Source organism: Mesoplodon densirostris, chromosome 13 (genome assembly GCF_025265405.1).
Source record: "Mesoplodon densirostris isolate mMesDen1 chromosome 13, mMesDen1 primary haplotype, whole genome shotgun sequence".
NCBI lineage: Eukaryota > Metazoa > Chordata > Mammalia > Artiodactyla > Ziphiidae > Mesoplodon > Mesoplodon densirostris.
This window is the reverse complement of record NC_082673.1, coordinates 48,982,502-49,270,859: the sequence shown is the minus strand read 5'-3', so window position 1 is coordinate 49,270,859 and position 288,358 is coordinate 48,982,502. Positions and strand designations below refer to the sequence as shown.

The 288,358-nt window shown below is 36.4% G+C and overlaps 1 protein-coding gene and 1 pseudogene across 1 annotated transcript; both read right to left on the bottom strand.

Annotated features, from left to right (window-relative positions):
* Window positions 1-80,301: 80,301 nt before the first annotated feature.
* On the bottom strand, window positions 80,302-274,398 carry SLC26A7 (solute carrier family 26 member 7). The gene is made up of 18 exons (XM_060116089.1): window positions 274,206-274,398; window positions 234,801-234,911; window positions 228,888-229,060; window positions 183,369-183,533; window positions 156,265-156,417; window positions 152,992-153,074; window positions 150,202-150,349; window positions 148,061-148,174; window positions 139,990-140,067; window positions 138,710-138,805; window positions 130,881-130,987; window positions 129,825-129,891; window positions 124,620-124,757; window positions 119,696-119,744; window positions 86,884-86,984; window positions 81,601-81,655; window positions 81,415-81,518; window positions 80,302-80,337 (listed from the first exon to the last, which is right to left on the bottom strand). The coding sequence occupies exons 1-18, from the start codon at window positions 274,396-274,398 to the stop codon at window positions 80,302-80,304; spliced, it is 1,971 nt and encodes a 656-aa protein (XP_059972072.1).
* Window positions 126,786-129,656, bottom strand: LOC132501062 (serine/threonine-protein phosphatase PP1-gamma catalytic subunit A-like; annotated as a pseudogene).
* Window positions 274,399-288,358: the final 13,960 nt, after the last annotated feature.

The following is a 288,358-nucleotide window of genomic DNA, read 5'->3' as shown; positions in this document are numbered from 1 at the left end:
TACACCAACTATAATTCAATAAATAAAAGAAGTATTTGCATTGGTTAAAAGAAAGATTCTATTATGCATGAAAGAAGGGAATCAATGCTTTGGTTAACTTAATATAATCAATCGTTTTTTCTTTTTTCTCTGAGTGATGTCAGTTATTTTGGCATTTCTTGTTTTCTTAAGGTTACCAATAGCTGTTACAACAGATATATATCCAAATTTCAGTGGTTTAACATAATAAAAGTGTATTTTTCCTCTCATAACAATTCAATGAGAACATTTGGCACATAACTTTCCATGTAATGATTCAGGACAAAGAATCTTTCCATGTTCTGTCTACCACATCCCCTAAGGGTCTCATGGTGTTTTGTTTACAGCTTGGGAGAAAGGGGAAGTGAAAGTAGAGAAAGCACATCTACTTCTTTATCAATTTGGCTAAGAAGTGGTACATCTCTACTCATATTCCATTTACAAGAGGGAATTTTATGTCCCTCTCCCGCCTACAAATATGCAGAGCAGAAAATGTAGTCATTTGGACAGCAGCTTCCTAGCAAATATTCTCCTTTATGGAATGGGAGCATGGATATTTACTAGACAGCTGAATGTGTCTGTCACAGTTTCCAATAGCTGGACATTTAGCCTCAGATAGACAAAATCATATGATAGTTATTGAATGAATGAATGAGTGTATTTATGCGCATGTTTACATATTTGAGGATATACGTGTTAATTAAACCTATAGAGACTACAGTGAACATCAGTTGTTTTAGTTTGTGGGATATTCCTTCCTACTGGTAATACATTTTTTATGGTTTGGCTAGAGCCACAAAACCCATGGCCAATTCAGGAACACATTGATCAGTCCTTGTGATTCAGAGTGGACTTGACCATTCCTCTGGTAGCAGTAATTGGCTCATGAACTAATCTGGGTTCTCCACAGGGTTTAGTAGCTTAGAGGATGTAAATATAGCACTGCCAGCAGCTATAATGCCCTTCATAAGAGTGTTCATTAGAAAGCCTCAGAGACCATTGGAGAAGACCTAGCCCAAAGTTATTTTATTTTCTCATCTTCATTTATCATATGTCCTTCTTACTTGTACTCTCCCTGGTATGGTTCCTAAAGAATGAGCAGCAAGAAGAGAAAAGAGCTAATTAATAATGAGGACAAGTATATAAACAATGGAGGAGAGCACGTGCAGAAGATGTTGGTCTGGTTGGCAGCAGAGAGGGCAGAGGCTTAAAGGAAGATGCTGTTGCTCAGTAATGTGTGGCCATATCAGAAAGTATTTTTAAAGTTGGAAAAATCAGTGTGAGATTTCTTCTGTGGACAGTAGGTGGACATTAAGATTTTTGAAAAAAAGTAGAAATATTGAATCATAAAACAAGTAAGAATTCTGATTCAGAACTGAAAATTGGGTAATTAGAAGATAAATCAGCCTCCTTGTGGGAAAATAAAAAATGGAATCATACAGGGTGATATCAGAGTGGGCTTGGGCTAGGAAACTGGCCTTGTATAAGAATTATAGTAACTAAAAGAATTACATATAGAGTCCCAAAGTAAGGAAAAGTCATATGCACTGAGATTTCAGGTGAAAAAATGGAGATAAGATACCACTGACTAAAACAGAAAATTTAAATGAGAATGACAGTTTTGGAGAAATACCATCAGTTCTGTTTTAAATGTATATACTCAGAAAATGTTGAGTTTCTGAGTATAACAAATCACACAGGAAAATTTTCCAGTAGAACTAGTTATAAGGGACTTCCCTGGTGGTCCAGTGGTTAAGACTCTGCACTTCCACTGCAGGGGGCGTGGGGCAGCTAAGATCCCACATGTTGCGTGGCGTGGCTGGAAAAAAAATGAACTAGTTATAGAGCATATAGTAAGGGCTAAGAACTATGATAAGTGATTTATTTACAGATACTATCAAATTTGATTCTCACAACACTTCTTGGGGTGCTTAATGAGAAGGTTTAATGGCTTTACCTAAAGTCCCAGAACTACCAAGGGCCAGGGCTGGGAGTGAAGCCAAGACTCAGCTGTCTTCCAGGCTCATCCTCTTAATAATAACATCTCCTATTGTCCTGTCTTCCTGAAGATACTTTGGAGGAGTAACCAACATGACTCAGTGACTAACTACGTATAGGCCCTGAAGGATGTGAAACAGTCATTACTTCCAAAGTAAGGGTGTACATATGCATTTTAAAATCATTGATACAGAGATGATTGTGTATCCTTTGAGAAGGGCATGGGACAGTTCTCATGCTGTGGTAATGAAGTGAGGAATATGGAACAAAGACAAGGTCTTAAGTATCCATACACACAATAAGGTCCTGCACAGATAAAAACAAATAATAACAGGGCAGAAAAAGGAAATTCAGAGAAAGTGGAAGACTTCGAAATGGCAGGTTTTAAAGTATATAGTATCTTAGAAAGCCAGGAAGAAGAGGTTTAAAGAAGCTGGGTTTAATTACTCAGGTCTAAGGCAACAAAAAATCAAGGTACAATTGTGAAAAAATAGATTTGGCCATTATGATACCATGGGCACCTCAGTGAATGCAGTTCCTTAGTAATGTGGAGCAAGCCTGTGGCAGTGAAATAGAAAGATAAAGGTACAGAAATAGAAACAGTGGGTCTAATTCTGCCTTCACATGGATTTTTTTCTTCATCTGCTTCCGTATCATATAATCATAACTGCATATAATTTATATTTCTACATTTGAAACTCTTATCAGAATATTCACTTCATTTAGACTTGATCCTTTGCTCACTGGTTCTCTCAATTATTCTCAGGTCATCTGTCAGCTCATAAGCATCTCCATTCTCCAAAAAGAAGAGAAATTGCTGTCTATGTTGTAAATCCCAGTGACTTAGAACATGTAGAAATCCTTTACATGGGGAAACAGTGGGAAAGATCTGTGTAGTGATAAAGGAAAGAGGACAGACTTGGTAGAACTTTTTAAAGGAATTCTGTCCTTTCCCTGCTGTTACCTGTCTGATCACAAATCACTCACAGCCAGATGGGCCTAGATTTGCATGATCTGATTTTCTGGCAAAGGCCAGACTTCTCTCACTTCTCAAAGTAAAGTATCCAGTCCTGCTGCAGAAGCAGTCCTTCTTTTAGATTTCAACATGGAATTTTTATGCTGTTTTGCTTGCTCCTCTTTGGTGTTATAAAACAGTCAAGCAAGATGAATATGGCTGGTAATTTATACTAGTAACTTGCATTGAATTGTACTTGGATGACTTATTAAATGAAGGATATGATCAATATTACATCTGTCATAAATGAAAAACTCCACTTTTGAATGGATTTAATCCATTCATTGTTTTATGAGCAGAGTGGCCTCCATAGAGAATCACAAATCCAAATAATGTCACTGAGTGATGGATTTTATGTTCTCTTCTCAGACATGGCTAAAAAATGTGTGAGAGCCTTATGCAGAATGAGGGTTCCCCTTTGGCAAAACATTGAAGCACTGAAAGAATCTTTCATAGAAAAGTTTCATGAGACTATCAGGAAATGTCTTTGTTCAGCTGCAAAGATTATAAAAAGCAATGCAATAAATGGCAGATGGGTAAATATGGCCTCAGATAAACAGAACCTCTTGTTTCCTTACTAGTCCCTATGCAATCATTTAATGAAAGAGGCTAGATTTGGAAGTCTAAGGTTCCTTCACTTGGTGAATGTTGTTTAGCTCACTCACTGTGTTTTGCAACAATACCAAGGAAATTAAAAACCACGAACGTTTCCTCATTTCCTTAACAATATTTCCTAGTATATATAATATTTTTCATTAATTTGTAATGCTAAATCTCGTTTTGATGAACTATAATATCTTCCATAGAAGACACAATCCATTTTGTGTAAACTCAACTCTAAGATAAAAATGGATGACTACCATTGTAGAATTCTCTAGAACAATAGTAGTCATCCATTTTAAATTAATTTTAAATAAAATTAAAATTATTTAATTCTATAAGACCTCAATGAGATAGGTTATATTATTGTCCCATTTTTAGACAAGAAAACTGAGAAATAAATTTTTTTTTTGTTTACATATCATCTGTGGCTGCTTTTTTTAAACTGAAGTATAGTTGATTTACAATATTGTGTTGGTTTCAGGTGTACTACAAAATGATTTGGTTATATATATATATATATATATATATATATATATATATAATTCTTTTCCATCATATTCTATTTACAAGAGAGTGAATGTAGTTCGCTGTGCTATACAGTAAATCCTTGTTGTTTATCTATTTTATATATGGTAGTATGCATCTGTTAATCCCATACTCCCAATTTATCCCTTGCTCCCTTCCCCTTTGGTAACCATCAATTTGTTTTCTATGTCTGTGAGTCTGTTTCAGTTTTGTAAATAAGTTCATTTGTACTATTTTTTAGATTCCACATATAAGTGATATAATATTTGTCTTTTTCTGTCAGACTTACTTCATTTAGTATGATAATGTCTAAGTCCATTCATGTTGCTGCAAATGGCATTATTCCATTTTTTATGGCTGAATAAAGAAATATTTTTAAATTGCTTAATATCAAATAGCATGCTTCAGAACTCCAGAACTCTCACTCTTAACCATTATATATAATTCCTCATAAACCTCATAAATCACTTGTAGAAGAAAGTTTCCCAGAGTGAAGATACATTATTCTACTGATTAAAAGGGCTCATCAAGTGCCCAGTACAACACATGAAAAAAATATCTCACCAAAGTTCATCTTTTTGAAATATCACAATAGGAGTGAGGGGTAGTAACTACAGATTTTAGAAAGAATAAATATCACCTACAAAGGGATACAGAATTATATGACATACGGTATTTTCATAGCAAGTTTCAATGCTAAAAAAGGTATACCCAGCCAAACTCTTAACAAATAGACAGTAGAATGAAGACATTTACAGACAACTATGGCCTCTGAAATTTTATCTGATATGTAGCCTTTCGTAGGGAGTTCCTTGAGAGTGTACTACAGCAAAAACAAATGAGTAAGTAGAGAGGAAGAAACAGGTTTCAGGAAGCCACAATTGAAACCCAAGAGAACAGTAATAGGCCATCCCAGGAAGATGTTGTGCCCCAGGCCCTGAGAACCCTGAGGCAGAACTGGATAAAATTCACTAAGGAAAAAGCTTACTCACTAAAATGTAAGAAATGATAGCATGTTTGTAAAGAAAAAAAAGAAAGAAAGAGGGTTAGTTTAAGTCATTTTCTTGGGGAATGGGAGAGAATGGATATTTCAGAAAGGGAAATTAATGGTTTGATTAAGAGTATATTGGGGAGGAGATTGGTTCAAGATGGTGGAGTAGAAGGACATGCACTCACTCCCTCTTGTAAGAGAACCGTAATCACAACTAACTGCTGAACAATCAACAACAGGAAGACACTGGAACTCACCAAAAAAGAAACCCTACATCCAAAGACAAAGGACAAGCCACAGTGAGATGGTAGCAGGGGCACAATCACAAAAAAATCAAATCCCATAACTGCTGGGTGGGGGGGGGGGTTGGTGACTCACAAACTGGAGAACAAATACCACAAGAGTGCACCCACTGGAGTGAAGGTACTAAGCCCCACGTCAGGCTTCCCAACATGGGGGTCTGGCAATGGGAGAAAGAATTCTTAGAGAATCAGACTTAGAAGTCTAACAGGATTTGATTGCAGGACTTCAACAGGATTGGGGAAAACAGAGACTCCACTCTTAGAGGACAAACACAAAGTAATGTGCACATCAGGACCTAGGGAAAGGAGCAGTGACCAGAACTATATGCTAGTGTTGGGGGTGTCTCCTGCAGGTAGGGGGTGGCTGTGGCTCACAGTGGGGACAAGGACACTGGCAGCAGAAGTTCTGGAAAGTGATCCTTGGCATGAGCCTTCCCAGAGGCCATCATTAGCCCAACCAAAGAGGTAAGTAAGTTCCAGAGCTGGGTCACCTCAGGCCTAAAAAACAACAGGGAGGGAACTCAGCCCCACCCATCAGCAGAGAAGCAGATTAAAGTTTTACTGAGCTCTGCCCTCCAGCAGTCCCTCTCATTAGGAAGCTTGAACAAGCCTCTTCGATAACCTCATCCACAGGAGGGCAGACAGCAGAAGCAAGAAGGACTTTAATTCTGCAGCGTGTGGAATGAAAACCACATTCACAGAAAGGTAGACAAAATGAAAAGGCAGAGGACTATGTACCAGATGAAAGAACAAAATAAAACCCCAGAAAAACAACTAAATGAAGTAGAGATAAGCAAACTTCCAGAAAGAGAATTCAGAATAATGATAGTGAAGATGATCCAGGACCTCAGAAAAAGAATGGAGACAAAGATTGAGAAGGTGCAAGAAATGTTTCACAAAGATGTAGAAGAATAAAAGAACAAAAAACCAGAGATGAACAATACAATAACTGATATAAAAAATACACTAGAAGGAATCAATAGCAGAATAACTGAGGCAGAAGAACAGATAAGTGACCTGGAAGACAGAATGATGTAAATCACTGCCATGGAACAGAATAAAGGAAAAAGAATGAAAAGAAAAGAAGACAGCCTAAGAGGCCTCTGGGACAGCATTAAATGCAAAAACATTCTCATTATAGGGTTCCCAGAAGAAGAAGAGAGAGAAAAGGGGCCCAAGAAAATATATAAAGAGATTATAGTCAAAAACTTCCTTAACAAGGGAAGGGAAATAGCCACTGAAGTCCAGGAAGCACAAAGAGTTCTAGGCAGGATAAACCCAAGGAGAAACATGCCAAGATACATGGTATTCAAATTGACAAAATTAAAGACAAAGAAAAATTATTAAAGGCAAGAAGGGAAAAATGACAAATAACATACAAGGGAACTCCCATAAGGTTAACAGCTGATTTCTCAACAGAAACTCTACAAGCCAGAAAGGGGGGGCATGATATATTTAAAGTGATGACAGGGAAGACCTACAACCAAGATTACTCTATGTGGCAAAGATGTCATTCAGATTTGATGGAGAAATCAAAACCTTTACAGAAAATCAAAAGCTAAGAGAATTCAGCACCACCAAACCAGCATTACAACAAATGCTAAAGGAACTTCTCTAAGTGGGAAACACAAGAGAAGAAAAGGAACTACAGAAACAAACCCATAACAATTAAGAAAATGGTAATAGGAGCATACATATTGATAATTACCCTAAATGTGAATGGATTAAATGCTCCAACCAAAAGAAAAAGGCTCACGGAATGGATACAAAAAAAAGACCCATAGGACTTCCCTGGTGACACAGTGGTTGAGAGTCCACCTGCCGATGCAGGGGACATCGGTTTGTGCCCTGGTCTGGGAAGATCCCACATGACACAGAGCAGCTAGGCCCATAAGCCATGGCTGCTGAGCCTGTGTGTCCAGAGCCTGTGCTCCACAAAGGGAGAGACTGCAACAGTGAGAGGCCAGCATACCACACACACAAAAAAAAGAGAGATCCTTATATATGCTGTCTACAAGAGACCCACTTCAGACTTAGGGACACATACAGACTGAAAGTGAGGGGATGGGAAAAGATATTCCATGCAAATGGAAATCAAAAGAAAGCTGGAGTAGCAATACTCATATCAGACAAAATGGACTTTAAAATAAAGGATGTTACAAGAGACAAGGAAGGACTCTACCCAATGATCAAGGGATCAATCCAAAAAGAAGCTATAACAATTATAAATATATATACACCCAACCCAGGAGCACCTCAAAACATAAGGCAACTGCTAACCACTATAAAAGAGGAAATCGGCAGTAACACAATAATCATGGGGGGTTTTAACACCTCACTTACACCAATCGACAGATCACCCAGACAGAAAATTAATATGGAAATGTAAGCTTTAAATGACACAATAGTCCAGATAGATTTAATTGATGTTTATAAGACATTCCATTCAAAAACAGCTGACTACACTTTCTTCTCAAGTGCACATGGAACATTCTCCAGGATAGATCACATCTTGGGTCACAAATCAAGCCTCAGTAAACTTAAGAAAATTGAAATCATATCAAGCATCTTTTCCGACCACAACACTATGAGAGTAGAAATCAATTACAGAAGGAAAAATGTAAAAAACACAAACACATGGAAGCTAAACACTACATTACTAAATAACCAAGGGACGACTGAAGAAGTCAAAGAGGAAATCAAAAAATACCTAGAGAAAAATGATAAAACATGATTATCCAAAACCTATTGGATGCAGCAAAAGCAGTTCTAAGAGGGAAGTGTATAGCAATACAATACTATCTCAAGAAACAATAAAAATCTCAAACAATCTACATTTATACCTAAAGGCACTAAAGAAAGAAGTAAAAACAAAACCCAAAGTTAGGAGAAGGAAAGAAATCATAAAGATCAGAGAAGATAAAAAAACAAAGAAAACAATAGCAAAGATCAATAAAACTAAAAGCTGGTGTTTTGAGAATATAAACAAAATTGATAAACCTTTAGCCAGACTCATCAAGAGAAAAAGGGAGAGGAATCAAACCAATAAAATTAGAAATGAAAAAGGAGAAGTTACAATGGACACCACAGAAACACAAAGCATCATAAGAGACTACGACAAGCAACTCTATGGCAGGAAAATGGAAGAAGTGGACAAATTCTTAGAAAGGTATAACCTTCCAAGACTGAACCAGGAAGAAATGGAGAATATGAACAGACCAATCACAGTAATGAAATTGAAACTGTGATTAACAGTTTTCCAACAAACAGAAGTCCAAAACCAGATGGCTTCACAGGTGAATTCCATCGAACATTTAGAGAAGAGTTAACACCCATGTTTCTCAAACTCTTCTAAAAAACTGCAGAGGAAAGAACATTCCCAAACTCATTCTACAAAGCCACCATCACTTTGATAACAAAACCAGACAGAGATACTACAAAAAAAGAAAATTACAGGCAAATATCACTGATGAATATAGATGCAAAAAATCCTCAAGGAATACTAGAAAACAACATATTAAAAGGATTATACACCATGATCAACTGGGAGTTATCCCAGGGATGAAGGTTTCTTCAATATATGCAAATCAATCAATGTGAAAAACCATATTCACAAATTGAAGAATAAAAACCATATAATTATCTCATTAGATGCAGAAAATGCTTTTGACAAAATTCAACACCAATTTATGATAAAATCACTCCAGAAGGTGGGCATAGAGGGAAGCTACCTCAACATAATAAAGGCCATATATGACAAACCCACAGCAAACATTATTCTCAATGGTGAAAAACTGTAAGCATTTCCTCTAAGATCAGGAAAAGGACAAGGATGTCCACTCACCATTATTATTCAACGTACTTTTGGAAGTCCTAACCATGGCAATTAGAGAAGAAAAAAAAAAATAAAAGGAATACAAATTGGAAAAGAAGAAGTAAAAGTGTCATTGTTTTCAGATGACATGATATTACACATAGACAATCCTAAAGATGCCGCCAGAAAACTACTAGAGCTAATCAATGAAATGGACAATTTTTCAGGATATAAAGATAATGCACAGAAATCTCTTGCAATCCTATATGGTAACAATGAAAGATCAGAAAGAGAAATTATGGAAACAATCCCATTCACCATTGCAACAAAAAGAATAAAATACCTAGGAATAAACCTACCTAAGGAGGTTAAATACCTGTACTCAGAAAACTATAAGACATTGATGAAAGAAATCAAAGATGACACAAACAGATCAAGAGATACACATGTTCTCAGATTAGAAGAAACAATATTGTGAAAATGATTATACTACACAAAGCAATCTAGAGATTCAATGCAATACCTATCAAATTACCAGTGACATTTTTCACAGAACCTGAACAAAAAATCTTAAAATTTGTATGGAGACACAAAAGACCCCGAATTGCCAAGGCAGTCTTGAGGGAGAAAAACAGAGCTGGAGGAATCAGACTCTCTGACTTCAGACGATACTACAAAGCTACAATAATAAAGACAATATAATACTGGCACAAAAACAGAAATATAAATCAATGAAACAGGATAGAAAACCCAGATATAAACCTACGCACCTATGTTCAACTAATTTATGACAAAAGAGGTAAGGATATACAATGGAAACAGACAGTCTCTTCAATAGTGGTGCTGGGAAGACTAGACAACTACATGTAAAAGAATGAAATTAGAACACTCCCTAACACCATACACAAAAATTAACTCAAAATGGATTAAAGACCTAAATGTAAGGCCAGACACTATAAAACTGTTAGAGGAAAACTTAGGAAGAACACTCTTTGACATAAATCACAGCAAGATATTTTTTGATCCATCTCCTAGAGTAATGGAAACAAAAACAAAAATAAACAAATGGGACCTAATGAAACTTCAAAGCTTTTGCACAACAAAGGAAACCATAAACAAAACAAAAAGACAACCCTCAGAATGGGAGAAAATATTTGCAAATGAATCATAAGACAAACGATTAATCTCCAAGATATATAAACAGCTCATGCAGCTCAATATTAAGAAAAGCAAACAACCCAATAAAAAAATGGGCAGAAGATCTAAACAGCCATCTTTCCAAAGAAGACATACAGATGGTCAAGAGGCACATGAAGAGCTAACATCACTAATAGAGAAATGCAAATCAAAACTACAATGAGGTATCACTTCACACCGGTTAGAATGGTCATCATCAGAAAATCTACAAACGACAAATGCTGGAGAGGGTGTGGAGAAAAGGGAACCCTCTTGCACTGTTGGTGAGAATGTAAATTGATACACCCACTATGGAGAACAGTATGGAGGTTCCTTAAAAAACTAAAAATAGAATTACCATGTGACCCAACAATCCCACTACTGGGCATATACCCAGAGAAAACCATAATTCAAAAAGACACATGCACCCCAAGGTTCATGCAGCACTATTTACAATAGCCAGGTCATAGAAGCAACCTAAATGTCCATCGACAGATGAATGGATAAAGAAGATGTGGTACATATGAACAATGGAATATTACTCAGCCATATAAAGGAAAGAAATTTGGTCATTTGTAGAGACGTGTATGGACAGACTGTCATACAGAGTGAAGTTAAGTCAGAAAGAGAAAAACGAATATCATATATTAACGCATATATGTGGAATCTAGGAAAATGGTACAGATGAACCGATTTTCAAGGCAGAAATAGAGACACAGATGTAGAGAACAAATGTATGGACACCAAGGGGGGACTTGGGGGGCCTGAATTGGGAAATTGGGATTGACCTATACACACTAATATGAATAAAACAGGTAAGTAATAAGAACTAATAAGAACCTGCTGTATAAAAATAAATAAAATAAAATTTAAAGTTGAAAAAAAAAAAAGAATCAAGAATGGGCAGAAGTAAGAAAAAGTTATTTTGAAGCAGAAGTAATTACCAGTTGAGAGAATTTTATCTTGTCCTTCTAAGATGACCATGGTAGAAATTTCTTTTATATTTCCAATTAGGTCACCCCCAAGGTACTTTTTTTCTAATCACCTTTTGCTGGTTGGAAAGGGACTTTCTTGTGGGTGATGCAGAATGAAGGAGGAGTGATGTTAAAGAGCTTTCCTTCCCTACCCCTGCCATCTTCACCCTTAACCTTGGCCCTATCGCCTAGAGGAGAAAGAGACTAGATTCCGAAACAGAATCAGCCAAAATGGCCTGGATCTAAAGTAACATTTTCTGCAAATTTCCAAGTCTATGCTCGCATTGTGGGAGGGAATTCATCAAGGAGGGATGAGGAGAGACACTGTTAATAAAGGAATCAACATTTCAATTTGGAGTAGGAGTTAGTCAAGTCAAAGTGAGCAGTGGGGAAAATTTTCCAGGCTGAGGGAATAGCTTTGTCCAGAAGTGAGGAGACCATTTCACGTTCTGATAAAGTGTTCCGTGTGACCACATTGTGAAAAATCTTAATTCATGTGAGAAAAATACACCAAAAAGAAAGAGAGCAGTTCAGAAAATCCTTGCTGGAGGAATGGACTCCTCAAACCTGAGCTATTCAACATGAAACAGTTCTGAATCCATGTCCAAACATAGGGAATTTGGATGTTCCAATATATATATATTTTTAATGAGAAAAGAGAACAAACACATGTGAATGGAGAAATAAAACTTTACATTAAAAATCCACAGAGCAAGAAAAATGGTGGAAAGCAAATGTGATCACACTGAGTAAAGATAGTTTCTATAGTGTTCAAACATGTTGAAGAATTAGCTATAGACTTGCAAGACCAAAGTCACATTAAGAGCATTTATGAACTATTTTCTCACTATGAAAGTCATGGATGTTGGATGTTCACATTTAACAAGGTAAGATTAGTGACCCACAGGGTGCATGTGCTGTGGCTTCAGGTGGTACTTAATGGGAGGAATGTGTCCCAGGACCAGGTCAGGAAGTAAATGGCCCTTTCACAATCACAGTACATATCAAGGTAGTCAGGCCAGTAAAGAGAGACCTGAAGTGGCGTTCACTAAAATAGAGTAGATCGCTTAAATTCTGGTCAAAGTAACACTCATTTGAAGACAATAACTGCCTTTGAAATCTGAACAATGAGAGTCAAGAGACAAAACAGGATTAATTCAGGACATTTCCTGATCCATTCCAGGATTGCATCAAAAGAACTGTTTGTCTTACTCTAGTGGTGTACAAGCTGTGTGTTTTCACATAGAGGTTTTATTGCTGCTTATATTTTTTCTTATTAATCATATTCCATATATTTTGGCAGCCTGTGTACTGTGCTTTTGTTTTATATCCATGAGATGAGAGAATATTATTCAGGAAGCAAGTCAGCCATCATTTTTGACAAAATATACTCAAACATCTTATGGGAGCTCCTCCACCCTCCAGAAGGAGACACAATTGACTTTCATATCAAAGTCACAGCTGTAGGGAGTGCAGTTTTTACTAAGAGGAAGAAGTTGAGGCCTAAAGTAAAGAAGGTCAGGAGGAAGCACGTTAGGGTTTAAGGAGAACTGGAAGCGTTTGAAAAGCACATATGGGCAATGGATTTTACTGGGCTAGAAGTTTGGGGACAAACATTAGTATTAAAAAAATGGGCATTATTCTATAATTTAATTTAATTTTATGCAGAGGCATACATTCCCTGAAAATCCAAGTGGTTGAGGATTCTGTGACTAGAGGCCTCAGTCATTCCTCTTTCCCTCAGGAACATTATTAACATTATTATTACTGAAATATAACCAACAAATATTTTTAAAGTATTCACTAGTTATCTATATATAATGGTCCTAAGATAGAATGTTTTTCTTTGAAATAACAGAATTTTTAAAAAGCAGAATAAAGAGCAGTTATTCCTTTTTTTTTTTTTTTTTTTTTTTTTTTGTGGTACACAGGCCTCTCACTGTTGTGGCCTCTCCCGTTGTGGAGCACAGGCTCCAGACGTGCAGGCTCAGTGGCCATGGCTCACGGGCCCAGCCACTCTGTGGCATGTGGGATCTTCCCGGACCAGGGCACGAACCCGTGTCCCCTGCATCGGCAGCCGGACTCTCAACCACTGTGCCACCAGGGAAGCCCAAGAGCAGTTATTTCTTAAAAATAAAAAAGGGAAGATACACAAACTCTACTACATTTTTTTATTACAAATAGATTATAAATTCCTTCTACAAAATTAAGGAAGTACAGGTTAGGAAAACTGTACACAGTTTAAAATAAACTTTGAATCTCATCATACCTAGCTTTTTAATCTGCTTTTTCATTTATATTTATATATCATGAAGAGTAAAGAGTCAGATACTTGACTTCCTTTTACTCCCCCTTTTCATTTATTTCTTTCATAATCAATAAAGCTGGTTTCAGATATTTTCTCTCAATTTTTTAATTTATCAAAGCTTCAAAGGGTAGCAAGGGAAAACACTAATCTGTATACATAGACAATGCAAAACTAAAATAGACTGTCCTCATCTTGGCCAAGAATTAAAGCACTTAATACTGCTATGGGAAGAAAAATAGTCATTTCTTCTGATTGAAATACTAATCTATGCAACTATCTAGTAAGAATAAAAATTCAGTAAGATGGGCTTCCCTGTTGGCGCAGTGGTTGAGAGTCTGCCTGCCGATGCAGGGGACACAGGTTTGTGCCCTGGTCCGGGAGGATCCCACATGCCGCAGAGCGGCTGGGCCCGTGAGCCATGGCCGCTGAGCCTGCACGTCTGGAGCCCGTGCTCCGCAACGGGAGAGGCCACAAAAGTGAGAGGCCCGCGTACCGCAAAAAAAATTCAGTAAGATGACCAATAATGCTCTCTCTACTTTATATTAATACCTATTAGGCATTACAGAGGAAAAGAAGACTCAACGTCCTCTTTTTTTCCACATTCAGGTTTATGTTATTAAAATAAACAGATTACTTACAGTGGAGAATTTGTCTTGTGTTTCCAAATTCAATCTGATTTGGTAGTATTAAGCCTAGGAGCTTATTAGGAAACCTTTAAAAATAAGCTTATTCACATTTCTGCTTGAATAAAACATTATTGTGAAATAAATCTCTTAGATGTGCAATTATATTATGTACATGTCTTAAACTTTATTTTACCTATTTATTTATTTACTTACTTAAAGTATATCCTGAACGGGGTGTTACCTTCGTGGTCTAAATATTAGTGAACTGTCATAAGTAAAAGTCAGTGAGCAACCAGGACTTCTGGAATATGGACTCAATCCCTCTCACTTTAATATGTCAGCCTACAGTGCTAACATATGTGAGTATATCTGCCATTGCCCTAAGAGCATATTACAACCCCTATGCCTATCCTTCTTCCTTATTAGATTGGAAGCTCCCTGAGTATTGGGATCTTATCTTTCATGCCTTCATGTCATCTTCACTTCATATCAAAACAATGGAAGTGTAGAAAAGTTGAACAAATATTTGCTAAGTGAATTAATATATGTCATCCATTCACACCAGGTCATCAAACTACTTTTTTTGTTGACTTAGTGAGTATATGTCTTCAAACATGTCTGTTAGAAAGAATACCAACCCCTGAAAAAATGTAGCACTATTTGAAATGTTCTATTTTATCACCACTCTGTTTATCTGTTCTCAAGGACTCATGGCTGAGGCATTTTAGACAGGAAAATAGAACATACCATGAAAATGAAGATAGTTTGAGATAAAACTGACCCTCACACTTATCCCATGCAAAATCAAATTAAGTCCTCCATATCTGATCGGGTTATTGAAATGGATGGCAGATAAACCCACAGAAAGATGATACTAATAAATAAATTTTGGGCTCTCAATGACAAGGTGGGGGGAATTTGTATATTTCTCTCAATCTTTTTTCTGGTGTTTTTAGAACTTAGTCTTCTATATTTGGGTCAACAAAGTTGGGAAGGGTCAACAACTCCCAAGAATAAAGGAGAAAGTAATAAGGTGGTTGTGGGGCTTTGTGGACTATAATTAAAATCCTTATTTTTTAACAGGAAAATTACTTTTACCCACATTTTTCTTTAGAGCTAAACAGAACCTTGAACTATACTTGAATCCCTCTCTTTAATATGTAGCAATACCATGCTTTTTTTGCTAAGAAAGCTGCACTGTGCTAGTATCAAAGTTGAGATGCAAGACTGGGTTGAATATCAAAATGTGTTTCTTTGTAGACATATTGTGCCGGTTGAATCACCTATACACAAGGGAATTATTTACTTCGTTTTAATTTATTTAAAATATCTTAGAAACCATTTGATGGCAAACCATTTTCACTGAAAAGGAAATAGTGACATCTGGTGGAATATTTTTATCTAAAAGCCTAGTCATTAACATTTCTACTCCCTCAAAATAAATGTTTAAAATATACATTCTTTCCCTGGAGAACAAATGTGCCTTTGTAATGGAACTGTCATCTGCTATATATCATGATGTTACATTATGGTTCCAATACCAGTAACTAATTCCCTTCTTAAAATAAAAACATGGAGATTCTTCAGTTAATGTCCACAGCAATAAATCTTAAAAAAAAAAACAAAAACAAAAACTGATTACAAGGATTTGAGTCTTCTATCATTCTAGCCATTTGAGCAACACAATCTGAAAGTCACAAGCAATATGATATGTACAGAGATATGTAAACATACTCGTATATATATATGTGCATATATGTGTATGTATATATTAATTATATATTATATGCTTATGTATATACTAATTATATATGTTATATTATTACATTATATTAATTATATAGTATATGTGTATATAATATGTGCATACACATATATAATTATGTATAATTATATGTACATACACATATTAATTATATATTGACATTAATTATATATTTACACTTTATTTCATATAAATATATATATATATATATATATATATACAATATAAAAACATAATTTCTGAGGTCAGGTAACCTGGAGAAAAGTGAAACATACTTTTATAATGCTCAAGAGGGCTTAACCCAGACCATAATGAATTTGCAAATATTCAAATGCCTGTGTAGCATATAATTTTTAAATTAATTTACAATTACATATGAATAGTGAACCATGAAGTAGTCATCAATTACAGTACTGAATGATGGTCTAGCCTGGTGCCCACATAGCAGCCACAAAGGGTAAATGTTTCCATGATTACTAATTGTACTACATGTCCTGGAATGTGAGTCATTTGTAGGTACTGTGTATTGCAAATTCTAAGTCAAATAAAGCCAAAGACCTCCTCTAGGTTACATGGTTCTTGAGAGGTAGTTTAGATCTTAGACTTGGATTCCCACAGACCTGGGTTAGAATCCTGGTTTCAAATTGGTTAAGTCATTTAATTTCTCTGTATCCCCATTAGTAAAATGTGGACAAAAGTGCAACTGAGTTGTTATAAGTATCAATGGAAAAATATATGTAAAACACTTTAACAGAGTGACTGGAAAATAATGCTTATTCGTAACAGTTATGATTACTCTTATTACTCCCTTTCTATGTCACACGTTGTATAATACCTTGTGTAACACAGTATGTTGTATCACATATTTATTTTTGTGTAAAAGTTTCTGACCTTAAATAAAAAGGTCAGAGCTACACAGCACTTGAGAGCTTGGAGTCTAGAGCAAAATCAGAATGTGGTTCAAATCTTGGCTCTGTCATTTACTATGTGGTCTTGGGCAAGTTACTTAATTTTTCAGTGATCCAGTTTCATCAGTTATAAATGAGGATAAAACTTTATCTTACCACATACAGTTTTATTATGAGAATTTATTGTGAGGTTTTATTGTGAGGATTAAATGTGTTTATGCATGTGAAGCTTTAGAGCACTGCCTGGCAGAAGGTAAGAGCTTTATAAATATTACCTCTTAGTATTGCATTATCTAAAATGTAATAACACAGAAAACAAAGAGAACACTTGGTCTACTATTCCAAATAATTTCAGTGGAGAAGTTGATCTAACTTTGACTCCTGAAGTACAAATAGCTCAGTGGAGAATTCCGTGGCCACTGCCACTGATCACTTCAGCTTGCTTATCCATTGATGAGTATATGTACTCAATTGAAATGTGTACTTCATTTTTCCTTCTTATGTATATATGATCTCACCTTGGGCCTAAATTATGCTCACTGTTGGGATTCAGACATCATTGGGTATCTCTGGCTGACAGGAAGAAATTTCATTGGGGTAGTATTGTGAGTTGGACCTAGATGGTAAATAGAAGCCAAATCAAAAAAGGCCTTGAGTATTAAGCTTATCTATCAAATGGGAACGTTGTAATGCATAGACTCTTGTTCTGTGTCTTTCATGTACCATTTCCTGTAATGGACATAAAGCCCTTTCTCCTGTATCACGTGGAAATGTAGAAGCTCAGGATTGGGTGAAACGAGCTCTTAATTCTAATCTGAGGCAGGAATTCTGTCAACATTCCTCTTGAGTGATTGTCTGTTCTCTGCTTGAACACCTCCAGTGACTGAGAACCATCACCTCTTGAGATATCACATTATGCCTTTTAGAAAATAATTACTGTAACTAAAGTCAAACATGAAATATTGAGCAACCCATTTATTTCCCATCTTCATCTCCAAAATCCAAGTAAAACAAGTAAAGAATTGCTTTTTTAAAATTCCACAAGAGCAAAGAGCCAGGGATGTTAATTAAACTTTGGAAGCTGATTTGGCAGAATAGAGAAATGAGAAACTCAAGTCTGCAAGGCAGAAGACAAACCATGGAAAGGCTCAGGTACATCTGAAATGTGATATGGGGCTGAAAATGAGAACTTATTGAAAGGCTGTTTAAAAAAATCAGACACCCAGATTCTCTCCCTCACCTCATAAAGCCGGAGAACTGTCCTCCCTCTCACCCAGTCATATTGAATTCCTTTCTGAAGATGTTGAACCATAAAGATTGTCAACACTTGGACACCAGGCAGAGGGGATGGTGGAGGTGAAGCACCTTCTGAAAACAAGAGGATTAAGTGTAGTTCTGTATATTGAACACTGAGCCTCTCAAAAGGCCTTCCAGCACAGTAGTCACCACCCAAATCCTTCCCCAATTTCATCTGTAGAAATTTACCAGCCCAAGAGAAATATCTCTGATACTGATACTTAAGGATCTCCCTAAGTGATCACTCTCCCAAAATGATCACCTTGTGGTGAGGTCTACCATTTGCCTAACCTCACGCACATCACAGAATTTAATTGCCTTGCTGTTGTGGATTCTGTAGTGTATCATCTAGATTCTCTCTTTAGGACTGAGATGATGCTCCTAGTTGCTGGATGTATTAGTGGCTTTTGGATCATAGCTGATTTCCTCTTAGGAAATCACCCCAAATGAAGAGAGTTGCCTTGCCCAGAGGACTAGCCCAAATCCATTGATTTGTAGATGATTACAGTCTTTCCCGGAGAACATCCCAAATCCAACAATTTGTAGATGTGAGGCAAAGAGGTCTGGCCCTCTTGCCTCAATTTAGTCCATCTCTCATGTGTTATCCCAATACTGGAGTTTTCCTTGTGTTTGCCTGATAACTGATTGAAACCATATTCCTACCCAATTTCTCTCTCTCCCCCTCAGGTGTTGATCCCAAGAAAATCCCGAGTAAACCTGCTGCACAATATATTTTCCAGGGAACCTAATCTAACAGACTCAGTCTAGAATATGAAAGGATGTCCCAGCCTTTAGATTTTAGGAAGGACTCTAACATGAAACACTGAGTCCAAATCAATGCACAGTGAGGAGGGAAAAATGAACTTGAAGGAGAAAGGTAATGCAGAGAATATTAACACTAAATTATTCTCAAAGAGATAATACTTCATTCATAAAATGAAAAACAGGATGCTCTAAGAACAGAACTTTCAGAGAACAAAGGTGAGCTCTTGAGAATTAAAAATACAGTAATAGAAATAAAAATTTTGATAGACTGAAAGATAGAATTGTGGAATTCTTCAGAATATAGAACAAAATACAGAGAGATGGAGAGTAAGAAAGACAGCATGAGAAACTTAGATCTGCGAGGCACAGCATTTTACTAGAAAAGTAATTTTAAAAATAGAAAAGTTCTTAAAAAACTAATAGAGAACATGAGAAAATTTCTCAGAACTGAAGGCCAAGAGTTTCTAAAGTATCCACACAATCAATAAAAAAGTTCCATATTAATGCAAATCTCTGAGAAATTTCAGACTAGAAAGTATAAAGAGAATTTACTGAAAACTTTCCAGAAGGAGAGTAAATAAATAAATGCAACATATATGCAAAGGGTAGTCTCAGGCTTCTTACCAACAATCCTGAAAGTTAGAAAACAATGATGAAACCCATGCCTTTAAAATTTGAGGGAGTGTAATTTCCAATCCAGAATTCTAGGCCCAGGAATATTCTTAATCAAATTTAGGAAAGAATAGGGACATTTTCAGCTGGTCAAGTTTCAAAAATTTTATTTATTATACGTGAAAAAGCTTACTAGAAAAAATGTTCCATTAAAATAGGGAAATAGAATAAGAAAGAGGAGACTGTAAAATTTAGGAAATAGGTAAATGATACTGAAAGGACCACAGGTGCATCAAGATAGGAGCCAGTGAGTTGAAGACCACAAAGAGAATTCTGCTAAGAAAAAAGGGCACTGAAAGATTGACCAACATGTTTTACTACATTGATTGAAACCTTGCAACTCTGATGGAGAGTTTGAGGATGAATTAATAAAAGCACCCAGGGGAAATAGCAAAAATAGGATAATCATTAATTCTAAGGAAAACAAAACATTGTATAAGACAGAAAATATCATCTTAATACTTTATGTGACTCAATCATGAGCTAATTATATAAAGTACATTCTGAATATTGATTTAACCAGAAACAGTTATTTAAATATGCTGGGAGAAGGGGAGAAGAGGGGACAAGGTGATAGAGAAATAAATTCCCATTTTCTATAGTAGAAGTCATTAGATTTAATGTTTTTAAAGCAGAATATGCATGATATTTAGAAAACAGAGGGACGTACTGGAAACATAAGTGAAAATAGTCCCTAGATGTTGCTCTAGGGAGCAAGGATTATGGTGGGGAGAGAGAAGATAACTGTTGTTTTAAATTACATGCTTTGCAGTGTTATTTGTCTCTGTAAACAGAGTGTGTTTACACTCTCTGTGTTTACACAGAGTGTGTGTGTGAATTACTTTGATAAACATTTTTTTTTAAATAAACATTTAAAATAAAATTTCTTTCTTGTTCTGACCTAATATCTGTCTCTCTACCTTCTGGTCCTAATTACACTCTACGTGACTCAACATACAAAAAAATTAAGACTTTCTCTTCACCATGACTATCCTTCAAGTACTTTAAACCAGAGCTCTTATTCTTCCTTCAGTTTGCATTTATAAGGGCTAAAATCTCCCGTTTCATTCAACTGCACCTTATGTGAAAACATGTGCTTCCCTGACTTGATTGCTTTTCTCTGTACTCAATGGAGTGGTATCTGGAGCTGAGGAAGATACTCTGGAGATAAGTCTGGCTAATTTACAGCAACATTATCACTTCTTTCATTCTGTACATTATAATCCATTAAAGGCAACAAAGATCACATTAACTATCTTAGAATCCAAAACACATTAATGCTTCATAGTGAAATCTTAAAGTCTCTTCTGCACATATTATATTTAAGTCACCTATCCTACGGGTAGAATTTGCTGTTTAGATCTTTTTTTTTTTTTTGTCTTGGTAGAGAGCCTTATATTTACCTCTGTTAAAGTGTGACTTATTAAAGTCACCTTGTCGTCAAACTGAAAAGAAAATATATTTGGCTCTTGATCTATTCATAGATGATATTAGCTAACTCTTCCAAATTTGTGTCACATAAATGTGATAGCTGTACTTTCAATTCAGGTCTTGAGTAAAAATGGCAAACACCACCAGACCTAGCAAGACTGAGCCCTTCAGCCACTGGAACACGTGTTTCAGTTTACCAACCATCTGTGTTAGTCAGCTTTAAGTTACAAGTTGTTCAACTGTTACAAGATCATCGAATCTGGCCCAGAGCCAGATACACCAAGTAGGTAAGAGTCTTATATTTTAGCCATTTTATTAGCCCAGTCGTTAAAAAGATAAATTAATATAATTAAATGTATTACTCTTTATTCTGATACAAATTATTATGAAACAAATACAAGCAGCTACTATCATTATTATTTCATTAGCTATTCAGACACAGAGCCGTCATTTGACTTGTCTGTTATAGTGACAGACCTGGATACAAGTTTTGATTTCGGCTCCTGACTTCAAGCCCTATTCTTTAGAAGTGTCTTGGAATATATTATTATTGCTGTTGTTGCTGTTGTTATCTTAATGTGAGTTTGTAAGCCAAAGATTTTTATCTTCATTTTCATACCCTGAAGTCCCACGTGGATATAGCATAGCTCAGTTCTGGAGGTCATGCCACAGATATTTACATTTTAGCGCGCAAACCCTGGCCTCCCCAGGCCCAGCTATTCCCATTGCTTTCTGACAACTGACTGAAGATGCAGCTTTAAGCCTTTAGATGTTCCTAGGCAAAGAGTCTGTACTTTGACATTTGCATTTATCTCATTATGTTTGACTGGCATATTGAGATCCATAAGCTTGTGGTTAATATACTGTCAAGGATTCTTAATTAAGCTGGTTGTACAAAAAAGGCATCAGAGTCTCTTGAGAAATGTATAATCTTTGCCAGTCATTCACTTTGAATTTGCCTTGTTGCCCTGGTGGTATAATAGTAGCACTACAGGGAAGATTGGAGGCTTGACATAACAACCAAAGGCTTGTAACCTGGTTCTGCCATTTGAGTTGGGAGGCAAGGAAAACTGTCATGACAGAGAGGGGAGACATGCAGAATACCTAAGTTCATATTCCCTATGGAAAAATGAAACAGAAAAACAAAATATATCACAGGCAAAGCTGCCAGTTGTCATACTCCAGGGAATTAGTGAACATTAACATGTTTACTTTTTACTTACTTTTTCCTACTAGCCTTTTCATGAAATCAGGGAAGCTGAGGCAAAAAACAAATCTCTACTGAATAAAAGCCACATATATGTGGCTGTGTACTGTAAGGCAGTGGCTCTCAAAGTTTGCTGCAGGGACGAGCAGGACCAGTATCAGCTGGCAATTTAGAAATGCAAATTCTCAAGTCCCACTCCAGAGCTATTTAATCAAAAACTTTAAGGGGAGGGCCCAGAAATGGGTGTTATAACAAGTCACCCAGGTCACTCTGAAGCACTTCAGTTTGAGAACCACTGGTATAAAGGAACCACCCAAATTTTCCAAGGTGGGAACCTCTCAAAAGAGATGATTGAGTGATTCTGAGCAAGGTAAGGACAGCTCATGGAAAACTCTAGGCTGAGTATACTCATTTTTTCCCCTGCCTGCTTGGCCGTCATTACATTAGCATCCCCTGTGTGGCAAAAGCCACAGGGACTACAGTGTCCATCAGATGTCCTTAGGGGTTTCCTTTAAGAAGCAGCATTCTTATAGGAGAGGCATGATGCTTTTCTCCCCATGATCCATTACCTGCCAAAGTAACTTCCACCTTTGCCTTCTGTCTTCTTTGCTCTACCTCATGATCATGAACCTTGTTAGAAAATTAATTTTGTTGACTTTGGACATTATGCATTCATGTCATTCACACCTTCCTTCCCCTTCCTGTTCAGGATTCCTCCAGACATCCCCTTTATGGCCTGACCAGCAGGATGCTGTGATTTAAATATAGGTCATGCAACGCATAGTGCTCCACTGGGATCTAGGCTGCTCTGCTTTCCTTATACCCTGTTTATTTCTAATGATCCCATTCTCAATTTTGTTCCAAACCCCTAGATGATGCTTCCCTGGCACATGATGGTTGAGACGTCTCAGCTCTGCTATGCCCACTGAGAATCTGCTAAATACAGAGAATGAGTATTGGGCTTTAGTACAAGAAGGGTTTGGTGACATTTCCCTTAATTGTCATATATACCAAATATCCCTATGACATGCACCCCTGAACAGCAACTGCTCTACTAGGAGGCATATGAGGGTACATGCTAAAACAAATGCATTTAAATCTTTTCGATCTGTGGATTCCTAAGTTGTTTTCCTTTTGCTATTCACTCACTGTGCCTAAACTTTGCCAAACAACTGCAGAACTGTGATCTGGCCACAGGTTTTATTTGTTGCCTTTAGTCATTTTCAATTTCTTACCAGAAGCAAATATGAGAGTAAAAGTCAATGGAAAGCAGGTTTAGGTAAGCTCCATTCTGTCCATACATATTGCCAAGAATCCCTGCATGTACTTGAGGCAAGGAGGTAGTTTCTGCTTGGATTTGGAGCACCATAAATCAAATAACTATGGTTCAACCACCGCCAAGACCACTGACATGGCTCCCTCCCAGTATTTATTGCCACATGTAAGAACTTACAAATGCCAGCAAAAGTATGCTGCCTGCACCTGGCAAATTATTTCTGGTTTGTCAGAAAATCCAGGGGATGCTTTTGTTTGATGTTAGCATGGTTCAGTTATTGTTCCAGTGCCGTTTTAATGACAATCATTTCACAGCATCAGAAAAGGTGGGAATCACCAGGAGAACCTCCAGACCTCATATTGTATAATCCTTTTCTCCATAAATGCTCACTGACAAGCCTCTCTTCATATGTGCCAGCATTTAAAGATTTCAAAGACAGAGGTGACCAGTGAGTTGTTTTCATAGCTATCAGGTCTAGTTAGTTGAGTTGTCATTTTACATGGGTGAGAAAATGATGTGTTTGATGAGCATTTCGTGAGTATCTAGTATGTGTCAGCCACTGTGCTGGGGACAGTGGACACTGACCCTGCCCTCGGGAAGCTGACATCCTTTGGCATCATTTAGGAGTCCAAGTGGCTTTCTCCCTGCTTGTTTACCAACACACATGTAGCCCTAGATGTCTGAGTGCTTTTTAGCTGTTCTCTGTTGCACTGAGCTCTGTGGGATGGAGTTAGTTATATTGTCACTGTAGCATAGCTAGTGACAAGGTCATAGAGGATATGACCCAAGGCTGACCATTCCAATATGGTCACATGATTCTACTGGAGCCAGTCATAGTATTTCCTAAGGCTTTTTACTTGAACTAACAAGACGTAGAGGAAGATGTATAGGAAGCCATTCTGATGGCCACAAGGAGAGCCCCTGCCTGCAGAATGAAATCAAATAGAGAGACAAGCAAAACAGTAAAAGAAAAACCTAATGATAATCTCTGATTTCTAGGTTGTAGCTATATCTGAAGTTGGCTTTGTTCCTAGAATTCTAAGTTTCATGAGACAGTAATTACTATTTACCTCAAACTGGCTGTAGATTTTTTGATAGTTTCAAACTGAAAAAACAAAACCTATTTGAACGTACAACTCCAAACTATCCCACAGAGCTGTAGGAAATATAAAATCTAAGGCCAATTCTGAGCCACCTTGACTAGAATGAGGTTTGGAGGGCTGGTGGAAGAATTTATTAGTTTTATCAGAACTACATATCTAAAGAATGGAACCAATTTTCAGGTTAAATAAACTGAAAGGACATTTAGAAATGTATTCATTAATTCTTTTTTAAAAACGATTTATTTATTATTTTATTTATTTATTTATTTATTTATTTATTTTTGGCTGCGTCAGGTCTTAGTTGCATCACGCAGGATCTTCACTGAGGCATGAGGGATCTTTCATTGCAGCGTGAAGGTTTCTCTCTAGTTGTGGTGTACGGGTTTTCTCTTCTCTAGTAGTGGCAGGCAGGCTCCAGGGCATGTGGGCTCTGTAGTTATGGCACACGGATTCCACAGTGCGTTGGCTCTGTAGTTTGCAGCACACAACCTCTCTAGTTGAGGCATGAGAGCTCAGCAGTTGTGGCACGTGGGCTTACTTGCCCTGCGGCGTGTGGGATCTTAATTCCCTGACCAGGGATCGAATCCGCGTCCCTGCATTGTAAGGTGGATTCTTTACCACTGGACGACCAGAGAAGCCGCTACTCATTAGTTCTTACACACTATGTGCGTTTTGTTTTCTGTAAATATGAAATAAGAAAGCTCTAACTCATATCCCTTGTCATGATAGTCACTGAAGAGGGAAGTGTACAATGAATAGAAAACATGACCCTCGTTTCAAAGAGTTACTAACCTAGTTTGACAAAATTGATATAAGCATATTTCCTGTTGCTTAACTAAAACCTAAAAGAAAAGTGATCAAAGTAGCTCACTTCTATAGCCTGTTCTACTAGGACTTTTTAGAATATATGTTATGTATAGGACTACATAGGATCAACACATTTTCCCCAGTTAGACTCCAGCTGATGCTTGGATGCATTCTATGAAGGTATGTAATGTGTAATATATGAGGTAATAGAAATAACACTGAACTGAGAGCCAGGAGACCTCCTGCAGATGAGTTGTTAGCCCCAAGTTGTCACGTGACTTAGGCTTATCATTTACCTGAGTTCTAATTTATTCATATATTCAACAAGCAATTTAAACTTCATAGGCTCTAGCACTAAAAGTCAGAGATTCATTATTCAAAATATAACACCTCAGAATAAGGAATTAGAGTTGTCCCTTAAGACTATTGTTTCTTCAGTTACTCAGCCCATGTCACCACTTTGGTGAATCCCCTGAGCTCTCTAGACAGAGATATAACACATCTAAGTATTCAAGATGGTTGAAAATAAAGAATGGAAAAAGGTATGTTAGGCAAACAATAACAGTAAGCTTGTATAGGTACATTAAGAACATTATTAAACATATCATAATTTAACAAATTGTTATAAAGTACACACCTTGTATCCACCACACAGATCAAGAAAGGGAGGATTACTGGCAGGACTGGCCCCCACCTAAAACCACTGTGCATGTCTTACTAAGCACAATGCTTTCCTTCCCTCCTTGAGATATGACAGTAACTTTATGGCAAGAATGTTCTTGCTATACATTATATTTTTACCATCATTGTTTTTCAACTGTATGTGAAACAGAATCATAGTACATACATTTCTTTGTGATTTGTTTCTTTAAAGTAATATTATATTTGTCGCAGCCAGCTGCAATTTGTTCACTTTCATTATCATATAATATACCATGTGTGCCAATAATTGATTTATTTTTTTCTCTTACCCTTCCTTGCCCTAGCTTTGTGATACTGGAGCTAGATCTTGCACATATTTCTTTTCTGCCAACTCACACTATATTGAGCTTTGTTAGTAGAGCACTCTGGAGAGGACCTATAGGAAGAAGAGGCTTTTTCTTCCTGGTCCTAGTGTGTTTTCTTCTTGTTTCTGTGGTTCACAGCTGCCAGCTTCATCGGGGACACCTGGTGACACTCATGTCATGCATTTCAGTGACACCTCAGTGGATGACTGTTCAGGGAATGTCACAGCACCCCTGCAGGCAGGTTCCTAATGAGTTGCACTGGCATCCCAGTTCATGGTTTCCTGTATACCAACCCTGGCCTGTCACACCTCAGCACATTTCTCTGACATGCAGTGGCCCACAGCCTCACCCTCCCCTTGAGGTGTGAACCTCATCCTTGTAGGGACCCTTCTTCAAGCTTTTTCCTTCCTTGGGTACTTTCTCTCAGCTCTAGGCTATCCCTGTATCTGCTCTTTCTATATTGGTTAGAATTCTCTTTCCCTCTCTTAGTAGTTTATCCTCTGCTACTAATTATCTCTTTTATTAAATTTTGAAATTAGTGATATGGTTTCTGTCTCCTGCCTGGTCTCTGACTGATATATTTCATACATGTAACTATTTCTTAATTGTATTAGTTTTTTTTCAAAGAACCAGCTCTTGGTTTTGGTGATCTTCATCTTTGTATATTCCTGTTCTATATCACTAATTTCTGATCTTTACTTCACCCTTTCTTCTACTTTACTTTCCTTCACTAACGTCTGAGATGGATGCTAATTTTATTTGTTTTAATCTTCTTATTTTCTAGTATAGGTATTTAAGGCTATAAACTGCTTTCTAAGTACTACTATAGTTCCAACATGCATGTTTCTAAGATTTTGCTATCATTCAGTCTAAAACATGTTATTCCCATTTTAATTTCTTTTTAACTCATGGAAGATTTAATTTCCAAATATTTGGAAATATTCTATTTCTCTTTTTGATATTAACTTTTAGATTTTGTTTCCCTTTTTATCAGTTAACAGTCCCTATATGATGTCAGTTCTTTGAAAGTGTTGATGCTTTTATGTCTCAATACATAGGAAATTATTATTTTCTATTTCTTGAGGTGATATTATTAGGTTCATGCAAATTTTAAATTAGTATATTTTTCTGATGAATTTTATCAGTAGGAAGCGGATCTCTTTACCTCCCTTAATGTTTTGTCTAAAATCTAATTTGTCTATTATTAGTACAGCTATAAAAGCTTTCTCTTAGTATTTGCTTAGTGTATCTTTTCCCATCCTCAGAGTTTCAACCTTTCCATATTCTTAGGCTTTGGGTGTTTCTCTTTTAAATAGTATAATTGGATTTTTTAAAAATTCATTCAGAAAATCTTTACCTTCCTTTTATTCTACTTGCATATGTATAAATACTGGTATATTTGGGTTTAAATCTATTATCTATTTGTCCTGCTTAATAAATATTCTTTTCTCTCTTCTATATTGCTTACTTTTGTATTGCTGAATATTTGTAGCATTTTCCTTTCTGGTTTCAATATTTTAATGTTTATCTTAGGAATTAAAATATGCATACTTAAAACATCAACATAAAACATGTATAATCAACATTTACCTTCCTCTCAGAAAACACAAGGGCCTGAGAATATTTTACCTGCAATTTACTCTTACTCTTGACTGATATTTCAGTTTTCCACGTATTTTGACACAATAATTTTTAGCTCTCTTAGACATTATTCTGTTTTTTATATCATTGTTCATTTACATTTACCCACATATTTACACTTTTTCCTTCTTAATTTGTTTTTGCATCTCACACCTTCCATCTGGGATCACTTTAATTCTTCCTTAAACATCTTTTGAATATCCTATTGAAATAATGCTATTAATAAATTCTTTTAGCTTCATTTCTTTGAAAATATCTTTATTTTGAAAAATAGTTTTGATGGTTTTGGAATTTTAAGTGGTCAATTCTTTTCTACAGCAAATAGAAAATATCATTACACTTACTTCCACCTTCCATTTTTACGCTTCAGTCAGATGTCAGTAGCTTAAACAGAATTTGGGTTTACTTTGGTCTCTTCAAATTTTTAAAGATTTTTTTCTCTTTTTAGTTTTATGTAATTTTATTATGGTATGACTAGGTGTGAAGTTTTTAATTTTATTGTAGTTGGAATCCTCTGGGCCACTTCACTCTGTAAGTGGAAGCATTTCTTATTTCTCATTATTATATCTGCTCCTCCTTCTGTGACTCATCAAATGTTTGTTAACCTCCTTAGCGTTCCCCCCACATTTCTTGCCCTCTATTTCCATCTTTTTCCCTCTCGGCGTGCATACTGAGTAAATTCCTCTGATCAATTTTTCAGTTTACACATTCCCTATTTATTTATTCTATCTGCTGCTAAACACTTCCATTAAGTTTTCTTTGTTTAACTATTTATTCAGAAGTATATAAAGTAATACAACAAGCATAATACTCACACAGGTTCAACAATTATTAGCTCACAGCCAGTCTTTCTTCATTTATATCTTTTCTCACTTCTCTCATACCCATAACATTTTTTTATACCCATAACATTTTGAAGCTATTCCCAGGTAGCATTTCACTTCATCTGTAAATATTTCAGTGTGTTTTCCAACAGAAATATTTTTTCAAAAATAATCATAGTAATATTATCACGAATTTAATTTTAAAAGTCTTTACTGTCACCAAGTATCCAGAGTTAAATTTCCTACTGTTTTATAATATCTTTTACTCTGGTGATTTTTTTGATGTTTTCCATTAAATCATTGAGCATATTTATAAGAGGTCTTTTAAAATCTTTATTAGCTAGTTTAATCATTTCTGTAATTTCTGGGCCTGTTTTTATTGACCACTTTTTCTACCATTATGGGTCTTTTTTTTTTTCCTGTTTCTTCACATTTCTAGTAACTTATATTAGATACCAGACATCATAAATCTTATTTTTGAATATTGGATTTTGTTGTATCTCTTTAGATTTATGGGTTTTGCTCTGGCAGGGACTTAGGGTACTTGTGAATCAGCTTGATCTTTTCTAGGGCTCTTTTTAAGTTTTTGTAAGGCCAGGTCAGAGAAGCTTTGCTCTGGCCTTTGTTTAGTCCCACTGCTAATATGTGCCCCTTTTATATCTCTACTTAGTGGCTGTATGTTCAACAAGGTCTCTCCACTCTGGCTAGTGCAAGCACAAATGATTCCAAATCTTTGTGCTCAGGTTACTGTTCCTTAATAATTATTATTTTTAAGCTTTTTTTTTTTTGCATATTCTTTGGAGTTTCACCTTATGTATACACAGATGGGTATTAAAACAAAGACTCAGGGAAATCCCTATGCAGATTTCTGTAGCTCTTTCTCTGCATAGTTCCTTCCTCTAGGATACCTTACCGGTAAATTCTGTCTCCTCAACTCAGTAAAATTGCTGCACTCTGTTTGGGCTCCCTACCTCTGTATCAATTCAGAAATTGCCACCAGACCTACAGTTGCTGTAATTGTAGGGCTCACTGCTTTTTTTTCCCTTCCTCAGATCACACAGTTCTGAACTCACCATTGTTCAGTGTCTGAAAACAGTTGCTTCATAAATTTTTTTCCAGTTTTATAGTGATTTATAATGATAAGTTTAAGTCCTGTAGAAATTAATCTCTCATAATCAAAAGAAGTCTGATAATTATTTTCTTTTAACATAGAAACTATAGATGTTTTATAATCTTTGGATAATTCTAATATCTGAAATCTGTTTCTGCTCTCTATTTTCTTCTTTGGTTCTCACTTTTACTACCTTGTAGCCTTGATGTCTATTTATCTTTGGCAGAATGATCTTCACTGCATTTTTTTTTTCATTACATGGAGATTCCCTAAGGCCTAGGATGTATGTGTCTTCTACCAGAGGCATTTGGATGGGAATCTCCTCAAACCTGGGGCAAAAAGAAAATAAAGGGGAATATTAGTCTACTGTCATAAATTTTTAGATATAATTTTCCTCATTTCTCCTAGTTCATTGCTTAAGTCATACTCTTCAGTGTTTGGGGAGAAAAACAAAGAGAGTTTTAATTATGGGTTGCTCTTATTTCCTCAGTGAGACCAGTCCTAGCTTAATGTGGGAGAGAATCTCTTTTAAACTGTGGATAGGATCTTTTATGAAAAACAAAAACTTGAGTTTAAGCTTCTGTTTTCCTTGCCCCAAGAGGCCCAATAGTGTCACTTTCACATATCCTCAGCATAAAACAAACAACAAATGACAAATAAATGGTTTTAGTGTTCTGATATTCTGTTTACTTCACCTGATTTTCTAGGTTTAGACTTTTTCAAATATTTAATCTTTGATATGCAGTTTCCTACTAGTATATATTAAAAATACATAAATAATATATAACTAACTTGTAAAAAATAAATAATAATATAACATATTATTCCATATATATTAATATAATTATATATTAATATATAGTATATACTAATGTATATACTATATATTAATATAATATATAATATGTACTATAATATATATTAAATATGTACTATAATATATGTGATATATATGATATATATTTGGAAAGAGCAATAATTCCACTATATCTTACTGTTTTCAGCAAGAGAAAGTAATCTAAATAATCTAATTCATCATTCCCAGAAATAGAATTCTTTCAAACCAATTACTTAAAAGCTGAAATCATGAAGGGTGAAGAAATTGTTCTTCCTTCTCAGCCTCAGTGCAAGGTGAAGTAGTGATTTTGTGTAAGCATGATTGCTCTGAAGACCACTCTTCCCATGTGGGCTCTTCTAAAGTACAGGCTTAGAGGGATAGATAGTATTATCAGCTCCATTTGATTGTAGATCTATAACCATATTCTTTTTTCATCTTATAACTGGAAGTCTGTACCTTTTGACCACCTCTAGTCATGTTCTTCAATCAGGTTTATCTATATAATAAAGCTTATATTTGACCTCCAGTTCTCTGTTTCTTATGTCTTATTTCTCAATTGCTTCCCAAACTTAGAAAAGAAGAATAGTTACCCATTCTATCCAACCCTTCCCCCTCCAAAAAAAAACCACAACAGCATATATTAAAATATATTTTTCCTTTTAATTCCTAGCTAAATTTGTATGTGGAATTATGAAAAGATAGATGAAAAAGGATGATGCAAGAAAAGAGAAAAAATTCTATGAGTTAGTCATGGTCACTGAGATGGGAAAGAGGACTAGTTATTTCCTGTTTCTCCTCTGCTACCCAGAGAATAACTTGATTATCCCTACTACTAAGTCAAATGGTGCCCTGAAGATACCTCGTTTCAGTATGTGGTTTTACAGTTTGTGGGTCCTCAAGATAAGTATGTTACATTGTTTTATTACTCAGGACAACTAAAGTCATTACACACAGCAGTGTTTCCTTCTAGCACTTTTACTCAATGACTGCTCTAAACCTCACCTGTTAAATATTCATTTGAGGGAGCTCTGCATTCCTTTAACTTCTTTGGCCAGAAAATAAGAAAACATGTATGAAATAATTAAAGACAACTCAATGAGGTTAATGTAAGAATTAAAGAAAATTGCTTAGTTCTTAAATACACCTAAAATAATGAGCCACAAAATCTCTGCTTTCTATGCACTCTCCAAATCATTCTGATTTCTGGTGCCTGGGACAGGCTAAGGTCAGCCTACACTGTAACTCAATTACCAGTCCACTAGTATCAGTTATGCACGATGAGACAACAATAATATTGGATGACAAGAGAGTCTGTTGGAGTGTAAAAAAGTTAAAAGGTCAGAAAGGTAAACAGAATCAGGGCCATTGAGAACTTTATAGGTCATTAAAAGGATTTTAAAAGCCATATGCTGTCTAGGAGACAGCCAAGATAGAGATTGTAAGATGGGAGAAATATGATCTGTAGATCAAGTCCTAGTAACAACGCTGGCAGCAGCAGCATTCAAAACCATCTGCAGCCAGTTTAGCAAACAATCTGGAGTGCCACCAGGAACAAATTAAAATAGTCAGTCCTGAAAGAAATGAAAGCCTAGCATGGATGAGTGAAATGTTGCTTGCTGGAGAATGCAGAGCCTGTAGTCTTACAATATTCTAGAAACCATAAAAAGAATTTTTCACCACCAATGTAATATGGAGATTGAAAGTTAAATTGAGGGCCATAAAAAGAAACATGCGTGGAAAAACTGCCTTTTGAGGCAATGAACATGAATCCCAATCCCATTGGTTCTGCTAGCATAATGTGCAGCTCAGTTAGGAAGGAACAAGGTTAACTCTGCCATAGTCTGTAAGGGACACTGATCACCTGGCCAGCCTTAGAAGCACAATAATGTTGAGTTTTGGAGCCAGCAATTTGAATAATGCCCCTTGATAATACCTAAAGTGGACTTTTAGATCAGAACTATATTAAGACTGTAACTCGCTTTGTTAACACTTGCTGAGAATGAATTCACATCATTCAGTAAACATATTGATTCTTAAATAACAAGCAAAAGCAGAAGCAAACATACATGATCACTAACATTTACTAATTGCTTACTCTATAAGCCAACACAGTTCTATGTGCTTTATATAAAGGCTAAGGTCATTCTGACATCATGAAATACTGTTATGAATTACCTGTTTCCTTTAGGCTAAGTGCTTGGTTGTCTTATAACTACTCTTCCTAACCCTTCAATGACATTGCTCAGAGAGAAAAATCCATGTCCTGTCCTTTGCAATCATTGGGACAGAGGATTCCTTAGAATAAGTATGGGTTTCTAGCATTGCAAATTTACATGTAGAAACTGATGAGACTAAATGTGCCTGATGATAAAACATTACCAGTGAAGTGATCATCCCCATTTTACAGATAAGAAAGCCAAGGAACCATGAAATTTAGTAGCATGAACTTTAGTGCAGTGGTCCCTTAGTGTTCAGGACCTCTCTTCCCCAACCCCATGGATACCAAAATCTGTGAATGTAAGTCCCTTACATAAAATTGCCTAGTATTTGCACATAACCTATGCAAATCCTCCCTTATACTTTAAATCATCTGTAGATTATTTATAATCACTAATACCATGTAAACTCTGTGTAAACAGTTGTAAATACAGTGTAAATGCTATGAAAATACTTGTCAGCACAGGGCAAACTCAAGTTTTGTTTTTGGAACTTTCTAGAAATTTTTTTTATAAATATTTTTGATCCACGGTTGGTTGAATAAGGGCCAACTATGTGTTGCTGGGCCAGAATTTGAACTCTGCTGCTTTAAAATCTTATACAAATCTAAACTCATAGTGGTTCTGCATTGTCGTTGAGTTCCTCTTGAGCCAACTTCTCAACCTCTCTCCCTCTTTTTCTGTTCCCCCATGTGAATGAAAAATATTGCTTACCATATCAATAAACAAATCAAGCCATAACATTACAGCTGCCCCAGGAAGTTAGCCATGAGGAGACTCAGGAAGAGAAAGAACAGGATACTGGCCCCGGATAGCTGAGGTGCATATCAAAGGAATGATTTCATTGAGTCCAGACTCTTGCATCTTCTCATACATAGAAAAAGAGCTAAATTCCTTAACCTGAGATATCTGGATTTCTTTAATTAACAGTGACTCTTTTGATGTTCTGTCTACCTGGTCTTTGTTGCAAAAACTCTTATATATCCTGGCTTCTCCCTTGCCTCTACAGAGCAGTCTCTAAGAGCTATCTGAGATGCTGTGTCCCGGGCTTAACTCCTCAGTTTTGTCCACCGAATAAAACATAATTCTCAACTTTTAGGTTGTGCATTTTTTTCAGTCAGCACCCATTACTCATTGTATAAATTTAGAAACAAATGATATGCTTCAGTATCTATCTGAAATTGTTCACAATTCAGAACTTTTAAAGACAAAGCACCCCGTAGGGAGATTTAAACACCTCCAGTTCTCTGTCTCATTTCTGCAATGTTAGAACTCCTATGCTCATTCTAAGAAGTTGTCAGCTCTAGTTGCTTGCAAAGAGCCTTGTATAGCATTTTTTCTCTCTTGGTAATGTCACTGAGGAGTTAGGGAGAGAAGTAACAGGATAAATTTGGCAGTACAAGCATACCTCATTTTATTGCACTTCACTTCATTGTATTTCACAGATACTGCATTTTTTTTTTTTTACAAATTAAAGGTTTGTGCCAACCTTGCTTCAGCAAGTCTACTGGCACCATTTTTCCAACAGCATTTGCTCACTTAAGTCTTTGTGTCTCATTTTGATAATTCTCACAATATTTCACATTTATTATTTATTTCATACTTTATTATTTCACACTTTATTATTATTATATTTGTTATGGTGATGTGTAATCAGTGATCTTTGACGTTATTACTACTACTCACTGAAGGCTCAGATGATGGTTAGCATTCTTTAGCAATAAAGTATTTGTTAATTAAGGTATGCACATTGTTTTGTTTAGGCATAATGCTATTGTGCATATAGTAGACTAGAGTATAGTGTAAACATAACTTTTATATGGACTAGGAAGCCCCAAAATTCATCTGACTTACTTTATTGCAGTGGTCTGGAACAGAACCTGCAATATTTCTGAGGTATGCCTATAATAACTTTCTATTTGAGCTCTGCCTAAAAATGTTTTATCCCATTGTATTGACTTCTTAAAAGTGTTAAGGATAATTTCTGTGTTATACTCATAAAGTCTATCCCCCTTTACTTCAGGAAAGAGATAAAAGTGTTGACCAGCAGCACCATCCTGGTATTTAACATTTCAGGCTCACTGTGTTGGCTTCACGTGCAGGCTTCAAAAGATCAACTATGAATCATGGGAGATTTGCAAGTGGGCTTAAACTTCCTCAGAAATAACCCTCACCCAAGCACGAATGGGCAAGGATACATTAACTACAAAATGGTAATATTTGGTTAAGCCACAGCACAACCAGTGGAAAATTAGATGAATATTTGAAGGTTTTTGTTTGTTTTACCATGATTCTCAGAAGAGGACAGTAACAGGAAAAATCCATCTGCGAGGAAGCCAGATTTTATATGTAAATTCTGAGAAAGATTCAAAAGTCGGTTAAGATTTGCATATGACTTTGATATTTTAAGTAGGATGGGTGCCTTGTAAATTTGCTCTAAAATATGGTTAAGAGATTATTCTAACTTTGAAGATTACTGTTAAAACTGCATCTTGAGCCTAATTTATGATCGAGGAAGGATATTCTGATATTCTAAAAAAAATGTAAAGTATCAAATTTACATACAGAGATGTATTACTGACATTGATAGCAATTGATCCTGTGAATAAAGTTTACAATAGTCATGAAGCTATTTTTGTCTTTATCACCTCTTTACACATCAGACATAATATGGACTAGAATTAAGTGTTTTAATAGTTAATTCAATAGAATACCACTGATGATTATTCCATTGAACTAAATACTAACTGCTCGTTCCCTAGTTTATACAAAATTTCACAGCAAAGGAAGAAACTAAGAAGTGGGATGGAAATAAACTGAAAAAAAAAAGAGTAGAAGTCATGTATTCAAAGCTTAAATTTGCTAGGCACATCCTAAATATTTTTACATTCAGTATTCATTTGATTGACACTACACTATTAATGGCCCTTTAGAGAAGAGGACTCCAACTATAGTAGCCAATGGGCAACAGGAAATTACCACTTAAAGGCATAAAAGTAGACTAGTATTTTAATGTTCAAGTCAGTGATTTAGGATTCAGGATTTTGACATATTCTGTAGATGGCATTATTGTTTCCTGAAGGAATACCTAAATATTTATTTCAGTAATTTTTTTCAAGAAATATTTTCACATTCTCGTAAATGCCAGAGATTTCATATGTAAATACACAATCATATATATGTAAATATACATATACATCTACTCTGAAAATAACTGACATTTATATTAACCATTCAAAAAGTTGGGAAAATTTGAAAACTTGTGCATATATGCTCATAGCAACATTATTGATAATAGCAAAAAATGGAAACAACTCAAAAGTTTATCAACTGATAATGGAAAAATGAAATATATGGAAAAATGAAATATAGTATGCTCATACAATAGAATATTATTCAGCAATAAAATATAATGAAGTATTGATACATGCTACATGAACCTTAGAAACATTAAGATAAGTGAAAGAATCATAGTCATATAAAAGCATGATGTATATTTCCATTTATATGAAATGTCTAGAATAAACAAATCTATGGAGACAGAAAGTAGCTTAGTGATTCCAGGTAGTAAGGAATAGGGAGTGACTACTAATGGGTATGAGGTGACAAAATATTATAAAAATAGATAGCGGTAATGGTTCCATAAGTCTGTGAATATACTAAAAAAAACCTCTGAATTAAATACTGTAAAAAGGCAAGTTTTATGATAAGTGAATTATATCTCAATTAATTTATAAAAATATAACTATGATCACATTTAGAATAATATAAATTTGTCAATTCATGAAAGCAACATACATCAAGAGAAAATCATTGACTAGAGTCATGTGACATATAAAATTAGGACAATTTTGATGCAGTTTCAGTCTAGATGTTATTAATTTTAAGGGTAGATAACTGATTATCAAGAAAGAGAATATATGAGGCTTCCCTGGTGGTGCAGTGGTTGAGAATCCGCCTGCCAATGCAGGGGATGTGGGTTCGAGCCCTGGTCCGGGAGGATACCACATGCGGCGGAGCAACTGGGTTGGTGCACCACAGCTGCTGAGCCTGCACTCTAGAGCCCCCGAGCCACAACTACCAAGGCCCACGTGCCTGGGGCCCATGCTCTGCAACGGGAGAGGCCACCGCAATGAGAAGCCCGTGCAGTGCAGCAGGAAGTGCCCCCCACTCGCTGCAACTAGAGAAAACCCGCTTGTAGAAGCGAAGACCCAATGCAGCCAAAAATTAAATAAATGAATAAATAAAATTATAAAAAGAAAGAAAATATGTTACCAAATCAGCTTTCATAGGCAAATAATTGCCAATCTAGCTTAAAATTTGAGAGTCACTTTAGTAAGCAATTTAAAAATATTATTTATTATCTTTAGTAAACAAGACCATTCTTTCATGGTAAATGGAGAGAAATCCACTCAATCCAAAAATTAAGCTAATATAAATATATTCTGTCTTTTATAAGAAGATGTTGTTATTTTTACTCTCACAGGTAAATCTATTTTAAAAAGACCCAAATAATACTATCTGTGGCTCTTTAGAATAGGACATGGTACACAAGAAGAGGATTGATATCCAGCTGGTACCACTGGTATGACCATACTAGTGGTTAAAATAGTGAAATAGTCTGTACTTTCTGGTAAATATCCTCTACCTCTAGCCTCTTAGTGCCTCCCTGCCTTCCAGTTGACTTGAACCATACCCTAGATTCCAGCCTCAGATCTCTGTATAAAGCAAGTATAGGACTGAAAATCTGGTGTTCATACAGTGCAGTTGTAAATAGTCAGAATATAACACCTAATTAGAAATAATAATCTGGCAAAAACAACAGCTAATCAAAGCATAGCATTTATAGCTTATAAATTGCTTCCACACTTTTTTTTAAATTAAAGCATAGTCGATTTACAATATTATATTAGTTTCAGGTGTACAACATAATGATTCATGTAATGCAAAGTTGTTTCAACAAATGAAAATCAATCAATGTCATACATCACATTAACACAATTAAAAACAAGATCATCTCAATTGACAAAATTCAACACTGTTTCAGTCATGACATTCAGCAAACTAGGAAGAAAATTACCTCATAATACATAATAAAGGCCATCTATGAAAAACCCACTGTTAACATCAAATTCTATGATGCAACTAAAGCTTTTATTTTAAAAAACAAGAACACGATAAGGATGCCCATGTTTGCTACCTCTATTCAACACAGTACTGAAAGTCCTAATCAGAGCAATCTGGTAAGAAAAATAAATAAAAGTAATCCAAATTGGAAAGGAAAATATTTATAAAATTATCTCTGTTTGTAGATGGAATGATCTCATAAATACAAATACTAATGATTCCACATTTTTTTAAAAAAAGCTGTTAGGGGCTTCCCTGGTGGCGCAGTGGTTGGGAGTCCGCCTGCCGATGCAGGGGACGCGGGTTCTTGCCCCAGTCTGGGAGGATCCCACATGCCACGGAGCGGCTGGGCCCGTGAGCCATGGTCGCTGGGCTTGCGCATCCAGAGCCTGTGCTCCGCAAGAGGAGAGGCCACAACAGTGAGAGGTCCGCATACCGCAAAAAAAAAAAAAAAAAAGCTGTTAGAACTAATTTAAAAATTCTTCATTCACTTATGAACATACAAAAATCAACATCAACACAATTTCATTTTTTTACATGTAGTTGTCCAGTTTTCCCAGCACTATTTATTGAAGAGACTGTCTTTCCTCCATTTAATACCACACACAAAAATAAACTCAAAATGGATTAAAGACCTAAATGTAAGACCAGACACTATAAAACTCTTAGAGGAAAACATAGGCAGAAAAATCTCTGACATAAATTGCAGCAATATCTTTTTCAATCCATCTCCCAGAGTAATTGAAATAAAAACAAAACTAAAAAAATGGGACCTAATTAAACTCAAAAGCTTTGTCACAACAAGGGAAACAAATGAAACAAAAAGACAACCCATGGAATGGGAGAAAATATTTTCAAATTAAGCAACTGATAAGGGATTAATCTCCAAAATATACAAACAGCTTATGCAGCTCAATATCAAAGAAACAAAGAGCCCAATCAAAAAATGGGCAGAAGATCTAAATAGATATTTCTCCAAAGAAGACATACAGATAGCCAAGATGCACATGAAACTGTGCTCAGCATCATTAATGATTAGAGAAAATGCAAATCAAAACTACAATGAGGTGTCACCTCACACCAATTAGAATTGCTATCATCAAAAAATCTACAAACAATAAATACTGGAGAAGGTGTGGAGAAAAGGTAACCCTTCTACACTGTTGGTGGGAATGTAAATTGGGTCAGTCACTATGGAGAACAGTATGGAGATTCCTTAAAAAACTAAAAATAGAGCTACCATATGATCCAGCAATCCCACTCCTGGGCATATATCCAGAGAAAACCATAATTTGAAAAGATACATGCACCCAAGTGTTCATTGCAGCACTATTTACAATAGCCAGGACATGGAAGCAACCTAAATGTCCATCAACTGAAGAATGGATAAATAAGATGTGTTACATATGTGCAATGGAATATTACTCAGCCATAAAAGAATGAAATAATGTCATTTGCAGCAACATGGGTGGACCTAGAGATTGTCATACTGAGTGAAGTAAGTCAGACACAGAAAGACAAATATCAAATGATACCACTTACATGTGGAATCTAAAAAAATATGGGTACAAATGAACTTATTTACAAAACAGAAGTAAAGTCATGGCTATAGAAAACAAACTTATGGATACCAGGGAATAAGGGGTGGAGGGATAAATTGGGAGATTGGGATTGACATATACCCACTACTATATATAAAATAGATAACTAATAAGAACCTACTGTATGGCACAGGGAACTCCATTCAATACTCTATAATGACCTACATGGGAATAGAATCTTAAAAAAAGAGTGGATATATGTATATGTATAACTGACTCACTTTGCTGTACAGCAGAAGCTAAGAAACATTGTAAATTAACTATACTCCAATAAAAAATATTAGATAATAAAAAAACACAAAAAATCAGTTCTGCTTCTGTACACTAACAATGAATAATCTGAAAAGGAAATTAAGAAAACAAGTCCATTTACAATAATATTGAAAATAATAAGATACTTAAGAATTAACCACGATGATGAAGACTTATACATTGAAAACTATAAAGCATTACTGAAGGAAATTATAGAAGACAAATAAAAAGAAAAGCATCCTAGGTTTATGGATTGGAAGACTTAATATTGTTAAGAAACCAATGCTACCCAAAATGATCTACAGATCCACTGAAACCCTTATCAAAACCCAATGACTTTTTTTTTTTGCAGAAATTGAAAAATCCATCCTAAAATTCATATGGAATATTAAGGGATCCTTAATCACCAAACCAACCTAGAAAAAGAGCAAAGCTGAATTTCAAAACTTACTACAAAGTTACAGTAATCAAAAGAGTGTGTTACAGGCATAGAGACAGACATATAGACCAATGGAATAGAATGGAGAGCTCAGAAATAAACCCTCACATTTATCTGCTTCTGTCAAAACTTCCACTCTTAGAAAATATCCCTGGGTTAAAATAGTCCATAACATTTATTTATACTTTTGGTTTACAGGATTAATACATAAAAATACATTCACGTTTTATTGGTCCAATAACTGAGTTGTGGCTATATTGCCAATAATAACCTTTCTTGTCTCAATAGCCTAGCTGGTAATGGTATACAGGGTCAGGTAGATGGGTCAGGGTTCAAATCGTGCAGAAGAGTGGGATTTATATTAACTAAGGAAGGGTTCTATAGTTAGAGAAATACACAGAGGACAAGTTGAGAAGGTCATCTCATGATGCATGCTGTGTTAATACAGGCATACCTTGGAGATATTGTAGGTTTGGTTCCAGACCACTAAATAAAGTGAATATTTAAATAAAGTAAGTCACAGGTTTTTTTCAGTTTCCTAGTACATATGAAAGTAATATTTTACATTATGGTGTAGTTTATTAAGTGTGCAATAGCATTATTTCTAAAAAACAATGTGATACCTTAATTTAAAAACATTTTATTACTAAAAAAAATGCTAACTGGAACTTCACTGGTGGCACAGTGGTTAAGGATCTACCTGCCAATGCAGGGGACATGGATTCGAGCCCTGGTCTGGGAAGATCCCACATGCCGCAGAGCAACTAAGCCTGTGCACCACAACTACTGAGCCTGTGCTATAGAGCTACAACTACTGAAGCCTGTGAGCCACAACTACTGAAACCTGCGTACCTAGAGTCTGTGCTCTGCAACAAGATAAGCCACCACAATGAAAGCCTGCACACCACAACAAAGAGTAGCCCCTGCTCGCCGCAACTAGAGAAAGCCCGCGCACAGTAATGAAGACCCAACGTAGCCAAAAATAAATAAATAAATACATAAATGTGTTTTAAAAAATACTAACCATCATCTAAGTAATTAGCAAGTCACAGTGGTTTTGCTGGTGGAGGGTCTTGCCTGCATGCTGATGGCTGCGACTCATCAGGGTTGTGGTTGCTGAAGGTTGGGGTAGCTGTAACAATTCCTTAAAATGAGGCAACAAGGAAGTTTGTCACATCAATTGATTCTTCCTTTCACAAACAAGTACTCTGTAGCATGCAATGACACTTGATAGCATTTTACCCACAGTAAAGTTTCTTTAAAAATTGGAGTCAATCATCTCAAACCCTGCTGCTGCTTTATCAACTAAGTTCATGTAACATTTCAAATCTTTTGTTGTCATTCCAACAATCTTCACAGCATCTTCACCAGGAGAAAATAACATCTCAAGAAACCATTTTCTTTGCTCATCCATAGGAAGCAACTCTCCGTCCATTAAAGTTTTACCATGAGATTGCAACAGTTCAGTCACATCTTCAGGCTCCATTTCTAATACTAATTCTCTTGCTATCTCCACCACATCTGCAGTTACTTCATCCACTGAAGTGCTGAACCCCTCAAAGTCATCCATGAGGGTTGGAATCAACCTCTTTCAAACTCCTGTTAATGTTGATATTTTGATCCCTTCCTAGGAATTGAAAATGTTCTTAATGGCATCTAGAATGGTGAATCTTTTCCAGATGTTTTCAACTTACTTTGTACATATCCATCAGAGGAATCACTATCTATGGGAGCTATAGTTTTACAAAATATTTACCCTAAGGAATAAGACCTTAAAGTCAAAATTACTCCTTAATCCATGGGCTTCAGAATGGATATTGTATTATCATGTATGAAAGCAACATGAATCACATTGTCCATCTCCACAAGAGCTCTTGGGTGACCCGGTGTACTGTCAATAAGCAGTAATATTTTGAAAGGAATCTTTGTTTCTGAGCAGTAGCTCTCAACAGTAGGCTTAAAATATTCAGTAAACCATGTTGTAAACAAATGTGCTTTGTCTGTTCTAGTTTTAGAGCAGAGTGGATTCAGCAGAATTCTTAAGGGCTCTAGGATTTTCAGAATGGTAAATGAGCCTTGGCTTCAACTTAAAAGTCACCAGCTGCATTATGCACTACCAAGAGAGTCAACTTATCCTTTGATGCTCTGAAGCTAAGCATTGACTTCTCTCCCCTACCTATGAAAGTCCTAGATGGTATCTTCTTCCAGTATAAAGCTGTTTTGTCTACATTGAAAATCTATTAATTAGTGTAGCCACGTTCACTAATTATCTTAACTAGATATTCTGTAAAACTTGGTGCACATTCTACATCAGCATTTGCTGCTTCCCCTTGCAGGTTTTTTTTTTTTTTTTTTTTTTTCAGTATGCGGGCCTCTCACTGTTGTGGCCTCTCCCGTTGCGGAGCACAGGCTCCGGACGCGCAGGCCCAGCAGCCATGGCTCACGGTCCCAGCCACTCCGCAACATGTGGGATCTTCCCGGATCGGGGCACGAACCCGTGTCCCCTGCATCGGCAGGTGGACTCTCAAACACTGCGCCACCAGGCAAGCCCCCCTTGCAGTTTTATGTTATGGAGATGGCCTCTTTCCTTAAACTACATGAACCAACTTCTGCTAGCTTCAAACTTTTCTTCTACAGCTTCCTCACCTCTCTCAGCATTCGTAAAATTGAAGAGTTAGGGCCTTTCTCCGGATTAGGTTTTGGCTTAAGGGAATGTTGTGGCTGGTTTGATTCTTCTATCTAGACCATTAAACTCTCTCTAAATCAGCAACAAGCCTGTTTCACTTTCATATCATTCATGTGTTCACTGGAGTAGCACTTTTAATTTACTTCAAGAACTTTTCCTTGGCTAACTATTTGGTGAGGAGGCTTAGCTTTCAGCCTATCTCAGCTTTCAATATGACTTCCTAAGGCATGATTTCTAGCTTTTGATTTAAAGTGAGCGATGTGTGCCTCTTCCTTTCACTTGAACACTTAGAGGCCATTGTAGGCTTATTAACTGACATAATTTAAATGTTGTTGTGTCTCAGAAAGTAGGGAGGCCCATGGAGACAGAAAGAGATGGGGAAGGGCTGGTCAGTGGAGCAGTCAGAACAAATGCATCTATTGATTGTGTGTCATTTTATGTGGCACAGTTCAAGGCACCCCAAAACTATTACAAAATAACATCAAAGATCACTGATCACAGATTACCATAACAAATATAATGAAAAAGTTTGAAATATTGTGAAAATTACCAAAATAAGACACAGAGACATGAAGTGAGTAAATGCTTTTGGAAAAATGGTGCCAACAGACTTGCCCAAAGCAGGTTTGCCACAAACCTTCAATTTGTAAAACACACAATTATCTGGGAAGTGCAGTAAAACAAGTTATCCCTATATGTCACTGGGCATTTGGATGGATGTGGCTGGGTTTTTCCATGAGGGAGGAGTTTGAAAAGAGAAGCTTGGTGAAACACTGTAAAAAACAGGTGGCAAACGTGTTGATGTAGGCTCTTTACAAAGTGTCTTGCTTGTTTGGGAGCAATGAGATCAAGTGTTGTAACCAAGCAGGACACATCATCCCCACCCTGCCGTGTCCTCCACATTGTCTGTAGAAAAACTTTAGCCTCCTAGGCCTTCCCCAAGTTCCAATGAGTAAATTTATTCAGAGAAGTGAGAAAATGCATAAGGAAAGGAAAACAGTCAAGCAAGACAAAATAATAATTGTTTTGCCAATAAACAAAGTCAAGGACCTGTAGTTCCTCCTCAAGGGCTATAGATAATATTCTGAGCCATATCCTTTGAGCTGTTTTACAGATAGTGAAACCCCCACCAGGTGGAAGAAGTTAACTGTATGCTGCCCGCAGCATGTAGACCCCAGACCAGTTGGAACCAGAAAGTTGATGGTGTTGATTCCCAATTATCTCACCACCAACCAGAAAGAAGAATGTACACAATCTGATCTTGCACCCCACAACCCCTCTTCCTTCACCCTCTCTTTAAAAACCTTTCTCTGAAAGTCTTTGGGGATTTCAGGCCTTTTAAGCACTAGCTGCCTAGACTCCTTGCTTGGTACCCTGCAATAAACCCTGCACTTTCCTTCACCACATCCAGTGTCAGTAGATTGGCTTTACTGTGCGTGGGCAAGTGAACTCAAGTTTGGTTTGGTAACAGTGTGGCTCTCTACCACTTAGTTGTTGGGTGTAGTAGCACCATAATGGGGATACTGAGCATTTAATTAACTCCCCTACAACTATCCCACATCCCAGAGTTAATAGGTGACGCTTCCCTTGAATTGTTGTTATATAGAGGTATGAGAGCTGTAGACCACAAGAAGTATGGGCTGCTATTTGGAGAGGTTTTAGTAGTTATGACTCCCACACTTACCTGTCCTCGGCTGGTGCTTACCTACTGGCTGATCCAGCCCAGCTGAATGAGGTGTCAATTTCATAATATATAAGTAATGTTTTTCCTACCTTTAAATCAGTGACCATTGGTCAGACAGCTACAAAAGAAATAAAAAATGACACTTCTCCTGTTGCTTGGCAATATGACATCTTTATTTGAAAATTCTCAGCAGAATGTGATAGAAATAGTATACTCACAAAAAGAAAAGCCAGTCTATGTTATAGTGGGCTTTGTTTCTATTTCCATTCCTTTAACAAAGATAAAAGTGAAAGGTACTGGTGCTGTAAAAAGATGAGAATCTGCAACGTCCAATGTACAACTAGTCAAGATTTGGATAACGTTATAGCCATCAAAATGGGACAGGAAAATATGAGCACAACACTGAGGTTAAAGAGCAAGTAAGGAAAACCATGAAAAGCTTAAGACAATATTTAGAAGAACCAAATGCAACACCATCACAGGTACTTTGAAGAACTCTGTGATATGCAGATGCTATAGGAAAGAAACTGATTAAAGAAGTAAGTAAATAGAACTCAAAATAAACATCAACCTCAAAACCTAACTTCATTGTATGGAACTGAAATTCCAGAGGAGTATAATTCCAGACACAGAGAACAATTTCTTATGCATTATTCCAGTGCTTAAGATGACAAAAGAATTCTTATTTACACAACTCATGACAATATACGACATTAAGTGCCTCATTATTCAGTGATGGCAACTTCAAGATGGCACCAATAGAGTTCACTCAGTTATTTACTACACATGCTATAGTGTTGGGTTATACTATGCCATTGATTTACACATTAACAATGGAAATGCGAGACGACACTTACAGATATATATATAGATAGATAGATATAGATATAGATATATATTTCATATATATATATTTCATATATATATATGAAAGTTCTTGAATTTGCATGGGAAAGAAATCTTGATGTTAACTCTACACTGTGTGTGATGAATTTCAAGATTGCAAATATGAATGCAATCTCAAATGCAATTTGACTATTCCTACCAAATGCACAACTAAAAATGCTTGTTTCACTTTTCACAATCATTTTGATGAGAAATATCTTCTTTGAGTCTAACACATGAGTGTATGACAATGGAAAGTAACACAGTACATGTGCATACACATTGTTTAGACTTCCACTTATGTCCTTGGAAGATGTAAATGAAACATTTGAGTATATAATGGAGAATGCAGAAGAAAATTTAGATGACCTGATGGATTATGTTGAGAGAGTGTATGTCCATGGAAGGTATGGCAGAGAGAGAAGACAAGAAGCTCCAAGATTTCCACCAGAAACTTGGAATGTTTATACATCAGTACTGAACAGTGATCACAAGATGAACAATGCAATGGAAGACTACCATAGCAAATTTCAAAAGGGGATGGTAGTGCATCATCTCTTAATGTGTCCTCACATAGTTTTCCTTTGTATTGCACACTCCCGGTGTCTCTTCTTTAAAGACCACTGTCTGATTGGATTAGGGCCCCATCCATATGACCTTATTTATCCTAAATTACCTCATTAATGTCCCTATCTCCAAGTACAGTCACGTTGGGTGTTATGACTTCCACACATGAATTTTGGGAGGACAAAATTCAGTTCATAACAGACTCTTACTTACCTTCACAAACCACCCTATGACACCATCTTCCCAAATTGTTGACCAAATTCTATCAAACAATTCTTATACCATCAACCTTACAAAATTACTTCTTATTTGGTAATAAAGTAACCATGATTATGTTGCCAACTAACAAGAAATTTTCAAGATAGTAAATTAGTTGAAAATACAGTGTATAGTTGTTCTCTGAGGATAAAATGCAAATTCAATCATTCAAAAAGAAAGCACAGATTGTTACACCTTTGCACAGTAACACATCCATCAGACCAGATAACTGCATATTCATGCATCGTTTGGTCTGTCAAAGTAAAATTGTTATAACAAGACATCAATGTAGACTGCTTTGAAACTAAATACTTCATTTCAATAAATGACTTGGCTTCTGCTATGATTCTATCTTACAATGCAATAGCATTTTATTTGATCCACATCCTATCCCTCTAATATTCTCTGTTAATTAAAGTTTAAGAACAATTGATTGATTAGATAGACAAAAAAGATGCTTCTTCAGATCCATAGATTGTACACTTCAAGCTTATTTTCAGTCTTCATCAGTTTTTTATGTCTAGCTTTCAAAAAATGGTAGGTTGTTATCGTGTTGGTAGTGAATCATTGCTACATATTGTGCTTCATCTGAGTCACATTGACCTGAGGTTCATAGACACTGACTCACTCTTGTCACTTAGGACCTATTTAGGTTTTTTTGCCCACCCCAAATATTTAAAAATACTAAAGATATTATTCATCATATCCATTATGAAACTCTGGATTTAACAGCTGAAGTTAGCCAGTTATTTATATTAATATAGGTAAATTTTTAAAATTTACTTATTGAAAGGAATAAATACAGAAAATGATACTTTTCACAATTGACTTCTCACTATTGCAGCAAACTAAAAATATTTCTTTCTGGATAATTAAGTTTTTGGGAAAAAAATTTAATTTTTTTAATGTGTTTATCTTATATAACTTTTACTTTGTAATAAAACCAACATTACCACTAATAAAACATTTTTCTTTTATTAAATTTTAGAGTATTGATAACAGATGCTTGCTGATCAAATAGCTTATTCACTTGGTTCCTAGGAAATTATTTGATACTTCTGGAATGTCCTATTATCACAGAGAAATACCTAAAAATGCATGCATTTTACAATGGTCAGCAAATTGAAGAAATTTGATAGGTAGTAATAATTATAATAAAAATAATGATTAAGATTCAAGGAAAACATGATTTTCCATATAAAGGTGGATATGATTCCTGTATTTAATCAGAAATCACTCAACATACAATTATTGAGTGCCTACTATGTGCAACTCTCAGCAATAATCTCTGAGAATAAATAGTGCATCAAACAAAACTATAGAAATAGTTAACACAAAAAGAAGGCTCTTTTCTTCTGTTTACAGATTCTTTGGAACCCTATTTGCCCACATACAACATAAATTCAATTTGCATGAGTTATAGCATAATACCTTGAGTGGGATTTTTTTTTCCTTCAGTACTCTATGACCACCCCTAATGCAAAATTACTACTAATATCTATTTCTTTCTCATATGGTTCCATCATTGCTGGAAAATGTTAAAGACAAAGAGATCTGTTCCTTAATTCTTCTTGAGAATTCTGAAATTTGGCTCACTATTCTTCATTTACTCCTCCAGCACTTCCTAGAAGAGAAAATTAGAAGTTGTTGTCCAAAGGCAAGAATATAAAGTTAGGAAGAAGTTGTGCTCTTTCAACTCATTTTAGCTCACTGGTATTTCACATACATTAAAAAAGAGAGAGAGAGAGACAAAGAAAAGAAAAATGATAAGAGAAAAAAAGGAAAAGAAAAACCACTGTGGTAGTCCAGTTAAAAAAGTTTGAGAACAGTCAGCTCTGTCACAGTTTTTCTTTGAGAAATTGAGATAAAGAAGGTCAAAAAGGAAAAAGTCTCTGTTCAATGTTATGTTTTGTAAATGGATTTCCCAAAGATTTTTCAGCTTTCTTATAGGAAAGAATCAGAGCTCATTGATTCAAATGGTCATCTCTGCCTATGGGATTAAAATCAGATGAACCTAGATCTTTTTCTTGACTAAAAACCTCAAAAGAAAGGAGAAGGGATACAATGGTGGTTGACTACAGATGAGAAAAAGAACTGGTTTGATTCACAGCTTTTCTGTAGTTCAATGAAGAAAATGTTCTATTATTATTCCCTGAACTCAGCGCTGTATTGTATTACCAGGCTAAAATTATCTTTAGACATGCTAATATATATATATATATATATTTCTATTAGAATTAAAATGTTCTTTGCAATTATTTGATATCAATCTAGTTGGCTAGAATTATATACATCTATTTATCAATTTGGAAATTAATCTCAAGTAAAATAAAATAATATTAAATTACTAAAATTATTGCTTTGTGTTGGTTGAAGTGAACAATACAAGATAATTTGAAAATGAAATGCAGAGGCTGTCTGGTGCAATTTCATACAAACTGACTTAGAGTTTTGTTTTGAATATTAGAAAACTGGACTAAATTGGGAAGCTACAGAGCTTTCTAAGAACAATTGTGTATAGGTACATCAATTTATTATTATTGATCTTTGAAAAATAAATATGAAGCTTAACTCAGGTGATTATACATACCAAATTTGAAGTTGATAATCATAAGGGTATTTACTATGAAAACTTTGCCTCAAGACTTGGATGAGTCTCCACTGGATTTCTTCTTGTTAATATTAATCTCACTTCACAATGCCTAGAAACCTATGTCCTAAAGGAGATCTCCTTTTGGTTTTATTCCCATTTATTTTGTTAACTTACATTTTTGACAAATACTATAAATTGACTTATTATACCTTCTATAAAATGGAAACAATAACATTTGTTCTTTTCTTTGTTCCCATAGCGTATATATAAAGTGATAATATGGAGAGTTTCTATAAGTACTTCCAAAAAATTGATAAGACTTCTCCCTGGGCACAAAAGTAATCCTCCTTCAAAATAGTAAGCATAAATTGTAAAATCACCCATGATTTAACAAATATTAATTGTGCACTTTATCTCAGGCACTGTGATCAATGACATAAAAATTAAGAAGGCAGTGTCCCTTTTCTCAAAAATTTTTACTACCTAATAAGGTAAATAAATAAATATAAAGTGGTAAATTCTGTATCTATGGTGAGGCCCCCAAAACATAATTGTCAGTCTAATCTGAAGGTATCAAGAAGTAACTTGGTAAGATTTGATGTTTAAATAGAGTCTTGAAGGATGATTCTTCAAGCTCATCCACAAAAAATGAGGAGGAATTCTGTGTGCAAAGACACAGAGACATGAGCTGAGAGTGTGTGAATGTGGTGCAGTATGGCTACACATTAAATGTATGTGTGAGGATTATATGAATTAGTACTCTTTTGATTGCAAGAGAAAGAAATACAGCTCAAATGAACTTAAACATATAAGGAAAATCTGTTGATTAAATAACTAAACTACAAAAAGACAAAGATAGTCTTTAAGGCAATGGGATCCAGAGACACAACTTCTATTAGGACTCAGTTTCTCCATCTTTGTCTCTAATCTCTTCTTTGTTTGTTATCTTATGGTTTGTTCCTTTTCACTATGCAGGGCTTTCTCTACAGTGTAAAGAACACAAGCACTGGGAGTTCAAGATTCACATCCTAACCTAACATAAAGAGAGAAGAAAGCTTTTTTCTTTCTTCCAGCTACAGAATGAGAATTTCCAGGGAAGGAGTAATAATAAAATAGGTCAGTGTGAGTCTTATAAAAGGGAGCAAATATAATAGCTACAACCTTATTACAGATAAGACAGGTCATAGATCATTGAAAATTCTTTATGCTATGCAAAGTTTGGTTTTCATCCTTTATCTTAAAGGGCACCTGTGAAGGGTTTTAAATAGAGGAGTAATAGATCAATTTTCTGTGCTTAAATCACAGAGTATGATAGGGTAAAAAGAGGGGGCAGGGTCTTCCCTGGTGGCGCAGTGGTTGAGAGTCCGTCTGCCGATGCAGGGGACAAGGGTTCGTGCCCTGGTCCGGGAAGATCCCACATGCCATGGAGTGGCTGGGTCCGTAAGCCATGGCTGCTGAGCCTGTGTGTCCGGAGCTTGTGCTCCACAACGGGAGAGGCCACAACAGTGAGAGGCCCGTGTACCGCAAAAAATAAAAAAAAGAGAGGGAGGGCAGGATGACAGGAGGTTGTTGCCTTGATCTACATGTGAGATGATAATGGCTTGGTTTAGAATAATAGCAGTAGTAGTCTAGGAGAAATGGAGTAAATAGGAACTAGTATTCACTAGTCATAGGTGTTTGAGAAGGAAAGTTGTATGGAATGACAAGAAGATTTCTGGTTTGTGTGCTAGGTAAATAATGACACTGTTAACCAGAATGAGAACTATGCAAAGAGGAAAGAGGTTTATTTTGAATAAGTTGAGGATTATGTGAGATATCGAGGTGATGTCCAGCAGCATCTTGATTATCTAAGTCTAGAGCTCAGGAGACAAGTCAGCTAAGCTGGGAATATAAAGTTGGCGGATATTCACATAGAAATGGTAGTTGAAGTCATAGAGGAGGCTGAGGCAGGCAAGAGAATATGTAAGGTGAGAAAAGAACAAAAAACAATTGTCCCTTGATATTCACTGGGGACTCATTACAGGACCCCATGCAGATACCAAAATCTGAAGATGCTCAAGCTCTTTATACAAAATGGTGTAGTATTTGCATATAACCTACACATATCCTCCCATATACTTTAAATTATCTCTAGATTACTTATAATACCTAATACAATGTAGATGCTATGTAAATAGTTGTAAACGCAAGGTAAATTTTGAGTAAATGGTTTCTGGTGCAGGGCAAATTCAAGTTTTGTTTTCTGAAACTTTCTGGAAAATTTTTTTTTTTTGATTTGTGTTTGGTTGAATCTGCGGATGTGGCAACTGAGAATACAAAGGGCATACTGCACAGAACACTACTGAATTAATGGATGACTGTGATGACTTTGTAAAGTGTCCACTTCGCTGAACTATGTTTCCTAGAATTCTCTTTTTTTTGGTACATTTCCAGTTGAAGTGGACTGGTGATTCTCTTGCTAGAGATAAGGGAGCAGAATGGAAGTGACAGCTATTTTGTTTTGTGGCCAAATATGTGGAGAATATTCAATATGTTCTTGAGAAGAATATCTATTCTGCTCTTGTTGGGTGGAATATTCTATATATGTCTATTAGGTTCAATTGTCTATAGTGTTGTTCAAGTCCTCTGCTTATTGATCTTCTGTCTGATTGACCTATCCATTATTAAAAGTAGAGTATTGAAATCTATTATTTTTTACTATTTCCCTTTTCAATTCTGTCAGTGTTTACTACATATGGTTGGATGCTTTGCTATTTTGTACATAAGTGTTTATAAGCATTATGTCTTCCTAGTGAATTGATTATATATGATTATATAATGTCCTTCTTTGTATCTTGTAATGGTTTTTGACTTAAAGTTTATTTTATCTGCTATAAGTATGTCCACTCCTACTCTTATTTGGTTACCATTTGTTTGGTATATCTTTTCCCATCCTTTTACTTTCAGCCTTTGTATGCCTTTATATCTAGAGTGAGTCTCTTTTAAACAGCATATATCAATAGACCTTGTTTTTTCACCCATTCATACACTCTATGTCTTTTTTATTGGAGAGTTTAAACCTTTTATATTTGAAGTACCTGGTGATAGGAAAGAAAACCTTGTATTGTCATTTTGTTTATTGTCTTCTGTATGTTGTATAGCTATTTTGTCCCTCTTTCCTCTATTGCTGCCTTTCTTGTGTTTAATTGATTTTTTGTAAAGTCAGACTTTGATTCCTTTCTTGTTTTCTTTTGGGCATCTTCTATAGGTATTTTCTTTGTGGTTACCATCTGGATTATATAAAGCATATTATAGCTAAAACAATCTATTTTAAACTGATAACAGCTTAACTACAGTGACATAACAACTCTACTCCTTTAAATTTTCCCCACTACTTTACATTATCAAAGTCACAAATTACATCTTTTTTATCCATTAACATATTTTTATGGGTACATTTTTATGTTTTTATAATTTAAATTCTATACGTGAACTGAAAATTATGTACCACCACTACAATATTACAGGATTCTGTATTTGTCTATATATTTACCTTTACCAGGAAGATTTATATTTTCACATCCTTTTATGTTCCAGCCTAGGGTCTTTTATTAACTTGAAGAACTTCCTTTAGCAACTCTTGTAATGCATGCCTAGTTGTGATGAACTCCCTCAGCCTTTATCTTCGAAGTTCTTTATTTTTCCTTAATTTTTGAAGGTCAGTTTTGCCCCATATAGTATTATTGGCCGGCAGGGTTTTTCTTTCAATACTTCGACAATATCATCCCACTCCCTTCTGGCTTGTAATGTTTCTTCTGAGAAATCCTCTAATAATTTATGAGACAACCCTTATATGTAACAAGTCACTTTTATTTTGATGCTTTCAAGATTCTTTGTCTTTAATTGTGTGTCTCATGCATTTATCCTCCTGAGTCAACTTACTGATGGGTACACTGAAAAATGAAATTCCTGGACATATAAACCCAAGAACAAGACCATACTTTCCTAATCAGTTTATTTCCCTAGGAGGCCCTATCTTAACAGCAAGCTGTGAGCTCCTTGAGAGTATCTTCCTTCCTTTTAGCTGACCTAGTTACTGCTCAGTCAATATTTGTTAAATAGGTGAATGAGTAAATGGCAAGCCAGCATCTTTAAATGATTGTTCTATAGTCCAACTCAACAATATGGATCATATTTGGAGGATTTTGAGTTTTTTGAAAGAAGAATCATTTGAAACCAAGGGAGTGTAATGAAACACAGCATAAATAATATTAATCTCTTTATTGTCTTAGAAACATTTTTCTAACATCTTGCTTTCTTTATGAAGACAATTCTCACAAAAATTGTTCAACATTTGATAATATGGTTGCCCTGATACATTATTCTCAGAAAGAGGTGCTGAACCAGAATATGGCTTTAGCTGTTGTAGGGTGTGATGGCACCCTCTCAAAGTTCTGTGAGCTCTGATCTCCTGTGGGTTGTTCTGTAGAGTCATGGACTTAGAAGTTAGGTCCACGTTGGTGTAGATGTTCTCCTAAGTTTTCATGTGGGTGTTGAATGACTTCTATTTTTTTAAAAGTTCATTTTTTCCCCATTTTTGTCCTACACAAATAATATTGGTTGTCAATTAGTTGTCCAAAATATGTCCTCCAAAGTACTCATCCTGGCTCTTCAATACAATTTAATGTAATATCAGGTAATATCAGTACTATCATTGAGTAGATAATACAACCCACTCACTAAGTGAGTTTCTTTAGGTATCATGACCACAGACAAGAGAATTTCTTATTTAACTTCTAAAAATAGTAATAGAAAACAGTGGTTTCTTGGTGATATAATCAACTTAATATCCATAATCTTCAATACAAAACCAGTATTAACTAGAATTATGAATGGATTTTCCAACTTTAGAAAAAAAATCCAGTGTACATTTTAGAAATCTTGGTCAATTTGGATTAAATGAAATTTATAGATCAGGCTATCTAACTTATCTGGTTTAGTTAGTGTATGCAAAGTAAGTTGATGCAGCTGAATGAATCACAAGCTCAAGCTAATGTTTTTTTTGCATCCTTACTAATCAGGCTAGGATTTCTGTTCTATGAATGTAAACACAGAAAGTTCAACAGTTTGCTAGGGGCATGTTCCAAGTCATGGGAATTAAGTGAAAGTCATCTTTCACTCCCTTGCTGGACTAAAAACAGACTCAATCCTTAATACTGAGTTTTAGATAATGTGGAATGTGCTGTATTCACAGAGCATATACTTTCTAAGCAACAACGAAGGTCATTATAGGATTGTCGGCCAAGTCCACAATGGTTCTTTGAATAGTGAAAAGTGGTTTTGCATATTATGCCTTGGGATATTTCTTTATTTTTTTTCCCCTCCAAGAAGATTTTGTGGATTGCGATAATGCTCCACATGCTGATTTTTAGTATGAGATTTACTACTTGATGTGCCAAAGGTGATGGACAATAAAGCAGATAGCTTAAATTAATTTAGAAAGTTTGTGTTTTTCTCTAAGAGAGAAAATATTATATTACTTTAGAAGCCCTTATAAAAGATAGCAGTTGGGAAATTACATAAAACAAAGTTCTTCACTCTTAAAGTTTTAGAATGTAACAATTTTGAATAAAAAAACACAAAACATTGGTTGAGGTTTTGCATTTTAAATTTCTATTACCACAACTCCTATATACCACAAACCCATCTTGCTCTCTTAAATACATCAAAACACCAGTGATTTCTTCTTCACTGTGGTGACTATAAGGCTTCATAACATCAGCCAAAAGAATTTCATGTGAAAATACTCCTCAGCTCCAAATCTGTACAATAGCTTTAGAAAACCTATTTCACTCAAATAATTGTGCGACAACTAAGAAATACTGGAATGTGATTCTCTTCTAATTTCTATAACTTTACGTTTTTGTCCAGTTTTCTGATATTCTGGGTATTTGGCTGTTCATTGAACATGGTAACTCTGCCTAAGGTCACCCAGGGCATTTGAAAACCACAGTACTCATTTGTTCATTATTTTATTTGTTCAACCGTTGAACAAATGTTTATTGGACTCATCTTCAAGCTAATCAGTGTACTAGCGAACATATCTTTTCCCAAATGCTCCAGGTGCTATTCCTGGGAGGTCTCATCTCCCTCTGACACAAGGGATTCCCTCAGTTTTGCCCAAATCATGCTTCTCTGGCATTCTCAACAGCAGTAAGCCCAAGGATACATGGATAGTTGCTGCTTTCCAGTGGCAATGGATTTTATTATCACTATTAATATATTGCTCACCCAATTGCCCTTCCAGATCCCAAAATATTGCCCACAACTGAACCAAAAGGCATTCCCCTTATCTAAAGAAATCTGTGAAGTCTTATGTATTCACTGTGCCCAATTATCCCATGAAGCCAACAATGTGTCCAACAGAAGTTAGACCCTCTCCCTTCCCCAGCTTCAAAAAGACACTTGGCTAACACTCCAGCTTACACCAGAAGAAACACCAGCAAACAGCTATTGCCCTCCTGGGATGGAACTGCCACTGTTGAGATACAAACACAGAAAGTAAAACTTCTGCCCTTGAGGGGCTCAAAGCTTAGCTCAGTCACTGCTGTGTTACTTACCACTGCCCTTGCTTTATACCCTCTCACATATCTAGGTCTAGAGCTTCGTGATGCTCTGACTGGTACTCCCACTTGAGTCTTTTTAACTCAGCTGATCACTGGAATTTGAACACTTTATCCCAAAGTTCTCTTTGGGTAGCAGATCTGATCTCAGACACTTTGGCACCCAGATTGGCAATACAGAATAGATGGACCCATGTGCAATCGGCCAAGAGAGATACCTGCATGCCTGGTACTAAGGTACCTGGGTTAATGGCACGCTTGTCATGGGCTCTAGGAGTGGCACATAACCCCTAAGCCTTACTAGGCTGAGGATGGGTCACCTGTATCATTCTTCTTTTCCACTTATTCAGTACCTATCAGGACTCAGGCTTAGTCCCAGGAATTTAGCATTCATTAGTACTAATCTCCATGAACAAATTCTTCTACAACATAGGTACAAATAAGCTTTTGTCACCCAAGGACACAAAGCCAAAATTCCAACCTCTTTAGCTTTCTGGTTGTGGTACTAATTCCCTGATGGAATTGATGTGCTACCTTGAAACTAGCCCATTCGGCTGGTATTTGTGTAATCTGCCTGGTTCTTACCAATTCCTTTCTCTAAGACAGAAACCTCTTCCCTAATACCCCAAGACATTCTCAAAGACCCTTATATTTGATAGCTTTTATTTGGACAGACTCTATGGGTCCTGATGTTGCAGTTTACCTGGCTGAAAATATGTCCATCATCTGACTGCTGCTGACTTCACCCACCAGGTCTAACTCCTTGGATGATGATGATGATATGAGTGACATGGGAAACCACTAGTTTTCAAAGTATCAGACTCTATATAGGGCCTTTGCATTTAGTAGGTAATTTATTGATCACAAAAATTCTATGATATGGACATTGTCATTTCTGATTTATGAATGAGGCCCAGAAAGTTTAAGCCATTTGCCCAAGTTCTGTGACTAGAAACTGGATTCAAACTCACTGTAGTACTCCAAAATCCATATTCTGACCCTTAGGAAATATTATAATATAGGGCTCCATTTAGAGGATCAATCTGTCTGATTTAGGATGACCCATCAGCCTGATTCTCCTGGGACTATCCTGGTTTTAACTGAGAAGTGCCTTTTTTTCTCCGAGGAAACCCCTCAGTCTTGGAAAAGCCAGTACTATTGGCCCCTAGCCTGTGTTAGAAGCCTTAACTTTGGCTCTTCCTCTTTTTGTGTTACTACATGGTCAGGCCTGCAGTAGACCCAATGTAGCATTAGACACGTGAAGGCCACAGTAACTCCTTCCTGGTGTAACTTAGGAAAGATTAGAGGCTTCTAGCCCTCTGACCTCGAGAGTTACCCAATTCTGAGACTGTTTTGAGTTGTGTTGGTAAGGAACTAGGGGAGCATTGGGAAGCAATGTCCTTAACTCACATATTTTTTACTTTGTACTGTTGGCTTGTTTCTCAGTAGTAAACAGAAGAGACAACAATCTTCAGCTGAGCCCAGTTGTCACTCTTGGCAGTCTTAAAATCTGAACCAGTCTTTGGTGAAATGGCCTTACTTGCCTTCATTAGCCCCATTCTCTATCCCATACAAGGCTAGGTTTCTGGAATGTTTTTACCGTGGGAGCTATCTATAGCTTCAGAGCCCCCATGCTCTTGGGATGGATCATGGTTGGATTCCTCCTCAGGTGGGCAGCAGAGGCCCATTTACCATGAAGTTATTGAAGCTTAAGCTTCAAGGTCCTGCACCTGCATGAGTCTTTTCAGAGTCCCTGAGAATGACTTCAGTAACGTATTCACATGATGGAACTTTTTTTAAATAATATTTTTCAAAAGTAAGACATTTTTTAAATAAATTTATTTTATTTATTTTATTTTTGAGTGCATTGGGTCTTCACTGCTGCATGCAGGCTTTCTCTAGTTGTGACGAGTGAACACCACTCTTCATTGCAGTGTGTGGGCTTCTCATTGAGGTAGCCTCTCCTGTTGTGGAGCATGGGCTGTAGGTGTGTGGGCTTCAGTCATTGTTGTTCGTGGGCTCAGTAGTTGTGGCTCACGGGCTGTGGAGTGCAGGCTCAGTAATTGTGGTGCACTGGCTCAGTTGCTCCACGATATGTGGGATCCTCCTGGACCAGGGTTTGAACCTGTGTCCCCTGCATTGGCAGGCAGATTCCCAACCACTGCGCCACCAGGGAAGCCCAAAAGTAAGACATTTTAACCTCAATTTATTAAAACAGGTGTCTCTTTCCATTCCTATGACTCCTGCGTATATTGTACCTTTGATGGGTGAATTTAGCATAGCTGTGACTATATTTTAGGATCTAGCTAAGGAAAAGGCAAGCTGGGAATATGTTGTATTAACTGAAATTTAGAAGGATGTTTTAGAAAGTTTCAATAAAACCAATGGAAATTACAGATAATTGATTTGACCTTATATTTTGTCTGTTTTAAAATTTACCTATTAAATATGTTTTTTTAACTCAGATTAAAAATTAATGGAGTAAGAAACAGAATAAAAAAATGTACAAGGAAATTAAGACAATGATTCTACAAAGAGAAATGAATTGCAGCACAACAAAAACTCACATAATACCAAAATAAGAATTATTTGTATGAGGGGATCATTTCCAAATAGAAATAATGAATAGACACTGGCTTATTTGAGAATCCAATTAATGAAGATAAGTAAATCATATTAACACATTTGAAGAAAATATTTAAATTGCCTGCTGATTTAACCAATATGAGCAATGAGAAAGATAATAAAATACTCAGAATACTACAGTATAACAAGAACACCAGTGACAAATTGGTTAATGCCAATTGTCAATTCAATGGCCACTTGAAAGTGCTCATTGCACAAGAAAACTTGAAATGCCCTGAAATGAGACAGCTAATATATAAAATAAATTTTGATAGAGATTTTCACAACTTTGAAAACTATCCTAAATGTCCACATAACATTATTAATACCAAATCACAAATCTAAAGTATTTTCAAAATTACCAACAGAAAAATACAATTATTACTCAACCATGCTAAAAGAAATAATAAATTTTCTATGTTTAAAAATTTACACTCACAGTCATCTAGAAGTTCTTGATAAAGAACAACGTTATCATTTAAAAATGCTGGAGAGAAAAGAGATGCCTAATGGAGCAAGGTCTTTTGGGTGATGTGACAGGAGGCACCAAAAGGAAGAAGAGTTGAACAGAAAGCAATGTTGCTTCTTCTGGGATTAAAGACAGGGAGGAAGGTTGGACCAGAGACAGTAAACTTGGAGGTGTGAGCAGGGCCAGCTTCAGGGGCCTGCAACTGTGCGGTGGCAGGGGCTCACCCTCGCAAGGAGCCTATGTTTGCCCACTTTCAAATTCTTAATAATGTTCTCTTTGAACTTGCATCTCGTATGTGGAGTCCAATGGGACCACGCACATGAACTGAAAAGGTACGCCTGGCAGCTGTGCACACACACTCAAGTTCAAGCCCACAGACACAACAGTCAACAGGCAGCCCACTGATATGCATTAAAGCATATCAGGGAGTTATTAGAATATTTCAAAGAGTTCAGAATTTCTGGGTTTGAAAACTGCAACGCTGTCAAGCAAATGTCCATTAAATTGCCATGGTATAAATTTACATTTAAAATTAAATTCAGACTTAACACAGAACTGATTTGTATGAAGAGTTAAATCTTTTTAGAAAAATTGTTCCACAAGAATCATCAGCTCTAGATGTACTAAAATTTATATTTCAAAATAATTTGTCAGAAATTTATCTCAATACTGTCATAGCCTATAAAATACTCTTAAGATATCCCAAATTATCAAAAACTATTTGCAATCTTGCATTGGAAAAGAGCAACTGATGTTGCTTTCAATTATATTGTTTGAAAATGAAGTTGCTGAAAGTAAAAATTGTGCCAAGCTAATTAATGAATGTGTAGAAAAGTGAGCCAGAATAATCTTGTGATTAGAATGTCACATTAATAAAATATTGTCAAGTATTGTATTATATACAATTATGATACCAAATATATTATTTTTATAATTTGTAAGCTTATGTTTTATTCATCTGTCACTATTACTCCTAATACATACTGCAGTTAATAAAATATTTTTAAAGGAAAAAATTTACATAATTACTGTCATTTGAAGTGGTGATTAAAGAGTATGCAGGGAAAAAATGTTTTAAAAACATTATAGAAGTGGGATTTCCCTGGTGGTCCATTGCTTAATACTCTGTGCTTCCAATGCAGGGGGCACAAGTTCGATCCCTTGTCAGGGGACTAAGATCCTGTGTGCCTCGGGGTGTGGGAAAAAAAAATATGGAAGTGAATCCAGAAGTTAATTAACTAAAAATAATATTTTTTTTCTACGTTTGGTGGTGTTTGTGATATTTGTCAGTTTTGTTACATTTAAAAAATGTTATTTAACTTTTTTCTCAGTATAAATAAATACTTATTTTTATACCTAATTTCATAATCTTTTCCTGGATTTGAGAGGTCACTTCCCATAGTTTAAGCTCCAGATCCCACAGAGCCTAGACCTGCTTTCTTCTTACTTGCAATGCCTGAGGGCTGTAGATTCAATCAACCAGGCCAGCCTGGGCTATTTCTGTATGCAGAGTCAGACTCCATCTTATGTAACTAGAACTTCCACTTCTTTCTTCAGGCACTAGCCTGAGAATTAAAACTACTCAAAACTTTCCCATTTTAAGCACAGAAGATAGTGATTCTCCAAAACGACGTTTTGGAAGTATACTTATTAGTATACAAAAGTGTCCACCACTGCTATTTCCCCCAGTACATTTTAGAGTCTGTTTCTGAAGTTTTGGCTTAAATACTACAGAGCCCCAATAGATGTTCAATCATGTATTAATTATTTGCATGCAGTTAGAGGATTTGACAGTAAGTAAAGTTTTATAAATTTAATCAGTCTGATAGTAGAATCAGCTGGTTTTGCTTTATTTATTGTCACTATGTTACTGTAGTAGCATTACAACTGGAAAAATCTTAAATATGAGATATCAAATATACCCAAATATACTCCACCCTATCCACCTCAGACCATCTGGCCCTTCACTTAACCTAGATTCTACTCATTTATCTATAGCATCAAGGAGTCTGGCAAAACTAGATCCTATTGTATAAAAAATTGAGGTGAATTAAATGCATCATAAATCAGTTTACTTAAAATCATTTCAACCTTTTGGGGACTATCTAGTTATTTACTAATATGAACAATCAAGTTTATTTGAAACATCTACCTTATTTATTAGAAACAGCCTAGGCCCAATGACAGTGAAGTTTGTTCAAATTATGACTTATTTCAAATGTATAACTTATGTACAACTTATGATTTCAGAACAACAGAGCAATAAAATGAAAAGGGTACAAGAGTCACACCAGGAAGTGAAAGACTGAATTCCTGAGAATAAATGTTTTAGCACATGAAATTTATATCAGGAAATAAAACTAATATAAACCATTTAAAGCAGTCTTTCGTCTTAAGGCAGCTGAATTTAGACTTTGTGAACACTGGATTAGGAGTCAGTCAGAACTGGGTTTAAAAACTGTCTGACATGGCCAAGTTATTGAGTTAGCTACATCTAACTTCCCTGGTATGTAATAATAATAATACTGACCTTATAAGGATATTGAGAAAAATGTATATAATAGACACCAATAAATGGGAGATATCTTTAACCCTGTTCTAATAAAAGTTATACAATGATTTTTAAAAATAAGAGTGGTGTCTGTATTATCTATGTAAAATAACTTCCATTGTTTATTGTACTTCGTTTACCAATGTACAATTTTTAAATAATTAGGAGAAAAACTTGGATGGCAGGGAGGATCTTTCAAAATATATTTGTCAGGGAGGAATCTCAACCTTATAGGAAGGGAGGGAACAAACTTGCTACCATTCCATAGACACCGAATGTAGATGAGACAGTTTATCACTCACAGCAGAGCACACAGCAGGGACATCAGCATAGTGGTGCCAGATCCCAGGTCCCCAAGTCCTATGGGCAGCAGCATGGGCCCAAATGGATACCTAGAGCCAAGGGACAAGCAATCCTTGAGCAAGCAGCAAACAAGCCAGTCCTACTCCACGAGGGAATGAGGCCATTTTGTGGTCATCCGAACCTGCTTAGTGGCCCAAGTGGCTAACTATGAAGACTGCTCAGAATCAGGAGATGGATAAACCTTGCAGTTTATACACATGGCAAGAATATTCAGGGACACTCAGGGCCCCTGGCCAATTGCTTTCCCTGACAATGTTATTTTCAAGAAACAACAATCTTCCTTTGAAGTTAAACACTAACTGGAGATGCTATTGTTTACATAATCTAATTCTGATTCGACCTTTTTACAAATTAAAGTTTATGAAATGATGAAGAACCTTCTTCTCCTCTTCCTACCTGTCTAGAAGTTTAGACTTTAGAATTTAACTGGTATAGTATAGTATAAACTGCTCTTGTAATACAGACTGACCATTTCATTTTGGCTATTGTGTTACCCTTTCTCATCTACACATGTTTTTTTCCAGGTCAGTTTCTTCTTCCATCTTCTACTCAGCAACAGGATGATGTGGTAAATGATGATACAAAAATACAAAAGTCCAATAACAATCCACAAAGCATTAGCAGTTAAAAAACAAGTAGGTTGATTTTAGATTCTCTCATTGCCCCTTCACCTTAGTAAATTGTTGGCAAAGTTACTGTAATTCTTAGAACAATTTTTAACTTCTACAAAGCAAAAGATGAAAAAAGTATGTAAGATTATGCTAAATATCATTTAACACCATAGATTTTCAAAAGATCAACTGCCTTATATGATGTTAAATATAGTTGAATGTGGTCCCACATCTCTGCACCACTTGCCAAGTTTCCGTCGGATGTGATTTGCAACAACATATTAAACCTCCATAAATAGTCATTATAATGTAAACACTGAACACGCCTTATTGCAGCAGTGAAAGCAGCCTCTCCAAAATATATAAAACAGAAAACAAATCCTTGAATTTCATCTCAGGGCAGAAGGTGGATTTGAATTTGGAAACATGCCAAATGGTAATTTTGGGCACAAATATTTCAGACAAAGCTGATCCATTATGAGTAATAACAGCATATGTTAGCTTCTAAGTCAGTTTATGCATGCCACAGGAAGCACACCCAATTAGTATGTGAGGCCATTTACACTTCAGCAAAGTTCTGAAGAGTAAATCATAACAATGTAGGTATAATCAAATTATACCTTCTATTTTAAATATGCATAAAAATCAGACACAAAAGCAACAATACAGACAAAAAAGAGAATCTTAAATGAATTAAATCAGCAAATTAACTTCTTTTCTTTCTCCTTCTTCTTTTATTATTATTATTATTGTTGTTGTTGTTGTTGTTGTTATTATTTTATTTTCACATAGCCAGCTGCTATGGCTCTTGACAGTTTCCTTTTAGCTAGCTAAACCTCAGAGGATTAAAGAAGACATTTGGCTTTTATGGTTTTCTGTGTCTGAATGTGTATGTCCTGAGGAAAAAAGGAGCTGTGCAAGAAGCTATTAAGCCCCAGTGAGCGAGCACGGATGTGGAAGATCTGAGTTATGTTCACTGAAACAGATGGCGTGTCCTAGAATTCCCTGAGCTGCCTCAGGCTTTTGCTGGTGTCAACCCTGTGGTAAATGGGTTTTCATAATGAATTTACTGTTAATTTTCACACACACACACACACACACACATACACACACACACCATTAGAATCACATTAAAGGGCTGACTAAATGCCACCAATACTCCAAGCATGACTGTCTTTTGTTCATTTGGAAGAAGCTCTGAAGAATCCAGAATCTCAAATCACTCATTCATGATAGCTTGCAGAGAATAGCAGGCCTCCCTATAAGCTGGAGAGGGACAAATACTTTTGGGGGTTCCCAAATCCCACTCACTAGAGCAAAGCTTCTAATTTTTTTCCAGATAATCACAGTAATGATCACTGCTCTCAATACCAAATATAGGGTATCTTATTAAACTAACTTGATTTTAAATTTTTGTTTAGTCATTTCTCTCTAAAATATGTTTTAGCAAATAAAGCAAAAAATCTTTGGTTGGAATAAATAATATAAATGTATTAGAGAAACACATATTCCACAGAGACTACCAACTATGTGTGGAATATCTAGAGGATACAATAGCTTAATATAAATGCTCTGAAGGTAAGTATAAAAGCAATAGGGAGAGTCACAGAGACTGACAGAAAGACAGACAGATAAGAGCATTATCAAAAGGGGACACTCGAAGTGAGATCTGTTTTTCAGAAAATAACAAAGCCACTAGTACTGTTAAAAATAATAAAAGACAGTAATCACTTCTGTTGATTGAGCACCCAATATGTTTCAAGCACTCTACTAGATGGTTTTCATACATTACCTTGTTTATTTCTCATAAAAATGTCAAGAATAAAAGCTAAAAGCATTTGTAAATGCTTCCTTCATGCCAGGCTCTGTTGTCAACACCCACACCATCACCCCCAAGCCATACTGTTGTCCTTTCAATGTTTTAACACTTGAGATTTTTCTTGCAGCTGAGTTTTCCTCTTTGGAGTCCTCTTGTGTCAGCTTCACCTACCCTAAACTTGCTTTTTTGGGGGTATCTCCCTCTTCTCCATGACTTCTCACTTAAAAATCATCTCCTCTAATAAGCGTTAGGTTCCCAATTGTCTCACTCAATCCCTCCTCTCCCCTCCTCCTTCCCAATCCCTCCTCTCCCCTCTTCCTTCCAGCTGTGTTATTCTCTATCATGGTGGTGACTTGCTTAGTTCCTCAGGGCACTTTCTCAATTTGTAAGTATTTATTTGCCTTATTTTTGTCTTACTGCAGTAAAACATCTTAAGGTCAGGTTCCAGCTCCTTTTCAGTCACCAGTCAATACACAGCACATAACAAGGAATGTGGTGCATGGTTGGTACTCAATAAACATTCATTAGTTGAAAGAATGTGCTAAATGCCTTGCATTAATTATCTCATTTAATGAATGATCTTCCTGTGAGCTTACGGAGGACAATATGCCCTTGCCCACACAACTAATAAATGCCTATGGTAAAATCCAAAGCCAATTCTGTAGGACTTCAGACCATGACCTTATCCATTATATGCCCATTTGACAATCTCACAGATTCATAGCATCAATTTGGGACACATTTAAGATTGTTTCGTGTTTTTTTTTTTTTTTAAATAATCTTTCACAATTTTGGCCAATACACAATCCTTTTCAGTTTTGTTTTACCACTACTGCTCTCAAGTGTTCATCAGCTACATTCAGCTTAGTAGCTCCTCAGCAACTTGGAGTAAAGTAGATCAAGAAGGGAAAAGGCAAGATGTATAGCTTCCGCAATATATAGCTCTCGCTGTATACAAGCCCAAGGAATAAAAATCTCACCCTGTTTTAATACCTCAGTATGGGTTAAAGCCACATGAAAGATAAGGGGGCTTTGTTAGATGGGGCTTTGGTTAGAACCTGAAAGGAATCATCGTTCTATTTTACTGAGGTTTCTAACTTTAAGCTACTATGATATATGTTGGGTTTTTTTTTCAAGAGAAAGCAATGAAGTTTCTATGGACTGAATTGTTTCCCCCACCCCCACCCCAATTCATATGTTGAAGCTTTAACTTCCAATGTGATGGTATTTGAAGGTGGGGCCTTTAGGAGGTTTAGGTGAGGTCTAGATGAGTTTAGACGAGGTCTTTAGAGTGGAGCCCTCATGATGGGATTTGTGCCTTTATAAAAAGAGACATCACAGAGCTTGCTTCCTCTTTCTCTCTCTGATGGTAGGCACCAAAGAAAGGCCGTGTGACGACACAGTGAGAAAGCAGACATCAAAACCCCAGAAACTAACACAGTATTGTGAAGCAATTATACTCCAATAAAGATCTATTTTAAAAAAGAGAAACAAACAAACCAAAGGAGAGAGCTCTCACCAGATACCGACCCTTCTGTCACCTTGACCTGGAACGTTCAAGCTCCAGAACTCTGATAAACAAATTCCTACTGTTTAAGCCACCCAGACTGGTATTTTGTTATGGCAATCCAAGTTGACTGGGACAGTTTCCACTGCCAAAAGCAAAACCACATATAGTGTGACTCCTTGATATTGTTTCCCATACATCATTTATTTGTGACTTTAGGTCATGTCCTTATGCTACTATCTTCCTCATAGTCATTGACCTTTGGGATATTGGGGAAATTTAAAGAAATAGAGACTACTTGCATACTGGCTTCTAAATATTTTTTTTTTGGTGATATAGCATGTCCCATATTTTTGGAACTGAGCATATTTCTATGCTAGGAAAAAAATTACATAAAATGTTTTCACAAAACCATTAATACACCACAGCATTGTAATATTATCTCATATTTTCTCCCAATCCCATCTTTATTTTATACATATAGGAAAAATGAGCATAAGAGATTCTTAAATATATCTTGTCTCCTAAATAGTCTAAGATTTTTATCTCTAAATTTGTCCTTATGCTTTGAAAACTAATGATTTCAAGCTTTATAGCTCCATAACTTTCAGAAAGTAACCCTAGGTATAAACCAATTATACAGAAGGGGAAAAAGCATAAACTAAAGCAAAATTGTGTATAAATCCAGCTAATTTTGCCCTTAGAATAAATAGATACACATGAAGATTAAAACAGAGGAGGAAATGTGGATATTCATGGAATTTTCAAAGAAGAATATTCAGATTCTTGGTCATCTTAACCAGAGTTTAAAAAGATGAAATTTGGGGAAAATTTTCTACATCATAGCATTGCTTTAAGTATTAAATTATTATAATACTTTAAAGTATTTAAAACAGTGCTGACACAGGAGGTAATCAATAAATGATCATTTATATTTCACCCTTTAACATTTTAGACACACTCCTGTGTGGCTGAACCACACTGGCTCCAATTTGTCAGCTCCATCTTCGGCCCCAGTCCTAGCCCCACCCCCTTCCACATGACTGAGCTTTAGCCTACTCATAAGTAATGTACCCAAGCCAGATAAGTTCCCTATCAATATTTACTCTGCCTTTATCTGATATGAAAACTGAAGAATGCCTTTTGCTGATGCAGATAGTGGCCATGAGACCCCTGGTGGGGGGTGCAGATGTGTCTCTCCCTAATAGTCAGATTCTACTTTTAGCTTTGACCCCTTTAGATACACCTGTACCCTTTTCAGCACAGAGTGCAGCTGCAAAATGCCTCTGGACCATCGTCAGCCCAATCCTCCTTATATTTAAGTTACCCACAATAATCGTCATAATTGCATTTTATGGAGTTGCCTGCCTCATTTTTTGGTATCAAATTTTCTTCTCATTTGGGAGGGTATTATTCAATATCTTCACCTTCCAACACTCGTATAAAATAAATCAATCAGGTGTATCTTATAACCTAGAAATACAACCAGCTCTTTATATCCTCAATTACTTTGTCACTTTCAATATGATTTTGCCTCCTCTTAACATTGGTCAAGGTGAAGAAGAGAATAATCTCTGGACATGTTATATTGTTTTATCAACAGTGGCTTGAATTAGTTTTTTTTTTTTAATTTGTTTCTCCTTGATGTGCCTTTCCACTCCTAATCATGGAAAGAAATAGGATGCTATGTGGATATCCTGACCAAAGAATTTTGCTATGAAATTCATGAGATGGGGCATGTATGGCTGTTAGCATAACTGACACCATCTTGGGCCCTTACAGTTTCTTCTGTCCTTTCACTGACTCTACTCAAGACTGTATTGTGAGTAAATCACTCTCTGTCATCAAGGGCATTGTAGTTAATATATATTGTTTGTTAATCATTAGGATCAAGTAGCCTCTATGGTCTATTAGTCCCCAAACAATGATAAAAAATTTCACTGACATATTCCCAGTGCCCACGAGACTAGTTATCAATTCATAAACTTTGGCTTAGGAATGTACATTCTGTTTCCAAGCACCCACCTCCATACCCTAGGTTAACTATGAAATTATCCCAATGGCCACTTGGTAGTGTGGAGTGCAGCTGTGAATGCTTCTGGATCATTGTCTGCCTGATCTTGATCTCACTCTGTAAGTTACCCAACTGACCCATTGATTATATGGCTATGATGCTCAGTTTAGTGGGCACTTTTTGTTCCCTCTGTCCTCCAACAAGGTGAGGCAACTAGTTGTTTAGGTCACAGATTGGGAAGTGGGAGTTGTCAGGTCGGGGAGAGGAGAAAATAGAGGCTGGAAGGAGGCTTATTAGTGGGGGCTGGAAGAGAAGTGAGGAAGTGTTGTTGGAGACTAGTAAGAATGCAACTGAGTTATATAGTGGCAGAACAACAGAGAATATTGTCTGCAGGAATTTGAATATAGAAAATGAATTTATAGATCTGGCTAAGGAGAGTGTCAGGTAGCACTGAAAATGCCATTTGGTTTTCATTTTTGTTTGTAGGTGAGGGAAAGGAGAGTTGAGTTAAGAGAGAAATATTCAGTTTGAAAGCAGAATGTAAAGGAGATATAGAAAAGCTAAGAATTGCTTGGTTAAAATATAAAACCAATTCACATTTCCATCCTGTAGAAGATTCTCATGTAAGAGATGATCTATAAATATATATAAATATAAATATCTATTTAAATATGAAGTTATAAAACCCCTTGCTAAGATCTCAGAAAGACTAAAGGTGGTGGCTAGTTGACCCCTAATCAGTCAAAGGTTTTCTAAAAATCAAGTGTGTTGTCCCACAGCAGTTTTAGATGATCAAAGTAGATAGAGATCTGTTCCAAAAAGAATTACTGGGCTTCCCTGGTGGCGCAGTGGTTGAGAATCTACCTGCCGATGCAGGGAACACGGGTTCATGCCCCGGTCCAGTAAGATCCCACATGTCGCGGAGCGGCTGGGCCCGTGAGCCATGGCCACTGAGCCTGCACGTCCGGAGCCTGTGCTCTGCAACAGGAGAGGCCACAACAATGAGAGGCCCGCATACCACAAAAAAAAAAAAAAAAAAAAAAAGAATTACTTATATCACTTTTGGGGCATGGCATCAACCCCAATAAGATTCATGACAATTTGAAGAGAATGATATTGATGCAAACCCTGCCTCCTTGGACCAAAAGGAATGGAAATAGGGAAAAAAAGGCCTCTGGAACTTTAACTTTCTGCGAAAAATAATGCAGGCTAAGACAGCTACTCAACTGCAAAAGCAGCTATTTCTATCAAAAAGAGAAGACTTCTTAGACAGCAGAACCAAAAGCTGAAGTCAAGATCCAAGAACAATGGATTTGAGAATCACTCCCAGGCTGCAGAACTTGACCCTAATTAAGGAACTTGCCTTGCTCCCAGAGGAGGGAAAGCTGGTGACATGGACCCAATTGTTTTTCAAAATTATAAGAAAATCATGACTTCTATGTGCTTCCCACTATTAGTCTCTTTGTTTTTTTTTTCTTAAAGTTTTAAAAAATTTTAGATTCCTTTTATATTTACTGAAAAGCTGCAAAGATAATAAAGAATTCCCATATACTCCTCATCTACTTTCCCAACCTATTAACATTATACACAACCATGAAGCATTTGTCACAACTAAGGAACGAGTATTGTAATTACAATATAGTAATATAGTAATAACACTACTAATAATGAAACTCCACAGTGTTTCATTATTAAATAGTGAACATTTTCACTATTTCCCCCGCTGTCCTAATGTTCTGTTTCAGAATATTTTGCAAGATACCACAGTGCATTCAGTCATCACGACTCTTCTGTTTCCTCTGTGATGGTATCTTAGTCTTTGCATTTGATGATCTTGACAGTTTTCAGGTGTACTGCTCAGGTATTTTGAAAATGAACTGGGGGTCTTTGACCCTCTAAGTTTTTCAGGTTTTTTTTAATGTACTAGAACCAGTCGTCTCTCCAAGGAGCTCTGGTTCCTTCTATTGCTTAATAGAATTAGAAAGCAAGATGTGGGTGTTGAATATTCCCATTGCTCCATTCTTACTTTTTTCTGAATAGGAGTGTCTATTATGGTTATTCTGCCCCTCTCTTACCATTGTATACTGCGGTGTGTGCCTGGAAGATCATTTGTATTTCTAGTTCCCAGCTCTTAGAATCAAAAGAAGCTGCACCTGAGGAACTGGACCTGAGGAGCTTCACCCACACAGAACCAGACACTGGTTATGAGATACTGGACTCAAAACCTGTTGCTATAATTAGAGTGAGAATTTGGAGTCCTTGGATGTGAGTGAGCATATTTTGCATGTTGAAGGAATGTGAATAATTTGTGTGACCAGAGGTAGACTCTGATACATTGTTTGATGGTTAAAACATTATGCACATCCCTTTGCAAAGTGGCTCTGCCACTCCTCCCATCCAGAGATAAAGTCTATTTCTCCATTCCCTTAAAATTTAACTGGCCTTGTGGTGGAAGAAATGTGGTGGAAGTGACATTTTTTGAGTTCCTGAGCATAGGCCTTAAGAGCCTTGCACCTGCTGCCTTCATTCTCTTGGAATCCTATGACTTCTCTAGGCTTGTGAAGAAGCCCAGCCATCCATGTGATCCCAGGTGAGCCCAGCCCTTAGCTAACTCACCAGCTGGATGCAGCAACATGAGTGAACCCAGGGGAGCCCAGCAGAATCCAGCCGACAAATAGAATCATGAGAAATGATAATTCACTATGTTTTGTAGTATTTGTTAAGAAGAAATGGATAATTAACACAGTACAACTGACTACTAAAAAAAGATCACATTTCTGTTTATCCAATGTGTAAGTTCTATTTACCCAAGCAAGTCAGGGTTTTTGGTAGGCAATAAAATATAGTCAATTGTAATAGCAAGTTAATATCTTAATTTTCTCTTCATTTTATAGTATTTTTACTGATGACATATGGAATTAATGCTTTGCTGGAAAAGAGTTTTATCAGTAAAAATTTTGAGAATCGTCACAAATTGGCAAGGTATTTGGAGAATTGAAACTTCTGATTCCCTCTCAGATGTCATCATAGAGACACCTACTTACTCCACTTGAAACTAGAGATTAGTTCTCTGGGAGTCAAGGTTAGGACACTGCAGTGTAATTGTGACTGGAAACTGGTAGGCTTATATTGTTCCGTAGAGACAGCAACATTTTCATGAAGAAATTTCTATTTACCTCTCCAGATTTACTTCAAGTTACTGACCTTGTTTATTCTGTCCTAAACACACTGGCCTTCTGAGTCCATTGAAGATAGATGCAAACCTCTTTTCCTTAGTTAATTCCTAGGTTTTTAATATCTTTACATAGTGTTAATTTGGATTGACATCATTTCATTCATCTCTTCAACAAACACATATTAAACATAACATTTAATGAACCAGGGATACAACAATGATTACTATATAGCTGATGCCTTTAAAACGACACAAATGAAAAGGTATCATGAAATACTGTCAGTGTAACCTTAGAGGAGGGAATGGGTAGGCATCTAATGTAAATTGGGTGAATTGTAATAAAGACTCTAACTCCATTATTTGACTACTGCTGACAGCTTTTAAACCAAACACCTTTCTCTTCCCCTCTGCTCCACATCTGGGCAAACTTATAGGAAGGCTTGAGTGCTTCTTTCTTTGTTATGAGAGGTTCAAGAACACTTTCCCTAGCCACACCCGCTAACCACCATAAAAATCTCAAGCTAGTCTCCTTCTCTTGGTCTCGCAAATCATTTTTTTTATGAGGGTAGGAGGCCCACCCACTATCCCCAGAAAGCTGATTATGTAAGTATCAAACATTTTCAAACCTTCCTTGTGCCTGTGTGGCACCATCATTCTCAAGCCAAATTTTGAGAAAGGGTAGCCATCTTGTCTCTAAAGAGTGATCACAAAAGAGGTGATCATGAAAGGTAGCCTGCATGATATTTGAACGGCATCTTAAACTGTGTATACTTAACATGTAGGATTATAATTCTCTTTTTACCTATTATGTCTTGCCCGGAAGTAACTAATAATAATAATTTCTTTCCTTAAAGGAAAGAAATTACTCATTCTTGTATCCATATCAACCAGCATGGTACATGGAATGTAATAGATGTTCAAATATTTTTTGAACACATGAATGGTTTTCAGACGCCAAGAGAGAGCACGATTTTAAGGTAGAGAGGGTAGTTGAGAGTATGAAAAGCAAAGAGGATAAATAAGAAGTGTATTAAAAAGTAGCTACTGAATTTGGGAATTTAGAAGTAAATGATCATGTTTTTTCAGAATACTTTAAAGTGTGATGAGGGCAAAAGTCAGACTGCAAAGGCCAGAGATGGGCAAGTTGAGACAGTAAATGTTGACTACCGTTTTAGCAAATTGGAATAAAGATTATTCAGGCAAGACTGAAGATAAGCAGAGAGAAGAGCCAGAAAAGAAAACATGGCCAGGTGAGGAATTTTTTTTTTTTTTTTTTTTTTTTTGAGGAGGGGAATAAGATAACAAAGTTGTTTTTTTTTTTTTAATAAACTATGGTTACATCCAGTCAAGCAAAAGAGATTAAGACACTAGAAAGAAGAGTTAATCAATAGATTTGCTGGGAAAGGCAAGATGAAAGTTTTGGATTTTAAAAAAATGAAGCTAAACTAACAAAGAAAGGTAGGGAGGAGAAAATTGCATGTGGTAGATTTGATCTTGGTTAGAAGAAAGTATACAACTCAACCAAATATACTCAAACAATGTAAGTACATATGGATATGGATGTGTGTATCTTTTAGGTGGCTAGGATCAGTAGGACATTGAGGGAGAAAATGCATAGTGGCTTCCTAAAGAGGTGGAAACAAGGTTATCTGTGGAAGGCCCTGAGGAATGGGATTTAGAAGGGGAATTAAGGATGTGGTGATGGTTTAGAACACTGGAAAGTAAGAATGGCAGAATCATTGAGCACAGAGAAGTGAAAGCATTGACAGACAGCACACAAGGCCCACCTTGTGGTAGAGACTAGGACTTTTCAGGGACACTAATCTGCAGAAATGTGACATTTTCTCAGTCTGTATATACCATAAGAATTGGGATCCAGGATCTCAAGACTATACATATTAGATTCCCCTCCATTTTCACTCAGACTGCAACTAATTTTTCTAACAATTATTATGTCCTGTTTTGCTTTATCCTCTCTCTCCCTCACATTGGTGTTAACCTGGATGGTTTGTCCTGGGCAAGTAAGGCATGGGAAGATGTGCAGAGAGTTCCCCCTCACAGCTCGTCTTGGACTTGGGTTGCAGAACATTGCTATATAACATTCACTTTAGAACAATTTCTGATTTCTTTAAAAAGACAGAAGTTAAATAAAGATTGAGATGGAGTCCAAATACATATTTTTATTAATTTTTGGATCTTCTGAACATTTAATGCAATTAAATCAGTTACCCATAGAAAGAGAATCACTTTAAAATGTGGATAAGGAATATACTAAGGCAAGAATATTCCAGAAAAATGAAACCTGAAGACATGCATTCACACATCTGGCAGTGATTCATAATTGAATATTATTTTCTCTGTAGTTATGATGGTTTACATCAACCCCATTCCCAAACTAAAAGTAGCTGAGTAATATTACTGACACCATCTCTTTATCCTAGCTCCATACGTGCAGAATAAAAGATTTTAATTACAATTCACTCTGGTAGCATTACACAGGAAATTTCAATGAAAGTGCTGAAAGAAAATAATCACCCATGGAGCCTTAGGCTGGAAGAGAAATCTCTCTCTCTCTTTATGAAGTGTTTCTAATAGATATGTGTGAAGAGCAGCTTGGAGGATGAGACCATTTTCTTATATGACTATATCAGTATCTTTCAGAAACAGTATAAATTTGTGAAACAAGGAGGAGACTGAAATTTTCCATGATAAAAGATATTAAATACAAAATCCCTGTCTTAGGAAATTCACACAAGAGTATATGAATAGGGATAGTATGTTTCAGATACTTTCTGACTCTGACAAACTCATATTGATCAAAAGGTATGGTGAATTTGACACAGTCCTTTACCATGTTATGCCCAGTTCTGGTAACTGAAGAATAGCAATGTAGATCCACTATATATCCACAACACACTGTGACTGATGCACAAGCCCAAATAAAACAAGTGGTGAACACATATGTGCCTAAGACTTAGAGTACAGGCCTTCTTTCTAATACCAGACTAAAGAAAGCCTTTGTGACAGTGATTCCAAACTTTAGTGTATAAAATGAAAGTGGATGATTTTTTTTAAAAAAATTCTTATCCACAAAGTCACCCCAAAGAAATTCTGATCCACTAGGTTTTGGGTAGGGTGCTTAAATCTACATATGTAGAAAATACCCATGGTGATTCTTGTGCAGATATTATAAGGGTGACATTTTAAACAAGATTTAGGAGAGAGCTGACACCATCATTTTCTTTGTTTTAATTGATTAAGCCTCTACTATGTTAAGTGAGACCCTCACTACTTCAATCTTTTCATTGGCAGAGTGAAGAGGAGCAATTGAAAAAAAAAAAAAGGTTTACACAAGGCAAGAATTGTATGTCAATTCCGTTTTTGGCAGTTACACTGCTATTCTCAAATTTTAATTCCAGAGCCAAAGCCGAAGGCATGGGTCCAAGCTCCAGGAAAAGCTGATATGTGGGAAGAACTGTGTTTGGCTTCCTAAACACCAGTTCCACCATGTCTGTGTCTTTGGAGTGAGGTGAAGGGGTGAGGGCCTGGCCACCCAGTTATGCCTGAGGAACACTGTTCAACCTGTCTCCCAAAGCCACATTGCCATTCTCATCCCTGCCCTCAGCAGCACCCTAAACTCCAAAAGAGATTTTTAACCAGATTTTCCTCATCAAAATTCATTCTGTGCTTTGTTTTTCTCAGCCCTTGATGACCGTGTCATAAGCTTATCAGATGAACTAGTTCTTCCTAATGCTAACACAATGCATGGCAGGACTTACATGTGTTCTTCCTTTCTTATAATATTTACTCCATCCTAAATAAGTGGTTAATGCTGAGAATCTCAGGCCCCTTGGAAGACTGATGAAGTATATATTTGGACTCAGGAGACAGCTAGATATTCCTAAAATCATAGGGTTTGCCATGCCAACCAACCTCCTCCTCATCTACTCACTACCCGCCTTTATCCTCAGCCTTTCCTCCTCCCCCAAAACCATCTAGTACCTAAGCATTGCATTCACTGCCCTCCCTTCCCCATACTCTCTCAGGCTTCATTAACCTAAGGAAAGGCACCTTTATTTAAACAATAGATCCCTTGTTACAAATTAAGAAAATAGGGAGCATGGAAGCTTGAGAACTCTGTAGCATATAAATCAAGGTGTAAAGAAGTGTAGAAATAGGGCTGTTAAATATGGAAGTTGATTTGGAAAACATATTACAGTCGAACAGAGTCTGTCTTTCTTTACTTTTCTACCCTCACAAGGCCAGAAGTTGCTTTAAAACAAAGAAGGGAAAAAAGGCAGCTCTAGAAGCAAAGGAAATAAAGATACAATTCTATTTTTTTTAATTGAAGCATTTTGTTTTTTTAATGCAACAATTGTTCTTGTTAAGTATAAATTCTTACTGGACTTATTCATTAGCCAATTTCTAAATGTGGCCATAAAAACAAGAGGCTCCAAACAGGAAAAAATACTAAATACTTTCTATAATTAGTAGAGAGACTGGTCTTTATTATTTAGGACAGAAAGGAAATATGTTTGACCAAGATAACCCTCCTGTTGCTGGATCAATAGAAAATGAGTGAGGATTTTTACATAATGAGCACTCTGAAAGCCATAATTTCAGAGCACTTAGCTAATTTGTAGTAACCTAGTATTCTTTCCTTCTTAATAAACAAACAAAAGAAAACACAAAGAAACAAACAAAAAAGTGGAAAGCTCTCACTGCAGTTAGCATCAGGACTCTGTTCTGCACCTGTCTCTGTGACAACTGTTAGAATTAAGCATGTCTCTTGTTATTTTCTTTAACAATATGATAGTTAAGGGAAAGCTAACTAATTCAATTCTATCTTCAAAACAGGGTGGCTAATCATTAGAAACCATCACCAGAATATAATGTCTCAGCTTCTGAACAACCACTGGTATACCACAAACCCATTCTGACCACTTCACATGTTTCATGGACAGAATTTCATCTCAGTAGCCAGGTATGGGTAATAATATCTATACTAACCTACACGTCCTAGCACTGAAATGCTTTAACCAGACAGTTCACAATTATTTCTCATGTTTTTGATGCAAAAACCTCACGTTATATTAAATATAAATAAAATTCTAGTAAGCCTAATTTTCAGACATAATAAAGGAATTGTTTAATATATAAGAAATGTATAACTCCCTGCTATGGACTTGTGTCTCCCTAAAATTCATATATTGAAGCCCTAACCTCCAATGTGACTGTATGTGGAGATTGAGCATATAGTGAAGTAATGAAGGTTAAATAAGGTCATAAGGGTGAAACCCTAAGCTTATAGGTTTATAGGATCCTTTAGAAGAGGCAAGAGAGCACTCTCTTTCCAACATGTGAAGGACACACCAAGAAAGTAGCTGTCTACTACTAGCTACAAGCCAGAAAAGAAGCTCTCACCAGAAAATTGAATCAGTTGCCACCCTGATCTTTGACTTCCCAACTTACCAAACTTTGAGAAATAAATGTCTATTGTTTAAGCTCACCAGTCTGTGGTATTTTATCATAGTAGTCTGCTAAGACATTCCTGTTATCACCATTCCTGCCACCCTATCTCAGGACACAACACCCACTTTTCTGCCATACTTTCTATCTTCTTTCCTTAGTTTATTCTTATTCTTAGCACATATTATCATTTAACTTATAATAAAGGTATTTAAAGTTTATCCCATTTATTTTGTCTTCCCTTGTTAGAATGTAAGTTCCATGAGGGAAGGGATGTTTTTTCTGCTTTATTCATTGCCATACCTCCAACACCTAGAAGAGTGACTTAACTTCTTGTTCTTTGAGCAGTAACCTTTAAAATTCTGGAGAATATTGAACTCAGCCTAGAAACTCAGGAAAGACAAACAACAGTATATAAATGAAGAACCCAAACAAATTTAAAAAGTAAATTATATATTAATTAAAATTAGAACACAAAGGATTTAAACCTGGTGTAAAAGGATTGTGTAAATGTAGTGTTGCAGCAAAAAGTAACTTTATTATCCTTCCATAAATTGACATACCATACCTTACAATTTTAGGTTTAAATTTTGTAAGAACAAATTACAAAGAATATTTAATCCAGGAATTGTTAACACATTAGACTGTGGTCAGTCTAAGACAGCAAAATGTATTATTTGCTTTACAGGGGGGTAAATAATTTGAAATAATGGATACAAATCCATTTAAGCATAATAGTTACCATATTTCAGTTTATTTCCATGTAAATTTGCTGTTATATGCTGAGTCAGTGCAAAGGATTATTTAAAAGATAATTAAATGCATTAAAAAATATAAAAATATGTGTGACATATTAGATGATATGATTTTTAACTAAAAATCTTAAGATTGTGCAAGCCTCACTTAACTCCCTATTGAAAATCTGGCAACAAAATCACTGCCAAAAAGCATATTTTACATTGAATTAGACGATCATCCCCCAGAATGCAGAACATGTATTTCTAAGCATATGTATGTTCAAAAACATACTAATATATTTTGGTAACCACTAAATGTCAAACATTATCCATACAGGGTATTAACACATTAATGTTTTCATTAAAAAAGAGAGATTTCTTTCCTCATTACATTACACATTTATACAGTAGAGATCTGTCACATAAATTACTGCAAAGTAATTCAAGTTAGACTTTATAACACTTGAATCATATAATCAGGGGAAAATAACCTTTAAAATGAAAGACAAATGGTAAAATTTAAGGGCATTTAATTTGCATAAATATAATGTTAACAGTCTTTTTCCTGGTTACACACTTTATGGTTAATTTATATATGTCACTCTATTAGGTCCTTAACTGGTCTTATAGGTCAGTTTTAATTTTTCCCAATTTTACTTTACCATAATAAGTAATATGAAAGTAATTTATCATATACAAAAATAAGGTAATCTCATAAAACTAATCCATCATGACTAGAAACAGTCTAGCATCAGTGCCATTTTATAGTTCTTCTGTTATTAATGTCTGCTTTGAAATAAACGTTTATGTTTTAGAATCTTGTGTGCCTGAAACTCATATTCAGTTATTGAGCTCTCAAAACTCAATTCCAGGGTTTCCTACAGGTCTAGTCACTGGGATCTTAGTATGCAGGATAAGCCTTAGAACAAAGGGTTATTTATGGTACATGTTTTGGTCTTCCTTTACTTTGAATATAATAACATTTAACACCAAAGTTATTAGCTTTTAAGTTTTATCCATTAGATGTCTACTATAAACACTGAAATGCATTCAAATACATCTTCTCATACAACTAGGTGTCAGCTTTGTTAATAAAATAGAAGAAACCATCCATTGATTACCTGTAATGAATTTAACGTCATCTACAGTCCATAATCTCTAACAAATTAGAAAATGCCTACAGTACATGCATTTAATAATAAACTAAATTTGCACAGAAATACATCATTTTATACATAACAAAATATATTTCTTTCTTAACTTCCCTTGACTCATGGTTATGTGCCAATGACCAATGGATTAGCGATGGTGAATATTGTCACCATCCACCATTGGAATAATTTAATCAGAAAAGGAGAGTGAAATTCCTTCCTTTAAGGAAATTTTACTTCTAATTATTACTTCCACATTTTCTTGGAACAGTATTTGATGGGAAGAAAAGTTAGCTTCACTCATTTCAATCCAAATTAGTGATGAAAGGATTGAAGCCTCCTGTGGGACAAAAACTACCCTTTGTAGTTCATGTCAATCAGAATTGACATGGCTAAATAAGTTATGAGAATTTGAAATGTTTATTATTCCCCTTTCATTTTATTACATTGTCTGCCTAGGACTCAATGGTAAAAATAAGGGCCATGTGAATGTTTACTACACATTTGCTAGGAACCATTACATCACATGGCAGATATTAGAATTTACTCTTACAGATGTTCTCAAAAACACCTAAATTACCAGTCTTTTAATTTTGTTTTCAAACTACTTCTCAAACTCACTTTAAAGTACTTGGCTTTTTGCTAACTGGTAATTTCTAGAACAGTTAAAATGCCTTAAGACTAAAGCATGCATCTACATCTATCTTTGAAAGTGAGATTTCTTCATAGGTAAATCAAATTGTTAGATAAAAATATGAAACTATATAATTGTATGTGATTGAAAATATATGTAGAAACATGAAAATAATAACTTATACAAGTTAGCCTGGCCTGTGATATTTATTTGTCAACACCCTGTTGGTTTAGTGGGTTTAAAGATAATCACTTACCTAAGCTCCCTTCTAACAAAAGAAAAAAAAAAAGCATTCTAAGGAGATCTATCTATCTATAGGGATATAGATAGGTAAATGTATTATATTATATTGACTATCTCTCTGAAATAGGAAAGTCCCAAACTACTACAGTTAATCCTATATTGGAAAAGTACAAAGCTATTCTACTGGTGATATTTTCTCTTCTAAAAATCGTATTTGTGAAAAAAACATAAAATGTTCAACTTCCACATTCTCTGGCTCCAAAAAATCTAAAGCTGAAAATGGAAATTTTATGAGGTGGGAATGTGGAAATTAGGGCTATAAGGTCTGAAGATCCTAAGCATTTCCAATATTCATAGCAAAACAGACTAATGTCAAGGACATGGTTTCACTGGGATATTATTTATGTTGAAAACATTCCTGAAGACAACCATGCATGGAAAGGTATGGAGAAGAATGGTTTCTAGTTTGTCATTTGTTTTTGTTTGACTTACTTTCTGTGAATTTCATAATCATATTGCATGAAGTAACATTTAAGCTTATTGATATTTAATGGCTTGGTTAGGAAAAATGGCACACTTACTAAGTTGTTTTTATGTATTAGTTACAGATGATTCTGCATTTTTACAAGTGGCTTGCAAATGTTCTAAATCTCTTATCATATGACAAAGTATTTCTCACTTATACAAATGAACTACAACAAACTGAATTAACACAAAATACTCTGGTATGAAAAAAGGAAATAAATTCATGTTTACCTTTCAGTACACTAAAACTAAATGCATACTGATTTTTATAAAATAACTATACAATAACCTACAAAGTGAATTTGCTTACTAACAAAGATTAGATAGATTGTTGGCAAACCTTGAGCAGTGGTTATGTGGTTACTAAGTCACATCACACATATTTTAGTAGAGGTCATTTTTAGGATCTACACAACAAAAAATGTTGTGAAAATACTTGAGTGTGGCCTCTTCGAGGCAGTTGCTAAAGAAAAGAGCTGTACTGCAGCAAAAGAGTCTCAGATTTCACTGTGGTCACTGAGTTTGCTCAAATTCTGAAATAGAAGGGGAAGAAATTAGCAATTGCTACTTACTTAACCCTTAAGTTGATATCATAGTCAAAGAACAGTAGTAATGGAAGCAAGCTGTCCATCCAAGATAAGAAAATGGATATTCTCTGAGGCATCAGAGTATACAAGTTTAAAGCTCCAGGTCCTAAGTCAGACTGCTGACTTTGAAACTGGCTCTACCACTTACAAATGGTATAACTTCCCTGGATCTCAGTTTCCTTATTTCTAAAAATAGGTTCAATAATAGTATCTACTTCATGAGGTCGTGGTAAATTTAGTGAAGTAACATAGGTAAAGCTCTTAGCACATTCCTGGAACATAATGAACACACAGTGAATGTTAGGTATATAACAGTAGTAGCAGCAGCAGCAGCAGCAGTAATAGTAGTAGTAGAAATGATAATAATAACAATAATGTTATTATTATTATTTTGTAAATACATACTGTTCTAATTGCACATAATAAGAATGACTCCGAGAGATAACAGATGCTGTTCCAGGGATAAGGAAAGGCCAAACAATTCAAAATCAAAGAAAAATTATGGGAACTCAAAGTTCTAGGAACAGTTCTAAAACTAACCATACAGCCCGGTATTGGAAGGTAACTTTGACACTTCAAACCATGTGAGTGTTGGGCTCTGCAAATAGTATTTCCAAAGGTGGCAGTATGAGCTTAGAGTAAAGAGTATGAGAGCAGCAAAAAGCTATAAGGCTATATTTAGAGTTTTTGCATTTGACAGAGGCGGATTCCAATTCCCAGGATAGTGGATCCTGGAAGATGCATTTATTTTTATAAGCAAACAGTTTGCACTTAATAGGTGATCACCAAATCCTCTAAGCAGTGATATTGTTGGAAGATCCAAATTATTAAACAGTTCATAACTTGTCCAAAAAAGGAATGAAAAAAATTCCTTTACTTGTAGCAGAGGACTCTGAGGAGGGGCACATTTTAATAGGTTTTTAGATGTCAGTGGGATAATAGGCTAATATTAAAAATGCAAAACCCTTGCATTCTACATTCCAATTTTCTTATAATTCTGGCATGCAAACTTGCTCAACTCACCTTATTTAAGTGGATGTTACCTATTGCAGCAGATACTGATTCAAAAAAAATTGGTTTCTCTGAATCTAGGTTTCCCCAGTATTTCATTGCTTTTATCAAGGAAGCTATAAGGAAACAGAAGTGATATAAGATTACATGGAGCAGCAGAAGGATTATGTCCAATGTTAGCCAAGGATACTCCCTTACCTGTACAATGGACTAATGATACATCCACACTCTTGTTCTTGCAGTCCGTGTAAACCTGGAAGAATTAAAATAGTACACCCACAATTAATTCAGGATAGCTGGCAGGAAGGAATAAGATGAGCTTCAGAAAGCAGAATTTCTAGTAAAGAAAAAGCCAATGTTTATGATACCACACCACCAGGGGGTGGCATTGTAACACATTCAGGCATACTCTGACCCACTTCTAAAAGAGATGGTCTTAGCAAAGGAAGATGAACGCCAGCAAGGCATTTACCTTTTTTTTTCTTTCTTTCTTTCCTTCTTTCTTTCCTTCCTTCCTTCCTTCTTTCTTTCTTTCTTTCTTTCTTTCTTTCTTTCTTTCTTTCTTTCTTTCTTTCTTTCTTTCTTCTTTTTTTTAATAGATCTTTATTGGAGTATAATTGCTTCACAATACTGTGTTAGTTTCTGTTGTATAACAACGTGAATCGGCTATATGTATACATATATCTCCATATTCCTTCCCTCTTGCATGTCCCTCTGAACCTCTCTATCTCACCCCTCTAGGTGGTCACAAAGCACGGAGCTGATCTCCTTGTGCTATGCTTCTGCTTCCCACTAGCTATCTATTTTACATTTGGTAGTGTATATATGTCGATGCTACTCTCACTTTGCCGCAGCTTCCCCTTCCCCCTCTGTGTCCTCAAGTCAATTCTCTATGTTTATGTCTTTATTCCTGCCCTGCCACTAGGTTCATCAGTGCCATTTTTTTTTTTTAGATTCCATATATATGCGTTAGCATACAGTATTTGTTTTTCTATTTCTGACTTACTTCACTTTGTATGACAGACTCTAGGTCCATCCACCTCACTACAAATAACTCAATTTCATTTCTTTTTATGGCTGAGTAATATTCCATTGTGTATATGTGCCACATCTTCTTTATCCGTTCATCTGTCGATGGACATTTAGGTTGCTTCCATGTCCTGGCATTTACCTTTTATGTAACTAAGTTTTGTTGTTTACATTTTCCATTTTATTTAATAAAAATAAAAACACCACCTTTCCTTCCCTATAAGAATGATATAAAATTGTTTTCAACTATCTTTATTGAAGGTCAAGGACCCATCTGTGAATATGATGAAATTGCTTACCTACTCTTACTTTAATATTTTACAACAATTTGTACATATTCATGGATTCTCTAAACTCCATCCATGGACAGTAAATTGAGAACCTCACTATAATCAAAGCCAAGTTTGATAGCCCAACTTCCATTTTTATGGTCCACCAAGATGAGAGATCCTGACTAATTTTTGTGGCATACTGCAGGGTCCTGCCTTCTTTAAGTCCTAGAAAATCTCAAGTAGTAACAACCTTACTGAAGTCCCTGATCTTAAATTCACCCAGACCAAAGTCAGCTGACAAAACTCAGTAAATCCAGAAGTTTTAGTAACAGTAGGATGGATTTGGTTACATAATAGTAAAGTGTCATACATATAAAATGTAGAATGCTGCGTTTACAAAACATTTTAAGAGTATGCATGATACACCCAAAAATTTCTCTTATATTCTTCCAGCAATAAGCAGTTATCTCTATGGTAGAAGAATTGTGGTATAATAGGAGACATCACTCTGAGCATAAATAAACAAACAAATAAACAAATAAATAATACATGGTCTGGGACTTGCTATTGAATAAATGGCTCCTGTTTTTGTAAGTTAAAATGACAATTCAAAGTGATCTGTCAGTGTTTTACTTTTTCTTAAGCTCAGTGAAGCACAAACACATTGCTATGGGTGGTTTATTGATGTTGATAAACATATTCTCTAGTTCACTAAGTAGAAGTGTCCTAAGTAGAAGAATATAGAACTCACTCCATTTTCTTCAACCTATAACTCTTAGGAGAATCTTCCTTATACCAAAGTGACTAAGAAAATAATCCAGGGAGTGTTTTGGGGAAGCAGGAAGACATGCATGGCTGAAAGACTCTGTGGCTCTTTAGTCTCGACCCTAGTTCAGGGTGGCAGGAACTAAGAAATAGTATTAGTTGCAGTGATATTATTTAAGAAATGACTTTTGCAAAATGAGAACAAATAGAAGCTAGCATTATTGAGTACTTACTAACTTCTAGAAACTTTTTATATGCTTTATATACAATATGTCATTTCTAAGCTTCACAACAACTTAAAGTATTTCTACTTCCAGTTTACAAAAAAGCAAACAGATACTTAAACCCAGATCCTAGAACTAGTTATGTGGCTAATATTTGGACCTAGAATTTGTCTATATTTAAAGTTTATGGTCATAACATACATCATAATTTACTGTAACCATTATGAAATAAATTAAATAGTAGTAAGGAAACTAAAAATAACAAATTGATACAAAACTTCTGGTTTTGTATATACAGAAGGGCAAATGTCATTTTCTGCCAATTTAAAAATAAAATGCATCAGTTGACTTATTCCTTCATTATGCTGTATAGTATTTTAAAACCATTAAGATGAATTCTTAAAAGTTTCTTTCTCCCCATGCCCAAAACCTAGATTATTTGAATTCCTCTGAATTTTCAACCTTAGATCTTAAACTCACTGACAATAAGTAACCATTTCCTCCTCTTTACTAACACTAAGTACTGATTTGCAATATCTAGAGAGGACAGCTAATAAATACTGGAGTATATTCAAAAACAAATTTTAAATACAATTAAACAAAAAATATACATACTGAATTTTCTCAGTAAAAGGACAATCTTAGTCTAGTGTTGCTCAAAACATAATCCTTGGACAAACTACATTGTTTAAAATGAATATTCCTGGGCCAGAACCAGGACTCAGAAAACTGCATTTTTTTCCTTCCGGTTTTATTGAGTTATAATTGGCATACATCACTGTATAAGTTTAAGGTACACAGCATAAGGATTTGACATACATACATCATGAAATGATGACCACAATAAGTTTGGTGAACACCCATCATCTAATATAGATACAAAATTAAAGAAATAGAAAAAAGATATATTTCCTCTGATGAGAACTCTCAGAATTTACTCTCTCAACACCTTTCATCTATAACATACAGCAGTGCTCATTCTATTTATCATGTTGTACCTACATCCCTAGTACTTTTTATCTTATAACCAGAAGTTTGTACCTTTTAACTGCCTTCATCCAATTCCCCCTCCCCTCACCCCTTGCCTCTGGTAACCATAAATCTGATCTCTTTTTCTATGAGTTTGTTTGTTTGTTTGCTTTTGGAGTATAATTGACCAACAACACTGTGTTAGTTCCTGTTACATAACATAATGTTTCAAAATTTCTGTACATTTCAAAATGATCACTCCATCAAAAGGCTGCATCTTAAATAAGCTCCCCAGGTGATCCTTATACAGATAGGTTTAACAGTGCTCTTCTAGACCTTCTCAACACAGTAAATAAAAGTGCTGAACACAAGAAGACCTGCAATGATGAGGGACTCTCTGTTTACAGTCAGGATTTATATTCAAGAAAAGTATTGAGGTTGAACCCTATGCCAACTGTGCGAAGTTTTTATGGTGAGCAACAAGAAATTAAAAGCATACTACACGTGGAAAAGGGTGATTTACCAAAAACAGCCACTAGATTTAAGGCCTAGGATATTTAAAATTCAATTCTTTTGCATAATTTATTTCTTTTTTGAATATCTACTAAATCTGAAACAAAATCCACCCCCCCATTTTTACAAAATGAATAAACTGAGATCCAGACAGGTTAGACAATTCTCCTAACACCTCCCAGAGGGTGTGATAGATCTGAGACTACACTCTGTCATATAGTAAGCTGCTTCTCTTCACATAGTCCCACCCCATCTTCACAGGAAAGCCAGACTGAAGCTGACCTTTGTATTACCTTGAGTTTGAAAGGTTGGACATTTCAAATTTAAAATATGAATGAATAGAGACAGTTACGCAACACCATGAGAAAGCAATCAAAATCTACAATGTGAGACCTTCTAAGGACTACTGGTTTTAACTCTTTAAAAGTCAATGTCAAATTTTGACTTCTGGCCATGAAGAGTAATTAATATAAAGACTATCCTATCCTCTGTAAATAAGTAGACAAATGGAGAAAATATATAAATTGTTTTCCGGCAATGGGAACAGGCAGCAAAGGACTGAGTTCTCTGAAAGAAAGAAAACAAACGAGGTGAGCTCTCAGATCATCTCAGCGTTCTGCTGCAAAACAGTTTGTGGACCACGACATGATGATGGGGCACCCAAGCAAAATGCAGCCACTTCACTGAGCTGAGAAGACAGAACTGGCATTCAGGAAGGATTGAGTGGGTGAAATTTATGGGATAGAGTAATGGAAAGAAGGGAAATATGCAAGGAAAGAGCTCCAGAAATTGCCATAGGTTATGATTAAGTTTTTGGATGGATACAAAGCCTCACACAGCAGGAGACTCTATGAAGCCAGGGTCAGAGAACCGCTGGGGAGCAAACAGCCAAAGGCGAGGTGAACCATGTTCCACACAGCAGAAGTTAATGGAGGACTGAGGAGAACTGAGAAATAGACATTGCTTGATCCTCAAGATCCTCCCTCATATTTAGGATATTGAGGAGAGAATAAATGGAAAAAAGAAAGGGAGTACATTCCTTGTTGACATAGTACTTACTCAAAAAAAAAAAAAAGGAGGAAACAATTCCAGAAGTGTCTGAGTTTTACTTGAATTGGCAAAATTAGGTGTTCCATCTAACTAAATGGAGGCTTCAGTTTTAAAGAAATAAAACTTTTATTTTTTGCAACCAGGATCATGGAGACCCCGTGGAGATCATGAGGTAGAGAACACCATTGTCTGAGAGAATGGAGAAAGACCCCTACACTGTGTATTATTTCAGAGACCAGGAATGGTTTCAGGTCAGACTGTACCCATCCACGATGTGAGAGACAACATCCTGCCATCATCAGGCCACTTGCTCATGGAGGGGACTTTTCTCCTTCTTTCTAGAAGCCTAGGAGCTGACTGCCCAGCATCTGCTATACCCATTACATCTCAAGTCTATGTTCTGTTCTAACACCCCACATGAATACCCACTTCTACTCCTCCCACGCCCTCCAGATTCACACACAGCTAGAAACTTCACGGTATCTCCTGAAAAGAAATCTACAGTAGTGGGAGTAATAAAGTCTCCCCTTTGGGGAGAATGGGTGAGATGAGTATTGAAACAAGCAGGATTAAAACCACAGAGCTGAGAGAGAGGTTGGTGAAACTCTGTTACTAAAGAGAAGGGAAAGAATCAGTCCAAACACAAGCTGTGCAAATACCTCAACAAGCATGGAGACTCCAGAATAGTCAGAAAAGGTCAATCCACTGCAATCTAGGATTAAATAACACTTCTGATTCAGGCAGGGCTGTGTTGCTTCTTCTGTAGGAGGAACAGAGTTGAGTTAGGGAGAATTCTTAGAGATTTTTACTGTTGATATTGTTGAACATTGGGAAGATTAACGGTGGCCTCGTGTTTAACAAGGTCAATTCCAAACACTTTTAATTTTTACATTTTTCAGTTAATTACTAATTATTTTGAACTCTTTCATTTTTGAATATTCAAATGTTATCTCAGGTAATTATTACATAACTCAGATAGGAAGATGGGCTAACTTAATTACCAGTATCATTTCACAGATAAACAAACTGAAGCTCAGCAAGTTTAGAAGATTCTGAAAGGAGACCTGGCAAGTTAGTGCCAAACACAGCCCAGAATCGAGGCCACTAGACATCCTCAAAGTTCTCTTTGCACAATATCCCACATTTCTTTCATGTGTATGCTCAGAGGTAGAGCCCTATTTTGTGGTGTCTGAAGTTTATACAATTTTCGTGTCACACTAAGGAAAAGATTCCATCTTGGACCTTGTCCCTCAGACTTAGAAGCATTCTGTGTGAGGGGCCTGAAACTTAAGCTTCATTTTGTTCATAGTAACTCTGACTCTGAATTCACCTGGTGGGAATTTTGTTTTTAATTAGGAGTTCATGACCTCTTTTTCACTAATGTCCTCAGGGCCACAGTTTTCTTGTGTGAAATGACATATTTCTAAACAGTGACAGGCCACCACATCTGAGGTCCCTCTAAGGAGTGATAAGGTTCTGAGAGCAAATCATGTAGGCCAAGATTCCCCCACCATTAGTAAGGAGAATTCAGATAAACTCCAATTCATTCATTATTATGAAATTCTCTGAAAATATAAATTTTAATTGGAATACTTTTGCTATTTAAAATGTCCATGGTTTTCCTCTATAGTGGCTACAGAAAAATTGGAATATGGTTGTTTTTCAATTAGCATTGAAGGGAAGTATGAGGGAAAATGGGTATTTTTAAAAACTAAGAAATGCTACAAAGTAATTTTTAATGTATTTTAAGAGTGGTATTCAAGTATAGGATTTGTTTCCAAGTTTCATCTTTAGATGTATATTCATATTTATTAATAGAAATAATAACTATAGAGCATGAGTATGTTCAAGAATTTTTTTGAAATGAAGTGAACCATACAAATGTACAAGATCCTATCCCTTTCTTCTAGGAGTTTATCCTTGAGTGTCAAGGATAATATTGGTAAATAACACATGATTAAAAATGAAAGAGAATGGAAATTTAAAAGAGAAAGAAGTCTCTTTGGAGCAATCAGGGAAGGCTTCACACAAAAGTAAGCTTGAAGGGTATGTTTACTTCCAAAAAGTAGAAACAGGATGGAGTTATAAGCATTCTAATCATATGGACAGCTTTAATTAAACACTAATGATAGTCTGAGATCTCAAAATTTTCCTGCTCCCAGTCAATCAATATTTATTCGGGGCCTACCTCATGCCAGGCACTCTAGTAGTGTCTTCTGTTTCCCTTTTTCTCCCATGAGAAGGAGGGCTGAGGGTAAGTATAGATTCAGGCTATGATACTGGCTCAAAATGGTAAATTAGAAACTCAAACAAAATGAAAAGTGACCACAACTTAGCTCTTCCACTGACCACTCGGTAGTAACAATTATAATTCAATATTTGCCTAACTAAAATAGGACCTAGCCCTATTATGCCAGGCTCTTATTTATAGATTCAGATATAATGTGTCCTGCTCACTATCAGAGATTGGAGAGAGAGTTTAAGAATACAGGAAAATAAAAATATGTATCCTAAGCAAAGATAAACAGTGGAATGTTGATTGGTATTTATTCCTTTTATCTCCTAGTCTCACAAACACACACACACATGCACACACATACATACACATATAGGTTGGCACTACATTAATTAGTTTAGAGATACATTTATTCCACCTTATAGAATTACAGAGGCAGTATTACTAGATCAATATTAAAAGATTTGTTAAGACATTTGGCCAATTATTTGTTTGTGATATGTATTTCCTTGCAAATTTTTTATGATTCATAAATATATTTTTATACAATTTGGAAATATTTTATTGAATTTTCAGAGTATAAGAATCTATAACAATTAAATATCAGATAAGCTTTCCTACAAAAGTTCAATAATTCACAAGATAAACATACATAAAAAATATATAATGGATTAGATATTTCCTTACAAACTTAGATATAAAAAACTTTAGTAACACTAATCGTTTGCAGTGTACCATGGAGTTCAAAATTTGAAGGGTTTGTATGCAAGTCTCCTAAATATATCTGGTTTAGAAAATAAACTGTATATGATTTTTTAAAAGACATTTCAGACTAGCTCTGTTTACATCTTTTAAGAACGTCAATAGTGTACATATCGTTTCAAGCTCTATGTTTAATGAAAACATATTTATACCATGGATATTGGCAAGTGCAACAAATCAGTGCTTTCCCACCATCCCATGCCATAACCTCCACCCCAAGAGTTGTTTGTCAAAGACTTACCAGCACATCACTACATAAATCTGTGTACTCTTGTTAAACAAAGAAAATCATCAGTAATGTTTAAAAATTCAATGGCTTGGATTAAATAAATAACTGAAACCTCTGACATATTTAGCAATAGATCTTAAAATGACAGTGATGTTCTACACACAGCCTGCTGTCTCCACCTCCATCTTGAGTTAAGATGCTGTGCAACTGCTTTGAGCTAGAAACTCTGGTCTGAAGGTGTTGGGTTTGAGCTCTGTGCACACTTCACCCTATAAGCCAGTGAAACTAGACTAAGTGCAAAACAAAAGAAAAAAGAAAAGTGGCCTGGAACTGTACCAGCAATATTTTCAAGGTCCTCCTGTATACAATTTGATGAGTTTGGACATATGCAAACACTCATGAAAACATCACCATGAGAAAGCTGAAGGTGTTGTTACTGTGATCTGTGGGATGATTCTGCACATGAGCTGGTATTTCTCTTTCCTCTCATCAGACTTGGAGCCGTGTGGCTGGCAGGGTCTTGGAGCTCCAGCCAGGTGTCAGCTCTGTGTCTCTGAGGTGGGAGAGCTGAGTTCAGGACATTGGTCTACTGAGACCTCCCAGCTCCATGTAATATCAACCAACTGAAACTCTCACAGAAATCTCCATCTCAACCCTAAAACCCAGATCCACTCAGCAAACTGTAAGCTACAGCACTGGACAACCTATGCCAAACCACTAGCAAGACAGAAACACAAATCCACCTATTAGCAGAGAGGCTGCCTAAAATCATAATGTCACAGACACTCCCAAAAAAGCCACCAGACACAGTCCTGCCCACCAGAAAGACAAGATCCAGACACATCCACCAGAACACAGGCATTAGTACCCTCCAGGAGGAAGCCTACACAACCCACTGAACAAACTATAGCCACCAGAGGTAAAGACCAAAAACAATGGGAACTATGAATGTGCAGCCTGTGGAAAGGAGACACCAAACACAGTAAGTTAATCAAAATGCAAACACAGAGAAACACACAGCAGATGAAGAAACAAGGTTAAAACACACCAGAAAAATAAAAAATAAATAAATAAATAAATAAATAAATAAATGAGGAAATAGGCAGTATTCCTGAAAAAGAATTCAGAGTAATCATAGTAAAGATGATTCAAAATCTTGTAAATAGAATGGAGAAAACACAAGAAACGTTTAACAAGGACTTATAGAACTAAGAGAAAACAGAAAACAATGAACAACACAATAAATGAAATTAAAAATTCTCTAGAAGTAATCAACAGCAGAATAACAGAAGCAGAAGAATGGATAAGTGACCTGGAAGATAAAAAAAATGGAAATAACTATTGCAGAGCAGAATAAAGAGAAAAGAATGAAAAGAATTGAGGACAGTCTTAGAGACCTCTGGGACAACATTAAATGCACCAACATTCGAATTATAGGGTTTCCAGAAGAAAAAGAGTAAAAGAAAGACTCTGAGAAAATATTTCAAGATATTATAGTTGAAAATTTCCCTAACATGGGAAAGGAGATAGTCAATCAAGTCCAGGAGGCACAGAGAGTCCCATACAGGATAAATGCAAGGGAAAACACACCAAGACACATATTGATCAAACTATCAAAAATTAAATACAGGGCTTCCCTGGTGGTGCAGTGGTTGAGAGTCCGCCTGCCGACACAGGGGACGTGGGTTCGTGCCCCAGTCTGGGAAGATCCCACATGCCATGGAGTGTTTGGGCCCATGATCCATGGCTGCTGAGCCTGCACGCCCGGAGCCTGTGCTCTGCAATGGGAGAGGCCACAACAGTGAGAGGCCCGTGTACCACAAAAAATAAATAAATAAATAAATAAATAAATACAAAGAAAAAATATTAAAAGCAGCAAGAGCAAAAAGCAAATAACATACAGGGGAATCTCCATAAGGTTAACAGCAGACCTTACAGCAGAAACTCTGCAAGCCAGAGGGAGTGCCAGGACATATTTAAAGTGATGAAAGGGAAAAATATACAACCAAGATTACTCTACCCATCAAGGATCTCATTCAGGTTTGATGGAAAAATTAAAAGCTTTACAGACAAGCAAAAGATAAGAGAAGTCAGCACCACCAAACCAGCTTTAAAAGAATTGTTAAAAGAACATTTCTAGGCAGGAAACACAAGAGAGGGAAAAGACCTACAATAACAAACCCAAAACAATTAAAAAATGGTAATAGGAATATACATATCGATAATTACCTTAAATGTAAATGGATAAAATGCTCCCACCAAAAGACAGAGGCTGGCTGAATGGACACAAAAATAAGACCCATATATATGTTGTCTACAAGAGGCCCACTTCAGACTAGGGATGCATACATCCTGAAAGCGAGGGGATGGAAAAAGATATTCCATGCAAATGGAAAATCAAAAGAAATCTGGAGTAGCAACACTCATATCAGACAAAATAGACTTTAAAATAAAGACTATTACAAGAGACATAGCAGGACACTACATAATGATCAAGGGATCAATCCAGGAAGAAGATATAACAATTGTAAATATTTATGCACCCAACATAGAAGCACCTCAATACATAAAGCAAATGCTAACAGCCATAAAAGGGAAAATCGACAGTAACATAATCATAGTAGGGGACCTTAACACCCCACTTTCACCAATGGACACATCATCCAAAATGCAAATAAATATGGAAACACAAGCTTTAAATGATACATTAAACAAGATGGACTTAATTGATATTTATAGGACATTCCATGCAAAAACAACAGAATATGCTTTCTTCTCATGTGCTCATGGAACATTCTCCAGGATAGATCATATCTTGGGTCACAAATCAAGCCTTGGTAAATTTAAGAAAATTGAAATTCTATCAAGTGTACTTTCTGACCACAATTCTATAAGACTAGATACCAATTACAGGAAAACATATGTAAATAATACAAACACATGGAGGCTAAATAATACACTATGTAATAACCAAGAGATCACTGAAGAAAACAAAGAGTAAATTAAAAAAAAAAAACTAGAAACAAATGACAATGAAAACAAACAGATCCAAAACCTATGGGATGCAGCAAAAGCAGTTCTAAGAGGGAAATTTATAGCATTACAATCCTACCTCAAGAAACAAGAAATATCTCAAATAAAAAAAACCTAACATTACACCTAGAGAAATTAGAGGAAGAAGAAGAACAACAACAACAACAAAAAAAAAAAGCCCCAAAGTTGGCAGAAGGAGGAAATCATAAAGAACAGATCATAAATAAATGAAAAAGAAATGAAGGAAACCATAACAAAGATCAATAAAACTAAAAGCTGGTTCTTTGGGAAGATAAATAAAATTGATAAACCATTAGCCAGGCTCATCAAGAAAAAAAAAAAAGGGGGAGAAGACTCAAACCAATAGAATTTGAAATGAAAAAGGAGAAGTAACAACTGACACTGCAGAAATACCAATGATCATGAGAGATTACTACAAGCATCTATATGCCAATAAAATGGATAACCTGGAAGAAATGGACAATTATTTAGAAAAGCACCACTTCTGAGTGTGTACCAGGAAGAAATAGAAAATATGAACAGACCAATCACAAGCACTGAAATTTAAACTGTGATTAAAAATTTTCCAACAAAAGAAAACCTAGGACAAGATGGCTTCACAGGTGAATTCTCTTAAACATTTAGAGAAGCACTAACACTTATCCTTCTCAAATCTTCCAAAATATAGCAGAGGGAGGAACACTCCCAAACTCATTCTACAATGCCACCATCACCCTGATACCAAAACCGGACAAAGATGTCACAAAGAAAGAAAACGACAGGCAAATATCACTGATGAACATAGATGCAAAAATCCTCAAGAAAATACTAGCAAACAGAATCCAACAGCACATTAAAAGGATGATAAACCATGATCAACTGCAGTTTATCCCGGGAATGCAATGATTCTTCACTATATGCAAATCGATCAATGTGATACACCATAGTAACAAACTGGAGGAGAAAAACCATATGATTGTCTCAGTAGATGGAGAAAAAACTTTTGACAATATTCAACACCCGTTTATAATAAAAACCTCTGGAAAGTAGGCAAAGATGGAACTTACCTCAACATAATAAAGACATATATGCCAAACCACAGCCAACCTTGTTCTCAAAGGTGAAAAATTGAAAACACTTCCTCCAAGATCAGGAATAAGACAAGTGTGTCCATTCTCACTACTATTATTCAACATAGTTTTGGAAGTCTTAGCCACACCCATCAGAGAAGAAAAAAGAAATAAAAGAAATCCAAAGCAGAAAAGAAGTAAAGCTGTCACTGTTTGCAGATGACATGATACTATACATAGAGAATCCTAAAGGTGATACCAGAAAACTTCTAGAGCTAATCAATGAATTTGGTAAAGTAACAGAATACAATGGTAATGTACAGAAATCTCTTGCATTCCTATACATTAATGATGAAAAATCTGAAAGATAAACTAAAGAAACGTTCCCATTTACCACTGCAACAAACAGAATAAAATACCTAGTAATAAACCTACCTAAGGAGACAAAAGACCTGTATGCAGAAAACTATAAGACACTGATGAAAGAAGTTAAGGGTGTTACAAGCAGATGGAGAGACATACTATGTCTTGGATTGGAAGAATCAACATTGCAAAAATAACTATACTACCCAAAGAAATCTACAGATTCAGTGCAATCCCTATCAAAGTACCAATGGCATTTTTCACAGAACTAGAACAAAAAAATTCACAATTTGTATGGAAACACAAAAGACCCCAAATAACCAAAGCAATCTTGAGAAAACAAAAAACAAAAAACAAAAACAAAAAAATAAATGGAGCTGGAGGAATCAGGCTCCCAGAGTTCAGACTATACTACAAAGCTACAGTAATCAAGACCATATGGTACTGGCACAAAAACAGAAATATAGATCAATGGAACAGGATATAAAGTCCAGAGATAAACCCACGCACATATGCTCACCTTAGTTTTGATAAAGGAGGCAAGAATATCGAATGGAGAAAAAACAGCCTCTTAAGTAAGTGGTGCCAGGGAAACTGGACAGCTACATGTAAAATAATGCAATTAAAACACTCCCTAACAGCATACACAAAAATAAACTCAAAATGGATTAAAGACCTAAGTGAAAATCAGACACTCTAAAACTCTTAGAGGAAAACATAGGCTGAACACTGTATGACATAAATCACAGAAATATCCTTTTTGACCCACCTCCTAGAGAAATGGATAAAAAAACAAAAATAAACAAATGGGACCTAATGAAACTTAAAAGCTTTTGCACAGCAGACCAATCCAAAACAAGATGAAAAGACAACCCTCAGAATGGGAGAACATTTCTGCAAATGATACAACTGACAAAGGATTAATCTTCAAGATTTACAAACAGCTCATGCAGCTCAATATCAAAAAAAACATATAACCAATCCAAAACTTGACAGAACACTTAAATAGACATTTCTCCAAAGAAGGTATACAGATTGCCAACAAACACATGAAAGGATGCTCAACATCACTAATCATCAGAGAAATGTAAATCAAAACTACAATGAGGTATCACCTCACAGCAGTCAGAATAGCCATCATCAAACTATCCAAAACAATAAATGCTGGAGAGGGTATGGAGAAAATGGAACCCTCTTGCACTGCTGGTGGGCATGTAAATTGATACAGCCACTATAGAAAACAGTATGGAGGTTCCTTAAAAAGCTAAAATAGAACTACCATAAGACCCAACAATCCAACTACTGGGCATATACCCTGAGAAAACCATAATTCAAAAAGAGTCATGTATCACAATGTTCATTGCAGCTCTATTTACAATACCAGGACATGGAAGCAACCTAAGTGTCCATTGCCCAATGAATGGATAAAGAAGATGTGGTACATATATACAATGTATCACAATGTTCATTGCAGCTCTATTTACAATACCAGGACATGGAAGCAACCTAAGTGTCCATTGCCCGATGAATGGATAAAGAAGATGTGGTACATATATACAATGGAATATTACTCAGCCATAAAAATAAAAATGAAATTGAGTTATTTGTACTGAGGTGGATGGACCTAGAGACTGTCATACAGAGTGAAGTCAGAAAGAGAAAAATGAAAACTGTGTGCTAACACACACACACACACACACACATATGTGTGTGTGTATATATGTATATATATATATATATATATATATATATATATATATATATATATGGAATCTAACAACAATAAAAAAATGATTCTGAAGAACCTAGGGTCAGGATAGGAATAAAGATGCAGACATAGAGAATGAACTTGAGGAAACAGGGAAGGGGGAGGACAAGCTGGGATGAAGAGAGAGAGTGGCTTGGACTTATATATACTACCAAATATAAAGTAGATAGCTAGTAGGAAACAGCCGCATAGCTCAGGGAGATCAGCTCAGTTCTTTGTGGCCACCTAGAGGGGTGGGATAGTGAGGGTAGGAGGGAGATGCAAGAGGGACGAGATATGTGGATATATGTACATGTATAGCTGATTCACTTTGTTATAAAGCAGAAACTAACACACCATTGTAAAGCAATTATAATCCAATAAAGATGCTTTAAAAAAGACAGTGATGATACAATTTGATAACAAAATTAATGACGTCTTTTTTTACATCTCCTTAAACAACATTGTTCTTAACAAATGACTTATGTCTTTTATAATATATTACATATTTCAAAATAAGCTAAATCTAAAATCCTTAGTCCAAAAATTTACGTAGAAAAAGTTATCATTAATATCTAATCCCCCAACTTATATAAATTATGAATTTTTGAGACCTTTAAGCCTTGTTCTTTATTTACTAGAAAACATAATTGTTATTGGCAATATTTAATATAATTAAATATATATATTCAATATAATCTGAAAAATAGTAACAACTATTTTATTTGGAAAATGTCAATGCATTGTTTTTCCTGCAGGAGATACATAACTTATTACCCATAACTAACTTTATGGCATGCATTCTATCATCCCCATTCCTTAGCAAACCAAACATGGCTAATCAATCATGGTAATTTTTCCACTTAGGTCAAAGAAGACCTCAGAATTTTTATCAATTCAGTGCTGCACGAAGTCACTACTAGTTCATAGGAAATTTACTTGTTGATCTAAACATAATATTCCAGTGGAAAAATTCTGTATATATTATTTGGAGAGATTGATCACTAGATCCAAATGATTAGGAAATGGTGGTTAAAAGGTACAGAAAATTATTTAAGAAATAAGTTTTTTTCTCTTTTCTATCCTATCACATTTATTTCACTTGTAACTTACACTTGCCATTCTCTGCATTTTCTTGCGATTATTTCATTATTTAAGTGATGATAGATTGTTAACTATGAAAATGTTTGGGTTTAATCGATAGAGAAACAAAAATTTTCCTTCCATTGTTTCAGTGTGCTTGCTTTGTCTTTCATTTTTACATTCAAGTTTCCCCTTTTCTGCTCCTTTAATCAAAATGCATGCACATTTTCACATCATCCAAAACAAAATAAAAGAAAATAAAAAAAATTGTGCCATGTATTTGTGGATAATCATTTAAGTAAGCTATATTAAGAGAAGCAATTCATGATATTTTTTGTAAATAAAAGACATTCTTAATGACAAAGTTACCATTTCACTCCAATGGAAATTTAAATACAATGGACATTTCTGAAATCTTTCCAAAAATAAGTGAAATTTTCTTTTACATCCTCAGTTCTGCCATTGTAATGATTTTAAGGCTATATCCTTGTGTTCTAAGCTTCTAAGTAAATCAACCAATGCAATAAAAATCACATTGTTATAGAAAAGAGTAAAGTGAATGCATAGTTAATATCCTGCCTTATGCAAAATGAGGTAAGCTTGGAGCATGTACAAAGGAGACAACTAATCTGTACCCATGTGGGATGTGGTAAATGATGGGCTTTATCTACAAAAAAACAACATTTCAGAAAGAAATTAACAACCAGGTGTGGGTGAGCAATTAACTCCAGACTGTGCAAGCCAGCTCTTTCCTGTGGAATATTCATTAACTTCTTTTATTAAAAAGTATTCATAGTTGCATAATTTAAGAGTGTTTCTTTTATACTTCAAAATGTTCTTGACAGTCTCTGAGTCATTCATAATTTTTTAAAAGAAGGCATTTTCTGTTGATATCAAGTAACTATTGAGAAACAGAGTTACATCTCAAACTTCTCAAGAAAACAAGGATATCAGAAATATTTAGGACAAACCAAAACACTATCTTTGGAAAACATGTGCACATATTATTGAGCATCTCTCTAATTAATTCATTCATTCAAGCAGTCAATCAATATAGAAGTATTGGGTGCTTAGTCTAAGCATTGTCCTAAGAAATACAATCAGAATGATGGACAAGAGAGATGATGGTCCTTACCCTCAATAGACTCACAACCAAGCTAGGAAACCAGTCAGTTGAACTAGTAATCTGAAGTATTACAAAAGCTGGGAAAGTTATGCAGAAAGTGCTAAGGATGTACAGGATACACCTGATATTATAGACAGAATAATGACCCCCAATTATGTCCATATCTTAATCCCTAGAACCTGTGGAATATGTTGCCTTACATGGCAAAAGGAATTTTGCAGACTTGATTAAATTAAGGATCCTGAGATGAGCGGATTACCCTGGATTTTTGTGGTGAGGGAGGTCCAATGTAATTACAAGGGTTCTTATGAGAGGGAGGCAGGGGGGTCAGAGTCAGAGAGGGAGATGTGGTGATGGAAGAAGAGGTCAGAGAGATATGAAAATGCCAACACTACTGGCTTGAAGATGGAGAAAGGGGCCATGAGCCAAGGAATGTGAATGGCCTCCAGAAATTGAAAAGGACAATGAAGTAAAAGTGTTCTCCCCTAGAGTCTCCAGACAAAATACAGCTGGTTTGGGGAACAGGAAGTGGGGGGGGGCGGTTGAGGGAGGGGAGCTAATTTAGGTTTCAGCATTCATGATGACAGAAATCATGCCTGCTTTCTTCATCCTTGAATATACAGCATCTGTCATTGTGCCTAGGACTCAGAAGATGCCCATTAAATACAAAAATATTTGCTGAGTGAAAAAGGACATGATAATACAGGAATGAAAGGAAGAATGGGACATGTAACCTGAGGTTTGGAGGATAGATTGAAGTTAAGCAGGTAAGAAGGTGGTGGAGGGAGACTTTCAAGATGGCAGAGGAATAAGATGTGGAGATCACCTTCCTCCCCACAAATACATCAGAAATACATCTATATGTGGAACAACTCCTGCTGAACGCTGACAGAAGACCTCAGGCCTCCCAAAAAGCAAGAAACTCCCCTCGTACCTGGGTAGGGCAAAAGAAAAAACAAAAAACAGAGACAAAAGAAAAGGGATGGGACCTGCACCAGGGGGGAGGGAGCTGTGAAGGAGGAAAGGTTTCCACACACTAGGAAGCCCCTTAGTGGGCGGAGATTGCGGGTGCCGGAGGGGGGAAGCTTCGGAGCCACGGAGGAGAGCACAGCAACAGGGGTGCAGAGGGCAAAGCAGAGAGACTCCCACACAGAGGATCCGTGCCGACCAGCACTCACCAGCCCGAGAGGCTTGACTGGTCACCTGCCGGGATGGGTGGGGGCTGTGAGCCGAGGCTCAGGCTTCAGAGGTCAGATCCCAGGGAAAGGACTGCAGTTGGCTGCGTGAACACAGCCTGAAGGGAGTTAGTGAGCTATGGCTAGCCAGGAGGGAGTCCGGGAAAAGGTCTGGAACTGTCGAAGAGGCAAGAGACTTTTTCTTGCCTCTTTGTTTCCTGGTGCACGAGGAGAGGGGATTAAGAGTGCTACTTAAAGGAGCTCCAGAGACTGGCGCCACCGGTGGCTATCAGCGTAGACCACAGAGACAGGCATGAAATGTTAAGACTGCTGCTACAGACACCAAGAATCCTGTGTGCAAGCACAGGTCATTATCCATACCTCCCTTCCTGGGAGGCTGTGCAGCCCACCACTGCCAGGGTCTCGTGATCCCGGGACAACTTCCTCGGGAGAACACACAGCATGCATCAGGCTACTGCAACGTCATGCTGGCCTCTGCTGCCACAGGCTCGCCCTGCACTCTGTACCCTTCCCTCCCCCCAGCCTAAGTGAACCAGATTACCCTAATCAGCTGCTCCTTTAACCCTGCTCTGTCTGAGCAAAGAACAGAAGCCCTCAGGCGACCTACATGCAGAGGCAGGGCCAAATCCAAAGCTGTATCCCAGGAGCTGCTGGAACAAAGAAGAGAAAGGGAAATCTCTCCCAGGAGCCTCAGGAGCAATGGAATAAATCTCCACAGTCAACTTGATGTACCCTGCATCTCTGGAATACCGGAATAGACAATGAATCATCCCAAATTGAGGAGGTGGACTTTGGAAGCAAGGATATATATATACTTTTTCTCTTTTTGTGAGTGTGTATGCATATGCTTCTGTGTGTGATTTTGTCTGTATAGCTTTGCTTTTACCATTTGACCTAAGGTTCCATCTCTCCGTTCTCTTTTTTTTTTTTTTGTATAGTTTTCAACACATGTTATCATTGGTGGATTTGTTTTTTAGTTTGGTTGTTCTCTTGTTTCTTCCTTCCTTTCTTTTTTAAAATTAATTAAAACAATTCATAAATAATTATTTTGTTTTTTATTTTAATAAATTTTTAATTTACTTTAATTTAATTTAATTTTATCTTTTTCTTTCTTTCCTTCTTTTTTTCTCCCTTTTATTTTGAGCCGTGTGGATGATAGGCTCTTGGTGTTCCAGCCAGGTATCAGGGATATGCCTCTGAGGTGGGACAGCCAAATTCAGGACATTAGTCCACCAGAAATCTCCCAGCTCCACATAATATCAAATGGTGAAAATCTCCGAGAGATCTCCATCTCAACGCCAAGACCCAGCTCCACTTAATGACCAGCAAGCTACAGTGATGGATACCCTATGCCAAACAAATAGCAAGACAGGAACACAACCCCACCCATTAGCAGAGAGGCTGCCTAAAACCATAATAAGGTCATAGACACCCTAAATACATACCACCAGACATGAACGTGCCCACCAGAAAGACAAGGTCCAGGCTTATCCACCAGAACACAGGCTAAAGCCCCTCCACCAGGAAGCCTACATGATCCCTGAACAAACCTTAGCCACTGGGGGCAGACATGAAAAACAACAGGAACTGCTAACCTTCAGGCTGTGAAAAGGAGACCCCAAACAGTAAGTTAAGCAAAATGAGAAGACAAAGGAACACACAGCAGATGAAGGAGCAAGGTAAAAAACAACCAGACCTAAAAAATGAAGAGAAAATAGGCAGTCTACCTGAAAAATAATTCAGAATAATGATAGTAAAGGTGATCCAAAATATTGGAAATAGAATGGAAAAAATGCAAGAAACATTTAACAAGGACCTAGAAGAACTAAAGTGCAAACAAACAATGATGAACAACACAATAAATGAAATTAAAAATTCTCTAGAAGGGATCAATAGAAGAATAACTTAGGGAGAAGAACGGATAAGTGACCTGGAAGATAAATAGCTGAAAAAACTACTGCAGAGCAGAATAAAGAAAAAAAGAATGAAGAGAATTGAGGATAGTCTCAGAGACTTCTGGGACAATATTAAACACACCAATGTTCGAATTATAGGGGTCCCAGAAGAAGAAGAGAAAAAGAAAGGGAAAGAGAAAATATTTGAAGAGATTATGGTTGAAAACTTCCCTAATATGGTAAAGCAAATAGTTAATCAAGTCCAGGAAGCACAGAGAGTCCCATAAAGGATAAATCCAAGGAGAAACGCACCAAGACACATATTCATCACACTATCAAAAATTAAATACACAGAAAAACTATTAAAAGCAGCAAGGGAAAAACAACAAATAATATACAAGGGAATCCTCATAAGGTTAACAGCTCATCTTTCAGCAGAAACTATACAAGTCAGAAGGCACTGGCAGGACATATTTAAAGTGATGGAAGGGAAAAACCTACAACCAAGACTACTCTATGCAGCAAGGATCTCATTCACATTCAATGCAGAAATTAAAACCTTTAAAGAAAAGCAAAAGCTAACAGAATTCAGCACCACCAAACCAGCTTTACAACAAATGCTAAAGTACTTCTCTAGGCAGGAGACACAACAGAAGGAAAAGACCTACAATTACAACCTCCAAAAAGTAAGAAAATGGTAATAGGAACATACATATCAGTAACTACTTTAAGAGTAAATGGATTAAATGCTCCAACCAAAAGACATAGACTCGCTGAATGGATACAAAAACAAGACCCATATATATGCGGTCTACAAGAGGCCCACTTCAGACCTAGGGACACAGGCATCCTGAAAGTGAGGGGATGGAAAAAGATATTCCATGCAAATGGAAATCAAAAGAAAGCTGGAGTAGCAATTCTCATATCAGACAAAATGGACTTTAAAACACAGACTATTACAAGAGAAAAGAAGGACACTACAAAATGATCAAAAGATCAATCCAAGAAGAAGATATAACAATTGTAAATATTTATGCACCCAACATAGGAGCACCTCAATATATAAGGCAAATACTAACAGCCATAAAAGGGGAAATCGACAGTAACAGAATCATACTAGGGGAATGTAACACCCCAAATTCACCAATGGACAGATCATCCAAGATGAAAATAAATAAGGAAACACAAGCTTTAAATGATACATTAAACAAGATGAACTTAATTGATATTTATAGGACTTTCCATCCAAAAACAACACAATAACTTCCGGGTAAGATGGCGGAAGAGTAAGACGCGGAGATCACCTTCCTCCCCACAGATACACCAGAAATACAGCTACACGTGCAACAACTCCTACAGAACAACTACTGAACGCTGGCAGAAGACCCCAGACCTCCCAAAAGGCACGCCCCGCACTCCGTGCCCCTCCTTCCCGCCCGGCCTGAGTGAGCCAGAGTCCCCGAAGAGGCTGCTCCTTTAACCCTGTCCTGTCTGAGCGAAGAACAGACGCCCTCCGGCGACCTACACGCAGAGGCGGGGCCAAATCCAAAGCTGAGACCCAGGAGCTGTGAGAACAAAGAAGAGAAAGGGAAACCTCTCCCAGCAGCCTCAGAAGCAGCGGATTAAAGCTCCACAATCAACTTCATGTACCCTGCATCTGTGGAATACATGAATAGACAACAAATCATCCCAAATTGAGGAGCCAGGAGTCAGTGCTGTGCCTCTGAGGTGGGAGAGCGAAATTCAGGACACTGGTCCACAAGAGACCTCCCAGCTCCACATAATATCAAACGGCGAAAATCTTCCAGAGATCTCCATCTCAACACCAGCACCCAGCTTCACTCAACGACCAGCAAGCTACAGTGCTGGACACCCTATGCCAAACAACTAGCAAGACAGGAACACAACACCACCCATTAGCAGAGAGGCTGCCTCAAATCATAAAAAGTCCGCAAACACCCCAAAACACACCACCAGACGTGGACCTGCCCACCAGAAAGACAAGATCCAGCCTCATCCACCAGAACACAGGCAGTAGTCCCCTCCACCAAGAAGCCTACACAACCCACTAAACCAATCTTAGCCACTGGGGACAGACACCAAAAACAACGGGAACTACGAACCTGCAGCCTGCAAAGAGGAGACCCCAAACACAGTAACATAAGCAAAATGAGAAGACAGAAAAACACACAGCAGGAGAAGGAGCAAGATAAAAACCCACCAGACCTAACAAATGAAGAGGTAATAGGCAGTCTATCTGAAAAAGAATTCAGAATAATGATGGTAAAGATGATCCAAAATCTTGGAAATAGAATAGACAAAATGCAAGAAACAGTTAACAAGGACCTAGAAGAACTAAAGACGAATCAAGCATCGATTAAAAACACAATAAATGAAATAAAAAATACTCTAGATGGGATCAATAGCAGAATAACTGAGGCAGAAGAACGGATAAGTGAGGTGGAAGATAAAATAGTGGAAATAACTGCTGCACAGCAAAATAAAGAAAAAAGAATGAAAAGAACAGAGGACAGTCTCAGAGACCTCTGGGACAACATTAAACGCACCAACATTCGAATTATAGGGGTTCCAGAAGAAGAAGAGAAAAAGAAAGGGACTGAGAAAATATTTGAAGAGATTATAGTTGAAAACTTCCCTAATATGGGAAAGGAAATAGTTAATCAAGTCCAGGAGGCACAGAGAGTCCCATACAGAATAAATCCAAGGAGAAATACGCCAAGACACATATTAATCAAACTGTCAAAAATTAAACACAAAGAAATCATATTAAAAGCAGCAAGGCAAAAACAACAAATAACACACAAGGGAATCCCCATCAGGATAACAGCTGATCTCTCAGCAGAAACTCTACAAGCCAGAAGGGAGTGGCAGGACATACTTAAAGTGATGAAGGAGAAAAACCTGCAACCAAGATTACTCTACCCAGCAAGGATCTCATTCAGATTTGATGGAGAAATTAAAACCTTTACAGACAAGCAAAAGCTGAGAGAGTTCAGCACCACCAAACCAGCTTTACAACAAATGCTAAAGGAACTTCTCTAGGCAAGAAACACAACAGAAGGAAAAGAACTACAATAACAAACCCAAAACAATTAAGAAAATGGGAATAGGAACATACATATCAATAATTACCTTAAATGTAAATGGACTAAATGCTCCCACCAAAAGACACAGACTGGCTGAATGGATACAAAAACAAGACCCATATATATGCTGTCTACAAGAGACCCACTTCAGACGTAGAGATACATACAGACTGAAAGTAAGGGGATGGAAAAAGATATTCCATGCAAATGGAAACCAAAAGAAAGCTGGAGTAGCAATTCTCATATCAGACAAAATAGACTTTAAAATAAAGACTACTAGAAGAGACAAAGAAGGACACTACATAATGATCAAGGGATCAATCCAAGAAGAAGATATAACAATTGTAAATATTTACGCACCAAACATAGGAGCACCTCAATACATAAGGGAAATATTAACAGCCATAAAAGGAGAAATCGACAGTAACACAATCATAGTAGGGGACTTTAACACCCCACTTTCACCAATGGACAGGTCATCCAAAATGAAAATAAATAAGGAAACACAAGCTTTAAATGATACATTAAACAAGATGGACTTAATTGATATTTATAGGACATTCCATCCAAAAACAACAGAATACACATTTTTCTCAAGTGCTCATGGAACATTCTCCAGGATAGATCATATCTTGGGTCAAAAATCAAGCCTTGGTAAATTTAAGAAAATTGAAATTTTATCAAGTATCTTTTCCAACCACAATGCTATGAGACTAGATATCAATTACAGGAAAAGAGCTGTAAAACATACAAACACATGGAGGCTAAACAATACACTACTTAATAACGAAGTGATCACTGAAGAAATCAAAGAGGAAATTAAAAAATACCTAGAAACAAATGACAATGGAGACACGACGACCCAAAACCTATGGGATGCAGCAAAAGCAGTTCTAAGAGGGAAGTTTATGGCAATACAATCACACCTTAAGAAACAGGAAATATCTCGAATAAACAACCTAACCTTGCACCTAAAGCAATTAGAGAAAGAAGAACAAAACATCCCAAAGTTAGCAGAAGGAAAGAAATCATAAAAATCAGATCAGAAATAAATGAAAAAGAAATGAAGGAAACGATAGCAAAGATCAATAAAACTAAAAGCTGGTTCTTTGAGAAGATAAACAAAATTGATAAACCATTAGCCAGACTCATCAAGAAAAAAAGGGAGAAGACTCAAATCAATAGAATTAGAAATGAAAAAGGAGAAGTAACAACTGACACTGCAGAAATACAAAAGATCATGAGAGATTACTATAAGCAACTCTATGCCAATAAAATGGACAACCTGGAAGAAATGGACAAATTCTTAGAAATGCACAACCTGCCAAGACTGACTCAGGAAGAAATAGAAAATATGAATAGACCAATCACAAGCACTGAAATTGAAACTGTGATTAAAAATCTTCCAACAAACAAAAGCCCAGGACCAGATGGCTTCACAGGCGAATTCTATCAAGCATTTAGAGAAGAGCTAACACCTATCCTTCTGAAACTCTTCCAAAATATAGCAGAGGGAGGAACACTCCGAAACTCATTCTACGAGGCCACCATCACCTTGATACCAAAACCAGACAAGGATGTCACAAAGAAAGAAAACTACAGGCCAATATCACTGATGAACATAGATGCAAAAATCCTCAACAAAATACTAGCAAACAGAATCCAACAGCACATTAAAAGGATCATACACCATGATCAAGTGGGGTTTATTCCAGGAATGCAAGGATTCTTCAATATACGCAAATCAATCAATGTGATACACCATATTAACAAGTTGAAGGAGAAAAACCATATGATCATCTCAATAGATGCAGAGAAAGCTTTTGACAAAATTCAACACCCATTTATGATAAAAACCCTGCAGAAAGTAGGCATAGAGGGAACTTTCCTCAACATAATAAAGGCCATATATGACAAACCCACAGCCAGCATCGTCCTCAATGGTGAAAAACTGAAACCATTTCCACTAAGATCAGGAACAAGACAAGGTTGCCCACTCTCACCACTCTTATTCAACATAGTTTTGGAAGTTTTAGCCACAGCAATCAGAGAAGAAAAGGAAATAACAGGAATCCAAATGGGAAAAGAAGAAGTAAAGCTGTCACTGTTTGCAGATGACATGATACTATACATAGAGAATCCTAAAGATGCTACCAGAAAACTACTAGAGCTAATCAATGAATTTGGTAAAGTGGCATGATACAAAATTAATGCACAGAAATCTCTGGCATTCCTATATACTAATGATGAAAAATCTGAAAGTGAAATCAAGGAAACACTCCCATTTACCATTGCAACAAAAAGAATAAAATATCTAGGAATAAACCTACCTAAGGAGACAAAAGACCTGTATGCAGAAAATTATAAGACACTGATGAAAGAAATTAAAGATGATACAAATAGATGGAGAGATGTACCATGTTCTTGGATTGGAAGAATCAACATTGTGAAAATGAGTCTACTACCCAAAGCAATCTACAGATTCAATGCAATCCCTATCAAACTACCAATGGCATTTTTCACAGAACTAGAACAAAAAATTTCACAATTTGTATGGAAACACAAAAGACCCCGAATAGCCAAAGCAATCTTGAGAACGAAAAATGGAGCTGGAGGAATCAGGCTCCCTGACTTCAGACTATACTACAAAGCTACAGTAATCAAGACAGTACGGTACTGGCACAAAAACAGAAAGATAGATCAATGGAACAGGATAGAAAGCCCAGAGATAAACCCACGGACATATGGTCACCTTATCTTTGATAAAGGAGGCAGGAATGTACAGTGGAGAAAGGACAGTCTCTTCAATAAGTGGTGCTGGGAAAACTGGACAGGGACATGTAAAAGTATGAGATTAGATCACTCCCTAACACCATACACAAAAATAAGCTCAAAATGGATTAAAGACCTAAATGTAAGGCCAGACACTATCAAACTCCTAGAGGAAAACATAGGCAGAACACTCTATGACATAAATCACAGCAAGATCCTTTTTGACCCATCTCCTAGAGAAATGGAAATAAAGACAAAAATAAACACATGGGACCTAATGAAACTTCAAAGCTTTTGCACAGCAAAGGAAACCATAAACAAGACCAAAAGACAACCCTCAGAATGGGAGAAAATATTTGCAAATGAAGCAACTGACAAAGGATTAATCTCCAAAATTTATAAGCAGCTCATGCAGCTCAATAGCAAAAAACAAACAACCCAATCCAAAAATGGGCAGAAGACCTAAATAGACATTTCTCCACAGAAGATATACAGACAGCCAACAAACACATGAAAGGATGCTCAACATCTTTACTCATTAGAGAAATGCAAATCAAAACTACAATGAGATATCATCTCACACCAGTCAGAATGGCCATCATCAAAAAATCTAGAAACAATAAATGCTGGAGAGGGTGTGGAAAAAAGGGAACACTCTTGCACTGCTGGTGGGAATGTGAATTGGTACAGCCACTATGGAGAACAGTATGGAGGTTCCTTAAAAAACTACAAATAGAACTACCATATGACCCAGCAATCCCACTACTGGGCATATACCCTGAGAAAACCATAATTCAAACAGAAACATGTACCAAAATGTTCATAGCAGCCCTATTTACAATAGCCCGGAGATGGAAACAACCTAAGTGTCCATCATCGGATGAATGGATAAAGAAGATGTGGCACATATATACAATGGAATATTACTCAGCCATAAAAAGAAATGAAATTGAGCTATTTGTAATGAGGTGGATGGACCTAGAGTCTGTCATACAGAGTGAAGTAAGTCAGAAAGAGAAAGACAAATACTGTATGCTGACACATATATATGGAATTTAAGAAAAAAATGTCATCAAGAACATAGGGGTAAGACAGGAATAAAGACACAGACCTACTAGAGCATGGACTTGAGGATATGGGGAGGGGGAAGGGTAAGCTGTGACAAAGTGAAAGAGCAGCATGGACATATATACACTACCAAATGTAAGGTAGAGAGCTAGTGGGAAGCAGCCGCATAGCACAGGGAGATCAGCTCGGTTCTTTGTGACCGCCTGGAGGGGTGGGATAGGGAGGGTGGGAGGGAGACGCAAAAGGGAGGGGATATGGGAACATATGTATATGTATAACTGATTAAATTTGTAAAATAAAAAAATAAAAAAAAATAAATAAAAAAAAAAAAAACACCACAATACACTTCTCAACTGCTCATGAAACATTCTCCAGGATACATCATACCTTGGGTCACAAATCAAGCCTTGGTAAGTTTAAGAAAATTGTAATCATATCAAGTAGCTTTTCTGACCACAACGCTATGAGACTATATATCAATTACAGGAAAATATCTGTAAAAAATACAAACACAAGGAGGATTAACAATACACTACTTAATAACCAAGAGATCACTGAAGAAATCAAAGAGGAAATCAAAAAAAATATCTAGAAACAAAGGAAAATGAAAACACGATGAGCCAAAACTTAAGGGATGCAGCAAAAGCAGTATTAAGAGGGAAGAGTATAGCAATACAATCCTACCTTAAGAAATAAGAAACATCTCAAATAAACCATCTAAACTTAAACCTAAAGGAATTAGAGAAAGAAGAACAAAAAAACCCCAAAGTTAGCAGAAGGAAAGAAACCATAAAGATAAGATCAGAAATAAATAAAAAAGAAATGAAGGAAACTATAGCAAAGCTCAGTAAAACTAAAAGCTCTTTCTCTGAGAAGATAAACAAAATTGATAAACCATTAGCCAGACTCAGCAAGAAAAAAATGGGAGAAGACTCAAATCAATAGAATTAGCAATGAAAAAGGAGAAGTAACAACTGACACTGCAGAAATACCAAGGATCATGACAGATTACTACAGCAAATATATGCCAATAAAATAAGCAACCTGGAAAAAATGTACAAATTCTTAGAAATACTCAACATTCCTAGACTGAACCAGGAAGAAATAGAAAATATGAACAGACCAATCACAAGAACTGAAATTGAAACTGTGATTAAAAATCTTCCAACAGGGCCTCCCTGGTGGCGCAAGTGGTTGAGAGTCCGCCTGCCGATGCAGGGGATACGGGTTCGTGCCCCGGTCTGGGAGGATCCCATATGCCGCGGAGCGGCTGGGCCCGTGAGCCATGGCCGCTGAGCCTGCGCGTCCAGAGCCTGTGCTCCGCAACGGGGGAGGCCACAACAGTGAGAGGCCCGCATACCGCAAAAAAAAAAAAAAAAAAAAAAAAATCTTCCAACAAACAAAGGCCCAGGACCAAATGGCTTCACAGGCGAATTCTATCAAACATTTAGAGAAGAGGTAACACCTATCCTTATAAAACTCTTCCAAAATATGGCAGATGGAGGAACACTCCCAAATACATTCTACGAGGACACCATCACCCTGACACCAAAAGCAGACAAAGATGTCACAAAAATGGAAAACTACCAACCAATATCACTGATTAACATATATGCAAAAAGGCTCAACAAAATACTAGCAAACAGAAGGCAACAGCACATTAAAATGATCAAACACCATGACCAAGTGGGGTTTATCCCAGCAATGCAAGCCTTCTACAATATATGCAAATCAATCAATGTGATACACCATATTAACAAACTGAAGGAGAAAAACTATATGATTATCTCAATAGATGCAGAGAAAGCATTCAACAAAATTCAACACCCATTTATGATAAAAACCATTCAGAAAGTAGGCATAGTGGGAACTTACCTCAACATAATAAACACCATATATGACAAACCCACAGCCAACATTGTCCTCAATGGTGAAAAACTGAAAACATTTCCACTAATATCAGGAACAAGATAAGGTTGCTCACTCTCACCAGTATTATTCAACATAGTTTTGGAAGTTTTAGCCACAGCAATTAGAGAAGAAAAAGAAATAAAAGGAATCCAAATTGGAAAAGAAGAAGTAAAGCTGTCACTGTTTGCAGATGACATGATACTATACATAGAGAATCCTAAAGATGCTACCAGAAAACTACTAGAGCCAATCAATCAATTTGGTAAAGTAGCAGGATACAAAATTAATGCACAGAAATCTCTTTCATTCCTATAAACTAATGATGAAAAATCTGAAGCTGAAATTAAGAATACACTCCCATTTACCATTGCTACATAAAGGATAAAATACCTAGGAATAAACCTACCTACGGAGACAAAGGACCTATATGCAGAAAATTATAAGACACTGAAGAAAGAAATTAAACGTGACACAAATAGATGGAGAAATATACCATGTTCTTGGATTGGAAACATCAACATTGTGAAAATGACTATACTACCCAAAGCAAGGTACAGATTCAATGCAATCCCCATCAAACTACCACTAGCATTTTTTACAGAACTGGGAGAAACAATTTCACAATTTGTATGGAAATACAAAACACCCTGAGGAGACAAAGTAATCTTGAGAAAGAAAAATGGAGCTAGAGGAATCAGCACCCTGACTTCAGACTATACTACAAAGTTACAGTAATCAAGACAGTATGGTACTGGCACAAAAACCAGAAATATATATCAATGGAACAGGATATAAAGCCCAGAGATAAACTCATGCATATATGGTCAACTTATCTTTGATAATGGAGGCAAGAATATCCAATGGAGAAAATACAGCCTCTTTAATAAGTGATGCTGGGAACACTGGATAGCTACATGTAAAAGAATGAAATTAGAACACTCCCTAATACAATACACAAAAATAAACTCAAAATCCATTAAAGAACTAACTGTAAAGATAGACACTACCAAACTCTTAGAGGAAAACATAGGCAGAACACTCTATGACATAAATCACAGCAAGATCCCTACTGACCCACCTACTAGAGGAATGGAAATAAAAACAAAAATAAACAAATGGAACCTAATGAAACTTAAAAGCCTTTGCACAGCAATGAAAAACATGAACAAGATGAGAATACAACCCTCAGAATGGGAGAAAATATTTGCAAATGAAACAACTGACAAAGGATTAATCTCCAAAATTTACAAGCAGCTCATGTAGCTCAATATCAAAAAAACAAACAACCCAATATAAAAATGGGCAGAAGGCCTAAAGAGACATTTCTCCAAAGAAGATATACAGATTGCCAACAAACATATGAAAGAATGCTCAACATCATTAATCATTATAGAAATGTAAATCAAAACTGCATTGTGATATCCTCTCACACAGGGCAGAATGGCCATAATCAAAAAATCTACAAACAATAAATGCTGGAGAGGGTGTGGGGAAGCGGGAACCCTCATACATTGTTGGTGGGAATGTAAATAGATAGAGCCACTATGGAGAACAGTATGGAAGTTCCTTTAAAAACTAAAAATAAAACTCCCATATGACCCAGCAATTCCACTACTGGGCATATACCCTGAAAAAAACATAATTCAAAAAGAGTCATGTACCACAATGTTCATTGCAGCTCTATTTACAATAGTGAGGACATGGAAGCAACCTAAGTGTCCATCAGGAGATGAATGGATAAAGAAGATGTGGCACATATATACAATAGAATATTACTCAGCCATAAAAAAATGAAATTGAGTTATTTGTAGTGAGGTGGATGGACCTAGAGTCTGTCATACAGAGTGAAGTAAGTCAGAAAGAGAAAAACAAACACTGTATGCTAACATATATATATATAGAATCTGAAAAAAAGAAAAAAAATTGTCTTGAAGAACCTAGGGACTGGACGGGAATAAAGATGCAGACCTACTAGAGAATGGACTTGAGGACATGGGGAGTGGGAAGGGTAAGTTGGGACAAACTGAGAAGGTGATAGTGTATATATGGACATATATACACTACCAAATGTAAAATAGATAGCTAGTGGGAAACAGTCACATGGCACATGGAGATCAGCTCGGTGCTTTGTGACCAGATAGAAGGGTGGAATAGGGAAGGTGGGAGGGAGGGAGATGCAAGAGGAAAGAGATATGGGGATATAAGTATATGTATAGCTGATTCACTTTGTTATAAAGCAGAAACTAACACACCATTGTAAACCAATTATACTCCAATATACATGTTAAAAAAGAAGAGAAAAACAGGGAGAAGACTCAAAACAATAGAATTAGAAATGAAAAAGGAGAAGTAACAACTGACACTAAAGAAATGCAAAACATCATGAGAGATTACTACAAACAACTCTATGTCAATAAAATGAACAACCTGGAAGAAATGGACAAATTCTTAGAAAAGCACAACTTTCTGAGACTTAATAAGGAAAAAATAAAAAATATATAAACAGACGAAACACAGGCACTGAAATTGGGACTGTGATTTAAAATATTCCAACAAACAAAAGCCAAGGACCAGATGGCTTCACAGGTGAATTCTACCAAACATTTAAGGAAGAGCTATCACCTGTCCTTCTCAAACTCTTCCAAAGTAGAGCAGAGGGAGGAACACTCCCAAATTTAGTCTATGAGGCCACCATCATCCTCTTACCCAAACCAGAAGATGTCACAAAAAAGAGTACTACAGTCCAATATCAGTGGTGAATATAGATGCACAAATCCTCAAAATAATAGTAACAAACAGAATCCAACAGCTCATTAATAGGATCATACACCATGATCATGTGGGGTTTATCCCAGGAATGTAAGGATTCTTCAATAAATGCAAAACAATCAATGCGATACACCATATTAACAAATTGAAGCAGAAAAAAACATATGATCATCTCAATAGATGCAGAAAAAGATTTTGACAAAATTCAACACCCATTTATGATAAAAGAAAAAAACCCTCCAGAATGTAGGTATAACGGGAACTTACCTCAACATAATAAAGGCCATATATGACAAACCCACACCAAACATGTTTCTTAATGGTGAAAGACTAAAACCATTTCCACTAAGATCAGGAAGAAAGCAAGGTTGCCCGCTCTCACCAGTGTTATTCAACATAATTTTGGAAGTTTTAGCAAGAGCAATCAGAGAAGTAAAAGAAATAAAAGGAATCCAAGTCAGAAAAGAAGAAATAAAGCTGTCACTGTTTGCAGATGACATGATACTATACATAGAGAATCCTAAAGATGCTACCAGAAAAATAGTAGAGGTAATCAATTACTTTGGTAAAGTAGCAGCATACAAAATTAATGCACAGAAATCTCTTGCATTCCTCTACACTAACAATGAAAGATCAGAAAAGGAGATTAAGGAAACACTTCCATTTACCATTGCAAGAAAAAGAATAAAACACCTAGGAATAAACCTACTTAAGAAGACAAAAGACCTGTATGCAGAAAACTAGAAGACACTGATGAAAAAATTAAAGATGATACAAACAGATGGAGAGATATACCACGTATTTGGGTTGGAACAATCAACATTGTGAAAATGACTATACTACCCAAAGCAATCTACAGATTCAATTCCATCCCTATCAAACTACCAATGACATTTTTCGCAGAACTAGAACAGAAAATTTCACAATTTGTATGGAAACAGAAAAGACCCCAAATAGCCAAAGCAATCTTAAGAAGGAAAAACAGAGGTGGAGGAATCAGGCTCACGGACTGCTGACAATATTGCAAAGCTACAGTAATCAAGACAGTATGGTACTGGCCCAAAAACAGAAATATAGATAAATGGAACAGGATAGAAAGCCAAGAGATGAACTCATGCACATATGGTCCCCTTATCTTTGATAAATTAGGCAAGAATATCTAATGGAGAAAAGACAGCCTCTTCAACAAGTGGTGCTGGGAAAACTGGACAGCTATGTGTAAAGAATGATATTAGAAGTCTCCCTAACACCATACACAAAAATAAACTAAAAATGTATTAAAGACTTAAATGTAAGTACAGACACCATCAAACTCTTAGAGGAAAACATAGGCAGAACACTCTATGACATAAATCACAGCAAGATCTTTTTTGACCCACCTCCTAGAGAAATGGAAATAAGAACAAAAATAAACAAATGGGGCCTAATGAAAGTTAAACTCTTTTGCACAGCAAAGGAAATCATATACAAGATGAAAAGACAACTCTCAGAATGGGAGAAAATATCTGCAAATGAAGCAACTGACAAAGGATTAATCTCCAAAATTTACAAGCATCTGATGCAGCTCAATATCAAAAAAACAAACATCCCAATCCAAAATTGGGCAGAAGACCTAAATAGACATTTCTCCAAAGAAGATATACAGAATGTCAACAAACACATGAAAGGATGCTCAATGTCACTAATCATTAGAGTTAGGCAAATCAAAACTACAATGATGTACCACCTCACGCCAGTCAGAATGACCATCAACAAAAAATCTGCAAACAATAAATGCTGGAGAGAGTGTGGGGAAAAGGGAACCCTCTTGCACTGTTGGTGGGCATGTAAATTGATACAGCCACTATGGAAAACAGTATGGAGGTTCCTTAAAAAACCAAAAATAGAACTACCATGTGACCCAGCATTCCCAGTACTGTGTGTATACCCTGAGAAAACCGTAATTCAAAAAGAGTCATGTACCACAATACTCATTGCAGCACTATTTACAATAGCCAGGACATGGAAGCAACCTAAGAGTCCATCGACTGATGAATGGATAAAGATGTGGCACATGTATACAATGGAATATTACTCAGCCATAAAAAGAAACTAAATTGAGTTATTTGTAGTGAGGTAGATGGACTTAGAGATTGTCATACATAGTGAAGTAAGTAAGAAAGAGAAAAATAAATACAACGTGCTAACACATATATATGGAATCTAAAAAAAAAAAAAAAAAAGCTCTGATGAACCTAGAGGCAGGACAGGAATAAAGATGCAGACATAGATAATGGACTTGAGGACATGGGGAGGGGGAAAGGTAAGCTGGGATAAAGTGAGAGAGTGGCATGTTCTTATATATACTACCAAATATGAAATAGATAACTAGTGGGAAGCAGCCACATAGCACAGGGAGATCAGCTGGGTGCTTTGTGACCAACTAGAGGGGTGGGATATGGAAGGTCAGAGGTAGATGCAAGAGGGACTACATATGGGGATATACATATATGTATAGGTGATTCAATTTCTTGTAAAGCAGAAACTAACACACCATTGTAAAGCAAATATACACCAATAAAGATGTTAAAAAAAATAAGGTGGTGGAGATGAACATGAAAAATCACAATGCTAAGAGAGACGTTGACAGAGTGCCTCTTGGTAATGGCACAATGTGACTAAAGTGTTTTGGAACACAACATACTAAACATGTTAATGGAAGATTTCTTCACATTTGTGTTTTTTTTTTTCTTTCAGAGAAATATGATGACTTCCATCTTATTATTTACGTAGTTTATATGTATTTACATATTTTGATTATTCAATCCAATCTTCCTCTTCTGTAAAGATTGTTGGGAGAGGGTATTTTTTTATTCTCTTTCCTCTTTCCTACTCCCTTTCCCAGCTAATATCTCCCTTTGCTTTAGTTACTTCCAGATCTCTTCAGTGGTCTCCAAAACTCATGGATGTCTCCTGATGGTCTCCCAGTATCTTAAATTCACCATCTCCTAAAATAAACTTCCCTTTCCTTTTAGCTACCCTCCTGGATTTCCTGTTTATCCCAGTTTGAGCGTTTCAAAGCTTCAAATCATCATTTGTATTGCCCTCTCTCTTCACCCAACACCTAAACAGTGCTGGTTATGTTAATTACATACTGAAATCTCTTTTAAGTCCATCCTCTATCTCCATTTTTGCAAGCTTTCAACCAAAGCAGAGGAAGATGGCACTGTCTGTTACCTCCTTTTCCCTGTATTAGCACCAACCCACCCTTCTTGGTTGTGTTCCTGCAGACTGCATCTGGCTCAGAACTCCCAAATCCCAGCTTTACGCACCCTTTCCTGTACACATGTCTGTCTTCGACAGGGACTTGAGTTCCTCCTCTGTCCCTAACCAACTGCACAATCCTGAGCAAGTTAGTTATCTATGTCCTCAACATTTTCATCAGTAAAATGAATAGTATCCTATTACCTATTTGAAAATGGAAATATAGTTACCAACTATCTATTTCAGTTATTCAGAACAATGTCCTTTGAAAACTTGGAAATGCTATACAAACATTAGCATTGTAATTTTCATTCACTGACCTTGTGTTCATTGGACAATGAAGGATAATGCAATGGAAATTTAAAATACGTTTCTTCCCTTAAAAATCTAGGTAGGAGGAAAATATGGATGAATGAAACAACTTTATAACTATGTAAGTTGATATGTGACTGAGTGAGGCATGTGGTAGTCTCTCCATGTTACTATGATTTCCATCTTACAGCTGAAGACACTGCATTCCAGGCTGCACTTGACTGTATATTCCCCTCTATGGATCTGGCTGACTTCTTTGTCTACTTGATATTGCCAAAGAGTGTGTCCCTTCAATTTACTTTACTTATCTATTAAACCTTGAAGAAAGTATAGTATTTGGATCGGCAAAAAAGTAGATTGTTCTAGAAGGGAGAATATACATAAAGGATCAGATCCAGGGACAATAAAATTAGATGTAGGGGCCATAAACTGATTAATCTGATTGGGATAGAGAACTTGTGTAATGTGTAGTAAAAGGGACATAAGTTTGAGAAAATAAGGAAGAGTTTTAGGTGTCAAGATGAGAAGTGAGCACTTGATCCTCAGAAGGGAACCTTTATAATCTCTAATGCATAAGAAGCCTTTTTTAAAAAGGTGATTTAAGATTAATGTATCATTACATCACAGAATAGAATAAAGCTGGGATGGCAACTACATCTCAGCTTGTGTGTCAACACCAACCATTTGTAGCAGCTTCTTGCAACTGCCTGTTTAGAAGATTCTCAGGTTACTTTGGCTCATAGGAGTAAGTGCCTTGATTAATTAATTCTGTCTGATGTAAGCATGGGAAACTGGGTATTTTCTATCCATGGAGTAAGACAAAGACTGTCTCATAGCAGAAAAATAAATATGAAAGTCATACTAATTCGTTTTGAATATGATTAAGGACAGAATTAGAGTCACAGAAGTGAAAATGTAAAGGCAATAAAACCAAGAGTTATAGGTTTTACTAGTTAAATTGAGAGAGGAAACCAAGAACATGAGCAGTAAGTGAAACCTGAGGATTTAAAGCACAGGGAAGTGAGAACAGGAGGTTGTCCCTGAAAAAGAGTGAGAGATGGGAGAACCTAGGATACTTTGGAGTGTCAGAAGAGGGGAGAGAAGGAAAATACCAGAAAAAATATTCTGGTCAACCAGTCCTGGCTACTATAAAAGGGCCACTGGCTTTTAAAATTTCACAAGGACACAGCAAAGGTGACCATGCCCATCAGCTACTACTCTGTGCAAAGTGAGCCTGATCTAGTGATGTAGAGGTGAGAATGCCCTTAAAAAGTTTCCAGATTAGCAGAAAAGTGAGACCTTTAAGAAATGATCATTAAATAAGTACAATACCAGTATTATACAAGCGTCCTTTGAAAGCACAATGTAAGAGAAAGTAAATTTGCTACAAGAAGTCAGAAGAGACCAGAGAAGCTAACATCTGAGCTGCATCCATGTTGATGTGGGTCATGCAATTAATTAATATATTTATATGGTATTTATCTTATTCTATATGTTATACATTTATTTAGAATACTTTACATAAAGTAATATAATAGATATTATATGTATTTATTGTAATATGTATTTATATAAACATTCCATATGTTCTTTATCCACTGTACTGTTTATAAATATTTTAGTTGTTTCTGCATTTGGGAGAATTATAAACAAAGCTACTATGAACAATCTTGTATATGTTTCCAGGTACAAATAGTAAAAGATTCCATTTTTATTGTCTTTAGAAGAACAAAAATCAGTATGTCACCTTTTCCTGTTTTTTTTTTTTAAGTTTATATAATGGAATTTGAATTTAATGTTTTCTTTCATCTTTTTATTTTTTCCCAATTAAGTTTATGACTCATCTAGTTTTCATTATTGTATATGTATATAGTATAATAAATATATCAAATAAAAATTCAAATGTACAAATATTCCATAGTTATATATACCTGATAAATTTTTTTTTGAAATATGAGCTGATTCCAGATTTGTGTAGTTACAAAAAATACTGTGTGAACATTCTTGTTTATGTAACTTCCTAGAATGTATAACTGGGAGTGGAATTGCTGGTCATATGGTATGGTATCTTCAGCTTTATATGACATTGCCCAACTGTTTTCCAAGGTGGTTGTAACAGTTAACACTCCTACTAGCACTGCAAGAAACTTTTTGTTGTTGTACATCCTCACCAATACTTGGTATTGTCAGACTTTTAAAAATATCAATTATACATATATATAGAGAGAGACAGTGTTATTTATTATGAATTTAATATACATTTCCTCAATAATTATTATAAATAGCAATAGTTAATTTTAGCATATTTTCATATGTTTATTGGTATATTTGAAAATGTCTCATTTTGTGAAATGTATGTTCATGTCTCTTGCCCATTTTCCTAACAGACCATTTGCCATTTTTACTCCTTGATATCCTGGGGAGTGCAATTCTTTCTCCATTTTATTTGTTACAGCTCTTTCTTTTTACTCTGGCTTATCTTTTTATGCTTTATATGATGCCTTTTGGTAAACAAAAGCTCTTGATAATAATCTAGTGAATTTTAATAATAATGTTTAACATTTCTTATATATATTCTCCTATATTATCTTCTAAATTTATATTTGTCTACCACTCCAAGGACTTTGATCCAGCTGGTACTGATTTGGGGTATGGTATGAGATAAAGGTCTAATTTCATTCATTGTGGATACATGATTGTCTCATCATTGTATATTAACAAGACTGTCTTTTACTTACCACTCTGCAGTGCCACATTTGTCACAAATAAAACACCAATATATGTGAGATTTTTTCCTTACTTCTATGCTCTTTACTCTGTCCTATTGATCTGTTCACTTATCTTTGAACCAGTACCACACTGCACTGATTATTAGAACTTTATAATACATCTATACATACATAAGAGAACATGCTCTCCCACTTGTTCATATATTTCAACAGTTGTGCCTATTCTTGGCCACTTGAGTTTTTGTACAAAATTTAGAATGAGCTTGTCAATTGCCATTAAAATGTCCTATTGGAATTTTAACTGTGATTCAATTTATATCTATAAATAAATTCGAGAACTGACATCTTTTCAATATCGTACATTCTGATCAGTGAACATTGTATTTCCTTCCATTTTTACAAAAAAAAATACCATTAATTTGTGTTTCAGGTATTCTTAACGCCTCATAATAAAGTTTTACACCTTCATCTTTTGTAGGTTTATACATCTTAAATTCACTTCTAAAAGTTTAGGAGGATGAGAGGGAAGAAGAAGAAAAGAAGGAGGAAGGGGGAGGACAGAATAGGAGAGAGAAAAGAGAAAGAAGGAGGAAGAGAGAAAAAAGAGAGGAGGATGGAGTAGGCAAAGAGGAGTGAGATGGAGGAAGAGAGAATGGGAGGAGGGAGGAAGAGAAGGTGGAGAGGGGAGGGAGGACGTAGATCGGGAGGAGAGAGGGAGGACAGAAGTAGGAGGTAGAGAGGGAGAAGAAGGGGAAGAAGATTTCATTCTCTGGTCTATATTCAAGTCAGAACACTTAGGGTTTTTTTTAAGCTAACTCACCATTGCAAATGCCATTGGATAGAGAACTGAGCAATGTGTTTTGTTCACACTGAAATGAAAACAAATATAAAGAGAATAACATTATAAAAATTCATTTCTGTCCCTGAAAAAGAACATCAGTCTTTTCTCCATAAATAACAAAACTAGTCTCCAATAATTATTTTTCCTAGCTTTTTTTTCAGAATGATAAATACAACAAACTAAAGTAATAAAATAATTAGTTCTAAGCTTATTGTAGCTCAGTACATAATTTAAATTATCAAGTCAGACTATCTTCTTTAGAACGTTTTCTGCAAGATTAACTTTGTTTTGATATTTGATCAGGAATTGAACATTTGTACTTGTTTTTCATTGTAGTGTATCCAATCAGAACTTAACTTCATTAACACAGCACTCTCAAAGAGAGACTGCCAACCACATATTTCATATTATACAAAAGTTAGCTGTTCGCTTAATATGATAAATTCTAGGTCCATCCATGTTGCGGCAAATGGCATTATTTTATTCTTTTTTATTTACAAAACAGAAACAGACTCATAGATATGGTAAACAAGTGTATGGTTACCAATGGGGAAAGCGTGGGGGAAGGATAAATTAGGATTTGGGGATTAACATATACACACTACTATATATGAAGTATATAACCAACAAGGACCTACTGTGTAGCACAGCGAACTGTACTCAATATTTTGTAATAACCTGTAAGTGAAAAGAATCTGAAAAAAAAGATACATATGTTTGTATAACTGAATCACTTTGTTGTAACCTGAAACTAACACAATATTATAAATCAACCATACTCCAATAAAAATATTTTTTTAAAGTTAGCTGTTCATCTGAAGCTCCATGAAAATGTTCAAGAAAAAACATTCCTGATTTATGGAAATGCTGGGGAATGAAAATGACTGTATATCCTACAATTAAACTTCTTTGAAATTAAAAATAATTGATGCCTCTAAAATTATAACATGCTATGTACGTCTCAAAAATGTGTTATTTTTATTACTGTTAATGATGATAGCAATTATTATTTCTTGAGTACTTACTATATACCAAGAACTTTACATTAATCATTTAATCCTCAGAATAATCCTATGAAGTTACTGATCTCATTTTTCATCTGAAAGTTGGAAAATTTCTGAATTTGGAAGACTTCTAAAGATTGAAATGGTTAAATAATTTGACCAAAGTCACAAAGCTAGTAAGAACTAAGTTAAAACCTGAGCTCATGTCTTTCCATTCTGCACCTCATGCTTCAAACTTCTACATTATATTGCTTTTCCCATGAAATCAGATTTCATCTTAGAGGGTGACCACAAAGCATCTATTTTCCCTTCTTAATCCTAGTGGTTCAGCTTATATGTTTTAAGTCTGATTCTGACAGTTATCAAATAATTTTCACCAGGTTATTTTACATTTCTAAGTCTCAACCTTCCTTTTTTGTAACATTCAGGTAAAGTCAGTTACATCATGGGGCTGATGACAATTAAGTTAGATAGCCCACTTAAAGGGACTTGCCCTTGAGAGACAGTCAACAAATGTGCTTCCTTTCCCTCCTCTTAAAATACCTTGTCTGAAATCTCTCCTGCAGAAGAATTTTACATCAGATACTCCACCCTTGAGAAGGTGGAGAATGACTCCACACTCCTTAAGTACAGGCTGTACATAGTGACTTGTTTTCAAGGACTACAGCATGGAAAGTGGAAAAAAGAGTAACTTTACAGTGAAGAAACCTGACAAATACTATCTCATCCGGGTGATCAGGGTCAACATCAACAGTGATAAATCATGTTTATATTATGTACCCTTGAAACAATGTGATGAAAATGGCACTTCACCTCTATAGTTTTCCTCCTGAAGACCCATATCTCCAGTCCTACCATGAGAAAAATAAGAGATAATTCCACCAGAGGGGCATTCTACAAAATACCTGACCAGTACTACTCAAAACTGTCAAGGCCATCGAAAAAGGGAAAGTCTAAGAAACTATCACAGCCAAGAGAGCCTAAGGAGACAGGACAACTAAATGTAATGTAATATCTTGGCTGGAATTCTGGAGCAGTAAAAGGACATTAGGTAAAACTAAGTAAATCTGAATAAAGCATGGACTATAATTAATGATAATGTATGCATATTGGTTGATCGATTATAATAACTATGTCCCACTAATACAAGAAATTAATAATAGAGGAAACTGTGTGTGGTGTGGGGTATATAAGAACTCCATACTAACTTCCCAATTTTTCTCTATAAATCTAAAACTGTTCCAAAAACTAAAGTCTACTTAAAAAAAAAAAAATTGCCTGAGCAAAAGAAAATTTTAGGTAAACAGCAGATTGAAACTTTTCTTGCAAAGTGAGGCCACAAAATGGTGATAATATTATAGTGAATATCTGTAGCCTATATAATAATGAGCATGAATCCATCAAACGCTAGCAGCCTAAGATCCTTCTAAGCTTCCGCATTCAGGGAGATATTTAATAGTGATATACAGGAAGTATAGCAGTATAATGATAGAAGTATATCATTACATAACCTAACAGGGGATCCTTTTTCAGCTTATGTTTTGAATAGGATGTAAATCTTCCTTTTCTGGAATGTTTTAAATGCCTTCCCATCACTACTATCTGTTGAAAATTCAGCTGTCAGAGAAGAGAAGATCAAGTCCCTGGCAGAGCACTCCAGTTCAAGGAACAACTGTAGACTGCTATGTTCAGCCTGATAAAGGTAGGCAAAGCTGCAGCAGAGATTAATTGATGCAGACTTGTTACTCCAAAACTGAAATTACAATAAGTGCATAGTCCTTAAAATAAGTAGATATCCTAGACAGACAATGTGTGACAAGGACAATATGAGATGCCCAAAAGAGCATCCATGCTCAAGACTAACCTTTTAAGCATTCTGAATAAAGGTTTACCCCAGGTTCCTCTGAGAGGAGGAATTCCAGAGTGCCATCTGAATCCTTGGTGTGTCCTTTAAAATTCATAATATACAAATATACATACAATATTTGCTTTATTATCATTAGAGTAGAGCTCAGTTTCAACAAATTCTTTCTCACCATCATGAAGTTCTGAGTTAAAGAATCCTTTTGGGTGCCATTATGTACCAAAAACCTAGATTCAATAAGCTCTATTTGATTTTTAGACTCAATTTTCTGAAGTCCCAAGTAGGTAAAATCATATATGTAGAACCTTCTCACAGAAGACTGTGTTAATGAGATTTGCTTCTGAGGTATACTACAAGGCAAACACATGCCAATTTGCAATTTCTGAAAACAAGTTGTAGCAACCTTAATCTTGCAGGAAAATATTCTAAGGAAAATACTATCAACTATCGATAATTTGTTATAAGAATCCTCATGTCAGGTACTCTACTAGAAATGATAAATCCAAGACACTAGTATATTATTCAATAAGTAAATTTAAATTTTGGTAAAATAAGACCACAACTTCTTGTGGGTTAATTAGGTTATTTGACACTCTAGACAGATTTTCCCACAATACTGTTACACATGGTGGTTATAAGCTTAACCTCAGCCCCAAGAACCTACCTCTCTCATAATACAGTTTAACACTATGTAAGGTATAGAATGGCTTTGTGATTAAAAACAGGCCTAATATACAACTTGAACAATTAGGAATATATCTCCGCCTTTGGCGTAAGAGCAAGTTCTTCTCACCCCAAAATCACAGGTGGTAGCTCCTAATATTCCAATGAAAGTGACATCCTAAATGTCACGGTGAGGGGTAAAGAAGGTCTGGAGATATATAGACAGGGGCAGCTTCATGGGCTTTAGCCCTGTGTATAGGGCCCCATACTTAGAAGGGTCTCTCATTTGGCTTAATGCTCTGTTGTCACCATTTTGAAATTCCTAACAATTGTTGAACAAGGAACTTCACATTTTCATTTTAAACTGTGCCCAGCAAATTTCATATCTGATCTTGTATTTAGGACCTCTGTTGTGTGGATCACTATGAGGCCCAGAGGCAGAATCACGAAACTGCAGAGACAGGAATGTGGAATTAGCTCCTGAGACACCAGAAGTGGAAGGGCCAAGGTCTCCTATGCATCTGACTGACTGGGAGATAGTATATGCCCAAGGATACAAGAGAAAAAAGAGATCTTTGTTATCTAAAATAGTCAAGAAATGCTTCATTGAGAGGGCATTATTTGCACTCAATCAAACTAATGATACTAGTTAAGATTTTATAGTATTGAGTAGGCCAGGCACTATTCTAATTTCTTTGTGTATATTAACTCATTTAATCATCTCTAGTACTGATTAGAAAACTGAAACAGAAAAGATTAAATAACTTGTTTAGGGTCCCACCATTCCTAAGTGGCTCACCCAGGCAGCTTAGCTCCAAAGTCCATGCTCTTAACATTGCAGAGAGCTTAAGGATTCAAATGATTACAGATAGCTCATTCACATGAACTCATCCTGATGCACATTTGATTTGTTATCTGTGTTAATTGAGATAATTTATGGAGATAAGGAATGATGGCATTTTAAAATAACGTTATAATGATGACAACAGTTTATATTTCTCTGAGTCATTTACCATATTCTCTTTTAGAGGTAGATCTAACTCTTCTTTCTCTTGGTAAAAATATCCTTTGATTTAAGTGATTTGTCTTATTTATTCTTCCCAGGGTTATAGCACTTAGTACACATGTCCATTAGATATATGCTGGATTAATGAGTAAGTGAACAACTGAACAAATGAATGAACAAAAGTGATTACCTAAAAGCTAACTACAAGAGCCAAATAAAAAGTATAATACAATATAAGGTTTTGTTCAGGAAAAGGTCTCTAAACACTTTTATAACGTATTATATTTACATGATAAAGTTTTTGGGACATAATGATATAAGGTTTTCTGTAGCATGATATTGTAATCATGAAAGAGTTGACCCTACCTTGCTGATTTCATCAAGTGGCTGGTTGCTGGCATTTTCTTTTTGGATTATGTTCATTAGATCAGTATGAAACTTCTTTACATTCAGAAAAACAAGTGGGTTGTTTATTGAGATAATTTTCACCTGCTGCAGGGTTTCCTTTTACAAGGAAAAAAAAAGGAATAGATTCAGAGTTCTGAATGAAATAAATCCTACAATGAATTGAAATCCTACAAGTCCAAATGCCACTCGTTTATGGAAGCAGTCTCCTGGCTGGTGTTTTCATTAAAATTTCTTTGGAGAATTTAATATACTATCATACTTCTCAGGAAAAATATGTACCTCCTCTTTATTAAGAAACATTAGTAACCATGAGATAAGTCTGCAGCTTTTCAGAAAAATGGTCCTTATTCCTACTAATTCGGTTTTGGGGAGGCAACAGCCTAGACTATCCAAAGAGTATCATGAAGACTTATCCTCCTAAAAGTACCTCTTCCATTCAGTCTAGAAATTTAAAATTCCTTTACCTAGCCATCAGTATTTTTTAAAATGAAAATATGTCCTAAAGGGTCACTGTCAGTCATTTACCTCATAATGACATAGTCTTTCTTAGGCAGGAATATAACCTTACAAGTGACTGATAGTTCTAACTGAGAGAAAGAAACCAAGAGGTATTATCAGGAAGGTAATTTCACTTTGGGCAGGCCTAGATTACATTGGATTTAGGATGTAGGCAAGACATGAGGAAATGGGGAAGGAAAAATTTCAATACAAATTGTGTCTGCTTTGGTCATTTGCCCAGGTCTTCCTGGCAATATCGTCTTCTCCATGAACTTTGGGGGAGGGATGTGTCTTAGAAACTGAGAGGATGGTAAATTCTATGAAATGATAGCTCCTTACCAATTAAGTAAAGCAATATTCCTTCAGACTTGAGTACTCACATAGAGGAGGAGACACATACAGGCAGAGATAGAAAGATAAATGAAAATATCATATATATGAATTTGGACAATTAGTTTAACCTCTCTTAGATTCCTTGTTTTTTAAAGTAGGTAATTTTTTAAAACAATTTCATCATTTAATAAGTCTGAATTCATTTTTACCACATGGTATTGTACATGGTCAGCTGTTGAAACAGATTTCTTTTAAACAGATCTTAGTTTTTAAAAAGTCATAGATACTGTGAGTTCTGTATAAACTGGTGGTTAGTAAGTTAGTTCCTTTGTTTTGACTTATAAGCCTCAATTTCACCACAGAATAAAGAAGGTAGGCCAAAGAAAGCATAATCAGTCACTCATATAGAACAGTATGATTTCTATAATTTGAAGCTTTCTGAATGGACAGGTTCAAGCCTGATATAACTGTAAAAAGATTACTTAATGAAAAGACTATATGGAAATCATACAAAATGTTATTAACTTTAATCAATAGCTTAGACAGCACTATGTTACTAATTGCTATTCAAACTCAAAAACCTGTTTTTGAATCCCCATGAAGGTGGCAGGGGTACACAACCATGCCACCTTGTACTTAGGGCTTTAGGAAAGAGTCACAGACTTTAAAATAATGGCTTTAATTGTCATTTTCAGTATACCACAGGGGAAAGTGTGCTTTAATTAAATATATATACCAGTGATGCTGGTAAGGTTGAAAGTTACTCCTAATTTTGATAGCTATAAAAACTAATTGTACATGACAAGACAATGAGAGAAAAACAAGCAATTCCTTTCAAACAAACAAACAAAAAAGTTCACAGTGTTTTTTTTTATCCAACAGTATGCATTTTATGACAATAACGTACAGATTGAGCACACTAAGTCTCCATATGCTAAAGAAAATGAGCATTTCCATTATTCATGGGCTGTACTGAATTTTTAAAAAAGATCAACTATACACTCACCCCTTACACAGGATAAACTGTCCGGGGCTGTATAGCTTTAGCACCATCACTAAAGTTGTTTGCAAAAGGAACAGAGAACAAAACAAAACAAAACATTTTTTCCTTGGAAGTGGAGAATCTTTCATTTGCTGTTATAACCAGAAAATACCATTCATTAAGTCAAAAATGGAAGAGAGGAGGCCCATAAACACTATTTGAGCAAGCTGACCAATATGCATTTCAGTTTTTAAAATGAAGGATATATAGTATATGTTACAAGTCTCAAGTAGGCAGTGTCAAAATGACATCTATTTCTTTGCTTGCTCTGTGATCATAGCCCTTGGAGGTGTTATGGGTCTCATGGTATTTGGTTTCTTTTTCTCTGCAGGATTTAAAATCTGTAAAGAACATATTAGTGTTTCATCCACACTCATCATGGCACCTACATTGTCAAACCCTCCACAAGTGGGTGCAGAAAACAGAGTGACCAATTGTCTCTTTGCAAAAAATTTATATCTGTCTTCAACCACTTGATAGGCTCTACATATAAGATCCAAATAATACTTATGGAGAAATTTTGCCACCACTTCTGCACCAAATGTGAAGGGCATGCCTCTGTCATTTTCAACCCAGGCTAAGACATCTTTATCAGTGTCAGACCACAAAAGATCACAAAGAAGACCTTGATCTGGTACATCAATTGGTCAAATAATTCACTGAATCTGCTCCATAGACTGAAGATCCTGGTGATAAACCTCCATGACAGCAGAATATTTTCTCATCCATGATGGCTGCTATCGGTAAACAGTTAAAGCAGTCTGTGACAGTTTTCCATAGTTTAATGTTGTATCTTCTCTTACATTCATCATAAAATCCAAAAATTCTATTGATGCTGGCACATTTGTAATTTCCTCTGAGAAGAAAAAAATTCTCGAGATATTTGGTTTTGTAAGGCAGTAAGAGGCAGAGAGTCTCCAATGACTGCTATCCCCTGTCCACATAGTCTCCAAGAAATAGGTAATTGCTTTCCGGCGGGAAAACACCGTACTCAAAAAGTCGAAGCAAATCATAGTATTGCCCATGGATATCACCACATATTTTGAGTGGTGCTTCAAGTTCCAGTAGGATAGGCTGACTTTGGAAGATCTCTCCGAACTTTAAGCAAAGTCCTCTGATTTCGTTCTCCTGTAGCTGGACATTCTTACCAGGCTTGGACCCTCTTACTTCCAGCAGCCATTGGATGATGTTGTCGATGTTCACTTTATGTCTTCCATTACATTCCCACCGCCAACCCTCCCGCAGCGGCAACAACTACGGCTAGTGCCTTGGGATTCACGCCTCATTTCCCACACCACCAGCACAGACATGGTGGTGGCAGCGGTGGCAGGGGCTCCCTGCTTCCTCCTTCTCTCCCCACTGGAACCACGAGGGCTAACATAGGTAAATTTTTAAGCTAGATAATGTCAAAAAGTTTCTATAGCTACACAACTGTTTAAACTCTAGAAAGTTAGAAGATTTGCTGCAAGTAAACAATTCAAGTAAACAAAAATGCTTAAGTTACCAAATTAACTTTTAATCAAGAGGAAATCTCTTATAAGCCAAAAATAAAACAATGATTTGGCCTGTCAGGTTTAGTTATGACGAAGACCCACATCTTAAATTGACTCACTAATCACACCACATGTTTGTGCCAATATGCTTTAAGATAATATACTTTTTAAAGATAGGTATTTATTAAGGAACAGAGACTCAAATGGGGCAAGAAAAGAAATTCTCAATAGAGTTGAATTCACTGAGTGAGGAGGGGTCTTCCAAATTGAGAATGAGTGTTTCATGTGAAGAAGGGGTGGGAGCATGCATAAACAGAAGGGAGGAGTGACAGATCACCACTACTTTTGAAGTTAGCTAAAAATTCCACCTAAGAGTTCATATTCAAATCTTTCTCTGTCTCAGTGTTTTCCCTCTTAGTTTTGATACAAAACATTAAATAACTAGTGAGGTGTAATAGTCTAATAAAATTAAGATTTCCATATGACAGTTATTATTCAGGTAGGTGGCTAGACTGGAACAAATCAAGTTTTAAAGACATGGAGAAATTTCAGCACTTTCATCTTCCTACAAATCCCCTCATTCACTTCCTCACATATTTAACTTGAGAAGAAGGTATGAATTAGGTAGAATTTATTAGCCAGTGATCTTTAAACTGAAAAATACCAAACTTGAATTCTGTTTCAAAGCTAAGAATGTCAAGGCTATGGTACATGGCTCTATGTGTGGGGTGGATACACTGAGGACTTTAGAGGCCTGAGTCAGTCTGGGACTTTGCATGAGCATTAAATTCCCATGGAAAATTTAAAGGAAGAAAAGAAAGGGATAGGAAAGGAAGGTAGCATTGGTGGAAAACTTGAGCCTGGGACACCTTCAAAGTCTTTGAACTCCAATAGCTCTCTATGAAGCAAATCTTTCCACACTTGTTAAAAAAACACAAGCCATTTCCCTAGGTGTCACAGAAGGACTCCTGTTGCTACTTTCTACTTCCAGTCTACTCAGAAATACCCTGACACTGATCCTTCTGAAAGAAGGCCTGTTCTCTCTGTTCTGAGGGCAATCATGAGGTATTAAAACAAGTAAAGATGAAAAATAAAGAAAAAAAAAGTTAGTGAAACATTACAAAGCAGATTCAAAGTAAGGCCAATTTTTTAATTGACAAAAATTCAAGTTGACATTTTCTTTCTTCACTTTAAACTTGTTTGGGTCATCCTTCAGAATATGAAGCTACAACTCAAACATAATTGGCCTGCCTAAACATGGATTGAGTGAGACAATTTATATGTTGTTTCCTTAAAAAGGTGTCCACTGTGCAAGAAACAAATCCTAGTGACATCAATTACCCTCTGCTAATAAAACAGAGGGTCACTGATTGTGTTAACAAATACCATGACCCCACTTTGCTTTATTCCCTTCCCTATTCCCTCTCTTCCTCCATCATTTTATTTGGAATAGACTATTAGTTTAGCTTGACTGTTTTATGTCAACTTAATAATGGAAAAGAGGTTCCCAAATAACTGAACTAGTCTGGACCATGATTATTCTGTGAACTTTACATCTATGAACCATGCTATCCTCTTATCTGCATGCTGACACAAGATTTCTGTTGTTGTTCTATTGATTTGTTGCATGTTGATTGCTATATATAAGGTGGTTATACATGCCACTGAAAGTTCAAACTAATCAAAAATAGAATTTTCATTTTTAAAGTAGTAATTTATCAGCTTCTTATGATACCTTGAAACTATCTGGCCTACAAAAATTATTAATTGCATGAAGGAAAAGGAAACTAAACTTACATCATCCATTTCTGTCTTCACTTTAAATTCCATTTCTTTCATATTTTTTATACTCAGAGTCTTTGCTCTAGAATTAAGGCAGATATAAAATACAATGTCATTTCCAAATTACTACATTAACCATGAAGAAATAAAAAGGATAAGCCATTTTATTTTAGCAATTAGAACATATTTAGAACGGTTTAGATGCTATATCCCATTTGTTCACAAGACACTGGTAAATGTATATCTCTCTGGGATCCTCAGAAACAGAGACATCTAAATAGAGATTTAAAAATGTAATTTATCTCATCTGGGCTCCCAGCTACCATATCTTCAAGCCAAAGAGGTGGATTGCTAAAGAAGAACAATAAGGGAGAAGGCTAGAAAGTATACGGTATTTAAGAAAATCTTGTTTTAGGGTAAAGGAATTAAAGAGGGAATCAATGGCAAGATCGGACCACATAACAATGAATCTATATATAGAGACTTCATAAAGATAGAACCTATAGAGGTAAAACGTAAAATTTTAAGAATATATTATTTCACAAAGAATTTCAAGGGAAGTATGAGAAGTGAGTAGAAGCATTATCGGATGATGAACATTGGGAAACAAAAAGAATTGATCAAAATATGGAATGGTTTACAGATGTGCACTAAAAAACAAAAAGAATGTGTTCTTTAATAAATTATCTAGAAAAAAGTAGCTAGATTAATAAAGCTTCTGAAAAATTAAATTTTTTGAGGTTATTTAACTTTTCAAATGATTACATTGTTATATGGTTTGTGTCTCATTAAATACTATATCCATTCACTTAAAAAATAGCTCTGTGATGCACTGTATAGTTGTGGGGTTAATTTATTTACTTTAATAGATTTTATATATTCTATTTTATAGTTCTGACAAAATATTTCTCCTCATTAAGACCAGTATTGTTATATATCACAGGTAGATAAAACCTTCTATATAAATAAAACATGAGAGTGTAATACTATCTATTCCACAGAAATAAAAGTAACTGGCAACAGTATATTTGCTGCTGTGTCAGAATAAACAGCATTTAAATAAGATCTTACCTTGGGAAACGACCAATCACAATAGCTATGGTACACAAAACACCAAACAGCAGCCCCACATTGGCAGCAAAGCATATTGTAAATATATATGTACTGACCCATATGCCCTGAAAGAGAAACAGGAAACAAGATATGGGTCCTTTGTTTTCTCATTTTTCTCGTTATTGCTAAATTCCTCACAATCTTGTTCTCTACCATTCCTGTGATGAAATCTCTCAGCAAGAATATATTACTCAAGGAGCGGTAAACAGAAGACCAGGAACACAGCAACAAATCCAGGCCCCAGCGAACTCCCAGTGACAGAGGTTAAGGGAAAGGCAAAGGGAAAAGGAGTATTCTTTTTATATAGATGCTGCTAACCCTTAGTTCAATTCCCAACAAACTTTCTATTTAAGATCTGTAAATAGTTGGTTGATGTGCTTGGTTCAAAAACATTCCATAATTTCCTACTGTTTTCTCATTTGGTCTAATAATATTACAAACAAGTGTTTGTAGATTTTTGGTCATTCTCAGTAATATTCTCTTTTCTGGGATTGCTATAAAAAGAACTAAGGTAGTTTATTACTATTGATACATAGGACTCTCAAAGCCTATTGTTAAAATGACTGACTCTAACAGCACGACCAAAGCCACTTTTAGACCAACCACTATAAAAATATTTATACTTTTATTTCACTTCTTGTGAAATTGTGAAAGCTAAAAACTCAAGGCCAACTTAGTTCTTGGGAATATTTCAAAAGATTGCAAGAAAATTCTATTTCTCCTTTAATTGGGATTCCAACAATATTGCAGTTTTGTCTACCACCTGAAATTACAATTTGCAACAGGATACTGTATTATATTGGCAATTCTAAGTTTATTTCTGGCAAAAATAGCTTTAAAAGGAAAATAATTTCTGAAATCCAGAAAGTTATATTTTCTAAACACAAAATTCTGCATTTAGCAAATAGTAGACCAAAAAATTTTCAAACTCTCTCTTTTCTCCCAAATTACCTGCATTACTTTATGCAAGTAATTCTAAGTTGATTTCTTTCTGTCCCAATAGCTGTATTACCATTTTAAAACATTTTTAACAACATAATTCAATTCCATATGCTAATGAAAGACAAATTTCTCTATAATCTGAAAACAGCACAGATTCTTGGAGAGGTATAGTTTTTATTTTTCCAGACAAGTTTGAAACAAATGTTTCTCAAAGCTATTTTATAATTTGAAATTTTTTACTTATCCTTTGTCTGTATTATTTATCTACACTGTGCTTGAGTGGTTCTTAATGTTGAGCTATTTTCAAAGCCTAAGCCCTTGGAAGCAAATGGACAGATGTTTATCTGTAAAATTCCTTTTTGATATAGAAGAAACAAACATTGGGGAATAAACAAGAAACTATATTTTAAGTGTTCTCATGTTAAGATCCATCACCTACAAATGTAATGATGTTAGCACTTATTATTACACCATCCTGTCATCTAATAGGTTAGACACTGAGATGTTTTTCCCCTATTCAGGTGAATGGAGAGTCATTTGAATCTTCTATTTGTACACAGTGTGTTTTTTCCTTCCCAACTTATTACACCAGACTTGACTGTGTACAAAATAAGGCTGCAAATTTTTGATCGTTACTTCAACTTGCCACGATTGCTCTGTTTCTCACTTATCCCCTAATGCTTACTGAACATGCCTGGGTATGGCAGAATAAGACCTCACCAAAAGCTTTATAAGTCCTGTTCCTCTTGGCCAACCTCCATGATTCAATATAACATGGGGAACTGAGGAGCCTGGTCCCCACCATTTAAAAAAGCAGAGAGTCTGGAGGCCATGATTCATCAGAGTGACCAAAAATGTTGGTACCTTCTGGTTCTATTTTTAAAGCGAATTTACTCTCCCACAATATCATCTATTGTAAGTTGGGCTTATAATGCTTAGTTATTTTCCATTTATAACTGAAAAAAATATCAAATAGAAATTAGTAACATAGACAAGTAAATAGTTCCACTGGTTAGAATTAAGTCCCAACAGTATTCTGTAACAATTCCTAATAAAGGTCCAAATCCTAGATGTCATAGCTATAAGGAATTGGGTTCTTGAAACACTTTTTTTTTAAACCTTAATTTTTGCATTATGCATTCTTACTTGATCTCCTCCCTATTTGGCACTCACAGCCCCTAAACATAAGATAACCCAAAAGTTGGCCTCAAGTAGGGAACACATAACTCTTCCTTTTGTAGAAAATTTATCAGTGTAAAACACAGTTCAGCAGCTATTCAATCACTTCACTTCTCTGCTCCATCTGTTATGCTGTTTTGATGATTGATCCATATTATTAAATTTCTGTAGGTCTTAATTCTATCTCTACTGTTCAGTTACTCAAACTCAGTTCTAAGTCCATCAGTAAGGCTTCCATTTTGGATCCCTATTTCCTCATTATCTCAAAGAGGGTTTTGATCTACAACTCAAAGTAGAATTATTATTAAACTGTAAAATATTTAAATAAATAACATTTTCTAATTTTTCTTTTTTTAACATCTTTATTGGAGTATAATTGCTTTACAATGTTGTGTCAGTTTCTGCTTTATAACAAAGTGAATCAGCTATACATATACATATATCCCCATATCTCCTCCCTCTTTCCTCTCCCTCCCACCTTCCCTAACCCACCCCTTTAGGTGGTCACAAAGCACCGAGATGATCTCCCTGTGCTATGCAGCTGCTTCCTACTAGCTACTTATTTTACATTTGGTAGTGTATATATATCCATGGCACTGTCTCACTTCGTCCCACCTTACCCTCCCCATACCCCGTGTCCTAAAGCCCATTCTCTACATCTGTGTCTTTATTACTGTCCTGCCCCTAGGTTCTTCAGAACCTTTTTTTTTTTTTTTTTAGATTCCATATATATGTGTTAGCATACGGTATTTGTTTTTCTCTTTCTGACTTACTTCACTCTGTATGACAAACTCTAGGTCCATCCATCTCACTACAAAAAACTCAATTTCATTTCTTTTTATGGCCGAGTAATATTCCATGGTATATATGTGCCACATTTTCTTTCTCCATTCATCTGTGATGACTACTTACATGTTTTCTTAAACTTTCAACCTTCAAACTGCTTTACACATACATACATCTTTGGTAACTTTGCTTCATATTTAGGTATATTCTAACTATTGAGTTATCTGGACACATTCTGTCTACTGGGTGATCTAGCATATATCCACAAAAGTCTGTTCAATATTATCACTACAAATGCTTTGCCCAGATCATATTCCAATAACCCATGGTCTCTCACTGTTGAATTCCTTAACAACTAGAGATACCTGTCCACTTCAACCACAGGAGGCCATTGTCAAGCTAAACCCAACATCGCATTTAATTATCATGTACCTGCCATATCCGTGTCAACTTTCTCAAGATTATTTCCTTCCCAAACCATACTCCCTACTTACTCCAGGTTTTCAACTATTACCTCTATGTAGGAGCTTACAAATTATGAGCCATTAAAGAAGTTTCAAACAGTCTACCAAATACCTTCAAACTCAATGTGTCCAAATGCAAACTCATTAACTTCACCCCCAAGTCCTCTTCTACTGTTCTCTTTCAGTTATAACACTAATATTCTTCAAGACACTACAATCAGAAACCTTGGAATAATATTCTTCTATTTCTCCTTTTTCATCTACTTGTCCAATCACTTCCAAGTCCTATCAATTATTAATAAAATATATCTCAAATTATACCCTCTTCTCAATTCACTGATAATGTCCTACTTTGCTATTGTTCCCTTAAACTGTTCTAACAGCCTCCTACTTAACTATCTGCTTTTGTTATCAGCATTGTAAACCATTTGTCATACTGCTGCCAGAATAACCTTTCTAAGTATAGATTTGGATATCAGATTTAGATAGTGTATTAAAATCATTTTTACTTTACTCCCCTCTATTAAACTCCACCCAAAGCAATATAAAAATGAATATATATGGAGGAAAATCCAGCTTTGATGAAACAAGAACATGGTCACACTCCTAACTATAAAATACAATGTAGAGTTGCAAAATTTGTAAGATATCAAGGACACTGGAAGCCAACAAATTTATCCTCAAAGTTTAATCAATTATAGATTTCTCCATGAACGTCACAGTTTTTAAAATTCTATACAATAATCTTCTGATAAGAGCTTTAAGTTCTAGGGGCAATAATGGACCACCAGAGAAGAAGGAAAGGTACCCGTATGGTATCTATTTGATACTATATAAAGAAGAGCAGTAAGATAAAATGCCATTTATATCACTTACAACCTAGCTTCCTAACCAAAGGAGACTGACAGAGATGAAACAAGGTGAAGAAGGTAGAGGAGACAGCTAGTATCAGATCATCAGAGAGCCTGTGATTTATGAGGCTTTATTTCAACTAGAGACAAATCTTCAGATGACACAGTTAAATCAGAGTCGTGGGATGCTCTACCTCACTTCCTACCTCCTGCCCTCCCCACATTATTTTTCAGCAAATAGCTACGTTCACTAAAGATGCATCATAACCATAAAGGAATAATCAAGGAACCTATTTATAAAAATTGGAAAAAGAAATAAAGTAACAAAATAGAGAGAGAGGATAGGTTTAGGCAATAAAACCTCAGGAAAAAACTCTCAAAAATAGATATGAAGAGTCAAAGAAGAATAACTGGGAAAGAAATTGGATGGAAACAAAAATATTACAGACATAAAAGCCATATTTAAAATTTACTAAATAGGATAATCACAATAAGAAATACATAATCAGAGATACAGTGAATAGTCCAGAGAAGCCATATGCACACACACAAACACACACATGCATACCCCAAAATAATCACGGGAAAATGTACAGATTTTAAGAAACAGATTAAATTAAAAATACATAATTCATTAAGAGAACAGAACATATTTTTGAAAAAAAAAATCAAAGACATATTAGAAGAAAAATTCTGTATGTAATTCTTGATTCTGAGATCACAAGGATATGTCACTCTCTTAGAAATTTGATACTAACTGCTCAACCACAAGAAATATTCTGACAATATTACCAAACTTTATGAGCAAGAAAGAAACTCACTGAGCATCCATTTAGAAAAATAATCTCACATTAAACAGTAAAAAATTATGTTGACCTGTGATTTCTCTGCCTTATCCCTCAGTGTCTGAAGATAATTCAAGCTTAAAACGCCTGGAGGAAAGCATTTTAGACTCAGCCAAAACCTTCCTTCTAGTATAAAAAGAAAACATGTTTTCACCATGAAGTAGCTCTGGGAATATAAAACACATGAGCCCTTCTTGGAAAACTGCTTTGTGATAACATACAAAATACAGCTAGAGGAACTGAAATAAATAACTCAGGAATGTGAAACTATTTTTTTAAAGACTAAAGGTAACCACCAAATGCATTTAAATAAGCTTCCATATTCTATAATTCAGTGAATGACATCATTTTCCACCAGTGATGTTCCTAACTGAAAACTTAGGAGCCACTCCAGACTGATGCACTTCATGTGATGAATTGGTGATGAGGGATAACTAATGAAACTGCTTTAGTATTTTTCAACTCTATTCCTTCCTCTTGAATCTCAAGTGTTAGTTGTGGTCCAGGCCTTCCTCATTTATTTGCCTGAATTATTAAAGGAGTGCTTCCAATTGTTGCATACTTCATCAGTTTGATCCATCTTCCTCAAATGACTCATATGACCTTTCTAATACATAAATCTTATTCCTATTACTCCTTTCAGTGATGCCTCACTGCCTTCATGATGAAGTCTAATCTTTGCAGGACGTAAGCAGGCTCTCTCAGTCCAACCCTTTCTTAACTTTCCATCTGTTACTGCTCTCACCTTCATGCTATATGTTCTATCCATCATTTCCTTTAAAAAGCTTTCCCTGACACCTCTCCCCTTCCATTATGGTAATGTGCTCCCTCTTACGTGATTAATGAGTTCCTTAGAAATACCTTTATCATGGGGTTTTCAATAGCTTGTTAAATAAGTTTACATCTTCTCATTTTTCTGTTCCCATGTGCCACCTCACATATATCACCTTAAAAAAGTCATTATCCTCCATCAACCTAGTTAATTTTGGTCTCTTGGACTGCCTGTTCCTTCAAGTCTCAGTTCATATTTCAGCTCTGCTGTAAGTCTTCTGTATTAACCCAGTCCAAATTAAATGTTCCAGACTTTATTTTTCTCCAGTACTAAGATTTTTTTTTTTTTTTTTGCTTCCAGGTTATGGTGTATCTTGCCTCATATAATAGTTACTGTTTCTGTGCCTGCATCCTGCACAAATATTAGTGTCTAAAGAAGATAAGTACTTATTTATTTATCTCTGAATTCCACATGACACCCACTATTGTACCTTGGTAGAAGCTCAGTAATATTGAGACTTAAGAGGAATGTTATCTTTTTTTAACATCTTTATTGGAGTATAATTGCTTTACAATGGTGTGTTAGTTTCTGCTGTATAACAAAGTAAATCAGCTATATGTATACATATATCTCCCCATATCCTTTCCCTCCCACCCTCCCTATCCCACCTCTCTAGGTGGTCACAAAGCACCGAGCTGATCTCCCTGTGTTATGCAGCTGCTTCCCACTAACTATTTATTTTACATTTGGTAGTGTATATATGTCAATGTTACTCTCTCACTTCGTTCCAGCTTACCCTTCCCCCTCCCCATGTCCTCAAGTCCATCCTCTATGTCTGCATCTTTATTCCTGTCCTGGCCCTAGGTTCATCAAAACCTTTTTTTCTTTTTTTCTTTTTTTTTAGATTCCATATATATGTGTTATCATACGGTATTTGTTTTTCTTTTTCTGACTTACTTCACTCTGTATGACAGACTCTAGGTCCATCCACCTCACTACAAATAACTCAATTTCATTTCTTTTTATGGCTGAGTAATATTCCATTGTATATATGCGCCACATCTTCTTTATCCATTCATCTGTCGATTGACCTTTAGGTTGTTTCCATGTCCTGGCTATTGTAAATAGTGCTGCAATGAACATTGTGGTACATTACTCTTTTTAAGAGGAGTATTATTAAAGTACGTGTCAGCATAAGTAATCCTACAAAGTCTCTCAGAGCAAAGGCTCTGAAGGAGGGAGAATACATAAATAATTGCGTTTCAATATGGTAAATGCCATAATAGAGCTAAACAGAGGCTACTCATGAAATAATTTACCCATATAGGAGAGGGAGACAATTTTGGATGTCCATGCATAGAAACATTTCTCTAGAACAAGTATATTAAACATTTATGTTAGTAAAATTCATATTTTATCATTGTTCAATATAATTTAATCTGTTCCTAGCAATATCCTATTAACATAATGCTCATCTCAATGTAACCCATTTAAAAAACAATTCATGAGACTCTTTGTATTTAGAATGAATATGGTCACTATTAATATGTTTACCCTATATTAATGCAGCATACATTTCTTAGCAATTAATGCTGGTTTTTCATATATGTTATAAATAGTCATATTTCTACTAGCTATTCTTTGATAAACTTCACTTCCAGAATCAATTCATAATGGAAACTGGGAGTCCCCAAACCACTCAAGTTAGCTAGCATTTCTTTAAAAGTTCTTAAACACATCAATCAAAATTTGACAGAATTCCATTTCTGTTTCTTATAAAGACATTTTACATTTACATATTTTTATTGAGTTTGAAAAAAGATAGCTTGTAAAATGTAAGTCTCAAATGGCTAAAACTATTTTTTTTTTGCAAATGGAACTATTAAAGTTTATTTTGTAACATGTGTTTAAGCCAAAGATATTAATTTTAGATCAAATTTCTACTTACCCAATCAATTTTATCCACATTCCAATATTTTTTTAAATCTCGAAATTGTATTAGCATTCCCTTCAGTCCCACGACAATAATACTTGCAAGAACACACTACAAATAAGAAATAAGTTGATGAAGATGCAAGATAAAGATTTTAATCTAAATTTAAAAGAATCATGGTATTTTTATGTCTTTGTCTTTGAAGTACTTACTAAAGAAAAGCAATAACCATTTAGAAGACTGAAGTAATATTCATTTTGTTTAGAACTAACCTATTATTGTACTTTAGGAATATAATAGCAATTCTAGAAAATCACAGGGTACATGTTATGGCATTCTAAAAAAAAAGGAAGAAAGAAAAAGAAAAGTAGTGAATTATAAGGGTGAATGTTATAAGGGTGAATGTCCTCTTAACTTTATAATAATTATTCACTACCTTTTGTTTGAAATCTGTTTGTTGCAAAAATTAAATATTTATATAATATATTTCTTTACAATTGTCTTGAGTATCAATTTTCTGGTTTCACCTTAATATATTTATAACTCTCTTGAGAAGTTAACTTGGTTATTGGGAGATCCTCTCATGAAAGTGATCTATTCTTATTACATGAATGAAGAATTAGAACAAGAAAGGGCTGACACTGTCTCTGGATCTCTGAAGACCAGGATTTTACTCACATCACTCTAGTTCCCCAGGCTTCTGAAAAGCAAGGTAAACATGTGTACTAATATTCTGAGTAACTTTTTATAACCATGCATCAAGGGTGGCAAGATGCATTTTGTTGCCTACTCTCTTGTCCAACATGCATTTTCTAAGAGCACAAATTTCATAAAATTCTTCCAAAGTCTACTTTTTATAACAGATTTCCCTGGTGGTCCAGTGGTTAAGACTCTGTGCTTCCACGGCAGGGGTTGCAGGTTCAATCCCTGGTCAGTAAACTAAGGTCCAGCATGCCACATGGCACAGCCAAAAAAAAAAGAAAAAAAAGAATGGCATGTACTTCTTATAACAGAGATTGCCTAGTTCCACCTTCCAAATTAATACAGAATAAATCTAATTCCACGATGTAATTTTTATACAAAAGCCTAAGAATTAGAAAACAACCATGGTACCCTCCCATATCTTCCCCATCAAATGTGGGCTCTTTCTACCTTTCCTCCATTCAGCCATTACTTATGTCACATAAGGTTTCAGATTTAGGATCATTGAGGTTGTTCTTCAAAGAAATTTTTAAAATACAATGATTCTCATTAAAAGTAAAGTTTACAAGTAAATAATAAAAAGCACTACTTACCATGGGCAGCCAGTAAAGCAAGGGTCCTATTACATAGATGACTATCAGGATGAAAATGCAAGATGTTAGACAAGCCACCTGTAAAATACAAGACAGACAAAAAAGAAAGCTTGAACTTTCTTATTATTCCAAAGTTATAGGGGGAAAAAGATAATTCTTTGTTCTTCTTGATAAGAAGAAACAAAATGTTGGCATATGATTGTTAAATTAAATAGACTGTCATCTATATTTTGTAGCTGAAGAAACCCAAATGTGACAGCTGACAAACTGGTGCAATCAAATTAAGTCAGCAATGACAAAAAAAACAATTCTAAACAAAGAAATAGGACACCATCAACTTTTATCACACATCACAACATGGCTTTTTTGTTTGTTTGTGAAGCAAACAAATGACATTTCAGCTAAAAGTCCTTTAGCCTATAGTTGTTCAACCTGGTCCCCCTTCTCCTAGTCGTTTCCTAGTTGTTTGGGTAATAACTGAATATGCAGCTTAGGGTTTTTCTGTGCTGATGACAAATTTCCACAGAAGCCTTTACTCTCTTCGTTGGAGTCCTTTGTTAATATGAAACAGTTATATGGGATTAAGGAAGCAGTCTCTGCAGTGAAACAGACAATTTTATTAATCCTGAAAAGTCATTAGTATTGTGTTCTAACCAACTCAACTTGTTGACAAAAGGTAATTCAAAACAGCTCACTCCTAGCTATGCTCCACTTAATGGAGAACAAATTTCACATAAGCAAATGCTTATGTCTTAATAGAAACATTTAGCCAAACCGTCAGCTTAACAAGAGGAAAGAAGTCTTTCACAGGACCAAAAAGATACCTAAAATATCTTTATGGAAAAATCAAAGGAAATAAAGCCATTAGTGTGGCTAAAAATAAATATATAAACAAATAATCAATAGCAAGAGCTGGCAAGGACTCAGAGCAACTAGAGATCTCAGACACTACTAGTGGTAATTCAATATGGTACAGCCACTTCAAAAACAGTTTGGCAGCTTCTTATGAAGTTATGTATGACCCAGAAATACCTAAGAGAAAGGAAAACATACACCTATGAAAATACTTACATGTAAATATTTATAGCAGTTTTATTCATAAATACCAAAAACTGTAAGTAATTGAATTGTCCACCAATTGGTGAATAGATAAGTTTTGGGACATCCATACAATAGAATACTACTCAACAATAGAAAAGAACAGACTATTGATACATGCAACAGCATGGATGAAACTCAAAACCATTAAACTAAATGAAAGAAGCTTGATACAAGTTCCTTCCATATTTAGTGGAGCTCATCTACAGTACTCCCCAGCATATAAAGGGGGAAAAGTCCTTCTGTGGGAAATAAGTCATTAGAGAACCAAAGATTGTCCATAAAAGAAGTTATAGTACACAAAACTGTCACTAAACTGATTATTTAGGAGTAACTGGTGATTTTACATGATAATAATTTTTAAATAACAAAATATTATGCCTGTAACTCCACTAGACTGGAGAGAGCTAGTTGTCAGAAGGCAGATTACAGGATTCATTCAGATACCCGTGTGACTCAGTAGAACCATGTTTATGTGGAAAGAAAAAGACACCAACCACTAAGGCTCACTTCATGTCAAAAGACAATGTCATGAGGAAGACTTTCAAAGATGGTGGAGGATTAAGATGTAGAGATAACCTTCCTCCCCACAAATACATCAAAAATACATCTACATGTGGAACAATTCCTATAGAACACCTACTGAACGCTGGCAGAAGACCTCAAATTTCCAAAAAGGCAAGAATATCCCCACTTACCTGGGTAGGGCAAAAGAAAAAAGAAAAGAAAAAAGAAAAAAGAGAGACAAAGGAACCAGGATGGGACCTGCACCTCTGGGAGGAAGCTGTGAAGCAAGAAAAGTTTCCACACACTAGGAAGCCCCTTCACTGGTGGGGCAGGGGGAGCTTCAGGGTGTCAGAGGAGAGCACAACAGGGTGTGGAGAGCAAAGTGGAGAGATTCCCACACAGAGGATCGGTGCCAACCAGTGGGTGGGGGCTGGGGCTGAGGCTTGGGATTTGCAGGTCAGACCCAGGGAGAGGACTGGTGTTGGCTGCGTGAAGACAGCCTGAAAGGGGCTAGTACACCACAGCTAGCCAGGAGCGAGTCTGAGAAAAAGTCTGGACCTGCTGGAGAGGCAAGAGACCATTGTTTTGGGGTGCACAAGGAGAGGGGCTTCCTGCTCTGTGTGCCCACAGACGTCAGAGCACCGCCTAAGTGAGCTCGAGAGATGGGCGCAAGCCGCGGCTATCATCTCAGACACAAAGGCAGGCACGGACTGCTACTGCTGCTGCCACTGCCACCAAGAGTCCTGTGTGCAAGTGCAGGTCACTACCCACACCTTCCTGGGAGCCTGTCAGCACACTACTGCCAGGGTCCCATGATCCAGGGCCAACCTCCCTGGGAGAACACACAGCACACCTCAGGCTGTTGCAACCTTACACGGGTCTCTGCCACCGCAGGCATTCCCCATATCACAATTGTGACTAGCGTACCCCTCCCTCTCTTCGGCCTGAGTGAGCACGAGAGCCCTAATCAGCCGTTGCTTTAACCTTGTCTTGTCTGGGTGGGGAAGAGACACCTGAGGGCAGCCTACACACAGAGGCAGGGCCAAAACCAAAGCTGAACTGCAGGAGCTGCGCGACAAAAGAAAAGAAAGGGAGATCTCTCTGTGCAGCCTCAGAAGCAGCAGATTACATCCCCACAATTGGCTTGGTAAACCCTGCATCTGTGGAATTCCTGAATAGACAACAAGTGTTCCCAAAATTGAGACTGTGGACTTTGGGGGCAACTGTGGACATGGGGTTTAATTTCTGTGTTTGACTTATTTTTGGTTTTATGTTTATCTTAATTTAGTTTTTAGTGTTTCTTTTCATTTGTGGGTTTGTTTATTGGTTTGGTTGCTCTCTTCCTTTTTTGTTTTCTTCTCTTTTGTGAGTGTGTGTGTGTGTATGTTTCTTTGTGTGATTTGTCTGTTTAGTTTTGCTCTTAAAAAAAAATAAGCACTTATATAAATACTCAGGGATATAAAACTGGCCAGAAGGAATTTGGGGTTCATGTGATCTAGAAAATATTCAACATTAAGCTGATATCTGGTACTGAGGTGGCTTAAGCTTATTGAGCTAATTAATATAGACATGTCTTTAGAGTCATTAATATTAAGCATAATACTTTATTGTACCTAGGAATGAAATAAGACCTTATTACATCTGTTGCAAGGAAAATAACTTGATAGGATGAAATTTTAAATGTAAATGAGATAAAAGCTTTCAGATAAATGCTATAGGAATAATTATGTTCTGAAAATTATCTAAAATAGTGTCTCCAGATTTTGGTAGCTATTACTTGCCACTTGGTTTTCACTAAAAATTAAGGTTTTTAAGAGTTGAGGACTCTAATTTAAATATATAATTAAAGCTACTAAATTTTTAAAAAAATCTTTCACTATATAATAGGAAAGTGGGACATATGTTTTGAGTAAAAAGGAGTTTTATGCATGGTCAGACTGAGATTATTTTAAACTTAATTGGGTAAATGGATTTTGTTATTAAAGGTAGACTGGTGCAGGACCAGACTTAGCTCCTCTCTGCTAAGAGAACAAGTTTACTTAGAATGATGCTTTTGATAACATATTGTGTGAACTATCTTGCCGTTAACTGAGCTGTATTTGTTCTTAAATATTCTATCTGACCAAATGCTTTTTAAGAAAAAGCTTTTTGATATTTTGGATGAATTTCCTATCAAATTCTAATTAAAGTTCTTTTGACTTCAGCTAGCTTTGGGATGCTTCAGAGGGCCCCCAGAGAGCCTTCCTTATTGCATAGGTTTCACCTGTGGTGGAGCGTTGATTGGGATTTTCCCTTTTGAACTAGCCTTGGTCATTCATTCAGCTTTATCTCCGATGGGGCATCGGTTGGGGTTCTTCCCTTTTAAATTGATGGAGTATTGGTTCAGAATCTTCCTTTTTGTGGCTGAGGAACTGTGACCCTGAGAGACTGATTTGATAACAGGACTCGTGTGTGACAACACCAGGGTATCCTTCCTTGCTGCATTGGTTTTGCCTGTGGTGAAGCGTTGGTTGGGATTTTCTTCCTTTTTGGGGGGCCAGGGAACTGTGACCCTAAGGCACTTCAGAGGGAGAATATATATATATATTAAACTGACTAGAATTGGTTGGCATGTTAAATTACATGGAAAACATTGTCAAATGAGCAATAAGCATCCTCAGATTATATGGTATGAACAAATGTTATTAAAATAGATTTTCTAAAAATTATACAAAGTTTCTGAAATTTGCATGTGTTCTGGTATAATGCTATACTTTTAGTTGTTATCTTAAAATGCTGTATGTCACAACAACTTGGATAAGCTTCTTTGCCAAGAAGAATTCTAATCAGATCTTTATCCTTGCCATTTTAAGACTTTTGTCATTCATAGACAGCTTAGGTGATGATTTGCAAAACTGCCACATCTTCAAGAAGGCTCATAAAAAGGAACTTTTTAAAACAAATATGTTTCTGATAGCCTTTAGATAATACCACTAGACTGGGTAACAAATGACAAATCTGGATGAACTGATTACTTCATCCAGATCAACAGGAATTAATTACATGGGACTGAATGAACTGGTGAATATGATTTATAACTATATGACTTGGGAAATATACTAGCCTTAACCTTTGTTTTCCAGAAAAAACTTTTCTCTTATGTTATGACCTACAAGTTGATAAAGTATACGCTTGTAAACAAAGACGAAACATTTATCTTTTTCTCTCTACCTAATCCTGTCTCAATTTGGCTTCTCCAGTTGGCTCTCCTGTGGACTTGATGGTTTATTGTAACTGGATTACAACCAGTTATACTAAGCATTGGTTTTGCTTATTCTTTGTTTCCAAATTGTTTATGCTTTGTGTCTTCCTGCTGCACTATGACTTTGTCAGTGTTACTGCCTGCATTACTTATATCCTGTTTATTTTATAAGATTGTTGTCTCTTACAGTGTGTAATCAGGCCTCCAACAAAATTAATGATGGTTAAACATACTGAGGAAACAGATCACATTTATGACTTTTATAGAATAATTGTAATAGTATGATTCTAAGTATGGGAAGAAGCAATAAGGGAAAACATTTCTTGGATCATAATAGACTAGAAAGACAGAGGATTCAGAGAATCTTTAATTATCAACAGGTCCTAATCCAGAAATTAACACCTGGAGTGGCATATAAACAAGAATTTTGCCTGGCCTGGGATGAGCCTCCCAGTGCTGTGGGACAAAATTTGGTCATGAAATGTCTCCCAAATACTGGTCAAATTCCAGATCAAGAGGAAGATCTGAGAAACTGAATATTTCCATTAGTCTGCCATCTTCTTAGACGCCCATCTTTCTGAATGAAGTCGCTATTCCTTGCCTCAACACCTTGTCTCCCAATTTATTGGCCTGTCGTGCGGTGAGCAGAGCAAGCTTGGACTTGGTAAAAGTATCAGCAAAATTGACTAGCTTTATAATTATCAGATACTTTCATTTTTCATTAATTCTTTCCACACATAGTTATTGAACACCTACTATGTGTTAAGTCTTGGGCTGGACACTGAGGATATGGTGAACCAAAGTAGACATGGGCTGTCTAGGAGCTGAAGTCAAGAGCAGAAGGCAGACATCAATCATATAATCACACTGATGAACACTTAATGTTCAACAGAGCTAAAGTCTCTGAAGAAAAGAACACAGTTGACCCAAAAGTGTCAGTGAGATCTGAAGGATCGGAGGAGTTAACTTAGAGGAGGCAACAACAGAGACAAAAGGAATAGACACTGGAGCCCACGAGGAAGGAGGAGCTGTGACTGGTGAGCTGAGATTGAGGTGGAGAAGAGTCCAAGATGAGGCTGTAGGGGGAAGCACTCAGTTTTGGTAACATAAAGGTCTGAATTCTAAGACCTATGCAAAACCTTTTATGGGCTCTAGGAGGAAGTAACAAGATCTTATTTGTATTTTAAAAGATATCTTTCTACAGAAATACTAATAGTGTTTCTGAACAAGAAAGAATCAGTTGGTGAAATAATTGACAAATGCAAGGTGGTTCCCACTGCTACTTTGATTGGCTATTATTAGCCTAAAAGTTGAAGGGTTTTAATTCTTCTAGATTAACTTACTGGGTATAAATCTAGTACCTATGAGAGACAGAGTTATTTAATGGAGTGCTTTGTGAAGTCTTGTCACATAGAAAACTGGTTTCACAGCCTATTTAGAACAAAACTTTTAAGACTTGGCTTGCCCAGTGCCTTCTTCAAATCATGTCAGTTATCTCCACGTAAACTTAATAGTTGTAATGCCAAAATGAATACCATGGGAAAGCATCCTCGATTTGGATATGCACATTAAATCAGATTCCTTCTCTGTGCAATTTAATGGGAATTGTTGAGCAGATTAGCGACAATCTCAACAAGCAGAACAGCATGAAAATACTGTGCTGCCAAGCTTTGTTTCCCTGAACCAGTGTTTTGTTAGGTACCTTTTGTTTCTTCTGAAGTCTGATGAATAGAATACCATGCAGAAATGATGAAAGGAAATCTAACACACTCATCCTTGTGAGAAACTAGGTGGAAACCACTATAGAGTCCTAGAATTTTATAGATAGAAGGGTCTCCAGAGTAAGGAATGATACTTGAGTACACTATGTATTAAACATTCAAATTTAGGTTACAAGTATGTGAGAGTTTGCAAAAATGTTTATGCCAATACACATGATGAACTTATGCTTTAAATCACGAACTGTGCAAAAATCAATCAAATTGTCATGTAAAACAATGTTGAATAAGAATTACACATCTTTGATGATGAGTTGTGGCAATAATATGTCAAATTATTATAGATTCAGAATTTGTTGCTGCTTCCCCTCTGCTCCATGGTACGTTCATCAAATTTTATTAGTTAATTTTACACAATATTTTAATGTTCATTTACCCATCTTTCTCTGGCCACTTGCCCCCAACGTCAAGAACCATATCCTTTTCAAATTTACTCTTCTACAACCGCCAAAAAGGACTTAATATAAGGTAAACTCCTAATAAATGTTTAAATTATCACATAAAATGTTTTATAAATTCTCATTCAACTCCAATTTAAAATAAATGTGAATTGTTTTATAATGGTTAGCTGTTAATGTTAATTTATTAAATTAACATATACATGAATTTTCTTGTATAGAACAGTAGTTAAGAATGCAAGATTTGGAGTAGATCTATCTGGGTTCAAATCCCAGCTCTGCCACTTACTAGCTCTGTGACTTGGATAAGTTAGTTTAGCCCTCTTTTCCTCAACTTTTTCATGTGGAAACCTAGCATAATAATTACACCTCCTTTATAGAGGTACCTAAAAGATTAAATTAGTTCACTTATATAAAATGTATGACATGCATATAACTCAATATATGCTTCCACCAACACCACCACCATCATCATCATCACAGAAACACCTTTATTACTACCATCGACATCTTATCAGTACCAAGCATAATAACTAGTATATAAAAGGTTCTCAAATGTCAAATTGATTTGAGTTCCTAAAAATACATAATTGCTTCTTTAAACCAAAATTTGCACAGACATCGTATTATTCATTTATATACATGTACATCTCTATAGACAGGAATGTCATTGTCAAGGACTGATTTTTCATACAGTTGTTTTCATTTTATTTAAAGGAAGTGAACAAAAATTTTAAAATTTCAAATTGACTGGTTAGATTAGCAAAAAGTACAATCAGAGACACCACTAGAGGGAGCATTTGTTCAAAGATTGACAACAATAAAACTGCAATTAATACAGGATTTTTTTTTTGTCTGCTCGTTGAATCATTCAGCTTCTCAAGGATCTTTCCTAAGAAAGAGAAGAGATAGAATTCCTTGATACTAGTTTTAAGAAATTGAAGAAGTAAAAATATTCTCAGGACTTTAGAGAGAAGCTCATCCTTCCCACTCTCCAAGGAGAGTAAAGGCCCATCAGTTCTTCTGTCCCTGCTGAAAATAAAAGTTACCTGTGTCTTTGCTCCTGTACTATATAGGACAGCGGTCCTTCCCATGGCAGCAGCACTTGGTATACAGAAGAAAAATGAAGGAATCACATTGCTGAGGCCATGGGCCAAAAATTCCTACAGTAATGATAATAGGAGAATATATCATTTCCTAATCACAATCAAATTTTAGAGACCACAGGTAAAACTTGTCATGGAATGAGACTTATTCTGTATTCTATTTCTGTTCTCTCCACTGGTCATAATTTAACCATTATTTTAAGAATAGCTAACATTTACTGAGTGCTTACAATGAGCCAGAAACTGTTCTAAGCACTTCATTGTTTAATCCTTATAACAATAACAACTTTATAGGGAAGTACAAGGTACTTATTGTATCTGTTGCCAATTTCTCCACTTTCAGGTCATTAGAATCAAGGTTTTGTTCCCACCACTCCACCAATGACCTCCACAGTGCTAAATCCAATGGTTAATTCCTACCCTACCTGGCCTAAAATTAGCATTTGACACAGTTGCTCACTTCCTCCTCCTTAAAGGCTCCTTCTAGTACCTCTCACCCTCCTGGTTTTCTCCTACCTCCTTGGCCACAACTTCTCAGTCTCCTTTGTGGTTCCTTCTCATCTAACCAATCACAGATATTGGGCCACTTCCCTCTCTACTCTTAACTACCCAAATACACGTTGACAGTCCCCAAATTTATATCTCCAGTCTAGACCACTCTTCTGAAATTCAGACTGACATAACCAACCTGCCACTCAGCATTTTCATTTGGATGGTTAACAGGTATCTCAAACTTACCTAATCAGGCTATGCTCTATATATTTCCACGCTGGTTCTCCCACATCCTTCCCTGTCTCAAGCTCCAGTTGCTTGGGTCAAAAGCTTTAGAGGTAGTCTTGACTACCCCTTTTCCCAGATGGTTTCCACATCCAATGCAGAATTTGTCCCTTTCTCATCTCCTTCACTGCTACATCCTGGTCCAAGTCATCAAGTGTCATTTGGATTATTGCAAAAACCTCCTAATGTTTTTCTGCTTCTGCTGTTGCCAGTAAATAATACAGACAAAAATCCCTGCTCTTACAGACTGGAGTTCTAATGAGGGAATGCTGACAATAAACAAGATGAATATGGAAAGTAAAGCAGAGAAGGGAGTGGAAAATTTTGGAATTTAGGATTTTAGCTTACCAAGGAAGGACTCCCTGAGAAGGGAACATTTGAATAAAGGAGGCATGCAGCTACCTGAGGGTACAAAATTCCTGGAAACAAGGACAGCAAGTACAAATGTCCTGAGCTAGAAACATGACTAGTGAACTCAAGGAAAAACAAGGCAGTAAGTGTGGCTACAACTATAAAAGAAATATGAGATCATAGAGGAAAAGGGATGGTGGCAAGGTCAGGTATGGCCTTGTAAGCCTTGGTAATAGGCTTTTAATCTGAGTACTATGGAAGCCACTGGGAGGTTTTGAGATGAGGAAAGACATGGTCTGCATTATGTACCATTGTATCCCTTGTTCCTAGACCAGTACCTGGTAAATAGTAGTGTTCAATACACATCTGTTGAATGAATAAATCTGCTTTTTTACAGATGACAAAACTGGGGCACAGAAACAATTTCAGAGTGAGATTTAGATATAGGTACTTTGGCATTCTAAACACTATTCCATAGCTATCTCTAGAGACCTGTGCAGAAATGTAGGGCCACAGGGCTTGAGACAAGAAACTAGCAGAGGTAGATTCAGAAACATGCTCAATAAAATCTTCATCCCTTGGTATTCTAAGAATAGACCCTTGCAACCTTTAGTTTTTTTACTAAGAAGAGTAATATTAGTGTTCTTTGTATTTTGAAATCCAAAATTTTAAGTCAGCATGCAATGATAAATACATTTAGATTCTCTCCTAAAACCAAATCATCAAGATGCCCCTCTCTAAAAAACAGAGTGAACTATAACCAATCCAAGAAAGTCAGATTTTCACCTTTCTATGAATGACTTAGATATTTTCTTTTGTTTTCTTCTACCCATTTGTGTTATACACTAAGAAAGTTGTATTTTTCATAAGTTCAACATTTTCAGGATCTGGGAGTACACCGTACAGTGATACAATAGCTATGAAGAGGTGTGGAGAGGAGTTGGGGCGTACTCCACCTGGTTGTCATCAACTGAATATTGGAATTTTTTGGCAGATCCTTGAGCAAGAGCCAGTGAGGCCACATAGCCTACAAGTGCCACTCCAAAAGCTTCAGTGATTACTGCAGAGAGGATGTTCATTGGGGGAGCTCTAGGTGGAGGAATTCTGTTGAAAGAAAGACCATATTGAACTCATCAACTTTCATGTTATTTCTGTAACAACTTGAAGTGAATTCAACTATGACAATGACTCTGAAGTTTACATAGAATACATGAAATATCCTTGAGAAAACCAAGCAACCTTGCTCTTAGAAGCCTTTTGTTTTCAACATTATTTAGCAGAAAAGCAAAATGACAAAGAACACCACAAGGACAGCTCTGTGCATCTAACTGGCATTCACTCCCAGAGAATCAGGTTATAGCACAGAAAATTTGACTCAACAAAAATTTCCTGTATCAGAACAAAAGCAAATCTGGAGCATTCTTTCATTGAATCTTCTTAAACTTTTATTTGGCTGGCATTAGAAACTGTATTTCCTGCCTTGAATACTGCAGTGCTGTATGCAAACACTAGTTTACTGTGAGCTACGATTCTTGAGCTAATCCTTAAATTTTCCATTGAGTTTATAATCTTAATTATGTTTTTTCACATGATTATTTCACAGTACACTTAACTATTGTTAAAAAAGAGACAACAGGCCCACAATGGAGTCACTTGTGCTAAGCCCCATGTAAGCAAACCAAGAATTAATACCTAATTTAAATGCAGTTTCAGCCTTTCCCAGGAATGTAACCTTAGCCAGTCAATCTAGAATTACCTGGTCAGCACTAGCGACGTAATTGCCCTTCTGTCTCACATAGGAAAGTGACCTTGCCTGAAACAATCCACTCTTTGCTAGAAACTTCCTTTACCTGCCCTTCCCCTTCTGACTATAAAAGCCTTTCATTTGTACAGCTCTTCAGGGCTCCTTTTGATTTGCTAGATGGGTTGCTGTTCAATTAAGGAATTGTTGAACAATGTCAATAAGACCTCTAAATGTACTCAGTTAAATTTTGTTTTTTGATTCTATGTATCACATGTTAAGAAAAATATCTATAAAGTGTCCAGCTACACTCTGTTGCAAAATACAGGGCCACAGTTAGCTGTTTCTCAGTCTTAAATAACTGTTTAAAATATTTCTTCCAACTAATACACAGTCATTGTCTTTTTGAAAACCACTTGAGCCCAGTATCATTGTTTATTTATCCCTGATGATGGTTTGTGACACTTACTTCCCCTCTTTAAAAAAAAAAAAAAAAAAACACTCTGGGGCAAAAGTAGAAGAAAAAGGTAAAATAATTGATGCTGATTTAATACTGAGCATGTAAATTGAATGCTCAGCACTTTCATATTAGCAGTTTTATTTAATTCTCCCCACAATCTCCAGACCAAGTACCACTAATGCAATGTATAGAGGAGAAAACATTTTGAGAAATGTATCTAAACCACAAAATGAATTCAAGCTCAGCTCCATTTCTTATCAATGCCATATTTTTTCTATGATTCTTTAAGAAGATGGGTCTGGAAATGTTACTCAAAATAAAGAAGAATTAGACTGGATGGAGGAGAGGCATGATTTTTTTTTACCCACCCCCTCAAGTTTATCCCCAAGTCAAATTGATTTGTACAATTACAAGCCCTAAGATATATGATACATAAAAGTGCTACCATTTCAAACTATAAGAGCGTTTGTTTCATAAAAAATTGAGCTTTTCTAATTATTAATAATGATAAACTAAGTTAGAGAAAAAAACAATAAACTAAATTTGAAGGTGAAAAGTAGAGAAGCCTTTAGAAAACACAAGTTGATCCCAATAATCACTATTAGCCTATATCTTTAGCATAAAGGCTAAAGACAGGATTTTTAAAATTATCTTTTTAATCTCTGAGAATTTTTCTACTGTCCCTCCATTTTAATGTAGTTAGAAGCCAAACTTTGGGACTGGAAAATAAAAATATAGAAGACTCAGCAACTCTAACTTTGTCCCAAATTTATAAATATTGGTGTATAGTACAGCCCATTAAAAGAGATAACTCCTTTCTCCCCTAAGATGACTTTATTTTCTTTCAGGCTATATTTGGAACAACATTTTGTCTTTTTAGGCTGAACACTTCTTCTTGTTAATCTTCCTCTTAGTGTCCTGAGGAAGGCTTCAAGACAGGTGGGGAACATGTCCTCGTCTCCACTTCCACCCTCTCTTTCACGATTGTACACCACTCATGCCTATAGGTTTGCTATTTCAGATGATGCTTGTGTATTTTTACTATGTTTTAAGTGAAATAAAAATAGTCATAGGAATATGTGAGTGGAATAGTGAAGACTATATCCTAGAGCATGACTCTAATTTGGAAATTCAATGTCTTGCTTTCTTTTTCAAATAATATTCATGTAATTTCCAAATATTTTACCTGAAGCGATGTTGTATAAAATAGTTATCAACTTCCTAAGTAATTGATAAGCAGTCTAAGGAGTTATTTTTTCTTTATTATGAACTGTTTTTTTCTATCATTGTAAAGTAGAAATTAATTGGAATTTTGTCCCATAGAGAGTCTTTGAAAGAAATGAAATTCTTATCCACCTACCCCCAGTTGCTTCCTCCATCAAAAAACAAATGAAAGAAGAAAGAAAGAAGGAAAGAAAGAAAGAAAGAAGAAAGATAGAAGAAAGAAAGGAAGGAAGAAAGAAAGAAAGAAAGAAAGAAAGAAAGAAAGAAAGAAAGAAAGAAAGAAAGAAAGAAAGAAAAAAAAATTTAAAAAGATTACATTACCCTTTTGGAATATGACCAACTACTTCTAATCCATATGTGTTTTCCATATTGGTACAATAACAAGTAAATGATGCAGCAATAATCTGTGTGGTTCCATTTGAAAAAAGAAAAAGAAAATTATTCCTGGCTTCTCAAACATCTAAAAACTATTTTAAAAAGTAAACATTGTTCATGTGCCCTATGATTTTCTCGAGTAATATAGCAGTGGCACAGATTTTTAAAGACTAAGAAGAATTTTAAAAATCAAAAAATCCCTCTGGAATTTGACAGCACTTAATTTGCAGTCTCAAAAAATAAATGGCATTACAATAATACAACTTTTCTTATATCCTCCCCAATTGTATCTGATTCTGAAGGGGAGCAGAACACAGACTATAGGAATGTGTGTGTGCATGCGTGCATGCTTGTGTATGTACAGATACCACAATCCAACCTAAATACTTGTCTCTTGTAATATGAAGGGATGCTTTATAACACAGAGCGTTTTCCCTCCATTGCAGCAACCACCTAAGAGTCTAAGATGTTGCATCAATATTCCTAATGTAGGTTAGTAATCAATGATGATTTACAGTCTCCTTGAATAATTTTGAGTTTTGCTATTTCTTGAAGTAAAATATCCTAGTTAGTAATGTGTCAGACTTGATACTTTTGAAATTACCTCCCTGGAGTCTCAGGTGCCTGACCCTCAGTTATATGATATAATGATATATAATAAGTGAAACCAAGTGTTTGCAAATATCCATGATCACCTTTAAAATGTATGTTCAGAATTCTGTTCAGCATTTGTTTTTACCAGCCATGCCACCTTAATGTTTTCCATCCATTTTCACATTTTTTTCACTCTTCTGATAATTTAATAGGTGCTGTAAATTTCACATGGTTATCATATCAGTTTGATATAACTATTTATATACTACACTTTTTTGTTTAAAAGAGACACACTAATTACCTATTTAAAGTACAAATTTACCATATACATGGTCAGAAAAAAGATATAACAGAATCACACTAGCAAAATAAGGAATATCTAACAATGCCCGATAATATTATTTTGTAGGGATTTTTCCTGTGTATTTCTGTTCTCTGTGATGATATTTAACTCAATTTATAGAAGTTTTTAAAACATCGAATAGACTTAAAAAGCAAAAGAGCCTTGAGGATATTTTTTAAAGGCAGCAAAACTCTACAGGTTATACTTTAAACTTTATAAGATATTGTGCTATAATTGTATTTTCTACAGAATATAGTAGTAGTTAAAAGTTCAGACTATTAGGTTGGAATCAGAAGTATTAATGTATTCAAAAATTTCTAAGCCAATTAATACATTTTAATTGTTAATAATTTTCATGAAATATTGTGAGCTGTAAAAGAAAATACACAATAGCCACAAGATGCTGGATCCTTATTGAAAATGGAAGAATACATGGTGTTTAATACACATAGGCAATATTAAAATTAAGTAATCTAAGTCACTAACTTGGTCTTTTAGGGTTCTAATCTGGTCATCCTCCAACTGTAGCTCTCCCCATAAAATGGGAGTTTTGTGGGGGCAAAAGGAGGTACCCAACTCAAACCTGGACTCCTCTTTCTGGACCACACCCTGAATCGTCAGGAATCTATAATTTCCTGCCTAAATGGCTCCAAGTCTACTTCCAGAATACCTTCCTCAGGTCTATACTTCCAGTGTAGCTCAAGGAAAGGCTAAGGGACAGTTGTGGGGCAAGGGTATCCACAATTATACTTATGAATCCCACTGTAGATGGGATAGACCTGAAGTAGGAAGAGAAGAGGCAGGCCAAGGGACTGGCTTTCCCCTTGCTGCCACATTCTGGCAGAACCCAAAGGATTAGGAGAATTCTCTATTTTAACCTGACTTTCAAGGTAATCACTAAGGTGTTTTAGTCAAGAGAGGAAAATAGAACCTATTTTATTTAACATTTTGATCTACAACTCTTAAGTATTTGGGCCTGTATTATTATTTTTGCCTTAGGTCTTACACATATTAGGGGCAACACTGTATAAGGAGTACCTTTTATTTTTTGTAAGGATAATTCTTACAATTTTTGTATTGAATGAACAACTGTCTTATTCAGTGTTTTATTCAGTATTGAATAAAAGAGTTCAAGATTCTTCTTCCCCAAGGTTATTTTCAATTTCTGGTTTCATGAAACATATAATCAAGCTTCCCAGGATATAATAAGTATTTCTTAATACCTATAGGACTTTGGAATAAAATATGTTTCACAGTTGTCTCCATGAAAACTACTAATAATCATAGTACCCTCCACTTGTCTGGCTTATTTGAAATACACACACATATACAAGCACACACACATTATATCGATTACATATGTTATATGTATCTCTACAAATTATACAAGGCCTAATTATGGAGAGAAGCCATCCACCTTAGTTATGCATAAAAAAAGTCATATCCCTCAGAGACAGTTGCCAATGTGCTAGCCTTATACATTTACATAAACCTATACCATTTCAGCAGTATGAAGGGATATTTCAATAGGTGAAATTATTTAGACACCACTTATCATATACATGTATATAATCCAAAGACCATTAAAAAACTAAAGCCAATTAATAATAAGTAAGTTAGTAGACTGTGGTTGGCTTAACATTTCATTTTCAATGTAATGCTTTGTTTAGTTAAGAGTTCCAATTAGAGGCACTTAATATTTCAAAATGTATTTTTTAATGCCATAAGCCTTAGGAGCAAAGTACAATTTGTTGCTTTGCCAAGTACAACAACAACAACAAAAATCTTACAGAATCAGCCCTGGCTAGTGAAAATCATGAGTATCCTTTAATAAAGCAAAATTGGGTCAATAAAAACTGTGTCAATAAATTTATCAATCATTAATGGACATTTGTCTGTTGATAATATTTCTATGCAAATAAAATATCAATAGGATGTGGTATCACTTTTTGTTGCTTTAGAAGAATCATGCCAGAGATCTTTTGGGTCTCATACTTAGAAATGTCTCCTTATTTAAAATCTTAAGCTACATGTTTTCTTATTTACCTAAAAAAATACAAGCATCTGTGAAAATTGAAAACACGTCTGCCTCCTTTTTAAAATTATTGGCTCAACATATTTCCTGTCTTTACATTAATGTATAGCCATGCAAATTAGCCCTGCTTTAATGAGAGACAGGATTAGCTGTGGCTTACTTTAGACAATAATGTGAGCCTCTGCAGGTTACCCACAGCAACTGCAAGCATTGCAGGGCAGAATGCTAAATGTTGATTCATACTTACCAAGACTAAGTCAATAGGAAGAACAATTTTAATTTTCCTTTTAAACCGTTCATTCAGCTCTTTAACAAGAACAAGCACCACGATGCTCAGCAAGGATAAGAGCAGTGCTTCCAGTTGCACAGACTTGATGTTTTCAAAGACATATGCATAGATCTACAGTAATGAGGAAAAATACAAACAAAATTCAGGATCACCCACAATATATCAAAACTAAAATCTGGCCCCCAAATGAACTCAGTGATGTTTTGCAAAAAATAGCTGAAGGGGTGGGAAGTGGAAAGGTGGGGCATAGAAGGGTAGTCAGTGCTGATATAGAGCAAGCTATAATTCATTTGCATGTAGAAAATTGCTTTGTCCTTGATTCTTCCACCAAACTCAGCGTTTGTTCCTTCCTACATAAGGACACTACTACACTTCCAGCTCCTCCCCAGACACTTATGGGCGGAGATGCTAAAACTCATTAGCTACATGCAGATTCATCATTAAGAGCAAGTGAGGGGGCTATAGGATCCCTTGAACCCCACCACTCTTCTTCAAACCCCAGAATCAAAATACACACATACTTTAAATATCAATGGATACATCTGGAAGCTAATAGCTCTGTGTAAGGAGATATTTGTGTTAATCTGTATCTTCCAAATTTTCTCTTACAAAGATATATGACGTATAATTTTAAAGGTTTCACATAGGCCTTAAATGCTTATCTTCAAAATGTCTCAACTCCTCCTTTTCTTCAAATATGTTAAATCTGATTTTTATAAACTCATTTCTATTCATCCACAGCTGATTTATTAAGTCTAGTTTCAAGTGATAGAAACTAGTTTTTATTTTAGCATAAAGACAATTCTTACAGTAGCCCAACTTGGTGGTGTTCTTTGCCCTCTCTTTTTGGTATCTCAAACATAATTTGACCACAACTAAAAATATTGGATTAAAATACTATATAGACAACATATCAAAAGAATTTATATAGACTATGTTCCTAAGCGTCTCCTAAAATTCTGCTCAGTAGATTTCCTCATTGAACCCATCTGATCCAGGGATCAGGAACATACCTGGAGTAAATGAGGTACATCAGGTTATCTAACATGGATTCTATATATTGAATATTATCATTAACACTGTAACTCTTTCAAACTAACAAAGAAAATATATTCAGTTAACATGGAGCCTTGTTGGGTGAAAGGGATTGGGGTAATGTAGAATCCAGAATCTCCTTTGTCCACACAGTTAGAAAAAATTGGTTGTGTAATCAAATACATTAAGGAATAATTAGGGGTCAGATAGCTTTACTTGTTACCCTTTTCACAGCATTCTAGTATTCCACACTACTTGGAAAGAAAATCAGGTACTACAATATTATGGTTATCTGAGATGCAGACAATAATTTTCCTCTCTGCCTAAGCTGTGGATAATAACTCTTCACAGAACTCCTATAGCAAGTGAAGAAGCAGGTTCCATTTCTCATAGTTACCCCTTACTCAAAGCCCAGGACAAAAATCCAAAATGCTACTCAAAGAAATATATTCTATAGTGGATGGAGTCAGAGGGATGTCAAGAAAATTTGGTCCAAATACACAGCTTTCTGATGATTTATTATGATCCAAAGATAAAATTGAGACTATCATTCAGATGATTTGCCAAGAATAAAACAAACATCCAAACATTTTAAAATATTTAGAGGATTATTCCTTCTGTTTTATCCATGGTATTAAAAGTATGCCATGACAGTGCCTGTATAAGAAATCAGAGAAATGTGAAAAACTCACAAGCCATACCAAATTTGCTGTAATGTGCATTTCTAGAACATGTGTTTGCAGTAATAAAAATAGCCACCCCAGAATGAAAGGAATGAGAAACACTCCCCCAGGGTTTTTATTGTCTGTCTGAACTAAACTACAATTTGTAGAGCAAATTACATCGCACAAGATGCTCCAGAAGAAGATGGGGGTGGGCAGAGGCTTGTTACAACCAGCACGAAGAACACAATAGAAAAATAGGCTGATGAGGAGTTATACTAATGACTATCATGTGGACCCACATGGAGAAATCACAGCTAAAGATGGCTTGTAGGAGATGGGTGGCATTTGGAGGTAGAAATAGGGACAGGGACAGGCATGTGCAAACACACATACATGCATACATTTACACATGCTCATTTAATATAGGTCTAGGCCTCCTAAAGATACATTGACATTTCTCATTTCTAATATAAATCGAGTCATTTGGATATGTTATCACACACTACACTTCAGTAGATAAAAATTCCTATTGAAGATCATCATTCATTTCCCAGACCTCAGAGAAGCAATGATAGTTTATATGTGTATAGATAAATAAGTAAACTATTTCATCAGAACTGACCAATCTGTTTTATAAAATAGGAGTTTAGTTCAGTTTGAGACTATAATATTAGTAATTCTTTAAACTGGTCATTTAATATAACTTGACATAAATTGAAAAGTATCAATATATATAAACTAATGCATTTTGAGATATTTCAAAGAATGAAAATAGACTATCCAACATATACATATATTATTTTTTATAATTTTCTTTAGAGAGGAGACTTTTCTGAAGCACTTAATGTACATTTACACACACAAACACATTCATACACACCATTACTTATATAATATGTTTTTATCTGACTTGGACATTCTTAATACATTTTTCATTTCACTGATGGATTCTCAACTCCTAGAATAGTGTCTGGCAGATAGCAGGCACTCAATAAATACTGTTGAAAGAATAAAAGATTTGGTCTAACATAGTAATAGTAAACAATAAATCTGTAAATAGGAATAGATGTTACTTTGAATAAGCAGAATGATGGAAGAACTCACATTCCTCTTTTCTCACTATCAATACTTAGCTATATCATATGAAGGGGATTTGTAGTTATCATTTATTTATTCACTCAACATATATTTTTGATGTTCATTCTGTCTATATTTTTTAATTTTTATTTTATATTAGAGTATAGTTGATTAACAATGTTGTTAGTTTCAGATGTACAGCAAACTGATTCAGTTATACATATGCACGTATCTATTATTTTTAATATTCATTTCCCATTTAGGTTATTACAGAATATTAAGCAGCATTCCCTATGCTATATGGTAGGTCCCTGTTGGTTATAAATTTTAAATATAACAGTGTGTATAAGTCAATCCCAACCTCCCAATCTATGCCTCCCCCTCTACCTTACCAACTGATAACCATAAGTTCATTCTCTAATCTGTATGTTTCTGTTTTGTAAATAAGTTCATTTGAATCATTTTTTTAAGATTCCACATGTAAGTGGTATCATATGGTACTTATGTTTCTCTATGAGACTTACTTCACTTAGTATGATAATCTCCAGGTACATCCATGTTGAGGCAAATGGCAATATTTTATTCTTTTTAATGGCTGAGTCATATTCCATTGTATATGTGTACCACATCTTCTTTATCTTTTCATCTATATATGGACACTTAGGTGGCTTGCATGTCTTGGCTATAGTAAACAACACTGCAATGAATATTGGGGCACATGTATCTTTGCGAACTATGGTTTTCTCTGGATACATGCCCAGGAGTGGGATTGCTGGCTTATATGGTAACTGTATTTTTAGTTTTTTTAGTTTTTTTTTAACATCTTTATTGGAGTATAATTGCTTTATAATGGTGTGTTAGTTTCTGCTTTATAACAAAGTGAATCAGTTATACATATACATATGTTCCCATAACTCTTCCCTCCTGCGTCTCCCTCCCTCTCACCCTCCCTATCCCACTCCTCTAGGTGATCACAAAGCACCGAGCTGATCTCCCTGTGCCATGCAGCTGCTTCTCACTAGCTATCTATTTTACATTTGGTAGTGTACATATATCCATGCCACTCTCTCACTTTGTCACAGCTTACCCTTCCCCCTCCCCATATCCTCAAGTCCATTCTCTACTAGGTCTGTGTCTTTATTCCCGTCTTACCCCTAGGTTCTTTATGACCTTTTTTTCCCCCTTATATTCCATATATATTTGTTAGCATACAGTATTTGTTTTTCTCTTTCTGACTTACTTCACTCTGTATGGCAGACTCTAGGTCCATCCACCTCACTACAAATAACTCAATTTCATTTCTTTTTATGGATGAGTAATATTCCATTGTATATATGTGCCACATCTTCTTTATCCATTCATCCAATGATGGACACTTAGGTTGCTTCCATCTCCTAGCTATTGTAATGGAGCTGAAATGAACATTTTGGTACATGACTCTTTTTTTTTTTTTTTTTTTTTTGCCATACGCGGGCCTTTCACTGTTGTGACCTCTCCCGTTGCGGGGCATAGGTTCCGGACCTGCAGGCTCAGCAGCCATGGCTCACGGGCCTAGCCGCTCTGCAGCATGTGAGATCTTCCTGGATCGGGGCATGAACCCATGTCCCCTGCATCGGCAGGCGGACTCTCAACCACTGCGCCACCAGGGAAGCCCTGGTACATGACTCTTTTTAAATTATGGTTTTCTCAGGGTATATGCCCAGGAGTGGGATTGCTGGGTCGTATGGTAGTTCTATTTGTAGTTTTTTAAGGACCCTCCATACTGTTCTCCATAGTGGCTGTATCAATTTACACTCCCACCAACAGTGTGGGAGGGTACTTTTTTCCCACACCCTCTCCATCATTTTTTGTTTGTAGATTTTTTGATGGTGACAATTCTGACTGGTGAGAAAGGATACCACATTGTAGTTTTGATTTGCATTTCTCTAATAATTAGTGATGTTGAGCAAGTTTTCATGTGCTTTTTAGCCATCTGTATATGTCCTTTGGAGAAATGTCTGCTTAGATCTGCCCATTTTTTGATTGGGCTTTTTGTTTTTTTGATATTGAGCTGCATGAGCTCTTTGTATATTTTGGGGATTAATCCCTTGTTGGTCTCATTGTTTGCAAATATTTTCTCCCATCTGTAGGTTGTCTTTTCATTTTTTTAATGGTTTCCTTTGCTGTGCAAAAGTTTTTGAGTTTAATTAGATCTCATTTGTTTATTTTTGTTTTTATTTCCATTAATCTAGGAGACAGATCCAAAAAGATATTGCAGCGATTTATCTCAAAGAATGTTCTGCCTATGTTTTCCTCTAAGAGTTTTATAATATATGGTCTTACATTTAGGTCTTTAATCCATTTTGGATATTTTTATGTATGCTGTTAAAGAATATTCTAATTGCATTTTTTTACATGCAGCTGTCCAGTTTTCCAAACACCACTTATTGAAAATACTGTGTTTCCTCCATTGTAGGGTCTTGCCTCATTTGTTGTAGATTAATTGACCATAGGTGCATTCGTATATCTCTGGGCTTTCTATCCTGTTCCATTGATCTATATTTCTGTTTTTGTGCCACTACCATACTATTTTGATGATGTAGCTTTGTAGTGGAGTCCGAAGTCAGGGAACCTGACTCCAACAGCTCCAGTTTTCTTTCTCAAGATTGCTTTGGCTATTCATGGTCTTTATGTTTCCATACAAATAGTAAAGTTTTTTTTCTAGTACTGTGAAAAATGCCATTGGTAATTTTATAGGAATTGCATTGAATCTGTAGATAGCCTTGAGTAGTATAGTCATTTTGACAATATTGATTCTTCTAATCAAAGAACATGGTATATCTCTCCATCTGTTTGTGTCATCTTTGATTTCCTTCATCAGCATCTTAAAGTTTTGGAGTACAGGTCTTTTGCCTCCTTAGGTAAGTTTATTTCTAGGTATCTTATTCTTTTTGATATGATGGTAAATCGGATCATTTCTTTAATTTTTCTTTCTGATCTTTCATTGCCAGTGTATAGAAATACAACAAATTTATGTGTATTAATTTTGTATCCTGCAAATTTACTTTACTCATTGATGAGCTCTAGGAGATTTCTGGTAGCATTTTTAGGATTTTATATGTATAGTATCATGTCATCTGCAAACAGTGACAGTTTTACTTCTTCTTTTGCAAATTGGATTCCTTTTATTTCTTTTTCTTCGCTGATTGCCATGGCTAGGACTTCCAAAACTATGTTGAATAAAGGCAAGAGTGAACATCCTTGTCTTGTTCCTGATCTTAGAGGAAATGCTTTTAGCTTTTCACCATTGAGTATGATGTTAGCTGTGGGTTGGTCATATACGGTCTTTATTATTTTGAGGTATGTTTCCCCTATGCCCACTTTTTGGAGAGCTTTTATCATAAATCGCTGTTGAATTTTGTCAAAAGCTTTTTCTGCATCTACTGAGATGATCATATAGTACTTATTCTTCACCGTGTTGATGTGGTGTATCACATTGATTGATTTGTGTGTAGTGAAGAATCCTTGCATCCCTGGGATAAATCACACTTGATCTTGGTGTATGATCCTTTTAATGTATTGTTGGATTCAGACTGCTAGTATTTTGTTGAGGATTTTTCTGGCTATGTTCATCAGTGCTATTGATGTGTAATTTTCTTTTCTTGTGGTATCTTTGCCTGGTTTTGGTGTCAGGGTTATGTTGGTATTATAGAATGAGTTTGGAAGTGTTCCAAACACTGCAATTTTTTGGAATAGTTTCAGAATGATAGGTGTTAACTCTTATCTAAATGTATGATAGAATTTTCCTGTAAAGCCATCTGGTCCTGGACTTTTGTTTTTTGGAGTTTTTTTAATCACAGTTTCAATATCAGTACTTGTGATTGGTCTGTTCATATTTTCTATTTCTTCCTGGTTCAGTATTGGAAGGTTGTATCTTTCTAAGAATTTGTCCATTTCTTCTACGTTGTCCACTTTATTGGAATATAGTTGCTTGTAGTAGTCTGTAATGATCCTTTGTATTTCTGTGGTGTCCATTACAACTTCTTTTTCATTTATAATTTTATTGATTTGAGCCCTCTCCCTTTTTACTTGATGAGTGTGGTTAAGGTTTATCATTTTTGTTTATCTTTTCAAATAACCTGCTTATAGTTTCATTGATCTTTTCTATTGTTTTGTTCATCTCTATTTCATTAATTTCTGCTCTCATCTTTATGATTTCTTTCCTCCTACTACCTCTGGGTTTTGTTTGTCCCTCTTTCTCTAGTTGCTTTGGTGTAAGGTTAGGTTGTTTATTTCAGATTTTTCTTGTTTCCTGAGGTAAGACTGTATTGCTGTAAACTTCCCTCTTAGAACTGCTTTTGTGAAGATGGTGGTGGGGCAGGACACAGAGTTCATGTCTCCCCACATCTAGGACACCTGTCAGACCCTGTTGGGGGACCTTGATGCCCAAAGGGATGGGAGGAACCCCCGAGTGACCAAATAGGATGTGGGGGAAGTGAGGGGGTAGGAGAAGTGGAGGCTGGACAGGACTGGTGCCCCTGAGGGGTGGCTGGGAGAGGAGGGTTTCCCACGTCTGGAGGGACCCTCAAGGGTCTCGGCGGATCACAGGGGAGCATGCCTAGCATTTACCCTGCCCAACTGGACCCCAGGAAGCCTGCAGGGCTCCAGGCTGGATCCTCCATTCTCTGGGGCCCCCTCTGGCCTCGTGGGTCCTAGGGGCTTGGAGGGAGGGAGAAGGGGGAAGAGAAGGAGAAGCAAACAAGGAGGGGCCCTCTGGGATTGGAGGATCAGGGGAGGTGTGGAGGGCATTTTCCCCACCCTCTTGAGCCCCAGGAATGCTACTGGGCTCCTGGGTCTGGTCCTGCATCCTCTGGGGCCCCCTCCAGACTCATGGGTCCTAGGAGCCTGTGAGGGAGGGAGGTGGGGGAAGAGTAGGAGAGGCAGATGGTGGGTGGGTGACCTTCTACAACAGGAAGATCAGGGGAGGTGCAGCAAGCCTTTCACCTGCCCACACAGCCCTGAGAATCCTGCCAGACTCCCAGACTGAGTAATCTGCCCTCTGAGGCCCCCTCCAGGCCACGTTGGTCCTAGGGGTGTAGGAGGGAGTTGGGGGAGAGGAAGAGAGGCAGATGGACAGGGGCCGTCTGGGATCTGAGGATCAAGGAAGGAATGGAGGGCACTTCCCACACTCAGTTGGGCCCTGGAAAGCCTGCTGAGTTTTCAGGCCTGGTCCTCTGTCCTTTGAGGCCACCTCCAGCTTCAGGGGTCCTAGGGATGTAGGAGGGAGGGAGGGAGGAAAAGGAAGAGAGGTGGATGGGGGAAACCCTCTGGGGCCAGGGAATCAGGGGAAGCACTGCAGGCATTTCTCCCACCCACTCAGGCCCAGTGAGTCTGCTGGGGTCCTGGACCTGGTCCTCCACCCTCCAAGGTCAGAAGCACTTCTGGGCGCCTCGTGCTACACTGAGCTGAAGCCCAACTCCCTAGCCCCCTTAGCCGTGTGTGTCTTAAGCATAGGCTCTGCCCACTACCTAAACCCTGCCCCTTCCTAAGCCCCAGACCACACAGTGAAAGGATTTTCTGGCTTTTTTTTTCTCCTCGTTTTCATTATTGTTTTTCTGTTTTACCTTCCAGTTGTTGTTTCATCTGTATTTTTATTTTTTATCTTTCTAACATATCTGTTATTTTTCTAATCTTATTTTATTTTTTACTCTTTGCTATTTTCTGCTCCTTTTTTTTCATTTTTTCTCAACCCTGCATGGCTTGAGGGATCTTCGGACATGAGCCAGGTGTTGGGCCAGAGCTCCTGCAGTGAGAGCTCTGAGACTGAACCATTAGACTAACAGAGAACTTCAGACCACAGGGAATATTCATCAGAGTGAGGTCTCCTGGAGGTCCTCATCTTGGCACTGAGACCCAGCTCTACCCAACAGGCTACACACTCCAGTGCTGGACGCCTCAGGCCAAACAACCAATAAGACAGGAACACAATCCAACCAATCAATAAAAAAATGAGATGACAAAAAAATATGTCACAGATGAAGGAGCAAGGTAAAAACCTACAAGACCAAATAAATGAAGAGGAAATGGGCAAGCTACCTGAAAAAGAATTCAGAGTAATGATAGTAAACATGATCCAGAATCTCAGAAATAGAATGGAGGTATGGATTAAGAAAATAAAAGAAATGTTTAACAAAGATTTAGAAGAACTAAAGAACAAACAGAGGCAAACAACACAATAAATGAAAACTACACTAGAAGGAATCAATAACAGAATAACTGAGGGAGAAGAACAAATAAGTGAGCTGGAAGACAGAATGGTGGAAATAACTGCTGAGGAGCAGAATAAAGAAAAAAAGAATAAAAAGAATTGAAGACAATCTCAGAGACTTCTGGGACAACAGTAAACTAACAAATATTCGAATTATAGGGGTCCCAGAAGAAGAAGAGAAAAAGAAAGGGTATGAGAAAATTTTTGAAGGGAAAATAGTGGAAAACTTCCTTAACATGGGAAAGGAAATAATCAAGGCCAGGAAGTGCAGTGAGTCCCATACAGGAAAATCCCCAGGAGAAACACACCAAAACACATATTAATCAAACTAACAAAAATTAAATTCAAAGAAAAATATTAAAAGCAGCAAGGGAAAAGCAAAAAAAAAAAAATAATAATAAGATACAAAGGAATCCCCATAAGGTTATCAGCTGAGTTTTCAGCAGAAACTCTGCAGTTCAGAAGGGAGTGGCAGGGAACCCTTAAAGTGATGAAAGAGAAAAAACTGCAGTCAAGATTACTCTGTCCAGCAAGGATCTCATTGTGATTTGATGGAGAAATCAAAAGCTTTACAGACAAGCAAAAGCTAAGAGAATTCAGCACCACCAAACCAGTTTTCTTTTTTTTTTTTTTTTTTTCTTTGCAGTACACGGGCCTCTCACTCTTGTGGTCTCTCCCATTGTGGAGCACAGGCTCCGGACGCACAGGCTCAGCAGCCACACCTCACGGGCCCAGCCGCTCCACATCATGTGGGATCCTCCCAGACCGGGGCACGAACCTGCATCCCTTGCATTGGCAGGCAGACTCTCAACCACTGTACCACCAGGAAAGCCCCAAACCAGTTATATAACAAATGCTAAAGGAACTTCTCTAGGCAGGAAACACTAGAGAAGAAAAAAACACCAAAAAACGGGCCTAAAACAATTAAGAAAATGGTAATAGGAACATACATATTGATAATAACCTTGAATGAAAATGGATTAAATGCTTCAACAAAAAGACACAGACTGGCTGAATGGATAGCAAAACAAGATCCATATTTATGCTGCTTATAAGGGACCCATTTCAGACCTAGGGACACATACAGACTGAAAATGTGGGGATGGAAAAGGATATTCCATGCAAATGGAAATCAAAAGAAAGCTGGAGTAGCAATATTCATATCAGACAAAATAGACACTAAAATACTGTTACAAGAGACAAGGAAGGACACTACATAATGATCAAGGGGTCAATCCAAGAAGAAGTTATAACAAATATAAATATTTATGCACCAAACATAGGAGCACCTCAGTACATAAGGCAAATTCTAACAGCCATAAGAAGGGAAATTGACAGTAACACAATAATAGTAGGGGACTTTAACACCCTACTTACACCAATGGATAGATCACCAACACAGACATAAATGAGGAAACACAAGCTTTATATGACACAATAGAACAGATAGATTTAATTGATATTTATAGGACATTTCACCTGAAACTGGAAGAATACACTTTCTTCTCAAGACCACATGGAACATTCTCCAGGATAGATCACACCTTGGGTCACAAATCAAGCCTCAGGAAATTTAAGAAAATGGAAATTGTATCAAGCATCTTTTCTGACCACATACTGTGAGACTGGCAGTCAATTACCAGAAAAAAAAAAACTGTAAAAAACACAAATACATGGAGGCTGAAGAGTGCACTACTAAATAACCAAGAGATCACTGAAGAACTTGAAGAAGAATTTTAAAAAAATACATGGAAACAAATGAAAATAAAAACAAGACAACCCAAAACCTATGCAATGCAACAAAAGCAGTTCTAAGACAGAAGTTTATATCAATTCAATCTCACCTCAAGAAACAAGAAAAATCTCAAATAAACAGTTTAACCTTACACCTAAAGCAAGTAGAGAAAGAAGAAGAAAGAAAACCCAAAATCAGTAGAAGGAAAGAAATCATAAAGATCAGAACAGAAATAAATGAAATAGAAATGAAGAAAACAATAGCATAGATAAATAAAATTAAAAGTGGGTTTTTTGAGAAGATAAACAAAATTGATAAACCTTCAGCCACATTCATCAAGAAAAAAAAATGGAGAGGACTCAAATCAATAAAATTAGAAATGGAAAATGAGAAATTACAACAGACAACACATAGAAATAGAAAGGATCATAAGAAACTACTACAAACAACTATATGCAAATAAAATGGACAACCTGGAAGAAATGGACAAATTCTTAGAAAGGTACAATTTTCCAAGACTGAAATGGGAAGAATTAGAAAATATAAACAGACCTATTACAAGTATTGAAATTGAAACTGTGACTAAAAATCTTCCAACAAACAAAAGTCCAGGACCACATGGCTTCAGATGTGAATTCTATCAAACATTTAGAGAAGAGGTAACACCTATCCTCCTCAAACTCTTCCAAAAGAATTGCAGAGGGAAGAACACTTCAAAGTTCTTTCTACGAAGCTACCATCATGCTGATAGCAAAAGCAGGCAAAGATATAACAAAAAAAGAATATTATAGACTAGTAACACTGATGAACATAGATGCAAAAATCTTGAACAAAATACAAGCAAACAGAATCCAACAACACAGTAAAAGGATCATAGACCATGATGGAGTGGGGTTTATCCCAGGAATGCAAGGATTCTTCAATATACACAAATCAATCAATGTGATACATCATATTAAGAATATGAAGAATAAAAACCATATGATCATCTCAATAGATGCAGACAAACTTTCAACAAAATTCAACCCCATTTATGATGAAAACTCTCCAGAAAATGGACATAGAGGGAACCTACCTCAACATAATAAAGGCCATATATGACAAACCCACAGCAAGTACCATTCTCAATGGTGAAAAACTGAAAGTATTTCCTCTAAGATCAGGAACAAGTCAAGGGTGTCCACTCTCACCACTATTATTCAACATAGTTTTGGAAGTCCTAGCCATGGCAATCAGAGAAGAAAAAGAAATAAAGGAATACAAGTTGGAAAAGAAGAAGTAAACCTGTCACTGTTTGCAGATGACAGGGTACTATACATAGATAATCTTAAAGATGCCACAAGAAAACTACTAGAGCTAATTAACGAATTTGGTAAGGTTGCAGGATACAAAATTAATGCACAGAAATTTCTCACATTCCTATACACTAATAATGAAAAATCAGAAAGATAAATTAAGAAACAGTCATATTTACCATTGCAACAAAAAGAATATAAAAACCTAGGAATAAACCTACATAAGGAGGCAAAAGACCTGTATGCAGCAAACTATAAGACACTGATGAAAGAAATCAAAATGACACCAACAGGTGGAGAAATATATCATGTTCTTGGTTTGGAAGAATCAATATTGTGAAAATGACTATACTACCCAAAGCAATCTACAGATTCAGTGAAATCCCTATCAAACTACCAATGGCATTCTTCACAGAAGTAGAACAAAAAATTTCACAATTTGTATAGAAACACAAAAGACCCCAAATAGCCAAAGCAATCTTGAGGGAAAAAAACAAAAAACAAAAAAACAGAGCTGAAGGAATCAGGCTCCCCAAGTTCAAACTATACTACAAAGCTATAGTAATCAAGACAGTATAGTACTGGCACAAAAACAGAAATATAGATCAATGCAACAGGATAGAAAGCCCAGAGATAATCCCACACACTAATGGTCACCTAATTTATGGCAAAGGAGGCAAGAACATACAATGGAGAAAAGACATCTTCTTCAGTAAGTGGTCCTGGGAAAACTGGACAGCTACGTGTAAAAGAATGATATTAGAACACTACCTAACACCATACACAAAAATAAACTCCAAATGGATTAAAGACCTAAATGTAAGACTGGATACTTAAAACTCTTAGAGGAAAACATAGTAAAAACACTCTGACATAAACCACAGCAAGATCTTTTTTGACCCACTTCCTATAGTAATGAAAATAAAAATAAACAAATGGGACCTAATGAACCTTAAAAGCTTTTGCTCAGCAAAGGAAACCATAAACAAGCTGAAAAGACAACCCTCAGAATGGGAGAAAATATTTGCAAATGAAGCAACAGACAAAGGATTAATCTCAAAAATATAGAAACAGCTCATGGAGCTCAATACCAAAAAAAACAAACAACCCAATCAAAAAATGGGCAGAAGACCTAAATAGACATTTCACCAAAGAAGACATACATATGGCCAAGAGGCAAATGAAAAGATGCTCAACATCACTAATTATTACAGACATGCAAATCAAAACTACAATGAAGTATCACCTAACACTGTTCAGAATGTCCATCATCAAAAAATCTACAAACAATAAAAACTGGAAAGGGTATGGAGAAAAGGGAACACTTTTGCACTGTTGGTGGGAATGTAAGTTGATAGAGCCACTATGAAGAACATTGTGGAGGTTCCTTAAAAAACTAAAAATAGAACTACCATATGACACAGCAATCCCATTACTGGGCATAGACCCTGAGAAAACCATAATCCAAAAAGATACATGTACCACAATGTTCATTGCAGCACTATTTACAATAGCCAGGACATGGAAACAAATTAAATGTCCAACAATAGATGAATGGATGAAGATGATGTGGTACATATATACAATGGAATATTACTCAGCCATAAAAAGGAATGAAAGTGGATCATTTGTAGAGATATGGATGGACCTAGAGTCTGTCACACAGAGTGAAGTAAGCCAGAAAATAAAAACAAATATTGTATATTAATGCATATATGTGGAATATAGAAAAATGGTACAGATAAACTTATTTGTGGGGCAGGAATAGAGATGTAGACATAGAGAATGGACATGTGGACATTGGAGGTAAGGGGAGGGTGGGATGAACTGGGATATTAGGTTTGACATAAATACACTACCATGTGTAAAATAGATAGCTAGTGGGAACCTGCTGTATAGCACAGGGAGCTCAGTTTGGTGCTCTGTGATGACCTAGGTGCGTGGGATGGGGAGGTGGGAGGGAAGTCCAAGAGAGAGGGGATATAGGTATACATATAGCTGTTTCACTTCATTGTACAGCAGAAGCTAACACAATATTGTTAAGCAATTTTACTCCAATAAAAATTTAAAATTAAAATTAATAAATTAATTAATTTAAAAAAGAATTGCTTTTGCTGCATTCCTTAGGTTTGGGATCATTGTGTTTTCATTGTTATTTGTCTCTAGGTATTTTTTTTATTTCTTCTTTGATTTCTTCAGTGATCCATTGGTTGTTCAGTAGCATATTGTTTATCCTCCACGTTTGTGTTTTTCTATAGTTGTTGCCTTGTAGTTGGTTTCTAACTCATAGCATTGTTGTTAGAAAAGATGCTTGATATGATTTCAATTTTATTAAATTTACCATGGCTCGCTTTCTGGCTCAACATTTGATCAATCCTGAAGAATGTTCCATGTGCACTTGAGAAGAATGTGTATTCTGCTGCTTTTGGGTGGAACGTTCTATAAATATCAATAAAGTCCATCTGGTCTAATGTGTCATTTAAGGCCTGTGTTTCCTTATTGATTTTCTGTCTGGATGATCTGTCCATTGATGAGAGTGGGGTGTTAAAGTCCCCCACTATTATTGTGTTTCTGTTGATTTCTCCTTTTATGCCTATTTTATTTGCCTTATATATTGAGGTTCTCCTATGTAGGGTGCACATATACTTACAATTGTTATATCTTCTTCTTGGATTTATCCCTTGATCACTATGTAGTGCCCTTCTTTGTCTCTTGTAACAGTCTTTATTTTAAAGTCTATTTTGTCTGATAAGAGTATTGCCACTCCAGCTTTCTTTTGATTTCCCTTATCATGGAATAACTTTTTCCATCCCCACACTTTCAGTCTCTATGTGTCCCTAGATCTGAACTGGGTCTCTTGTACACAGTATATATATGGGTCTTGTTTTTGTATCCATTCAGCCAGTCTATGTCTTGGTTGGAGCATTTAATCCATTTACATTTAAGAGAATTACCGATTTTGTATTTTTTTTTTTTTTTTTTTTTTTTTTTTTTGCGGTATGCGGGCTCTCACTGTTGTGGCATCTCCCGTTGTGGAGCACAGGCTCTGGACGCGCAGACTTAGCGGCCATGGCTCACGGCCCCAGCCACTTCATGGCATGTGGAATCTTCCCAGACTGGGGCACAAACCTGTGTCCCCTGCATCAGCAGGCGGACTCAACCACTGCACCACCAGGGAAGCCCTGATTTTGTATATTCTTACTGCCATTTTCTTAATTATTTTGGATTTGTTCTTGTAGGTCTTTTTCTTCCCTTCCTCTTTTGTTCTATTGTGATTTGTTAACAATTTTAGTGCTGTGTTTGGGTTCCTTTTTCTTTTTTGTGTGTGTATCTCTTGTAGATTTTTGGTTTGCAGTTAACATGAGGTTTTGATACAGTAGTCTATAAATAAACAAGATTGTTTTAAATTGCTTGTCTTTTATTTTCAAATGCACTTCCAATATCCTGCATTTGTGCTCTTCTCGTTGCACAATTGCTGGTTTTGATATATTTGTGTGTGGATGATTTCCTACCTTTACTGTATGTTTGCCTTTACTGGTGTGCTTTTCCATTTGTATTTTTATTTTTAATAGTTGTGGCCTTTTCTTTTCCACATAGAGAAGTTCCTTTAGCATTTGTTGCAAAGCTGGTCTGGTGGTTATGGATTCTCTTAGCTTTTTCTTTTCTGTAATACTTTTGATTCTCCATCGAATCTGAATGAGAGCCTTGCTGGGTAAAGTATTCTTTGTTGTAGGTTCGTCCCTTTCATCATTTTAAATATATCATGCCACTCCTTTCTGGACTGCAGAGTTTCTGCTGAGAAATCAGCTGATGACCTTATAGGAATTCCCTTGTTTGTTATGTTGCTTTTCCCCTTGATGCTTCTAACATTTTTTCTTTGTTTCTAAGTTTTGTCAGTTTGATTACTCTGTGTCTTGACATGTTCCTCCATGGGTTATTCCTGCCTGGGACTTTCTGTGCTTCTTGGACTTGGGTGACTGTTTCCTTTCCTATGTTTGGGAAGTTTTCATCTATTATCTCTTCAATTATTTTCTCAGGTCTTTTCTCTCTCTCTTCTCCTTCTGGGACCCCTGCCATGCAAATGTCAGTGACTTTACTGGTTTCCCAGAGGTCTCTTAGACTGTCCTTATTTCTTTTCATTCTTTTTTTCTTTATTCTCTTCCACAACAGTGATTTCCACCATTCTGTCTTCCAGATCACTTATCCATTCTTCTGCCTCAGTTATCCTGCTATTGATTCCTTCTAATGTATTTTTCATTTCAGTTATTGTATTGTTCATCTCTGTTTGTTTGCTCTTTATTTCTTCTAGCTCTTTGTTAAACATTTCTTATATTTTCTCAATCTGTGCCTCCATTCTTCTTCCGAGATCTTGGATAACTTTACTATCATTACTCTGAATTCTTTTTTGGGTAGATTGCCTATCTCCACTTCACTTAGTTGTTCTTCTGGGGTTTTATCTTATTCCTTCATCTGGAACATATTCCTCTGCTAGCTTATTTTGTCTAACTTTCTGTGATTGTGGTTTCCTTCCTACAGGCTGCAGGACTGTAGTTCTTCTTGCTTCTGCTGTCTGTCCCTTGGTGGGTGAGGCTGTCTAACAGACTTGTGCAGACTTCCTGATGGGAGGGACATGTTTCTGCCCACTGGTTTGTGGAACTGGGTCTTGTCCCTCTGGTGAGCAGGGCTGTGTCAAGGTATATGTTTAGCAGGAAGTTGTGGGCTCAAGAAGACTTTAAACACCCTGTCTGATGATGAGTGGGGCTGTGTTGCTGCCCTGTTGGTTGTTTGGCCTGAGGTGTCCCAACACTGGAGCCTACAGGCTGTTGGGAGGGGCCCCCTCTTGGTGGAAAAATGGCAGCCTCCAGGAGTGCTCATGCCAGTGAGTACTCCACAGAACTACCACTGCCAATGTATTTGTCCATTCAGTGAGTCACATCCACCCCCTGACTCCACAGGAGACCCTCTAATTCTACCAGCTAGGTCTGAACCTGGCTCTTATGAGGTCACTGCTGTTTTCACCATGTCCTGGTGTACATGAGACCTTGTATGTGCCTTCCAAGAGTGGAGTTTCTGTTTCCCCCAGTCCTGTGGAATTCCTCCAGTCAAACCCTACTGGACTTCAAAGCCAGATTCTCTGGGGGCTCGTCCTCCCATTGCTAGACCCCCAGGTTGGGGAGCCTGATATGGGGCTCTGAACTTTCACTCCTGTGGAAGAACTTTTGTGGTATAATTATTTTCCAGTTTGTGGGTCACCCACCCAATGTGTATGGGATTTGATTTTATCACAATTATGCCCCTCCAACTGTTTCATTGTGGTTTCTCCTTTTACTTTGGATGTAGGATATTCTTTGTGTTAGGTTCCAGCATTTTTTTGTTGATGGTTGTTCAGCAGTTAGTTGTGATTTTGATGTTTCTGTAAGGAGAGGTGAGCTAACATCCTAATACTGCACCATCTTTCTGAGGTAGCCCCTGGAAACCTGGATATCCCATCAGGACATGGCTACTGCTATTTTTTGGAGAAGCAATCTCACTCAACATGTTTATTAAGGTTCTACTTGTACAAGACATTGATCTAAATTTTAAACCTATTATTACAGTAAATTTCAAGTAATCCATCTTTGATATATGCTATTTGATCTAAATAATCAGATGTTAAATCACTCTGTTTTTATAAGAATGAAACCAAATCCAAAGCTAAAAAAACCTCATATTCACGATTTAATTAAGAAAAAAGGAGGTCATACCCTTTAAATAGTTTCCACGGTCATACCCATTCAATAATTTCTCATTGTACAACTGTTACTGAAGTTCTAAAGAAGGCCCTGCATAGAAACACCTGTGCCCAGAGAAAAATAGGTCTGTGTTTCACTAGAGAAACAACAAAGTGATAGTATAACCAACAAAATTTAATAAATCTGACAGTACACTACTTTATAGTAGGTACTAAGTGCTGATCTGAAATCTATGAATCTTAATTCCCAATATATGACTTTGAGTCAGTCATCGACCACAAATCCAGGAATATCTCCAGAAAAATGGTAACATTCATACATGCTTGTTATCATGTGTTCAGACTTTGGTCTGAAAACACATTTGGCATAATCTGTGCATAGACATTTGTCTAAAATCCAGTGACCTGTACCCTTATAGGAGACAGAAGAGGAGCAGACACACACACAGAGGGGAAGGCCATGTGGTGACAGAGGCACAGTTTGGTGTGATGCAGCCACAAGCCAAGGAATGCCTGGAGCTACCAGAAGCTAGAAGACAAGGAATGATTCTCCCCTAGAACCTCCAGAGCATGTGTGGCTTTGGTGACACCTTGATTTTGGACTTCTGGCCTCTGTAAATGAGGGAATAAATTTTTGTGTGTTGTTACCATGTTTATGGTAATTTATTACAGTAGCCATAGGCTACAAACACAGTTACCAAGTAAAATGCTTCTCACTGCTGAGACCATTCAAAGAGGGTGTTATGGACTCAATTGTGTTTCCCTAAAATTCATATGTTGAAGCCCAAATCCTCAGTACCTCATAATGTGACTCATAATATTTGGAGACAGGGCCTTTAAAGAGGTAATTAAGTTAAAATGATGTTTTTAGGGTGGGCCCTAATCCAATTTGACTGGTGTCTTTATAAAAAGAAGAGCTTAAGATAGACAGAGAGACACCAGGAAAGCACATGCACAGAGGTGCTACCATGTGAAGAGGCAGGAGGGTGGTCATATACAAGCAAAGGAGAGAAGCCTCAGAGCAAACCAGCTGTACTGGCATCTTGATTTTTGACTTCCATCATTCAGAACTGTGAGAAAATACATTTCTATTTTTTAAGCCACCCAGTCTATACAGTTTGTCATGGCAGCCCTAACAATACAGAGGACAAAGGGACTCACAGCTGTTGCCTTTGGAGTTCCCTATATACCCTAGTAAATTCCTTCCTCTTCAAGTTAACAAAAATAAAAGTAACCAAGATAAAACACAAAATGAAACTAAACAGAAAGCTTTTAGTAACAGTGACTAAACAATTAGTACCATTAAGAGAGACAGCCAACTGATTAAGCACCTGTCACAGATAAATAGGCATGATGGATAGTTGTGGTAAGGATTTCAACTACAGTGCCTAACAAAGGCAGTATTTAGAATACACTTGTCAGAGCTAGAAAGACCTTAGAAATCAACCAGTTGAATGTACTCATTCTACAGATGTAGAAACCAAGGCTCCAAAGATTTGTAACTTACCTTATCCTAGGAGACTTGGCTTGTGAGTGACAGAGTCAAGACTGTGACTCAGGTTCTCTGAACCCTAGAGCAATACATTCATCAATGCCTCACACAGTATTCTCTTCTTTCAGTCCAGCAAACAATTTTTCCAAACTTCCCTGGTGCTTCCTTTTTCCCTTGGGATATATGGAGGGGAGATGCCACCCTTTGAAAGAGAGACTATCATGGAGCATGGAATCTTTGATTTTGTTTGTTAGTGGTGGGATTCAATGGCAACTATCTGCTTCTCAGACAAACAAGATCTACCCACCTGCTGTCTCGTGACTTTAACACCAGCAGCAGAATCATGTCAATCCAAGGGAAGCAATAATGCCTTCCAACTTTATTCTAAAAACTGTGAGAACAGGAACCATGACTGTTTTTTCTTAACATATACACATTTGGTGAAAGTATACTTGTATCTATACAGTGCATTCACCTTAGTTCCTTCTCTCCACCAAGAATGGAAAGAAATTTTTATATTATCCCTACCACAAACATATGGTGGGAGGGCAGACTGGGATGGAAATAATGGGAGAGATTGTTTAAAATTCATCACTTTCTAGAAGAGTGGGGGAACTAACACTTCCAGGCACTAGGCTAGCCAATTGTTTAAAATTCATCACTTTCTAGAAGAGTGGGGGAACTAACATTTCCAGGCACTAGGCTAGCCAACTTATATGCAGTGACTCATTTAATTATTCAATTAATATAAGGTGAGCATAATCAATTCTTCACTCTATCACATTATCTGCTTCAATTAGACTGCCTGGTTTCCTTCTTTAACACTATCTGAGGTTATCTTGTTCACCAATTTTTCTCCTCCCTTCCTACTCCACATCGCCCCTGCCTCAGCATTTCAATAAAACTCCATGAGAACAGGGATGTTATTTCTCAACTATATTCTCATCACGTATGAGGTGGTCAATTAACATCTGTTGAGTAAATCCATTATAGTGGTTCTTAAACTCTTGAATCAAGGATGCACACTAATCTTTTCCCATCCATGTGTAGATTATTCTGTTGAATATTTCTGGTTTTGAAGCCTCACATTTAGTTCAACTCTCCCACTTTTCAGATGAGACTGAAGTCTGCTGTGGGCCCTGGCTTTTGTTTTTTAAGGTAGCTTTCACATCCTTGGAGCCTTTAAACATGAGCCACAATTGCCCAGGTACACTCTTTCCCTGCCCCAACTTGCTTTCAACTTGATTATATTTGTCTTTTTTTTCTTTTTATGGGTTTTTTTTTTTTTTTTTTTGGCCGTGCCATGTGGCATTCGGGATCTTAGTTCCCTGAGCAGGGATCAAACCCATGCTTCCTACAGTGGAAGCAACAACTGCCCAGCCAGGAAGTCCCCAACTTAATTATATTTGAATTCTACCTCTAAGCAGATCTAGATTACTGCTCAGGGACCATTAAAACCATTTATGATAATTCCAAAATTGATGTTGGCACAAGTTCTCTCTGTTCTTCAGAATTTGATGTCTCCTATAAACTTTGCCTGCATATCTTTAAACAATTTAGAAGGGTTATTGTTAAGATCAAGCTCCCCTAATCCCTCTACTTCCCAAAGTAGCACACACTAATAGAAAAACAAGACTAATATTAAGTTTAAAGCTCAAACATAGTCTGTGTTTTCATGAATACAAACACAACCCCAAAAGGAAGAAAAAAAATACATCATTCTATTATTCTTTACATCATTTTATATGCATATTTCTGATCAATAACTGCTCTTACACTGGAAATTTATCCCAATAAACTACTGCTTTAAGGGATACATTAAGTCTCCAACCAAAATGTGATCTAAGGGAAGTATGGTATGTTAAACAGCTAGAGACAGCATGGGTGCACAAAACTCACTTGCACCAAACTCACAATCAAGCATGCCAAGGCCCAAGTGGCATCCAGCCATCCCTTGTTTAGAAAACCAAGTTTAATTTGAATTACTTAAGCAACTGGATTTTGTGCTGATGCATTTTTCAGTGAATTGCGGGGGATGGAGAGCTTAGCCCAAGATAATTGAATTGCTAAAATATTTGCCTTCTGATTTAGAATTTTAAAGTAACCTTTGTTACAAATTCCCATATAATTGTTTCATATACAAATTAAACCTGCCACATTTTCTCTCCCCTATATCCCTGATTGATTCAAGATGCAGATTAACATTCCTTTTCTCTCCCCTTCAATTCATTCTGTCCATTTTTCAGGGTGTATTGAACATCCTCACAATTCACAATAGAAATATCACCATAACTTCAGAGAAAATGTGGGTTGTCATAAACTACCAAAGCATGTTCTTGATTCAGAGATCCCAGAGGGCCTGTGTCTTCAAAGTAGATTTATTCTCCACATATAAGTCTCATTTGTACATATTTAATTGTGATCTCATTCTCTATGGAAGAAAATGTTTCATTGGTTCTGATTTCCTTTTGATGTTTCTATCCCAGTTTGTTAATATTCTTGGTTCCTGCTTTGTAGCCTTCAGAGCTACCCAAACTAGAAAAATGCTTTACTTGTACTTCAGGGATGGGAGTGGGAATGAAATTGCTTTCTGGTTCTGAAACTCTCAATTTTAAAAAAGGAAATAAAAACTTTCCAAAAAAGGTAGGTGAATATATTGCCAAGCTTGCCTTGTGCTCTTGGCTTTAATGTACAGAATTATTTAGAAGAGTTCTTATATAAAGCTATGCCAGTGAAAATAGCTTTGCCAAATTTATCATTGGCTGCTACAGGCTGAGACACTGGTGCCACCTCAAAGAAATTCACATTTGCTAATATGAACTAGTAATTTTTGTTTTATTGTGCCTTTTGGGGGGAATCATCCTTTCTAATAAAAAGATACATCATCATTTCTCAGTATAAAAAATCAATTTTTGTACTGACAAGAATAATTAACATTTTCCCTGTTATTTGTGTGGGACCAGCTATCAGTCAAAAAATTTAAATTTGATAAAAAATTTTATTTGGTCTCGACCTGCTATCTTCCTGCTCTCTGATTGCCTTCTCCAGAAGCTTTTAGTCTTCAAAAATTCACATAGTGAGACGTTTTCTCTAGATTTTGGTTTTGCCAATTAGAGGATTTGCCTTCTAATGAGTATTAAAATAAACTTCAAAGTTATTTTTCTTTTTAAAAAAATCTCTCAAAAGGGAACCCTAGTGCACTCTTAGTGGGAATGTAGATTGGTGCAGCCACTATGGAAAACAGTATGGTGGTTTCTCAAAAAAACTAAAAATAGAGCTACCATATGATCCAGCAAGTCCACCTCTGGGTATTAATCCCCCAAAATGAAAATGCTAATTCAAAAAGATACATGTACCCCAATGTTCACAGCAATATTGTTTACAATAGTCAAGATATGGAAGCAACCTAAGTGTTAATCAATAGATGAATGAATAAAGAAGATGTGGTGTATACATATATAACATATATATATATGTATATATATATATATATATATACACAATGGAATATTACTCAGCCACACACACACACACAAAAATGAAATTTTTTCATTTGCAACAACATGGATGGATTTGGAGGGTATTATACTAAGTGAAATAAGTCAGACAGAGAAAAACAAATACTTTATGATGCCACTTATATATGGGGTCTAAAAAATAAAGCTAAAAAATATAACAAAATAGAAAAAAATTTAATTTGAGAACACAGGAATAAAATGATTTAACTGGTGAGCCAGGGTCCAAAGACAGAAGCGACTCATAATATTATTGCTTCTGCTTGTTTTACAATATATTGCAAAACTGTTTATAATTTATTAAATGGGTTTATAACTGGTTGGGGGGAGATTGAGCTGAATAGATGGAACTATTTTAAAATAAAATTAAAAACATAGCATTTCTTTACTTCTGATGACTAAGCCTCATTAATAGCAGATACTTTTTATGTTTTATAAATTTTGGACTCATCTTTATTTGTAAGTTGAAAAAAAGATATAATTTTGTTTTATTATTTAGATTTGCTTATCTGATTAACAGTCCTCTAGAGAGGAAAAGGATTAGTATCTATTACTTATATAGCACTTTTTAAAGTGCACTGACATAGAAAACAAACTTATGGTTTCCAAAGGGGAAAGAGAATGGGGGAGGGATAAATTAGGAATCTGGGATTAACAGATAAACACTACTATATATAAAACAGGTAAACAACAAAGACCTGACTATATAACACAGGGAACTATATTCAATACCTTGTAATAATCTTAATGGAAAAGAATGAAAAATGATCACACCTGAAACAATGTAAATCAACTATAAGTCAAAAAAAAAAGGATCTATTGGAAGTCTGTTCTATAATCTGAGAGGGAAGAAATGAGCATGTAACACTAAACTTATCTGATTCAAGTTAATCCTTTAAAATGTTCCATGGAAGCAAGAACATCTGCCAGCCCTAAGTAACCAAAGAGATAGAGATTTTAGCTAATCAAACTAGAGAATTAGATTCTCTTAGTAGAACAGAATCAGGCATCCACCATGAAGAAGACACTGTAAATACCATCACAGTGACAGATGGAAGATACCTCAATATGCAGTGACCTAAGAACAGGATAAAGCCAAAGGCTATGTTTTCTCTCAAAGTTGATCAGAAGCACTACTATTACTGAAATTAATTAATGCATATTTTGATTGGCCAATTCTGAATTGTTTTAGGAAATTTGAGTGTTCCAGCTGAGATTATTGGGAGTGGTGACTGGCTCATTGTAAAAGAGTCTCAAATAGTCTAGATGTTAATTTCTGTTCCGAGGAATATCAGTAACATATTCTTTATCCTTCATCAGCCTGAGTAGCTTTCATAAAGGATATAACAGTTTTGAAATCTTAGAAGCAGAAAAAAATCCAAAAATGTGTTAAATCACTCTCCTCTAGGTTCTTTGACCTGATGACCAAGGCCTCTATTTTGTCCTCTGTTCTATACCTCTGTGCTGAGTTCAGCTCTCCTCCTTCACATCCCACCTAAATGATCCATGGGCAAGTTCAGATTTACATTATTATCATCAGATTCTTTTTTAGCCTAACTACACCAAAGCACACCTTCCAAATGTCCCAATGTGACCTATGCATGATGCAAAATCTATTTCTTAATCTAATGCTCAGATCACAATTTTTGACATTGCAATATCAGCATTAATTTTGAAACTTTGGCAAGAACCAAAGCATCATTCTTACCTAGGTGCCTAACAGTGCAGGGCTCTGAGACTTTGAAAAGCAAGAGCAACTTTTCTTTGTTTTCCATCTACACAAAGCATACCAACTTCCACCAAGTGAGTAATGCAAATTTAGTCAGCCATCTAACAATATTTCTAAATCTGATTACATTTCAGTATGAGAACTTACAAAAGACCCCGAAAAGTCACATTACAGTGTTTGATCTACAAGGCAAAGAAAAAGTAGCTTGCAGTTTACCTTCCAAGAAAACAAAATTTTAAAAGTCATACACAAAACACTTCACTGTAGCATTTTATGCACATTGCCACCAGATAAATGAGCTGAAAGACCAAATGTTCTCGTATCCGACTATCTAGCCTCCTTTAGCACAAACAGTGGAAAGAGGAATGATTATTTGTGTAATGTGAATATGACTGAAGTGACCAACTTGTAACCTGCACTCATTTCTTTACACTGCTCATGCACAGACAAGCATGCTGTTCCCAGACAGGAGATCAGGAGAGAATCTAGTACTGATTTGGTTCTGTTGTTGCACACCTGGCATCACCAAAAGTTTTAACTCAGCCAGTCACCTGATAACTTACAGCTATTTTGGTCTACTTTTGTTTGATCTGGAGCTTGGAATTATATTGTTTCCACTTGCAGTTTTAGTGTTCTTGTTTTAGTTTTATGCTTTCTTATAATGAATGAATCAGTGAGCAAGATATTACCTAAATAACAAAAATTCAGAATAAGCTTCCAGCTTTGTGTTGCCAATTACTATCTATTTTAATTATTTACCAACTAATCAGAGAAACACACAAACAAAAATGATACTGTTTTTCACATAACAAAATGGCAAATTTTATAAATAGTAATAATCAGAGATGACAATGATGAGAGTAAATATTAATTGGTACAGCTTTTCAGATTGATATTTGGCAAAAATATTTTAATCCAGTGATTCCATAACTAGGAATTGATCTCAAAGAAATCATCAGGGATGCAAACTAGAGCATAGGAATAAAACAAATCTTCAATGAGCTGTGTATAATTGTGAAATACCACAAACCACCTCAATAACAGGACTTAGATAATTTATTACACTTCTATATATTGAGCTACTATTCAGCCATTCCTTGATTAAGAGCAAGAATATTAAGAATAGGAATACTCTCATTATAAAACATTAATGTAATTCAGTATAGAACATTACATTGTAGGAGACCAGAATATGCCACTCCAAAATAGGCCTCTTTGGTATAAGAATTATTTTTAGCTTATTTTTTTGAGAAACAACAGATACAGGGAACCTCTGAGAACAGTGTAAGTTACCCTTTCATAGAGAAATTTATATTTATATAGAAAAACTTTGTTTGCAAGGGTGACTTCCCCTCAGTACCAGGAAGAAAAAGATGACTCTAATTCACAAGAGATTCTTACCAATGGAGAAGGCACCGATTTAAATCTGCATAATAAACCTTACCCATGTTCACTGTATTTTTCATGGTCACCTTCTCATAACGTGATTCCCCCAACTCTTATTCCTTTGTTTTAACTGAAGATGGTATTTAAACCCAAATCCTAGCCACTTCTTTTGAGTCACTAATCCCGGAGTTTCTCCTATGTGTATATGAAATATACATGCTAATAAACTTGTTTGTTTTTCTCTTGTTAGTCTTTTGTTACAGGAGCCCCAGCTCCTCAAGGATAGAAGGAAAATATACTTTTCCTCCTCTACAATATAAAATTAAATGAAATGAAGTATGGTTGCTCTCAACTTCATTAACAAGACATTGATTTTCTTATAAAACTCCAATAGGGGGCTTCCCTGGTGGCACAGTGGTTGAGAGTCCGCCTGTCGATGCAGGCGACATGGGTTCGTGCCCCGGTCCGGGAAGATGCCACATGCCACGGAGCAGCTGGGCCCGTGATCCATGGCCGCTGAGCCTGCACATCCAGAGCCTGTGCTCCGCAACGGGAGAGGTCACAACAGGAGAGTCCCACGTACCGCAAAATAAATAAATAAATAAATAAATAAATAGAAACGCCAATAAGATGTGACTTCCTGAGCAGTCACAGAGGGGAATTATTAGGATAATATGTTGAAACTGGACACATGTTCCTCTCTCAGGTTCAAGTGACTTTTAATAACTGATTGTCTGCTATTGGGACTCCAGACCCCAATTTTGACCAAGCCTCTGATTTGATCTATACCAGGGTTCACAATATGGAAAGAATGTGGTAAGGTGTACTGTTGTTACACTGGGCCACAAGCCTGGTAGATGGCTTCCATTAGAAGTTAGCAACATATCTGGTCACAGAAAAATTCAAGCTATTTTTTTCCAACCATGTTCCCAAATTTTACCATATTTAATTGTTTATTACAAAGAATTGCTCCCCAAATTAGTAGGTTTTACTAATTAGTTTCATACCCTTAATCACATTAAAAATGTCCTAAAAGATTTTATTTAAGCCCAAGTTGCTTTAAAATAGAAAAATCTCAGCATTGTAATTAACCAAATTTTACTATGTGAAACACACACCCAAAATATATGAACAAAGACATACGGAAAAACTCACATAAAAGAATCCAAGTGGTCCAGATATATATGGCATTTTCATTCCCAAGAGATATTTGACTTGTGAAGTCACGACATGGGTGGCAGCCCCAGTTGTCATCGCACTGATCACAGGCTCTGTAAGCAGGAATGTGGCACTACCCAGTTGTAGCACAAACATGGCCACCTAAGAGGACAAAGGAAGATGAAACTTCCCAAGCTTCCTAGAAGGATTAATATCTGACACATTTTCATTTTCAATACACAGACATAGGACACTGATGTGAAATTTGCTCTTTAAATTTTATATATTCAATAGCTTGAGTTTTCTTGAGAACATTACTAGTTTCCAAGATTTCCCAGATGTTTTGGGGTACAATTACAAGTGCTTCAGTTAAAGTTAACACAGTTTTTTTCTGAATATTGACTTTTTTTCTCTTTTCCTAATCATATATGTTACAAAAAAAGGAAATATGTTCAAATCAGTTAATATATGGGGTTCTATGGGGAAAAATAAAATTTGCATTATCATATCTATAATTTTTTTAAAAATCTAGGGCTTCCCTGGTGGCGCAGTGGTTGCGAGTCCAACTGCCGATGCAGGGGACACGAGTTTGTTGCCCTGAGCCAGGAAGATCCCACATGCCACGGAGTGGCTGGGCCCGTGAGCCATGGCCACTGAGCCTGCGCGTCTGGAGCCTGTGCTTCGCAACGGGAGAGGCCACAACAGTGAGAGGCCCAAGTACCGCAAAAAAAAAACAAAAACAAAAATAAATAAATAAAAATCCAAAGGACATGATTCACTACTTTACACCCAGTAGGCTTAAAACTTCAAAAGCATTGAGGAGAAAAAGCCATTTCTTGAGTTTTTGCCAGGTTCTGAGAAATGGAAACCTACTGTTTTGACTAGATACTCTATCAAGTAGCTGTAAAGGGCAAATATTAATAGGAAAACATCACGACTTATGTGTATATGGAGAAGAGCAAAAGACAGAAATAGGTTAAAGGAATATGCCTTTAGAAACCCAGGAAGCAGTAGGAAAGTCATTCTCCTTAAACTTTTCCTTTCTGCTCCTAGCATCATGCTCCATTGCAAAACTATTTCATGGCCAGACAAAATAATCTCATCTGAGTAGAAGCTGTGCATTGAGTTCTGCTGGGCAAAAGATGGCAGCAAAAATCAATTCTCTTTTCTCTACTAACTACTAACATTGCAATGATTAGTGTAGAGAAAGAACTTTTAGGAGATGGCCCACTCTTTGACTGAATGCATCCATGTAAACTCAGACATAGAGATTTGCTGTTTTGAAAGTAACATTAAATTACATTCATGAATATCCACACTGGAAAATGAACACAAAGAGAGTCACGCTGATATATCCTCTTAATGTGTTAATTATAATATTTAGGTCAGGTCTTAAAATTCTTGTTGGAAAATAAGATTAACTATTAAAGAAATCAAAGGAAAGAATAACAATGAGATCTCCTTCTATCAAGAGTTCACAGTGATAAAAATGAAAAGTATAAAGTGCTATCTAAGTACCACCAGAGCATACATTGCAAAATATATAATTTCCATCATGTCACAATGTCCCTTGGCCAAAAGCAGTAATACTCTAAATTTGTATTAGAGTGGAGTTTTCTGGGCTCAAATCTGAAAACTTAAGTTCTGATTCTGGCTCTACCACATCCTAGTTTTTGTGACTATAGAAAATCTGTTAAAAATTTCCAAGCTTCATGATCTATAAATAATTAGAATGATGTCTGCCCTATTGATATTGCAGAATTGTTGTAAAATGAATGTGAATTAACATATGAAAGACTTTTGAAACCTGTAAAATGTGCAACATATGTGATGTGCGATGTACGTTGAATGTCATAAGGTGCCGTATATATTTACCCAGAATGGAAAACTAGCTATGAGATTTCAAAATGTAGAAAAGGTCACACCATATTTTCCATTTCTGGAGAACATGAACAAATTTATCAGTGCAGAAAGAAATGTATTTGAACTGTTTACATCTATGTGTCAGTTTGTCCAATAGAAATGTCCCAAGGGAAATACCCAATAAATCAATAGTATGGGTACAGTTGGAACACACTGATTCATAGTGTGTTGATCTTCATCCTGAAAACACAATTAGTTAAGAAAAATACTGAACCATTTTTTCCCAAGTATCTTTCTACTAGTTAGTTGCAAATTATGACACTAACTCTTAAAGGCCATGAGGATGAAATTAGCATATTATTGGGGTAAGATGAACTCCAGAGAGTTGGATTTTCATTTCAGCTAAATGCAGTATACAAGCAATCCAAATCTTTGAAATTGTGAAACCTGTTTGCATATATGGAATTTTATGCATTCATGGAATGTTAGAAAGTTCTTATCTGTATGACAATAAATCTTATTTTCATTTATTTTGAGAAGCAAACTCCTTTGGGACGCCTCGTATAGATCATCACCATTTTACTTTCTGGTTTTTATTTGTTTCCTACCCAGCATCTACTTAAAAGGGTTAATGATTTCTCATGTCTGAGAAACAAACATCACCTAACCTGAAGTGATACACCAACAACTTCCAGCTAACCACCATCTTCTAGTAGCAACTTCTTTGTCATTTCCACAACCTGAGAGTTACAAATGGAAGGGTATGGGAAAAATTCAAGATATAAAGAGTTCAACCCTTTCAAATGTTCAAAATATATGTACCTACCTTACAATATAAATCAAAAAGATTTAAAACGTATCCAAAGACTCAAAGTATTTTTGTAATATTCTACTCGTACAGTTTTATACTTTAAAAAAACTCTTCCCAGAAACGAATAAATTCCTAAAATGGAGAATTCTTGACTTTGGAAGTTCAACAAGCCCCTTAAGACCTCATTTCTGATACAAAATATTGTATATGTAAAGGATGATTGCAAACATGTGAGATTTAGTCAAAGAAATTACTTTCTTCTGGATGACAACATTCTCCATAACCCAAAACAATGGCAGACATTTTAAGAAGGAAAAAGAGGAAGAGGAGGAGGGGGAGGGATAGGACAAGGTGGAGAAAGAGAAGAAGGAGAAATTTAAGAACTCCCCTTTCCCCAGCACCCAAATCTCAACAGTTTATTCACATCAAAATTAGGGATCTAGCATACAGAGGCTGAGGTATACAGGTTGAAGGCAGCAAGTACCTGTGCAACACAGGCTTTGTTAAGAGGTGGCCACAGATGGAACTGTTGTTCTCAAGATTTTTCTGGAATTTAAGTATGTAAAATAAGGATCCTTCTAGAATATTTTGCTTGGAGGCCTAGTGTTTAAATTTTATGCCAATGTTAAACAATTTTTAAGCTAATGACTTAATAAAGAGCTACATCAATGCCTTTTACTAATAATAGGAATGATGATAATTCTAATCTGGCTAGCTAATTCCCAAAAACTTGCCCATGCAACATTTTATGGGAAAATAAATTTCTTACAATATATTTCAGCTGTTTGTAGTAATGTTGATGTTCTGGGCTAATGTTGAAAACCTCTGACACACATTATTAAGGTTCACTAGCATGATACTATTTGGTAATGCTTTTATAAACACCATATGCTCTATATAAATTGAATGTATGTCAGATTTCAGGCCATTTTTTGCAAGTGGCCTTCAAGTAGTGAAAAAAGAAGAGTGCATAGCAAACAACTATACTACCTAAGTGGATGGAATATTGCATGCATTCCAGGTTTTGTCAGTTTGTCTGCAATCTGGCTCTCACATTATACCAAATCACTTATTTGTTTGTTCAGTGAATATTTATTGAATACCTACTAGGGGCAAGACACAACACTGTTGCAGAATAAAGAGATAAAGATATAGCTCACACTTTGAAAGACCTTATAAGCTGAGATGAAATGCTGATGTTGGGAGCAGGAAATGTTAATCAGGAGCATAAAGAACTGTAATGTAGGTGTTAATAGGAAGGTAAGGTCTAAGAAGCTGTTTGAGTGGGAGCTAAAAATCTAAAAGCCCTTTGTTCTCTACTGAATATGGTATGCAGGTGTGAGGAAGAGAGCTAAATTGCTCGTGATAATAGGAGGACAACTGAGTACTGTGTAGGGATATGGCAGAAAAAACCTCTGTGTGGCAAGAGAACATGAGACAATACTGTCAGATGGATACCTATGAGGTTATATGCTGTGGAATTCAGAATATAAAGCTCTTCTCTATACTATTCAATAACAAAAAGGAATGGACTATCAAGCCATGCAAAGACATGGATGAATCTTAAATGAATATTGTAAGCAAATGAAGACAGTCTGGAAAGGCCACATACTGCATGATTCCATTTACATGACATTCTAGAAAAGGCAAAACTATAGAGACAGGAAGCAGATCAGTAGTTGCCAGGGGCTTGGGTGTCGAAAAGTATGTAAAAGGTGAAACATAGGGAACTTTTTAGGATGGTGAAACTATTCTGTATGATACTATAAGGGCGTATATATGACATTAAGCATTTGTCAAAACCCATGAACCTTAATGTGTGCAAATATTTAGAAAATCATTTGGAAGTCAGGAGACCCCAGGATGGAATACAGAATGTGACAAAGAATCTAACTGATGACCAATGCATCATTTACTCTCTATATATGTTTTGCCTTTTCTAGAGTGTCATTTAAATGGACTCATACAATATACAGATTTTTCAGACTTGCTAAATGTATGAACAAACCCCACTGAAAGGAATGCAGAAAACGTACTCATGTGAATAACTCTGGAAATTGGTAAAGAATATAAAACCAAAGGCAAAAAAGAAACACTGTACTTGAGTTGATAAAGTTATTTCCCATGGGAGTAGAGGTTAACAATTCTGAAACCACTATAAATATACACCGGAATTGAAAAATCAAGTAAATGGATGATAGTCAGTGGGAGCAAGGTTTCTCACTATTGCATAAGTTATAGACAAGCAAGGAGAGAAGGCTAGAATGATCAGTATGGGAGGGATAAGAGTTGCAGACATCAGTAGGAAACCCTGTTTAGTTTAACACAGATATAGATGGATACATTTAGAAATATATAGGTATGTTTACACACTTTTGTTGATATACACACATATATGTCCTTGCTGTGTCAGCTGAAAGGGCTTAGAAGCAAACAACACCCCTGTGGCACACCTCACACCCAGATATTAATCTCTAATACCATTGTCCAATGAAAGAAACCAGATCTCCTTAGAAGAATGGCTGGGGAACCGGAGGAAGATGACGGAAGAGTAAGACGCGGAGATCACCTTCCGCCCCACAGATACATCAGAAATTCATCTACACGTGGAACAACTCCTACAGAACACCTACTGAACGCTGACAGAAGACCTCAGACCCCCCAAAAGGCAAGAAACTCCCCACATACCTGGATAGGGCAAAAGAAAAAAGAATAAACAGAGACAAAAGGATAGGGATGGGACCTGCACCAGTGGGAGGGAGCCGTGAAGGAGGAAAGGTTTCCACACACTAGAAGCCCCTTCGCGGGCGGAGACTGCAGGTGGCGGAGGGGGAAAGCTTCGGAGTAGCCGAGGAGAGCTCAGCAACAGGGGTGCGGAGGGCAAAGCGGAGAGATTCCCGCACAGAGGATCGGTGCCCTCAGGCACTCACCAGCCCAAGAGGCTTGTCTGCTCGGCTGCCGGGGTGGGCGGGGCTGGAAGCTGAGGCTCGGGAAACGGGTTTCGGTTGGAGTGCAGGGAGAGGACTGGGGCTGGCGGCAGGAAGAGAGCCTGAAGGGGTTGGTGTGCAACGGCTAGTCCGGAAGGAGTCCGGGGAAAAAGTCTGGAGCTGCCGAAGGGGCAAGAGTCTATTTCTTCCCTTTTGTTTCCTGGTGCGCGAGGAGAGGCATTAAGAGAGCTGCTTAAAGAAGCTCCAGAGATGGGCGCAAGCCACGGCTAAAGGCGCGGACCGCGGAGATGGGTGTGGGACGCTGGGACTGCTCCAGCCGCTGCCACAAGGCCTATGTGCGAGCGCAGGTCACTGTCCACACCCCCCCCTTCGGGGGAGCCTGTGCAGCCCGCCACTGCCGGGGTCCCGGGACCCAGGGACGGCTTCCCCGGGAAAGCGCACGGGGCGCCTCGGGCTGGTGCAACGTCACGCCAGCCTCTATCGCCACAGGCCCGCCCCACACTGTGTGCCCTTCCCTCCCATCTGCCTGAGTGAGCCAGAGCCCCCAAATCAGCGGCTCCTTTAAACCCGTCCTGTCTGAGCGAAGAACAGACGCCCTCCGGCGACCTACGCGCAGAGGCGGGGCCAGGTCCAAGGCTTAGACCCGGAAGCTGTGAGAGCAGAGAAGAGACAGGGAAATCTCTCTGTGCAGCCTCGGAGGCAGCGGATAAAAGCTCCATGGTCCGCTTGATGTGCCCTGCGTCTGTGGAGTGCATGAATGGACAGCGAATCATCCTAAATTGAGGAGGTGGACTTTGAGGACAAGATTTAAGATTTTTTCTCCTTTTCCTCTTTTTACAACGAATTATCCCAAATTGAGGTGGACTTTGAAAGCAAGATTTCAGACTTTTTCCTCTTTTCCTCTTTTTACAATGAAATATCCCAAATTTAAGAGGTGGACTGAGAGCAAGATTTTCGATTTATTTCCCCCTGTTCTCTTTTTGTGAATGTGTATGTGTATGCTTCTGTGTGAGATTTTCTCTGTAGAGCTTTGCTTCCACCATAGGTCCCAGGGTTCTATCCATTCATTTTTTTTCGGGGGGGGTTGTTTTTCAAAAATTACTTTTTAATTTTTAATAACACAACTATATTTTATACTTTATTCTATTTTACTTTATCTTCTCTCTTTCTTTTTTCCTACCTTCCCTTCCTCCCTCCCTCCCTTCGCCCCTTTCTTTCTTTCTTTCTTTCCTTCCTCCCTCCCTCCCTCCTGTCTGTCTTTCTTTCTTTCCTTCCCCCCTCCCTTCTTCCTTTCACTCTTTCTTTTTCTTCCCTTCCTCCCTCCCTCCTTTCTTTCTTTCTTTTCTTCTTTCTTTCTTTCTTTCCATCCTTCCTCCCTCCCTCCCTCCTTTCATTCTTTCTTTCTTCCTTCCTTCCTTTCTTTCCTTCTTCGTTTCTTTCTCTCTCTCTTTCTTTCTTCTACTAATTCTTTCTTTCTACTTTTTCTCCCTTTTATTCTGAGCTGGGTAGATGAAAGGCTCTTGGTGCTGCAGCCAGGAGTCAGTGCTGTGCCTCTGAAGTGGGAGAGCCAACTTCAGGACACGGGTCCACAAGAGACCTCCCAGCTCCACATAATATCAAGTGGTGAAAATCTCCCAGACATCTCCATCTCAACACCAGAACCCAGCTACAGTCAACGACCAGCAAGCTACAGTGCTGGTCACCCTATGCCAAGCAACTAGCAAGACAGGAACACAACCCCATCCATTAGCAGAGAGGTTGACTAAAAACATAATAAGGCCACAGGCACCCCAAAACACACCACCAGACGTGGACCTGCCCACCAGAAAGACAAGATCCAGCCTCATCCACCAGAACACAGGCACTAGCCCCCCCACCAGGAAGCCTACAAAACCTACTGAAACAACCTTAGCCACTGGGGACAGACACCAAAAACAACAGGAACTACGAATCTGCAGCCTGAAAAAAAGGAGACCCCAAACACAGTAACATAAGCAAAATGAGAAGACAGAAAAACAAACAGCAGGAGAAGGAGCAAGATAAAAACTTACCAGACCTAACAATGAAGAGCTAATAAGCAGTCTACCTGAAAAAGAATTCAGAATAATGATAGTAAAGATGATCCAAGATTCTATTTCCATGATCCAAAATCTTGGAAATAGAATAGACAAAATGCAAGAAACAGTTAACAAGGACCTAGAAGAAATAAAGATGAATCAAGCATCAATTAAAAACACAATAAATGAAATGAAAAATACTCTAGATGGGATCAATAGCAGAATAACTGAGGGAGAGAACGGATAAGTGAGGGGGAAGGTAAAATAGTGGAAATAACTGATGCAGAGCAAAATAAAGAAAAAGGAATGAACAGAACAGAGGACAGTCTCAGAGACCTCTGGGACAACATTAAATGCACCAACATTCGAATTATAGGAGTTCCAAAAGAAGAAGAGAAAGAGAAAGGGACTGAGAAAATATTTGAACAGATTATAGTTGAAAACTTCACTAATATGGGAAAGGAAATAGTTAATCAAGTCCAGGAGGCACAGAGAGTCCCATACAGAATAAATCCAAGGAGAAATACACCAAGACACATATTAATCAAACTGTCAAAAATTAAACACAAAGAAATCATATTAAAAGCAGCAAGGGAAAAACAACAAATAACACACAAGGGAATCCCCATCAGGTTAACAGCTGATCTCTCAGCAGAAACTCTACAAGCCAGAAGGGAGGGGAAGGACATAATTAAAGTGATGAAGGAGAAAAACCTGCAACCAAGATTACTCTACCCAGCAAGGATCTCATTCAGATTTGATGGAAAAATTAAAAAGTTTACAGACAAGCAAAAGCTGAGAGAGTTCAGCACCACCAAACCAGCTTTACAACAAATGCTAAAGGAACTTCTCTAGGCAAGAAACACAACAGAAGGAAAAGACCTACAATAACAAACTCAAAACAATTAAGAAAATGGGAATAGGAACATACATATCAAAATGACCTTAACTGTAAATGGACTAAATGCTTCCACCAAAAGACACAGATTGGCTGAATGGATACAAAAACAAGATCCATATATATGCTGTCTACAAGAGACCCACTTCAGACCTAGAGACACATACAGATTGAAAGTAAGGAGATAGAAAAAGATATTCCATGCAAATGGTAACCAAAAGAAAGCTGGAGTAGCAATTCTCATATCACACAAAATAGACTTTAAAATAAAGACTACTAGAAGAGACAAAGAAGGACACTACATAATGATCAAGGGATTGATCCAAGAAGAAGATATAACAATTGTAAATATTTATGCACCCAACATAGGAGCACCTCAATACATAAGGCAAATACTAACAGCCATAAAAGGGGAATTCGTCAGTAACACACTCATACTAGGGGACTTTAACACCCCACTTTCACCAATGGACAGATCATCCAAAATGAAAATAAATAAGGAAACACAAGCTTTAAATGATACATTAAACAAGATGGACTTAATTGATATTTATAGGACATTCCATCCAAAAACAACAGAATACACATTTTTCTCAAGTGCTCATGGAACATTCTCCAGGATAGATCATATCTTGGGTCACAAATCAAGCCGTGGTAAATTTAAGAAAATTGAAATTGTATCAAGTATCTTTTCTGACCACAATGCTATGAGAGTAGACATCAATTACAGGAAGAGATCTGTGATAAAAAATCTTCCAACTAACAAAAGCCTAGGACCAGATGGCTTCACAGGCGAATTCTATCAAACATTTAGAGAAGAGCTAACACCTATCCTTCCCAAACTCTTCCAAAATATAGCACAGGGAGGAGCACTCCCAAACTCATTCTACGAGGCCACCATCACCTTGATACCAAAACCAGACAAGGATGTCACAAAGAAAGAAAACTACAGGCCAATATCACTGATGAACATAGATGCAAAAATCCTCAACAAAATACTAGCAAACAGAATCCAACAGCACATTAAAAGGATCATACACCCTGATCAAGTGGGGTTTATTCCAGGAATGCAAGGATTCTTCAATATATGCAAATCAATCAATGTGATACACCATGTTAACAAACTGAAGAAGAAAAACCATATGATCATCTCAACAGATGCAGAGAAAGCTTTCGTCAAAATTCAACACCATTGGGCTTCCCTGTTGGCGCAATGGTTGAGAGTCCGCCTGCCGATGCAGGGGACACGGGTTCGTACCCCGGTCCGGGAGGATCCCACATGCCGCGGAGCGGCTGTGCCCGTGAGCCATGGCCGCTGAGCCTGCGCGTCCGAAACCTGTGCTCCGCAACGGGAGAGGCCACAACAGTGAGAGGCCCGCGTACCGAAAAAAAAAAAAAAAAAAAAAAAAAAAAAAAATTCAACACCATTTATGATAAAAACCCTGCAGGAAGTAGGCATAGAGGGAACTTTCCTCAACATAATAAAGGCCATATATGACAAACCCAAAGCAAACATCGCCCTCAATGGTGAAAAACTGAAACCATTTCCACTAAGATCAGGAACAAGACAAGGCTGCCCACTCACTCTCACCACTCTTATTCAACTTAGTTTTGGAAGTTTTAGCCACAGCAATCAGAGAAGAAAAGGAAATAAAAGGAATCCAAATTGGAAAAGAAGAAGTAAAGCTGTCACTGTTTGCAGATGACATGATACTATACATAGAGAATCCTAAAGATGCTACCAGAAACATACTAGAGCTAATCAATGAATTTGGTAAAGTGGCATGATACAAAATTAATGCACAGAAATCTCTGGCATTCCTGTACACTAATGTTGAAAAATCAGAAAGTGAAATCAAGAAAACACTCCCATGTACCATTGCAACAAAAAGAATACAGTATCTAGGAATAAACCTACCTAAGGAGAAAAAAGACCTCTATGCAGAAAATTATAAGACACTGATGAAAGGAATTAAATATGATACAGATAGATGGAGAGATATACCATGCTCCTGGATTGGAAGAATCAATATTGTGAAAATGACTCTACTACCCAAAGCAATCTACAGATTCAATGCAATCCCTATCAAACTACCACTGGCATTTTTCACAGAACTAGAACAAAAAATTTCAAAATTTGTTTGGAAAAACAAAAGACCCCGAATAGCCAAAGCAATCTTGAGAATGAAAAACGGATCTTGAGCAATCAGGCTCCCTGACTTCAGACTATACTACGAAGCTACAGTAATCAAGACAGTGTGGTACTGGCACAAAAACAGAAAGATAGATCAATGGAACAGGATAGAAAGCCCAGAGATAAAACCACACACATATGGTCAACTTATGTTTGATAAAGGAGGCAGGAATGTACAGTGGAGAAAGGACAGCCTCTTCAATAAGTGGTGCTGGGAAAACTGGACAGGGACATGTAAAAGTATGAGATTAGATCACTCCCTAACACCATACACAAAAATAAACTCAAAATGGATTAAAGACCTAAATGTAAGGCCAGACACTATCAAACTCTTAGAGGAAAACATAGGCAGAACACTCTATGACATAAATCACAGCAAGATCCTTTTGGACCCACCTCCTAGAGAAATGGAAATAAAAACAAAGATAAACAAATGGAACCTAATGAAACTGCAAAGCTTTTGCACAGCAAAGGAAACCATAAACAAGACCAAAAGACAACCCTCAGAATGGGAGAAAATATTTGTAAATGAAGCAACTGACAAAGGATTAATCTCCAAAATTTATAAGCAGCTCATGCAGCTCAATAGCAAAAAAACAAACAACCCAATCCAAAAATGGGCAGAAGACTTAAATAGGCATTTCTCCAAAGAAGATATACAGACTGCCAACAAACACATGAAAGAATGCTAGTGCAAATCCAAACTACAGTGAGATATCATCTCACACCAGTCAGAATGGCCATCATCAAGAAATCTAGAAACAATAAATGCTGGAGAGGGTGTGGAGAAAAGGGAACACTCTTGCACTGCTGGTGGGAATGTGAATTGGTAAAGCCGCTATGGAGAACAGTATGGAGGTTCCTTAAAAAACTAAAAATAGAAGTACCATATGACCCAGCAATCCCACTACTGGGCATACACCCTGAGAAAACCATAATTCACAGTGACTCATGTACCACAACATTCATTGCAGCTCTATTCACAATAGCCCGGAGATGGAAACAACCCAAGTGTCCATCATCAGATGAATGGATAAAGAAGATGTGGCACATATATACAATGGAATATTACTCAGCCATAAAAGGAAACGAAACTGAGCTATTTGTAATGAGGTGAATAGACCTAGAGTCTGTCATACAGAGTGAAGTAAGTCAGAAAGGGAAAGACAATTACCATATGCTAACACATATATATGGAATTTAAGAAAAAAAAATGTCCTGAAGAACTTAGGGGTATAACAGGAATAGAGACACAGACCTACTGTGGGTGGTCTTCGGGATTTGGGGGGGGCTGTGATGGGGTGGGGGAGAGGCAAGGATATGTATACACTGCCGGGCGTGGGGTGGATGGATGGTGAGGGGTGGCTGCGTGGCGCGGGGGGATCGGCTCGGTGCTTTATGGCCACCTGGAGGGGTGGGATGTGGAGGGTGGGAGGGAGAGAGACGCAGGAGGGAGGGGATGTGGGAACAGATGTATATGTATGACTGATTCACTTTGTTGTAAAGCAGAGACTAATAAAAAAAAATGAAGAAGAATGGCTGATTCTCGGACTTGGGTAGGAAGTATACACTATGAGTCTAGATCATCTTGTAGTGCCAGAAAGTGAAAAAAAACTCCAAAATTAAATAACAAACAAAGAAGTAAATAAGTGGGAATATATTAAGGAGGGACATAGAAGCCAACTGAAAAAAAGCTCCCAATGTTCAAAGCTAGAACAATCTGAAGAACAACATAAAATAGTACTGAATTATAACCCAAAGGATAAAATAAATATTCTTGAATCCATACTGATATAAATGATTGATTAAATTTTAAAATGGGAGAGCTGGAAAATTACTGTTCAGAAGAATTCCAGTAATTTATGTAGATAATCCCCACTCTTTATCTTAACTCTCCTTTAACATAACTCTCACATGTTAAGAGTGGGCTGTTCATATTGACTTCTTTCCAAAAACTGCAGTATGGAAAAGTGGAAAATGAGTAACTTAGAGAAACCTAACAAACTAACACTAGTTCAACCAGGTCACCCAGGTTAACATTAAGAGTGATAAGTTATGTTGATAGTCTATACTATTAATAAGATGATATGATGAGAATATCACTCTGTCTCTCTCATTTTCCTCCCAAAATACCACAACCCCAGTTTAATCATAAGAAAAACATCAGACAAATCCCAATTGAGGGACATTCTAGAGAATACTGACCAGTAGTCCTCACAACGGTCAAGATCATCAAACACAAGAAATGTCTCAGACATTTTCAGTTAAGAGGAGCCTACCGGGAGACAAGACAACCAAATGTAATGTGGTATATCAGATGGGATCCTGGAACAAAGAAAGAACATTAGGTAAAATTTAAGGAAATCTGATTACCATATATGGACTTTACTTAACAGCAAGGTATCAATCTGATTCATCAGTTGTGACTAATACACCATGCTAATGTAGATATTAATAATAAGGGAAACTGTGGGTAGGTGGGGTATGTGGCAACTGTGTGTACTATCCTTGCAACTTTACTGAAAATCAAAAATTACTCTAAATCAATATTTGTTTTAAAAAAAGAAAGAAAGAAAGAAAAGAAAAGAAAACCTCCTCTACCTCTCTCACAGAGACTTCAGGTAATTCTACATTTCTCCAACATGCATGTGTTGTTTAATATGAATTCCTGAGTTATTCATACATGGGGACAGGGGAAAAGAGGGACTCTAGAAGCTCCAGGCAGCTGGGTTTCAGAGGCATGATATGTGTAAATAACCACACCAAGACAAGTCTGCACACATATAAAAGAGAGAAATAGAAAACGTACCACTAGTTTTCAGAAGGAGAATGAAATACTGCTGTACAGGGATAAAATTTTATCTTGACACTTAAGGAATCCAAGAAGAAAGAAGTTATTAGAAAGAATTTCATAAAGAGGGAAGAATATGAGTATAAAGTAGGACAGCATGGGATATGTTTAGAAGACACGACGTTGTTAGTTTAGAAGAACAACTAGCCAAAAGGGAGTAATAAAAAATAAAGCAAGACATTTTGAAGTCAAAGTATGGAGCACCTTAAAAGTAGTGAAAAGAGAGTTTTCCAGGTGTGAGGGATATCATTCTTCCATACATTTATTAAGCACTTAATTTTGCAAACAAGTGTGGTTCAAAACACTGGCTCAAAAATCAGAGCTGTGCTTTGGTAGGATCAATCTGATGATAAAATGTGTAACAACTAGCTGGTTTAAAATGTTAGTATGAGAAGAGTAGCAAGAGGAAAAAGGACCAAAGCAGCTAAACTGGACATAGCAGGAATGGAGAACAGATATGAGATAAATATTGGATTATCCAGTATGCAGACTTATCATATGCTTAGGAAACAAACACAAATTATTTTTATTTGATTTTTTATTGTGGAATATATCAGAAATTCACAGGGCTTAAGAATTATTTTATATGGAATTACATGTTTGAAGGCAGCCTCATAATCTTTTCAGTTCTCAGAATTTTCTAGGAAAAAAAAAGCCTCTAAAGCAAGAGGCAGTGAGAATCAGAACTGCTAGGGATGGACAACAATTTGACTCTTCTGCCTTCCATTCTGCCTTAGCTAAAGAAAATGACAAAGATTTAAAATGGGGTGATTGGAGCATGATATTATTAGCCTTGGTGTGTGCATGTGTCTTCTTGTGAGGGATGGAGGGAGAAAATGATAAATTAGAAAAGGTAAAAATAAAATCTCAATTTAATTTTGGTTATTTGACATAGTCATACTACTAGCATTAAATTGATCTTATTCTTATACAAGTTATTCAACTCATGTTTAATCTGTACCAGCTGTTAGAATTATAGAGCTCGACAGTCTCTGTTCTATAGAAACTAACAGTCCAGAGAGACATTCAAGATGGCAGAAGAGTAAGACGGGGAAATAACCTTCCTTCACACAAATACATCAGAAATACATGTACATGTAGAACAGTCCTACGGAACACATATTGATGCTGGCAGAAGACCTCAGACTTCCCAAAAGGCAAGAAACTCCCCACATACCTGGGTAAGGCAAGAGAAAAAAAAAAAAAAAACAGAGACAAAAGAATAGGGATGGGACCTGTACCACTGGGAGGGAGCTGTGAAGGAGGAAAGGTTTCCACACACTAGGAAGACCCTACACTGGCAGAGACGGGGGGTGGTGGAGAAGAAGCTTTGGAGCCACATAGGAGAGCACAGCAACAGGGGTGAAGAGAGCAAAGCAGAGAGATTCCTGCACAGAGGACCAGTGCTGACCAGCACTCACCAGCCTGAGAACCTTGTCTGCTCACCTACCAGCTGGAATGGGTGGGGGCTGGGAGCTGAGGCTCGGGATTTGGAGGTCAGATCCCAGGGAGAGGACTGGGGTTGGCTGCATGAACACAGCCAGAAGGGGATTAGTGCACCACAGCTAGCCAGGACGGAGTGAGTCCAGGAAAAAGTCTGGACGTACCTAAGAGGCAAGAGACCATTGTTTCGGGGTGCATGAGGAAAGAGGATTCAGAGCACTGCTTAAAGAAGCTCCAGAGAGAGGCGCAAGTGGCAGCTATCAGCGCAGACACCAGAGATGGGCACAAAACACTAAGGCGGCTTCTGCAGCCAACAAGAAGACTGTGTGCAAGCACAGGTCACTATCCACACCTCCCAAGAGCCTGTGGAGCCCGCCACTGCCAGGGTCCCGTGATCCAGGGACAACTTCCCTGGGATAATACACAGCACACCTCAGTCTGTTGCAACGTCACGCTTGTCTCTCCCACCGTAGGCTTGCCCCACATTCTGTACCCCTCCCTCCCCCACACCTAAGTGAGCCAGAGCCCCCTAATCAGCACCTCCTTTAACTCCGTCCTGTTTGAGCGAAGAACAGATGCCCTCAGGCGACCTACATGCTGAAGCAGGGCCAAATCCAAAGCTGAATCCCAGGAGCAGTGTGAACAAAGAAGAGAAAGGGAAATCTCTCCCAGCAGCCTCAGGAGCAGTAGATTAAATCTCCACAATCAACTTCATGCCCCTGCATCTGTGGAATAACTGAATAGACAACTAATCATGCCAAAATTGAGTTGGTGGACTTTGGGAGCAACGATATATACATATATTTTTTTTCATTCTTCTCTTTTTGTGAATGTGTATGTATATGTTTCTTTGTGTGATTTTGTCTGTATAATTTTACTTTTACCATTTGTCCTACGGTTCTGTCTGTCCTTTTTTTTTTTTTTTTAGTATAGTTTTTAGCGCTTGTTATCGTTGCTGGACTTGCTTTTTGGTTTGGTTTCCTCTTCTTTCTTTATTTTATTTTTTCTTTTTTTATTACTTTATGAATTTTTATTTTTAATAATTATTATTTATTTAAATAACTTTATTTTATTATTTTTTCTTTCTTTCTTTCTTTCTTTCTTTCTTTCTTTCTTTCTTTCTCCATTTTCTTCTTAGCTGTGTGGCTGAGAGGGTCTTGGTGCTCTGGCCAAGTGTCAGTCCTGTGCATCTGAGGTGGGAGAGCTGAGTTCAGGACACTGGTCCACAAAAGACTTCCTGGCTCCATGTAATATCAAATGGTGAAAGCTCTCTGAGAGATCTCCATCTCAAGGCTAAGACCCAGCTCCACTGAACGACTAGCAAGCTACAGTGCTGGACACCCTATGCCAAACAACTAGCAAGACAGGAACACAACACCAACCATTAGCAGAGAAGCTGTCTGAAATCATAAAAAGGTCAGAGACAGCCCAAAACATACCGCCAGACACGGTCCTGCCAACCAGAAAGAAAAGATCCAGCCTCATCCACCAGAACACAGGCACCAGTCCCCTCCACCAGGAAGCCTACACAACCCACTGAACCAGCATTAGCTACTGGGGCAGACACCAAAAACAACGGGAACTATGAACCTGGAAAAGGAAACCCCAAACACAGTAAGTTAAGCAAAAGGAGAAGACAAAGAAACACACAGCAGATGAAGGAGCAAGGTAAAAACACAACAGACCAAACAAATGAAGAGGAAATAGACAGTCTACTGGAAAAGGAATTCAGAGTAATGATAGTAAAGATGATCCAAAATCTTGGAAATAGAATGGAAAAAATACAAGAAACGTTTAACAAGGACCTAGAAGAATTAAAGAGCAAGCAAACAATGGTGAACAACACAATAAATGAAATTTAAAATTTTCTAGAAGGAATCAATAGCAGAATACATGAAGCAGAAGAAGGGATAAGTGACCTGGAAGATAAAATAGTGGAAATAATTACCTCACAGCAGAATAAAGAAAAAAGAATGACAGGAATTGAGGACAGTCTCAGAGACTTCTGGGACAACATTCAGTGCACCAACATTCAAATTATAGGGGTCCCAGAAGAAGAAGAGAAAAAGAAAGGCACTGAGAAAATATTTAAAGACATTATAGTTGAAAACTTCCTTAATATGGGAAAGGAAACAATCAGTCAAAAACAGGAGGTGTAGGGAGTCCCATACAGGATAAATCCAAGGAGAAACATGCTAAACAAATATTAATCAAACTATCAAAAATTAAATATAGAGAAAAATATTAAAAGCAGCAAGGGAAAAACAAGAAATAACATACAAGGGAATCCCCATAAGGTTAACAGCTGATCTTTCAGCAGAAACTCTGAAAGCCAGAAGGGAATGGCAGGACATATTTAAAGTGATGAAAGGGAAAAAACTACAAACAACATTACTCTAAACAGCAAGGATCTCATTCAGATTTGACAGAGAAATTAAAGCATTTACAAATGAGCAAAAGCTAAGAGAATTCAGCACCACAAAATCAGCTTTATAACAAATGCTAAAGAAACTTCTCTAGGCAGGAAACACAAGAGAAGGAAAAGACCTACAATAGCAATCACAAAAAAAATTAAGAAAATGGTAATAGGAACACACATATTGATAACTACCTTAAATGTAAATGGATGAAATGCTCCAACCAAAAGACATAGACTGGCTGAATGGATACAAATACAACAAATACAACATATACAAGACCCGTATATATGCTGTCTACAAGAGACCCACTTCAGACCTAGGGACACATACATCCTGAAAGTGAGGGGATGAAAAAAGATATTCTATGCAGATTATAATCAAAAGAAAACTAGAGTAACAATTCTCATAACAGACAAAATAGACTTTAAAATAAAGACTATTACAAGAGACAAAGAAGGACACTACATAATGATCAAGGGATCAATCCATGAAGAAGGTATAACAATTGTAAATATTTATGCACCCAACATAGGAGCACCTCAATACATAAGGTAAATGCTAAGAGACATAAAAGGGGAAATCAACAGTAACAATATCATAGTATAAGGGATTTTAACACCCCACTTTCACCAATGGACAGATCATCCGAAATGGAATAAGGAAACACAGCTTTAAATGATACATTAAATAAGATGGATTTAATTGATAATTATAGGACATTCCATCCAAAAACAACAGAATACACTTTCTTCTCAAGTGCTCATGGAACATTCTCCAGGATAGATCATATCTTGGGTCACAAATCAAGCCTTGGTAAATTTAAGGTAATTGAAATCATATCAATTACCTTTTCTGACGACAACGTTATGAGACTACATATGAATTACAGGAAAAAATCTGTAAAAAATACAAATGCATGGAGGTTAAACTTAACACTACTTAATAATCAAGAGAACAGTGAAGAAATCAAAGAGGAAATCAAAAAATACTTAGAAACAAATTACAATAAAAACACAATGACCCAAAATCTATGGGATATAGCAAAAGCAGTTCTAAGAGGGAAGTTTATAGCAATACGATCCTACCTCAAGAAACAAGAAACATCTCAAATAAAAAACCTAACCATACACGTAAAGTAATTACAGAAGAAGAACAAAAAAACCCCAAAGTTAGCAGAAGGAAAGAAATAAAGATAAGATCAGAAATAAATGAAAAAGAAGTGAAGGAAACAATAGGAAAGATCAATAAAACTAAAAGCTGGTTCTTTGAGAAGATAAACAAAATTGATAAACCATTAGCCAAAATCATCAAGAAAAAACGGGAAAAGGCTCAAATCAATTGAATTAGAAATGAAAAAGGAGAAGTAACAACTGACACTGCAGAAATGCAAAGGCTCATGAGAGATTATTACAATCAACTACATGCCAATAAAATGGATAACCTGGAAGAAATGGACAAATTCTTGGAAAAGGACAACCTTCTGAGACTGAACAAGGAAGAAATAGAAAGTATAAACATACTTATCACAAACACCTAAATTGAGACTGTGATTTAAAAGCTTCTAAAAAAAGCCCAGGACCAGATGGCTTCTCAGGCGAATTAATGAAACATTTAGAGAAGAGCTAACACCTATCCTTCTGAAAATCTTCCAAAACATAGCAGAGTGTGGGAAACTCCCAAACTCATATTATGAGGCCAAAATCACCCTGGTACCAAAACCAGACAAAGATGTCACAAAGAAAGAGAACTACAGGCTGATATCACTGATGAACATAGATGTAAAAATCCTCAAAAAAATACCAGCAAACAGCACATTAAAAGGATCATACATCACAATCAAGTGGGGTTTATCCCAGAAATGCAAGGATTCTTCAATATACACAAATCAATCAATGTGATATACCACATTAAAAAATTGAAGGATAAAACCATAGGATCATCTCAATAGATGGAGAAAAAGCTTTCAACAAAATTCAACACCCATTTATGATAAATACCCTCCAGAAAGTCGGCATAGAGGGAACCTACCTCCACATAATAAAAGCCATATATGACAAACCCACAGCCAATATCTTTCTCAATGGTGAAAAACTGAAACGATTCCCTCTAAGATCAGGAATAAGACAAGGGTTCCCCGTCTCACCACTATTATTCAACATAGTTATGGAAGTTTCAGCCACAGCAATCACAGAAGAAAAAAGAATAAAATGAATCCAAATCGGGAAAAGAAGAAGTAAAGCTGTCACTGTTTGCAGGTAAAATTATACTCTACATACAGCATCCTAAAGGCTCTACCAGAAAACTACTAGAGCTAAGCAATGAATTTCACAAAGTAGCAGGATACAAAATTAACGCACAGGAACCTCTTGCTTTCCTATACACTAATGACGAAAAATCTGAAAGAGAAATTAAGAAAACACTCCCATTTACCACTGTAATGAAAAGAATAAAATACCTAGGAATAAACCTATCTAAGGAGACAAAAGACCTGTATGCAGACAACTCTAAGACACTGATGAAAGAATTTAAAGATGATACAAACAGATGGAGAGATATGCCATGTTCTTGGATTGGAAGGATCAACATTGTGAAAATGACTATACTACCCAAAGGCATCTACAAATTCAATTCCATCCCTATCAAACTACCACTGGCATTTTTCACAGAACTAGAATAAAAACTTTCCAAATTTGTATGCAAACACAAGAGACCCCAAATAGCCAAAGCAATCATGAGAAAGAAAAGTGGAGCTAGAGGAATCAGGCTTCTGGACTTCAGACTATACTACAAAGCTACAGTAATCAAGACAGTATGGTATTGGCACAAAAGCAGAAATATAGATCAATGGAAGAGAATAGAAAGGCCAGAGATAAACCCACACACATATATATATTTCTTTTTTTTTTTTTTTGTCTTATGCAGGCCTCTCACTGTTGTGGCCTCTCCCATTGCAGAGCACAGGATCCGGACACACAGGCCCAGTGGCCATACCTCATGGTCCCAGCCGCTCCGCGGCATGGGGAATCTTCCCAGACTGGGGCACGAACCCGTGTCCCCTGCATTGGCAGGCATACTCTCAACTACTGTGCCACCAGGGAAGCCCAGGTCACCTTATTTTTGACAAAGGTGTCAAGAATATACAATGGAGAAAAGACAGCCTCTTCAATAAGTGATGCTGGGAAAACTGGACAGCTACATGTAAAATAATGAAATTAGTACACTCTCTAATGCCATACACAGAAATAAACTCAAAATGGATTAAAAACCTTAATGTAAGGCCAGACACTATAAAATTCTTAAAGGGAAACCTGGGCAGAACTCTCTATGACATAAATCACAGCAAGATCCTTTTTGACCCAACTCCTAGAGAAAACAAAAAGAAACAAATGGAACCAAATGAAACTTAAAAGCTTTTGCACAGCAAAGGAAACCATAAACAGGATGAAAAGACAACCCTCAGAATGGGAGAAAATATTTGCAAATGCAGCAAATAACAAAGGATTAATCTCCAAAATTTACTAGCAGTTCATGCAGCTCAATATCAATAAAACAAACAACCCAAACCAAAAATGGGCAGAAACCCTAAATAAACATTTTTCCAGAGAATATTTACAGATTGCCAATAAACACATGAAATAATGTTCAACATCACTAATCATTAGAGAAATGCAAATCAAAACTACAATGAGGTATCACCTCACACCAGTCAGAATGGCCATCATCAAAAAATCTACAAACGTTAAATGCTGGAGAGGGTGTGGAGAAAAGGGAAACATCTTCCACTGTTGGTGGGAATGTAAATGGATACAGACACTATGGAGAACAGTATGGAAGTGCCTTAACAAAACTAAAAAATAGAACTACCATACGACTCAGCATTCCCACTACTTGGCATATACCCTGAGAAAGCCATAATTCAAAAAGAGTCATGTACCACAATGTTCATTGTAGCTCTATTTACAATAGCCAGGATATGGAAGCAACTTAAGTGTCCATCAACAGATGAATGGAAAAAGAAGATATGGCACATATTTACAATGAAATATTACTCAGCCATAAAAAGAAAGAAAATTGAGTTATTTGTAGTGAGGTGGATGGACCTAGAGTCTGTAATAGAGAGTGAAGTAAATCAGAAAGAGAAAAACAAATACCATACTCTAACACTTACATATGGAATAATAAAAGGAAGAAAGGTTATGAAGAACCTATGGGCAGTACAGGAATAAAGATGCTGACATAGAGAATGGACTTGAGGACACAGGGAGGGGGAAGGATAACCTGGGACAAAGTCAGAGAGTGGCATGGACTTATATATACTACCAACTGTAAAATAGATAGGTAGAGGGATGCAGCTGCTTAGCACAGGGAGATCAGCACAGTGTTATTCAACCACCTAGAGGGGAGGGTGAGAAGGGGATGCAAGAGGGAGGACATATGGTGATATATGTATATGTATAGCTGATTCACTTTGTCATAAAGCAGAAACTAACACACCATTGTAAAGCAATTATTCTCCTATAAAGATGTTAAAAAATTGGTATTTTTAGCTATTGATTCTAAAAAAATAAAAGAAACTAACAGTCCAGAAAGGAAGGTAAATACATGGAAAATATTTTCTGGTAGATTGAGAAGTCCTGTAATGTAAGTTATGAGCAATGTTTCATAGAGGAAGTAAGGATAATCAGTTAAAACCATATTCAGAGATATTAGTGAAGGTTTGTCTGAGATGATTATATTTAAGCTGAGCCCTGAATGACATACAAGTGTTGTCATAGAAATGGCGTTAGAAAGGACCTTGAAGGTCTCAAGAATGGCAAGTACACAGATGTACAGCCAAGTCCATTGCCCTACCAGACAAGTCATACCTAGCACACAGACTACTGATACTCTTAAGGAGATAAAATGTTGGAGCGAACTAGCACAATGCCTGGCCGGAGCAGGTGCTGGACTGAATTTCTTTGCTTCCTTTCTCAGTATTAGTTTAAAAAGCTGTGTAGGGCCTCCCTGGTGGCGCAGTGGTTGAGAGTCCGCCTACCGATGCAGGGGACACAGCTTCATGCCTCGGTCCGGGAAGATCCCACATGCTGCAGAACGGCTAGACCCCTGAGCCATACACACTGGGCCTGCACGTCTGGAGCCTATGCTTCGCAACGGGAGAGGCCACAACAGTGAGAGGCCCGCGTACCGCAAAAAAAAAAAAAAAAAAAAAAAAAAAGCTGTGTAGCATAGCACTTAAGAGACTGTATACTTGAGTCCAACTCCTACCCACCAATTCCTAACTATGATATTCTAAATAAGTCGCTTAACTTTCAATATGTTCATCAGTATATTGGGAAGTATAATATTATTTATTTCATAAAATGCTGATGGGGATCAAATATATGAATACATGCAGTAAGCTTAGAACAGAGTTTGGCACATAGTAGGATAATAAATATTATTACTGTTTTTAATATGAGGAATTTTCAATCTATAATTTTAAGGATGTTATAATCCTAAATTTATTAAGTGAATTGTTTCTTAGATTTGCCAGGTACAAACACAGCTGGAAAGATTTAGAGTAAACAGAGTAATGGCTTCCTGTCTGTAATGTTTGTGAACTAGTAAAACATCATCAAAAGGGACTTTAGACTGTCTTCCCCAGCTTTACCAAAGAATAAATTCGATTTTTCTGGAAGGAGTAAGAATGACGTGTTGAATAAGCAGGTTAAATGAGTTAACATCTTAAATCCTTTCCATACTCATGATACTATTATTTAGAAAATACAAAACAATATTTAGTACAAAATCAAAAGTAAATGGAAAATCTCTTATTGGGTCTGCAGCTGGTTTTTATCATTTGTGAAGATGTAAGACTATGTGTTTCCAGAGTGTACCAGTATGATAATAAAAGGCTCTGTCACTAAACACTCCCACCTATGCCACCCCATGCTTGTGCAACTGTTGAACAAAGGAGCCATATATCCCCACATCCTCCAGGGCAGAAATCTTGTCCTGTGGTTGCTACAGAAAAGTAAAGCTTGGGGAAATTTCCAAAGGTAAATGGATGGGGGACAATCCCAGACTCCTCTAAGTTCTTGGAAAAAGGAATGGACAAAGTGCCCATTATGGAGAATAATAAGAGCTACAGGAAAAGAGAACAATGGTTTTTAAAGTGCCATAATTTTTAATGAGTGTTTGTTTCCCCAACAAAAATGCTTATTGATACTGTCATTTTAAATGGTTCCACCTTGGCTTGAAATTAACACCTCATTGCTATAAGCAAGCAATCAATTCCTCTCTTGGCTGCTAAGGTTTTTTGGCCAGAAAATTTTCTCTTGTTTTGAAAAGTAACAATAATAGTGCAAACTTACATCAGTAACATTAGTGTTTCTTTGTAAAATGAGACATTTAATGTATCTTATAAATAGATGACAGAAATGGAAATAAAAATATTCCCAGAGCAGTCAGTTCAGTTACAATCAGATAGTGCCTGAGTTCTACTCACAGAGGTCCCTACTGTGTTACAAAACCATTACAATAAAACTAGAAAATCAACAACAATATAGTTACACAGAGGGAAAGAAACCAGACAGAAATAATACAATGGATACATTTTTATAAATCTCTAGAAAATATAAATTAATTGATAGTGCTTAGTGGTTGATGAGAAGGGGATTTCCTAAAGGAGGGAGAAGAAGGTCAAGTGTCAGGGGAATAATTTAAGGGAGTGACAGATATTTTCATTATATTGATTGTTGTGATGGTTTCATGGGTATATCCATATATCAAAACTTACTCCAAATATGTGGAATTTATACTTTGATAAAGATGTTTTTAAAGAGCCCATAATGTAATCTACAACATAGAAACGTATCATATTACATCACTGTGGTGTAAAAGTACACTTTATACTAGGAACATAAAAGAAATAATAAGGGAGAAGAGAAATAGGAATGATTTATTTTACATGAATGACAATGAATGAGAGGTAATTGAATGCATTATGACTCACATATGTACAGTTTACCTAAAAGGTGATCAAACTACTACAAGGCAACGTCTGTTTATTTTGATGAAGGCAACCTACAGTAATGAATGAACCATTTTTTAATGCAAGAAAGATCAAGTAGACAATAATAATAATAATATTAAAGAGGTAACAACATAATCAATAAGGTAGAACTTATAGCTAGACACTAAGAGACACTTTTTCCCCCAAGTGCTCATGAAACATTCACAAAAATTTATTATATATTAGGTTATAAGGAAAGTGTTAGTAAATTAGAAAATGTAGAGCTATTACAAATAATAATCTCTGACCACAATGCAAGAACAGTAGAAATTATAGACAAAATTGAAAAAAAAAGTCCTCATTCTTTTGGAAATTTAAAACCCTTTTCCTAAATAATTGTTGGGTGAAAGGAGAAATATGAACTGATATCACAAAATTTCTAAAAAATATCAATATTGAAACACAATCATAATCTACAGAAAATATTTCAAGCGATGAGCATAGGAAAATTCATAGTCCTAAATATTTTAATAAATAAAATTTTTTTAAGTTATAATAAATAAATTGAATTCTGAGCTCAAAAACTAAAAAAATAATAAACTAAAAAATAACAAAAGGAAGGAAATAATAAAGATAAAAGCAGAGATACCAAGAGAAAAAAAAAAGATCTACTATTTCAAAATCCTGTTATTTAAAAAAAATAAAGAATTAACAAAAGAGACAAACCACCAGCTAACTTGTTCATGAAAAAAGGATAAAAGCACAAATATAAAAATAAGATATGACAAAGAGGAAAAATGATTAAAATAAGAGATTATTTAAAAATCATAAGAAATTAAAGACATACATACAAATGAATTTGAAAAGCTACATGAAAAGGATAGTTTTCTACAGAAATTTTCTAGCAAAATTTCAATTGCCAATTTTGACAAATTAGAGATAGAATGCTTAAACTGATTAATTTTTGCAGAAGAAATAGAGTACATTATCAAAGTCACCCCAAAGAGCACCAGGGATCAAATGATTTCAATGGGAGATTCTTTAAAGGAGGATTCTACAAAACCTTCAAAGACTAGATGTTCCAAAAGTGTGATACATTGCTTAAGAGCATTGGAAAAGAATGTTAAGAAGAAAGAAAAGAATTGATAACTAGATCTGATAAAGATAGTACAAAAATGAAAACTATACACCAATACCACTGAAGAAGAATAATGCAAAAGTACTAAATAAAAATTTAATAAACAGAATCCAAACCACAATAAGAATAAAATAGAGGTGTGGCCAAGATAGTGGAGTAGGAAAACCCTGAACTCACCTCCTCCTATGGGCACACTAATATTACAACTATTTACAGAGCAACTATCTATGAGAACAACAGAAAGAGTAGCAGAAATGATGTTCCACAAACAGAGATATGAAAAGGAAACCACAATGAGATAGGTAGAAGGGGCAGATATGCAGTACAGTCAGGAACCACACCGTAGGTACAAAACTCACAAATGGGAGGACAATCACAATTGCATGGGTTCTCCCCAAGAAGTGATGGGTCCTAGTCACACATCAGGCTCCCAAGTCTGGTGGTTTTACACCAAGAAAATGAGCTCCCATAATGTCTAGCTTTAAAGACTAGGAGGACTTGCATACAGGAGAGCCCAGAGAGTTGTAGGAGCATAAACTCCCTTCTTAAAGAGTGTTTGTGAAGTCTCACATGTTCCAAGTCCCAGCATGAAGGCAGTGATTTAAAATGAGTCTGGGTTGGATCCAACTGCTGATTTTTGAAAGTCTCCTAGAGAGGCAGGAGGTAACTGGGGACACAGATGCTGGAGTCAGCCATTTTTTGGAGCTTGTTCTACCACAAGGACACTGGTGCTAGCAAGTGACATTTTGAAAATTTTCCCTCTAGTCTATTAGTCCTGAGGGAATACTTATCCACCAGTGGGCCAGCACCATCCTGGGCCCATGACAGCTAGCCAACTGGGAATGCAGCCCTGCCCAACCGTGACGCTGAACCACCCCAGGATCTCCCAAACTTCATGGCCAGGTATCCCACAACCAATACATGAAGCAGGTTCTTAAAACAACCAGGCCAGTGGCTAGGCCCACGTATGCCCTAAAAGGATCCACACAGCCCATATAGGAGGAAACCTTCAATCATATACCTCTGGTGACCAGAGAGGAGTGTGCTGCTGAGCCCCACATGAAGTCTCCTACATAGTCACTTCTCTAAGATACAGAAACATAACTGACCTAATAGGTGGAAAGAAACACAAGGATTTGGGCAAAATGAGACAGAAGAGTATATTCCATGAAAGGAGTAAGAAAAAAGCCCAGAAAAAGAACTAAACAAAGTGGAGATAAGCAATCACTTGATAAAGAGTTCAAGGTAATGATCATAAACATGCTCAATGACCTTAGGAGAAGAATGGATGAACACAGTCAGAATTTTAACAAAGAGTTGGAAAATATAAAGATAACCAAAGAGAGATGAATAATAAAATTAATTAAAAATACACTAAAAAAAATCAACAGAATATTAGATGGTACCAAAGAAACGAATTAGTGAACTGGAAGACAGGTTAGGGGAAATCACTCAAGCCAGACAGAGAAAAGAAAAAAAAAAGGTTTTTTAAAATAAGTAATAAAGAGAGAAAGGGGCAGAGAACTTATTTCAATAAATAAATAAATTAGAAAATGTCCTAATCTGGGAAAGGGAACAGAAATCCAGGTCTACGAAGCACAGAGAGCTCCAAACAAGATGAACTTTAAGAGGTTCACACTAAAACACATTATAATTAAAATGTCAAAACGTAAAGAAAGAACTTTAAAAGCAGCAAGAGAAAAGCAACTAGTTATATACAAGGGAACTACCATAGAGCTATCAGCTGACTTTTCAGCAAAAATTTTACAGTCCAGAAGGTAGTGGCATGACATATTCAAAATAATGAAAGGAAAAAAAAATCTATGACCAAGAATACTTTATCCACCAGGGATATTTTTCAGATTTGAAGGAGAGGTGAAGGGTTTTACAGACAAGCAAAAGCTAAAAGAGTTCAGTACCATTAAACTGGCTTTAAAAGAAATGATAAAGATACTTCTCTAAGTGGAAAAGAGAAGACCACACTAGAACTAAGAAAATCACAAAAGTAAAATCTTATTGGTAAAGATAAACATATAGTAAAGACAGTAGATCAACCACTTATGAAGCTATCAGAAAGGTTAAAAGACAAAAGTAGTAAAATCCTCTATATCCACAATAAGTAGTTAAGAGATACACAAAACAAAAATATGAAAAATAAGATTTCAAAGAAATTAAGTGTGGGGAGGTATGAGTAAAAATGCAAGGTTCTTCAAATGAATTTGAACTTAAGAGATCATTAACTTGTTATATGTGAACCTCATGGTAACCACAAAACAAAAACTTATAATATATACACACAATAAAGGAGAAAGGAATCCAAGAAAAACACTAAATATAGTCATCAAATAACAAGGGAAGAGAGCAAAAGAAGAATAAAAAAAAAACTACAAAAATAATCAGAAAATAACAAAATTGCAATAAGTAGATAACTATCAATAATTATTTTAAAAGTTAATAGACTAAATGCTGCAGTCAAAAACCCACTTCACAGAGTGGCTGGATGGGTTAAAAAAAAAAAAAGACTCATATATATGCTGCCTACAAAAGACTTTTCAGAAATAAAGACACCCACAAACTGAAAGTGAGGAAATGAAATGAGGAAATGAAAGTAAGTAAATGAAAATGAAAAGAAAGGTGAGGTAGCAATATTTATATGAGGAAAAAATAGACTTTAAAACAAAGACTGTAATAAGACACAAAGAAGGAAATTACATAATGATAAAGGGATCAATCCAATGAGAAGATATAACAACTTTAAATATATATGCATCTAACATAGAAGCATCTAAATACATAAAGCAAATATTAACAGAAATAAAGAGAGAAATTAACAGTAACTCAATAATAGTGAGAGACTTTAACAACCCACTTACATCAATAGACAGATCATTCAAACAGAAAATCAATAAGGAAAACTGGCCTTAGATGACACACTAGACCAGATAAACTTAATAGATACATAGAGAACATTCCATCCAAAAGCAGCAGAGTACACATTCTTTTCAAGTGCACATGGAACATTCTCCAGAATAGATCACATGCTAGACCACAAAACATGTCTCACTAAACTTAAGAAGATTGAAATCATATCAAACAGCTTTTCTGGCCACAATGGCATGAGATCAGAAATCAACAAGAAAAAAATGCAAAACCACAAACACGTGGAGGCTAAACAATATGCTACTAAAAAAACAAATTGATCACTGAGAAAATAAAAGAGGCAACCAAAAAATACCTGGACATAAAAAGGAAAAACAATGATCCAAAATCCATGGAATACCAGAAAAGTAACTATAAGAGGGAAGTTTATAGTGATAAAATCCTACCTCAGGAAACAAGGAAAATCTCAAAAACAATCTAATCTGTACATAAAGGAAGTAGAAAAAGAAGAATAAACAAAACTCAAAGTTAGTAGAAAGGAAAAAATTCATAAAGATCAGAGCAGAAATAAATGAAACAAGATAAACAAAATTGGGACAAACCTTTAGCCAGATTCACTAAGAAAAAAAGAGAGAGGGCCTAAATAAATAAAATAACTAGAAATAAAAGAGAAGATACAACCAACACCACAGAAATACAAGAGGTCATAGGAAATTACTATGAAGAATTATATGCCCATAAAATGGACAACCTAGAAGAAATCAATAAATTCTCAAAAAGTTCAATCTACCAACTCTGAATCAGGAAGAAATATAAAATATGAACTGACCAATTACCAATAATGAAATTGAATCAGTAATTAAAACAAACAAACAAATAAAAGTCCAGGATCAGACCACTTCATAGGTGAAGTTTACAAAACATTTAAAGAAGAGTTAACACCTGTCCTTCCCAAACTATTCCAAAAAACTGTAGAGGAAGGAACACTTCCAAACTCATTCTATGAGGTCAGCCTTACCCTGATACAAAAACTAGGCAAAGACACCACAAAAAACGGAAATTACAGTACAGTATCACTGATTAAAAATGATGTAAAAATTCTCAACAAAATAATAACAAACCAAAATCAACAATACAGTAAAAGGATCATATACCATGATCAAGTGGGATTTAACCCATGGATATAAGGATGGTTCAATATCCACAAATCAATCAATGTGATACACCACATTAACAAAATGAAGAATAAAAATCATATGATCATCTCAATAGATGCAGAAAAAGCTTTTCATAAAATTCAACATCCATTTTTAAAAATCTCAACAAACTGGGTATAAAAGGAACATACCTCAACATAAAAAAGACCATATACACCCCACAACTGACATCATATTCAATGGTGAAAAGCTAAAATCATTTACTATAAGATCAGAAATAATACATGGATACCCACTGTTGCCACTATTATTCAACATAGTATTGGAAGTTCTAACAACAGCAATTAGACAATAAAAAGAAGTAAATGAAACCCAAATTATAAAGGAAGAAGTTGCAAATGACATAATACTGTGTATAGAAAATCCTAAAGACACCACCAAAAACTATTAGAACTAATATAGGAATTCAGTAAAGTTACAGGATAGAAAATTAATATGCAGAAAGCTGCTGTTTGTATACACTAACAATAAACAATCAGAAAGAGAAATTAAGAAAACAATCCCATTTACAATTGCATCAAAAAAGAATAAAATACCTAAGAGTATATCTAACCAAGGTGGTAAAAGGACTGTCCCCTGAAAACTATAAGACTGATGAATGAAATTGAAGATGACACAAAAAAATTGTAAAGATAATACTGTGCTCATAGATTGTAAGAATTAATATTGTTAAAATGATCAGACTACCAAAGGCAATTTACAAATTCAGTCTTTATCAAAGAATCAATGACATTTTTCAAAGAATTAGAACAAGTAATTCTAAAATTTGTATGGAAACACAAAAGACCCAGACTAGCCGAAAAATCTTGAGAAAGAAGAAGAAACCTGGAGGTATCATGCTGCCTGATTTCAAACTATATTACAAAGCTGTAATAATCAAAACAGTATTGTACTGGCACAAAAACGACACATATAGATCAATGAAATAGAATAGAGAACCCAAGACCTCACACTTATATGATTAAGTAATCTACAATGAAGGAAGGAAGACTATATAATGGGGAAAAGATAGACTCTTCAATAAATGATGTTGGGAAAATTGAACAGCTAAATACAAAAGAATCAATCTAGACTATTTTCTCACATCATATATAAAAATAAACTCAAAATGGTTTAAAGATCCAAATGTAAGACCTGAAACTATAAAACTCCTAGAAGAGAACATAGGCAGTGCATTCTTTGACATCAGCCTTAGCAATATTTTTTTGGATGTCTCCTCAGGCAACAGAAATAAAAGCAAAAATAAACAAATGGAACTACCCCAAATTAAAAAGCTTTAGTATAGCAAAGGAAACTATCAACAAAGCAAAAAGGAAGCCTACTGATGGGAGAAGATATTTGCAAATATATGTCTGATAAGGGTTTTATATCCAAAACATATAAAGAACTCATACAACTCAATATTGATAAACAAACAACCCAACTAAAAAATGGGCAGAGGACCCAAAAAGGCATTTTTCCAAAGAAGACAAACAGATGTCCAACAGACACATGAAAAGATGCTCAACATCACTTATAATCAGGAAAATGCAAATCAAAACTACAATGAGATACCACCTTACACCTGTCAGAATGACTATTATCAAAAAGATAACAAATAACAAGTGTTGGCCAGGGTGTGAAAAAAGGGAATCCACATGAAATGTTGTTGGGAATATAAATTGGTGCAGCTACTGTAGAAAACATTATGGAGGGTCCCCCCAAAATTAAAAATATAATTACCATTTGATCCAGTAATTTCACTTCTGGGAATTCACTTGAAGAAAACAAAAACACTAATTCAAAAAGATATATTCACACTAATGTTCATTGTCACATTATTTGCAATAGCTAAGATATGGAAGCAACCTAAGTGTCCAGCAACAGATGAATGGATAAAGAAGATCTGGTATGTATATACAATAGAATATCACTCAGCCACAAAAGAGAATGAAATCTTGCCACTTGTCACAACATGAATGGATCTAGAGGGTTTATGCTAAGTGAAATAAGTCAGACAGAGAAAGACAAATACCTCATGATCTCACATATATGTGGAGTCTAAAAAGCAAAACAAAGAAAACAAAATAAAAACAGACTTATAGATACAGAGAGCATATGGGTAGTTGCCAGAGGAAGGCACGGTGGGAGGTAGAGAGTGAAAGAGTTTTAGGTGATTAAGAGGTACAAACCTCCAGTTATATAATAACTAAGTCACAGGGATGTGATATATAGCATAAGTAATATGGTCAATAATACTGTAACAACTTTCCATGGGACAAATGGACTAGACTAATCATGGTGATCATTTCATAATGTATACATATGTCAAATCATTATACAGTACAACTGAAACTAATTTAATATTGTACATGAACCATATTTTAATTTAAAAAAAGAATAAAATACGCCATGATCAACGGTATTTATTTGAGCAATATAATGTTGGTTCAATATTAGGGAATCCATTCATATAATATACCACATAATAGATTTAAGAAGAAAAAAATCATATACTTGTCTCTATATATGCTGAAAAAGCCTATAACAATATTCAACACTTTTTCATATTTCTATTCAAAACACAAAATTATAAAACAATAAATAATTTCTTAACATAATAACATATATAGACTTTATTTTTAAGGCCAGCATCTTAATTGGGATGCTAATGGCATTTTGAGTAAGCTTAAGAAAAAGACAAGATTGCCCACTGTTTCCACTATTATTTAACATTATAATAGAGTATAACCTAATGCAATTGGACAAGAGAAATCAAAAATTATATGAATTTGTAAAGAAGTAAAAATATCTCTAGAAAATACTAGTGAATCAATGAACAATAAAATGAACTTAAATAATGAACTCAATAGGGTATCAAGATATATATAAAAATCAATAGCTTTCATAGACACAAACAATAACTAACTAGATGGCATAATGATAAAGAAAGCCTCATTTGTAGTAGCAACAAAGATGATTAAATACATAGGAATAAACTTGATAAAAATGTGCAAAACCTACGAGAGGAAACATTCCTGAAAGACACAGAATTATGGTTGAACTAAAGGTAAGACATCCCTGTTATTGCACAGGACAACTCAACATCATAAATATGTCAGTTTAACACAATCCCAATAAAAATATCAACACACTTTTTTATGGAGCTAGACAAGGTGATGCTAAAGTTTATAAGGAAAAACAAACCTATAGGAATAGCAGGAACGTACTAAGAAATAAAAACTACAAAGGTGGATTACTGCTGCAAGATATTAAACCATACTGTAAGTCTCCATCTCTAGAACAGGGTGGTACTGCCACGAGGATCTTATGTATAGACTAATAGAATAGAAAGTCCTGAGCTAGATCTAAATAAATATGGATATAATGAGGGTTTCATCTTAAAACATGGAAACAAAGATAAGCTTCTTAATAAATGTTGCTGGCATAACTGGCAATCCATGTAGAAAAAAAGATAAAGTTAGATCCATATCTAATGCCACACACAAGAATAAACTCCACACTGATCATGAAAGTAAATGTAAAAGAAAAATTATATATAAACATATATATAATAGAAAATAATTTAATAAATTAATGTGGAAAAATATGGTGAATTCCTCTGTAAACTCAGTGTAGGAAAAAGATTTCTAATGCTGACTCAAAATCTGGGGGCAAAAAAAGAATTAATTCATCAATTTGACTATATAAAATTTTTAATGGCATGGTAAAATAAAGTTAAAGAAGAACTGTCGAATTAGAAGAAAACATTTGCAGCATATGTCGCAGATAAAAGACTAATATCTATAATACATAAAGAACCCATAAAATTTGAGAGGTAAAGGACCAAAACTGTGATAGAAAAATGGGAAAGGTATATGAGCAGACAATTCACAAAACTGATATAAACTGTCTTAAACATATGAAAAAGTGTCAAACTTCTCATAATTTAAGAAACACAAATTACCCTTGTAATATAATTTCTCACCTACCTGATTGGCTAAAATTGAAAAGTCTCACAACACATTCTGTTGGTGAGGCTGAGGAAACTCTCATACATTTCCATGGGAATGCAAACTGCTACAACTCCTTTGGAAGGGAATTTGACAATATCTAACAAAGGTACATATACACTGACTTTTTGGATCCAGGAATTCCATTCTAAGACTTCACCTTGAACAGATACCATTAACATTATGAAAATTCATGTGCACATATATAGCAGCATTGTTTACAATTGCAAAATATTGGAATCAACCAAAATACTCAAATATAGATGTGTTGAATCACTATGATATATCCATATAATTAAGTATTATGCAGTAATAAAAAAGCATGAAGGACCTTTCTATGAGCTGACATGGAATGATTTCTAGGATATGTTGTAAAATAAAGTAAAATACAAAAGAATACTACCTTTCATATGACAAAATGTGGCAAATAAGAAAATACACATGTATCTTCTCATTGTGCAATAAGAAAAACTAGAAGTATAAACCTGGAATGAATGAAATGGGTTACCCCCAGAAGGTGAGTGAGACTAGGATAGAAAGGATGAGGATATCGGGGTGAAGTGTGAGGAGACTGAAATTCTCTGAGTGTGTCTTCTTTTAAAATGCCCTCTTGATATAATCATAATTAAAATCAACAAATGTCAGACTCAATTATTTTTTTAATCATAAAATTGTTACCTTGCATAACGTTTGCTATTTCTTAGGTTTCAGATTCCTGAACTAATATAGGCATATCTCATTTTATTGTACTTTACAAATACTGTGTTTCTTTTAAAAATTGAAGATAATGTAAGTCTGGCCATTTTTACAACAGCTTTTGCTCAATTCGTCTTGCTGTGTCACATTTTGGTAATTCTCTCAATATTTCAAAAATTGTCATTATTATTATATTTGTTATGGTGATCTGTGATCAGCGATCTTTGATGTTACTGTCACAAGCCTCTGAAGGTTCAGGTGATGGTTAGCATTTTTAAAGCAATAAAGTATTAAATTAATGTATGTAATTGCTTTTCTAGACATAATACTATTTAACACTTAATAGACTATAATATGCTGTAAACATAACCTATATTTGTACTTGGAAACCAAAAACTTTGTGACTTGTTTTATTGCAATATTCACTTGAGGACCTGGATCCAAAAGATCCAACAGACCATAGGGTTTTTGTTGACAACAGACAGATGGCTTTGGAGGTCAAATAAAGTCCAGCCATTTGTTTAAAAATTGGCTAAAATATAGGTCACATGTACAGGATCAGAGCTAATGACAAAGGAAAGCAGATGCTTGATGAAGTTACAAGACAAAATATGTTAACTCTGGATCAGGTCTTACATGTAATAAAAGGCTATGAAAACCAAACTATTTTTACTATCTTTGATAATATCCTGTTTTAATCTTGTGAGTCTATGGAGTTTCATTCTGGGAAATGAGACATTTATTTTTATGTTGCTAGAATTCTGGCATTTACATTTATATTTTATTATCATTTAAATTCTTAATCCAGGAAGCAACCTAAATGCCTATTTACAGATTAATAGATAAAGAAGTTGTGGTACATATATACAATGGAATACAACTCAGCCGTAAAAAGGAACAAAATTGGGTTATTTGTAGAGACGTGGATGGATCTAGAGACTGTCATACGGAGTGAAGTAAGTCAGAAAGAGAAAAACAAATATCGTATATTAATGCATATACGTGCAATATACAAAAATAGTTCAGATGAACTAGTTTGTAAGGTAGAAATAGAGACACAGATGTAGAGAACAAATGTATGGAAACCAAGGGGGGAAAGTGGCAGCAGGGGGGTGGTAGTGTGATGAATTGGGAGATTGAGATTGACATATATACACTAATATGTATAAAATGGATAACTAATAAGAACCTGCTGTTTAAAAAAATAAATTAAATAAAATTCAAAAAATAAATAAATACATTCTTAATCCAAATTGTCTATATAATAACAAAATACCTGGTAATTGTTTTAAATTCACAGAAAATAGTTAAAATGAGAATAAGCAGAGGTTGCTGGATCTTATTGTTAATTATATATGCTCTTAGACTTTTAAAAAATACTATTATATACCTAAAACTACTTGCTCCATCCATGCTGAATGGAATAAGAGAAGGTCCAAACCTAAGAAAAATCATAAATTCAAAGAGAAATATGAATGGAAAACAATGGGACAATAAGAAGTAGTGATAATATCTTTGCTGTGTTAACACAGAGATTTTTATTTTAAATGAACATAAATTAAGGAAAATCTATACCAAATCTATGGCAACATATCCAAGTCTGAATCACCAGTTCACATGGCTGATTATTTCTGAGATGGACACGGATAATAGATTCATGAACGGGAGTCTCACATAGACAAAGCTAGGAGGAAAAGGCCACTAACTTTGCTTTTGCAAGTCTCAGTAATAGGCTGACATCATTCATGTCATGTTAAAAATGAATAGCAAATGTTATAAGGTACACAGGCAATAGGTTTGTATTTCATGAAAGCATAGACTCAGCCACAGAATATATCTATTGGCCTTCTAGTCTGATAATCTCCTAGGTAAAGCTACCACTCAGATGATCTGTTTTCTGAGGAACTGTGAATGCTGGAGTTCTTTGTCTTACATCCTTAATTCTTCTATCCTTTTTACATAGCTAGAAGACAATGTAACTCTAAGAATTTTAATGTTTCTTTCCCTCTAGGTTATATTTTTCTTCCTACCATACAATTACAGGCAATCATCAACTATTTTTCTCTTCTTGTAATTTACACCATCTTTGACATTGTAAATAAATACTGTAATACTGTAAAATAGAGCCTCTAGCAACCCAGAAAACAGCCACCAAGGAAGTTAATGTATACCTAAGCCAGTTTAAAATGAGAGAGTAAGCCAAAATGGCTATCAAGAAGGCAACCCATGTCTAATAGTCAGTACTTGTCTACATTTATTTTATTTTCACTTCTGAGTTATCTAATTTTGACAACTGATTAAAAACAGTAAATTACATGGTCTGAATTTTTTTTATCTTCTAAATTTATTTATTTATTTATTTTTGGCTGTGTTGGGTCTTTGTTGCTGTGTGAGGGCTTTCTCTAGTTGCAGCGAGTGGGGGCTACCCTTCATTGCAGTGCCTGAGCTTCTCATTGTGGCGGTTTCTCTTGTTGCAGAGCATAGGCTGTAGGCGTGTGGGCTACAGTAGTTGTGGCATGTGGGCTCAGTAGTTGTGGCTTGTGGGCTCTAGAGTGCAGGCTCAGTAGTTGTGTCACATGGGGTTAGTTGCTCTGTGGCATGTGAGATCTTCCCAGGCAAGGGCTCGAACCTGTGTCCCCTGCATTGGCAAGTGGATTCTTAACCACTGAATGACCAGGGAAGCTCCCATAGTCTGATATTTTGAAGAAACAGAGAGACTAGAGCAGATCTGGCAACAACAAACATGCTTGATGCTGAAAGGGGCAAAGACTGGTACAGATCTGAATACCAAACCCTCACACCAGCAAGCCTATGGCACAAACTAAATACCATTTGTTAACTGATATAGACAGTAAAATCATAAGATAGGAAAATTGGGAAGGATCCTAGCAATCTAGACATGTCTCCTTCCCATTGTAGGAATTTCTCCTACATTATCCTATGGTGATGATCTGATCCCTGTGTGAATACAAGGACTACTTCATTGCCTTACAAGGAAGCCCATTCCCTTAAAAAAAAAAAAAAAAGCATTTTTTTAGGAAGTTCGTTCTTGAAAAGTCAAGAACTCCTTCCCTGTAACTTCCATTTATTGATTTTAATTCATTTATTCAACAGGCACTTATAAAGAACTACTCTATTTAATAGGCAATATTTTCATAAAGATAAAACGCATCTGCCCTTTATCCATGTAGAGAGATAAACCCATGAACAAGAATAAAAATAAAGCAACAGAGTAAGTGGCCAAGATGGGGGAGTTCGGAGACCCTGAGCTCACCTCCTCCCACAGGCACATCCCAAATTACAACTATATACTGAGCAACTATTGATGAGAAAGACTGGAAGACTAGCAGAAAAGATCTTCTACAACTAAAACTATAATGAAGGAACGACAATGAGATGAGTAGATGTGTGGAAACACAGTATAGTTGAGACTCACACCCCTAGTAGGTGACCCACAAACAGGAGGATAATTACAATTGCAGAGGTTCTCCATAAGGAGTGAGGGGTCTCAGTCCCACATCATGTTCCCTAGCCTGGAAAGAAGAGCACCAAGAATGTTTGGCTTTGAAGGTCACAGGGGCTTGTTTTGGGGAGACCCAAAGGACTGTGGAAATATAAACTCCACTCTTAAAGAGCACAAACAAAACCTCACACACTCTGGAACCTAGGGCAGAAGCAGTTATTTGAAAGAACCCTGGGTTGGACACATTTGCTAACCCTGGAGAGCCTCCTGTAGAGGCAGGAGGTAACTGGGACTCACCCTGGAGACATAGACACTAGTTGCAGCCACTTTAGGGAGCTCATTCTACCATGAGGACACTGGTGCTGACAAAGGACATTTTGGAATCCTCCCTCTAGCTTATTAGCACTGGGACCCAGCCCCACCCACCAGCCTGTAAGCACCAGTACTAAGATGCCTCAGGCCAAGCAGCTAATCAGGCAGGGACACAGTCCCTACCACCAGCAGCACTGCTGCATTAAGTCCCTATGAGCCCATAGCCACCGTGGGACAAGTCCTACCCACCAGACAGCTGACACACCCATGCAACCATACTATCCTGAGGCCACACCCCCATGCCTCACAGCCAGAAATAGGAACCCAGCCCCACCCACCAGTAGACCAACATCAACTCTGGAAAACTCAGGGTCCTGAAGCCAGAGACCCTGGGACCCAGCTCTGCCCACCAGTGAGCAGGCACCAGCCCTAGGACCCACTGAGCCCTGGCATCCATTAGTGGGCCAGTACACCAATGCCAGATACCCAGGGCCCTGCAGCCAGAGACCCTGGGAACAAGCTCCACCCACCAGTGGGCCCACACTAGCCTCAAGAACTGGCTTCAACCACCAGTGGGTGGACACCAGCCCAGGACCACCATGACCCTGCAGCTTGCAATGTCATGATGCAGCCCACTCACCAGCAGACCAATGCCAGCACTGAGACACCTTGGGCACCTCAGCCAGCCACCCCAGGAAACTGCCCCACCCATCAGAAGGTTGATACCAGTTTTGGACACCCCAGACCCCCTGCCAACAGTGTCAGGAACAGGTTCTGTCCAGCAGTGAGAAAACTCCAGCTCTAGAACCCTTAGGGCCCTGTAGCCAGAGACCCCAGGACCTGGCTTCACCCACCAGTGAACTAGCACTAGCCACTGGACCCCCAGAGACAAGGCCCCACCTACCAGGAGGCTGACACCAGCTTTGGGAAACCCCAAACACTGCAGTCAATCACGTCAGGAACTGACCCCACCCACTAGCAGGACAACACCACATCCAAGATTATTGAGCCCAAAACCACCCACCTCAGAACCCAGCTCCACATACCAGTAGGCCAGCACTAGCTCTGGGTCCACCTGGGGCTTTGCAAACAGCCACATCATTAACAGGCCCTGCCCACCTGCAGCAGGCACTTTTCCCGAAAGGCAGGGCCTAGCAACCAAACTGGACAGACCACCTACAGTAGTCAGTCTGCAAAAATAGAAGGATGCATACAACTCAATAAGGGGCACACCTAACAATATATAGAACTGGTGATCAGAGAGTAGTGTGCTGCTGGGACAGATAGGACATCTCCTACAAAAAGCAACTTCTCCAAGGTCAGGAAACATAGCCAACCTACCAAATACATAGAAATAAAAATAACAAATTAGGCAAATAGAGGTAACAGAGGACTATATTCCAAATGAAGGAACAATAAAAAAAAAAAAAAGTAAAGTGGAGATATGTAACCTCCCAAATAAAGCTTAAAGGTAATGATCATAAAGATTCTCAGACAACTCAGGAGAAGATTGGATGAAAAGAGTAAGAAGGTAGAAGATTTTAGCAAAGAGTTAGAAAATATAAAGAAGAACCAAACAGAGATGAAAAATACAGTAACTGAAATAAAAAACACACTAGAAGGAATCAACAGTAATTAGAAGAATGGATTCGGAAGCTGGATGACAGAGCAGTGGAATTTACTGAAACTGAACAGAAAAAAAGAATAAAAAGAAATGAGGACAGTTAAAGAGACCTCTGGGACAACATCAAGCATACTAACATTCATATTTTAAGGGTCCCAGAAGAAGAGAGAAAGGGGCAGAGAACTTATTTGAAGAAATAAAGGCTGAAAATATCCCTAACCTGGAAAAGGAAACAGACATCCAGGTCCAGGAAACACAGAGAGTTCCAAACAAGATGAACCAAAATAGGTTCACACAAAGGCACATTAAAATAACAATGTCAAAAATTAAACATAAAGAGAAAATATTAAAATAAGTAAGGGAAAGGAAGCTAGTTATGTAAAAGAGACTTCCCATAAGGCTATCAGCTGACTTTTTGGCAGAAATTATACAAGCCACAGGGAGTGGCATGATAAATTAAAGTGATGAAGGAGAAAACCTTACAACCAAGAATACTCTACCTGGCAAAACTGTCATTCAGATTTGATGAAGAGATGAAAAGTTTTAAAGACAGGCAAAAACTAAAAGAGTTAAACACCACCAAAGCAGCTTTACAAGAAATGTTAAAGGGACTTCCCCAAGTGAAAAAGACCACTAGATATATAAAAATTGAGAAAGAAAAAAATCTCATTGGTTAGGGCAAATACATAATGAAGGTAGTAAATCAACTACATATAAAGCTAGTTGGGAGGTTTAAAGACCAAAGTAGTAAAATGATCTAAACCACCATAAGTAGTTAAGGGATATTTTTTTTAATTGTAAAATATGAAACATTAAATGTGGGTTGGGGGATGCAGGACTGTTAGAATGCATTTGAACTTAAGAAATGAACAACCCCAAATAATCACATATACATATAGAGATTGCTATACATAAACTTCATAGTAACCACAAACCAAAAACCTATAATAGATACACACTTAATAAAAGGGAAAGGAATCCGAAGGCAACACTAATCATAGTTATCAGATCACAAAGGAAGAGAACAAAAGAAGAATAAAGGAGCAAAAAACAACCACAAAACGATCAGAAAACAATTAACAAAATGGCACTAAGTAGAAAATTATTAATAATTACTTTGAAAGTCAAAGGACTGAATGCCCCAATCAAAAATCCACTCCACAAAGAGTCACTGAATGGATAAAAAAACAAGACCCATATATATGCTTTCTACAAAAGACTCATTTCAGAAATAAAGACACCTGCAAACTGAAAGTGGGTTTTGGGAAAAGTTATTCCATGCAAATGAAAATGAAAAGAAAGATGAGGTAGCAATATTTATATGAGTCAAAATAGACTTTAAAACAAAGACTGAAATAAGAGACAAAAAAGGACATTACATAATGATAAAAGGATCAATCCATGAAGATATAACAACTGTAAATATATGTGCACTCCACATAGGAACAACTAAATTACTAGAGCCAATATTAGCAGACATAAAGAAAGAAATTGACAGTAACACAATAATAGTGGGAGACTTTAACATCCCACTTAAATCAATGAATAGATCATCTAGACAGAAAATCAAACAGTGGCCTTAAATGATGCATTATACCAAATGGACTTAATAGTCATATATAGAACGTTCTATCCAAAAGCAGATGAATATACATTCTTTTCAAGTGTACATTGAACTATATTCAGGATAGATCCCATGCTAGACCACAAAGCAAGTTTCTGTTAATTTAAGAAAACTGAAATCATTTAAAGCATCATTTCCGAACACAACATTTTGAGACTAGAAATTAATTACAAGAAAAAAAACTGCAACAACAAAAACTCATGGAATCTAAACAGTATGCTACTAAGCAAAGTTTAAAAATCAAAGAGGAAAAAATCAAAATTAAAATAAAATAATATCAGAAGATTAATGGAAATGAAAAGACAAGGATCCAAAATTCTATGGGAAGCAGAAAAGGCAGTACTAAGAGGGGACTTTAGAGTGATACAAGCTTACCTCTGGAAACAAGAAAAATCTCAAATAAGCAACCTAACCTGATACTTAAAGGAACCAGAAAAAGAAGAGCAAACAAAACACAAAGTCAGCAGAAGGAAAAAAATTATAAAGATCAGAGAGGATATAAATTAAATGGAGACTAAAAAAAAAATTGAAATGGTCAATGAAACCAAAAGCTTGTTCTTTGAAAAGATAAAGTATCATAAAAGATTACTAAGAAAAACTATATGCCAATAAAATGGACAACCAAGAAGAAATGGACAAATTCTTAGAAATGTACACTCTCCGAAGATTATACCAAGAAGAAATAGAAAATACAAATAGACCAAATACCAGTAATGAAATTGAATCCATTAAAAAAACAAACAAACAAACAAACTACCAACAAACAAAAGTCCAGGACCAAACAGCTTCACAGGTGAATTCTAGCAAACATTTAGAGAAGAGTTAACATTTATCCCTCTCAAACTACTCCAAAAAATTGCAGAGGAAATAGTGCTTTCAAACTCATTCTATAAGACCAGCATCACCTTGAAACCAAAACCAAAGGTATCACACTAAAAAGAAAATGACAGGCCAATAGAACTGATGAACATAGATATAAAAATCATCAACATAATATTTACGAACCCAGTTCAACGATACAGTAAAAGGATGATACAGCATGATCAAGTGGGATTTATCCCAAGGATGTAAGGATGGCTCAATATTTGCAAATCCATTGATGTGATACACCACATAAACAAACTGAAGAATAAAGATTGTGATCATGTCAATAGATACAGAGAAAGCTTTTCATAAAATTCAACACCCATTTTTGATCAAAACTCTCATCAAACTGGGAATAGAGGGACATACATCAACATAATAAAGACCCTATATACCCCACAGCTAACATCACATTCAATGGTGAAAAGCTGAAAGCATTTACTCTAAGATCTGAAATAAGACAAGGATGCCTACTCTCACCACTTTTATTTAACATAGCATTATAAGTCATAGTCACAACAATCAGACAAGAAAAAAGTTAGTAATTCAAATTGGAAAGAAATAAATAGAACTGTCACTGTTTGTCCATGACATGATAAAATACATAGAAAATCCTAATGACACCACCGAAAAACTACAAAGAATTCTGTAAAGTTCCAAGATTCAAAATTAACATACAGAAATCTGTTATATATTTCTATGCACTAACAATGAGTGATCATAAAGAGAAATTAAGAAAACAATCCCATTTACAATTGCATCAAAAAGAATAAAATACCAAGGAATAAATCTAACTAATGATGTAAAAAACCTGTACTCAGAAAACTATAAGACACTGGTGAAAAAGTTGAAGATGACACAAACAGGGACTTCCCTGGTGGCACAGTGGGTAAGGTGCCACACTCCCAATGCAGGTGGGCCGGGTTCAATCCCTGGTCGGTAACTAGATCCCACATGCATGCCACAACTAAGAGTTCTCATGCCACAACCAAGGAGCCCATGAACTGCAACTAAGGATCCCACCTACCACAATCAAGACCCAGTGCAACCAAATATATAATAAATAAATATTTTTTTTTAAAATGACACAACCAGATAAAAAGATATACCATGTTCATAGATTGGAATAATTAATATTGTTAAAATGACATACTATCCAAGGCAACCTACAGATTCATTGCAATCTGTATCAAAATCCCAATGGCATGCATTTTTCACAGAACTAGAGCAAATGATCCTAAAATTTATATGGAACCACAAAAGACCTCTAATACCCAAAGCAATCTTGAGAAAAAAGAACAAAGCTGGAGTTATCACACTCCCAATTTCAAACTATACTATGAAGCTACAGTATTCAAAACAGTATGTTACTGGCACAAAAACAGACACATAGATTAATGGAACAGAATAGAGAGCCCAGAAATGGACCCACACTTATATGGCCAATTAACCTACAACAAAGGAAGCAAGAATATACAATGGGGAAAAGACAGCCTCTTCAATAAATGGGGTTGGGAAAACTGGACAGCTACAAGCAAAAGAATTAAACTGGACTATTCTCTCACACTATGCACAAAAATTAACTCAAAATAGATTAAAGAGTTAAATGTAAGACCTGAAATCATAAAACTCTAGAAACAGGCATTATGTTCTTTGGTTCTGTTTTTCTTTTTTTAATTAAAAAAAAATTCAGGTAGTATGCTGTTTGACATTGGTCTTAGTAATACTTTTATTGGATATGTTTCCTCAGACAAGGGAAACAAAAGCAAAAACAAACAAATAGGATTCATCAAACTAAAAAGTTTTGTACAGTGAAGGAATCTATGAACAAAACAAAAAAAGGTCACCTACTGAATGGGAGAAGATATTGCAAACAGTATATCTGATAATGGTTTAATGTCCCAAAAAATATTTTAAAAACTCCTAGAACTCAACATCAAAAAAAACATGCAACCCAACTAAAAACTGGGTAGAGGATCTGAACAGACATTTTTCCAAAGAAGACATACATTTGGTCAAAAGGCACATGAAAAGATGTTCAACATCATTAATCATAAGGGAAATGCAAATCAAAACCACAATGAAATATCACCTCACACCTGTCAGAATGACCATTATCAAAAAGACAACAAATAACTAGTGCTGGTGAGGACGTAGAGAGAAGGGAACACTGGTGCACTATTTGTGGGAATGTAAATAAGTGCAGCCACTATGGAATACATTAGGGAGGGTCCTCAAAAAATTAAAAATAGAAATACAATATTATCCAGCACTTCTACTCCTGGGTATTTATTCAAAGAAAATGAAAACACTAATTAGAAAAGATATATGCACCTCTATGTTTATTGCAACATTATTTATAATAGCCAAGATATGGAAGCAACCTAAATGCCCATCAGTAGAAGAATGAATAAAGAAGATGTGGTCTATGTATACAATGGAATATTACTCAACCATATAAATAATGAAATCTTGCCATTTGCGACAACATGGATGGACCTAGAGGGTATTATGCTAAGTAAAATGTCAGACAGGAAAGACAAATACTGTATGATTTCAATTATATATGGAATCTAAAAAACAAAACAATAAATAAACATAACAAAACAGAAGTAGAAATATAGAGAGAACAAATAGGTGGTTGCCAGGGAGAGGTGGGTGGGGAAAGGAAAGAAATAGGTGAAAGAAAATAGAAGTACAAACTTCCAGTTGCAAAACAAATGAGTCACAGGTATGAAATACACAGTGTGGGGAATATAGTCAATAATTATGTCATATCTTTGTATGGTGACAAATCTTAACTAGACTTATTATGGTGATTATTTTGAAATATATAGCCATATGAATCACTATATTATGTAACTATAAGATAAATAAGTACAATGTGATAAATGTAATTAATACTGCTGTATGTTATACATGGAAGTTTTTAAGAGGGTAAATCCTAAGTGTTCTCAGTACAAGAAAAAATACCTTTTTTCTATTTCTTTAATTTTGTATCTATATGAGATGATGGATGTTCATTAAACTTAAATTCCATGATGTATGTATGTCAAATCATTATGCTGTACACCTTAAGCTTATATAGTGCTGTATGTCAATTATCTCAATAAAACTGGAAGAAAAATTCAATTGGCAAGAAAAGTTGAGTTTAATAAATAAAGCACCAATTGCCTTTTCTTTGCTACTGTCTCCCTTTCTTTATTCCCAAGTTTCAGTATACTTACCTGAATCACACCTCCCAAGAAGGAAACAGCTGCAGCAACACCAATCCTTTGCATCTCAAAGTCAGATAAGCCCAGCACACTTGTGTTACTCTGTGTGGTAAGGTTCTGACTGTTCAGAGGGACAAGCCGTTCCACTGCATTAGCTGATATTAAGGATGTCAAGGCAAAGGTGCCTAAAGCGGGTAGGGGGGATCTTCTGTTAGTAACAGACTCAAGAAACATTATTGGATTCCACCATTAAAGTTGAATCCATGTTGTAAAACCAAAACAGATCTATTAGAAGCACTCTCCTCTGCATCCCCACTATTCCACCCTTCACTCCATGGAATAAACAGAAACTCACCTTTTTATATACACATTTCTTCCACATACAGCCATGCCATCTACTTGCTATTCCCTCCTAGGCCATACATTTTCCTACCTCTCTGCAGACCTACACAGAGAATGTCCTCAGAACAGGGATTAAGATCATGGTGTGGATTTGAATCCAGCTCCTCCATTTATCACTATCACGATTTAGAGCACATTACTTTGAGTCTAAAACACCTCATCCATAAAATGCAGGTAATAATCCCTATGTTTTAGAGTTTGAGGAGAATATAAATGAGATAATAAATATGAAGGCCTCAATAGGCTCGGTGGAAAATATGACTCTTTGCTGAATCTGGAGCTCATTGACTGAAATTCTTGCTCCTCCAATCTACTTATGAAAACATCCTTGTCTTTCTTGGTCTGGCTCAGATTCCATATTCAACATAGATCCATCCCAGATCCCCCAGTCCAGGTTAAATATTTCTATTCCCTGTGCTCTCATAACAGAGTACACCTTTATTATAGTATAAAAACAACATGCTGTGGCCCATAAAATGATGAAACATACCATTTCTGTCTACTGTAAATAGGTAAGTTTCAAAGGTATTTCCCAGGAATTGTCCTGGCCCCACACAAATGCAGGACCATTTTCAGTGTGTTCCCCTCTTCCTGCCAAGAGTTCTGATGCTCTTATCTTGGCACAGCATGTCTGAGAATGTAGCCACACCGGCAGGGAAATGTCATTTCCCAAAGAGAGGGTTCAGCAATTTTGGATTAAAGAAACAAATTGCAGCATGGTAAAAACATTCCCCTAACCCTTTACCTAAAGACTTTACTTTGCCCCAGGTCATAAATGACACTGTGTAAAAAAGGGCCTGCCACAAGATGTAGACATTCTCAACAAATGGCATGCAGCCTCATAGGGCAAGAGAGCCAAGTCAGACAGAAACAAGGTCTCAGTGGAAAGCCGACACAGACAATCCTTTGGTTTTACAGGATAAGCGAGGCAGTATGTGCTATGATTCAGAATAGTATGGTGACTGTGGTCTCCAATAAACCTCACCTTAAATCTCAGTACCGCCATCTCGATCTCTTTATCTAAAGACAGAAAGCATTCCTCACCCAATGGGGTTGTGATGAGACTTAAATGAAATAATGTACTATATCACATATCACAATATATTTCATGTAGCTGACACCTAAAAAAGGTAATTCTTAATAAGATTAAAACCAGAATGTTATGTTATAGTCTGTTATCCAATGTTCACTGTTCCATTGAATTAATGGTATATAAATACATAGAGCAAATTGAATAAAGTTCTTTTAGGGAGCTAAGTCATTCTCAATAAATCATCAATAAATATCAACTGTCATGATCACTGTTCTCCTCATAAAGTACTAAATTAAGAACACATCAAGGACCAAATATATATAATGATTAGAGGCAAGATTCTGACATCAAGGATGGGCAATGCCAAATAAGGAATATTTGCCATAGGATCTGCCCTTGCCTTATTTTTTCAAGATATGCTACAACAGAATTTCTCAAAGTCTGATATTCCTGAAAGTAAAGAAGTGTGTATTTTGGCCTTTAAATCTAGAACATAGAGCAAAATGGTTTGTACAAAAGAACTGAGAACAGAAATGATCTAGAGTTAATTTTTGAGTTTAGGCCTAGCTTTCCTAAGATTTGAAAGAAGATAAGAAGGAATTGAATGGTAAGAGAGAACAGCCATCAAAAATGTTTTGTTGAGAAAAGAAAAGTGAGTCTCACCTGTGTGTGTCACATCCCAAGAACTTCTCTAGAGAGAGACATTGCCAGCAATGGATATGGGGTTACTTACTGTGCCAACATGGTTATGGCAGTATTGCCTCTTTTCAAAGGAGGACACTTTGCTGTCTCTGAGACAGTTGAGAACAATCAAGGACGTTGAGGCTGCTGGTGACTATATGACGGTGTTGTGAATGACATTTTACCTTTTCTATCTTATTGGTCTTGCTTTGTCTTTATGTCCTCCCTACTACTCCTCTGCTCTTTCCTTCAATTTCTCAACTTTTCATTCTGGTTAGGCTTTAAACCTACTAGTGGTACCCTTAAATACAACTAAACCCATCTAGTAGCTTAAGAGTGGGTGGCAAGACCTAATAGGAAGTGAATTGGGGCCTCAGAATTGGACAAGTCTAAGTTCAAATTCCTGGTCAAGTTACCTAACCTCTCTCAGCTTGCTTATTTGTAAGATGATGATAAAATATCTAGCTACAAAATCTGGGTAGAGATTAAGTGATATTTCATATATAAAAACATCTGTCACAATTCCTACCACATTTGGTAAATAATTGTTTGCTTATTTTCTTTTGTTCTACAGAGTATTCTATTGTCTCCCTAATCTTTTCTCTAAATTAATGAACATATTTTTCTCTTTAAAACTTTTTTCTCTAATTTAGAAGATAATTATATCCTACAAATTGTCACATATGGGTTATCTTCAACAATTTTGTTTCCACTGGATTGATACCCAAGTTTCTATTATTTTCCTTTTTATTCTAAGATATGTTCTTTGCAATTCACAAGAAGCAATCAATTATTTATTCTTTTTTAAAATATATATGTATTTTAAATTAAAATAAGAAAATTGTGCTGTTAAAAATACAGCACATTTGGTGTATTTATATTATAGCTTTTGAATTATTTGTTTTTAAAGATACCTCAAGCATTATTTATTATTGCATTTAGTAATTCATTATTGCATTCTAATTACCTGAGTTGGAGGGAAAATCCCAGATAATGTGATTTTTCTTTATGAAAGCAACATCAATCTCTTAATAGTAAAATGGAAGTAGGCATTCCCACACACATATATACACCAAAATAAAGTACAATAATATTATTTAAAAGAAAAATATGTTCTCTATACTAAATGTTTGCAGAAAATTTAGGTTGGTTCCTATAAATAAGATCATAGGAAGGTCAAAAATAATTAGTTTGTATATTTCTCCTGATACATATATTATATTTACTATTATTAAATTTGTTAAATACAGAGCCTTATGCAAGTGGTAATGTGTATATATATAAATATAATACCATGAGAAAAAGGGTCATTTCTTTACTGATTGTAAAGAATTCTAAATCTGTTGGGATAAAAAGAGAAATGAGGAGGTCCAGCTGGCTCTGTCTTTTGGAGAAGTGCTTATGCAGAAATAAAATGCCTTAAGCATTTATTGTGCTATACATTATCTATAATAAAGCCTGTAAATTATATGTATTTTGAAATGTATATTATTTACCTAGTAGACTACAAGATTCCTATAGCTGTTAATAATATTTGTTAAATACAAAGTTTTATATAAATGGCAATTTCAAAACCATGTCACCAGTAAAATGTTTATGATTCCTTAGGAAATAAAGTGGTTTATGTAAATACATACTTAGGTATATCAAGTTAAGTATTTTTGACTTCTTAAAGTAATTATGGTCTATTGGGAAATATGTTTTACCTTTTCTTTTATCCTTTGTTTAACAGAGGAGATGTTTTGAGTTCAGCTCTAAAAATAATCTGCTTTTTCTTGCTAATAACATATTTAAATGTTTTGAAGAATGAAAATAAATTTCCCTAGGAAATTAGGGAGCAGGAAATTTTGAATATAATAGGCTTCAAGAACTTCTAATTCATTATTGTGCTTTTCTCCCTTTACATCAACACAAAAGGAAACTGCATTCTTGAGCAGCTGGTTGTAAAGAGGAAAAGCTTGGGCTTCAGATTTTGGCCACACCTGGGTTGTAATCCATGCACCTGCAACTTAATCTGTGCTCTCACAGAAAACTTTATGAAATTAAGAGGTGTTTTTAACCTAAATATGAAAATAATGATGTCTATTTAAAATAATTGTATCAAGATAAAATAACATATGTAAAGCTCTTAATAAAGCATCTAATAAATAGTACACCTAAGGTTCTCAAATTTAAGTACATATATACACATACATGTGTAGATAGATAGATATGTTTTTTTAAAAAACTGGAGATTGTATGAAAATGCTGATTTGGATTGAATAGATCTGAAGTGAGAGCAAGATTTTGCATTTCTAACAAGATTCCACATAAAACTGATCCTGCTGTTTCATGGACCATACTTTAGGTAACAGTGTTGTAAATGTCTGATAATTGTTGATCCTATCCTCCATGACAAAGTTGATTATATAAGAAGCCAAATTTACATAAATAAGACATTATTTTATGGGTTAATTTCTGCATGAGAAAATGCATGTATCAATGTGGTAGGCAGAATTATGGCCTTCCAAATGTACCCACATCCTGTAAATATCTTATGTTACATGTCAAAGGGTAATTAATGTTGCAGATGGAATTAAGGTTGTTAATAAACTGCCCTTCAGATAAGGAAATTATCCTGGATTGTCCAGGGGTACCCAGTGTAATCACATGCGTCCTTTAAACATGGAGGATGGAAGCAAAAGATCAAAATCAGAAAGAGATTTCCCTGCTGGCTCTGAAAATGAAGTATTTGAGCCAAGAATTCAGGAAGCCTCTAGAAGCTGGAAAAGTTAAGAAAACCAAATTGTTCTCTAGAACCTCCAGAAAGAAATGCAGCTCTACTGACATCTCAATTTTAGCCCTGTGGGCCTCATTTCAAACCTCTGATCTCTAAAACTATGGGATAATAAATTTTTCTTGCAGGAAATAAAGTTTCCTCAATAACACAAACTGACCACTGAAGAAATAGACACAAAATGGTATTACTTGCTTATAGACTGATATCTTGCATAAACAAGATGGATAAAAATGCCTCTATGGATATTTCCTCTTGAGTACTTTTATTATTATTACCATAATCTTTAATATTAAGGTATTATTTCTGTAATGATAGCAGCTTTTATTAATTTTTATGTAGCAAGTAATAAATTAGACCCTTGTACATCAATTATCTCATCAATACAATCATGATTTTTTTGACATTTTACTATCAAGAAAGCAGCAAATAGACCTTTAAAACTTTGCCCAAGCTCATGCAGATAGCAAACACCAAATGTGACATACATCCAGGTCTATCTAACTTCCAAGCCCTTGTTTTTAACCAGGCTGTTCTATTATCAGATTACTTGTTCACATTTTATTTGGTAATGAAATGCTAGGTAATGTAAGAGATATACTAATTAGAGGGCATTGTAGAACCTAGCTTGGAAGAAACTTAAAAGATTGTTTAATCTAAATATTAATTACATGGAAAATAATTTTCAATATTTGAGTAACTAAATTTTATAGTCTTTTCCTCAGAGTGCTTATTTTCATTTCATTGTAAATTCAGAACATTTATCCTTCTCTTACAATCTTTTTACAACTTAAAAATGAACAGAATCTTTAACAATAACCTTGGTTACATAGTAATATAGCAATAAATCACAGTATGTGTTGAGGCACAGAAAGTTAAATGTCTTGCCCTAATATTTGCTGATAATATTTACCTTAATATGTTCAGTAGTAAAGTAAGAATTACATTGGAAATATAATCAGTAACAAATGATCACTTCTGAGTCCCCTTCATTAGTAATATGAGAAGCATAAGCATAGACAGAAATGATTACCTGTGGCAACATGACGTCCCATTCCAAATATGGCATAAATGATGGCAGGAAACAGAGACCCATACAAACCAAACACGGGGTGCACAGATGAGAGAATAGCAAAGGCCAGCCCTGTGAAGAAGAACCAGGGTAAGTAGGACCATCTTATAACCCCAAGATACAGTCCATTACAAAGTAGAAGGGGTATTGGTTTATTTAATGATGAAAGGAATAATGATTTCATTATTCTACTTGCTCAGTGAAAGACTAGCATCATTGTCCTAAATAACAGAAAATTCACTCATTAGCTCATATCTACATTTCAATTCTAAAACCATTCTTTTTGACCTACTACTTTTTACTTGATTACAGATATGGCTACAAGAAGACATTAGCTCAGAGTGTCTTCCCGGTAAAAGTGAGAATCATTTTCACATGTTCATTCTATTCACACAGTAGCATCTGTGAGATAGGCAGAACTAGTAGCAATACCACTGACAAATAAGAAGCCTGATGTGAAAGGTAATTAAGGCTGGGGCAAAAAGGATGCACACGTTCAAAGGTGCCTCGTTGGCTGGCTAGCTGGCTGGCCTAAGATTGTGTATCCCCGTGTTGGGCCAGTGTGTGAATCCATGCATGTCTCATAACTGGACCCCAGCCTGTATTCAGGTACAATTTCTTAGAGTGAAAAAAAAATCAACTTCGTTTATTCAAAGAATAAGTAATGTGTACCTTAAAACTGTTCATTTTTGTTCTCCTTAGATACTACTGCCTGCACAGTTTGTTTGTCACAGGCACATAGAAAATTTTCCTAGACATGTCTAAATTACCACTAGCCATTTAAACGTGACCAAAATGTGCATGAGTATAAATTGATTAAAGTGATCTTGTTTGCCACTGATCCTTGGCATTAAACAGCTAGTTCTGAGGCAGGAGATAGATGGGCCCCAGGATACATATTTACAACTTGCCCGCCTGTTTATATTCCTTGGGGAGAGAAAAAGATGAGCTTCAGGCTGGACACTTACAACTAGCCTCCTGTTTACATTTCCTGAGACAGGAGATAGGTGGCTCCAGGTTAGATATTTATAACCAGCCTCCTGTTTGCACTTTGAAATAGAAATAACAACAGAACAGGGTAAATAGCTAGGCTTTGTCTCCTGAGGACACTCTAAGGTAACAGTCATGGCAGGAACAGAGAGGGGCTAAACCCTGTATGAGTAAAGATCAAGAGGTCATGCATTTCCCATCCTTGGGGCAAGGGAGACACTGCACATGTGCAGAAAGGCTCAAAAAGGAGGGGGCACCACCCCATAATATGTGACGCTAAGGCCACCCCTGGGCTGAAATCCATTTTGGAAAAAAGTTGGGCATGCATATTGGGAAGCGTCCTACAGCAGGTCAGGTGTGGAAGAAGAAACCAGATAATTGGCCAAAGGTAAACAAAAACCCTGAAGAACTGCCCTATATAAGTGACTTAACCACCTCTTTACCGCTCTCCTCTTTAGGGAGGAAGCCCACACCCTTTCTCTCTGGGTATGCGTCTCTGCCTTGCTTCTATCTTAACTAAACAATTTCTTTGTGTTCTATCCCACTTGTTGTGCTATGTCTCTAATAATAAACTTTGTACCTGTTTTTACAGTTTTTGCCTCCATGAGAAATGCATTTTTCACTGGGGGCGAGAGCCAAGGAAAAATAACTTCTAGACTCTAGCCCTTGATGGTCTGGTGGCTAAAGTTCCTGGTTTTCATCCAGGCTACCCAGGTTCAATTCCTTGGCAGAGAATTAAGCCACCACTCACTGCTGCCTCTCCAAGATCAGTTCAGCTAGGTTCTAATAATCCGTTCAAGTTTACACGGTTTAATGATAGCCATTTGATTGAGCATAATGGACTTGACAAGCTACAAAAAGATTTGAGGAAGGAACTGGCATTAGAACCTAGATTACTTGAACATTAGGCCAGTTAATTATTCACACTATGGAGCCTGACAATCTGGTTCCCATATCAGTACTTTTTACTGTTTAACTTTTACCATTTTAAAGTTAAGTTTAATCTCTTTAAAATAAATAAACTCTAGTTTTACATCAAATATTTTGTTTCAAGAAGTACAAGATATTTCAGTTACAATTAAAATGCATGAAAGATCTACCAATAACCAGTCCCTTCTTCAGTGTTAAAAACCTGCTTGGGTTGCTTGTTTGCTGAAAATGTATTCCTAAAAGTCCGGTGAAGACAAATAAAAAGTTGTTATAGAAGAGTCAGTGGCAGAGGCTGCTCTAGAATTTCACACAGGCAGGATGAGAGGCAGCAGTCTTGCTGTTGAGAAAGGTTGTGTGAAAGTGCAGGTCTCCAAGCCAGGTTAGCATTATAAAGCTAAACTTTCCCCCACCCCAATAACAAACACCTCCTGGCATTTATTATAGTGTAAGCAACTGTGTAAGAACATTATGTGCATTAAATCAGTCATATGGAAAGCTAAAAAGCAACTTTTTCTCATCCATTTTCAGAATGAGTTACCTGATAAAAATTATCTATCAAGAGACAGAAATACAGAGTGCTTCCAAGTAAGAAAAAATGTTGCCCACATTTCAGATCACCCAGATCTACTAAATCAGTGATGGGGGGAAAGGGAAATATGCATGTGGCATATTTAACAAAAGCACCTTGGCTGAACTGCATGGACACTAAATTCTGAGAGATGTGGTAAATACCAACAGAATCAAGTTTGCCGGAAATACACTATTTGGCTACATTTCTACTCCACCTGCAACAGCAAACATAAATACAAAACTAGAAGCAGCTGGATTCTCTCCTCTTGCCTTGTGAATAGGTGTTTTTTGTTTGCTTTATTACAAAACTCATCTCTCTCTCTCTCTCTCTCTTTGTTCATCCCGTGAAGTCTATAAAAAATTAGTTCAAAAACAGAATTTCTTTGGATCTCATATTCCTATCAAATTAAAATAGGAACAATCATGGAAAACATTTCTAACTGCAATCTTTAAAAGATCTCTAGACTTATACATGCAAAATATCACTTCAGAAGATTTTACAAGAACGATCTCAAAGACCAGAAATCATGTAGACACTTCCTTAATCTCAAATGACACTGATACTGAGCTTTCACATTAAACAAGTGTTGTACACTCTCAGTGAGAATCTACTTCTCTGCTAATATGACAATGAACAATGGCCAAAAGGAAGGAATGAACTAATTCAGAAATACAATGCTTTAAAATTTCAAGTACCCCTTCCATAGATAAAAACTAAAAAACCCAAACCACCCTCCCATACCCACCTCCAAAAAGGAGAGGAAACTGCATAAAGTTTTCTTTCTTTGGCTCATTTATTATTCTGGTTCATACTGTAACCAACATACATATTTTCATACAAACTAAAATATGTTAAATCCTCCAAAAATAATGAAAATACTAACTAGTTAGAGTCACTTACAAATTAGTAGAATTATCTACACTTTTCTCCATGTTTAATAAAACAGGGTGTTCAATTCAATCAGAGCAGAATTAGAACTCTATTACTTTGGGGGAAAATTGCTGCAAATACTGATAGGTCTTTGTATTGTTTAATCTCACTTAGATAAGAGCAAAAGCAACACAACAAACAAAAGTATAGAAGAATAAAAACAAAATGGGGGGCTTTCCTGGTGGCGCAGTGGTTGGGAATCTGCCTGCCAATGCAGGGGACACGGGTTTGAGCCATGGTCTGGGAAGATCCCACATGCCGCAGAGCAACTAAGCCCATGAGCCACGGCTTCTGAGCCCGCACGTCTGGAGCCTGTGCTCCTCAATGGGAGAGGCCGCGATGGTGAGGGGCCTGGGTACAGCGATGGTGAGGGGCCCGGGCACAGCGATGGAGAGTGGCCCCCACTCGCTGCAACTGGAGAGGGCCCTCGCACAGAAACGAAGACTTAACACAGCCAAAAGTAAATAAATAAATAAATAAATAAATTTATTTTTTAAAAAAAAGGGTATTAGGCCAAAGGGGGCCAAAAGGGGACAGAGGAGGAATGAGAGGAGAAATGGAGAGAGAGAGAGAGAGATTGATTGATTGGAGGAGAAAACCCATAATGAGATCTTTAGATAGCCGATTATTTTTAAAAATCAAAAATCATGTATTGGTAATGCAAGTCTGATATATCCACTAAGAATGGTCACTAGAAGACTTTGAAAGATGCAATTTTTAAGAAAACATGTTTTATAGGTGTGATAGCGGTTATTAAAGTAGAAGAGACTCCATATTCCCCTGTCAATATTATCAGCAGTTTCAGGGCTTATGAACACTCCCCACCTTTTGAGGGACCCTGAGTGTGAAGTTGGACATTTACCACTGGCACCCCTTGCCCCTCCAACACAGGCTACAGTGAAAATGGCTTCCCTAGACAGAGTGTCTGACCCCTGCCAAGGAAGAACATGAAAGCAGGTAGTTAGCTCACTCTGCCTCTGCACTTACGACAATCTCTTGGCTGAGATTGTTAGAAAGTGACCAATCACTGCTAGTGAGAATGAGAACTGTTTATCACAGAGATGATATTTTATATTTTAAGATACATATTTTTATTTCAGCTTCAGACCAGTGTTATTTGGATTTGTATGATAGCAATTATTTAGAAAGTTAAAGAAAACTGGAACTGCAAAAGATCATGTCTAGAAATTGAATAGTGTATCTGAAGTTGTTAATTGATGCTGGAATTACATATAGAGAGCTGCTCTATTGGGGACTTTATATTTTCTTGGCTTAGTGACCTCACTTCTTTATTGAGAGCCCAGGCAGCTAAGACTCAGAAGCACTGGTTTATTCCCCTCAAGCATGAATACAAGAACAGCAGTATTTCATAGACTGTAGCATTTAGTTATGGAGCTTCAAATACTACCCAGAAAACTACAGTTACCACAACTCAATGAAACAACTATTCCAGTAGAATTCACTGCTCCCAGAATGTCAATCCTTTTCATGAAACACCTGTGGGCTTTCTTAGGGGTTGAACTGTTCCCCATTCTGATTCATATGTTGAAATCCTAATTCCTAGCCCCTCAGAATATGACCTTATTTGGAAATGGGGTCATTGCAGATGTAATTGTGTAGGATTCAGTCATCCCAGAATACAGTGGGTTTATAATCCAATATGACTGATAAAAGAATGACATGTGAATAAACATAAGCACACAGGAAGAATGCCATACAAAGATGAAGGCAGAAATCAGGATAATGATTCTGCGTGCCAAGACCACCAGAAGTTGCCAGCAAACCACCAGAAGCTAGGGGAGTGGCACATTAACAAATTCTCCCTCACAGCTCTCAGAAGAAATCAACTCTGCTCATACCTCGATTTTAGAATTCTAGCCTCCAGAACTGTGGGGCAATAAATTTCTGTTGTTTAAGTCACCAAGATTATGGTATTTTGTTACAGGACCCCTAGCAAACATACAAGTATTAGTTTTTGGAGGGAGAAGAAAGTAAGAGGTCATTCGATGCTGTGGTGTTCGATCTCATATTCTCAACAGGACTGAAACACTTATCCTTAAAAAAAATATTAAATAATATTACCAACTTTGAACTTCCAATTCATAATCCCTAAATATATATAATATCATTAAAAATTTGTATTTTGAATCATCTAAAATAACATCTATGCAATTTAGCTCCTAAACAATGAGTGTCTAGAAATTAAGTTGCTAAATGTTAAAGATAGTCTTCTGAAGACTGCTTACTCAAAACTCAGAAGTGAAAGGTAAAGTCACATTCAATCTCTATTATACATAGTACCATCAGTAGAAGTTGTGTTGGCAGGAGTCTCAAGGGCACTATTCTTAGTACTCAGCTTCTATAACTTTAAGGAAATGGAGCTTACTGAGTGTCTAAAGGCAAATGTGAGTAAATTTGGGCCAACCACATTTGGAAGAGTGGTCAGTCTTTCAGGGCTCTGTAGAACTGAGTTTCTACAAGAAGTAACTTCTTCCACAAGAAGTAATACAAGTTGTCTCATTAGTTTCTCCAATTTCTAGTACACAAGAAAGAAAATAGTTGTAAAAATACTAAGAAAGCTGAACCCATGCTGACCTGCTTAAGCAAAGCTCTTACAGGCTCTTGGCCTCTGCAGCCTGCCCACATCTAACCCCACCTGCTGCTAGATCATTCAGTAGCCTTGGGTAAATTAGAAAAAGGGACTCCCTGTTAGATGATCTAACCAAGCTTATTTGTGAACAATGACTGAGGAAATGCCACTCTCCAAAAACCACTGATAGCTTCTCCCTATCTTCTACAAAAATGGGAAGCTTTGGTCAATTCTGAAAATGTTCATTTCTCAAAATCATGTTAAAGCACTGGATTCATGTTTTGGAAGTTGCCAAAGAGAAACCAAACAATGATTTTCAATTCTAAATGTTGAGCTCACAGGTGAATTACTGCATTTGGCTATAGTAGAAGAGGAGATATTTATTTTAAAACCAAAGATAAGATTTTTATCTTAATAAGTCAGACTACATGATAAACATAGCATTATCCCACCAGAGTGCATCCCTGTGCACAATCACAAGGGAGCTAAGCTAGATCCAGGGAAGAGTCCACCATCATTGAAGAGCTTCCTATGCATTCCTGTTCACATTTGGGAGGGGGCAGCTCAGTGGTGTGGCACCAACATCTCTGGCCCTGACCCAGCCTCTAACCAAGGTGCACACACTAGGGAAAAAGTAAAATCAGCATGGAAGTGCAGCCCCAAGCCCTCAGGCCATAGCTACCTCCCACCTCCACTTCAAACCAAGGTGGAGACTGCCATCACACTCGAGAAACCCAACTTTGCTACTGCTCTAGCCCCTCAGGCCCCAAACCCAATTGGACAGTGATGACCACTGAGCATAGTAGAAGTCTGACTTGCACCTAGCTCTGGCTCAAGCCCTTCCAATTCCAGACCACCCACTAAGGTGGTGGCTGCCAGCACAGTGGAAGAAGAGCTCATGATCACTTCAGATACAGTTCTCCCACCAAAGACACGGGCACATGCAGACTACATAGGGATGCTCATACACAAGGATATTGGGAACATGCAGACTTCATAAGGATGCCTTCAAGATCAGGATAGGTAAGTGTTTCACATCATTTCATAGAGTCAGAGAAAGTTAAACAAATTAAGAAGACAGAAGAATATGTTCATATGAAAAAATAAGACAAAAGCTCTGAAGAAAACCTAATGAAACAGAGATAATTTACCTAATAAAGAGTTCAAAGCAATACTAATAAGAATGCTAACTGAACTGGGGAAAAGAACAGATTAACATAACGAGAATTTTAACAAAGAACTGGAAAATATTAAAAAGAACCAGTCAGAGCTAAAGAAAAAATAACTGAAATTAAAAATACACTGGAGGGAATTAATAGCAGATTAGGTGATACAGAAAAGTACATAAGTAATCTGTAATACAGAATAAAGGAATTCACACAGTCAGGAAAGCAAAACAAAAAACAAATTAAAAATAATGAGGACAGTTTAAGAGACCTCTGGTACAACATCAATCATACTAACATTCACATTATAGGGGTCCCAGAAGGAGAAGAGAGAGAGAAAAGACTTCAAAAAACATTTGATGAAATTATGACTAAAAACTGAAGAATTAAACAGATGTCCAGGTACAGGAAGAACAGAGAGTCTCAAATAAGATGAAGTTAAAGAGACCCACAAAAAGATATATCATAACTAAAATGGCAAAAGGTAAAGATTTAAAGACAGCAAAAGGAAAAAAATAGTCACATACAAGGGAAACCTCAGAAGACTATAAGTTGATTTTTCAGCAGCAACTGCAGGCCAGAAGGGAGTGGTGTAATATAATTAAAGTCCAGAAGAAAAAAAAAAAAAGTACAACCTAGGATACTGTCTCCAGCAAGGTTATCGATCAAAACTGAAGAAGCTATAACTTCTTAGAGAAGCAAAATCAAAGAGTTCATCAATACTAAATTGACCTGACAAGAAGTGTTAAAGGGTCTTCTTTAAGTGAAAAAGAAAAAGCTACAACAACAAAAAAGAAATTACAGGAGGGGAAAAATTCCACTGGTAAAGGAAAATTTAAAGACTGTGGTTCAACAATTGAAATAAGCTAGTACAAATGTTAAAGACAAAAATTGAAAAGTCAGCTATGATTACAATAAACTGTTAAGAGATCAACATGAAGATGTAAAATATGACATCAAAAACACAAAGCACTGTTGTGGGGGAGGAAAAAATGTATGGAACTTTTAGAATGTGTTTAAGTTAAGTAAGTATCAGTTTAAAATAAGTAGATGTAGTTATAGTTCAATATATATGAACTCCATGGTAACCAGAAATCAAAAACTTACAATAGATATACAAAAACTAGAGAGAAAGGAACATAAACATAACACTAAAGAAAATCATCAAACCACAAGTGAAGATACTAAAAGAAGAAAAGAACAGAGAAGAACTACAAGAAAACAGATAACAAAATGGCAGTAAGTATATAACAAACAATCAATTTAAATGTCAATGTACTAAATGTACTAATCAAAAGACATAAGGTGGCTGATTTTATAAAACAAAACCAAAAACAGCATTCTATATGCTTCCTACAGGAGATTCACTTCAGAGCTAAGAAACACACAGACTGAAACTAAGGGGATGGAAAATGATATTCCATGCAACAGAAAATGAAAAGAAAGCTTGGGTAGCACTATTCATATCAAAGTAAACTTTAAAACAAAGTTTATAATAAAAGACAATGAAAGATATTATATAATAACAAATCAAAAAGATGATACAATATTCACAAACATATATGCACCGAATGTAAGAGCACATAAATATATAAAGCAAATATTAACAGACACAAGGAGAAATTGACAGTAACACAATAATAGCAGGGGACTTTAACACCCCACATACATCAATGGGCAGATCATCCAGACAGAAAAATCAATAAGGAAAGAGTGGCCTTAAATAACACAGTAGACCAGTTGGACTTAATAGATATCTACAGTACATTCAATCCCAAAACAGCAGAATACACATTCTTTTCAAGTGCACATGGAATTTCCTCAGGATAGATCATATGATAGGCCAGAAAACATGTCTCAACAACCTTAAGAGGATAGAAATTATATCAAGCATATTTTCCAACTACAATGGTGTGAAACTAGAAATCAATTACAGAAAGAAAAATGGAAAAACACAAACATGGGGAGACTAAACAACATGCTACTAAAAAAACAATGGATCAATAAAGAAATCAAAGTGGGAACCAGAAAATACCTTGAGATGAATGAAAATGAAAACACAAATTTCCAAAGTCTACAAGACACAGTAAAAGCAGTTCTAAGAGAAGTTTATAGTGATTAATCCCTACCTCAAGAAATAAGAAAAATCTCAAATAAACAACCTAATCTACCATCTAAAGGAATTAGAAAAAGAAAAACAAAAAAAGCCCCAAAGTAAGCAGCAAGAAGGGAATAGGAAAGATCAGAGAGGAAATAATTAGAGATGAAAAAAGCAACAGAACAAAAAATCAATGAAACCAAGAGCTGGTTTTTGAAAGGATAAACAAAATTAATAAACCTTCAGCCAGGCTCATAAGAAGAAAAGAGAGGAATTAGAAAAAGAACAAACAAGCTCAAAGTCAACAGAAGAAAGGAAATAATAAAGACCAGAGAATAAATAAATAAAATAGAGATCAAAAAGGCAATAGAATAGATCAAAGAAAATAAGAACTGGTTTTTTGAAAGGATAAACAAAATTAATAAATCTTTAGCCAGGCTCACTAAGAAGAAAAGAGAGGACCTTAATAAACAAAATAAGAAATGAAAGAGGAGAAATAACAACCAATACCACAGAGACACAAAAAACTGTAAGAGAATAATATAAACAGTTATATACCAACAAATTAGACAACCTAGAAGAAATGGTCAAATTTCTAGAAACATACAACCTACGAAGACTGAATCAAGAAGAAACAGACAATCTGAACAGACTGATTACTAGAACTGAAGTTGAATTTGTAATAAAAAATTTCCAGCAAAAAAAGTGCAGGACTGGACTGCCTCACAGGGAAATTCTACCAAAATATAAAGAAGAGCAAATACATATCCTTCTCAAACTATTCAAAAAACTGAAGAGGATAGAACACTCCCAAATTCATTCTATAGGGCCCAATTACCCTGACACCAAAACCAGACACTAAAAAAGAGAAAAGAAAATTACAGGTCAATATCTTTGATGAATATAGATGCAAAAATCTTCAACAAAATGTTAGCAAACCGAATCCAATGGTATAGAAAAAGATCATAAATGATGATCAACTTGGATTTATCCCAGGGATGCAAGGATAGTTCAACATCTGCAAATCAATCAGTGTGATACATCATATTAACAAAAGGAAGGATAAATATTATGTGACCATCTCAATAGACACAGAAAGAGCATTTGACAAAAATTCAACATTGATTCATGATGAAAACTCTCATCAAAGTTGGTATAGAGAGAACATATCTCAACAAATAAGGTTATTTATGACAAACACACAGCTAACATCATACTCAATGGTGAAAAGTTAAAAGCCTTTCCTCTATTTTCAGGATAAGACAAGGATGCCCACTCTCTCACTTTTATTTAACATAGTATTGGAAGTCCTAGCCACAGAAATCAGACAAGAAAAATAAATAAAAGGCATCCAATTTGGAAGGGAAGAAGTAAAACTATCACTATTTGCAGAATGGCAGGACCCTTTATATAAAAAACCCTAAAGTCTCCACCAAAAACTACTAAAACTAATATATAAATTTAGAAAAGTTGCAAGATACAAGATTAACATACAGAAATCTGTTGCTTTTCTATACACTAATAATGCACTCACAGAAAGAGAAATTAAGAAAAAAATCCCATTTAAAATCACACCAAAAATAATAAAATACCTAGGAATACACTTAACCAATGAGGTGAAAGACCTGTGCACTGAAAACTATAATACATGAAGGAAATTGAAGATGATAGAAAGAAATGAAAAGATATCCTGTGCTCTTGGATTGGAAGAATTAATATTGTTAAAATGGCCATACTACCTAAAGTAATTTACAGATTAAATGTAATCCATATCAAAATACCTATGACATTTTTTAAAACTAAAACAAATAATCCTAAAATTTGTATGGAACCACCAAAGACCCCAAATAGTCAAAGCAATCTTGAGAAAAAAAGAACAAAGTTGGAAGTATCATGCTCCCTGACTTCAGAATATACTACAAAGACACTGTAATCAAAACAGTATGTTACTGGCACATAAACAGACACATAGATCAATGGAAGAGAATAGAGAGACCAGAAATAAAGCCACACACACATGGTAAGTTAATCTATGATCAAAATATACAATGGGGAAAAGACAGTCTCTTCAAAAATTGGCAATGGAGAAAATAGACAGCTACTGTAAAAAATGAAGTTAGAACATTTTCTCACACCATGTACAAAAATAAATTCAAAATGGATTAAAGACCTAAATGTAAGACCAGAAACCATAAAACTCCTAGAAGAACATAGGCAGCATGCTCTTTGACATAAGTCTTAGAATATTTTTTTTGGATCTGTCACTTCAGGCAAGGAAAACAAAAGTAAAAATAAACAAATGGGACCTAATTAAACTTAAAAGCTTTTGCACAGCAAAAAAAAACATCGACAAAATGAAAAGACAACCTAATAAATGGGAGAAGATATTTACAAATATGTCTGATAAGGGGTTAATATCCAAAATATAGAAATAGGTCATACAACTCAACAATAACAAAAAAATAAAAAAATAAACACCCAATTTTAAAATGGACAGAAGACCTGAATAGACATTCTTCCATAGAAGACATACAGATGACCAACAGGCACATGAAAAGATATTCAACATCACTAAGCATTAGGAAAATGTAAATCAAAACAACAATGAGCTATCACCCCACACCTGTCAGAATGGCTATAGTCAAAAAACAATGAATAATAAATTTTGGTGAGGATATGGAGAAAAGGAACCTTAGTTCACTGTTAGTAGGAATGTAAATTGGTACAGCCACTATGGAAACCAATATGGAGGTTCCTTAAAAAATTAAAAATAGAACTACCATATGATCCAGCAACTTCACTCCTTGGTATATATCCAAAGAAAATGAAAACACTAATTAGAAAACATATATACACCCAATGTTCATAGCAACATTATTTTTATAGTAGCCAAGATATGGAAGCAAACTAAGTGCCCATCAACAGAAGAATATAAAAAGAAGTGGTATATATACAGAATGGAATATTACCCATTAAAAAGAATGAAATCTGGACCTAGAGGGTATTATGATTAGTGAAGTCAGTCAGATAGAGAAAGACAAATACTACATGATCTCACTTATATGTGGAATCTAAAAAATAAAATGAATAAATATAATAAAATAGAAACAGACTCATAGATACAGAGAACAAAGTAGTGGTCACCAGTGGGGAGAGGGGTAGTAAGAGGGACAAGACAGGGGAAGTGGATTAAGAGATGCAAAGTACTAGTTACTGTGGACAAAGAATGTTGCCTGCCATATCAGTAAACAAAAGATGTTGCAGCCATCAGGCCATCAGCCACTGCAGCTGCCATTCCCGAAGGTGCGTCAAGGAGAAAAAATAGGACACTGGCTCTAAACAGTTAAGGTGCATATCAAAGGAATAATTTCATTAAGGCCAGACTCTTGCATCTTCCCATACATAGAAAAGTGTTAAATTCAATAGCTTGAGATGTCCTTTTTTTTTTTTTTTTTCCAAAAACTCCTATATATCCTGCTCCTCCCATCTCCTTTGAAACAGTCCCTCAGAGCTATCCGAGAGGCTGTCTCCTGGGCTTTAGTCCTCAGTAAGTATGCTGAGTAAATCATAATTCTCAACTTTTAGGTTGTGCATTTTTTTTGGTCAACACTATAAAATAAATAAAATACAAGGATATAATGTACAACACGGGAAATATAACCAATATTTTATAATAACTTTAAATGGAATATAACCTATAAAAATATCAAATCATTATGTTGTACACCTGAAACTAATATAACGTTGTAAAGCAACTATACGTCAATAAATAAATAAATAAATATTTTTTAGCATTATCCAAAAAACACCCCCTCATTAAACGTATTTCATATGAATAAAAGTTAGCCATTGACAAAAACTTATTTCTTAGAAAGTCTGGGTGTTAGTAGTGGAAATGACAGAGTGATATCTTGAATACTGAGCATCAGAGGTATTTTTGTATGCTTCTCAGAACTTATTCTGAGCCTAGAATTGCTAAAAATTTATGCACTTAAAAGTTCTCAGGGACTTCCCTGATGGTCCAGTGGTTAAGACTTTGCATCCCAATGCAGGGGGGGGGCAGGTTTAATACCTAGTTGGGGAACTAAGATCCCACGTTCCTCGTGGCCAAAAAATCAAAACATAAAACAGAAGCAATATCACAACAAATTCAATAAAGACTTCTAAAAAAATGGTCCACATCAAAAAAAAATTTTTTAAGTTCTCATTGCAAGGAATAAGGGCTAAGTACCAATAATTCCATAAATAAAAGAAAGAGTTTAGAATTGGAGAAAATACTAACAATGAGACCCAGCAAAAGGAAATGAAAGATTAAACCCTGTGCTGCATTCCTTAATCGCTGACTTAAGGTTCATATGGAAGGCAAGGTGAACCTAAACACTTTTCTAGGTTAACAATTAGAAAGAAGGAGGTTACTTAAGGAAATATGAAGGTATTGTGCAATTCTCTTCTCCCTCCCTCCAACTCTGCCTCCCTCTCTCCCTCCTTTTTCCTCCTAACCTTCTTCTCTTTCTCTGTTTTTAAACTAGTTTTATATTTTCTCTGATTCAAAGGAGGTGGTGGAAATATTTGGAATCTCTTAACATTGGAACAGTGGGAAGATAAAAATCTTGAGTCACTACAAATGGCCTATCAGCTACACATTTCATTTCTTCTTCAAATGAAGTTATTTGTCCCAGGAATAGAGGCAAACTTGATGCATTTATAAATCTGATAATGAAAGCTAATTTTGGATATGTGCCCACACACACACATACAAAGTCAGGAGCTGCACACCGTGTGGAATGCTTCTGGGCAGGTTACTGACAGACTGAACAAAGGACATTCCGTGTGCTACACAGGCCACTTACTTTTAGCTCCTCCAGAGAAGTGGGCCTAGACATACCCTTACTCGATACATGGATTCTGTTTGGAAAAACCTCTGACACCTTAGAAATCAAAGTTAATTACTTACTGCTGACTCCTACATGTTGCTGAGACTATGCACTTCTCAATTCTAGATAGGGTATATAACCTTTATAGGGTAAATAACCTTTATAGGGTAGACAAAAAGGGCATGTGTTCCAAGTTGATCAAGTTGCCCACCATAGCTTTAGGCTAACTGAACTTTTCTTGAGTCAGATTTTACTAATAAAGTGATACATGTATAGAACTTAAAAGCCTCAGTGTTTCTGTTCTTCCTATGCTCCCATAGGATGAAATCCTTGTCTACAACATGGGAACAATGTCACTCACCTGCCTCAGTGTTTGAACAGGCCATTAGCTCCTGTTACTGTAAGATGTTTGCTATGTTTTAGCCACCCAACTCCATTCTCCCTTCTTTCATTAGCAACACACCAATTTCCTTCAAGAAGTCACTGTTTCCACCTGAAGTACATGGGCTGAGAATAAAGGAATTGGCCTCTACCCCAAATCTAGACATGGCCACATGACTCAGCCCAGCCAATAAGAGGTTTGCACTCCCCTCACCATAATATCTGGTTTAGAGAAGGGCACAGGATGCATGTATGTTCAGTGAAATTTCATTATGTTTTTATTGGAATTGTTAGATGAATACATAGTTACATAAGAATTACATTGGAATGTATACCTAATGCTGTGTATTACGATACTTTATGTGCTGATTAAACATGGAAATGACTTGAATGTCCATCAGTATGAAGATGGTTAATAAATTCTGGTACAATGATGTTATAGAATATTATGCAGCTGTTAAAAAGACTGAATTAGAACCATAGCCATTAATCTGGAGAGATGTCCACTATATATTGTTAGACATGACAGGTTTCAGACTTATATTTTTTTGTATATAATTTACATAAAAATCCAAGAACAAGGCTACTGGTGTTTCTTATATATCTTTGAAAGATATTTTTTCACCTTGTACAATGAATTCATAAACCTATACAATTTTTGTGTGTGTGTGTGTGGTACGTGGGCCTCTCACTGTTGTGGCCTCTCCTGTTGTGGAGCACAGGTTCCGGATGTGCAGGCTTGGCAGCCATGGCTCACGGGCCCAGCTGCTCCACAGCATGTGGGATCCTCCCAGACCAGGGCACGAACCCGTGTCCCCTGCATCAGCAGGTGGACTCTCAGCCATTGCACCACCAGGGAAGCCCTACAATTTAATTTTTGATATAGAATTTTTAAAGCAATCTGAACATTATCATGAATGCTATAGAAGCCTTTAGAAGATTTTTTTCTAATGGAAAAAAGGTAATGAAATTTCCTTTTTAAGTGATCAATGTAACAGTTATATGGAAGACACACTAGATTGGTGGGAAAAAAAGAACAGTTAGGAAGTTACTGCTGATATCCAGGTAGTCGCAGTAAAGAAAAAGACACCATTTCTCAAGGAAATATAGTTCCATCATATATAAATAGATGTTACTCAGACACATTAAAAAAAAACAAATCAGTTCCATTGCCCTTGGCTTTAGCAGAGAACGCTTTCTTCCTAGAACATGTCAGAGGTCTAAAGTTGATTGATTAAATATGAGCAGGAAATGACAGGAACCTCCTAAAATACAACTAAAGTCTTGGATTAAGTCACTCAAAGAGAGTGGTCAGATTAGAGTAAGATGAGCAGAAGGCTGGAGGCCTTGGTCAACATCAGAATTCAAGGAGTGAAGGAATTGTCAGATGCATAGAAAAAGAACTAGAAGAAAAGAGTATAAAAAAACCAGGGACAGTCATCTGCAGCAACTCCACAGAAATGGTATTCATGAAAAAGAGCAGAAGTGTCTGTTGAATTGATAATACAGGGCTCTGGTGACCTTAAGAAGAGCACTTCTTGGGGAATCGAGGGTGTAGGAACCAAGTGGGAGCAGTTTAAGAAATAGATATGAGTGGAGGGAGAGGAGTCAGGAAACATGAACTAGTCTTTGAAAAACCTTGTTTCTGAAGAGAAGAGAGGGAAAGGCTTGGTGCCAAATGAGGACATGGGATAAGAAAACTTGTTTGTTTATTTTTTTATTAGTTTTCAGATAGGATAAACGAGCACAGGAGTGATCCAGGTTTTGTGAGCCCTAAATCCTATATATCGTAGGGGCTTCCTAGAAAAAAGATAAAATTACAATATAAAATTAATTACAAAGGCAATGTATTTAAAATGAGAAATCACAACAAATTATAAATTTTAAAACGCTGGCAAATTCCATGATCAAATATCCAGAAAAAAATATAATGTTTTTATTAACTATTTGCCTGATATACCTGTATAATACATTTTCCCCTTACAATTTTAGGTTGTATATTCAATGATTTTTGCAATATTTTCTATAGATAGAATAGAAAGATAATTTTGGCTTTCCTCTTGCATATCAGATATTTCTAATACATTTCAGTGCTGTTGGTGCTGCCTGTTTCTTGTAGCTCTGCAAAGGCTGTCTGACTTCATGTGGTGCAATCTGACAGCTCCTCTTTTTCTCATACTCTAGGGTTTCCCTGTTAACACTTGCTCTGGGATTCAACTGTTAATGCCCAGACTCACCTATGCAAACTCAGAGGAGCACTGAGAGGTGAGCCTTTGACCAATGAGAGAGTGAGCAGTCCATGTTTCCTCTTTTCTCCCCACTGAAAGATGGTTTGGAGGTGCAGTTGATACCTACTCAGGGGTATGCTCCAGTGATAGAGCCATCTGCCTCCCTTAGAAGCAGCCAGCCCTGTAACAGGCATTCTCTGCCCCCTGTCCCTCACTTCTGCTCTTTGGGCTTACCCTCCCTAATAATAAAGTAGTACATAAGCCCTCTGTCTCAGGCTCTAATTTCTGGGGAATCAGAGTAAAGTATATTTAAGTTCATTTTTCATATTAATAGATTAGAAAGTTTTATTTTAGCTTTATAACTAGTTAAAAATATCATGTGAAATTCAAACTGTCAAACTGAAAACCTCTATTAGAATTCTTGGTAACTATAAAATTTCAAGGCATTTCAAGTTTTCTTATGCAAAACTTAAATATTATTTGAAAATTACAGACAATTAACCAGGTCATGACAATGTCCTTTATACAGTGCCATACAATGAGCTTTATTTGATCTTCATCAAGTCAGGTTTTTGTGGCAACTTACTCTTAATCAGACCCCAAAAATATCTGCAGCCACTCCAAAGCCACCAGACATAAGAAGCATGGGGGCTTCCCTGGTGGTGCAGTGGTTGAGAGTCCACCTGCCGATGTAGGGGACACGGGTTTGTGCCCCGGTCTGGGAAGATCCCACATGTCACGGAGCAGCTAGGCCCATGAGCCATGGCCACTGAGCCTGTGCGTCCGGAGCCTGTGCTCCACAATGGGAGAGGCCACAATAGTGAGAGGACTGCGTACCGCAAAAAAAAAAAAAAAAAAAAAAAAAGCATGATTCAAGGGAAGTTGAGTTGGGAAAAGAGAGTACTCTTAATTTCTGTTAAAATATCTTTGGAAATTCTACAAAAATATATGACCATGTGAAGACAATTGACCTTGGAAGTGGCACATGCAAATAGAGATGAAGTACTGAACAAGATATGTATTGAGCATGTAAATATAAGTGTGCTATGTTTCATACATGAATTATCAAGGGCAATGGAAGAACGATTAGCTTCCACTTGAGAGAGTTATTTGGGAGATAATGCCCTTAAATGAGAGAATCAGCTTTTAAGAAAGGCAAACAGGATGTCTTGTGAAAATTCTGAAAGTTCAGTTATTCCCTAAGTAAGAGTGGTTCCTCCTGCTACACTGTTGGTGGGAATATAAGTTGGTACAACCACTATAGAAAACAGTATGGAGGTTCCTCAGAAAACTAAAAATAGAATTACCATATGATCCAGCAATCCCACTCCTGGGCATATACCCAGACTAAACTATAAGTTAAAAAGATACATGCACCCCTACATTCATAGCAGCATGATTCACGATAGCCAAGACGTGGAAACAACCTAAATATCCATCAACAAATGAATGGATAAAGAAAATGTGATATATATATATATATATATATACACACACAATGGAATACTACTCAGTCATAAAATAATGAAATAATTCCATTTGCAGCAACATGGATGCAACTAGAGATTATCATAATAAGTGAAATAAGTCAGAAAGAGAAAGGCAAATACCATACAATATCACTTATATGTGGAATCTAAAATATGACACGAATGAACCTACCTACGAAACAGAAACAGAATTACGGACATAGAGACCAGACTGGTGGTTGCTAAGGGGGAGAGGATTGGGGGAGGGACAGAGTGGGAGGTTGGGGTTAGCAGAGGTAAACTATTATACATAGAATGGATAAACCTCAAGGTCCTACTGTATAGCACAGAGAACTATATTCAATATCCTATGATAAACCATAATGGAAAAGTATATTAAAAATGTATATATGTATATAATTGAATCACTTTGTTGTAGAGCAGTAATTAACACAACGTTGTAAATCAACTATACTTCGATTAAAAAAAAAAGTGGTTCCTGTGGGTGCATTAGTAAAGGCTTGCTGTGAAGCTATCAGTGGAAGTGCAAGCCAGGGAGGAGGACACACATGGCAGTGTCAGAGGGAAAGATGACTAAGAAGGGCCTGATTTCATGTGGTGACCAATGATGACATGAAACAGAGACAAATGTGCAAGTATATACTTAATTATACATGACATATGCCATTTTTCTGTCTCTTCTTACCATATTTATATTGGACTCTTAAGACCTCCTGATTAGAAAGAGAAAGAGACTACCATAATGGTTCCTGGTTTTCCTGGTCTTGAAGTAGGTCAATCCGAAGGACTTTCTCCTTGTCACTCTCATCTTTTAATATTTTTAATGAAAGAGATATTACTTATATATTGTCAAACTTCTAATTTTCAAAGAAATAAAAAGAAGTAATCTCTTAGCTTTAGTGTTACAATTATATAAGTAAATATCAGACCATGAATGTAAGCAGACTGGGCAGACCAGTGCAGAGAGCTGCAGTCAGGCTGGCACTCCCTTGTCACAAGATGCAGCCTTAAAGAAGGAGGCAGCTTGGCCACACAAGATGGTGCCAGGGCAATGATGATGATGCTTCTCTCTGTGCAGTGCCATCCTCTGGCAATACCCCAGTTTAATGAAAATGGTCATGGACCTATAGGATACAAATAACTATTAAAATGTTCTTTTACTCAATCATGGATATAAACGTTGGTTCATGTGCCTAGAGACCCAAACAGAATGATGCAATGAACTTAAAATGCTAATTAGGCTACATGGCATCTCTTCCCACTCCCTTTAGGATTTGTTTGTTTTCATTTGTTTCTATTTTACCTGGGTAGATGGGGCAGGAAGGAAAGGACAATGAGACAGAGATGTGTATATTCATGCAAAGACTACCTCCAGATGTTAAATGATGTCTGTCTAACAATTGACATTTGTAGTAGCTAAGATTTGGAGAGAAAGGTTCAAAGTACCTGTCCTTGGCAAATTTGGGAGGGTGCGCTTGACATTTTTTAAGAGACCTAGAATTTCTCTAATTTACTTGTTTTGAAAGATTTTTTGTGACTTCCCTGGTGATGCATTGGTTAAGAATCTGCCTGCCAATGCAGGAGACACGGGTTCGACCCACAGTCCAGGAAGATCCCACATGCCGTGAAGCAACTAAGCCTGTGCACCACAACTACTGAGCCTGCACTCTAGAGCCCGCACGCCACAACTACTGAGCACATACACCGCAACTACTGAAGCCCACACACTCTAGGGCCCACGTCCCACAAATACTGAACTTGTGTGCTACAACTACCAAAGCCCGCACGCCTAGAGCAAGTGTCCCACAACAAGAGCAGTCACCACAATGAGAAGCCCGTACACTGCAACAAAGAGTAGCCTCTGCTCACCACAACTAGAGAAACCCAGTGTGCAGCAACAGAGACCCAATGCAGCCAAAAATTTTTAAAAAAAGAAAGATTTCTTGCAAACTGATATTTTCCACCTTCTTACCTTCCTCTTATCTTCAAGTAGCAGATTTAAAACCTAGAGGTAAAAAATATCTGCCTAGAATTATACACCTACTATGTGCCAGGCACTTGAGATAAATCAATTAACAACCCATGTAAAAATCCCCACCTCCATGGAGTTTACATCTCATGAGAAATAGAAGATGGTAACAATAATAACATTAAAATAAGTCTTTATGGAACACTTCTTTTGTACTAGATTCTGCCCTGAGTTCTTTATTTTCTTTCCTTTACTCTTCAAAGCAATTCTGTGTACTAAGTATTATTATACCCATTGTACACATAGGAAGACTTAACCTTAGAGCAGCTAAAGCACTTGTCCAAGTGATGTATCTGGAATTCAAAAGTGAGGTATTTGACTGTTAGCCTACAAGTACTCATAAAGCTCTTACTATGTATCCAAATCCACTTATTAAATCCCATGAGAGATTTAAAGGAACATGAAATATGAACTATAAGGTCCTTGCCTAAAACAAACATTATCCAACATTAAACAATTATATGTGCAGTTTATAGAACAATCAGTGTAGTCAAAGTTTAGAGAAGATAGAGAAATTATGAGAGACATAATCACAGAAACTTTTATTGGAAGATTATAATTTAAGTGTGGGTTGAAGGATAGACAGAATTTTTACAAGTTTTTTCCACAAATTGCCCACATTCCTGAAGAGTTGTGAAGCACTTTGTTCTGGTACAACTGATTTTGTCATTAAGAATATTTTCCAAGGCTTTTTGTTGAATTTTACATTTTTCATTTCTAAGCATTATTGCTTTAATCCTGGAAACACTATTTTTCATATATACATTTTACACTGTCAACCATACCTTTCTTAAAGATCTTATCCATTGGCTTACAGAGCACCATGATGTTCATGGACCATGTCTTCTCATTCCTCTTTGCCAGCTCCTCAGCCACTTAAATATCATTGTCTCCCAGGGCTTATTCCATTCTGATTCCTCTTTTTATTGTACACATTAATCATGATTATCCCATCCATTCCCATGACATTAGTCATAGGATCTTAATAAATATATCTTAATAATATGCCTTCTAAACTCCAGATCCAGACATACATCAACTAGTGATCCCACAGGTGGGGGAGGAGTCAAGTTGGCAGAACAGAAGGACACAGAATTTGTCGCTTCTCACAAGTTCATCAAAAACACATTTACGAATGGAACAATTCCCACAGAACTCCTGATGAACAGTAGCGGTAGACTTCAGATGCCTAAAAGAATGAAAGAAAGAAGAAAAAAGAAAAGAGGAATCAAAAAAAGAGATGAGCAACCCTGGTGGGAAGCTGAAGGTGAACAGAGATCCCCACATTAAAAAAGATTCCCTCATGGAGGGGAAATCAGCTGGGACAAAAGAGGAACTTCGGGGGATCAAAGGAGAATGCAGCAGATGGTCTGTGGAAGGCAAGACAAGGTAAGAACTGCATGCATGATCTACACTGAAGCTCTGTGCGTTCCAGCCTAAATCGTGAGTTGCCTGTTGCAAAGGGGAACTGGGTGCTGGAAAGAGGGGTTTGGAGTGCAAACCCAGGGAGAGGACAGTTCTTGGCTGTGAAAAGACAGCCCAAAGGGACAGGAGCAAGGGGCGCCACAACCAGGAAAGTCTGTGGAAAAAACATGGCACACCATAGCAAGGCATCATTGTCAAATGGTGTGCAAGGGGCGGAGCCGCCATTATAACCCTCTTCCCCACCTGCTGGCTTCTTCAGCCTCTGCGGGCATTGGGAGGGGGTCCTACCTGAGTGGGCCTGCCCGTCCCTCTGGCCAGGGTCGCCTCTGCCTGCATAGGCTCTGGGGCCCTGAGCACTGCTCATCCGAAAATCTCCTTGGGAGTCAGCCCTGGGCACCCCCGCCTGGGATGAGAGTCCACCAAAGCTGGCAGGGTCAGAGGGCTTTAGCGTGGGATTGGAAGAACGGACCCAGGGAGACAAACACAGTTGGCTACATGGATACATGGAAGGTACAGGAGTAGGGGATGTGCAGCCAGGAATGCCCCTAGAGGAAGCAAGGTCTGCCTGGAAAGTGAGGTGCCATTGTTGAGAGGCGTGAAAGGGGCGAGGCTGACAATATTCTCATACACCAGCTCCTGCCACTGCAACTACTGGGAGTACCCAAGTGTGCTCCAAGCAGCCACTGCTTTTGCTCCCACTCACCTGGGCAAGGATCAGATGCCTTAGGGTGGCACACACACAGAGGTGGGATTAAAACAAAAACTGAGACTAAGGGGGGTGAAACCAAGGAAGAGAAACACAAATCTTTCTAGGCAGCAGCACAAGCTGTGAATTAAATCCCCAAGATAGTCTGGGTAAATCCTGCATTTGTGAAATACCTGAATAGACAAATGTTTCAAAATCTGAGACAAGTCTAGCCTTTGCAGCACTGGAATTTGGGCCAGATCAGTCTGAGCTGGCCCCACAGTGTCCACAGTAGGTCCAGACATACATAGAGGTATTGGAAGTCCTCCTGGGGATGTGGATCCAGGAAAATATTCTTAGTACTAATATTTCTTTGTTGGTTTGTTTCATTTTGTTCACTTGTTGGTGTTGCTGCTTTTATTATTTTTTACTCTTTATTTTTTATTTTCTACTTTTTAAAAAAATTTATCTTATGTTATTTTCTTAATATATATAATGTTTTTATTTTTATATTTTTCCTTTAATTTTTTTGTTGCTCTGTGGCTTTTGTCTTGTTTTTGCTCTTCATTTTATATATTTTCCCCCTTTTTAAAAATTGCTTTAAAGTGTATATTCTATGTTTTATTTGTTTTGTTGTTGTTGATGTTGTTTGCTTGCCCCTGTTTCTGTTTTATTTTTCATTCTTTGTTTTCATTAGTATAATCCTTATTGACTGTTCTTATATCAGAATTCTCTTGTTTTGTTGTCTGTTCCCTTGTTTTTTTTTTCTTTTCTGTGTGTGTGTGTGTGTGTGTGTGTGTGTTGTGTTGCTGATGCTACTGTTTGTTTGCTGCTGTTCTTGTTATTTTCCCTGAGCTTTGTTTGTCTGTTTTTGTTTTGTTTTGTTGTTATTGCTTGGGTTTTTTGTTTTTCTTTTTTCCTTTTCTCTATTTTTTGTCAGGCCACACTGTGCAGCTTGCAGGCTCTTGGTTCCCCAACCAGGGGTCAGGCCTGGGCCTCCTGGGTGGGAACATAGAATCCAGGATGTTGGAACACCAGAGAATTCCTGGGCCCAGAGAATATTAATCAGTGTGCACATTCCTGAAGGAATCCACATCCACACGAAGACCTGACCCCACGCAACTGCCTGCAGGGTCCAGTGCTAAACACCTCACACCAACCAATCAGCAAGACAGGAACACAGCCCCACCCATCAGTAGACAAGTTGCCTAAAGTTATACTAAGCTCTCAGACACCCCAAAACACACCACCTGACATAATCCTGCCCATCAGAGGGAAAATACTCAACTCCATCCAACAGAGTGCAGGCACGAGGCCCTCCCGCCAGGAAGCCTATACAAGCCCCTGGACCAAACTCAATCAACAGTGGTCAGTCCACAGAAACAAGAGGAACTATGACCCTACAGCCTGCAGATAGAAGACAATAAACACAATTGGTTAGACAAAATGAAATGACAGAGAAATACACTGCAGACAAAGGAGCAAGGTAAAATCCCACAAGAACAAATAAATGAAGAGGAAATAGGCAAGGTATCTGAAAAAGAATTCAGCTAATGATAATAAAGATGTTCCAAGATCTAGGAAATAGAATGGAGAAAATACAAGAAACATTTAACAAGGACCTAGAAGAACTAAAAATCTATCAGTGATGAACAACACAATAATTGAAATGAAAAATACCCAAGAATGAATCAACAGCAGAATAACTGAGGCAGAAGAATGAATAAGTGAGCTGAAAGATAGAATGGTGGAGTTAAACAGAATAAAGAAAAAAGAATGAAAAGAATTGAGGACAGTCTCAGAGAATCTGGGACAACATCAAATGCACCAACATTAGAATTATAGGGGTTCCAAAAGAAGAAGAGAAAAAGAAAGGGACTGAGAAAATATTTCAAGAGATTAGAGTTGAAAACTTCCCTAATATGGGAAAGGAAATAGTCGATCAAGTGCAGGAAGTGCAGAGAGTTCCACACAGGATAAATCCAAGGAGAAACATGCCAAGACACATATTAATCAAGCTAACAAAAATTAAATACAAAGAAAAATATTAAAAGCAGCAAGGGAAAAGCAACAAATAACCTACAAGGGAATCCCCAAAAAGTTATCAGGTGATCTTTCAGCAGAAACTTTGCAGGCCAGAGGGAATGGCAGGACATATTTAAAGTGATGAAAGGGATAAACCTACAACCAAGATTACTCTCCCCAGCAAGGATCTCATTCAGAATCGACAGAGAAATCAAAATCTTTACAGAAAAGCAAAAGTTAAGGGAATTCAGCACCACCAAACCAGCATTACAACAAACGCTAAAGGAACTTCTCTAGGTGGGAAACACAAGAAAAGAAAAAGACCTACAAGAATAAACCCAAAACAATTATGAAAATGGTAACAGGAATATACATATCAATAATTACCTTAAATGTGAATAGATTAAATGTTCCAACCAAAAAACACAGACTGCTGAACGGATACAAAAACAAGACCCATATATATGCTGTCTACAAGAGACCTATTTCAGACCTAAGGACACATACAGACTGGAAATGGATGGGATGGAAAAATATCTTCCATGAAAATGGGAATCAGAAGAAAGTTGGAGTAGCAATTCTCAGACAAGATAGACTTTAAAATAAAGACTATTACAAGAGACAAGGAAGGACACTACATAATGATCAAAGGATCAATCCAAGAAGATATAGCAATTGTAAATACCTATGCTCCCAACATAGGAGCACCTCAATATATAAGGCAAATGCTAACAGCCATAAAAGAAGAAATTGACAGTAACAATAATAGTGAGGGACTTTAACACCCTGCTTACACTAATGGACAGATCATCCAAACAGAAAATAAATATGGAAACACAAGGTTTCCTGGTGTACTTTTTTCTCAAGTGCACATGGAACATTCTCCAGGATAGATCACATCTTGGGTCACAAATCAAGCCTTGGTAAATTTTAGAAAATTGAAATCATATCAAGCATCTTTTCTGATCAAAACACTATGAGATTAGAAATCAATTACAAGAGATACCACAGGCACTCACATAGCAAATCCAAAATGAAAATTATGTATTAATTATTTATTTTGATCCCTCCCACAACAAATTCTGCTATAACAACAAAACAATATGCATTAAAAACAAAACAAACAGACAGAAATGCTGGCAGTTCCTTGTTTACTTATGCCCTGTCTCAGAAAATGGCATTGTCACCCAAATTGTCACCCAATTCAGAAACCTAGAAGTTATCAAAAATGTCATCTTCTCTTTTTCACCCTCACATTGCAGAGCACATTGATCACCTTATCTATTCCATTTAATACTGGTGGATTCTGTCTCTCCTACTGCTCTTAATGCCGCCTTTCTCTGTTCATACCACCATTTTTTTCTTTCCTTAACAGGATTTCTCCTAATTAGTCTTTCCTAACTAGTTTCTTGCCTCTGTCAAGTATGTAATGTAAGCTGCTGCCAGAGTGATTATTCTATAACACAAAGTTTTGTCACTCCTTGGTATCCTTCAAGATCCATCAATGTGCTCCATTACCCTGGAAAATAAACCCAAACACTTTTTCCATGTTACTCAAGAAGACTTTTATGATATGGACTCTGCTAACCTCTCCAGCTACAACTCACACCAAGTTAGATTATTGACAAGTATTTAAACAAGCTATGTTCTTTTATTCTTCTTAACACTGCATATTTTTCTTCTTTCTATAGTGCCCTTTATCCATGGGCTACCTGGGAAACTTGTATTAGCCTTCAAGATTCAGTTAAAGTATAATTTCCTCTTGAAACTTTCCCTGACTACCAATCTCATCCCCACTCTAGGAAGAGTTGATAATGTTATTAGTGCTATTGCTGTACCTTATACATTCTTCATTTGTACAACCTACCAAAATTATTATAATTACCTGCTCTTGTATCCGGGTCTCCAATTATATTGTGAGATCTGTTGTTAAGGAAGCTAATAAGAATTAATTCCATTTGTTAGTAAACTAGTGTGCATCAAACAAAGTACTGGTATCTCTTTCATGGGGCTCCAATAAACAAAGAAAGAGGCCTAGGAATAAAATGATACATTTACCCAAAGCTATGAAGAGTATGAGAAGAAAAACAAAGGATCAAAGCAAAGAAATGTCCTGATTATCAGGTGGATGAAGGCATAAGCGAGGTTAAGTGGTCAAGAAGATTATAAAGAGGTCAGGAAATGAGGTTAATAAGCAGTGCATTGCAGAACCTAGTACCAACTCAAGGGTGCTGTATGCTAGATTTTTTAGGAGATGCTGACCACATAGAGCATGACTGGGAGCTTCAAGGCTTCTCACAGGTCCTGATTGTCTTTCCCCTTGAATACTTTAAGTAAAGTTGAACAGGAACTTTACCATGGCATATTTTATTGGGTTTTTTTGTTTTTGTTTTTGATTTTTGTTCTTTGAGGACCAAGTTTATATAACACTCCTCTAAACCACACACTAGGCCCAGGATCAGCAGAGGATAAGAACTTTCCTCCACTCTTTACATTAACTGCTGGCTAATGTCTTCTTCCCTATTTCTCTTTGCCAGCTTGGTGCATCTTCTCACTACCTCCTATGGGCTCAGGCCCACCTACCAAATTTGAGGCCTGCTCATGTCCTGGATAGAAAATTAGAAAAGACTATGAGATCTATCCATGCTGCTGGGTCCCTAGACAGTAATTGAAAACCTTTTACCTAGAATCTTGGACCCAGGTACTAATCCTGAGTTGCTCTTATACTTTGCCTGAGCTTCTGACACTTTACTTTTCAGTTTTACCTTTTGTGTTTTGGTCCCACTTGTTGACACCCAGGTGCTAAACTTTACACTCACAGGCTGAGTCTGTATGCCTTAGCTAACCTCCCTGGACCTGACCTCAATTCAACCTTCTCAGATATCTTGATTCCATCCACCTCTCTCTAGTTACAGTGCCACAACCTCAGCTCAAGTGGTAGAGCAGATGTCCTCAGACTCCTCTCCACCACCTCCCACTTCCCCCACCCAAGAGGAGGACTGCTAATAGGAGGGGTCAAAATAGAACATCAAGGAAGACAGATTTCTTGATGGGAAAGGCTATGTCCACATTTGTATGTTTTTGCTCTTGTACTATTTCTTCATCCATGCTACTGATATGATAAAAAAGACCAGGGCCTGCCTCAAGTTCAGCTCTGATACATCTCTTTTCTTTCTACAAGCACATCCAAATCTTAACTTTACAAGAAAAAAGGAAATAGCTCTTCAACCTCAGGCCTAAATTGTTTTGCTCCACTCCAGGTTTGCTAGATCTATGGTTTAAAACATTAATTCAGCTAATAAAGTAGGATACATTCCCTAAATGTTACCTGTGTATATAGTTCCCTTGAGATCCTCTCCAGAGAAAGAGTGCTTGGCAGGACTTGATTTCTTAAAATTCCATTTCATACAATACCATGTACCTTTAGGTAAGCAAATCTTGCCAATTTCGTAAGACTGTCACTTTGTTCTCTATGTTGATCCAGTTTTTACAACCAAATATTCATTTCATGTCGTTATATAGATAGGATTGTACTACTCTTCACTTTTCTTAATAAAAACACAGAAATCTTTGGCAGCTCCCTAGGTTATACAATCTACTCAGAAAGTGGCTGAAACCAATACTCTACAAACTTTCATTAAGAAAATCTTCCCACCCTTATGTACCCACACCAGAATATCTTCAATGTTGAAATAACAAGATCATATTCTCATATACTTTTGTACAAATTTCTGAGGAAGGAAAAAATAATAAGGCCCTTGTGGGCTGGATTGTTGTCTTTTTCTTCTCTCTTTACAAGAACATAGCAAAGGACTATTTTTTCAAGTATTTTTTTAAAATAGAAATGAATAAAGAACCCTAGGAAGACAGATTAGTATTCTTGAAAACAAAATAATTAAGTGGTAGTAGGCACTTCCAAGAATTATATATAAGAAATCAAACACAAACTGTGTGGGTAATGATAAAAGTTATTTCCCTCTGGCAACTGGTTTATGGTGGTCTTAGCACTGTTATTAACAAACCACAATATAATCAGCTGTCTGGTTCACAGCAACAGTGGGCTCAAGGTTAAGTGATATTACAAGTGGATCTCTCAGGGTAAATTTACATATATCCAAGAAACACAACTGTATGAAACAAAATTCCTATAGAAATACATTCTCTTTGTTCACAGACAAGTATTGTTAATCAAAGATCATTGGTTCTAATCACTAGAGGGGTTAAGGCAAAATCCATCATGTTTTCATACTGTAGCTTATTGCACAGGTGAGGTCTCACAAGAGTGAAAATAATTACCATGATCAAAAAGCTTCATGATCAGCAAACCTACAAGCTTAAATATTAGAAACATTAAGAGATTAAAAATTTCCATGGGGAGATTAGCCACAGGAAAGCTTTACCCCATCATCTCAATTATGATTTTTTACTATCAAAAAACATTTGAGCACCTACTATGTGCCAAATGCATTGATAAGAGATAAAAGTGTTTTCTAGGACTCAGGACATTCATTGCTAAAACCAGGATGATTGGTCATCCTAGATGGTAAACAGTCCCTGCCACCAAGGAACTTATAGCTTAGAAGAAAAATCAAATATAAGTCAAAAACAAATGTGACAGAGATAATTAAGTGGATAAGAGAGGGTACTCTGGGAAAACAAAATATAGGTATCTATCAAGCATCTTCTGAAAGCCCATAGTTCTCAACCCTAGCTGCTCATTTTACTTTATTTTTTATCATTAGTTGAGGAAGCTGAGGTGCAGAACATTAAATGATTTGCCCTAAATTCCTCAGAGATTTTGATTTAATTGGCATAGGGCTTGCTTGGGCATGGGTATATTTTTTAAGTGCTGAAAGAGATTATAATATACAGCCAAGGTTCAGAACTACAGAGCTAAACCCAGCCTGAAATGTGCTAAGATATAATCAGGTGAAAGGGGCCAGGGGAGAAAGATTATCCATTTAAGAGGAAGCAGTATGTGCAAATGTCCTGAGGCAAAACAAGCTTGATCCTTTAGAACACTAAAAGCAGTTCAGTGTAACCAGAACATAGGATGAATGTAAGGAGAGATGTACATGAGATCCAGATATTGAAGGGCCTTGAAAAAACATTTTCAGAAGCTCATGCCTGTGTAGAGAGAGAAAAGTTGGATATTTATAGTTTGCTTTTTATATAAAACAACTTGTTTTTCTGAAGGCTTTGATAGGTTTGGACAATCAAAGTGTCTTTGAGTTGAGTTTGAGAACATCCTACTCTAGATCTGAAGAGGATGAATAACAGGAGTGAAGCGGTATTAATGTAAAAGGATAGAGTGTTGGGGAATATGACAAATTGCAAAGTCCATGCCTACGTAAAGGGTGCAGGCACCGGTCAACTTCAGCCTATTGTTTCCATTCAGGAATATTAGCCCTTTGCTGTTAGATGATTAGATTTAAATGAGGAAAAAACTCTCAATTTTAAAATGAAGTCTTCTAATATTTATATGTTGTCTCCCAACATTATACAAGCCAATAAAAATGCACCTGCGGTTTCAGTTCCAGGGAAGTATTTGGAGTTCCAGGGAGCCAAGATGGAAGGGATGAGAAGGAAAACACTAAGGGAAAGAGAGAGAGGCCAGTGAGATGGTGTGAAGCAAGGATGCTATGAAGAGTAAAATAGCAAGTTAAAAAGCCATTTGCAATGGCACAGCTGAAGGAATTTAAAACAAAGATACCTACTGTATCACTCAATTTTTTGTGTAGTTTGAAAATAGATAAAAGAGGGACAAAATTATAAATGAGAAGACATTCTAACTGGCAAGAAATGAATAATGGTGACTTTTTATTAAGATAGGAGCACGGGGCCTCCCTGGTGGCGCAAGTGGTTGAGAGTCCGCCTGCCGATGCAGGGGATACGGGTTCGTGCCCCGGTCTGGGAGGATCCCATATGCCGCGGAGCGGCCGGCCCCGTGAGCCATGGCCGCTGAGCCTGCGCGTCCGGAGCCTGTGCTCCGCAACGGGGGAGGCCACAACAGTGAGAGGCCCGCATACCGCAAAAAAAAAAAAAAAAAAAAAAGATAGGAGCACGGACTCAAGAGTTAGAAAGACACACATTTAAACACTTCCTATGCTTTATAGAAACTGGATTACCTTGCAATACAAGCAAACTAATCAGCCTTCCTTCATCTTTAAAATATAAATAATATCAAACTCTTGGTTTATTATGAATATTCAATGATATAGCGTGTAGTGAATGTTTAGCACAGTTTGTGGCACATTTTAACCATTTAACAAATGTAATATCTACTATTACCAGGGAGGTTGCCACAAGGACAATGGGCATTCAGATACATTAGAGAGACATTAAAAGGAAAGAATTTATAAAACTTGAATAACTGAATATGGCTGAAGGGGGAAAAGGCAGTAAAGATCCCCACTAGATTTCTGGCATAGACAACTGAATAGATGGGGGTGACTTTCAGTATAATAAAGAATAGAGGATAAGGACTATTTTCCCCTTTTATTTCTCCCTAGCTTTTAGTAAACTCTCATACAGACATTTTACCCTGTGTCACCTCTGCCACATGGTAAAAGCTATTGTCCGTTGATGCTCAGGCCAGTATTAAAGCACATCTCTCCGTCCTCCCACACCCTAAGCTAGTGTAGCAGGGGGTATGACAGGCTCTCAAGGGAAAGAACAGGAGCTCTGGTAAAGGTACTTCTTCCCACTGGCACAGCCCTCTTCCCCTCTCAACCAGAATCTCTGGGTTTTATTTTATCAAGGAAGGTGACATGTCATCATGTGATGGGGCAGCCTGAGGGGCTGTTGTGCATTGTGCTGCTCAGTTCATTCCCAGTCCCACTCAGGTTATGTCTGTTGTACACAAAGCAAACTGGAGAACAGAAAGCAGTGAGGGATGAAAGATGGAGCCCAGCAGATTTACATTTCAACCCCTCTTAGCAGTACTAGAATTGAAGGCAAGTCACCCAAGGTTCTCAACCTCAAACTCCTCTTCTCATGAAAAGGACTGTAAAGTATGAAATATCTATCTTGCTGGGTTTTATAAAATTAGAGACTATTTGTGTAACACATTTAAATTGTAATAACCCTCCAATGTGTAGTTAAGGTGATTAGAAGTAACCCGACTTAAACCTAATTAACAACAACCAAAAAAGTGTTTGCACATGCAAGTGAAAAGTCAGAAGTGTACTAGCTATCATCAGTACTCAGTTTCTCTCTGCTACGCCCTTTGCTGGGTTGGCTTCATTTTCAGGCTTTGGAGGCCCAGGGAAGTTGTAGAGGCACATCATCCTTACTGTGAGTAGTCTCAGCACCAAGGAAGATGTCTTTTCCTTTCTTCCTGAAAGGTTCCACACATGTCCTAGGATCCAGAGTGATTGGACCTTTCAGGTCATTTGTATTGCCATCACCATTTTAAAATAAGAAATGACTGGTTTGTTGTGTTGTAAACCCCCTTGTGCCTAGGGGGCAAATGATCACCATTGAACTAGTCACTGGCCAGGTGTATGGAATTGTGCTAATTATCAAGATTTGAGCCACAAGTCTTCACCTGGACCAACAACTGTCTGGATGCAGCTCTCAACACTGATGCACATTAGAATATGGGACAGTTTAAAAAAGAAGAAACACAATGCCTCCATGTCTGGAAACTACTCCCAGGAAAGCTGATTTAATTGTTTGTCACACGGCCCAGGTACCAATGTTCTTTTAGGCCCCAAACTTGAGAATCCTGGTTGAGGGATACTTATTTTACTCATCATCCTAGAGCCAAAATTAGAAGCTCACCTGAACCATGTATACCAAAAATGGAAGAGGGGCTGTTCCTCAAAGCAAATCCAAAGCATAATTACTAAAAGAAGCAAGGATGGATCCTAGCTGGCAAAAAGAGAAGTCTATTACTATATAGGTCACACACCTTATCTTCACAGCCACTACATATCTGTTTGTTGCAAACCTTCCCAAGTTTTCAACAGTCTAAAATGGAAGGTCATGGTTCTTCCATGTGAACAGGTCTAAATATTATAGGGAGTATTATTCTAAGTGAAGAAATATATAAATAGCCTTTTAATATATAAATCACCACTAATTTACATTTAAGAAAAAAAGGAAAGCAGAAGTGCTGAATGAAGCCTAGAGCTATGGGTAAGAGCATGTGTCATGGGATGAGGGGAAATGGAGAAGTGAAAAGCCAGCAGAGTGTGCCTAGCTCCTGTGTTATGGAGGTCAGGGAAAGTATAATTTAGTTTTATTTAGCAATACTTGGCTGCCATTTTTCCTGGAGAAAAGTTACTAGATATAATAAATCATTATAATCTCTCTACATTATAATCTACATGTTTATAGTGATTAAGGGGGTTAGGTTAGAGGTATGTAGCTAAGGCTAGGATTCTTAACCCTCAGGGCTGAGACCTTGCAGGGAAAAATTCTCAGATAAGCCTTTAATTTTCAAAGTGCAGTATGCTTCAGGAATTTCCACTTATCATTCCATGTGTCACTAAGCTGCCCTCAGGAGTGCAATGAAGATCAGCTTCCACACATTTTGGTGCCAGTAATGCTACAAGTTCTACATAATTATAAGGAACATACACCCTTTGTCTGTGGCTCAGAACACTGTGATTTGAACATCAGGCAACACTATGGCAGCATAAAATTTTCATGGTTTGGCAACAAAAATTCTAGGTGATCCCTTGGAATGCAAGTCAAAACATTCTCATATTCCTCCTCAGTGTATTAGGTACTTATATGGCAAGTCATGCATTTTAGGTCTCCACCCTGTCTCAGTGCTTGAGTTTTCCAGACTGGAAAAGAAAAGAAAATATTTCCTGCAAGTGGTAATTCAGGGTAGAATGTGAACTAAATACTCTAGAGTCATACTGCTTAACTTGCCAAACATGTTAGTGACGTGTTTAAGTCAATGACATTCTCTAGAATGTTTGTTCACCTTCAAACTACATTCTGTAGCGAGGTCCTACTAGATGTCAGTTAAAGAACACTGTGGTAGATGCCAGTTATAATGGATTTCACCTGATGTTAGTACTGAGTTCTCCCAAATGTTTTTAATATTTTAAAAGACACAAATCATTTCTAAGAAATATTTGAACATGGTGAAAGAATGTCCTAAAATTCCTTTTCCTTTTTTCTTTGAAATGAGCACACATACACATATTTATTTACCTCGGGGAGTAAATATCTACTTTGAGGACTCCTTTAGCAGTCTGGTATAGCCTATGAACCCCTTCCTAGAATACTTTCTTAACATAAGTAACAGAAAATATATAGAATTATAAAGAAATGAAGTACTCACGCTCTCCCTGGCCGGGCCTAAGCCACGCCAGACTAGGGACAGACGTTCCTGCCCCTCACCTCCTGCCATCCCAGCCCCGTCGAGGGGTGTGTGGAAGGGAGGGGTGTGGCCTCCAGCCCTGACCCTCAGTCTCCCGTCCCCTGCCTCACGGCCTCGGGGTGGCTGTGGTCCTCTGACGCAGCAGACACTCTCACTTTGTCTCCTTGGCGTGTGCCTCGCCAGTGGTTCTCCCCGAGGTGCAGGTGGGGGGGTTCCCGCCCCGCGCTGCGAGCCCCTGTCGGTGCCTGAGTGTGCCTCTCCGGGCCCTCTGTGGTGCCCCTGGAGCGCTCCAGGTCATCCCTCAGGTGTCTGAGGCCAAGCGGTGGTGTCATTTCCCTTTCCCAGCGCGCTCCTCTGGTCCCCGCCACGGTGGTGTGTCCTGTGAGCAGCTCTCTTAGGGGGTTCAAGATGGTAAGAGAGGCGTGCCTGTCCCCCCCCCCCGCCACCTCGGTGGAGCTAGGTGCCACCTCGTCGTGGTCGTCCTCTTGTGGTGTGCCCTGGGGAGACTGACTTTGGCCGGTCGAACGCCACGTGTGCCCCTTTGTGGGGATCACAGACGGGCGTCGGGGTGATCGTGGTGGGCCAGGGCTGCGAGAGGGGAGGCTGTCACGCTTCTCGGGCGTGCTCGCCCCCTTCAAGAGCCCGAGCCCCAGCCCTGACCGTGAACGCTCCTGTGGGCCGTGCGCTTACCCATACTGCAGCAGCGCCCCCCTCCTCCGCCCAGTCAAGGACTGGCAGCTCGTGGAGAGCCTCCGTGGGCCCGAAGGGAAGATGATGGGTAGGGGACGACGCGCCCTCGGTGAGAAAGCCTTCTCTAGCGATCCGAGAGGGAGCCTTGGGTACCGGACCCCCCAGCTGCTGCCCCTCCCAAGCGCAGTGGCCACTGTGGCGAGTGCCAGAGCACGTGGGCAGAACCCCTGGCCTTCCCTGGATGGGTGCGCCTGCTTGTGGTGGGGCCCAGCGCCTGCTCTTTGAAAAAGAAAAAAAGGAAAAAAAATAGAAAGAAAAAAATTAAAAACAAAAGAAAACTAAAAAAGAAATGAAGTATATTAGAATATATTAATGCAAGTTCACAGACCTGAAAGTTGTGTGGATTTAAGTTAAGAGCCTAGTCTTACGTATTCTCTCTTAAAGGTTTTATTCAAGAATGAGTTCAAGGCATTTCAACAAAACATGTTAAAAAGTGTCTTGGCAGGGGATACAAATTCAGGCACTCATAGGGATAGGCAGATAATAGGGATACTAGGAGGAAGGGTGGGAGCAGATGTGTGAATGGTGGAAACTGTAGCAAAATACAAAGCACATGCCCTGTCCACAGGGGGAGCCAGCAGGTTTTTACCACATGGGGACATGAACCCCTTAGGGCCATGTATTTCCCTTTTTCAAGAGAAGCCAGGCACCTAGATTTTCATATGAACTATACAGATGGGTTAATGTTGGTTGGAGAAAAAATTAAACACTGGGATGAAGGAAACACAGACAAATCTTTTACCAGATTTGTCTGGTGGGCTATAAGTTTATAAATTCAGGAAAGTAAAGGAAATTGGAAGAAATTAATTACTCACATTGTTATGTAATTTTTACTATCGATATCTTTATTACATTTATTTTGAAAACATAAGAATTAATTTAAATTTAATTTCCTTCCTAGAGTGGCAGCATTTTACCATAGAACAATCAGAGGCTTCAGGAGCTAAATTGTTTATTTAATGATATGGAGAAACATTTACTGAAAGCCTATGTCGATGCACCAGGTACAAGTCGGCAAAAATATAAAGATTAAGACATTCTTTCCAAAGCTTACCCACCAGTGTCTAAAGAGTTGTACCAAAAGATTACAATACAATCTGTTAAGGCCTATCATAGAGATATGTAAAAAGTACAAAGAGAGTAGGAGGTAAGAAAACATACAGCTTTCCCAGGAGATTGGGAGGGATTCTCAGGGGAAAGATCTCTTTGAGTAGAACTTTGCATTAAGGGGCCCAGATTGTTAATGATCTAATAGATTATTCTGAAGAATTGGGGTTTTATCCTAGAGGAAACAGAGGGTCACTGAAGAATTCTGAACAGGGAATTAATGTTTAGATTTTTATGATCATTCCAGCTACAGTATGGAATGGCCTATAGGAGGAGATAGAGTAGAGAATGAAGACCCACAAGATGATGATTTCAGTAGGTCAGTGAACTAGGGCAGTAGCCGGGAACTAGTTTGGAAAGATATTTAAGGAATAGAAACAACAGAGCCTGGTGGTTGATTGTACACTAGATGGTAGAGTAGCAAAAGAGAGGGGAGTGTTGAGAATGACTTGAGACTCTGTGAGAGTAGTCTGGTACCAAGGTGAGAACATAGTCCCTGGAGCCAGACCACTTGGGTTAAAATCCTATCTCTTCTAACTCATTTACTGTGTGACTTTAAGCAAGTTATTTATTCTCTGTAAGCCTCAGTTTTGTATATATGTCAAGTGTTCTTTTGTGTCTAAAAATTACTGTTATTGTTATTTGTTATTATAATTCTAGTTAGGATGGTGGTATTATTCAGTTTGTTTCTTTTAGAAGACTAGCATTGCATTTGAAGTGTTTTTAGGAGATTCTAGGTTTGTATAGTTGAATACATGGATCTCGGGTTGAGAAGAAAGTTTCAGTAGTACAGTGAAGGTGTTTAGAGCCTCTGATGCAGATGAAATAGCCTAAGGCATTGATTTTCAGAGAAGAAGGCCCAGGATTTGAGTCTCCAGGACACTAATGTTTAATGGGTAGATAGAGTAGGAAGCAAAATCTTCAAAGGCTCATAACAAGAGGAGGCCAGAGAGGTAGCAGAATGTAAACAGAAGAGCAGTGTCTAAAACCCAAGAGAAGAAATGGTTTTAGAAAGGCTATAGTCAACACAGAAAATACTACAGAGGAATCAATTATGATGATGACTGACAAGTGTCTATATTTAACAACTAGGAAATCTTTAATAAAGTAATTTAAAATGGCTCCTTGGTACTTGACATATAGAAAAGGCTCAAATGTTAGTTTCCTTTAACCTTAATTTTAAATGCATTTCTAGAAAAAGAAGAATTAAAAACAACTACTGGATTGAATTATATAATTTTTTGTATTTGTAGGTTAAAAAACATTGAATTCAACAATATCATGTAATTCAACTATGTTGAATAACTGAAAAGCTGCTTAAAAGACTGATAGAGTAAAATCAGATCTTTGTTTCTATTGTTTACATTATGATGCAAGGGCAAAAATTACCCCTTCTTTCTTCTAATTTTTCCTAAAGAAATGGAGTTGATAATGATTGCCAATACTGTACTCACATGAATAGCAGGTAATGATATCTAAGTGCCTTCCTTACTCCATGTTCTACTGTAGTTATTTCCCTTGTGACTCTGCCTTTGAGCCTAAAAACTACAGGGGTGAAACCAAAATGCAAAGGTAATTTAAAGGAAAGGATATTCGCACCTTTCCAAAGAAATGCCTTCTATTACTAATAACATTGGTATTATGAAAAAGTCTAGTTATTTTGGCAGTGTAGAGTATAAAGCATAAAGTGTTGAGTGTTAGCTTTGGAATCAAGTCCTGACTCTACCACTTATCAGGCATGAAGTCCAGGGAAAATTATTTACTTGTCTAAGCTTCCACTTTCTCATATGGAAAATGGAGGACTGCTATCGTTTGGGATTTTGTTAGGATAGGGTAAGATAATGTATATAAGGGACTTATAACAATGACCCTTACAACAAATGGTAGCTTATGATATTTACCCATAGTGGGTGAGCATGAGAAAGTTTGTGAGAATTGTTTTTAAAGTACTTTTAGAAGGATTAGTCTGTCCATACACCAACAAAAACCTTTAAGTTCTTTCTAGCAGTGTAGCCTTCCTTGCCCAATCACTGGGAGCCTTCCAAGAGAACCAAGAGCCAGATCCATAACTTCCAAGACACAAGGGCTGAGTAAGCTTTGTGCTTCTCATCAGTCGGGGGCTGGCTAACATATTTCTTCATAACCAGTGAAATGCATGACTCATAAAACAAAACCCCTCAATATTTATATCCAAAGAAAACCCATACAATTAACTACCAAAGACATATAAATGATAATGCTAATGATGTATCACAGATATCTTTATCGTATCCCCAAATTTTCTCATTAACCTGATATTTAACAAAGATGAAAAATATTTAGTTTTAGAAATATATTTTTCTTTCACTTTACAATAAATTAAAGCAAGATAAATTTATAAAATATACTGAAACTATCTGGTGAAAAAGTCCTTGTAAGCTCATCACCTTAGTTTCAAAGTCCATGGTCGTGTCTCATTTCGAATTTAAAATTCAATAAATACAATCTTAAAAAATGCCTTAACCTGCTATTTACTTTGCATTTTTAGGAAAGACTACTATGCTTTGCTTTTGGCAAAATGGTCATTAAAAATATAATAGAAGACTATTCAGGGAAATGGAATCCCAGAAAGTATGATAGTATTATGGATCTTAAAGTCAAGCCACCAGTGCAGATGTTCCTAATCATACTAAAAACAGAAACACATAAACCAGTTTGTTCCAGCTACAGAATAATTCAATTAGAAAAGTGCTTATAATTTAACAGTATGAATAATAGTTCAAGCCAGGGAGGTAGTAAAACTGCAAAAAAATATAAACCTACAGAGTCTGTGCCAAGGAATATTTTACAAATTCTCAAGGCTGAAAAAATCAGTTCCTTTTCTTGCTACAGGTAGAAAATTATTACCTGAATTAATTTTTTTAAATGCAATGAATATACCTTTCATATTTGTAAAATATTCCTTGGCACAGACTCTGTAGGTTTATATTTTTTTGCAGTTTTACTACCTCCCTGGCTTGAACTATTATTCGTACCGTTAAATATACAAAAAACACATACATGCTCATACACTGTATGCACACTAGTTACCTAAGAGCTTTCACCAAGAGAAAAACATCTATCTAAATCCAGAATATCATTTATAATCTGCTTTGGGAAAGTTAAAATCAGACTTCTCACCAGTTTAAATTTCGTATAGAGAAAAAAAAAACAGCATGTAATGTGATACAGAATTAAATCGGCATGTGAAAACGTAAGCTCTAAGGACACACAGGATTCACTCTGCAAATAATGATCTTGGCAAAGAGCCTCCTTTATGTACAGAAAGGTCTACTCCTTGCTTATAGCAACTCTCAAGACTACAAAGGTAATTGTATGCTGCTAATTAGGTTTACAAATGACTTGTTCAAGCCAGGAGATACTTTATAGCTTGATTCAGCTTAAGTAGGAAGCTGTATCAACAAGGTCAAACTATAAAAACTCATCCTCCCACAATTACTGAAATTATTGATCTTTACTCATATAGTATGAATTTTAACATTGCAAATATATAATGCCATTAAAATTGGTTTGATGCTTATTAGGTATCAAAAAATAGCAAAAAAAAAAAAAGACAACTAGGAAAACATTTGTATACAGATATTCAATGTGTTTATTCCCCCAAAGTTAATTAAAATACATTTTCATTAGTAGATCTTAGGTCACAATACTCTTTCAAGAAAGCAAAGTGATATCTATTCTGCATAAAACAGGAAAATCAAATGCAGTACATTACCTTGTGTCACCTGTTGAACTGCCAGCATTATCCCAGACACAGTGTCTGGAAGCAAGTTTTCTTTCAGATTGTAATGTGTTGCCCATTCCAAAATAGGTAGCCGCCTTCTACACCACTGTTTAAAGTCTTCACAATGGGGCATATGCATCTTGCTCCAGAGCACACTTTTCTTTTTTCTCTTTGCCCCTGTCATTTTCAGATTACCTCTTGTAGAAGTAAACTTCCTTAAACAAGAAAAAAATCGTTGCAGAACACCTCCTTTCAATGCCAGGCTCCAACTCGTCTGTGGTTTACAATGTCAAAGCAATCCAGGAAATAAATCAATAAAAGAAAGAGGGAGAGAGACAGCACTTAAATATATGCAGCCAGGCTGTATGTGTTATTATGGTACAGCTAATTATGCTAGATGAAAGATATAGATTAAAACCTTGAATTCTTATTTGAATGAGATGGAGAAATGGTCCCTGTTAGTATAATATTTTTCTCATCTTGGAAAAGTAATGGATTCAGTGTTAAGTTGGTGTAGAGTTCTGTTGCCAGTAATTCCCCTTATATTCACTGTAGTCTTATGCTTTGGCTTAAATCCCAGCAGCTAATGAGGTAGTTCTGGGCATGTGTTGGAAGTGGGCTGGGTTATGCTAATGAACCCAGGAAGCATTTAGCTATTCCCGTCTCTCCCTACAAGCTATGCAAAACCATAAAATTGCCAGAGAGGTTTACCATGCGAAATGTATTCAGAGAATCTAGATTTACTTCTTGGGGAGTGTATATTTTCAATATATCAAACAACTACCAGTTCTAAAACATTCAGAAACGTAAGAGGCATTGCTAAATGTCTTTATTTATTTATTTATTTATTTTTTGCCTGGGAGACGAGGTTTTCATTCATACAGAAACATTCAGACAGCCACTGCCCAGTCTGGGAACAGAATAGCCAGTTCTCATAAACAAACTGAAATTTCATTTCATGGGCTAAGAAAATATGCATACAATGAACAATTATTTGTGGCAACAGTTCTTTCCTGTCTCTGAATTGTTCATTCAGTTTTCTCTATTTTTCCAATTATATAATTCTCACACTCGTGCTCTTGTAATTGAAATTTCTGAAGAATGACATATGGTTCATACTACTGTTTGAAATGTCCCCAATATTTTTTTATGATTCTGGCCTCTTTTCACATGACTTTTTGGGGTTTCTCTATTTTAAAAAGGATGTTACATTTTAAAATGTAACAGTCAAGCTGTCAAAGACCTTTATTTTATGATTGTAAGGCCCAGCCCCAAGAATAAAAAGCCTGCATTTATGAGCTGTGCCATTCGAATTAAACCAAAAAGCCAATATATTAACTAAAATTGTGAAGCTAAGGAAAAGAATACCATGTATAGAGTTTGCTGGAGCCCTTTTAATGCCTATTTGTCCAGAGAGTAGAGATCAGTTTTCTGGAAGTCTGTAGAATAACGAAGTACTTGGACACCTTGGCTACCTCCAAGGTTCCCTGCTGTACTTTTTCCCATTGTTTAGAAATTAAGGTGAAGATCTACTCTCTCAGTCTTCCAAAAATGACATCACTGGCTTTCTATCTGTGCAAAAATACCTCTCTTTTTATAAATCCAATGAATCCTAAATATGTAGTGATGTATGTACACTTTATTCACGTGTACAGAATAGAATTTGCTTTGTGCTTTTCCAATTGTTTACATATGTTACATTTATGAACCTTTCATTAATTTAGATTTGGAGTCCCATCAGAGACTCAGCTGTAGTATTTTAGCCCTATTCTTCTGGTGTCAGAGGTAGACTCATCAGATAAGGAAATCCACATTTAATAGAGATGTTATGTTGCTTTTTCTTCACAAATAGCAAGCTAACTTTGTTTTATATACTCTACTCATTACATAAACAAAGAAATCCAGAAGCTATATATAAACTGAATATTATTACTTTTATAATCAAAATAAAGAGTAAAGATTTTTTTCTAAACATATCTAGGTGAAAAATTCAAATCCATGTTAGTGAGAAGAATAATTGAAAGCTTAAATACTGAAATCACCAATCAGCAGCTATGATTTGTGTAATTTCAATCATGTAAAAAAAATTGTGTTCAATGTTAGTAATAAAGAATTCACATGAATAGAATTTTTAGAATTGAAGATGAATCTATATAGAAATATCTAATCATATTAGTGCCAGCAATTGCTCTAAAACATCCTAAGACCAGGAGGGAAAAGAAATTAGTTTGATAAAATAGTTCTGTAGTCTCTCAATAAAAGAAATAAAACTCCTAAAAGTTACAGTAAATCTTTCCTAAAAATATTTTTTTAAAGTATAAATCTGGAATTACAACTCCAGGTTTTCTTCCAACTCCATGTGCTTAGACATTATTTAAAATATGCCAAAATCTCACTCCAAAGCATGGTATCAAGAGTAGGATTGATTGATTATAATCAGCAATACCAAAATACCTTTGTGAAAAAATTTATTCACACCCACGAGACTCTTAGAGCACTTTACCCAGCCCATAAAATTCAAGAGTAAACATATTTATTCAAAAGTTTCGGTGGCTAAAATTAGCTTAAAGTTCAGTACTACATGTCATCTATATAAGATATCTCTTCCCAAGTGTCCAGGTAACACCTATACAAATAAAAAGTTGAACTTTTCTTCCACCTCCCATGTAGAACAACAGAAAAATTATTTTTCCTAAAATATTTTGATCACATCCCTGACATGTTAGAACTTCCAGTGATTTCCAATACTACATTTAAATTCATTAGCACAAGCATGTGACCCTTTCTCCACATCTCTATCCCTCCTCTAACTACATATCAAGTTTATTTAAATTGGCAAATATTTATTGATCAATCACATTTTGCTAGACTGTAGGAAATGTGATAGAAGGATGGGGAAGGGGAAAATGTTGTCTATTTTCTAGGGGTTATATAATGAAAGAAATAGAAAAAGGCAGAATAGGATAAACTAACAATCAAGTCACACAATGAGTGTTATGAGAGCTCAAAGGATAGAGAGTTGCATTCCCAGTGAGAAAAAAGGCTTCCCACCTTGCCTAGACCCTGTGTTCTAGCAGGTTAGTATACTTGCTATCTACTGCACACTGACTCTTCAGTTTATCTCTATACTAATTTCCCTAGTTCCATGGTTTTTTCCTTGTCTAAACATTTACTCAATACTTACCTCTTCCATGAAAATTTCCCTGGCTTCCCCACAGTTCTGTTCTTGCTGAACACCCAAGATCCAGGTAACCAGGCTATTCATGGGTATACAGCTATAGTCATTTTCACTGTCTATTTATTTTCTTCCTCGAAATTTATTGCATGTGATTTTAACCAGTCTGGCTCATGAGATTGTAAATTCCTTGTGAGTAGGGATTATTCACATAACTTGCTTTGCCTCTTTCCTCAGGACCTAATGGAAGGTTCTGCAGACATAGGATCTGCTTAGTAAGTATTAACATATGAATGTCCCTACTCTTGAAATTACCGAAGAGTCATTTAATCTATCTCAGCCTAGTTTCCAGACTGTGCTGCTAAAGAATCAGGAAAATAAGTAGAGATAGAAAGTGAGTTAGAGATAGTAGTGGGAAAAATAAGGAGAGATTCTGTTTTTACTTGCTCAACCTCTCCCTATTTTTTCATAATATAAGGAAAATCCTATCTTTTTCAACACAATTCCTTTTTTCTTATATTATAGAATATGAAGAATGTAGAGAGGAAAAACTAGAGTAAATGCAGAAGAAGAAAGAGATGAGACAAAAGAGAGAAAACCTCATGGACAGGAGTTTCAGAGAGAGTTTTAGAGGGTTAGTGTGTGACAGGAAAATTGCTCTGGAGCAATTATGAAAAAAGAGGGAACTGAGCCAGGGACAAATGAAGAAAAATGTTAAAGAAAAACATTTTAAGAAAAGTTATGCACTATAAACTGGATCACATTTAATAGTTTTTGAGAAACACTAGTAAAGACTGAAATTCTTCTCACCTTACTTTTTATTGTGACATTATGTTTTTTGAATGTGGTCTATGTGGAGATCAGAACACCTAAAGCAGTGATTTATATTCACATTACACTTAGAAATGTAGACTCATAAATATTAGAGGGCATTAACTCCAAACTCAAGCCTACTTCAGGAAGTTGATCTACAGCATTCCTAATAAGAGGACATTGCAAAAGTTACCCATCTGAGTAGGTAAGTAGTAGCTGAAACTGAATCCATATTCTACTAAGTCATGTAACTGACATGGTGATACATCAACACAGAGGGAGCAACTTTAATTAACTCATCCACTAGATATGGTACCTTTTTCACAATTTACCTAAAGTATCATATAGGTTAGCCTAGCCCTGAATCCAATCTATGTTTTAATTCTTCTAGTGATTGTAATTGACAAACTTAGAAAAATAGCTTTTTTCCAATTTTCAGACATTCTAATTGTTAGAACATTTTTCCTATTAATAATTGAGCCAAGATCTGCTATTTAAAATACCCACTTTTGACCAAAGGACAGATAGCAGAAGCAAGAATAACTACAGTCCCACAGCCTGTGGAACGAAAACCACAATCACAGAAAGACAGACGAAATTAAAAGGCAGAGGACTATGTCACAGATGAAGGAACAAGATAAAACCCCAGAAAAACAACTAAATGAAGTGGAGATAGGAAAACGTCCAGAAAAAGAATTCAGAATAATAATAGGGAGATGATCCAGAACCTCAGAAAAAGAATGGATGCAAAAATTGAGAAGATGCAAGAAATGTTTAACAAAGACTTAGAAGAATTAAAGAACAAACAGGGATGAACAATACAATAACTGAAATAAAAACTACACTAGAAGGAATCGATAGCAGAATAACTGAGGCAAAAGAATGGATAAGTGACCTGGAAGACATAATGGTGGAAATAACTGCTACAGAACAGAATAAAGAAAAAAGAATGAAAAGAAATGAAGACAGCCTAAGAGACATCTGGGACAACATTTAATGCATCAACATTCACGTTATAGGGGTCCCAGAAGGAGGAGAGAGAGAAAGGACCCGAGAAAATATTTGAAGAGAATTATAGTTGAAAACTTCCCTAACATGGGAAAGGAAATAGCCACCCAAGTCCAGGAAGGGCAGAGTGTCCCAGGCAGCATAAACCCAAGGAGAAATGCACCAAGATACATAGTAATCAAATTGAGAAAAAATAAAGTCAAGGGGAAAATGACAAAATACATACAAGGAACTCCTAAAAGGTAATCAGCTGATTTCTCAGCAAAAACTCTGCAAGCCAGAAGGGAGTGGTATGATGTATTTAAAGTGAAGAAAGGGAAGAACCTACAACTAAGATTACTCTACACAGCAATGATCTCATTCAGATTCGACAGAGATATCAAAAGCTTTACAGACAAGCAAAAGCTAAAAGAATTCAGCACCACCAAACCAGCTCTACAACAAATGCCAAAGGAACTTCTCTAAGTGAGAAACACAAGAGGAGAGAAGGACCTACAAAAACAAAACCAAAACAATTAAGAAAATGGTAATAGGATCATACATATCAATAATTACCTAAAGTACAAATGCATTAAATGCTCCAAACAAAAGACACAGACTGGCTGAATGGATACAAAAACAAGACCTGTATATATGCTGCCTACAAGAGACCCATTTCAGACCTACCGACACATACAGACTGAAAGTGAGGGGATGGAAAAATATATTCCATGCAAACAGAAATCAAAAGAAAGCTGGAGTAGCAATACTCATATCAGATAAAATAGACTTTAAAATAAAGAATGTTACAAGAGACAAGGAAGGACACTATGCAATGATCAAGAAATCAATCCGGGCTTCCCTGGTGGCGCACTGGTTGAGAGTCCACCTGCCGATGCAGGGGACACGGGTTCGTGCCCCGGTCCGGGAAGATCCCACATACCATGGAGCAGCTGGGCCCGTGAGCCATGGCCGCTGAGCCTGTGCGTCCGGAGCCTGTGCTCCACAGCGGGAGAGGCCACGACAGTGAGAGGCCCGCATACCGCAAAAAAAAAAAAAAAAAAAAAATCAATCCAAGAAGATATAACAGTCATAAATATTTGTGCACCCAACATAGGAGCACCTCAATACATAAGCCAAGTGTTAACAGCCATAAAAGGTGAAATCGACAGTAACACAATAATACTGGGGGATTTTCACACCTCACTTATGCCAATGGACAGATCATCCAGACAGCAAATTAATAAGGAAACACAAGCTTAAAATGACACAATAGACCACATAGGTGTAATCAATATAAATAGGACATTCCATCAAAACCAGCAGATTATACTTTCTTATCAAGTGTACATGGAACATTCTCCAGGATATATCACCTCTTGGGTCACAAATCAAGCCTCAGTAAATTTAAGAAAAGTGAAATCAAATCAAGCATCTTTTCCAACCACAACACTATAAGATTAGAAATAAATTACAGGAAAAAATTGTCAAAAACCACAAACACATGGAGGCTAAACAATACGCTACTAAAGAGCCAAGAGATCACTGAAGAAATCAAAGAGGAAGTCAAAAAATACCTAGAGACAAATGTCAATGAAAACACAGCCATCCAAAACCTATGGATGCAGCAAAAGCAGTTTTAACAGGGAAGTTTACAGCAATCCAATCCTACTCAAGAAACAAGAAAAATCTCAAATAAACAATCTAACATTGCACCTAAAGGAACTAGAGAAAGAAGAACTAACAGAACTGTAAGTTAGTAGAAGGAAAGAAATCATAAAGATCAGAGCAGAAATAAATTAAATAGAAAGAAAAGAAAACAATAGCAAAGATCAATAAAACTAAAAGGTGGCTCTTTGAGAAGATAAACAAAATTGATACACCTTTAGCCAGACTCATCAAGAAAGAAGGAGTGGACTCAAATAGATAAAATTAGAAATGAAAAAGGAGAAGTTACAACAGACACCATAGAAATACAAAACATCATAAGAGACAATTACAAGCAACTAATGCCGATAAAATGGACAACCTGGAAGAAATGGACAAATTCTTAGAAAGGTATAACCTTCCAGAACTGAACCAGGAAGAACTAAAAAATATGAACAGAACAATCACAAGTAATGAAATTGAAACTGTGATTAAAAATTTTCCAACAAACAAAAGTCCAGGACCAGATGGATTCACAGACGAATTCTATCAAATATTTAGAGAAGACCTAATACTTATCCTTCTCAAACTCTTCCAAAATATAGCAGAAGGAGGAACACTCCCAAACTCATTCTATGAGGCCACCATCACTCTGATACCAAAACCAGACAAAGATAACAAAAAAAGAAATCTACAGGCCAATATCACTGATGAACATAGATGCAAAAATCCTCAACAAGGGCTTCCCTGGTGGGGCAGTGGTTGAGAGTCCACCTGCCGATGCAGAGGACACGGGTTCATGCCCTGGTCCGGGAATATCCCACATGCCACGGAGCGGCTGGGCCCGTGAGCCATGGCTGCTGAGCCTGTGCGTCCGGAGCCTGTGCTCTGCAACGGGAGAGGCCACAGCAGTGAGAGGCCTGTGTACAGCAAAAAAAAAAAAAAAAAAAAAAAAAATACTCAACAAAATTCTAGCAAACAGAATCCAACAGCACATTAAAAGGATCATACACCATGATCAGATGCAGTTTATCCCAGGAAAGCAAGGATTCTTCAATATATGCAGGTCAATCAATGTGATACATGATATTAACAAATTGAAGGATAAAAACCATATGATAATCTCATGCAGAAAAAGCTTTTGATGCAGAAAAGGCTTTGGAAAAATTCAACACTCATTTATGATAAACATTCTCTAGAAAGTACACATAGAGGGAACTTACCTCAACATAATAAAGGCCATTTATGGCAAACCCACAACAAACGTCACTCTCAGTGGTGAAAAACTGAAACCATTTCCTCTAAGATCAGGAACAAGATGCAGATGACATGATACTATAGATAGAAAATCCTAAGGATGTCACCAGAAAACTACTAGAGCTAATCAATGAATTGGGTAAAGTTGCAGGATACAAAATTAATGCACAGAAATCTCTTGCATTCCTATACACTAACAACAAAAGAACAGAAAGAGAAATTAAGGAAACAATCACATTTACCACTGCAACAAAAAGAATAAAATACCTAGGAATAAACCTACCTAAGGAGGTAAAAACCTGTACTCAGAAAATTATAAGACACTGATGAAAGAAATCAAAGATGACACAAATATATGGACAGATATACCACGTTCTTGGATTTGAAGAATCAATATTGTGAAAATGACTATAGTACCTAAAGCAATCTACAGATTCAATGCAATCCCTATCAAATTACCAATGGTATTTTTTACAAAACTAGAACAAAAAATCTTAAAATCTGTATGGAGACACAAAAGACCCTGAATAGCCAAAGCAATCTTGAGAAAAAAAAAATGGAGCTGGAGGAATCAGACTCCCTGACTTCACACTATACCACACAATATGCTATTGGGACAAAAACAGAAATATAGATCAATGGAACATGATAGAACCCCAAGAGATAAACCCACGAACCTATGCTCAACTAAGCTATGACAAAAGAGGCAAGGATACACAGTGGAGAAAAGACAGTCTCTTCGATAAGTGCTGCTGGGAACACTAGACAGCTATATGTAAAAAATGAAATTAGAACACTCCCCAACACCATACACAAAAATAAACTCAAAATGGATTAAAAACCTAGATTAAGACTGGACACTATAAAGAACTTTTTTGACCCACCTCCTAGAGTAGTAGAAATAAAAACAGAAATAAACAAATGGGAGCTAATGAAACTTTAAAGCATTTGCACAGCAAAGAAAAGTATAAACAAGATGAAAAGAAAACCCTCTTAATGGGAAAAAATGTTTGCAAACAAATCAATGGACAAAGGGTTAATCTCCAAAATATATAAACAGCTCATGCAGCTCAAGATAAAAAACAACAAAAACCTAATGAAAAAAATTGGTGGAAGACCTAAATAGTCATTTCTCTAAAGAAGATATACAGATGGGCAAGATGCACATGAAAAGCTGCTTAACATCACTAATTATTAGAGAAATGCAAATCAAAACTAAAGTGAGGTATCATCTCACACCAGTCAGAATGGCCATCATCAAATAATCTACAAACAACAAATACTGGAGACGGTGTGGAGAAAAGGGAACCCTCTTGCACTGTTGGTGGGAATGTAAATTGATACAGCCACTATGGAGAACAGTATGGAGATTACTTCAAAAACTAAAAATAGAATTACCATATGACCCAGCAATCCCACTACTGGGCATATACCCAGGGAAAACCATAATTCAAAAAGACACATGCACCCCAATGTTCACTGCAGCACTATTTACAATAGCCAGGTCATGGAAGCAATCTAAATGTCCATAGACAGACACATGGATAAAAAAGATGTGGTACATATATACAATGGAATACACTCAGCCATAAAAGGAACGAAATTGAGTCATTTGTAGTGACGTGTATGGACCTAGAGACTATCATACAGAGTGAAGTAAGTCAGAAAGAGGAAAACAAATATCATATATTAATGCATATATGTGGAATCGAGAAAAATGGTACAGATGAATTGATTTGCAAGACAGAAATAGAGACACAGATGTACAGAACAAACATATGGACACCAATGGGGAAACACGGGAGTGGGATGAATTGGGAGATTTGGGTTGACATATATACACTAATATGTATAAAATAGATAACTAATAATAACCTGCATCAAAAAATCTACCAACAATAAATGCTGGAGAGGGTGTACAGAAAAGGATACCCTCTTGCGCTGTTGGCGGGAATGTAAATTGATACAGCCACTATGGAGAACAGTATGTACGTTCCTTAAAAATCTAAAAATAGAACTACCATATGACACAGCAGTCCCAGTACTGGGCATATACCCTGAGAAGACCATAATTTAAAAAGATTCATGTACCACAATGTTTATTGCAGCTCTATTTACAATAGCCAGGACATGGAAGCAACCTAAGTGTCCATTGACAGATGAATGGGTAAAGAAGATGTGGCACATATATACAATGGAATATTACTCAGCCATAAAAAGAAACGAAATATTGAGTTATTTGTAGTGAGGTGCATGAACCTAGAGACTGTGATACACAGTGAAGTAAGTCAGAAAGAGACAAACAAATACCATATGCTAACACATATATATGGAATCTAAAAAAAAAAAAAAAAAAAAAAAAAAACAAGCTTCTGAAGAACCTAGGGGCAGGACAGGAATAAAGATGCAGGTGTAGAGAATGGACTTGAGGACACAGGGATGGGGAAGGGTAAGCTGGGACGAAGTGAGAGAGTGGCATGGACATATATACACTACCAAATGTAAAATAGATAGCTCGTGGGAAGCAGCCGCATAACACAGGGAGATCAGCTCGGTGTTTTAGGTGGTCACCTAGACGGGTAGGATAGGGAGGGTGGGAGGGAGATGCAAGAGGGAGGAGATATGGGGATATATGTACATGTATAACTGATTCACTTTTTTATAAAGCAGAAACTAGCACACCATTGTAAAGCAATTATACTCCAATAAATATATTAAAAAAATAATAATAATAACCTTCTCCATAGCACAAGGAACTCCACTTTGCTGTATAGTAGAAACTAACACAGCATCATAAAAACAACTATACCCCAATAAAAAAAATTTAAAATAAAATAAAATACCCACCCTTTAGTCTTTATACTAATCCCTGTGACACATAACAACCTCTTAGGACTAATTCATTTAGTGCTATCCCAGAAAAGCTCTGATGCTTTTATGGTGCTGTTCATTTTAGAAAAACTGCTACATTTAAATGTGGATGCACATATATGTCAATTACAGTCCTTAACAGTGCAGTTAATATTTTACTCACGATAGGACAACCAGTAAAGCAAAATGAGCACAATCCTGTGCTCTCAGTGTTGATTGTTAACGTAACTTACTTTGCTCTCTTTGGATTAAATAACACTTTACAATCTGTTTCTTTAACATGTTTTTTCTTCTGCCATTAGTTTATGTTCTGTGACTTATTTTGCCTCATAATAGGCGTCAAAAGGAAATAGCTCTAGTGAAGTAAAAAAAAATGGCTAGGGTAAAGAACCACTTGTACTTTCAAATGTATGTTTTACCAGGATCCAAGGCATTTTCAAAGAGAAAGGAGGGAAGGATGGGGGCAGAGGAGGTAGGAAGGGAAGACAGAAGGTGTTTTGGACTGCAGGTTTGTGTCCCCCCCGTATTTTTATGTTGAAACCCTAACAACCAGTGAGATGGTATTAGAAGGTGGGGCTTTTGTGAAGTCATTAGTTTTATACAAGGTCTTGAGGGTGGAGACCATGATGGGATTAGTGTGTTTATAAGAAGAGAAAGAGACTAGAGCTTGCTCTCTCAGCTACGTGAAGATACAGCAAGGAACTGGCAATCTACAAGCCAGGAAGAGGTCCTCACCAGATATAGAATTTCCTGGTGTCTTGATCTTGGGCTTCCAAGTCTTCAGAAATGTGAGAAATAACTGTCTGTTGTTTAAGCCACCCAGTCTATGATATTTTTGTTATAGCAGACTGAACTGAAAAAGAAAGGAAGGAAGGAAAGAAGGAAGGAAGAAAGGAAGGAAGGAAAGGAGGGAGAAAAAGGAAGGAAAAAATAAAGAACAGCAGTTCACTGAGGATTAGTAAAAGCTCCTTCTCATTTCTGACCAACAGTTGATAAACAGTAAGTAAAATAAACTATGGCTGGGGACACAGCATGACTTGAAAAGATCTGATGATACCAAGAAGGAATTATCCCATACAGTGCTAGAAATTCACTTCCTGGGCTTCCCTGGTGGCACAGTGGTTGGGAGTCCGCCTGCTGGTTCAGGGGACACGGGTTCACGTCCCGGTCTGGGAGGATCCCACATGCCACGGAGTGGCTAGGCCCGTGAGCCATGGCCGCTGGGCCTGCATGTCCGGAGCCCATGCTCCACAACGGGAGAGGCCACAGCAGTGAGAAGCCTGCGTACCACAAAAAAAAAAAAAAAGAAAAGAAAAAAAAAAGAAAAAGAAAAAAGAAATTCACTTCCTTAGAAGTGCATGATTATGGACCTATGACTTTTGCTTCAGCTGTCCTATTTCTAGGAACAATAACACTCATGCTGAAGGAAATATGTGTAAATATTTATATGTCTTTGTATTTAATGTGGATTTCTTATAGGCAGTATAGAGTTGCATCTTGTTTTGTAATCCAGTGTCACAATCTCTGCCTTATTTGGAGTATTTATACTATTTATATGTAACGTGGTTACTGATATGGTTGGGTTTAAATCTATCAATTTGTCATTTTTTCTATATTTATCTCACCAGTTCTTCATTTTTTCCTTTTATTACCATCTTTTTGGATTATTTGTATGATTCCATTTTACTCCTTTGTTGGTTTATTAACTATAACTTATTTTGATGATTGCTTTAGAGTTTATAATGTACATCTTTAACTATTAAAGTCTATCTTCAAATGATAGCATACCACTTCACATTTAGTATAAGGACATTACAACTGCATACTTCCATTTTCCTTTGTACTACAGTTGTCATACACTTATGTCTACATGTGCTATAACCCCAAAATAAAATATATTATTTTTTGCTTTAAAGTTGCATATCTTTAAAAGATATTAAAATAATTTTAAAAGTCTTTTATATTTACCTGCAGAGTTACCATTCCACTACTCATCATTTTTCGTTGGATAGTTCCAGATTTTGATTTGGTATGCTTTTCCTGCCTGCAGTACTTACTTTAACATTTCTACTAGTGCACGTTTGCTGGATAAATTATTTATATATCTGAAAAATGTTTTATCTTCCCTTTGTTTTTTTTTGTTTGTTTGTTTTTAATTAATTTTATTGGAGTATAGTTGCTTTACAATATTGTGTTAGCTTCTACTGCACAGCAAAATGAATCAGCCATACATATACATATATACCCTCCCTTATGTATTTCCTTCCCATTTCTCTCCCACTACAGTGCATTAAGTAGAGTTCCCTGTGCTATAGATTATGTTCTCATCAGTTTTCTATTTTATACATAATCTCAAGAGTGTATATGTGTCAATCCCAATCTCCCAATTCTCCCAACCCACCCCTTTCCCCCTTGGTATCTATACATTTTTTTCTCTACGTCTGTGTCTCTATTTCTGCTGGGTAAATAAGGTCATCTATAACATTTCTCTAGATTCCACATATATGCATTAATATACAATATTTTTTTCTCTTTCTGACTTACTTCACTCTGTATGACACTCTCTAGTTCCATCCATGTCTCTACAAATGACCCGATTTCATTAATTTTTATGGCTGAGTAATATTACATTATATATATGTACCACATCTTCTTCATCCGTCCCTCTGTTGATGGACATTTAGGTCACTTCCATGTCCTGACTATTGTAAATAGTGCTGCTATGAACATTGGGGTGCATGTGTCTTTATTAATTATGGTTTTCTCTGGGTGTATGCCCAGTGGTGGTATTCCTGGGTCATATGGTGGTTCTACTTTTACTTTTATACAGAACCTAAAAACTGTTTTCCATAGTGGTTGTATCAATTTACATTCCCACCAACAGTGCAAGAGGGTTCCCTTTACTCCACACCCTCTCCAGCATTTATTGTTTGTAGATTATTTTATGATGGCCATTCTGACCAGTGTGAGGTGATGTCTCATTGAAGTTTTGATTTGCATTTCTCTAATAATTAGTGTACTTGAGCAACTTTTCATGTGTTTCTTGGCCATCTGTATGTCTTCTTTGAAGAAATGTATATTTAGGTCTTCTGCCAGTTTTTGATTGGGTTGTTTGTTTTATGATATTGAGCTACATGAGCTGTTTATATATTTTGGAGATTAATCCTTTGTCAGTTGTTTCATTTACAAATATTTTCTCCCATTCTGAGGGATGTCTGTTCTGTTCCTCTTGTTTATGGTTTCCTTTGTTGTGCAAAAGTTTTTAAGTATAATTAGGTCTCATTTGTTTATTTTTGTAATATTCATTTATCTAGGAGGTGGGTCAAAAAAGATCTTGTTGCAATTTGCAATTTATGTCAAAGAGTGTTCTGCCTATGTTTTCCTCTAAGAGTTT

Excerpts from the sequence above, each read along its gene's own strand:
- SLC26A7 (XM_060116089.1), bottom strand. The coding sequence starts at position 274,398 with ATGACAGGGGCAAAGAGAAAAAAGAAAAGTGTGCTCTGGAGCAAGATG. Across the intron at positions 119,745-124,619 it reads CACTTGATGAAATCAGCAAG|TGTGAACAAAACACATTGCT; the intron begins GTAGGGTCAACT and ends TTTTCATTTCAG. Across the intron at positions 81,656-86,883 it reads GAGTCTCCATGCTTGTTGAG|GTTTACACGGACTGCAAGAA; the intron begins GTATTTGCACAG and ends TAATTCTTCCAG.